This window comes from Homo sapiens, chromosome 5, assembly GCF_000001405.40.
Source record: "Homo sapiens chromosome 5, GRCh38.p14 Primary Assembly".
Lineage (NCBI taxonomy): Eukaryota > Metazoa > Chordata > Mammalia > Primates > Hominidae > Homo > Homo sapiens.
The window spans coordinates 8,315,177-8,603,534 of NC_000005.10; the positions used below are offsets into that span (position 1 = coordinate 8,315,177).

Sequence of the window (288,358 nt, forward strand, 5' to 3'; positions counted from 1 at the left end):
GCTGGACGGTTACCCAAGGAGGCCTTAAGCAGAGGAAGCAGTTCCATCAGCAAGAATAAATTCAGACAGATCTGAAGCTGCTTCACTTGCCAGTATCCCCTTCAAATTTACCTCATTACTCTTTCTAGGTTCAACATTGTTTGATACGTCCTTTTTCCCTTTCCTTCTCTTCCCTTCCCTTTCTTTTCCCTGCGCTTACTTGATTGAGATATGCTATTCAATTGGATGAAAGAGCAATTTTGTGGTTATACAGATGGATGTAAGAACATATAAACACTTTAATCTTACGTTTTTGTGAAGGTACTTTTACATTCATTTCAGAACACAGATTCAAAAATTCTGAGGAAAAAAAATGAAGCTTTACATCTATCTTCTAGAGACCCTAAGAACTGATAGTTATTATTCCATTATGTTTGAATGGCTTTTTTTTCTCCCAAGCTAAAAAATACAGGGAACATGATCTAATCATATGTGAATAGATACAGAAATAAAATTTATTAAGAACAAAGAACATGTGTGTAAATAATTGCCCAGGCAAAATGGCAATGAAATTGTTTTCCTCTTGCTCTTTTGCACTGTCTCAATGATCTAAGTGGTGCCCGATTTCTCTTCCCTGTCTTCCAATAGTCTTCCCTCCCCGAACCTTTGGATGCTCCCATTGCTGTAAGAATTATGTAAATAATTTTCACCAATAATTAAAACATGCTTGTTTCCTTCATGCTCTCTTCTTCCTCCCCCACCAGAGGCAATGCCCAGTAGGACCTTAGGAAATCCATATTGAAGATGTAGAAGCCTCCATCAGCCTGTGTCCTTCAAGCCCTCCCTGTTCTTGCCCTCTGGTCCCACCCACAATCAGGAACACCCATGTGGCACTGTTACAAGAACCAGAGCATACTTTTGTTGTATTATATTGCTGAAATTTGGAGTTGATCTGTTACAACATCTAACAGTGCCTTATCAAACAGAGATTTGCTCTCACATCCTGACTCTGATTATTAAATAAACTGTTTGAGGTTCTATTACAATGACTTTATGCCTCACCAAGTGGCTATGAGAAGAGTTGGAGGGGACAAAATAGGCATTCAGACAAGAGATTATTCCAGTCTTCTAGAAACCTGCTACTCAATTCATGTGTTCTTCAATCTCATGTTTGATCTTTACCAAGAATTAGTGAGCAACCTACTCCATCAAATCTTCCATTTCTTGTCCTACCATGCTGCATTCCAGCTGGGACTCATAAATTCACTACTAACAAGAAACGTATTGTGGCCAAAATGAAACAGAAACATAGTTTGCATTTCACAAGAGTACATCAGTGTCATAGAAATGCATTCCCATTCCCAATGCACTTAAAGTAGATGGTTTGTGGACTGTAACATAATACAGCTTCTCAAGACACAATACTTTTTAACACTTCTAAAACCCATTTTTCTGAAGTTTTCTCAGGAATGAAAAAGAGTTTACAGATTTTTTAAAATTTCAGTTTCTTATAATGATTCATGTATGCATGAAATTCATTTTCCATAAAGAAATGATGCCAACGAGCTCAGCTGCATTCCTTAAAGAAGCATATGATTGAGATCCTCTTGTTCCCAGTAGGTACCATGGTCAGCTCCCCATGACTGACAGGAAGGACCTTCCCGAGCAGAAACAGAGTTCAGGCTGCCTGGAGGGGAGACTGGCTCGGTTCAGGGGTCTTGGAAGCACCAGGACTTGGTGGGCAGGAGGATGGGGGATTCTGCCTCTTGTTCACTGCACACCCACTGCAGAAGACCCAGGAGCCGTTTTGTTGGAAATAGACAGCAGGAAGGAGGGACTAAAGCAGAGATACCAACAATCCCTTAGATGCTATTGCAATTATCCAGGCAATTGGTGCTGGTGCCTTGAACTAGAGTGGTTGCCATGGAGACGATGAGACGGGGTAAGATTCAGACTACCTGGGGAAGGTAATGCAGACTGGCAGGGAGGACCTTCCATCAGTTGATTTAGTTGGAATATAAAGTTAATGTTAAATGGCTAGCTCTCTTGCCCCACCATACCAAGTTTGCTTCTGTGCTGGTCTCATTCTAGTCTCTGTAATAAGGGCTGCAGAACCTGCTGTTAAACATGACTCCCTACATTAACTTTCAAAGAAGACTGAAAAAAAAAAAGTATTTTGCAAGCTTCCAGCTCTTCTGGATCCTTCAGCTAGATATCCATGTGTCTCCCCATCTCAAAAAGTGACAACTCTACCTTCCAGTTGTTTAAGCCAAAGATCTCGGCGTATCTCTACACATCGTTATTTTCCTTAGACCGTATGACCAGTCTGTTATGCAATTCTGTCTGCAATACCTTCCCATGATAGCCTGAATCTTACTGCCTATTGTTTCCACGGCAACCACTCTGGGCCAAGGCACTAGCACCTATTGCCTGGATTACTGCAATCGTGTTTTAGGGTTGTTGGTATTTCTGCTTTATCCTTTCCTCCCTGCAGTCTATTCCAACAAAACCCAAAATCTGTTAAATTTATGAAAATGTCCCTTGTGTGATCAGTCTTCTTCAATGGTCTCTGTGTCATGCAGGGCACAAAGGAAGTCCATAAAATGGCTTCAAAGGCTTTATCATCTTGATCCCTTACTCTCTCACCCTTCCCAGGGCTCTCTAGACACACCCCAACTTGGGGTTCTGGCCTGGCTGCTCTCTATGCCTGAAATGCTCCTTCTCACATTAGCTTCACACCCTCTCCAATCCCTCCCCCATCAGAGTATTACGCTCCTCACCCACACCGTCTGCTTTGTTTGTCCCTTAACAAGGGCCACCATTTTACATGTCACATATGCAGTTTTTCCTATATGTCTATTTGTAGCACGCAAGGATGTAGAATTTTGTCTGCTTGGTTTACTGCTATATTCTAGTGCCTGAGACAGTGCCTACCAGATGGTCGTTGCTGAGTAAGTTTCTGTTCAACAGACATGTGTTTTCCCCACAAAAGAATTACTATTGTTGATATTTGTTGTTAAATTAGTAGTTGCAATTTCAGAGCAGGCATTTACATTTTGCAAAAAAAAAAGTTTGTGTCCTTTTACTAGGCTGGATTCTGTGCTTGTTTGTTTTTCAGCGAGATAAGGGGAGGGAACAGGAATGAGGTTGCTGTCTCTTAGAGTTTGTAAAAAATGATAACATGTTTCTGCATAGTTGGGTCAAATTATTCTTCTGGAAACTTTTGTGAAGAAGTTTGAAATCTTGGGTATGATACATGTGGACTGTTTTTTCTTATGTTTCTGGTTGTGTTTGCTTGTTCTGGCTTTTTTGGGTTTGTTTTCTTTTGTTGTTATAGTTTTAGGTTAGCCAGTGGATGGATAATACTCATGTAACATTGACGGTGTATCAGGCACTTGCAGGACCCAGATGGAGATAAAGCAATGGGTGTGGCAGGACCACAACTTTTCAAAAGATTAAGTTGCTGCCATACTTCACACACACATGCTGCATTGTCTAAGATCAATAGAATTCTGATTACAGAAAAAGTTTTGGAAGCACAGTCGCCTCGGAAAGTGGTAGTACGCACAGAACAAATGATTATTTTGGGTGACAGAATTATGAACAACCGAATCTCCATTCTCATTAGTAAACTGTTTATGAAAAGTAAGTCATGAGGTGAGGATAGATATGAGATTAAATTCTCTTTCCCCAGCAACACCAAATCGTTAAACACGTAGATTGTAAAAGTGGAGATTTGCTCCAAGGGGGTCTCTCATTTAAAATGTACATTCCATTAGGACATTAGCATGAATTACTTATTCAGATCCTTAAGAAATATACTTTAGATTGGTGAAATTGAAAGACAAGTGATGAAAGAAACACACACACACACACACACACACACATACACACACTCACACAGAACCTGGGCCCAGGGCCCCATGAGTAGAGGCTTCCCCAGTGAAGGAGCACAGCGGGCACCATCCCATCTTGAAATTTCAGAGACGGAAGAACTCCGCCCAATGGGATAGGTTTTATATCCAAGAGCAGTGGCCCTGAAATTTTTCACTCCTATCTCTGAATGAAACTTTTAGAGAACAGAAAGCCTTACACCTCGATTGTCAGAGGCACTGATATTCCAGTTGTCATTCCACTACTGTTCACAAGATATGGAAAAGTTTACTTGTGAGACAGAAAGGAAAACCAAACCAACCCTATCAACTAGTCTTCCATAAAAAAAACAAGGTCATAAACAAAGCCTCTCCACTATTCCCTCCACTGGCGGAATCACACACTGTGGCCCCAGCTCACTCGCGGAGGCTGCTGGGCTGAGGGTGCTGCTGGCTTAGAGTGTGTATCCCACACTGATGCGTGAACCTGAGGCCTGAGCAAGAGGCAGAGGTTGCTGACTAAAGGCTCCATGCCCGTGGCCCTCTACCACGTACAGAAGTCAAAGGAAGATGAAATGGTGTCGGTGTCCTGTGAATTTCTATACAGGCTGAAGGGGGAACAGTTGAGAAGCAGTTTTAGTATGCTCAATCTTGATGAGTATTTACCTTGAAAAATAGAGGATTTTTTTTATTATTGATCTTCAAGAACATATAGATTACTTTTGGAGATAGAAATTAAACACTTCAACTACTAAAATAAAAACAGAGGTTTTAACTTCAAAAAAATTTTCAAATTTAAAGTGTAATACTTGAACACCTTTGACTGTTTTTATTTAAATGTATAATTTGTTGCCTCCCTCTCAGGATTCCAAGAATGAGCTATCATTCTTCCTGGTTCCTTATTTTTGTTTCTTTTTTATAAAGGGAAAAGGGCTTTACTTACTCAAATTTGTTTTCCTGGAAAGAATGTTATTACCGTGGTATTTGAAAAAGTTTTTTGTTCCTCTATCTAGTAGAGGCATACAGCTTTCTGCTACAAATGAAAATGCATATGCAAACATTAAATATTACAAATAAAAGCATATACAGCTATAAATATTTCTTTATCCCTTACCCTTATTCAGAGGTTCCCGGACTGTCTGACCTCATTTCCAGTTGCACCAACACCCCCAGGGGCATAACTCTCTAAAGGAAAACAACAGCTCCCCACACACTCACAGCTCCACATGCCCCTGTGCAGAGACATCCTCTGCAGGGCCTGAGCCACCTGCCTCCTCCTGAAAGGCAAATCTTAGAGTCATTAGCATTGATTTCTCTGTCTGCAAATGGCAGCCACTAATTTTAATCACAGCTTGACAGGTGGCTTTTTGACACTTATATCTGCCTGTCCCTGGCCCCACTGCTTTGAGAATTCCATCATCATTATGCCTCAGCACACCTGTCTTTATATTATTTTACCTTTCATAGTAAGAAGCAGTCCTTCAACATTGGTTTATTTACCTGACTTGCTACTCAAGGTGCTTTTAGCTCAGGTAATTTTCCAACCTCCAAGCACATCATGCATCATCCATAGGAATGAAGATCCAAATCAGTGAGGACTGGGACTGCCCCAGAGCAGAGCAGCCCAAGGCAACATAGGGGACTGAGAATTTCCAGGTTATGGTTGGACATTTAGTAGTTATTTGTGGACAGAATAAAGAAGGATATCCAATCCCTCCAAAGGGGCTCTCAAACACAGAAAAGCTTTACTGGCCACTCTACAACTAGAGTTGACCTCAGGTAGGATGAAGCCCTAGAGACAAGGCCAGCCCTCCCCACCATGACAGTTGACTTGAAGCATGCTGGGAAGTCCACTGCAGCAGAAACAGCTAGTTGCCTATCCAGGATCTTTCTCCAATTCTTCCATGACAACAGGGCCCTGAATTTGTTAATGGCGGTGATACACCCAAGCTAAAAGATTGTAAAGTACCTAGTCTTCCTTGAAACTAATTTCTAGCTAGGGAGTTACACTGGTAAGACATGAAAATATGCTGAAAACAGGAACAGACATCTGTGTAAAGGACTTTATGTACTTCTTTCCTTCCTTTTCATGAGGAACGCAAACGAGATGGCTGGAGCTCCAATAGCCATCTTGGACCTCAAGGCAAATATAAGCATGTCAGCCTCTGACTTAGAAAATCAAAACAGAAAGATGAGAATAGATTGATTCCCTAGTGGTGCAGAAGTTGGAAAACTAGTTCTTGACTTTCAACCTCCATAATTTGTTTATATCAGAGAAAATAAATCATTGTAATTTCTTGTCTATGCCACCAGCAGACAGAATTCCTATTACAACACAGTCTCCTATAAATAATACTCAACCCGTATCTGCACACATGCACACACAAACATGCACAGAGTAGATGCCACTAATTGACCTCTTCTGTGGGTTTCTTTAAAACTCTGTATGTCTGGAGTAGATGACTTATTAAGTTCTTAGTATATGACTAATTTTGTCCACAAAGTGAACTCTTCTAAGCAAATAGAATATAAATGGAAGAATCACATAGAGAACAAAATAAATCTTTAAAAAGGGGAAAGAGAAATCATAGGTAAAGGAAGCAGAGATATATCTGGAAAAAATTACAGTCCTACACTGTGTGTGGTCTGTTATTAAATAATATCCAAATCATCCATATTTATATTAATCAAATATAAAAACATGACACAAAGAATGAAATTAATTTCTTTAGTTGAACTGTGAATTTATGGTTGAATTTTTTTTATTTGTAGTTACCATATTTTAAACATTGAGTTAATACAAATCAGTTATATATGTTAAAAGGAGAATGCCCATGCTAGTTATTATGTTCCTCATCCAAGGCTTCATCAGCTACTGCTAGCATGACAGCATCATCCACATAGTTAACTAATATTTGATTAAAAGATTGACTCCAGAAGTAGCAACTGTAAGCACTTCAGCTCCTTGTCTCTCCAGTGAAAATCAGATATATTTTGTTAATTAGTATTAAAAACACTGGATTTTATTTGGTGAAATTAGTAGTGTTTCAGATATGAGGACTGCTCAATATCATAACGACACGATCCTTATTCCTACCAGAACCAGTTGTAAGAATCCTATGAGTACCTCACGCTATAGCCTTCAGAAGTTGCCCAAAGCCTAACTCTGAAACCATCCTGTATTTACCCATGGACTGTATTTACCATGTAGGTCACCAGCTGCTGGAAGCTGACTAGATGTATACCTAGATTGGTCTCCAGAAAAATGTTCTGTCCGCTCCAAGAGAAGGTTTCATACTAGCTATGGAGGATTACCCAAAAGGACAGAGGACTAGGGATTTACTGAGTTTACTAACCAGGATGCATGACTATTCTGGACCTGCTTGCTAAATTAAACATTTATCAAGTACATGTTTTTACATGTAGCACATCTCATTTTCTGATCTATCTTCACCCAAAGTCAAGGATGTGTGGAAGGAAAACTATAGACCCCACCAATCTTTGACTACTGGTGGTTACACACTTACCAATAAGATCCAACTAGTTATTCATGATGGATCTGCTTAGACCAGTTTACAACCGGCACCAATGACAGATAATACCACACCACAATTTGTTGGGCCTGCCTCCAGCCCCATCCCACACTGCACCTCCCATTACTGAATCTGAGTCAGCCTTCTCCTTTGCAAGGGAGAGAAAGGAGGTTATTCAAAGTGTTTTTCCGTTGGACCCACCCAATAAAAGCTAGGTTTTACTATGAATTGTTCCAAGATAAGACAACCCTGTATACAATGCCAATGTGCTACCTAAATTAAAGCCTATTATCTCACCTCTTGCCTGTCTATAGATCATGATCAAAGAAAGAATTATCTTAATTTACTTAAGTCTATTTGTAATCAATCAATTATTATACTACTCTGTCATTATTGGGCAGGAAATGATTAATCATCCTTCTTGGGAGATTTAGGTGATGTCCAAGAAGGATCCTTGTTGCTGGGTTTTGGCATAAATATGTATCTTCTGTTTGAGCTCCAAGAAGAAGCAACTCTTCCCTAAAAGGTGGCCTAAAACAGCTCTAATCTGAGCTGAATTCAGACACCACCACCCCCCCAGCTGATAGACAAGCAAATGCTGAATGTTGGATATTTTTTCAGTTATTTTCATCATAGTCAACCCCAGCTATTCTAGCTGTCACCAGTCAGTTGACACAATTGGTTTCTGACTTCTTATCCCATTTATTTTATAAAAGCCTCCAGCCCCTTGTGTATAACTAACTCATTTACAGTGTTTTAAATGAACCAATAGAAAGGCTCAAGAATGAATACACTTCTGCTAGGTGGCATCAACAATTCTACCTGCACCATGGTCTCCCTGGCTCCTCAGTCTGTTTATGCTCCAGAGCCCTCTTAGCATTGAGGATGTACTGTGGGCTACCAAAGCAAGAATAGGGTGCCCCTCTCCTCTTTGTGTAAGAGTCCTTGGTGTTCTCCAGGATTGCATTGCTTTTACTCCAATAATTTTGGGAGATTTAGAGCAACAGCCCTTTGAGATTTTCTGACAATATGTGAGGCATTTGAAAGCAAATCCAAATACTACTTATTCCCCAGAGGAAAAAAACTGGCCAGGGCTGTATTTCAACTGGGGAACTGACGTTCATTCCACTCCAGCATCTTGAAGCCTTCCTGCCTTTCCTAAGTGGCAGAAAAACAGTCAACAGAAGTCAGGGCTTCGAGAAAATATATGGAGATCCCTGCAGTCAGGGGAGGAAGTAGAAGGAAGGGGGAGCAGGCTAAATGATGGAAAAATATTGGTGAAGGTCACAGATCTGAGATACAGGGTGACTAAAGCTGACATTTAATCACCTGTGTACAGAACAACCTTTCTCCTGCATGCATTACCACCACACTAACAGGGCTCCAACATAACCATATTTATAGAACATTCCATCTGGTAATGGCAGCAGATACATTCTTTTCATGCTCATATGGAACATTTAGCAAGACAGACCACATTCTGAGCCATAAAACACACAATTACAAAATTAAAAGGATACAAAGCTTATAGTATATTCTCAAACTACAGTAGAATTAAACTAAAACTCAATAATGGAAAAAATAGCTAGATTATTTCCCAAGTGTTAGGAAAATTAACAAATTTCTAACTAACCCAAAGTCAAAGAAGAAGTTTTAAGAGAAACTATAAAGTATTTTGAATTAAGGAAAACAAAATGTATAATTTATTAAAATGTGTGTGATGTAGTGAAATTCGAGGGGAAGCTACAGTGTTGCATGTGTATATTACAAATGAAGAAAGAGCTAAAATCAATAAAGTAAGTTTTCATTTTGGGGAACCAGAAAGTAAGCGCAATTTAAGCCCCAAAACAGCAGAAAAAGAGAAAATGGTATTTAAAAAAATACAGCAGAAATCCATGGGGGGAAAAACAAAACAAAACAAACAAACAAAAAAACAGGACAAAAATAGAGAACAGAAAAGATACCAAAAAGCTGTTTTTGGAGAAGTTCAATTAAATTGATAAGCCTCTCAACAGGAAAATGTCAGAAGAAGGACACAAGTGACAATTTCAGAAATGAAAGGTCATTACTTCTGTAATTCTATGATTTAAAAGAACAATAAAAGAGTACTATGAACGACCATACTAACAAATTTCATATCATAGATGAAATGCACCAATTTCTTGAAAGCTATTAACTGCCAAAACTCAAAAAAGTAGTAAATGACCTAAACAGCCCTATATCTGTTAAATAAATTGAATCAATAATGAATAATCTTTTTTTAAAAAAAAACACTATCAGGTTCAGGTGCTTTTTTAATTTGGGGGGAGTCAGGGTCTCTCTCTCTCACACAGGCTGGAGTGCAGCAGCACAGTCACAGACACTGTAGTCTCAACCTCTTTAGCTCAAGTGAACCTTCCAGCTGAGTCTCTCAAGTAGCAGGTACTACATTCATGCACCGCTGTGCCTGGTTAATGCTTTCTTTTTCAATTTTTAAAAAATTTTTTTGTACAGAAGGGATCTCACTGTGTTGCCTAGACTGAGCTTTAACTCCTGGGCTCAAGTGATCCTCCCCACTTGGCTTCCCAAAATGCTGAGATTACAGTTGTAAGCCACCACACTTGGCTCAGATGTTTTAACTGGTGAATTCCACCAAATATTTAATTTAAAAAATATACCAGTTCTCTACAATTTCTTACAGATTATCCTAATACCAAAACCAATAAAGCCCAGTTTTTATTATAGAAATAAAAACTAAAGTCTAATATCTTTAATGGACACAGATGCAAAAATATTCAACATACTATCAGCACATTGAATCCAACAATTCTATAATGAATTATATACCATGATAAAGCAGGATTTATTTCAGGTATGCAAGACTGGTTCAACATTTAAATATCAGTCCATGTAATCTGCCACATCAGCAGACTAAAGAAGAACAATGAAAGAAGAACAAACATAGTAATTAATGCAGGAAAAGCATTTGAGAAAATGCAACATCCAGTCATGATAAAAATTCCCAGAAAACGAAGAATAGTTGGGAACTTCCTCCACCTGACGAAGAGCACGTATAAAATACTAAGAGCTAACAACATATTTGACAGTGAGACACTAGGTATCTTCTTTCTAATGTGGAGAATAAGACAATGATGTGTCATTCAATCACTTTAACTCAGCATGGTACCGGAAGTTCTAGCTATTTCAAAAATACAAGCAAAAGAAATAAAAGATATGCAAATTGAGAAGAAAAAAATAAAACTGTCTATGATTCATACACAGATGAAATGATTATATATAAATTCCAAACAAACTAGAAAATAAACAACAAAAGGAGAAACAAACAAAAACTTCCTGAAACCAGTAAGCAAGTGTATCAAGGTTGTAAAACAAAAAGTTAATGTACAAAAGTCAATTGTACTTCTAAATACTAGTAAAGAATAATTGTCACTTAAAAAAACATGGAAAACTGAAATACGTAAATTTACAAGACCATATGAACAGTATCTGTATGGAGACACTGTAAAACAATGAAGAAAAAAAGAAAACAATCTAGGCAAGTGGAGAGATATTACCTGTTCAGGGATTGGAACACTCAATATTATTAAGCTTTTTTTTTTTTTTTTTTTTTTTGAGATGGAATCTCGCTCTGTCACCAGACTGGATGGAGTGGCATGATCTCCGCTCACTGCAACCCCCACCTCCTGGGTCCAAGAAATTTTTCTGCCTCAGCCTCCTGAGTAGCTGGGATTACAGGCATGCACCACCACATCTGGCTAATTTTTGTATTTTTAATAGAGATGGGGTTTTGCCACGTTGGCCAGGCTGGTCTTGAACTCCTGACTTCAGGTGATCCACCTGCCTCAGCCTCAAAGTGCTGGGATTACAGGTGTGAGCCACCAGGCCTGGCCCAATTCTTTCTAACTTTATCTATAGATCCAATGCAACTCCAGCAGGCTATTCTGTTGATGTCAACAAGCTGATTCTAAAGTTTATATAGAAAAACAAGACACTCAAAACAGCCAACACAATATTGAAGAAAAACAAAGTTAGATTACCGACTACCAAATTTCAAAGCTTACTATAAATCTACAGTAATCAAGTCAGTGTGGTTTTGGTGACAGAATAGACAAATACATCCGTGGAACACTAGAGATTCCAGAGGTAGATCAACATGAAAAGTCAACTGATTCTTGACAAAGGTGCCGTGGCCGATTGACGGACTTTGTCAGGAGACATGCCCCGTACAGTGCATCCGCTGTAGTAGTCCCCGTTGTTTGGCAGCATCAGTTTCACTTGCCAGTGAATATCTGCATACACAAACATGACATTCGGTGTGGGCAGTGTGAGCTGATTTTAGGGTGGTGCCATATTTAATATGCATAACTGAGGTAAATTATTAACCTTACAGATATTAAATAAGGTTAACTTTCTTCAAGATGTTTGTTCTAGAAGAAGAACCAAGAGTCTCTGCACACAATGGCCTGTGGTTGAAGATAAGGTGTTCCCAAACTTTAGTGTGCATCAAAATATCAAAATCACCTGGAAGGTTGGTCAAACAACATGTTGCTCTCACATTGAGATTTCTGACTTAGCAGGTGGGGCTGGAGAATTTGCATGTCTAACAAGTTCCCAGTGAAGCTGAGTTGCTGGCGCTAGGACCAGGTCCTCAATCCCACTGCTTTGGACTCAAGCAGAGGGGGAATGTAGAACAGAGCACCAGACTAGCACCTGAAAGAGCCACAGTGGGGGAATGCAGGACGCACTGAAAGCAAGACAAGCCCTTTGCTTGATAAACTACATGATTCAGAGCCAGTTTGGTATTAAAAACAAAACAAAGCAACAAACGGCACGAGGGCATCTGGCCACAGGTGACTTTTATGTTACCTAAAATGTCTGAAGTTTAGGATCAATTTGCAATGAGAGATCACAATTTTTCAAAATATGATTTTCATCATTTATGTTCATTATCCTGTGTGCGGGACTTCTACAGAAAGGTAAGCTAATAAATGAGTGTATTTTAAACCAATAAATTTCTGTGAACTTATCAGGCAGCAACAGAAATCCAGCAAAGAGAACAACTAAAGCATACATTACTGAAGCTAAGGCAAACTTTTATCAGGAAGAAGATATTTTTAGATGACTTAAGGTAGTTTGCAAATTCCAAAAGACATGAAGTTTCCTTTGGAGATACAATCTTTCTACTTCGTTTGTAATTGTCAAAATACAGGAAAATCACATTTCAATTTTGAGCATTTCAATAAGAAACTGCTAAAATGCAGATATTCCATTCAAAAGTCTCTTAATAAGCCACTAGCATTATCTGGATTCGAGGCTACTTCCTCTGTTGTTAACATAAATAGGTGGTAAATACCACAGTCTAGGCTGGGAGGTGGGAAGCAGCTCTAGGCATGTGTTAAAATGTAATCGTTTCTTGATCAAAGTGCACGGCCACATCCATCTATTAGAAGAGGGGTATTTGAAACAATGTCCCAAAGGAAGAAGACAGGTGCTGGGAGGTAAGGGCTCTGTGAGATTCCCAAAGTCAGGTTTTGCAAATAGATGGAGATGGAGATGGGGTTTCCTTCCCCTCACACTAAATATGGGAAAGATAACATCATGCGCAAATGGTTCCACAAAAGGGGAACTTGGTGAAAGGAGCTGAAGAAGTGGGGAAGGAAAGAAGGAAACCAGGGAGAGGGAAGGAATAGAACAGAGATTGCTCCTGAGAGGTACGGGAGGGGCAGAAGGCGCAAGTCCACAGCCAGCACTGCCTCCCCGACTTCTGTGCTGCTTTGGGCTCACTGCCTGTGGACTAAACCCAGGGTTTTGTTGTTTCATTTTTCTTCATATGACCTAGTGGCCCATTAAACATATGTTGAATTGGGCATCAGCACTAAGGGGAAAAAGGAAGCGAGAGAAAGAGAGATACCAAGAATGAACGGGTGAGAGAGAGAGAGTCTAATTTAGAGTTAAGAGTTTGCAAGGTGGTGTTGGCAGCCACCATTATGGTTGCTAATTTTTTTCTACTGAAAAAAAAAAAAAAAACCACAAAACACAAACAATCTTCCAATTCACCTGATACCTGAAGTCCAAGAATTTATCATGATGTGGGACTGAGCCACTTGGGGATTTAGCACCCAGCATTTTTTAGTGACCAAGATAATGAAAATGACCAAAGTGATGAAAATTTAATCAGGCCCACAAAAAAAAAAGTTTGCGGAAGCAATGAGTGGCTCAAAGGACATTGTAGCCAGCTGCTGACGCCCAGAAGTCTGGTTACTGAAGGTGTCATCTAAGATTGAAGAAACATAGATTTTTTTCCCCCGATTCCTTGAAATTTCCCTTCCCTTACTCTCTAGCTGCATTAAAACTCCCTACTGCTGCTTTTTGTTGAGGTGGATTAGGAGCTCTTGCCTTCTTACCTCCTCACTTTGGCCAAATAGAATAAGCCTTTCTGTATCTCCAAGCACCTGTGTGTGAGTGTCTGGCCTCAGTTGCATATCAGGTGCACAGGCCTGAGTTTGGGCTTCTACCTCTAACTTACAGCCTAGGATTTCATACAGCAGGAGTGGAGAGGATAACACACTCGTCAACAAGCCCATTCTCTGAGACTATTTTTACCTATTTTTAAGCCTTTTGGTCTCAGGTCTGCCTAAGGAATAAGTTGCCACTTTTAGTGAGGGAATAAGGCAGTTTAGTACCAGCTGAGAAAAGCAGAGGTGAAGGAATAATTAGGACTAAATCTAAGCCTAATTCACAAAGTCTTCTTGGCCCCAACTCTAAGACCTTCCTCCAAATCATCAAATGGAGCAGGGTGATGCTTGTTTTAGGCATCAGGCATCCAGGGATGCGTGAAGATAGCCTCGCACGCATTGCTTTCATGCCCTGTATAAACCACGCCTCCCCAGAGAGCCCTTCCTTTCCTATCCTGATGTGAAGACTGACTGAGATAAACTATAGCAAGGCGAGAGAATTGTTCCTTACAATAAATGTAATCTCAAAGGGTAAAGTACCTCATTCACCTGGCTGCTTAAGCACAAGAAACTATACAGCACTTAAGGAAACACATACATAGTTAAGAAATTAAATAACATGAATTACTAGCACCTGTATCCTAAAGACACCACAAGGGATAAAGTAAACCCTTGAATAGGATACATTTTAGGAGGAATTCTAAGGAAGCCCCACTTTTCAAAGAGCAAATTTAACTGCTTAAGAGCATATTAAAAGAAAATATGTAAAATTAAAGCAATTGAATTAGTTTCCTATGAAAACAGAGTCAAATCTTACCAAATTTGAAATTATTATAATTATGTAATTTAATCATTTAGACTTCTTCCCATGTAACTGCTTAACTTACCTCCAGAGGTCCTGACTGTTGAGATGCCTGGTCTTCTGCAGACAAACCACGTGAAAACGGATTCACTGACTCACCAGTTACAAAACCCTCAGGCAAAATGACGCACAATTAGCAACGGAGTCATTGCTACAGGCAGTTTGGGGGAATGAAATGAAATTTTCATCAATATTTTACACGATTCACTCTCCTTAACCTTGAAGAGTGGCTCCATGTTTTTGAGTAACATTGACAAAGATAATTGAAGGGACATATTTTTTTTTTCTGAAACATCAATGAAATTGTTGTAAGCAAACTCAAGCCTGAATCCTGAATTAACATCTCCTCAATTTCCCACTCTAAGGTTGGCACTGTCGGTGGTAAAGAGTGGATGAAGAGACTGGTTTTCAGAGGATGGTGGCAGTGCTGTTTTCCCAGGAGATCTGTTGGGGAGGACCTAAGAGTGGAGAAGGAATCAAAGGAGAGGTCTCTGCTCTGCCTTATCTGCTGACGGACCCTAACCCTGCAGTGGGGGCCCACCAAGCCCATTTGGGGGTCCCTAGGTTTTTCTAGACACCATCTCCTCTTCCTTGCCATTGTCCACTTTCTTGCTGGCCATCTGAATTTGTCCATAGATAATATACAAGTTGTATCAAACAATTATCCTCTGGACAGGCAGCAGAAAACCAAAGCCTGTCTGAGTCTCCCAGGAGAATTACAGCACAAAGTTAGGACCTTCCTTAAGGTCTTTAGCATCTGTCCCCGGATAAGCAAGCAAGCCAACAGCTCTGGGTGCCCTGTGCAGCTCACTGACCTGAATTAGTGTTTTATTTAAACTGTCCCCAACCTCCTTGTCGGAGGAAATTGTGCCTAAGGAAGCATGGTTTTATGCTCTTTCTTATGAACTCATGAAAGGAACAAATGATGGTATATGGGGCTCAAATCAAAAATTGGTGAGAAAAAGTCCAGGAGTCAGGCTTCACTTCATGGAACCTGTAAAGAGGTGAGAATTGGAACGTTGGAAATAATATTTTCACCCCAGCGATGTGGGCTTTTTGGTTCCTATAACTCCTTCTTAACACATTCACCGTTACCTATGCTAATAAACATTTTAAAAATATTTATTGTATTTGAGTAGATCTTAAGTGATTTTGTGAAACTCAGACTCCTGATGGTTCCTGCAGAGGACTTGTTTGCAAACACAGTGAGCCCCACTGTGGATCCCTAAGTACACTTAGAGGAGACTTTGCGAAGCCCTTAACAAGCAGTTGCATACGTTCTTATGAATTTATCTTTGTTTCAAACTTTTTATCCCATTGTCCATCCTGTGCTTTGTTTTACAAGCATTGATACATTTACTAAAGTTTCTCTGAATATTCCAAAAAGCAAACAAACCAAGTTTTCTTATGACTTATAAATCATCAGACCTCACCTTTCTCAAGACCCACAAAATTACAAAACTAACCTGCAGGCTGAGGTGTGACCAGTGCCTGGGTCAGCCTGACTGAGGCCGTGAGGATGCTGGAGGCCACACTGTCCACTCTGAGTGTGCCCTGAAGTTATCATGCCTGGACATAGGAACCAGCAGAACCCTGGAGACAGCACTGTGTCCCCACAGGGCCACCGAATTGCTTCTTCCCTCTCATCCTGGAGTCATTTTCCAATTCACCCAAATGATCGGCTGAGCTTACACTGTAGTTTCCTGGTGGGCACATGATACACCTGAGGGCACCCCCACCAGGCAGCCACTCACTTATTGTCCTGCTCAGCCCTTGATAGCCCTGCTCCTAGGCTGGAGATCCAGATTTCCAACCTGCTCTAGGGTTGAACCCCAATCAAGAAGGAGCCCTGGAGTCCAGCTCTTCCTGCAGAGGCCTGCAGCTGCACCTCCCTGAGTACCGCCCTGTGGGCACCTGCAGCTGGCCAGTTCCTCCTCAGCCTTTCCTTGCTCAGGAGTGGCCTGGTCCAGCACTGCCTCCCTGGCTTCAGAGCCCCCTCCTCTATGGACTCATGCTCCTTGGATCTGGCATCCTGAGTGGAGCCCAGCCCAGTTAGAACACTGGACTTGGTCCCTGAAAGCCGAGCCAGGGCAGCTGCTCCCTCATCCGGGAGGGCAGCCAAGGTCTTAGAGGGGGAGCAACTTCTCTGTGGCAGGAAGGGCATGGAGAGAAGCCTCACAGGTAGCCTCCTCTCCCCACGCCTGCTCTCTTCTCCCCATGAAGCTTTCCCCTGAATTCTGCTGAAGACCAGGCCTCAAAAGGGGCACTGCCTTTGTATTTCGCCCTTTGTTTCTCTTTAATTCTAGAAAACCCTGAGTCTACCTTGGAGCACACTCTTGAATGTGACCCATCTAATGTCATCTTGACCCCAAGTCCACTTCCTTCAGGCACGCCTCCTTCTTCATTTTGCTGCCGCCAGCGCGTCTGCCTCCAGACCCTCTTCCTCTATGTAGGAGAGGCCACTCTCCTTCTAAAGCAAACCTTGCTTCCTTTTGCTGGAAAACAGCAGCTGCTGACCCACGGAGATCCAGACTCCAAAGGTGGCCCACAACCACCTTTACCCCACGATTTGTTTCCAATCTTCCTCGTAGCCTATCCCCTTACCCCACCACCTGCATGATTAGATTTCTCTGCAAGAGCAGAGATCCACCGTAATGGCAGCTCCAGTAAGAAAGCTGATTTCTGGCTTCTAAGAGAGTCTGCAGTGCAGTAGTCCTGGGTTGAAGGTTAGACTCTGCTGCATTAAGCACCTGGGGATGAGGCTCCTTCATTACTGCTCTGTCTCCCTAGAAGATGCCGTCCTCCTGGGCCTTCAGATGGACGCCAGTGTGGGATTTTATTGGAATGCACAAACTCCTGCACTGGCCAAGAAAAAAGTGGTGCAAAAAGCAATGCACAGGAATGGCTTGAGCAATGCAGGAGATGACGCCAAGCAGCCATGTGCCAGAGGGACCTGGGGAGCCCGCGGCAGGGCTTGGCGGTCAGCGGTGAACACAAGGTGGACAGTTTGTCCTCAGAGCCCAGTCACCAGGTGCATCCGCTTCACAGGGTTGGGGCCCGAATCTCTCTGTGCAAGGAGAGCATGTGGTTGGGCTGGTTTGAGTCTCACCCTTGGCAAGAAAGGACATCCCACTTTGATGGCTTTTTACCAAGACTGCACATGTTTGGAGCTGTGAAATTCTCCAAAGCAAAATTGGGGTGCTGCTGGCTTGTAGAATTCAGGTGTATGCTCCCCAGGAGGAAATGCCCACTGCTCACTAGAGATGGACAGTTCAGAAGAAAACTGGGCAGGACATTATCCCAGCAGCAGGAGTGGGTAAAGAAATGGGCAGGCAGAGTGGGTAGGGAGGGAGTGAGGAGCTGAGGAGCTCACTGGAGTGACAGTGAGATGGCTCATGGGCACAGAGAAATAATTCAAGCCAGAAGCCAAAAAAGTAACCTGAAGGCTGCACCAAGCAGTTTTGATGTCTTGCGTATAGTGGGAGGCAATAGATATTTGTAGGGTAGAATGAAGGGAAGAAAGACTGATTACAGGGAGGCCACTTAGGAGGTGACCGTGATATTCAAAGAAGACTCAAAAAGACAAGCCAAGGTAGAGGCAGTGGGAGTGATAATGCTGAAAATAGATTTATTTTGGAAAGGGGAATTTAAAACTGTGTCTTTTCCAGTGAAACCATTTCTCTGTTGCCCAAACTCAGTGCTGCCGATTGTGGCCGCACAGGCTGTGCAAGGCACATGGAAATGAATGGCTCCCCTGAAGTTGTGGGACGAGGCAGCCCTGCCTGGAGCTTCTGACATATGCAGGCAAATAAACATCCAGTACTTTCTCACAGAGATCTCCGGTGATAGGATAAATCACACATCCCAGCAAAGCAAGGGAAGAAAGCCAAAAATATTGAAGGCAGGCAAGGAGGGACCAGCAAACAAAGGACAAATAAAACCATAAGAAGGATTTTATATTCTAAAGATGATGGATCTTGAGCCACAGACAGAAGAGACGGATAGTTAGAAGCAGAGCAGCTGCAGAAAGAGGAAATCAGCAATGCATGTTTAATTTAACAGTTCAGGAAATCCAGTTACCATTTTTATTCGAGCATACTGGTGTGCTCTGCTATTCTCAAGAAATTATTTCCTTTTAAAAGTCCTGTTATTTGACTGTATCACGATAGAAATGGCTACCCATTGGCCATTCCCATCTCTTTCTCCAGTGCCTGCCTCCAGCTACAGAAGCCAGAGAATCAGGCACCCTCTTCCCCAACATTCTGCAGCTGGGAGGGGCCTTGTGGTCCCATCACATGGAGAGTGAAGGGCAGGGTGCCAGGCTTGTGGGAAAGATGTTTCCTTCTCTGTAGAAGAGAGGAGCTCTCTCCTTGCCCTTGTATCCCAGCTTCCTGCCTTGGCATGTTGAGATGTGAGAAGCCACTTTGCACCCATGAGAGAGAAGCAGGAGAGCTGTAGAGATGCTGACCCATGTCCTGACATCATGGGGCTTTGGAGAGCACTTGGAACCACCTTCTCTCTCTTCAGGTAAACAGTATATGCTCTTATGGTTTAAGCTGCTGCTCCCTGGGCTTTCTGTTGCACACAGATGAAGATACCTGAGTTCATGCAGTCCAAAGTGAAGGGTGTAAACACATTGCTTGTATAACAAGTACTTGCATGGACATGACTCTGTAATGAGGTCTATTATTTAAGATTACCTGTTATCAAAATTAGATAGGTGATTCACTTTATATTTTACAGAAAAAAATTTCTTGAATAAACCCAGTTATATGATTGGCCATCTGATGATAAAATGTACTCAAGCAGTAAAGAAATATTACTAATTGTTTCTTCTGGATGTTACTCCCTGGAAAAAAGGGTAATATTTATAGAATTGATGAATAATTATAGTATTAAATAATTATTTTCAACATCTCAATCAAAATTATTCTCTTAATTTTCAATAGTTATCCAACATTTCAATTTTTATAAAACAAACACAACTTTTTCATGATGTAAGTTTCAATGGTTGGTTATTTATTAATTGAAGATTTTTCCGTTTCTAATATATGACAAGCATTTTGCTTCAGGAATCAGTATCTTTATCTCAGGTTTCTTTTTTCTTTTCTTTATTCCTGAAGTGAAATTACTGGGAGCTGGCATATCAAAGATATTCTGACCTTAAACAATTAGACAAACTAATTACAGTCAGGTTTTTAAAAGAGCAGGCATTTAATTTCCACAAATCTCTATGTTGCCATATTCTTACAAGTTGTTTCATGCCCCACGATTAGCAGGCAGTCTGTGACAAGAGATTTCTTCAAGGCATTGGGATGGATGAGCCTTGTAAGATGTGGTTAACAGATTGAGTACAAATTTACTTCAAATTTCATTGACCCATTGTCTTACAGGTCAATTTCATGAATTGTCTTACAAGACAATTAATGAAATAAATAGGGATTTAAAAGTTTCTTTTAGGTCTTGGCATAAGTAGGCCGGGCACGGTGGCTCACGCCCGTAATCCCAGCACTTTGGGAGGCCGAGGCGGGTGGATCACGAGGTCAGGAGATCGAAACCATCCTGGTTAACACAGTGAAACCCCGTCTGTACTAAAAATACAAAAAATTAGCCAGGCGTGGTGGCGGGCGCCTTGTAGTCCCAGCTATTCGGGAGGCTGAGGCAGGAGAATGGCATGAACCTGGGAGGTGGAGCTTGCAGTGAGCCGAGATCACATCACTGCACTCCAGCCTGGGCGACAGAGCAAGACTCCGTCTCAAAAAAAAAAAGCAGAAGGTCTTGGCATAAGTAGATCATGAATCAAAAAATGAACCTGTCAGTCTTTGGGAAATGTGGTTAAATCTACCGAAGTAATACATTGAAGATCATGAAGTTAAATTTGCTGAATGATCTGTTGGATTTGCTATGGCATGTTTGGCTCCCAGAAAGTTGTTCCTTAAAAGACAAACAAAAAAACCTTTAAATCACAATTCTATTTATTTATTTCTCTCTTTGCATGCCAGACTTTTAAGAACAGCAACACTTTGCATGGCCATCTCCAGCAGGAGGTAGTAGAAGAGTGCTGAAGTTGGTGGTAGAAGCTGAGCTCATTATCTGAACATAATTAATCTCTATGTGATCACAACATCCATGTTGACACAATTAACATTAACTTAAAAATATTGAACATGGATGTGTCAACCTAAATAGCAAACAGAGAGAGGCTCTCTAAAAGTAAAAGATATTTATTGAGGCATGGGCATTGCAAAGGGCACATGTGTGCCTTAGTAAACTATGTACACATTCAGGGAGGTAAAGGAAGGCTATGCTTTTAAAGAAAAAATGAAGAGTATTACATAATTATTTTAAAATGATTATTCTTGGCTATGTTGATCAATAACAAATATGATGCTACTCCAAGGTTGGACAAGCAGTTTTTGGGGTGATGTCCTCGCAGAAGTATTTTTTGGTGTAAGTTCCTGAAAGCGTTTGTGCAAGGATGTGGTTTTTGCAATGTTTTGTGATAGTTTTTGTTGTCAGGCATACAAACATGAGAACTCTTTCTTGATAGCTTTCCTCAGCTCTATTTGTTAGAGTTTTTTTTTTTCTTTATTTTTTTTTAACATAAATGACTCCATTTTGATACTGACAATTTCCAAAGAGACAGTTCAGATTTTTCTAAAAGGCCTAGCTATTTGCAAATGACCAAACATCATAGTCATCAAGAAATTTGGAAAACTCAGAATTCCTTAAATTGCAGGTCTATTATTTAGGATAACCTGATTTCAAAGCTAGATAATTTATTAATTTTCTATTTTACAGAAAAGGATACTCTTGAATAAACCCGATTATATTAGATACTGAAGGTTAATTTTTCCTGAGTTTCAGTGCTGTTCAAATTATACAATGGCTAACCTGGACTGCAGGTGAAAATCGCCAAGGAATACTTAAAAAGCAGCACACCCTGCCCAGTGTGAAAGGGCTTTCTGATGATTGTCGTGTGCAGCCATGGCTGAGAGCATCCCTGGCTGGGCTAGCACTTGTGCCTCAATGCAGTGCTCTCCTTAAGTATTAATCGAGTGAGCTCAGTTGTTGCCAGAAAAACATAAGTTGGACTCAGGAGAGCTTCTCTCTTTCAATTTACCTAAGCCTGCTTTGTTTGATGCGTTAGTCAGCCAGGAGATGTAGACTGGTGCCTATGAAAAAAAGAAAACACTCAGAGAAAATGACAGCTCACTTAGGTCTCTGGCGTGAATTGCTGCTTTAAAGAAGGAGAACAAATCTTTTTTGGAATCCGAAAAGCAAATTGCTCATCTCTGCTTACCTTAAACAAACAAACAACTAATCCTTGTGTCTCTGCAGTATTTGTAATATTCCCTTTTATTTCCAAGGTCCTGTGTGCCTCAATACTGTACTGTAGACAGGTGCTGTCAGGCCATCTTCCAGGCAAACATGGAAAGGAATAGTGATCAACAGTCAGGGGTACTAATCAACATAGGCCAAGAGCCCCAGCGATTTTCATTCTGCGTTCTTCCTGCTTCTATTTTTTGAAAGTTTGAAATGTACACACTTTATGTAGCCTGCACTGTGGAAAGGCCATCAGTGTTAGCTGCTCAGGTGGAAGGACACAGAGAATGCCCTGCTTCCATCTCCTTCTTTTCCTAACTGTGTGATGCTGAAAAGTTCCTGACTTGCTTGCTGAGCCTCTATTTCCTTCTCTGCAAAAATATGGCTACATGTGTCTGTGAGGGCCAACTACCAAAAACGAAGAAACAAAAATCCAAATATACTACCTGGCACATAGTGGAAATAAAAGATATTATATTATTACTCTTTGCTAGTATTATACCTACACTTCATTTTCAATTGTAAAAAGCATCACACTTAAGCTAGTAACCACTATTCCTTAGGGAACTGTAGTAAACTGACCCTTGATCATCTTCAGGATAAAAGACTTAGCATTGCATCTGTATCTCTTTGTGGTCTGCCACCATGTACTTGTAATACCCACTGAAGGATATTCTTAGGTCCAACTAAATTAAGATGTGCAGAATCACCACGAGCCATGCTTGGCACCCACTGTGCTTACACAGGGCAGAAGCCACAGCATGAGTGTGAAGAGACAGCTCTCCAAGGAGTTTCTGCACGTCTTGCACACACACCTTCTGTTGTGACTGTCTTGTCAAGCACGATGTGTGACGCACTGGTTATCCATGGATGGCCACGCGGTTCCAATGCACTCTGCAATGTTGCTCTAGGATAAACAATGGGATTCTTTTCAACCTTTCTCCTTGAAAGCCAGTGTGATTCTGAGGCTTTTAGTAGAAGACACTTGGGACTCTGCAAGAGGAAAAGACTTCCTACAATTCCAGTGTGGAGCGAGGTGAAGATGTAGATGTGAGGACCTCAGGAGGGTCTGCCACAGCCACAGTTAGGATGTGGTCTTTCTGCATCCTGCAGACTTGGCCTGGTAATAACCTTTCCACAACCATCTTGACCAAGAAACCAGAATCCCCCAACATCTGCCTGATTCCAAGGCCTCCTGACTGTGCTGATGCCAGGACTCCCTCTGCAAGTCTCCATGTGGCCACCTGCACCTGAATGTCACCTTCTGTCCCTCCTGCAAACCCCTCCTCCCACCACCACCACCTTGTGAAATCCATGTATTGGAAGGCTCTCTGCCTCCACCAGCACCCAGGATCCCACTGCCTGCCTGTGCAGATTGCTGTTCATTTGCACTCCCTCCTGCATGGCAGAGAGGATTCTGATATTTTCAAAAGCAACTCCAGACCAGCTCCAGCCTGGCAACACTGAAAACTTCTCCACTATCTGCTGGTTAAACTATGCCTTTTTCAGTGAGGCCTAACTCCTTCTGAGTTTGTTCTTCCTTGGGTGCTCTCCCTTAGCCTTAGGGCACCATATAGAGTTTTCTTATGTTGTATAGTTAGCCTTTAATCAAATTTAATAATTCTTTTTATTAAACATCTCCTTTTTAACGGTGGTATGATTTGTATCTCATGACTGGATGCAGACTACTACATCTAGCAAAGAGAATTGATAGACAGAGACAGTATCTAGCTCTGGAGCAGAAGATGGGGTTGTTTTGCCACCAATGTAATAAGATAATGTAAAAGTTGGGCAGATCTGCTTGCTGCCCATTATTTAAAAAATTGATGTTTCCTGAGCTCTGGGTTTATCAGCTGTAAGACAAACTCTCCACCTCTGCATGCACAGCATCTACCCAGACCCACCTGTGATGCCCCTTGGGGGCTGGAGGATTCAAAACCTGTGTGAATATGCAGGTAATGCTTCCTGCTGTGCCTTGATGAAAATGAATCTCTTTGTCTCTAACCTAGAACTCTCATATCCTCTGCCAGCATCTACACAACTGTGAAAGGATAACTTCTTAGTTTGCAAGTAGAGGAAATTTTCGGAGACTTCATAATTCTTGACAGCAAGCAAGATAGAATCAGGGGACCTATGGGAGCTCTTGCATCAGTCTCTGCAACTGTTTCAGCAGTCAGGTGGGCATTCTTTTGGCTGCTTTCTACCCCTGACTCATGTAAGAGCTCAGGTGCAGAGAGATGAGATTCATATATGAGTGGAGGTTCCTCGCTGGCCTAAAAGCCTCATGTTGCACAGTAGCCAAATGTCTTACAATTCCACAGTTACAGCTTCCAAGGTCTCTGTAAGAACATGCCAGCACCAAGAGTCACCACACTCTGGGAAGCCCATAGCTCTAGCATCTTGCCAGGCATTTATTTAGTTCTCTTAGGCTGCAGAAATTTGCCAGTCAAGGGTCTTTTTCCCCATAATCAATATTGTCTTTTGATGTCATTGAAATTCTTCCTTTATCTAATTTCCACGGAAATAGAGTTAGAAAGGTAATTAAAGATGAAGTCCTAAAGCCAAAGGAGAAAAGATCATATTAACTCCATACTCAGATTGCCTGTTCCACATTTTCTTTTTTAAGTTGTGCACATCAAATTCTGTTTTCTCTATTTTGTCAACCTTTTCGTCAACTTAATATACCAAATTATCTCAAACCTTTCTCTCCCTGAAATGCCCTTCATACAGACCCTTTGTTTACCTGTCATAATTAGCATGTATCTTCAAGGATAATCTCTGGAAGATGGCCGACTAGACGCAGCCAGAAAGAGCATCTCCCACCAGGAGAGACTAAACCACCCAGTAGACAGGTACACTCTGAACAAATCCTCAGAAAGAAGGCATTGAGAATGGACAGAGGGAGGATGCAGACCCTGGGGCTGAAAGGGGAGAAAGGTGGGAACTGTGCGCAAGGTTGCTGAGCACTGGGACTCATTCCTGGCTGAGGCTCACCATAGTCCTGTAGGTGGCATTAGCCATTGTTAGAGGCCAGACCTGGAAAGAGCAGGGCTGCCCTTCCCACAGATTGGGGCCAATCTGATCTGAAGATCCCTTGTGTGCCAGCCTCCCCCAAGAGCCCTAGCTGGCCACACCCCTTTTCAGCACAGCCTCAGCTGCTCTGCTGAAACAGTTGACAGAAGCTACTGTGCCATAGTTCATTCACTGGCAGCCCCTGCCTTCCCCTCAGAGCGCTTTGGCAGGCAGATCCCTGCTGGTGTGCACTCATCTACAGCCTTCCCCTGCAGGAGCACTTGCAGCCTTCTTATAATGCTCCACTACCATGCACAGCCCATCCACCACCCTGTTGGTGCACACATGCCTGCTACCCCCATGCTTCTCTGCCAATGTGCACTCACCCACGGCTGCCCTGCCACCCTACTGATGTGCGCTTTCCTATACCCCCCAACCACAGTGCGCTCTCCCATGGGCCCCCTACTACCTTCCCACCGAAGCATTTTTGCTGGCAGCTCCCATTGGAATGTTATGCCAACAGACTGAGAACACATCAGCCCCTCCAGCACAGAAGGTGCTTGACCTTGAAGGGCCAGAGAACAAAGAAACAGGCCTGGTCCCAGCCCCCCATCAGGGTTGGAGCAGGCAGCCTGGGAGCGCTGACCAGAACCTTGCTCCCTTGAAAAGATTCAGAAATGAAACCAATCAACTAAATGCAGCTTATACCACAGCCAAGCCCTAGAGGGCACCAAATAATATTAAAGCAAAGAGCCCCATTTAAAGGATAGCAACTTTAAAGGTTAAAAGAACATCAGCCCATATGGATGAGGGGAAAAACAAAACAAAACAAACAAAAAACACAGTACAAGAATTCTGGCAACTCTAAAAACAACAATGACTTTTTACCTCCAAATAACACTAGCTTCCCAGCAATGGTTCTTAACCAGATTTAAGTGGCTGAAATGACAGACATAGAATCCAGAATCTGGATGTCAAGGAAGCTCAATGAGATACAGGAAAAGGTTGAAACCCAATCCAAGGAAAATAGTAAAATGATGCAAGAGCTGAAAGACAACATAGCCATTTTAAGAAAGAACCAAACTAAACTTCTGAAAATGAAAAACCCACTACAGGAATTTCATAGTGCAAATGGAAGCATTAATAGAATAGACCAATCTGAGGAAAGAATCTCAGAACTTGAAGATCACTTCTTCAAATCAACACAGGCATACAAAAAATTTAAAAAAAGAATTTTTAAAAATGAACAAAACCTCTGAGAAATAGGAGATTATGTAAAGAGAACAAACTTATGAATCATTGGCATTCCTGAAGGAGATAGAGAGAGAGCAAGAAACTTGGAAACATATTTGAAGATACTGGCCACGAAAATTTCTCCAACCTTGCTAGAAATGTTGGCATGCAAACTCAGGAAATTCAGAGAACCCCCAGAGAGACGCTATACATGATGACCACCCCCAAGATACGTAGTCATCAGATTCTCCAAGGTCAATGCAAAAGAAAAAATAATTATAAAGGCACCTAGAGAGAAGGGGCAGGCCACATAAAAAGGGAATGCTATCAGGCTAACAACGTATTTTCAGCAGAACCCTTATTAGCCAGATGAGATTAGAAGCCTATATCCAGCCTCCTTAAAGAAAAGAAATTCCAACCAAGAATTTTATAACAAGACAAACTGAGCTTCATAAGCAAAAGAAAGATTTTTTTTTTTAGATAAACGAATGTTACAGAAGTTTTTACCACCAGAACTGCCTTACAAGAGGTTCCTAAGGGAGTGCTAAACATGGGAATGAAAGACGGATACTGGCCACCACAAAAACACACTTCAGTACATAGTCTGCTGACACTACGAAGCAACTCTACAATCAAGTCTACATAACAGACAGTTAACAACACAGTGACTAGATCAAATCCTTACATTTCAATATTGACCTTGAATGTAAATCAGCTAAATGCACTATTTAAAAGGCCCAGAGTGGCAAGTTGGATAGAAAAGAACAATCCACCTGTGTGCTGTCTTCAAGAGACCCATATGATATGCAGTGACACCAATAAACTCTAAGTAAAAGGATAGAGAAAGATCTATCAAGCAAATGGAGAACCAAAAAGAGCAGGAACTGCTATTCTTATTTCAGGCAAAATAGATTTTAAACCAACAATAATCAAAAAGGACAAAGAAGGGCATTATTTAATGATAAAGGATTTATTTCAACAAGAAGACCTACCTATTCTAAATGTATATGCACTCAACATTGGAGCATCCAGATTCATAGAACAAGTTCTTAGATATCTCTGAAGAGACTTAGATAACTACTAAATAATAGTGGGAGATTTCAATACCCACTGACAATGTTAGACAGATTGTTGAGGCAGAAAACTAACAAAAATATTCAGGACCTAAACTTGACACTTGACCAAACGGACCAAACAGAAATCTATCTAATACTCCACCCAACAACAACAGGGTATACAGTTTTCTCATCAGCACATGACACATACTCTAAGACTGACCACACATACATCCATAAAGCAATTCTCAAAAAATTCAAAGAAGTGCAATCATACCAACTACACTCTCAGACTATGGCACGATAATAATAGAAATTAATACCGAGCAGCTTTCTCAAAACCATATAAGTATATAGGAATTAAACAACCCAATCTTGAATGACTTTGAGGCAAAGAATGAAATTAAAACATAAATTTAAAAAAAACTTTGAATCTGATGAAAACAAAAATGTAATATACCAGAATCACTGGGACACAGCAAAGACAAAGTTAAGAGGAAAGTTTATACTGCTAAATGCCTACATCAAGAAGTTAGAAAGATCCTAAATTAATTATCTAACATTATACCTGGAGGAACTAGAAAAACAAGAGGAAGCCAACCCCAAAATTAACAGAAGAAATAAACAAAATCAGAGCTGAATGTAACAAAATTGAGATGTGAAAATCCATACAGAAGATCAATAAAACCAAAAGTTTATTCTTCATAAGAATAAGCAAGATCAATAGACTACTAGCTAGATTAATAAAAAAATAAGGTCCAAATAAATACAATGAGAAATGACAAAGAGGACATTACCACTGAAGCCACAGGGGGGAAAAAAAACCCTCAGAGACTATTATGAATACCCCTGTTAACAAAAACTAGAACATCTAAAAGAAATGGATAAACTACTGGAAACATACCACCACCCAAGAATTAACCAGAAAAAAATTGAAATTCAGAACAGACTAATAAGTTCTAAAAATGAATCAGATTAAAAAAACCTGTATTAGTTCATTTTTACACTGCTATAAAGCACTACCTGAGATTGGGCAATTTATAAAGAACTGACGTTAAATTGACTCAGTTTTACATGGCTGGGGAGGCCTCAGGAAACTTCTCATCAAGGCAGAAGGTGAAGGGGAAGAAAGCACATCTTGCATGGCAGTAGGAGAGAGAGCAAACGGGGAAGTCCCACACACAAATTAACCATGAGATCTTTTGAGAACTCATTCATTATCATGAGAAAAGCAAGAGGGAAGTCTGCCCCCATGATTAAGTCACCTCCCACCAGGCCCCCACCCACAGCATGTGGTGTGGGGATTACAATCCGAGATGAAATTTGGTTGGGGACACGAAGCCAAACCATATCATTCTACTTCTGGCCCCTCCCAAATCACATGTTCTCACATTTTAAAACCAATCATACCTTTCCAGCAGTCCCCCCAAAGTCTTAACTCATTCCAGCATTAACTCAAAAGTCCAGGTCTAAAGTGTTATCAGAGACAAGGCAAGTCCCTTACACCTATGAGGCTGTAAAATAGAAAAGCAAGTTAGTTTCTTTAAACGTACAAAGGGAGTACAGGCATTGGGTGAATGTTCCCATTCCAAATGGAAGAAATTGGCCTAAACAAAGGGGCCACAGGTCCCACGCAATTCTGAAACCCAGCAGGGCAGTCATTAAATCTTAAAGCTCCAAAATAATCTTTGTTGATTCCATGTCTTATACCCATGTTATGCTGGGATGGGCTCCCAAGGCCTTTGGCAGCTATGCCCTTGGCTCTTCAGGGTGCAGCCCCCATGGCTGATTTTACAGGCTGGCATTGAGTGCCTGTGGCTTTTCCAGGTGTACAGTGCAAGCTGTCAGTGGATCTACTATTCTGGGTACTGGAGGATAGTAGCCCTATCCTCACAGGTCCATGTCATAGTGTCCCAATGAGGACTCTTTGTGGGGACTCCAACCCCACAGTTCCCTTCTGCACTGCCCTAGTAGAGATTCTCCATAAAGTCTCCACCCTTCCAACATATTTCTGCTTGGACATCCCGAGGTTTCCATACATCCTGTGAAATCTAGGTGGAGGTTTACAAACCTCAAGTCTTGCCTTCTGTGCACTGGCAGGCCTGACTCATGGAAGCCACCAAGGGTTGTGGCTTGCACCCTCTGAGGTCATGGCTTGAACTGTACCTTGGCCCCTTTTTGGCATGGCTGGAGCTGGAGTGGCTGGGACCCACGGTGCCATTTCCCAAGGCTTCACAGAGCAACGGGGTCCTAGGCCTGGCCCATGAAACCATTTTTCTTCCAAGGCCTCCAGGCCTGTGATAGGAGGGGCTGCAGTGTAGATCTCCGAAATGCCCCAGAGGCATTTTCCCCTTTGTCTTGGCTATTAATATTCAACTCATCTTTACTTATGCAAATTTCTGCAACCAGAGGCTTGAATTTCTCCCCAGAAAATGGGTTTTTCTTTTCTACCGCATGGTCAGGGCAGAAGTTCCAAACTTTAATGCTCTGCTTCCATTTTATACATAAGTTCCAATCTGTTTATGAATGCATGTGAGCATAGACTTGTATTTAAAAACAACCAGGTCACTTCATGTGAGTGCTTTGCTGCTTAGAAATTTCTTCTGCCAGATTCCCCAAATCATCTCTCTCTAGTTCAAAGTTCCACAGATCTCTACGGCACAGGCAAAATGTCAGAAGTCTCTTAATTAAAGCATACCAAGTGTGACCTTCACTCCAGTTCCCAAAAAGTTCCTTATCTCCATCTGAAACCACCACAGCCAGGACTTCATTGTCCATATCACTATCAGCATTGTGGTCAAAATTATGCAACAAATCTCTAGGATGTTTCAAATTTTTCTACATCTTCCTCTCTTCTTCTGAGCTCTCCAAACTCCTCCAACCTCTGCCTATAACCCAGTACCAAAATTGCTCCCATATTTTCAGGTATCTTTATTGCAGTGCCCCATTCCAAATACCAATTTTTTGCATTAGTCCACTTTCACACTGCTATAAAGAACTATCTGAGACTGGGTAATTACAAAGAAAAGAGGTATAGTTGACTTACAGTTGTGCATGGCTGGAAGGCCACAGGAAACTTACAATCATGGCAGAAAGCAAAGGAAAAGGAAGGCACATCTTATAATGGTGGCAGGAGAGAAAGAAAGAGCAAAGGGGAGAAGTGCCATGCACTTTTAAACTATCAGATCTCACGTGGACTCACTCACTATCATGAGAAACAAAAGGGAGAAGTCCGTCCCCATAATTGAATTACTTCCCACAAGGCCCCTCCCCCAAAACTTAGTGATTACACTTTGAGATGAGATTTGGGTGGGGACACAGAGCCAAACCATATCACCTGCTAAACGGAAAAAGCCCTGGACCCACGTGGATTCACAGTCAAATTCTACCAGACATACAAACAATAGCTGGTACCAATCCTACTGAAATGACTGCAAAAAATTAAGGTAGAGGGACTTCTCCCTAACCCATTCTATGAGTACAGCATCATTATTATATCAAAACCTAATTGTGACATAACAACAAAAGAAAACTTCAGGCTAATATCCTTGATGAACATAGATGCAAAAATCCTCAATAAAATACTAGCAAACTCCATCCTCAATAAAATGCTAGCAAACTGAATCTAGCAGCACATCAAAAAGCTAATCCCCCAGATCAAGTAGGATTAATCCCTGGGATGCAAGTTTGGTTCAACATATGCAAAGCAATAAATGTAATTCACCAGATAAACAGAACTAAAAACAAAAAACACATGATCATCTCAATAGATGCAGAAAAGGCTTTCAATAAAAATCAGCATCCCTTCCTGTTAAAAATCCTCCACAAACTAAGCATTTGAAAAACATACCTTGGCCAGGCGCAGTGGCTCTTGCCTGTAATCCCAGCACTTTGGGAGGCTGAGGCGGGTGGATCATGAGGTCAGCAGATCGAGACCATCCTGGCTAACACAGTGAAACCCCGTCTCTACTAAAAATACCAAAAATCAGCTGAGCATGGTGGCTGGCCCCTGTAGTCCCAGCTACTCAGGAGGCTGAGGCAGGAGAATGGAGTGAACCTGGGAGGTGGAGCTTGCAGTGAGCTGAGATCGCGCCATTGCACTCCAGCCTGGGCAACAGAGCAAGACTCCATCTCAAAAAAAAAAAAAAAAGAGAAACATACCTCAAAATATATACATGCCCTCTATGGAAAACACACAACCAACATCATACTGAATGGGCACAAACTGAAAGCATTCCCCTTGAAAACTGGAAACAAGCAAGGAGAAAACAGGCAAGAGAAAGAGAGAGCAGCCAGAGGCCCTCTCGTGCCACTCCAGCTCGACATAGTACTGGAAGTCCTAGCCAGAGCAATCGGACCAAAGAAGCAAATAAAAAGCATCCAAATAGAAAGAGAGGACATAAAACTGTCCCTGTTTGCAAATAATATGATTCTATACCTAGAAAACCCCATAGTCTCTGGACAGATGCTCCTTGATCTAATAAACAACTTCAGCAGAGTTTCAGGATACAAAATCAATGTTAAAAAAAAATCAGTAGCATTTCTATACAACAACAACATCAATGATGACTACCAAATCAAGACTGCAGTCTCATTCACAATAGCCATGAAAAGAATAAAATACCTAGAAATACAGCTAACCAATGAGGAGAAAGACCTCTACAATGAGAATTACAACACCTGCTCAAAGAAATCAGAGATTACACAAGCAAATGGAAAAACATTTCATATTCATGGACAGGAAGAATTAATATTGTTAAAATGGTCATTCTGCTCAGAGCAATTTATAGACTCCATGCTATTTCCATCAAAGTACCAATGACATTTTTCACAGAATTAGAAAAAAAAATGCTAAAATTTATTTGAAACCAAAAAAGAGCCCAAATAACCAGGGCAATCTGAAGCGAAAAGAAAAAAATCCGGAGGCATCACATTACCTGACTTAAAAGTATACTACCAGGCTACAGTAACCAAAACAGCATGGTACTGGTATAAAAGCAGACACATAGACCTGTGGAACAAAATAGCCCAGAAATAATGCTGCACATGCACAACCATCTGATCTTTGACAAAATTGACAGGAACAAGCAGTGAGAAAAAGATTCCTTATTCAATAAATGGTGCTGTGATAACTGGCTAGCTATATGCAGAAGGCTGAAAGTGGACCCCTTCCTTATACCATATACAAAAATCAACTCAAGATGGATTAAAGACTTAAATGTAAAACCTACAACCATAAGAACCCTGGAAGACAACCTAGGAAATACTGTTCTGGACATAGGACCCAGCAAAGATTTCATGACAAAGACGCCAAAAGCAGTTTCAACAAAAACAAAAACTGGCAAATGGGATCTAATTAAACTAAACAGCTACTGCACAGCAAAGGAAACTCTCGACAGAGTAAACAGGCAGCCTATAAAATGAGAGAAAATATTTGCAACCCATGTATTTGATAAAGATCTAATAACCAGCATCTATAAGGAACTTAAACAAATTAACAAGAAAACCCAAACAACCCTGTAAAAAAAGTGGGCAAAAACATGAATAGACACTTTTCAAAAGAATACCCAAATGCAGCCAACAAGTATGTGAAGAAAACGTTCAACATCACTGATTGTAAGAGAAATGCAAATCAAAACCCTAACTAGATGCAACCTCACTCCAGTCAGAATGGCTATTAATAAAAAGTCAAAACATAACAGATGTTGTCAGGGTTACAGAAAGAAATGAATTTTTATATACTGCTGATAGGAGTGTAAATTAGTTCAGCCACCATGGAAAGCAGTCTGGAGTTCCCTCAAAGAACTTAAAGCAGAGTTACCATTCAACCCATCATCCCATTAATGAGTGTATATCCAAAGGAAAACATATTCCACCAAAAAGACACATGCATGTGTATGTTCATCACAACACTCTTCACAGTAGAAAAGACATAGAATCAACCTTGATGCTCATCAATGGTGGTTTAGACAAAGAGAATGTAGCACATGTCTACCATGATATACTATGCAGCCATTAAAAAAAAAACCTCAAATTATGTCCTTTGCTGCAACATGGATGCAGCTGGAGGGCATTATCCTAAGCAAGTTAACGCAGGAACAGAAAACAAAATGCCACATGTTCTCACTTATAGGTGGGAGCTAAACATTGAGTACACGTGGATACAATGATGGAAGGAATAGACACTGTGGACCACTTGAGGAGGATGGTGGGAGAAGAGTAACGGTTGAAAAAGTACCTATTGGGTACTATGCTCACTATGTGGCTGATGAAATCATTTATACACCAACCCCAGTGACATGCAACTTACCCATGTAACAAACTTGCATATACTCCCTGAGCCTAAAATAAAAGTTGAAAAAAGTATCATCTCTGTTTAGGTAATCAAGATCTGAATGAATAAAAAGATCCTTTTACTGACTGATGCACACCAGGAGACACAGTCTCCAAACAAACTTTGCAGTGATTAAACAGGAGAAGAGTTTTGTAAGGTTTTAGGAAATAAACTATCCTGAAATGTGATCTGCCAGCAAAACAATATACCTGCTGGCATGACCAAGCACAAAAGTACAAAAGGTGACTTAACATTTTCTTGAGAAAATTGCATTTAGTTACGTAAATTAGCTTTTACTGAGGTAAACTGGAATTTTCCAGAAAGGGGAGAATGGGGCACTTAAAAAATGTAGGAAAGATAAAAATACAGAATCACTCCATAAAATATAAATCACTTACTTCTGTTTGGCAGTGTGCAAGATAGATGCCTTGACCTCTCAAACTCTTATCTCTGTGTATTTATCTCAGTTAGATAGCTGGGTTCAGTTTGGGTTCCTCCCTGCTTCTCCATGGGATGGAAGGCACCTTGAAGTACTAAGCAGGTGTAAAAAATAGTAGGGTAAGAAAAAAGAGAACAGAGTGCCAATGAGCTGCAAGATAACATCTAGCAACTCATGAATGCGACTCTTCAACCTCACCCCCTAAAATGTTCTTTCCAGGTTTTCACAGCATCAATGGTAGTGATGTTGCCAAATGTTAATATATCATGATTGGGTCTTAAGAGAGACTCTTGCATTTGTTCAGAATTTTGATTTTAAGTCATGATCTTGACCATTTGTCGTGTGAGCAGCTACATAGAAGGATTTAAGACTCTGGGTGGTATACAGTGTGTGAAAGAAATTTTGAACAGACAAAAGGAGCATTAGTAACCACATGAAATGCCCATGACGCAGGAGCCACCTCCTCCAGGGATCAGCCAGGAGAAGAAATCCCAACTGTGGCTCTCTGTAGAGTTCTTGGTTATAGATATGAAGTTGTTTTACAAATTCATTATTTTTATTAATTTTTCATTATCTGAACCACTTTATTGATCTTAAATGTTCCTGAGAACTACCTGGTGACACAGGTAGAGGATTCTTCTTTGGCACAAGCCTCTTCTATAAGCAACGATGGCATCTAGTCCTGCTGAGATTTGGACCACAGACTTTCAGTTTTTAGTTCCTCTTTAGGCAGCAGATCAATTGTTTCAGTCTTATCTCATTAAAACAGTTAATCTGTTGCCCAAAGAAGAACTAAAAACTGAAAGTCTGTGGTTGATCTCTTGCAGACATTTTAAAAACCATAGAACACAAACCTCTAATGAGGTTTTCTGTTTCCTTTATGGCTGTAAGAGATACAGCCCTTAGAGCAGCATAGCATTTTCCAATGTTTTTCAGTGATGATTGGATTGTCTAGTTTTTCACCAAATGCTCTACCATTTCCTTTAGAAATTTAATAGTTTCTATTAAATATATATTTACCTAACTTGCCACAATCTTGTTTTCCATATCAAAAAGAAAACATTTGGAGATATTATAGGCCGAATGTCTGTGTGTCTCCCAGGATGCATACGTTGAAATCCTAACCCTTAATGTGATGGTATTGGAGGTGGCTTTGGAAGGTAGTTATGGTTATAAGAATGGGACCCTCATGAATGCAATTAGTGCCCTTACTAAAGGGAATGGAGAAACCTTGCTTGTACCTTCCACCATGTGAGGATGCAATGAGAAGATGCCATCTATGAACCAGAGAGCAGATCCTCACCAGACACTGAATCTGCTGCTTCTTTGATTTAAGACTTCCCAGCTTCCAGAACTGTAAGAAATAAATATCTGTTGTCTAAGCCACTCAGTCTGTGGAATTTTATTCTGGCAATCCTAGCAAACTAATATGTCTTCCTACCTTAAGCAACTACAATACTGGATAAGACACATGAAATAACGATTTTCAACATTGTACAATAAACAGCACAGGACTATGATACATGAGAAGTGGAACACAATCCGGGTGAGCGCTACATTTGCACCTGATTAGTACTTCAAGGCGTCTTCCAGCCCACAGAGAAGCAGGGAGGAACCCAAACTGAACCCAGCTATCTAACTGAGATAAATACACAGAGATAAGAGTTTGAGAGGTCAAGGCATCTATCTTGCACACTGCCAAACAGAAGGAAGTTTCAAAATGAGAAAGCCTCAGAGAGCTCCAGAGAAGTCTCTTCAAATTTTTAGCTGACTGCTTGTTACGCATGCAAGATAGGAACATAACCAAGGGTGGGGAAGAAACAACTGGAAAGGAATAGCCAGAACAACTCCAGGAATTCACACAGGGGTGGAATAATTTGTGTTCCCACCAGCTAGAGTGGAAAGACCTTATGAAATTTACGGCATTAAATGCAATACTTAGAATACTAGATGGGTATTGCCTTAGAGGTAAGAATAAATTAGCCTGCTATAAAGGCTGCTCTCAGGCTGTCTTTAAAAAACTTAAAACCAAGCTTCAAAAAGATGAAACTGACTCTAAGTTTACAGTGTGTAATAGAATTTGTTTTTTAAACAGGTGTATGAGTAACCTCATGAAATGCCGGTAGCCCAGGAGCCAGTTGCTCCATGGATCAGCCAGGAGAAGAAGCCCCAGCAAATGATTTTGCCACTCAAACATGGGACAAATAATTTTGTTCCAGAACAAGCTCAATAATATTTAGTAGAACACAAAAACATCTAGCACGCAACAAGGGTAAAGCTCAAATGGCATGCATCTGATATCATTTTCCTTGTATGCAAAGAAGAATATAATGTGACCAATAACCAGAAAAATACCAATTAATAGGGAAAACAAACAGAATCTATGGATAAGATAGAACCTACTGTCAGAGCTGTCAAGTGTTCTTTCCATATTTAAGAAAACAGAGGCTGGGCTCCATGACTCATGCTTGTAATCCTAGCACTGTGGGAGGCTGAGGTGGGCAGATCATTCGGGCTCAGGAGTTTGAGACCAGCCTGGGCAACATGGGAAAACCCCGTCTCTACAAAAAATACAAAAAAAGTAGTTGGGCATGGTGGCATGCACCTGTTGTCCCAGCTACTTGGGAGGCTGATGTGGGAGGATTGCTTGAACCCAGAAGTCTGAGGCTGCAGTGGGCCGAGATCATGCCATTGTCCTCCAGCCTGGGTGACAAATAGGACAATAAACAGAAAACTGGAAAATATACAAAAGTGTCACAAGGAACTTTAGAGATAAAAAATACAATATCTGAAATTTTAAAAAGTGCTGGATAGACTTAACACAAGATTAGATATTACAGAAAAACCGAACTGTGAATTTAAAGACATTGCTATGGAGACATTCACAAGGATGATTGTAGAAAAAAAAGTAGGTTAAGAAAAAAGAGAACAGAGTGCCAATGAGCTGCAAGATAACATCTAGCAATCCAAGCTAGAGAGAAGAGGGGAGGCTAAAAATAAATTTGAAGAAATTAATAGCTAAAACTTTTATAAATTTGATGAAAATCATTAGTTTAAACATCCAAGAAGCTCAACAAATGCAGAAGGAAAAGAAAATGATGGAAAACCACACCAAAGCACACCATTACAAAACTGCTGAAAACCAAATATTTTTTTAAAAAATCTTAGAAGCAGCCAAAGAAAACACACACATTCATATAAAAATAAGAATACAGAAGACATTCTTGTCATACAATATGCAAACTAGAAAACAGCAATCATTCATGCATAAAGAGCTGAAAGAAATACTGTCAATTTAGAATTATTTACAAATAATTTCAAAATTGAAGGAAAAAACTGACTTTTAGACAAATACATCAAGATAATTTATCACTAGAATAATTTCACTACAAGAAATATTAAATAAAGCTTTGTAATAAGAAGAAAATGGCATAAGATAGAAATTTGGATCTATGCAAAGGAACATAAAACATTGGAAATGGTAAATACAGGCATAAGTGTGAAGGACTTTTTTTTTCTCATTTTTAAATAGCACTTTAATCTCTTCAGTATAATTTAAGTATAATTGACTGTGGAAAGCAAAAATATTAACAATTTTTAGTAAAATTTAGAGCATATGTATAAATAAAATATATGGCAAAATGGCACAAAGAATGTCAGGGGAGTTATTTAAATATTCTGCTGTAAGAATCCCTAAACTATATAGTATAGTGTTCTTTGAAGGTAGATTGTAATAAGTTAAAAATACATTATTATAAAGTCTGACACAATCATTAACAAATAAAAAGAGTTAGCTCAAATACCAATAATACTGATAAAGTGAAACTATATAATAATGTGAGCATTGCAAAAGAATCCAGTGCCGGGACAATAGGAAAAAATAATCAAATTAGAACACAAATATCAGCAAGGTAGATTTAAACCTAATTATCAAGAATTACAGTAAATGTTAATGGTTGAACACTTTAAATAAAAGGCAGAGATTTTCATATTAAATGAAAACTTAGGCATGACTATAAACTTTCTACGAGAGGCTCACTTTAAGTGTAAAAACACAAATAGGTTATAAATAAATAGATGACAAATATATACCATGAAAACACTAATCAAAAAGAGATGACTATATTAATATCAGATTAGCTATATCAAAGTCAATGTACTTTTTAGAACAAGAATTCCATTATTAAGAATGAAAAGAAACATTATTTAAGCTAGAGGTGTCAATTCAATATGAGGATATAGCAATTATGTGTATGCACCTCATAACAGAGCTTTGAAGTACAGGAAGCAAAAACAAATAGGACTGAAAAGATAAGTAAACAAATCTATAATTATAGTTGTAGAGTTCAACATTCTTTGTCAATAATTGATAGAACAAGTAGACAGAAAATGAGTATGAATATGAAGAACATGAACAATATTATCAACAAACTTGATCTTAATGATATATACAGAATATTCTACCCCACAGCAGTATAACATGAATTCTTTCACATGCTGTGGAACAAATTCTGAGCAATAAAACAGGTATAAATAATTTTAAGAGAATAAAAATTATACCAAGTTGTATCTCTGATCCAATTAATTACAAATAAATTATATTAATTAAAATTTTGTTTTTCTTTAATTAAACTATTAAATAATAATCAGTGACAAAAGGAAATCTGAAAAAAAAACAAAGTGTTTGAAAATTAAATAGTATGCTAATCAAAAAAATCACAACATATTAAAATTTGTGTAATATAGTTAAAGCAATGTTTTTAGTGTGGTATAGTTTGAATGTATATGTCCCTCAAAAATTCTTATGTTGCAATCTATTACCAAGGTGATGGTATTAGAAGGTGGGGCCTCTGAGAGGTGACTAGGCTATAAAAACTCCACCCCGATGAATGAGATAAATGCCCTTAGAAGAGAGCTAGAGGATGCTAGGTAGGTGCTTAGGCCCTTTCATCTCTTCTGTCAGGTAAGGACACACCAACAAGGCGCCATCTTGAAAGCAAACAGCAGCCCTCACCAGATACCCAACTTTCTGGTGCCTTGATCTTGGACTTTCCAGCTTCCAGAATTGTGAGAAATGCATTTCTATGTATTTATAAATTATCCGGGCTCAGGTATTTTGCTACAGCAGCACAAACAGATTGAGATAATGTGCTTATATTAGAAAAAAAGAAAGGTCTCAAGTGAAGCCCTTTCTTCACTTTTCTTTCCCTTAAGTCTTCCTACTTAAAAAAGATAGAAAGGGAAAATTAAATGAAAACAAAAGTAAGCTGAGAAAAGGAATATTGGAAAAATAAATCAATGAATATATTTTTGAAGTATAAACTAGCAACACCTCTCCAGGAGAACTTGCTCTTTGAATCACAGTGACAAGTATCTGATTCAATCATAAGTGAACATTTTGAACTTCAAAACTTGTCCAAAAATAAGTGCTCAAGTTGGAGGGGACATTAAATGAATAAAATGACTCATCAATTATTCCCCAAGTGATCCAAAATTAACCCAGAACTGTCAGAAGGGCCACAGGGAAGTACTGAAGTTCACTTTAGGTGCATTTGGTAGGTACATTTGGAAAAGAGGATTCTCTGAGTTGCTTAACTTAAATCAAGGTTTTAATTTTCGATGGTGAATTTAATTACTCATTATATAATGGTTAACAATCTGGCATCTTTAAAAACAGGGACTGTTTGTTAGGTGTGTTGCTTGATTTCACATGAACCTATAAAACAAAATTTAAAGCTCATAGCCATTTAGCTGAAACACGTATGACTGAGAGGACTATTTGTGTTGTTTCCTTAAGTAAAATTTGGGAATTTTGGTTGTTCTCATCAGGGACTGTTTTATCCTAAAATTTATTAAATACACACATACTTCACTTTTACAAAAGGAAGCCTCTGTTATATTTGAAAGTAACTTAATTTTGCAATTCATATATTTGAACTATTATAGGCACATATAAAAATAGAAAATATATTTTAAGTCAATGAAAGTTATCCCATAGACCCTATCAATAAATAAATATTTTTGAAAATTCTCCAGCTCTCAACTTGCAATTGTAATTCCTAGATACTGCATGTGATCATTTATATTTCCTAGAGGCAGACTTATGATGGATTAATTCCCATAATTCATCATTTTTCTCTTCTCCCCATCTGTGTCATGCATCATTTCTACACTTGATTGCAGAACTTCTGATGCTGAATTTCAGAAAATGTATAGTTTTGTGGCTATTTGCTGTACCAGATGATTATGTGTATTGATATTTTCTTTCTCAAGACTCTCAGGGTTCTTTTTACAAAATTTGGCATTTTCACTCAACCACTTTTCTTCATATTTGGAAACTTCACACTGAGATACTTCAAAATACTGAAAGCATATTTTGAATTTCCATTTTTATAAAGATGTAATTTCTTGTTTCACCTAGGATAATCATGGATAGTTTTCTTGCAGAGAAATAGTTGGAAATATAAGTAAATGCATTTTAAAACAACTATACAATTAAAGAGTTTGTACTGTGACCTGTTGGATGAAAATCTACATGATTTGTTGCATTAGTGGAAACCTATCACGTAAACATCTTTAGATCATCTCCACCAGCTATCATGTATAAGCTTTCATTAAGGAAGAACATTTCTTTCAAACTTAGATATTAATTGACTGAATTTCCTCAAAATATTAACTTTATAATAGGGGGAAGAAGGGAGAAAGCTGGGGTGGTCCCCTACCCTCTCCTCTAGGCTGAGCATCTGGAACAGAAGTGATGCTAAAGAGGAGGGTGACAAGTGGGAGGGAGTAGGCATAGCAACTAGGATGATTTTGGCTCAAAGTAGCATAAATTGTAGTGAACTTTTGATCTAGCATATCAGCCAGTCCTAAGGAAAAGAGGCTCCTGGCAGAAGGACCCAGCTTTGCCTCTCTGCTCAGCTTCTGTTCCCATTCTTCTGGAGCCAGCATCCCTGCCTTGGCTGGCAGTAAGTAGGCAGCAGCTCCAATGTTACACTGCAACACATCCCAGAGGAAGAAAGAAACCTTCTCTTAGAAACAAGAACACTTTTCACAGGAGCCCCTCGTGGTTCACTGGCCAGAACTGATTTGCAGGTTGGACAGTAGCTGTACCAAATAAAAATGCTTGACAGAAAGCTTGGCACATTCCAGTCACCTGGAATTTCAGCTGCCACTCTGGAAGACAATCGTTGTAGGCTTACACTCAGGCTGCAGCGTTCATCTCAAGCATATGCCTTTTTTTGTTTTCTTCTGCAGACTTCTCTGAAGCCTCACTCCCTTCCCCAGGAAAAATGTCAGCCAACAGGGATTCTGTAGAAAATGGACACTTGCAGGAGGCACTGGCATCTGTCTCAGCAGTCCTGGGGGAATCAAACTCTGCTACCCACATAATGAACCTTGCTGTGGGCTTTGCCATCTTCTCTGCCTCACTCTCTTCATTCCTCCCACCTGTGCAGCACAGTCATTTCCCTAATAAACTATGTGATCAAAGCCCTTGTCTCAGGCTCTCCTTAAGGGGGACTCAAGCTAAGAGGTAGGGTTACCACTCACAATTCCCACTCCCATGATGCAGGACACAGTTCAAAATGGAAGGTGGGACCCTATATGTCTTTGAGGTTTTGAAGAACTCATTAAGTTTGAATGCAGTTGAGTCAGGGCTGGAGTGGTGCCCAGGGTACACTGCCCGTCTTCAGGGGTGCTACTCACATCTATAGGACATTTTAACACCCCTTGGAATTATTCAATTTACAATCTGCATGACTGTACACAGTGGCTTTGGAAGGACAAGGATTGGAGTGAGTCTTCTCTCCCAGGTACATTTGAATATTTGGGGCTACCCCCAGAATCCCGTCATTTCATTAGATGCTCAGTTACACATTCACTGTGAAGCCACTGAGGGTCAACTGTCTTTCTCAATAAATGACTGACTTTTTTCAGCTTTTGGTTTGGATGACTCACTTTATCACATTAGCTGCGGATCATATCGAGTTAGAGTAAAACAGATTTCTAGAAGCACGTTAGGGTTTATGTTAACAGTAGGAAAACTACCATCTTGTATCCTCAGTGACATTATTTGACACTAAACAATACATAGTTCATTGTATCACTTTGGAATCTTCACAGAGTCCCTTTGCCAGCAGGTGTTGGTTTTAAAGTCTTTCAGTTTGATCATTAGGAGTCATATGTGGTTATTCGTTCTGATCAAGAAGATTCATATTTATTCTATGTTCCATGTTGATATCTTTGAACATAGCTTTTGACAAACTATTTTGCCTTTTATGTGAGATTGCAATAGAGGATTTCGTTTTTGAGATACCAACACTGTTTATGTGTTTAGAATGCTTTGATATATCTGACCCAGCATTCACCTCTATGGTTTAATATGTCTGCTAAACTTTTGAAAGAGACTCAGCTTAACAGCATATAGAGAAAAAATTCAATTACCCAGCATAAATGTCCAAAATTTTTCTTCCTTTCATGTATTGTATTTTCAATAATTTGCAATATTTTTGCAATAATATAACAATTTATGTTCTATATGAGTTTATCTTCAATTTGTTTCCTAGTTGTTGACAATTTTAGTGTTCCTGTCATTGTTAGTTGAGCAGACCTGATCGTTTTATATGAGAACCTAAGGGTTTAAGTGAGTTAAGTGTTTTAATAAAAACTGAAGTAATGAGAAAAGGAAGGGAAACTCACACCAAACTGCTCTGAATGTGAGACCTTCTGCCAGAACCTCACACACGTCACTGACTTTGAAACTCACAGTGCCTTTGGGAGGGAGGGACCATCACCCCTTTTGCAGATGAGGAGACTATGATGCAGAAACAGCACCTGATTTGTTGTACAACTTGATATTGGCAAACAAAATATCAAATACATGACTCCAAAGTAATAAATGATCTAGACTTTTGGCTAGTTTCTAGATAAAAGGTCCCCTTCAAAGCAAACATGCTTTGTGGCTGAAGATTTGTAAAGTGCCACTAGAATACACATATCTATCATGTTACCAAATGTATATGACTTTTCTTTTTAAATAATAATCTTAGGCATTTAATTGAGATGATACATTTTTTCTAAGCAATCCAAAGAAATTCAGCGCATTATTCAACCTGTTTACATTCTCAATGGACCCAAGTCCACAAGACAGAAGCTGGAATAAGTAAGAAAAGCTATGTGAGAAAGTACACTTCTCTTCTTGTTTCTGCTATAAGTAAATAGATTGACTCTGCAGCAACAACACTGCTGTAAAGTAAACTTCCACAAAGGGAGTTGGGGAAAAATACCCTAAAACCTGAACTAGAGCATTCTTATTGGAGAAAATGTAAAGTTCTCCTGGATGAGAAAACTGTTCTTGCATTTATTTCATAAGCTTTAAGTCAATTAATACAAACATCAATTAAACAACAAATATGTTACCATTTTGAAGAAGAGCTTAAGCAGTTTCATTTCTAATCAAAATAAAACATATGCATGTCTGCATTTGAGATATGCTATACTCTTAATATAATTTTCTTTATATTAAAATTTTATGGATGCAATTATTAATGCCAATAAGCAATGAAAATATATGATGCAGCATGCTTTCACCTTTCTTGGTACTGAAAAGCTCATAGAAACTAAAGGGCAAGAAGATCAATTCTGTTCATATCATTCCTGTGGTTTCCCAGCAGATGAGATAATTGTTCATGGGGCTGGAGACTCCATTTGTCAGACACCAAGCCGCGGTATAGAAAGTGACATGCTTTAGCAAAGAATAAAGTTACCACATTTGATTATTTTTTGCACCAGAACATGCAGATGTTCATGGTAATTACCATAAATTATCTTCATATTTATTTTTTAAAAAGTTTTAAACTTGAGCATGTGAAAAGTCAATAAATATATTACACATATATGTGTATATGCATTTATGTACATGTATATATATGTTTATATATGTATGTATAGACTAAGATAATTCTTGGTCTAAGGTTAGTTTAGGCAGACAAGGAAAGAATTATCTCCATAGTCAGTAATAGATTATATGAAGCTACCACAATATCTTCGCCAGAGTGAAGAGAAAGAAATCTAATTGCAATTCCTAATAACAGACATATCCTTGGGCCTGGGGTAGTGTCGGACAAAGCACCTTGTAACTCTCTTTCTCTGAATTTCCCAAGGCTATCTGGGGTATGTGGTTCTTGGATCTCACAAAAACAGGCTCTGCAGCAGCACAAAACCATTGCTTAGCCTCGCAAACCAAAGGATGGAAGTGCTGCAAAAGTCAACTGGAAAGATCAGTAGGAAGAGACTGAGCCAGACCTTCTCATGCTGATCTTCTCCACCAAACACTTGCCAATGTCTATCTGCATCCATTCTGTGGAGCCAGCACCAGGGGAAGGCCAGTGAAGGAAACACTTGGCAGACATCAATGCTCAGTCATTCTTACAGAAGAAGTAGGAAGAGCAACAGCGGGCCTTTTGAAAAGAGCTTGCACAAGTGGAACTTTTTGTGACAGTTTAAGGTGTTAAAAGAAATATGATCTGCAAAGGCAAGAGCAAAACAAAGCCATAATTTGGGATTTACTCCATCTGAATTGGTACCAACTCTCTCTGACTTCCTAGAATTACCTGGTCCACACAGCGTGTCAGGATCACTCTATGTTCCGTACCTTTGTGTGGACTCAGTGTGGAGAGCTCCTTCCAATTTTCCTAAACCAAAAGCAGTGACAAGAATTAAGCAACCTAGTTTTTTTTTTTTTCAGATTAGATGTTAGAACTGAGGAATTTCTGTGCTAGGTCATCCATAAGCTAACATTTAATTCATTTCTCTAACCTTCCAGGATTTCCTCCAGAAATTCTCATTAAAAAGAAGAATTCACATGATTCATAGCATCTAGTTTATTCATCTATTGTATTCAGGGCATCTAGTGTTTGCAGAGCATTGTGTATGCAGAGCATTCATGTTTGTAGAGAATTTAGTGTTTGCAGTTTACTTTCTCTACGCAGAGCATCTAGTATGTGCATTTGTATTTGCAAAGCGTTTGGTGTTTGCAGAATCTTTAAGATATTGTGTTAAGTGTTCTTATAAAAAATAACAATAAGAAATAAAAAGGGCAGAGGAAAACTTTTGGAGTGATGTTTTTGGTATTGATTCTGGTGATGGTTTCATAGGTGTACACTCATATCAAAACACTTAAAGTTTTACATATTAGGTATGTACAGCTTTTTATATGTCAATTATATGTTAATAATTTCTTTTTTAAAAAAAGAACATTTAATATTTATAAAAGAACTTTCAATCTTAATGTGTCCTGACTCCAGACTCCTAGCTCTGGAATGTGGGCTGAGAGTAAGGAGCAGGCTCCTCACCATGTCTATCTTTCCACTCTCCAACCCTGCACTGGGTGTTAAACACGTGGGCATGCTCTGCGTGGAAGGGCTTTTTGTTTTTGGAGTGATCACACCATACAGGAGGCAGATGTGGTGCTCCATTCTGTATGTGCACAGATAATGGGATGCATGACAATGAAGAAAATGCTATACTCACAATGCAGGATGGATCTTCCTGTGCAGGAGAAACTAGATAAAACTCTTCACATAGGCACACAAACACTGGGAACATATAGAAGAAAAACATTTATATGGACTAGGTGTGGTGGCTAACGCCTGTAATTCCAACAATTTGGGAGACTGACGTGGGCAGATCACCTGAGGTCAGGAGTTCGAGATCAGCCTGGTCAACATGGCAAAACCCTGTCTCTATAAAAAATACAAAAATTAGCAGTGCGTGTTGGTGCACACCTGTAATTCCAGCTACTCAGGAGACTGAGGCACAAGAATTGCTTGAACCTGGAAAGCAGAAGTTGCAGTGAGTCAAGATCATGCCATTGCACTCCAGCCTGGGCGATAGAATGAGACTCTGTCTCAAAAAACAAAAACAGTTATATGAAGCATGGATCTTCTATACATACAAAATAAAAAACAAAGTGGGGCCAGGTGCAGTGGCTCACGCCTGTAATCCCAGCACTTTGGGAGGCCGAGGCAGGCAGATTGCTTGAGGTCAGGAGTTTGAGAACAGCCTGGCCAACATGGCAATACCCTCTCTCTCCAGAAAATACAAAAATTAGCCAGGTGTGGTGTTGCACACCTGTAATTCCAGCTACTCGGGAGGCTGAGTCACTAGAATTGCTTGAAGCTGGAAGGCAGAGGTTGCAGCGAGCCGGGTTCATGCCACTGCACTCCAGCCTAGATGACAGAGTGAGGCCCTGTCTCAACAACAACAAAAAAAAAAAAAAAAAAGAAAAAAAAAAGAAAAAAAAAAGTGGCATTAGAACTATTGAGTCAACAAATAAAGTATTCTCTCTCTCTCTTGCCCCTGACCCAGGTAGATAGATAGATACATACATACATATATAACATATTTCTATTGTTTAAAGAAAAAGTAAACCATGAGATTTTTGAAAAAAGACCCATCCTATGTATTACAGATTATCTCTTATCTGGAACTCTTGGGACCAAAAATATTTGCATGTATATAATAATGAAAAATCTTGGGAATAGAACTCAACTCTAAACAGGAAATTTATTTATGTTTCATATATACCTTATACACATAGTCTGAAGATAATTTTATGCAATATTTTAAAATAATTTTGTGCATGAAACAAAAGTTTGTGAACATGAGATCAGATGTGGAATTTTACACTTCTTGACATGATGTTGGTGCTCAAAAAGTTTTCTATTTTGAATAATTTCAGATTTTGTATTTTTAGGTTAGGGATGCTAAACGTGTATTTAGGTTGTTATATATTTTCAAATGTATTTATAAACTCCTCAGAATGCTATCAGACAACCTCTGAAAAAATTCCAACAATTATTCAATAAGAAATTAAATTTCTATCTTCGAGTAATCATCATATTATCAATTTTCAAACACACTTCTAAGTGTACTCCTATATTTCTGCCTTTAGCTACATATCCAAAATCTTGTTTATTTCTATAGTTAGTCTAACTTCTCTGCATTCCTTAGTATTTCAAATGGAAAATGCATTTTTACTAAAATTCTAATGTGAAAAGTGAAATGCAATAAGAAAAAGAGATTCTCCAGTTTACTGCCTTTAGTATGTAATAGATTTGTCTGAATACAGCAAAATTTTGTGAAGTATATTTAACAATCTAAAGAGTGACTTAAATTTTATAATTTAGGTACTAAGTACAGATTAGGAAACAGTAGAATACCTTTTTCTTCCTTTTCCTTCCCAGAGCATCCTCCTTTAGAAATAAGAGGCAAACGTTCCTATCTTTTGGGCTAAGTCAGTTACTTTTAGTGCCATCATTGTCAATAAAGTCTTAACCCTGCAGGGCACTATGCAGAAGGAATTGCAAATATCTTCTCCTGATTGTTTGTGTTCACAACCTATGGTGTACATAAGGTTATGCACACAAGCCCAGGGTGTGCAGGCCAAAAAACACTATATTAATCTATGGTTCACTGTGACTTTTACATACCAAAGGACATATATTTCCTTGAATTCCTGGAATTCCTTAATTTCTGGAATTACATATATGTCACCAAAATAAGGACAAATCATGTCTAGTAGCTATGAAAAGTAATTTGGGGAATGTAGCTTCCTGACAGCAAATTCTGGGAAGTAAAAATTCTTTTTACCTCACTTCAGAAAAAAACTCCCTGATAAAAGGTAGAATACAATGTTACATTGAAGGTATCAGTAGGGTGAGGCATCTTGAGCAATTTGTAATGCTTTAGAGAAGGCTGAAAGGTAGAAATATTAATAGTAACCATGGAGCAAAACCATTGCTTACGAGAAGGAAAGGAAATGATAAAGAAACTGGAATAATTGTTTTAATGCTATACTAAGGATGAATTCCAACACTGTTTTTAAGAAATCAAGAAGGTCACAAAGCTCTGGGAATAAAATAGCATTGTCAGAGTTAAGCAGTGAGGACTTGTCTCCAGAGATTGGTATATCATCTTCTGATGGCCAAGAAGCCTGTGAATTTTCAGGGGCCGGTTATGATTCAGTGTGGAGTCTGAGCTAACAGACAGGTGAGTCATCAGGTGAAAGAGCTCATGAAGCAAACATAAGCCAAATTGAATGTGGAGCTTTCATACATAATCAGAGGAATGGTTTTAAATGCCAAATTCCAAATAGTAAGATTGCAATTTAACTGGCTGTTGGCATAACTAAATGTCAGGAATGCGCTGAAGCTGGAACCAGGGAGGACCACTGAATGCAGACCAAGGAAACGATACTCAAAAATGTAGGTTTTCCTCTTCAACATTAAGAATGAGTGGCTCTGGTGATGAAATATTCCTGACCAGGTTTATATGTATAAGTTGAGAAGACATTGTTACTATCAAAGGGAGAGCTACCAAATGACTTGATGAATGTGGTGGTGTTTGTAAGAGAGAGAGGAAGGCTACATATATACATATATATAAAATCTCTCTATATTATATATTATATATATGTGGTTTGTAAGAGAGAGAGAAAGGCCATATATATATAAAACCATATATATATGGTTTTATATGTATGGTTTTTATAAAGACAAATATAAGGTCTGTCACTTGTGTGAATATGTTGAGTAAAACAAATCAATAAATAAAGTAGTGTCAAACTTAAAGTTTCATTTTGAAGGGGGGGATGCATTCTTAGTTTCAGAGAAAGATTCCTTGATAGATCATGGTTAAGGATCTTGAGAATGAGAAAATCAATTAATCAGGCAGATTGTCGTATAATGAGAGTACATTTATCTGAGTTTTCAGTATCAGAATAACCTAGGTATATACTCTGTGGCTATTCTTTCTTTTCTCTTTGCTTTAAAATTTTTTAAATAAAAGAAAAATGTTAGACTTTCCTCTAAAAACCATATTCTTTCATTGTCCCAACACACAAAGCTGAGCTGAAGACCTTTGGACAATCTTATTAGGTTAGTGCAAACGTTGTTGCAGTTTTTGCCATTACTTTAAATGGCAAAAACCATAATTACATTTGCAGGGACCTGGAAAAGCCGGTATATCATAGGTATACAAAAAAGTAACACTTTCTTGTATATCTTTGTTTGCTAAGGGAAAAGGAGATACTCTTCTAATTAGGAGAGAGTAAATTCTGGATAAAAGTTTTAAATTCCAGTTGTAAAGAGTCAAAACAAAATTGAAGATACAATTTATTAAAAGAATTTCACTGGCAGGGCTCAGGGGCTGGCGCCTGTAATCCCAACACTTTGGGAGGCCGAGACGGACAGATCACCTGAGGTCGGGAGTTTGAGACCATCCTGACCGACATGGAGAAACCCCGCCTCTACTAAAAATACAAAAATTAGCCGGGCTTGGTGGTGCATTCCTGTAATCCCAGCTACTCAGGAGCCTGAAGCAGAATTGCTTGAACCCGGAGGCGGAGCTTGCCGTGTGCACTCCAGTCTGGGCAAGAAGAGGGAAACTGTCTCAAAAAAAAAAAAAAAAAAAATTGACAACATGAAACAAGACAAAAACTACAGGATAAACTTGAAGGTGCATGTAGTAAGGGGTTTTCAAACAGTCTTAAGCGTCTACTGGCTGCATTTCACGGTTGCTAACAAGTTGCCTTATTTTGTTTTTCTCTTAGAAGTTTCTTTTTCCTTTAAGCTGTCCTTCTACAGTAGTCCTGTGAGACAAATCACACCAGGATCTTCTAGAGTGTCACCCTTTGAAATTGCAGCACCTCTGACGAGAAGTCTTAGGAAAATATAAATGACTGCACTGGTTTTGTCCCTTTGCATCTGGTTTTCACTCAAGATTCTACCCTGGTCAGGGCGCGGTGGCTCACGCCTGTAATCCCAGCACTTTGGGAGGCCGAGGTGGGCGGATCACGAGGTCAGGAGATCAAGACCATCCTGGCTAACACGGCGAAACCCCATCTCTACTAAAAATACTAAAAATTAGCCAGGCGGCAGGCGCCTGTAGTCCCAGCTACTCAGGAGGCTGAGGCAGGAGAATGGCCTGAACCCGGGAGGCGGAGCTTGCAGTGAGCCGAGATCGCGCCACTGCACTCCAGCCTGGGCAACAGAGCGAGGCTCCGTCTCAATAATAATAATAATAATAATAATAATAATAATAATAATAATAATGATAATAATAATAATAATAATAATAATAAAAAGAATCTACCCTGGAAGAGACTGCTCAAAGGAAAGCCCTTGCCAACCCCTAAGTCTGAATCCTCTGCAATTGTGAGAAAGCATCTCCGTCTGATCCCCCTCCTCCTACCCAAACTAAATGTGTTGCTGAGAGTCCCTTCATGTCAGGCTTGGTCACAAGCAACAGTGGGCATGGCAAGTGAGTTACTTTGGTGACTCTGGTTTTCCTTTTTTTTGTTTGTTTGTTTGTTTTACAAATATTTATATACTGGAATACTGAATAAATTCTTGGGATTTCAGTCTTGCTGTACTCAACACTCTACTGACTTTTACCAAATAATTGCCAGAATATTTTTTTCATGAAATTTTACTGGAGCTCTTGGGCCTCTAGCATTTTAGAGCACTGAAAGTCACCAATGAGTTTAGGATGCAATAAAATTTAAAATCTTAATTTTGATGTACAATAGCTTATTCTCATTTTGCATTTGAAAATAATCATTGTTTCACCATGAATTATCCATTTTTCTATTACGCTAGTCTCTGCTAAAATAAATCCCTTTCATAATCTGTTATGAACTAGATCATCCATACTACATCACATTGGATTTTACAGTTTTTATGCTATAAATGTGTATTCACCTCATTTGTTAGATTTTCATTTTTTTCTATTAGTCAAATGAATACTACTTCTGTAAATGTTTTAAATATATTAACTTCCATCCCGATTTTCCCTGAAGACAGCTTTATGCAAATTTGTGCTTGGATGCACAACTTACACTTATAACCAGAGCAAAGGAGCTGGGTCCTCACTTTCATCCCTGAGCATTCAGCTTGGGAGGAGTCATAGCAGGTGGTAGTTGATAGCAGAGTGTCCTTATTTTTGAAGCAGCGCAACCGAATGGAAGAACTCTTTGCCCAAATCGTCTGACATTTTAGAGGGTTTAAAAGCTTCCAACCAATCTTAACATGTGCAAGTTTCTGAAATAGCAGGGATTGAAAGCAATTCAATCCATGAATGGCTTTCCACCTATCAAGTCGGGTTAAACAGTGATGGATCTGGCATAAGCCTCCCTCACAGGATTGTTTCACAAATAACAAAGCCCGCTTTATCAACATCATTGTTCAGTTGTACTCTCCAGGGCAAAGGAAGTGACATATTCATGGGTAACCAGAACACAGTGAAGAAAGAAAGGGCGGATTCTCTTTGGTTTAACTTTAGGTTGTAATACTACCCAGTAAAACTTAATAAATCTGTTGATTTTATATGTTGAAATGTTAATCTCTTACCAATATCTGGCTTCAGGATTTTTATAAAAAGCTCCCCCAGTAAACTGCCTGTTGAAGTGATATCACCTGTTACAGCCTTAATAAAATTTAATTAAAAGATCATTGTAAGCTATTTATGTTTCCATTAATTAAAACAAGAAAAAATATGTGTCAGTGCGGCAGAATAAGAATCTTAAAAGCAATATGAAATTTCCAATTTTGATTCTTACCCAGTAATCATTAACAAGAACATATTGTAAATGTGCAGAAAAAATGTAAAGATTAAAACTATTTTGTGAGGCTAAAAGCAAATGTCTAATTCTACATAAAGCAACCAACAGTGAAACCCTAGACTGAAATCCCAGCGTGATGAGCTGAGAAACACAGAAAACATCTCCTGATTGTGTTTATTCGGCAGCTTTATTGAGGGTATTTTCAGTGAGAATGGTAGGTAGTAACAAAATACAATAAAACCTTGAAAATGTTCCCAAATGTGACATAGCATCTTATTTCATGTTAGTGAGAAACCATTACCTCATCTGACAATATCACAAACCTGGGACCTTATTAGCTCCCCCTCAGCCTTGTAAGTTTTGAGACCTGTCCAGCTGAACTCTAAGGAGCAAGCCTGTTCTCCAGCAGACTCCCTTTCAGAATGTCAAGGGAAAACTGAAAGGATACCACAGAGAAGCTAAGCTAGATCCCAGGCTAAAACTGCAGGGAAACCGACCACACTGGAATGTGCAGATGGGGATACTGGGAGCAGACTGGGTTTTGTCCAGGTTTTGTCGCCCACACCTGGTGCACCTGAAGCAAATCCCATCAGTGGTACTGCAGGGAAACCAACTGCTTTGATAACAAGTTCTGGCTTATACAATTTAATTTTATGGTGGATTTTTTACTTGAAGTGAATCAAGTAAATGTGCAGCTCTAAGGTATTAGAGAATAAATGTATTTTAAGAATATGATGAGAAAAAAAACCGCTTAGCCAAAGAATACGCTATTGGCAAATGTGTATTGAATTAAAATGTTTCAAACTTCCCAGCTTGTTTAAAATAACACAATTTCAATCAAGCAAACAGACTAAGTAGAGTCACAAGTTGAATATAGAGTTAATTAGTCTTGGTAAAGTGCTCAACTGCACTTTCTAGAAACTGAAAAACTAAATAACCATATGCCCCGTGCAAAAAATAAAAAAAACAACAACAAATGCCTTTGCAAATTAGGTGGTTTCCAATTATTTGTTTCCAAAAACACTGAAGGAAAACATAAGCCATGAGCTGATATAGATTAGTAAAATGAAGTTTTGATGGTAAACCACCACATAATTTTTGATACATAACGTGGAAGAAATCCACAGAATTGGGTGGCAATTATGCAAAAAAAGACTCATTTCCATTACAATATTTGTTCAATTAATTTGTTTATATTATTTATTTAATTTATTGCATTATTGATTTTTATGATAGTATAAAGTTATATACATTTCTTAAAACTTAACAACTCTAAACATGAAAAATAGGAGTATAATTGATGCAAAACTTGTCTGTGTAAGCAGCATACATCCACTGAAAGCTGCACTGTTAAGGATAAAATTAAAGAGCCTGGGCTGCCACAAAAGGAGAAAAAAGACAAAGAATGAGGCCTGAGATTTTTCCCAAAATAATGAAATACCTCAAACCACAAGTTAAAGAAGCTCAGCAGAAACAAATACCAAACAAACAAACATAAAACCGCACACCTAGATACACCATATTCAAACTGCTGAACTGCCAGAGGAGAAAAGGTGATTGTATAGAGAAGAACGAAGACACAATTTATAGCAGACTTCCATCAGAAATCACACAAGTCAGATGGCAAGAAGTGACATTGTTAAGTTGGCAAAAGGAAAACAAACCAACCAACCACAACAAAATAAAGCTGTAAAGTGAGAAGCTTATGCCCAGGAAAAATATCTATCAAAAATGAGAAAAAAAATTAAGACTTTTTCAGATATGCTATAACTGAGACAACTTATTTCAGCAGAATTGTGCTATCAGAAATACTTTTTAAAATTCTTCTGACAGAAGAAACACAATACCAGAGAGGAACTTAGACACAAAAAATTAAGGCATCTGGAAGTGGTTAAAAATGACAATAAACATAAAATACATTTTTACATTGTTAATATCTCTAAAGGATAATTGACTAAATAAAAAATTGTAGCAACATATAATGTAGAATATGTTTATAGAACCGTAACAATGTTTACAGAATATGTAAACAAAATATACTAAAACAGCACAAAATATAAAGTATATTACTACAATGTTTTTACACTATCAATAAATCAGATGTTATTATTTGAAAATAGACTCTAATTACCTAAAGATTTATATAGTAAATCTTATGATAACCAATAGAAAAAATTTTTATTTATTTATTTGAGAGGGAGTTTCGCTTTTGTCGCCCAGGCTGGAGTGCAATGGCACAATCTCAGCTCACCGCAACCTCCGCCTCCTGAGTTCAAGCGATTCTCCTGCCTCAGCCTCTCGAGTAGCTGGGATTACAGGCATGCACCACCATGCCTGGCTAATTTTGTATTTTTAGTAGAGATGAGGTTTCTCCACGTTCGTCAGGCTGGTCTCAAACCCCCGACCTCAGGTGATCTGCCTGCCTTGGCCTCCCAAAGTGCTGGGATTACAGGTGTGAGCCACCGCGCCCAGCAGAAAAAATGTTTAAAAAATTAAAACAGATATAAATAAGAAGCCAATAGTGGAAAAATATAATTTTGTAAAAATCTGATTATTTTAAAAGCAGACAAAAAGGAAGAAAAAAGAACAATAAACAAATTAAACAAATACAAAGCAACACACAATAAGGATAACTTTAACCAAATGATATAAATAACTATATTAAATATAAATAATTAACATATACCAATTGACAGACAGAGATTGTTATATTGGGTAAAAGCAATATCTAGGAGTATGGATCTATGAGAGACCCACTTTCAACATAAGATATAGATTAAATAATTTTTTTAAAAAATCCTATTATACAAACCCAAATCAAAGGGAAGCAAGAGTGACCATATTAATATCTTACAAACTAGACTTTAGACCAAGGAATATTTCCAGCATGACTAGGGTTCTACAAGTGGTAAAGGTAAATTCATCAAGAAGATATAAAAATCTTTAATGTACGCACACTTAAAAAACAACTAACCAAACAAAAAGCTTCAAAATGCAAGGAGCAAAATATGATATCACTGAAAAGAAGAATAGATAAATCTGCAATTGTGGTTGGAAGCAACAACCCTCTTCTTCCATTAACTGATACAGCAAGTAGCAGAAGAAGGAAGAGGAAGATGAAGAGGAGGAAGGAGGAAGCGGAGGAGGAGGAGGAAAAGGAGGAGACTCGGACTACAGTATTAACTATCTTGGCTTAATTGATATTTACAGAACACTACATCCCAGGATAGCAGAATACACATGCTTTTCAAATGCACGTGGTACATTCACTAAGACAGGCCACATTCTGGGCCATAATAATAAAATTTCAGCACAATTAAAATAGTTGAAATGATACAAAAGTATGTTGTTTAGCCATAACTGAATTAAACTAGTAATAAATAACAGAAAGATATCTGAAAAATCCCCAAATATATTAAATTTAAAGAACAGACTCTTAAATAATCCCTGTGTCAAAGATGAAGTCTTAGGAGATGGAAGCCAGGGCGAAGGGAGGCCCATTGCTGTCCATATCCTCACTAGTTCCAATAAGAATGGTTGCAAACTGTTCATCTGACAAGGGATTGATACCTAGAGTATACAAGAAATTCAACTCAAAAGCAAAAAAAAAAAAAAAAATCAAAACGAAACAAATAATCCTATTAAAAAAATAAGTAAATTAGCTGAATAGACAGCTCTCAAGAAATGACATACACATGGCCAACAGGTATTTGAAAAAATGCTCCACATCACTCATCATCAGGAAAATGCAAATCTAAACCACAATAAAATATCATCTCACTCTAGTTAGAATGGTGATTATAACATTATAGTAAAGTTAAAAGACATAATTCAACATAGATACAAATAGTGCACACTCAGAAATCACCTCAGGTAATATAATTATACAGAGTTCAAAACTTAATATAACACAGCTGTCTTAACTGTAGATGTGGATCATTATAGGAATTAATGTAGATAAGGTATTTCAATACAAAACTACACCATTTTTTTTATGTATTAATGCTCAGAATAAAACATTGACTTGGCCATGAAGGTACTTTTTTAGGAAAGTAAGATAATTTTAGGCAATATGTAAAATAGGACTAAATTTCAATAAAATGACAAAGAGATAAAATATTTAAAACTGATTTTTTACTTAAATACATACTATCTATATACCTCAGTGTGTTTATTTTAAGAAAAATAAAATTAATTTCATCACTATTTATAAATTGCCTTATTCTTATCAACAGTCTAACGTTTAGGTAAAAAGAAGAAATAAATTCAAAATCATTTTTATGAGTGTCTTAGTAGAAATTTGGAAAGTTAAGAAAACTGAAAAAGAGGGCCAGATGAAAGTGAAAGACAAAAGACAGAACATTATGAGCATGGAAAGGCCAACTCTCATGGCATCAGGAGGTCATTAATTATGTGCCATGCTGTGATCTACACAAAAGGCTAAAATGGTGGTGGGTGTTTATTTTGCTTTGCTCTTTAAAGAACAAATGTGAACCTTCTGGCTTGATAATTCATCACAGTTGAGGATTTAATAGTCATCAAGAGGTGTTATTTGAAAAACATGAAACTCTTTGTGACTGATGATAATCTTGTCCCTAAACTATGAAGACTTAACTAAGAATCTAATGTAGAGGGTACCAATCCCAGGCATCCCTACTTGCTATTAAAGCAATGACTGAACCATCTCGGCCCCTTGGTTGGCTCAGAGCCTGGGTGGATACTTCCCATTTGACACAGGTTTGGCTCTGTGTCCCCACCCAAATCTCAGGTCAAATTGTAATTCCCAATATTGTGGGAGAGGCCTGGTGGGAGCTGATTGGATCACGGGGGTTGACTTCCTCTTTGCTGTTCTCATGATCATGAGTGAGAGCTCATGAGATCTGGTTGTTTAAGAGAGTGTGGCACTTCTCCCTTCTCTCTCTCTCTCCTGCTCTGCCATGGTAAGATGGGCTTGCTTCCTCTTAACCTTCTGCCGTGATTGTCAGTTTCCTGAATCCTCCCAGCCGTGCTTTCTGTACAGCCTGTGGAATGGTGAGTCAATTAAACCTCTTTAAGGTAGTTCTTTATAGCAGTGTGAGAAGGGACTAAGACACCATCCAATAAGCTTTCTCTGTTCTCTCCATGTCCACTCCCAAGCTGATGACTCTTCCAACTAAGAAAAAGCAAGAGGTGCTTCAGCATTGTCAATTCCTCAGGAAGGAGCTGGGATGAGAAGCCAGAATCCAACAATGTATTTGACATCTAAGGAAAAGCCTCACTACTGTTTTCCTTGGATACAATGAGAGAGACACGTCTAAGGATGGCAATGTATTGGCCCATTTTCACACTGCTGATAAAGATAGACCCTAGACTGGGCAATTTACCAAAGAAAGGGATTTTATCGACTTACAGTTCCACGTGGCTGAAGAGACCTCAAGATCATGGCAGAAGGCGAAAAGCATATCTCACATGGCAGCAGACAAGAGAAGAGAGTTTGTGCAGGAAAATTCCCACTTATAATCACCATCAGATCTTGGGATACTTACTCAGTATCATGAGAACAGCACAGGAAGGACCTGCCTCCATCATTCAGTTACCTCCCACCGAGTCCCTCCCACAACATGTGGGAATTCAAGATGAGTTTTGGGTGGGGACACAGCTAAACCATATCAGGCAATATGAGAAAACCACACTTAAAAATCCTAGCAACTTTGTAATGAGTCTCCAGAATACAAACAAGTCCAATAAAAAGTTGGTGGGGCCAGTGATCTTCTAGTTTGAAACATCATCCACATACATCAATATTTCTATGTTAAAATGTTTTCTGGAGAAGAGATGGCTTCATAATGCAGATAACATTATTAAATCTGGCATCTCTGCCACCCTCCTTTCTCCACTGGATGCTCCTCAGGGAGGGATTGTTATATGGTTGTTAGATGAGTCAAGAGAATAAGCATGCCTCTTCTGTGCATCTGAGTTGGAGCTGCACTGCAGGTGTACACACTGGCACAGAGATGACTGATGGAGGCGCCTCCTCCCAGGGTTCCATCAACCTCCCCAGGGGTTGTGTGCAGGAGGCTGCAGTGGACATCTGTGCCCACCTCTGATGTTAGAGAGCAGTGTACCTCTTGGGACAGATGGCCCACAATGATGGGAACTCATGAATGAATACCTGGGAAAATGATTAACCACTTTACTAATCAGAGAAAGCAGATTAAAATCACTCATGCATCAGCTAGTTTGATACATTGTGGGACATACCCTAACTCCCAATGCTAGGATGCAGTGAAATTGGTCTTCTCATGCACTTGAATTAGCACAGCTCTTTCAGGTGGTGATTTAGAAGAGAATATCAAGAATTAAGCAAAAGTGAATACCTGCTGACTTACTATACGGTTTTTATACTGAAGAATGAATGTGAATTTCGAACAAATAAAAAATTTTAAATACAAATACATTATTCTCAGTATTTTTATAACAATAAAAATTAAAACCAACCATTCTCCAAAGACAGGAAAGTGATCAAGTAATTTATGGTATTTCCATAATATGCAGTTGAAATGAATAGTGCTTTTACATTATAGTTATAAGACCATATGGTGAATTTGAAAAAGAAAAAACGGTGAGTTATAGTATGTTCCCAACCATGTAAGCATGCATTTTGAAAAGTAGAAAACTACTGCTTAACAATAAAATGAACTAAAATTGTCAACTTAGTCAATGTAATTATGTTTGACGTTAAGAAAGAGGAACAGCCACCCACATATAAAAATGTCAATGTGGGCCGGGCGCGGTGGCTCACGCCTGTAATCCCAGCACCTGATCAGGCCGAGGCAGGCGGATCACGAGGTCAGGAGATGGAGACCAACCTGGCTAACACCGTGAAACCCGTCTCTACTAAAAACGCAAAAAATTAGCTGGGCATGGTGGCGGGCACCTGCAGTCCCAGCTACTCGGGAGGCTGAGGCAGGAGAATGGCGTGAACCCAGGAGGCAGAGCTTGCAGTGAGCCGAGATCGCCCCACAGCACTCCAGCCTGGGCGACAGAGTGAGACTCCAACTAAAAAAAAAAAAAAAAAAAAAAGGTCAACGTGTACAATTACTGAGAGAACACACACTTTGAGTTGTTTTTGGTAGTGACATATACCATGACCAATTTTACTCTCTCTTCCCTCTCCTGTGCATTAAATTTCAATTTTGTTAATTTTTCTTAGTTTAGTTTTACTAAAAATCAGTTTAAACCAGAATTTTGCAATACATTTTAATTTAACAGAATATTAAAACACATAAACCCATAACTCAAATAGCACCATTTTCATGTTTCGTATTTTCCACAAGTTTATTCAGTCTATTCTGCTGTCACATGTATTTACATAACACTAATTAACTCACACATGATTGATAAACAGGGGATGATGATGACAGGAAAAGTTGTGCTGTCTCATGCACTATTACTTAGGGCCTGGAATAGGGAAAGTGGGATCATAGCCTTTAGTAGGACAACTTGGCTGTTTCTCAGGTAGAAGGCATTTCAGTTTTATACGAAGAAAATTAAAAATGAACGACTGTGTCCAAGGTTCTTTCCCCAGGGAGGCTGCGTCCAGCCTGAAATATTTAGACCAGAGCAGTTCACACTCCACCAGTGCCCACTATACTGGCCGTCCTGCTGGCTCACATCTCTGCTGTCAGCTGTGCTGTCTCAGAGCCTGCAGGTCAGCACTCCCATTCCACTGTTTCCGTGTATTTTAAATATGGCCAAAGTAAACCTCCAGCTGCCCTGAACTGCCATATCATCTCCCCAGGTACTAATTATTGTTTATATTAGTAGCCTATTTTCAGGGTAGCAGAGGTTTTTAGTGGTCTACTAATACACATCTTCATACAAATAATCATTTGATTCTATGGAGTATTTTCTTAGGAAAAAAATCCAAAAGCAGGGTTATATGTGAAAGAAATAAACTTTTTATAATTGTATTATCTATGGCCATGTATATTTACAAAAGGTCTGTCCCCCACACCCCACAGGCCTGTGCTATCTCTAATAATCTTATTTAGGTAAGAGACCAATTACTGGACCCACGGAAGAAAGCAAGTTAGCCAGTCCTTACAGAAAAAAACTTGGTCACAGCTATCCTAAAAAACTTTTATCAAACTATTTAAATCAAGTAGTCCAAACACAATAGGAAATTATTTTAAACTTTTGATGTCAAAAAATTAAAAACAAAACACCTATTTCAATGTATTACAACCATGATTACACATTTTGCTATTGTAAACCAATTTAATACATGTGACTATCATTACCATTGAATTGTGCAGTTATCTATGGTAGTTGCATTGGAAAAATGAAATACAAGTATATTTACTGGGAGTTGCAGCCATGGCTGGAGAGCAATACTCGTAAACATTGAAATGCTTCCCATATGCTTCACAAAAGCCACATTTCAAGTACTATTATTTATTTCTATATTGATACTATAATTACAATGGTGGTGGTGTCCATTAATTGTGTGTTTGTGTGTGTGTGTATATATATATATATATATATCAGTAACATACATATCTTAATGTGTATATATGTGTACATATATACATATCTCTCTCTCTACATATATGTGTGTGTGTATATATATATCTATATATATATATCAGTTGCACTTCTAATTCCAAAGATCTGAGCTGTCTTATTTCCAGCTCCATGTAAACATGCATTTTGGACTCTATCCCAGCAGTCAGAAGCTGTGTTATTGAAATCATTTTACTAGAAATAAGACTGAAAATCCCTAAACAATATGCCAACAAGATTTCTGAGTAACACATCTCAAGTTGTTCACAAATTATTAAGTTCTCACATCCAACTGGAGGTTTATTTTCTTCAGTTTCCTTTTCTGTAATAACCAACTCATAAGTGTGTTTTGAGAATTAAATTATTTGTATTCATTGAGAACAATAAAGTTTCTTTAAGATGGGATGCAATGGATTTTCTAATTTATGCCTCAACACAATTACAAATTACTACATATTATAGATTTTCAGAGGTGTTTGAAAACAGTTTATATGGAAATTGTTAAATCCCTAAATGCCTAGTGATCTTTATTTAATAAAGCAACATGAGGTCACAATGTTTACTATTAAGTGGTTCAAAGCAGTCCAGCTATGCATCTGAATCAATCAGTAATAATTTTTTGACTACTTGTATGTTCAAGGCACAGTGAGTGACACATGTTGAAGACTCAAAGAATAATATTAATGGCCAGGCACGGTGGCTCACGCCTGTAATCCCAGCACTTTGGGAGGCCGAGGTGGGCGGATCATGAGGTCAGGAGATCGAGACAATCCTGGCTAACACGGTGAAACCCTGTTTCTACAAAAAGTACAAAAAATTAGCCGGGCGCGGTGGTGGGCCCCTGTAGTCCCAGCTACTCGGGAGGCTGAGGCAGGAGAATGGCGTGGAGACGGAGACGGAGCTTGCAGTGAGCCGAGATCGTGCCACTGCACTCCAGCCTGGGCCACAGAGCGAGACTCCGTCTCAAAAAAAAAAAAAAAAAGAATTAATATAAATGTCTGGCAGTGTGGGGAGGAAGAGCACATTAACAAATGCTAGTAACAACACACCATAGAAAGGGATGCATATAACCAAACAGCACAACATAGTAAGTGATAAATCTTGCTACAGGAGTTCAGAGGAGAGTAGAGAAAGCAATTCCAGGAAAAGAAGAGGTTTCAGCTGGCTTTGAATGAAACCCATTTCAGGTTAGCTGAGTGTAAAGAACATCTCTAGTCCTAGGAAACCACCATGACCGCAGGAACCACAGGTCATATCGGAACAGCATAATGAGGTGGGTGAGAAGAGCAGTTTAGGTGCTCTGTGGATTCCTTGAAGTGTCAAAGAGGCATAATGATGTGAAAAAAATGTTGAGGGCAGCCTTAAGAAGAAAAGAATTTACTGTAGTATACAGATTGTATTGGATATACCACAACTAAATTCAATAAAACCTGTAAGAACAATTCATGATGCCCATAAATATGTATTACAAATGGTTTAACTACAATTATAATTCAATTATTTTAAATAAGAAAATTTAACAAACAAATCTATGTGAACTACAAAGTACCTACTTATGCTCATTATGTATATCTTTCCAAAGATACTCAATGATTCATACTACATGCAAAGATATGTAGATGATGTTCATAATAGTATTTTAATTAGTGACTTGTCTTTACATACTAAAAACTATTTATTATTGACTTATCATTAAATTACACCCATTAAATGCAATAATAATTTTTCACATTTTAATTTGATTTTAATAACAAATTTCATTCATTGATATGGACAGCCATTAACACTAAACAAATTATTTTTAGTTAAAATATTAATAGGTGATGATAACACTGACTTTCCTAAAGAATGTGTTTTAAAATTGAGTCTGAAAAACCACATGATTATCTCAATAGATGCAGAAAAGGCCTTTGACAAAATTCAACAACCCTTCATGCTAAAAACTCTCAATAAATTAGGTATTGATGGGACATATCTCAAAATAATAAGAGCTATCTATGACAAACCCACAGCCAATATCATACTGAATGGGCAAAAACTGGAAGCATTCCCTTTGAAAACTGGCACAAGACAGGGATGCCCTCTCTCACCACTCCTATTCAACATAGTGTCGGAAGTTCTGGCCAGGGCAATTAGGCAGGAGAAGGAAATAAAAGGTATTCAATTAGGAAAAGAGGAAGTCAAATTGTCCCTGTTTGCAGATGACATGATTGTATATCTAGAAAACCCCATTGTCTCAGCCCAAAATCTCCTTAAGCTGATAAGCAACTTCAGCAAAGTCTCAGGATACAAAATCAATGTACAAAAATCACAAGCATTCTTATACACCAACAACAGACAAACAGAGAACCAAATCATGAGTGAACTCCCATTCACAATTGCTTCAAAGAGAATAAAATACCTAGGAATCCAACTTACAAGGAATGTGAAGGACCTCTTCAAGGAGAACTACAAATCACTGTTCAAGGAAATAAAAGAGGATACAAATAAATGGAAGAACATTCCATGCTCATGGGTAGGAAGAATCAATATTGTGAAAATGGCCATACTGCCCAAGGTAATTTACAGATTCGATGCCATTCCCATCAAGCTACCAATGCCTTTCTTCACAGAATTGGAAAAAACTACTTTAAAGTTCATATGGACCCAAAAAAGAGCCTGCATCACCAAGTCAATCCTAAGCCAAAAGAACAAAGCTGGAGGCATCACACTACCTGATTTCAAACTATACTACAAGGCTACAGTAACTAAAACAGCATGGTATTGGTACCCAAACAGAGACATAGATCAATGGAACAGAACAGAGCCCTCAGAAATAACACCACATATCTACAACTATCTGATCTTTGACAAACCTGAGAAAAACAAGCAATGGGGAAAGGATTCCCTATTTAATAAATGGTGCTGGGAAAACTGGCTAGCCATATGTAGAAAGCTGAAACTGGATCCCTTCCTTACACCTTATACAAAAATTAATTCAAGATGGATTAAAGACTTAAACGTTAGACCTAAAACCATAAAAACCCTAGAAAAAAACCTAGGCATTACCATTCAGGACATAGGCATGGGCAAGGACTTCATGTCTAAAATACCAAAAGCAATGGCAACAAAAGCCAAAATTGACAAATGGGATCTAATTAAACTAAGATCTTCTGCACAGCAAAAGAAACTACCATCAGAGCGAACAGGCAACCTACAAAATGGGAGAAAATTTTCGTAACCTACTCATCTGACAAAGGGCTAGTATCCAGAATCTACAATGAACTCAAACACATTTACAAGAAAAAAACAAACAACCCCATCAAAAAGTGGGCAAAGGATATGAACAGACACTTCTCAAAAGAAGACATTTATGCAGCCAAAAAACACATGAAAAAATGCTCACCATCACTGGCCATCAGAGAAATGCAAATAAAAACCACAATGAGATACCATCTCACACCAGTTAGAATGGCAATCATTAAAAAGTCAGGAAACAACAGGTGCTGGAGAGGATGTGGAGAAATAGGAACACTTTTACACTGTTGGTGGGACTGTAAACTAGTTCAACCATTGTGGAAGTCAGTGTGGCGATTCCTCAGGGATCTAGAACTAGAAATACCATTTGACTCAGCCATCCCATTACTGGGTATATACCCAAAGGACTATAAATCATGCTGCTATAAAGACACATGCACACGTATGTTTATTGCGGCATTATTCACGATAGCAAAGACTTGGAACCAACCCAAATGTCCAACAATGATAGACTGGATTAAGAAAATGTGGCACATATACACCATGGAATACTATGCAGCCATAGAAAATGATGAGTTCATGTCCTTTGTAGGGACATGGATGAAATTGGAAATCATCATTCTCAGTAAACTATCGCAAGAACAAAAAACCAAACACCACATATTCTCACTCATAGGTGGGAACTGAACAATGGGAACACATGGACACAGGAAGGGGAACATCACACTCTGGGGTCGTTGTGGGGTGGGGGGAGGGGGGAGGGATAGCATTGGGAGATATACCTAATGCTAGATGACGAGTTGGTGGGTGCAGCGCACCAGCATGGCACGTGTATACATATGTAACTAACCTGCACATTGTGCACATGTACCCTAAAACTTAAAGTATAATAATAATAAATAAATAAAAATAATAATAAATAAATAAATAAATAAAACTGAGTCTGATACAAAGTTTACAGTTATATCTTTGGAAAGAAAACAGTAGTCAGATATAGGCAGCAAAAGACTACAAATCGTTGAAACAACCAATCCAAACAGGCTTCCTGGAACCTAGTCATTGCAGTCAGTTCATACCAGCTTTGGTTTCTGACCTGACATAGACAGTCCACTTTATCTCTCACCATGCTCAGAGCCCTGTGCTATTTATCTTGGCTTTTCTGTGGGCTTCATGAATCTCAGCCATAATCATGGTCATCTCATCCTGAAGTTTTCTCTAGAAGAAATACAAAAGCTTTCTGGAAAGCTCAACTCTGCCTGCAGGAGAAAGCTTTCCAAGGAAGACAGCCTCAGCTATGTCAAGGGACAAAAAACAGGATACAGGGCACACAATGGGCTTATGTGAGCCTTTCACAAGTCAGAGACATGAAAGCACTCACCAGGAGTGGTGAACAGAACAAGCTGTGTCCGTGAGCCAGAGAAGGAAAGAAAAGCATCACTGGTCATTTTATTCAGAGAAGAGCTCACACTTGAGGTATCCTATCTACTCTATAATACAGGGGATTATAGGAACTTCTGTAGATCCGCTTTCCACAGGTTCCTCTCCATAGCAATCAAGGATAAAAATGAAGATACAGTCACTTCTTTGCCCCATTTTCTGTTTCTTTAAGGGAAACCTACCTGTTAAAGAGGATTTTATTGGCAGAATTAGAAAAAATGCAAGAAGGGTCAACAGCTACTCCTGAGAAACCCACAAGGTGAGAGTATCAAGTCATGTATTTTGTAAATTGTTACATAAAGGTGTCTTATGTGCAACCAAACATTGCTATATCAGCAAGATTCGACTGAATTCTGAAAGTCAAAAACAGGGGAAAATGCACAAATACCCCAAATGACGCATCTCTGCGCGTATTCAAATTCCGTAAACGTAATGTTTATTGCTCAGAAAAAAATGGTTTTCTATTTTATTTTTTAAAAAATTTCTGTACTCAATAACAACTGCATCTCACCTGGCAACTAGTAAACCTACATTAACACAGAGAAACAAAATTTTCTTTTTTTTTTTTTGAGACAGGGTCTCACTATTTCCCTCAGGCTGAAGTGCAGTGGTGTGATTTCCAAAGAGATGTTACCTTCCATATGTACAATTTACCATCATATTTTCTATCCTATTTATTCTATTATGTTATATTAAATTTTAAATGTTTCTTCCAACTCATTACATTAACTATTGATTATGAATGTCAACTCTTTTTCTGAAAATTACTGCATTAAAATATCTCTGCAATATAGAAATAATTTAGTTGAACTCTGTCATGTATGGATAAGACTTTATAAGTAACCTACCATTCTGGGTCACTCTTCAGGATCTGAACCTGCATCCACAGAATTTGGAGAGCATTCCCACAGCTCCCGTGGGGTAGCCAAGATGGTTGGACTTCAAGACTGGCTACAAGAGTCTGCTTTCACTTTCTCTTGTTTATTTTGTGTTACTATTTGCTTCAATTACATAATAGCTGGGTAGAATCAAAAAGTGTTTTTATATGTGCTTTTGTGTTTAAATGTGTGGGTGAGTGTGTGCACGGGAGTGATTGACCAAATTTAGGGGGAGAGGTGCTTTTGGAAGTGACAGTACAGGCTTTTTCCATAATATGTTGCAAATACATTTTCTTTATTTTCATGCAGCAAACCTAGCTTAAGTGTCAGGAACTTTATGAATCCTTGTAAATCCCTGGGAGCATACCTAAACAATTTGTATTCATAATTCAGTACATTTTTTCATTAAAAAACTAAATTGTACAATACCAAAGACATGATCCATGAAACGAAATAATCAATGAGCTGGACTTCATTAAAAGTAACATGTCCACTCTGCCAAAACAAAAACAAAAACAAAAACAAACAAAACAAAAACACTGTCTAGGAAATGAGTTACAAGGCACAGACTTATGGAGATAATATTTGCAAAAGACACATTAATAAAGGACTGCTAATGAAAATATACAAAGAACATTTAAAATTCCACAATAAGAGAATAAACAACCTGATTAAAAAATGAACTGAACAGATACCTCACCAAAGAAAATATACAGATAGTAAATTAACATATGAAAAAGTGCTTGACCTTATATGTCACAAAGGAATTGTAAGTTAAAGCAATAAAATACCACTATGCACCTATTAGAGTGGCCAAAATCCAAAGCACTGACAACACCAAAAATGAGAATATGTAGTAACAGAAATGCTCATCCTTTTCTGGTGGAAATGCAAAATGGTGCAGCCATTGGAAGACAGTTTGGTGATTTTAAAAAAATGTGTAAATTTAAGGGGTACAAGTGCAATTTCCTTAGATGTGTCTATTGTGTAGTGGTGAAGTCTTAGATTTTACTATATCAATCTTTCAAATAATGCAGATTTTACTCATTGAGTAATTTCTGATCAGCCTTCCCATTTTGTTCCCCCACACTTCTTAGTCTTTAATGACTGTCTTTCCACAGTCTGTGTCCATGAGTACATATTACTTAGCTCCCACTTATAAGTGAGAACATCTGGTATTTGACTCATCTGGTGTATGTTTCCTCTAGGCTTCAAAACAAAATGCATAGGGTGGGGCTTTTAAACATTCACATTCAGTATATACAAAATTCATTGATTTATTTTTACCTATTCTCTTGCTTTTCTAATACCTTAAAGAAACATTTGTACTTTTTCTTAATTGTGCAGAAGTTATACCTGCATATGAAATAAGTGGCCCCGTTGACAATGGTTACCTATGGCAAGGCATAGAAGTTCACTGTGGATGTTGAGGCTACTAACCCAGAAAGCTAAACTGCTTTATTTCAAATTGTGTAGAGCCTGGAGAGGTATTATTTTTGTTTCTATTTGACTCCTCACTGGTGTATCTGAGATACATTTCTGGTGTTTGTCTCATCAACGCAGAGTCACTGCAGAGTAAAAGGAAAGGTTTCGTATTTGTATCTGTTACAGTTCCAAGATTATCAGGGAGGTAATGATGAAACACCCTCTTCCACGCACTGGGCAACTCATCACCATAGCAACAGATCATTATATAAAGTTCGTCAATTCAGCTGGTCGTTATCCCAAAGCAGCAGACAGCTAATATGTTAAGGAAAGTTCTTTCTCTTAACTTGTAAATGAGCAACTGAATTAAATTGGTCTTGGCACTGGGAGTTCAGCATTACCTTTATATAGCAAAGAGGAATTCAAAGAAGAAAACAGGTCTTTTGGCTAGCATATGCTTGAAAAGGAGATTTTAATTAGCTCAATTATCAGTTTTGACTAAGGCTTGTATTTCCCCAAAAATTATGTTAACCATTTCAAACATTATTTGGCATAAATTACATGCAGCATTCTTTCATCTTAAGGCATTATTTCAAACCACATTCCCCTATGCCACACCTTTGACATGTAAGTTCCAGAAAATCAGGTGCTGGGTAACCTAGAATGCCTTATTCACTGTGACCTTGCTGGCTTCCAGAACAGAGTCAGGCACACAGTAGGTTCTTAAGCAGAGCACCTGGTACAATGTGTGGACCCTGGGACCCAACAGCCCAAGTTAGACTCCTGGCTTCCACACTTACAGGCTGTGTGGCCAAGAGCAGTTCATTGACATCTCTGTGTCTCCTTCTCCCCAGTGCCCAGTTCACAGGGTTGGGGGCCACTAAGTGAGTTTATCTGTGTGTTTGCTTGGGTGGTGCCTAGCACACAGAACACATTGCATAAGAATTTTCTATTATTATTTTACTGCTACTGTTTAGCATGCAGATGGTAAGTCCTATTCAAGTTTTGTCTAAAATCAACAAGCTCCCTGCTTCTATGAATAGTCAACACACATAAACCAGGAGGGGAAATGATATCTCTTTTACAGAGGCTCCTACTGCCTTACTGAAACACAAAGCAAAATACTCCTTTAAGTACTCAAAATCATAAGTTGATAGCATAAAAGACATTTGCCACTACATTTCCTGTGAATGGAAACCCAATTGTATTTAAAACAAGAGTGCAATCAATAGAGTCCTCTGGGTATCCTTTCTAAAAGCTCTTCCAGCCCCATAGCTTAAAATGTAACTTCAGCCAGACTGAAAATCATTCTGTTAAGGAGGCAATTCAAGGTTCTGAAGGGAAATTACTTGCCTTAGATTTATTGTATCTAAATTACAAAGCAACCACCCAGTTGGTAACATTGGCAGCCCTGCTCTGACAGTCACCAGGCAGGCATCCAGAGTCTAAATTACCCTCTCACCCCCAGCAGTGAAATTTATACTGCATCTGGTCCCATTAGCGTGGGTTGGGATGGTTGAGAAAAATCTATGCAAAGCACTTTTACACATCATTAATGTGAAAGAAAAAAGAGAACTGTGTACTCTATGGAATAAGAAAGTTAATTTGTCATTTTCGGAGTTGCTGTATTATACCAATTGTAAACTTGGAATGATGACATTCCAAGCTATTTGGTAGCTAGAGTTTTCTCCCGCTTTCTTCAGACATGATCTTGCCCGTTTCTACGGCTTCAGAGACAACCTGAGGCTCCTATTACTGATCCAAACCTTCTCAGGTTTCATAGAAGGATTTCCAGCTGACTCTTAGACCTACCACATGCAATTGGAACTCAGTGTATCCAAAATGGAGATCAACATCTCCCTTTGGACCAAATCTGTCCATGCATCTAAAATTCTGAATTCATTTGCTAGGATGAAATATTCAATCTGACTATCCTATCTTTCAGTTTCATCTGCTGTCTCTTCACCCACAACTGCAGGTCATTTCAATGTCTCCCCCTTTCCAGAACACCCCAAGACTTTCTAGAGCTGCATGCTTTGCATGTTCTGTGCTCTCTCTGCCAGGCAGCCATCTCCCCATCCCCCAAGAGCCAGCTCCCAGGCCTCTGATTTGGGTGGAGGGGGAACCTTTTCTCACCTCCCAGGCCAGCTCAGTGCTCCCAAAGTCCGTGTGCTCACGGAAGGTATTCTTCCTTCAATTAAGATACTGTATTGGGTCAATCGCAGGCTAAATGTCTGTCTTTTGTGTGATGTAAGCTTTTCTTTGCATGACTTGCTGAGTCGAATCGTCATCCATGACACCTTCATACTCTATGGACACACTAGGCTATTGATCAAGCCTTAATGAATGAACACATAAGGATTTCACAAGTGTAGAGTCATGCCTGGGAAGTCAATCTTTGCGCTCAGGGTTGAAATTTATCTTTCAATTTTCCTGGTTATCACCAAGGAACAGCAGAATAATCATGTTTAAAAATTCTATTGTGTATAGGTGTCCAGAGCAGACAGGTGACCCCTAACTTTCTATGCACCTCTCTTGCTGCCCACTCCACTGAAAGCTGCCCAAGAGGTGAGAAGCTGAAGTGAGGTGGGGTGGGGCAGGGATCTGAAAGGAAGGCGTGACAGGAGGAGAGCCCTAAATACAGCAGAGTGGTTCCCAGGCTTTATGACTAGAGAAGCTACTCAGGGAGAAGGCTGAGATGAACCTTTCAGGTGCAGCCCCAGAGACTGGGATTTGGGAGGTCTGCAGTGGGCCTGGAGACTGTCATCAACAAGAATTCCAGGTAAATCTAACTCAAAGATCTAGAATGATCCTTTGACCAACAATTAGGTGCTATTGATTTTAGTCCACATCACCAAAGATGCCAACAGTGAGGTCCATGATGAAGGAGCTTTGAGTCTTGGTGACTATTCCTTAACTTCCTAAAGCCTTTATGTAAAGTCTGTAAAGTGTTTAGCACAGTGCCTAGGCAAGGGAAGCACTTTTTGTGTCTTCATCATTGTTACCATGCTGGTGAGGAGGATGAGGATGCCGTAGCCAAGAGCCCTTCCTTCATCCTGGAAGCTCTTCTTTCCATGCATGAAAAGGCACCCCTAATAGGTCATAACCTTAAGTAGATGCAGTGGACCTTCTGCCTGGCTGCATCTTAGACTCATCTTGGGGCTGTAAAACATTATAAATGCCTGGATTCTGACTTCATGTGCAGAGACCCAAATTAATTGTTCCTGGTAGATGGTAGGAACAGGTGGTTTTTAAAAGCTCTTGAGATCTATGAAATATAAATATAATAGTTGAAAACTACTCATGTCTAAAGCATGAGAGGAAATTGAGAGAATTATAGGTGAGATTCAATTAATGATTAGATAATTCATTTGATTTTCCCCATTATCTAATTCAGTCCCACATACTAAGCCAGAAAATTTAGGAGACTGAAACTGTTATACCAAACATTTAGGGGGAGATGTGAAGACATATCATATAGGCTCAACTCTGGCCAGCTACAGGGCCTCTGGTTAGCTGACAGCCTCCAGCTGTTAACTCCTTCAGCCTCCTAACTGGGTCATATATTCTTGGGGGTGGCCCTCAGCCTGAGGTGGTGATAGTTGCCAGGGAATGTGCTTCTTATAGATGCCCACAGCCAGTAGCTGGGAAAAATAGTTGGTTTAGCTCCCAGCCATATTTTGTTCAACTCTTCCAGCAGAAACACCTTGCATAAAGTTCCACACTGGCCTGGGAGAACCTTTTGACAGATCTGTGTCACATTCTGATGGCTCCCTCTGCCCAATTCTGCTTCTTCCTTACTTTTCCTTCCACAGGTATTACTCCTCCAAAATTTCTTGTGCTTCTAGCTCCATCCCTGTCTTCCTCCTGGAGAACCCAACCTATAATGGGGACATCTGGATGAGCAGACCCACTGAAACACAGAAGAAATCTAACGCACTTACAAATCAGAAAAAGCCAGTGGGGTAAGGGAGGGAAGATACTAGAACTCAAACTAGTGGGTGACAGGCCGTGGAGATACATCTTCTCTTTTTATTCACGTTGACAGTTCTGCAGAATAGATATTGTGAATTCTACTTGGTAGATACTAAACCTGGGAACTCCAGAGGTCTAGAAATGTACTGTGTCATGTAACTTATAATAGGTGAGTAAGAATATGATCACAGGCATGTCCAGAACTAAAGCTTATATTTTGCCCTCTACACTACATTGTTTCTAGATCCTCCATTTCATAACAGTTTTATCCTTGTCTGAACTCCCACTGCATTAACCATAATCTGAAGAGTTCCCTTTGAACAAATTTGCATCATCCTTAAAGACTTCCTATGGCCAGATATAAACACACCCTGGACTATAATTGTAAATGCTTTAAAGTTAAGGACTACCTTTTATGTTTCTTGTGTAGCCTGAGCTTAACCTAGTAAACAATGTGCCCTCTGTCCATGCTTATTAACCACATGAATAATACATACATAATACGGATGGTCTTGTTCAGAGAATTGGATGATGTCAATGGTGTGTAAACATGCAGAATACACTGGATAGCATCCTATTGTTTAGCATTTATTAATGGATTTTCCCTCCAGAAGCAAAAGTGTGTAATATGCATGTTATGTGAATGACACACCTGGCCAAGTTTGGCTTACTCACCTGACATCACTCTTCTGTTGTTTCTGGTCTTTTCCTGAACAAATAAAACCTTGGTGTTGTCAGAAGTAACCCTACCTCCCCTCCCTTCAACACAGCAGAGCAGCCTTGACGTGGCTTCTGATCAGGACTTATGTCCTCCTTCTTGTTTCCCCAAGCACAAAGACATGGCTGCCTCATGACAAGGTGGGACCCATGAGCTCTTTAGGTCTGCAGGTGGACCACTCAGACGACCCTGTCCTTCTGTTTATTTCTGACTCAGAACTGCCAACCAATTGCCCTTGGACACAAATACTAATTAGTTCATTTATTCATTTAGTGAAAATTGAGAGCATAACTTGGGTCATGTTCCTATTTAACTGCTGTTGCTACGAAAATATCAAACTCAGAAGCTTGTTTAATATTTGGGGCTGGACTCAATGTCCACCAATTTCCTCTGATTTTAAAAAAATGAGTTACCTGGAAGAATTTGTTTTCACCTGCCCATGTCTGTCTGGGATGTGGTTCACAGTAAGTGATGTGTTTCCATTTACAAGTCCAGAATTACAAAGGTTCCATTCTTCTAGCCCAAGCATGAGCAGGATCTGGCCATTCTGAGGGGTTCTAAGTACTTCAGTGTCCTGCCTCCCACCAGGATGTAGCCTAGAAGGAAGAAAGGGAGGGTCACACAAACTACTTAGGAAAGTGGGCTAGAGGCAGAGCTTCCAGGATCTGAAAATGCATAATCTGTCTATGGGGAGATGATGGAGAGAGGAAAGCCTACATTTTTTATTTAACTTTCACTTTAGGTTCAGAGGTATATGTGAAGGTCTGTTACACAGGTAAACTCATGTCACTGGGGTTTGTTTTTTTCATCACCTAGGGATTATGTCCAATACCCAGTAGTTATCTTTTCTGCTCTTCTCCCTCCTCCCACCCTCCAGTCTCAAGTCGCCCCCACCGTCTGTTGTTCCCTTCTTTGTGTTTATAAGTTCTCATCACTTAGCTCCCACTTAGAAGTGAGAACATGTGATACTTGACCTTCTCTTGCTGTGTTAGTTTGCTGAGATTAATAGCCTCTAGCTCCATCCATGTTCTCACAAAAGACATGATCTCATTCTTTTTTATAAGCGTACACTTTTCAACTGTATCTTGAGGAATGAGCAAGTATTTGCCAAACATAGAAGAAAATGAGGGCATGTGAGGAAGGGAGGTTGGCTTGACCAAAGTATTAGAGACCATGGCTTGTGGACATGTAGGGTTCAGTATCATTTAAAAGGGTGGTGCATTGTGTTGGAGTCAGTGATTCATCCTATCTGTCCCAGCCCATCTCTTCCATAGAGGCAGAAATGCTCAAAGCTCCTACATGGTTTGATTCTTCAGCATTTGATAAAAACCATATAAAGTTGTGATGGGTAACTGCGAATGTTATATTTGGAATCCAGAGAAGGGTTCTGCATATACGTGCTTTCACAATATAATTAATTGGTTCAAATGTAATTGAACTACTGAGGTCTGTGAAAAGAGTTTGGACACAAGTTAGAAAGCTGTAGCAGAGTTAGTACTCAGAGCCCTGATGGACCAGTCTTTCCACACCTGGCACTCACCTGCTCAGCCCTTAGGTCCAGGAAGTGTTACAGGTACACCAAGATATTGATGCCTTCCAACTTGGAGAAGGCTTCTACTCCTGCAGCCATCACAAACAGCTTTGTTTCCCAACGAACCATACAAACAATATTATTTCCTGTGGTTGTCATCATTGGGAAGCCCTGACTTAGGAAAATCCCTACACCAGGAGACCTGGACAGAAATAGCCATAGCAGCACTGTTGGTGCTAGCAAAAAACTGGAAACATCACATATGACAATCAATGGAATAACATGAAATTCAGGATTACAAAGGGACATTGTATAGTGGTGAAGACTAAGAAATCTTGGTTATCTGCATGACAAAATAAAAATGAAAAATAGCAAGTCACACAAGAATGTATATCTTTCCATTTGCCTCCAGGTCAAACCACACAATGCTAAGTGACACTGCAACCATGTCTTTATGTGGCAAAATCATAAAAGAAAGGGGGGTAATAATCGTTACCCAAAGCAGAGGACAATGGGTAGGAAGAGCGTTCAGAGTAGACATCAAAACTGCTGATGAGGTTGTGGGTAAATTTGGGTGGGAGGTAACATAACATTTTCATTTCATTACTTTATATTCAGTACATATGTTTAATACCATATTATTTATGTATTTATTATTTATTAATAAAACAGATAACTTGTGTTGAACTCAAAAGACACAAACAAATACAAATAAGAGTAAATTACTGGCCCTTGCTAAACTACATTTTAAGATAGCTGGGCGGGTCACTCGGGCCACGTTGTGCATATGCACAGACACCTGCAGATACACACATACACAGTAACAAGGTAGGCCGCTACGTTTAGATGCTAATATGTTACGATAGGAATGTGTTGGTAACAGGTGAGAGGATGAAGACAACACACTGTGATTCACAGCAGAACTCAGGAAGTGTGCTGACTTTCTTGGGCAATGCCTGGAGCCAAATTTGAAATGGTACCTCTACAACCAGGGTTTGAACATTGGATTGGGGGTCAGACAAGACAGGAGCCTCTGTATAAGACCAGGGAGTAGTTTTGGTGCCTTCCTGGTAAAAGGAACAGAAAGAGTGAAGAAAAGAGTGAGTGGTAGAGAATGGAAGCCAGGGAGATGGCAGAAAACTGCTTACTGCTCTATAAACCCTTCCCTGCCACCATTGAACCTTCAGTAGGAGCTTCGAAACTCATGTGATGCTTGATGTAACTTGTTTGTTTTTGTTTGTTTCTTTGAAAACAGGAACAAGTGAGAGGACTGAGACTGCATTTGTTCAACAGTGAAAGAAGCACATCCCGCCTCGCGTAGACAGGACTTGGTGAGTCTAACCCTAGGGATTGATAAGAGAAATAATGGGGAGGACTGTGGACATCCTAGGCATAAAAGAAATAAGGAGCCCAATATCTGGGAAGCAAGAAAGCCTTAGCTGACATCTGAGGGTCAGGCATGACATATGCTCTTAAACATTCATGCAGAGAAACAATAGGTTTAAGTTCTGACCCACTGCTGAGATGTGAAGCTGAAGGATCCACACTAATGACATGCAGTCCAGGACCCTCATCTCTCTGGCTTCTGTTGACTTTCCTGTGTGACTCTCTAAATCTTTTCATGGGTGCGGATTTGTTTATGATCTATGAGGTATCCCAGCCCAGTTCTTACTGTGCAGAAGGCAAATTATGAGTCTAATATGGTCTGGCTGTGTCCACAGCCAAATCTCATCTTAAATTGTAGCTCCCATAATTCTGATGTGTTGTGGGTGGGACCCAGTTGAATCATGGGGGTGGGTCTTTCCCAAGCTATTCTTATGATAGTGAGTAAGTCTCATGAGATCTGATGGTTTTATAAATGGGAGTCCCCCTGCACAAGTTCTCTTGCCTGCCACCATGTGAGACATGACTTTGCTCCTCATTCACCTTCCAACATGATTGTGAGGCCTCCCCAGCAATGTGGAACTGTGACTCAATTAAACCTCTTTCCTTTATAAATTACCCAGTCTCAGCTATGTCTTCATTAGCAGTGTGAGAACAGACTAATACAGAGCCTTAACCAAATCCACTGCTTTCCCTAACTGGGATGTAGGTGGCTGAGAGGCAGCCCAGTCTCAACCCTGGTTATACATCCTTTAGCCAACCACATAGACTGTGGCCATGGATCCAGGCAGAAAGCAGGAGGCAGAGGACCAGGGGAAACAGAGGTCTGTGCCTGAAGATGAGGCGGGAAGGAGTGGGCACTAACCACAGGGCACAGGAGGGGCTCTGATTCCTTAGATGGGGATGTGTCTTAGGACACAGGACAAAGCTCAGGCACCAGAGCAAAGGACTGATCACAAGAGAAGATGTCAAAGGCCAGGTCACTCAAATTGGGTGAGAGGTGAAGGCCAGGAGGGCCCCAGAATTGGAGGAACTAGAGGTGTGGGTGAAGGGGCCCCAACTCTGAGAGTTAGAAGGTCCCAAAGACAAGCTTCCAGGTGAACCACTGCAGGTCAGCAACACAACAAATCCCAAGACAACTGGCTTGTATCCAAGTCATGCAGAGAGAAATGAATGCTGCCCAGAGATACTGAAAAATGCCAACACTATGTAATTAATACAATTTCTAATTGAGGAAAAAATTATAGTTTAACTCAAAAAGCAGCAGCTCATTATGAAAATTGCCTTTTAAAGACCCAATTTACCAAGGACAAGTGAAGGTCTCTACGGTTGAAACTATTTTTCACTTTGAACCAGTGTTCTTTTGCAGAGGACAAAGTCAGATTTTAGAAATTAATTAAATGTTCATATTGAATCTTTAAATGAAACTCTAAATTCCACTAATTAAGCTTAGAGAACACTTACAATATGAAGGGTCAGATGTTTCCCCTAAAATTCCAGAAAGATATTTAGGCATTCAAATAATTAACCACTGGAGGTTTTATTCCTGGCAAAAATACATGAAAAATGCTGTCGATAAAAGCCTTTACATTAATTTGTGACAATTAAAATCAACTTCTACTGGGCTCAAACCTTTATAACTTTACGTGCCACCTGCTAATTGTAGACAACGCTCAATGTTTTATCACTCCTGGTTCCTTCACAAGTGAACCCTGCAGCTCACCCACTCATTCACCCAACTTCCTTCATTTAGCAGGAGGTCCTATTACCCTCTGCAGCTGCCAGTGTCAGAGCTGGGTTCCTGTAAAGAAGTCCAGGCTAAAGCCACAGAGACTGTTGTGGAAGTGAGTCTGGCTGTAGTTGGAGAACAGCGTGATTGGACCCTTCCTATTTGTCTGTCCTGGGCCAGTTGGTGGGTGATCTCTGCCGCATCCAACATGGGAGCAAAGAGAAACTGGCAGGCAGAGGTGGAACATGGTGAGAAGTGGAGCTCACTTTTCCCATTCCTCCTAACACAGTTCTACTATGCTAGAAGTGACAGCCAGTGGCCACAGCTAGAAAATAATCTGCAGTGTGACTTAACCTGTGTATGACATTCCAGCAGACCACTGAACCAGACAGCTGAAGCCAAAATCATTGCTCTACTGTGTATTTACTGCTGTGTGAAGCTGATTCCACTTCGGGTCTCTGCTTAAATTCCTGTCATTAAATGGAAATGTGTTTGGTTTTAAACTTAAAAAAAAAAAAAGACAGTGTAGGAATGTTCACACATACTTTCTAGTTCAGGAAAGACATCCTCTTTCTTATCCAAATTTTCCTTTCGACTTTCTCGACTTCATTTTAAGTATGAAAGGGTTGCACATTTAGTTACTTTTATTATATTTTTCTGGGGCTGAGTATTTGAATTAAAAGCAGGAAATTGGGTCTACAATGACAACACTGGTTTAACCTCAAAATTGTTCTCAAATGTTAAACATATTTTAGGGTTTTGCTGGATTCAGAAATCCAGAACGTGCACAGGACATACTTGAACATCAAGATTTTTGATACGTGGGTTTAGCTAACATAATGCTAATGAGGATGATAATGATGGATGGTAAATAGATGAACAAGCATCTGCTTTCCATTCATTCCAACTGTTTAATGATTTAGCACTTACTAACGTCAGCCAAGATGGAAAAATGAAAAAAAAATACTTTTTTGTTGTTCATATTGACTTTTATTTGGTCTCCAAGGATCAGTTTCTTCATAATTACAATTTCAGATATTCTTGTCTCAGGAAGTTAGTAAAGACTGCATTGATTCTTCATAAATGTCTCATTAGCAAAGCATCATGCCCTCAGCATCTCTGAAAAGGCATTTTCTTATCTGAAGGCTAAGGCAGAGAGAATCATAAGAACATTGCTTCTCATCATACAGCTGCTCTAAGAGACATTAGCTCTACCCATCCTAAGCATTATTTCAACTTATTATTGATGTTCATGACAGCTATGGTGTTACCTAACAACATCCTTAGGAATATCCTTTAGTAAGAATAACTCCATTTAAAAACCATAAAAGAAATTGCAAGAAGTATATTTTGGCTAATTACATGTTTCAAAAAGGGAATGAAAATATTATAAACCAAGATAAAAATAATCTGATTAGTCTCTAATTGTGGGATTATGCAGCTGCTGCTTTTGAAAAGAAGGAAGGAGGGAAGGAGAAGGGGGGGAAGTAGGAAGCAAGAAAGGGAGGGAGGGAGGAAAGAAGGGAGGGAGGGAGGAAAGAAAAAGAAGGAAGGAAGGAAAGAAGGGAGGGAGGGAGGTAGGGAGAGAAGGAAAATATAAAAAAGAGAAAAAGAAAGACGTTAAGAAAACATACGACTTTCTATGCTGAAACACAGTCAAGAGATAAACATTGCTTTCCATATGCCCAGGAAATGTTTATCTTTAGATTTGGCTGGTGTTAATCACTGCAGCCTTATAAAGCTGTTTTTCCAATTTCCATCCTGGTGGAAAGGAGAATGGAAGTGTCCTAAGTAATGCATGATGATTTGGAAATAGCCCATTTCCTCTAATGGATTCAAAGTGGGAGCTACAATATTAACAGTTAACACATCACTCTTTTATTTCTATGCCTGTCAAATCTCTTTGTTTTATTATTTAAGGGAACCCTTAACTCTCATCTTCCCTGTGAAAGTTTATTTTAAAAGCAGTTTAAGCTGATATCAAAACCAGACAAAGACATCCAAAGAAAACTACAGACAAATATCTCTTTTGAATACAGACACAAAAATCTTTACCAAAATACTAGTGAACCCAAAACAGCGACATATAAAAGCAATCATATACCATGATCAAGTAGGATTCATCCTAGGAATACAGGGGAGGTTAATATCAAAATTCATTAATGCAATACACTTTACCAATAGAAATAAAGACAAGAGAAACATGATCATATTAACTGATACATAAAAATTATTTGACAAAATCTGAGATCCCTTCATGATAAAAGCACTCAGCAAACAAGGAATAGAGGGAAACTTCCTCAATTTCAGAGCATCTATTTTTTTAAAATGTTAATATCAGACTTGAAGGTGAAAGATTAGAGGCTTTCTCCCTAAGATCAGCAACTAAACAAGGCTGTCCATACTTATTACTTCTATTCAGCATTGTACTGGAGGTTTTAGCAGTGCAGTTAGTCAAGAGGACAAAATTAAAAGTATCCAAATTATAAAGAAAGAAGTAAAGCTATCTCTATTTGCAAATATCAGGATTTTGTATATAAAAAAACCTTAAGGTATTCAGCAAAAATCTATTAGAACTAACAAAAGAGGTTAGCATGGTTACTGGATGCAAGCTTAACATATAAAAGTCAATTGTACTTCTGGACATTTGTAATGAACAATCTAAAAATGAAATTAAGAAGTAAATTCCATTTATAATAACATCAAAAAGAATAAAATTATCAGAAACAAATTCAAAAAGAAGTGTAAAACTTATATTCTTATACTAGAAAATATTTTTGAAAGAAAACAAAGAGTATCTAACTAAATGTAAAAACACCCGATGTTTATGGATCAGAAGACTTAATAATGTTAAGATGAAAATACTCTCCAAATTGGCCTACATATTAAATGCAAGCCCTGTCAAAATTCCAGCTGGCATTTTTGAATTGACAAAGTGATCTTGAAATTCATATAGAAATGCAAAGGACTTTGAATAAGCAAACAATCCTGAAAAAAAAAACAAAGTTGAAGGACTCATATTTCCCAATATAAAAGTATAAAACAATAGAAATCTAGACAGCATGGTATCGACATAAGAACAGACACATAGAGTAATGGATAAAATTGAGAGTCCAGAAATAAACCCTCTCACATTTATAATCAATTGATTTGTGACAAAGTTTCCAAGACAATTCAATGGGGAAAGAAAATTCTTTTTAACAAATAATGCTGGGACTACTGATTATCCACGTGCAACAGAATGAAGTTGGATCATTGCCTCACATCATATTCAATAATTAACTCAAAATGGATCATCCACCTAAATGTAAGAGAAAAAATTATAAAACTCCCCCTAGTAGTCCTAAATAACTGAGTGTCAGAGATGCAATGTCTTCTATGGGAGAGATGCATTCACTTCGCCACCTGTAGGTGACTTTAGAAAGATTCCTTCCGAAGGATTCACCTAACAGGGAATTTGTTAAATCCATAAGGGCTTCAAAGAGACATGGCAATGACTCTTATGTTTTACTTATTTATTTATTTTTTAAGACAGAGTCTCACTCTGTCGGCCAGGCTGGAGTGCAGTGGTGCCATTTTGGCTCACCGCAGCCTTTTCCTCCCAGGTTAAAGCAATTCTCCCACCTCAGCCTCCTGAATAGCTGGAATTACAGTGTGCACCACTATGCCTGGCTAATTTCTATGTTTTTAGTAGAGTTGAGGGTTTCACCATGTTGGCCAGGCTAGTCTCAAACTGCTGACCTCAAGTGATCTGTCTGCCTCGGCCTCCCAACGTACTGGGATTACAGGCATAAGCCACTGCACCTGGCCTATGGCCCTTAGATTTTTAATGTTGTCAAGTTGGGACATTGTTTGTTTATTCATTTTTGGTTCATGGAGAGAATTACCTATTGAATGCCATAAAATATGTAGCATTTTTCCTTTGCTCCCCTCTACTACATTACTTTTTTTTTTCAGTGTAGACATTTACTTATGGAGCACTGGAGCAAATGGAAAATAAATTCAGGCAGGTCTGAATAACCAGACATAAAGCAAATAATCAATGCAATTACTTGTGCAGCTCAACCAGAGAAAAATATCCCCCTCCCCATTAAAATGTAAACAGTCATAATGATTGCAGCAGTAGGAGATATATTTTATTTTTAAACCATTAACATTAAAACTTATCTTCAGAGTTTTGCAGGAGTGGGTGTAAGTGTCAGGTTGAGGTGGGGGAGGGGCCTCCAATAGACCTTCAGGTGTTTCCATTTAAAACCTTGCTAAACTGAATGCCAGGCCCATGGCCCTCTTCTGAGGTTATCTTCCCTGCTCCTGTTGAAGAACCACGTCCCTGATTTTGTCCTGTGTAACTTTGCTCCTATTCTCCCAGTCAGTCGTTGACCCTTACCCAAGAATGGCCACAAGCTGACCAGCAGCTTTCCACGTGACCTCCACTGGAAAGCTCTGCAGAACCAGAATGACAGCGATGAGGTGGGCCAATGAGATTCTCTTTTAGAAGAGGAAACTAAGAAGCAGAGACAAGTGAACATCAACTGTGGGAGCAGAAACATGTTTCTTTGCATTATGCCTAGTACTTTATGCAACCAAAGTACGTATCACTTCCTCACAATCAAAAGAATATGATCAAAACTAAACAGATGATCAGGTAAAGGCTCTTGAAAGGATCTTGCTTAATTATTGAATGGGAAATGACTTCACTGACTGTTTCAGTGACAGTGAAATAAGTCACATAGCAGGAGTGATGTTTTGAAGTTGAGTCATTAGACTACAATATTAAAATCATATAAACAGATATTCAGAAATTATGAGGAGCTATAATTCTAAGAGACAGTTACAAAACTGCCAAACTTCCTTTGGATTATAGTTATTACATCCAAATTGAATGAGAAATACAGGTTACAAAGGACAAAGTCAAAGAGCAAGAAAAGCAAGATGACTTAACCAGTGACTTTAAAATCTTCTAATTTGTATCAGTAAGTTGAAACTGTGGGAAAATGTGGTAGATGACTTCCCAAATTGCTCTAGGTTGTCATGTGGGTTGAATTTTATTTCTGATATTCCTCGCCTGAACATTTGGAAGAGTCTTTTCTGAGAGACATGTCCTTGTGTTTTCACTCAGTTTGTACTTTCTGAAATAGGTTCCTTGACTTGACCTTCATTGATGACTAAGGGCTGTGCAGTTGTTGCACTTCGGTATGGTAACCACAATGAATTCCAACAGCATTCCCAAGTGTAGAGGGTCCTGTCCAGCACATGCTCATCTCCTGTTTCTTCATGTGGTTCATGGCACCCACCCTGCCTGTCCTCAGTCATTGACTCTTTAAGACAGGTAGCCCTGGGCCTACCTTTCTCCCTGGTTACTAAGGGTCATAAAAATTCTAATTTTTAACACTAACACAAGCACTATACACAGGTCACAACCAATCTTCCAGCAGATGGAATTTATTTGGTTACTGAATACATTCAATTATAATAATTACAATTTTATTTCTAGCTTTAATATTTATACAGATGCCAGAAACTACGTTAAATTTGAGTTTATATGAAGGCAAAAGAGATAAGACTGAAAATCTCATACTGAAGTGGCCAAAGTTTGTTTCTAATTTTACTTTATGAGTAAATGCATGACCATTACATAAAAAAATTGAGACATAGGCTCACCACCTAAATCCAAGCACTAGTGGTTACCAGAGGCTAGGAATGGTAGAGGGAAGCGGGAGATCAAGAGAGACTGATTAGTGGGTACCAAAATACAGTCAGAAGAAACTAGACCTAGTGGTTAATAAATCAATGGTAGCATTTTCTCTCCTGAGTTTTATTTTAAAAATTATCATCCAACCTCATAATATGTATTAGGAGATACAATTACATTCAACTTTACAGTAGAATCTTACCATACCACCTCTTTCAGTGACAAAAATAGAATTGGATAAAACTCTTTTGAAGACATATCCAGCATTTTCTATGGAAAGAAATAATGGACAAACATTAATTGTAAAGTGTGTCTCATCACAGTAAATGAAATGCAAGGGGATGGAGAACAATTTTTTTAATTAGAAATCTTTATTACCAATGGATTGACTGAAAATATCCTTTTATAATAACACTGGCAGATTCATCTTCCAATTAGAAGATAAGTAGATCTTTTCATAAGTGAATGATCTTAGAAAAAAATAACTGCTAGGGATTCTTAAGTCTGCTTCAAAATTGTTAATTTCAACAAACATGTACCTACATTAGACTTGCCTTATAAATGTTCTGTGAGGAGCAAGATCCCACGGTTCTCCCATAAAAGTGAAAACTTTGATTTAGACTTGAGCTTTAGAAATATATTTGGGTAAACATCATTAAAATTTCTTTGGAAAACAACATCATTATCTAGAACAGAGACAATAATATATGGTTTTTTTGTATAAGCAAAAAGTTGGTAGGTTTGATGAGAGTTGTGCTTAAACTCCAGCAGCTTCCATTAAACCTAAAGGATTTATATGAGACGAGCAGGATTTATATACAAGACGAGCCAGTTTTCTTTCTTTTTTCTTTCTTTCTTTCTTTCTTTTTTTTGTCCACAGACCACACTGCTTTAGCACCTGGGCAACTTTCGATCAATATTGATCATGAGAAACACTAGAGAGAAAGGTTGACAGTCTATAGATCTCAGATAAAGACAGGCAAAGAGGTAGAAAGCCAACCCAAAAAGAAAACAGTATGGTTGGTTACTCCATAATGACAGAAGCTGATTACATCCCCTTTAGAATGAATTAGGCTAATGACACACTTATAGAGTATAGCCTCATAGGTATTGTGGATTTGGAACTAGGCTTATACAGCTACTAAAATTATCAAGAAATCATATTTAAATGCAAAGCATAATATAATTCAAGAGTTAATTGTTCTTATTTAATCAAACAACATAGTTATTTAACACAATTGAAGTAGTATGACATACATAAGTTGTTTTTTAATAGCATGTTTTTTAATTTTTTGCCTGAAAAAAATAGAAAACTAATTTTTTTCTTTAAATTCAGGTTAATTAGGAGTTCAGAGGAGGCAGAAGAAAGCCAGATTTTATTTTAAATTTGTCAATGAGATGGTTTAAAGGCAGAAAAGTTGTAACAAATAATTAAGAGTTGGCTCCATTGTTAGTACTCACTGGAATTATTAACTGAAAATGTATTACATTATTAAACTCAAAATCAACTAAATTTTATATAATTTATGAAGTTCATCCTACCTTTTCCCTTTTCTTTTATACGTAACCCCTTACATATATGAAAACATTTAGAACAAGTTTTAAATTAAGTTTAGATTTATAAATTCCCATGACAGTAAATCATTTCAATACTAGAAAACATTTTAATGTGAGAATTTTCACAATTCATTGTTTGTTGATGACACTGAGGTAGTTGCAAATTGCATATAAATGTTGAGAAAGAGAATTTTTGGTAGTGAGATAAATCCATTACTTAATTTTCAGTGTCTGAAAGGATCTCATTGGGGTCTGCAAAATCCTATTATCCTCTCAAGTCTCATTCATCTTAGTCAAGGAAAATGCTACAGCCTGCTATGAGAAAAACTTAGGACTGCGACATCCCCCCAAACTGGGAAGGAGCTGAGAGACCAAAGAATGACATGGACCAGCACAGCTTGGTGAGTAGCTGAGTTTATTAGGACTTACTTACAGGGCACTCCTGGAGGGCGGCAGGACAGCTCTAGAAATCTGTGCCACCTTCTGTCTGTGAACTGCTTTTAAGTGAATTTTCTGGCTCTTTGCCTACTGTGTTTGAACAATGAGACTGTGTTTCTTGGTAGGTTTTCAAATATACTCCAGAATATTTGGTTTCTCAGAGACACCTGCTCCTCAGCTGGGCACCATGGCCTTGGCTCACCGCCTGGCCTTCCAGGTTCAGGCAGCAGACACACACGCTTAAGTAACCTGGTGGGGTACCCGTCACACTACACAGCCTGCCCCTCACTTAGCAGTCTAGCCTCTTTGAGAACTCGAGTTAAATGGCTTGAATCAGGAGCTGTAAGAAACTACACAGAGAGATAAAGTGAGGAATGGGATTTCAGCATTTGTTGAGTTAGTTGTTGAGCCAGTTGTCAGTCTAATACCAACATTTCTAGAGTACATAGAACACTTTTATTACAAAATCACTGTGGGAGTCATACTGACTTCTGAATTAATAATGATTGGTAGCAAGTAACTGTAAAAAGGCCATGTTCTATATTTAAAATATTTTTGGAAGGGAAGACAGGGAACATGGGGAAGGTCCCTGGCATGTTTCCTTCCTGGTGTTCATGAAAAGACTAAGTGAAGATGATAGGTGTGGGTTCTGGGTCCCTGTCCACATCAGGGCTTCTCCTTTCTCTTCCTTGAGGTTAGGCCAACCTTACCTGCTGTGTCCCTCAGAGCCTCCCCTACTTGGGGACACCTCTCTCTAGCTCCCTCATTCTTTCTTCACAGTGAAATGATGCCCATCTGTAGTTGTAAACTTTAAAAAAGTCAGATTCAGAGGTCATGGACTCTAATCTGTACTGAAAATAGTAACACTCTAAAAAGTCAAAGTTCTTAAGAAGTCAAAGTTCTTTTTTTTTTTTGAGACAGAGTCTTGCTCTGTCACCCAGGCTGGAGTGCAGTGGCACAGTCTTGGCTCACTGCCACCTCAGCCTCCTGGGTTCAAGCGATTCTCCTGCTTCAGCCTCCTGAGTAGCTGGGACTACAGGTGCGTGCCACTACTCCTGGCTAAATCTTTTTTTTTTTTTCTGTATTTTTAGTAGAGACGGGGTTTCACCGTGTTAAGCAGAAAGGTCTCGATCTTCTGACCTCATAATCTGCCTGCCTCGGCCTTCCAAAGTGCTGGGATTACAGGTGTGAGCCACTGCACCCAGACAAAGTCAAAATTCTTAAAAATAGAATTTCATCTTTACCTCACACCTCTTGAAAACCACTGAACACAATGGATCTCAGTCATGGCCCTTGAAAATGCTTCTGTCTGTCATTGCTTCTCTCGCCTCTCTGGTGGTTGTTTTTTCTCAAATGACAGTCCCCTTGCACCCTATCAACAATGTGATGCTGTCACCCCCTTCTTCGCTAGCTTGCACCTTCTCTCCATTTCCTTTGGTACTTTATTCGGGGGACCAACTCAGCCCCTCAGCCAAGTCCTCCCCTTTCCCTCAGCCTCTTGGCCCAGGCTCTAGGTCTGAATCTCAGAGGATCAGGGATGGGCTAGATAGAAACAGGGGCTCCTCCAAGGCCCAGGGAGGAGTATGATCTTGAGCAGGTGAAGATGGATGGTGAGGAGGGTTGAGGGAGGCTAGAAATTTCACAGGTGCATTTCCCTGTGGCAAGTGCAAAAAAAAAAATACAAGCTAAAGTCCACAGTAAAAGATCCTTGCCCACCTAGCATCCTCATCTGTTCTGCTGTGTCTCTCCCCCATTCTCGCCCCCACAGAGTCCATCATCTGGAAGCGGTTCCCCAGACAGGTTAACATTTCCTGAGCTCAGTCCCTCCTCAACTCACTCCAGTCTGTCTCCACCCCAGATCTTCCATGAAAAATACCTTCCCTGGGTATTTTCCCCACAACTTTCAAATTTACTGGACCCTTACTCTCTTCATCTTGCATGAGTTTCTAACACTGAAGTCCTTGCCCTCCATTCTTTATTTCTGCTTTACTTTTCCACATCTAATGTTTCAATTAACTTTATTTTGAGTTATTTGTCTCTGTTTAAAATAAGCTCCATGAGGGCAGAGATTTTGTTTATTTTGTTCATTTCTGAATCCCAAGCACATCATAGGTGCTCAGTCAATTTCTTGTGAAAGTGCGTGTTGAGTGAATCTTTTCAGAAATGCTGCTCTCTGTTTTCCTTGCCAACACATTGTTTTAAATTCCCCTTGACCTCACTCATTGTTTAACTAGATTTCCTTTGCTGACTTGTCATTCTCAGTAAAGTCGTAAATGTTGGTGTTGCTATGGGTTCAGTCCTTGGTTGCCTTCTTTCTCCACTTTCCTTCCCTGGTTTCATGACTTTGAGCACTATTTAAAGCCATTGACTATCTAAATTATATATCCTCCCCAAGGCAAAGATGCTAATAAGAGGCAGGGAAAGGAAATGTAGCCCTTGCAATTTTTAGAATACTAATGCTAAGAACGGAGTATTTGGTGTATTAAGGTTGTAACCTTTTATACATGTGCTCAATCTAGAGCTAATGGTAATAATAATGCGACATTTTCTCCCAGACTCACTGTTATACCTCTGTTTGAAGTTACCAACCACTGTTCATTCTCTATTCCTTTCAACATCTAAGGGATGATCTATAAAAACAGGCTTTCTCTGATTCAAAGCACTTAGTCTTTTATTTTTTAATTCAATATCTGGCAACACTTGCTGCTTGGATACCAGCTACAGGCTGTGACGACAGTAATGGTCAGTGCCTACATAGGCCATTTCATGGGCAAATCGCCACAGTATACAAGCTGAGTGATTATGAGAAGGAACACTTATGTACCTATGGACTCCAGTTTTAGAAGCAGCAAGAGGTGTTTTGTTTGTTTGTTTTTGTTTTGTTTTTGTTTTTTGAGACAGAGTCTCACTCTGTTGCCCAGGCTGGAGTGCAGTGACGTGATCTTGGCTCTCTACAAGCTCCGCCTCCAGGGTTCACACCATTCTTTTGCCTCAGCCTCCCGAGTAAGCTGGTACTACAGGTGCCCCTCCACCACGCCCGGCTAATTTTTTGTATTTTTAGTAGAGATGGGGGTTTCACCGTGTTAGCCAGGATGGTCTCGATCTCCTGACCTCGTGATCCACCTGACTCGGCCTCCCAAAGTGCTGGGATTACAGGCACGAGCCACCGTTCCCGGCCAAGAGGTTTTTTAAAATACATGAATCATTAGGTTTTTTTCCTTCATTTTCTTGTTTTAACTGGAGAGCAGCTGACTTGCAGCACTAAGTGTGTGCATTGATATGTTAGCTGCCATTTGGCCAAATGCCTAGACACAGATTAAACAGATCAGAGGGCTTCTAGGTGCTGCTACACTATCAAAACCCTATGGGACCCTACAGTGTTTGTTGCAGAAACTCTGGGAGAAGCCAAATGGTTTCTAGGAAAGAAATCATTGATGAGATCCTGCCATGGTTGACTGGCAAAGCTCTGAGACTCAGATTAGCATGTATGTTATTTCTAAAACTGTGGTGATACTGTTTCCCTTCTCCGAAAATGTTCTTCAGGGTCCCCAACATGCAGAGTCAATAAATTAGCCTTTAAAGTACTCACAACATCTGAAAACAAATTAAATGTGGAGAGAAATATTGCCTAACAAGAAAACATGCAAGAGCCAGGTAAATTTACTCATCTCATTTGAAAGTTGTCCACATCATTCATGAGTAATTTTTCCATCCTCAGAACCACTTTTGTGGTGTTCTCTAAATCATCAAAACAACGTTAAGATGGCTCTTTCCAAAATCAAATAGATGGCACTCGGAGAAAATGAAATTTCAGAGTAGTTTGATAAAAGGGAAATTAATTTTCTTTTTTATGTCACAGTTGTGTTATTAGGACAATAACAGAGAAGATGATTAGGACAATTCAGGAGCTGATTGAAGAAAATGATAAGGAATGATTCTTTCCCCCACCAAACTACCCCTCATCAGCTACTTCTGAGCTTGAGAGAGAAGAGGGCAAGGGAAAGGAAAAGGTGTCAGAAGCTTGGCATTTTACACATTTATCTAATTAGTCTCTGCCTCCCTCTCCAAACTAAAGTTCAAGTAACCTCACCCTGCTTCTTTCTCCTGATTGCAGATACGCAGCATAAACACTCAAGATAGGAGAGGCAGCCCTCGGCCACTGAGCAGTGGGAAGAGCGTCCCTTCTGTCTTCTGATGACAGGCATTGATAATGCAAGCTTGTCTTCCTCAGCAGCATCTCCGCTGGCTGCCATGGCTGGCTCCCATTGCAGAGCAATTGTCACAGGATGAGCATAAGAGGAGCTGTGCCGTCCACTGGCCATGAGACTTGTCTCTGCCACTGACCGGCTGAGTGACATTTGCAGGTCACTTACTCTCTTCTGACCTCAGTGTCCACATTGGTAAACTGGAGATTATAGTAGTGTCTAACCTGGAAGGTTGCTGAAAAACTACATGAGATACTGCATATGTAGCTTCTGGTATAGTTAAAATGTCAGCTATCGTTTAATTGTCCTGTTTGTCATATCCATCAACTAACTCTGCAACCTGGAGAAGTTTTAACATACAAACTACAATCACAATTAGAAGAATATTTTCCAAAATACAAACTATACTGACCACACTGGCCAATGAGTTTCTTCCTTAATGAGTAAGGACCTCATAGTCCATTTTAGTTCAGTGTCCAAGTCTGTGTTCAGAGATAGGTTAGTGCTTTTCCAGATGTCTTAAATAATATATTTGACTAATCTTTTAATACAATTATATATGAGAATTTACAAAATAATTGATCAGATATATGTAAGTTAATATTTTTAATTTAAGAAGGAAAAGCACAACAATGTTCTTCTATTCCTGTGTCTGTGTCTGGGGTTCCCTAGATAACCCCTAGGTTAAGTGATCTGCTAAGAGAACTCACAGGACTGAGCATACGCTTGTGTCCTAAGACTTATTATAGTAAAGGGTACACTTATGTCTTTAATCCACTTTGAGCTGATGTTTGTACATGGTGTAAGATGAGAGTGCATTCTTATTCTTCTCCATGCGGTGATCCAGTTTTCCCAACACAATTTATTAGAGACTATTCTTGCCCGATTGTGTCTTCTTGGTACCCTTGTCAAAACTTAGTTGACTCTATATGCTTGTGGGTATTGCTGGGCTCTTTATTCTGTTCTACTGGTCTATGTGTCCATACTATACTGTTTTGTTTACTATAGGTTTATAATATAATTTGAAATCAGGAAATATGATGCCTCCAACTTTGTTCTTCTATCTGAAGATTGCTCTGGCTATTTTGGGTCCTTTGTAGTTCCATAAATTTTATAATTGTCTTTTATTCTATTTCTGTAAAAATGCCATTCAATTTTTGATAAATATTACATTGAGTCTGTAGATTGCTTCAGATGGTATGTATATTTTAATAATATTGATTCTTTCCAGTAATAAATATGGGATATCTTTTCATTTATTTGCATGTTCTTCAAATTCCATCATCAATGTTTTACAGTTTTCAGTATAGAGCTCTTTCATCTCCTTGGTTAAATTTATTGTGAAATATTTTTTATTCTTGATGCTATTTTAAATTGAATTATTGTTTTTTATTCCTTTTTCAGAGAGATTGCTATGCCTTAAAAAATACAAATGATTTTTGTGTGTTGATTTTTATATCCTGGAACTTACTGAATTCATTTATTAGTTCTAATATTTTTTATTGGGTCTTTAGGGTTTTCTACATGTAGAATCATGTCATCTGCAAACAAAATTACTGCTTCTCTTCAAATGTGGTTGCTTTTTATTTATTTTTCTTGTCTTATAGCTTAGATAATATTTCCAGTACTATGTTGAATAAAAGTGGTTAGAGGGGGCACCCTTGCCTTGCAGTGGATCTTCGAGAAAAAGCTTTCAGCTTTTCACCATTAATTATGTTAGCTCTAGGTTTTTCATAAATGGCCTCTATCATATTGAAAAAATTTCCTTCTGTACCTATTTTGTTGAGGGTTTTTTTAATGAAATAATGTTAAACTTCATCAAATGCTTTTTCTGCATCTATTGAAGTGACCATGTGGTTTTTATCTTTTATTCTACTAATGCAATGTATCACATTGGCGGATTTGCAAATGTTTAGTTAACCTTGTATCCCAGGGATAAATCTCACTTTGTCTTAGTGTATAATCTTTTTGATATGTTGTTGAATTTGATTTGCTAGTATTTTATTAAGAATTTTTGTGTCTATATCAGAGACATTGGCTTATAGCTTTCTTTTTGGGGTGCCTTTTTCTGGTTTTGGTATCAGGGTGATGCTAACCTTATAGCATAAGTTTGAAAGTATTCCCTATACTTCAGTTTTTTTGGAAGACTCCAAGAAGAATTGGTATTAATTCTTCCTTGAATATTTTGTATATTCAGCCAGAAAGCCATCTGGTTCTGGGCTTCTCTTTGTTGGGAGGCTTGTAATTAGTACTTCAATCTCTTCTATTCTTTTATTATCTCAACTGTGAAAAACCATTACTTTTGTATTTAATATCACAGAATCCCAATAAGTGTTTATCTTTCAAGTTTTATTCTATTCAAATTGTGTCAGCTATTTGCATACATTTATAAACAGAAGGGGCTCTCTATATTTTTAAGGTCTGTGAAAAAAACAATATGGATGTATAGTTATTAATATATCCAACTTTATTTGACACTTTTTAACATTCCAGATTTAGTAATAAGCCATCCAAAATCATGGTGGGAAGGTTGGTGGGGGAAGTAAATCATGGAGCACGCTACAGTGAAAAAACACTAATTTCATCTTTATCGAACAGTGAAGATATGCATTTCCTTAAGTTCTTTCCACAGATTTCTCCAATTCCTTAGATTTGAGTACTCCTAAAACCTATTTAATCTTAGCACCACAAAGTTCTAAATAGAAGAGAGATTAATAAAATGACAAGGAAGAACTGTGTTCTTATTTCCAAGAATTTCTAGGAGTCAGGTTTTGATGCTCATGGTCAACATGCAATTCCACTGAGGCACTTTATTTAAGCCATGAATGGATGCCACTCCCGCCCCCACTTCATGGTCTTGTTTTTTATTGCTTTGTCTTATTTCCATATGGCGTAATCAGCCCTCTGCATCAAATCATTGTTGATTAACACAGTAGTGACTTCCTCTTAACAGTTAACACAAAACCTTTAAGGGTGGAGAACAGCCAGAGCTTACAAGTGCAGCACAACTTTATTTTAAATATTTATTGAATTTATATATTATCCTATAACGACACAGAAATCTGTATTCAGAGTCGCTGCATAACTGTGACCCTTTTTTTCTTTATTAATTAAGCTCTCTGTCTGGAGTTCAAGAAAACTACATCTTAGGCTAAACTTTACTGCAGACTAGGTAATATTAGAGCAATGAGCCCTCAACCACAGTGTGCGACGATACAATTAAGGAGCCTTACTCTGTTTTATTTTAAGATGAAGAACTTAACACATCAAAGTAAAATACAACAGTTTTGTTATTACCACTTTTTCACAAAGCAAAATCTACCGTAATTCATATCCTTTTTGATGGGATGCAATTAAGATTTTAAAAAAGAAAAAGACAAAAAAGCCTGTCCCTGTACTGGAAGCCATCTATCACAGAACGATCACCTAATCACATTCATATGGTTAGTATGGACGAGATGGCAACACGCAGTGAACGAGGATCAATGGCACTCACTGTCACATACTGACCTCTGGTCGACCAACAAAGCTGAGGTGGCTTTTTTGGTTTCCAGGCATTACCCTTCTACACTGACCTGACAAGCTCCCCTTAACTCTCCATGGGGAGAGTCCAGAGAAACAGCAACATGTGAGGGGAAGGCAGATGAAGTGGAGTCAGGAAAAGAATAATCACAGAGCCAGGAGAAGGGGCAGAAGATTCAGGGTTCTATAAGGCAAGTAAGGAAAAGATTTTCAGAATACACAAATGGCACATATAACTTTAATGTTATCTTTATAGAGAGGAACAGAGCCACCATTTGCATAGAAGACCCAGAACTTATAGAACTCCAGTCATTGACATTCTAAAGGAGTTACCATTTGCCATTGTGCCTTCTTCTCTATGAAGACCTTCCAAGAAGTTGCCAAAATATCTGCACAATCAGGGCCCAGATGATTTACTTGGCCCTGGTTGGATTTCCAACAAGAGAGACACATGGATGCAGCAAGAAAGCTGACCCAGAACGTGTCTGGGGAGGCTGTTGTCCAGCTGGCGGGTGGCAGGGGGGAAACGTCACAGGAGCAGCAAGATGCACATTAGCTGCACCAGCAACAGGGGTCTAATTCACTTTACTGTTTTTATAACAGTGAAAAGTAATATAAACCAACTTTTTCCATGGCCATTGGCAAATTTTCTCCAATTTATTTTTGTTCAAGTCAAATCAAAGTGTGAGAAAATACACTTATTTCTAAACCTGGATTCCTTTTCTAAATTCCAAGCCTGAGATTCCAAACTGATTCTTGCAAAAGATGACATCCACCTCAAAATTCATTAAGATGGCTATAATAGCTAAAATGGAAAAATCTAAAAATTAGTGAAAACATGAAACTTGTTTATAGAGGTGATGAAGTTAGAATTGTCAAACTGGTCTAAACAAACTTAAATGCTATCTCAGAATCCAGCTTCCCACAAAACTTTTTGGGGGTCTGCCCTGAGTTACCACATAGGATTTGGGGCAGGGCTTCCTATAGGATTGTGCATCTCCGTGGTTGTTTCCTGCAGGAAGGTAACTCTTCCCACTGCAAACTCCCCCTCCCTTTGAGTTAGCAAACAAACTGACTAGTGAGAAATGGAAACTGTAGTAGCATTCTATGTAGAGCATCTTCATCCATAATCCCGGACTGATTTGAATCCCAGCCTATGATTTGAATTAGTAACATCTTGACATTGTGTGCTACATAATTTCAATTTGTAAATAGCCAAGGATTTAAAATTAACACACAAACAAGCCTATGGATGAGTCCACTGCAACCCTGGGTATGATCAGACAGCCTGGAATGCTTCCTGCTGCTAAGGGCCGGGAGCTTCTCACTGTAGTGGTCAGGAGGACAGCAGTCCAGTCATGAGACCATCCAAAACAAACTCTGTAACCAAACTTCTAGATGGTTGCATTATATAAAAAGCAACTGATATTGACTCTACTTTTATGTAGGAGTGTATAATTTATGTAAGATCTTCTGTTTGACTAGATTTACATTCTGTTCACACACACTGTTTGGAATAAAAATCTTCCCATATAGTACCACCTGTACAGGAATATTTTCAATAGTGTGAGAAAGTGTGAGAAAATACGTGTATTGAAACAAGTGTTCTGTTCTTAGTAATAAGTGTTCCATTCTTCATGAATAGAATGAGTCGACTCTTCTAAAATTAATGAATTCCAATTTCGTAAGAAATTATCAGAAACCTCCAAAACCAACTCATTATAAACATAATGGACACGCACTTCACCTTCTCGTGGCCACTGTTATGGAAAGGGTCAGAAGCCTATGGATGTAAGAAATCTTGCTAAGTTGAAGTTCTGCAGTGACTCACTCAGACCTGCTCAGGGGCAGCCCCGTCGCCCCAACACCATCTCTCCTCACTCCCCAGCCTATTTAGGTATTGATGAAAACCTCCACTGCCTCCTAGAATTACAAGGATATGGCTCTAATCTCTGTAGCATTAGCCTAAACATTTGTGATGAAAAACTAGGAACACTTATGGAAAGTTCTAGTTTATTCACTCTGCAAACCTGCTCCATGCCAGGCATTCTGGGGGACCTTAAGGATAAAAATGGCAGAAAAGAGATAGAATTCCTGCCTGCAGGAGTGAGCAATATAGACAAGGAAATGGTAATTCCTTTTCTCCTCTTAAAACAAACAAAAAGCAAACAAAAATTTCTTGCTTGACCTCCCATGCCCTCCAGATGTGGCATCCATCCTCCACATCCCTTACCTCAATCACTTCTGGAGGAGCTGCTCCTAGCAGCTGTGTCCGCCTGACTTTGGCCCATGCCCCTCCTCCTCCTCCCACAGGCTGGCCCTGAGAGGCAGCTGTGGCCTCCATCTGCCCCAACCGGTGTTCACCTCTGTCCTCTTCTTACTTGACTGCTCAGTGGCATGGCCTTCAGCTGGCTAGTCCCACATTCCCATGAGGGAAGTGTTTTGGCCACTTCCCTCATGGATGCAGGGCTGACTCCTCCTGCTCAGTCTGCACTCAGCTTAATCATCACCTCCTGGCAGAGACTGATGCTGATCAGAGAGTACAGGAGCCTGCCTGGCACCTGCAGCCATGTCTGCTTCCACTGTGTCTGTTCGCCATCATTTTCTGGCATCTCACTGGCTGGTCTGTTTATTTTCTGCTGTCCCCACTAGAATGTAAGCCCCAAGAGGCCAGGAGATGCCTGCGTGCTCACCAGTTTACTCCCCGGTGCCTCCAATGAACTACACAAATAGTAAAGTTTCAGTAGATAGCAGCAACTTTATGAATAGAACAAAGCAAGTAATAAATGTACAACTACAAAGTGAGTTTTTTCAAAGAAACATATTATTAGGATAAAAATGATTTTTTTTTTGTTTTCTGAGAAAGTGTCCGTTAAACTGAAATGGAAGAGTGAATGGGTTGTTTGCTGCAGAAAGAACTGGTGGGAATAGGGAGGGTGTGGACGCAATCCCAGGCCAAGGGAGGCCGATGTGAGAGGACTGAACACAGGAAAAGGCTGGACAAGTGTGCAAAATTGAAAGGGCATCCCTGAAGCCAGTCTTCAGTATCCTCAGCATATGAGCAATTAACAAAGAAGAGGTGGAACTCCCCTGCCACACTCTAAGTTACTCTGGAAATTGAACAGGTCTAAATGTCATAACTTGATGAGCCCTGTCCCCTAGATTTTCCATAAGACATTCTGTTATTTGTCCTTAAGGGATAAGTTGATTCCATGGACCATGATACAAAAAAGTATTGTCTTTGAACCAATCAGAAATTACCATATGATTACAGGATTTTTTTTTAAAGCACAATATCAAAGTGCTGTATTATCTTAAATTACTTAAACTAAATGGTTTTGCTGGGAAATGGCTATTTTGAAAAGTTAAGAAGCAATGGTGAGGGCACAAAGTATTGTCTTTCCAATTAAAATATGACCAAAGTATGAGAAAAGATAAAAATTCAAACTGTAAACAAGATGCATAGAAGATGACAAAGATGAGTGAGTATTGTGGGTTTTGCTGGTTGCAAGGAGAGGTGGCAGATGAAAAGCTTGAAACTGAAATTGCTCATTTAGAATCAAAAGCCCCAAATCAAAAGATGGTAGAAGACTCCTCGGATGAGGGCAGAACTCCCACTTGTGGCCAAACGGACGGTGTGGACAAGCATGTCTCTGCTCTGCACAATATCAATGGCCAGATGGGAAATGTGACTATTGTCTTTCATGAAGGAGGGCACTGTATTCACTGGCTGCACCACCTCACGCATCAGAATGAACTTCTGAACATCCTGCAAGTCCCTCTTCATCAGATTAATGTCCAGGCTCTGGTCCACAGTGCTGCACTGCAAGGGCAGACAGGCCATGTTACTGGAACCAGGTACCTGGACACCCAGAGCTGACTGTGGCCACCCCACCTAGAGGAGGGTGACTTGGAAACTGAATAAGTCACAATGTGTAACTGAAGTGTGCAAACATGTGTGCTTCTCCATTTTTCTTGAAGTTCCCATCCATTTCTCCCATTTTAGAGTTGACCTTATCTTTACAGACTTTCTCAGCTCCATCATAAAGATAGATGATCAAAAGTGAAAAAAAAAACATAGAGTGGATGTTCTTGCTGACTTTGATTTAAACAGCATATGCATAGAGGCTCCTCAACATATTTTAAGTCACTTGGGAGCTATTTGTCTAAGTGCATATTATTATATATTTTTGATAAATCGGGTACCCAAATTGAAAAATGCAGCTAGAACATAATACAAATTTATGACTTTCCTTGTTGAAGGAATGGGCCTATAAGGCCATGAAAATAAAATTATGCTCATTTCATCTAGAGTGCATATAATACTGTAATATCATTCACATGGGCTATAAAAAGTCTATACTGGCTTCTTAGTCCATTTGTACTGTTTTAACAGAATACCTTAGACTGAGTAATTTATAAAGAACAGAAATTTATTTCTCATAGTCCTGGAGGCTGAGAAGTCCAAGATCAAGTTGCCAGCCCATTCAGTGCCTGGTGAAGGCTACTCTCTTCTTCCAAGATGGTGCCCTGTTGCTGCATCCTCCAGAGGGGACAAATGCAATGTCCTCACATGACATAGGCAGGAAGGCAAGCCAGCCAATGGCTGTCTGAAGCCTCTTTTATGAGGGCCTTTGTCCCAATCGTGATGGAGGAGCCCCCATGGACTAACTGCCTCTTAAATGCCCCACCTGTTAATGTCATCACATTAGCAACACCTGAATTTTGGAGAGGGCACATTCAGACCATAACACTTGATGTATTGCCTTCATTTATTACTGTATGTTAGAATATACAATACACCTAATTGGAGAATAAACATGCTAGAAATCAGAGAAATATCATGTCAAATTTTGCATGGTAAGAATGAGGGAAAGAGAGATGAGAAGAAAAAGAAGGAGAAAAAAGAGAAATAAAGAGAGAAAGATATTTAAGTAGAGCAAAAGCATGAATAAGAAAGTGGCATCTATAAAGAAAAGAAAACCTGACCACTGCTGAGAATCTAATTCAGAGCTACATTGCAGAGGTTGGCAGTGTATCAATGTATTCTGTCAAGGAAGAACCGAAAACGCATAGGGGGAAAACAAAGGTTAAGCTTTCCTGGAGCAGAGAACTGAATCAGGAAACCATAATCCTTTTAAAATTTATTTTCATTAACTTAAAATCCTGGTACAAGTAATGGCTGATTCTCATCAGAGTTTCTTATAAATTGGTTTGTTAGAAATGAATTTTCTAGTTCATAACAATATGAAACTACAATTTATAACATGGCATTCTAATACTTGGTTGTATTATTTTGAAAAAACACCACATTGAGCTATGATTGGCATTGAAAAAAGCTGTACGAATTTAACACGTACAAATTGATGAGTCTGGAGGTAAGTACACTTCCACAAAACTGTGAAAGCAAAATGTCTTGGACCCCCAAAATCACTAAGGAAAACTCAACCTGGAAACTGCTTAGGGCAAAGCTGCCTCCCATTCTATTCTAAGTCATCCCTCTGCTCACTGAGATAGATGCACAACTAATTGCCTCCTTTGGAAAGGCTAATCAGAAACTCAAAAGAATGCAACCATTTATCTGTCATCCATCTGTGACCTGGAAGCTTCCTCTCCATTTAGTCTTCCTGTCTTTGCTTCAAGTTGTCTTGCCTTTCCAGACTGAACCAATGTACTTCTTACATATATTTATTGATGTCTTATGTCTCACTAAAGTGTATAAAACCATGCTGTGACCTCGGGCACATGTCTCCAGGACTCCCTGAGGCTGTGTCAGGGGTGCATCCTCAACCTTAGCAAAATAAACTTTCTAAATTAACTGAGACCTGTCTCAGATTTTCTGTGTTCACAAAGCCATCACCATGATCCATGTCTTGAATCTCTCCACTGCCACCAAAAGTTGTCTCTCACCTTCATATTCATTATTATCATTACTTTTTTTTGTGATAAGAGCACTTAACATAAGATCCATCCTCTTAGTGATCAGCCAGAACTGGGTACAGGATGGTACCTCATGAAGCCTCCTTACCTAACCTGTGAGATGCCACGGAAAGGTTGCAACATCAAGTCAGGTATTGAACCAGGTATGTAAACTCCATTCAACTCCAACATTCTCTAATTCTTCAGATTTTTAAATGTCATTTTATAGCATGTGGGACGTTTTCATCTCATGCTACACAAACACCATTTACTTTAAAAGAATGTCAAGAAGGAAATATAATTTATTTTGTCAATCCTCATAAATTTGTAATTGAGACAGACCCCTATAACAAAAGACAGATTAAAAAGACAGAAACAAGCTAATTAATGTATGCTGGGCATGCCGTGCATGAGAAACTTCAACTAAAGGTAACAGAAAGCAATGGCTTAGGACTCAGGCTTATATAGCACCTTCAGCAAACAACAGTGAATTTGTAGAGAAATAACAGGACAAAGGAAAGCAATTTTAGGCCTCTAAGCATGGGAAACTGTGCAAAGAGAATATAGGAATAAACTAAAAGGTGAGCTTTATTTGCAGATACCTCTGGTGTCTTCTCTGAGCTGATAAGTCTCTGGTGGTTAATGTTTGTTCTCTCTGGTAGAGATGGGGCAGAATAGCTTTTGTCTTTGCAAATTTATGTTCTACTTTTAGGCAAACAGAGGAAGGGAAAAGAGCTTTGCTATATCTTTCTTCTTAATTGTCTTCAGCTCAACAAACCCTCATATTTTGAGGAGATATATTCTGGTCTCCCACAATATGTACCTCTAACCTGTTATAAAATCAAACAGTTTTAAGCATAGTATAGTTAAAAATACTTGGTTTTTATAATAGGTTTTACGAAATAATTTAAATCATAGTATATTAAAAATACTTGGCCTTATATCAAATTTCATAATAACATTTTAAATCATGGTATCAGGCCTCTGAGCCCAAGCCTGCACGTATACATCCAGATGGCCTGAGGCAACCATAAAGTATGAAAGAATTGAAAGAGCCAGCTCCTGTCTTAACTGATTGACCAACCTTACGACATTCCATTATGACTCGTTCCTGCCCTGCCCCAACTGATCCATCAATCGACTTTGTGATATTCTTCTTCTGGACAATGAGTCTTATGATCTCCTCACCATGCACCTTGTGACTCCCTCCTCTGCTGACGATAGATAACTACCTTTAACTGTAACTTTTCACTGCTTACCCCAGTCCTTTAAAACGGCCCCACCCCTACCTGCCTTTGCTGACTCTCTTTTCGGACTCAGCCCACTTGCACCCAGGTGAACTAAACAGCCTTGTTGCTCACACAAAGCCTGTTGACGGTCTCTTCACACGGACTCGCTTGACATTTGGTGCCAGGACTCGGATCAGGGGACCTCCCTTGGGAGATCAATCCGCCGTCCTCCTGCTCTTTGCTCCATGAGATAATCCACCTATGACCTTGGGTCTTCAGACCGGCCTAAGAAACACCTCACCAATTTTAAATTAGGAAAGCGGCCTCTTTTTACTCTCTTCTCCAACCTCTCTCACTATCCCTCAACCTCTTTCTCCTTTCAATTTCAATGCTACCCTTCAGTCTCTCCCTTCCCTTAATTTCAGTTCCTTTCCTTTTCTGGTAGAGACAGAGGAGAAGCGTTTTATCCCTGAACCCAAAACTCCGGTGCTGGTCATAGACTGGAGAAGGCAGTCTTCCCTTGGTGTTTAATCACTGCAGGGACGCCTGCCTTGATCCTCCACCTTGGTGGCAAGTACTATCTCTTTTGGGTGGCAAGTGTCACACCCCCCCACCACGTCTCTACCCCTCTTTTCTCTAAACTTACCTTTTTACTATGGGCAACCTTCTGCCTTCCATTCCTCCTTCTTCCCCCTTAGCCTGTGTTCTTAAAAACTTGAAATCTCTTCAACTCTCACCTGATCTAAAACCTAAGCATCTTATTTTCTTCTGCAACACTGCTTGGCCCCAATACCAACTTGATAATGGTTCTAAATGGCCAGAAATGGCACTTTCAATTTCTCCATCCTACAAGATCTAGATAATTTTTGTCAAAAAATGGGCAAATCATCTGAGGTGCCTGACATCTAGGCATTCTTTTACACATTGATCTCTCCTTAGTCTCTGCTCCCAAGGCGAGTCGTCCCAAATCTTCCTTCTTTCCATCCCGCCTGTCTCGTCAGTCCCAACCCCAAGTGATGCTGAGTCCTCTGAATCCTCCTCTTCTGCAGACCCCTCTGACCTCTCTCCCCCTCCCCAGGCCACTCCTCGGCAGGCTGAATCAAGTCCCAATTCTTCCTCAGCCTCTGCTCTCCTACCCTATAACTCTTCTGTCACCTCCCCTCCCCACACCAGTCCGGCTTACAATTTTGTTCTGCAGCAAATACTCCCCAACCTGCCCAAAAATTTCCTCTTCAAGAGGTGGCTGGAGCTGAGAGCATTGTCAGAGTTCATGTACCATTTTCTCTATCAGACCTTTCCCAAATTAATCAACACTTAGGCCCCTTCTCATCAGACCCCACTAAATATATACAGGATTTCCAGTATTTAACCCAGTCCTACAATTTAACTTAGAGTGACTTAAATATCATCCTAACTTCTAACCTTTCCCCAGATGAGCGGGATAGAGTTTATAGCCTAGCCCAATCTCACACTCACACCTGCTGGCATCATGAGCCAGACCTTCAGGAAGGCATCAGGGAACTTCCCGGAGAAGATCCCCGATAGGAATACCAGACAGGCTCCCCAGGTACAGCTAAGAGAGATTATATGATTTCCTGCCTAGTTGAAGGGCTTCAAAAGGCAGCTTACAAAGCTGTTAATTATGACAAACTTAAATAAACTTCCAAGGTAAAGACAAAAACCCAGCCCAGTTCATGGCCCTTTTGGCAGCAACCCTGAGACACTTTACTGCCCTAGACCCAGAAGGGCCAGAAGGCCGTCTTATTCTCAATATGCATTTTATTACCCAGTCCACTGCCAACATTACAAAAAGCTCCAAAAATTAGATTCCGGCCCTCAAACCCCACAACGGGAATTAATTAACCTTGCCTTCGAGGTGTACAATAACAGAGAAATGGTAGCCAAGTGGCAACGTATTTCTGAGTTGCAATTACGTGCCTCCACTTTGAAAGAAACCCAAGCCACATCTCCAGCACACAAGAACTTCAAAACGCCTAAACCACAGTGGCCAGGTGTTCCTCCAGGACCTCCTCCCCCAGGATCTTGCTTCAAGTGCTGGAAATCTGGCCACTGGGCCAAGGAATGCCTGCAGCCCAGGATTCCTCCTAAGCCATGTCCCATCTGTGCAGGACCCCCACCAGAAATTGGACTGTCTACGTAGCCCGGCAGCCACTCTCAGAGCCCCTGAAACTCTGGCCCAAGGCTCTCTGACCGACTTCTTCCCAGATCTTCTAATCAGAAACTCAAAAGAATGCAACCATTTGTCTCTCACCTATCTGTGACCTGGAAGCTTCACCATCAACACCCAAAGCTGAGATTCCAATTAAACTAGTCTCTGTATTCTCTGTGGCACGCACTTTAACTACAATGTAAGTATTGACCATCAGCACTAATACATTAATACTTTTATGTACTTTGTGCATGACTGCTAGTCCCCATGGATAATATATAGTGCTATTACATAAATTTTCTCATCAATATTTAATACAATACCTACCATATACAAAAAGTATGGTAATCTGAAAATCTTGTCTTCTATCCAAGTGTGAAAGCTTAGATGAGCAAGCCTCTTACATGAAACCAGAGCCACGTTTCTGCACGAATTATTCGTTGTACTGTGTGGTCTTACTTCCATTTTATCAACTCTCAGAGGCTGTGCTTTGTGACACTGATTTTACAAGGTGATTTCTTGTGAGCCTAAAAATGTAGACAGAAGGGGAGATTACCCAGTAAGGACTTCCTAGATCTGGTAGGGAATGAAAAAGTTTATTGATTCACTCAGTTTTACTGTGAGGAATTTTACAATAAAAACATCAATAATTTAAAAGTTCACTATAGATGTCGGTTTTCAGCTTGGACATGGGAAAAGCTGATAAGAAGGTTACTTTAACACAGAAAGAAAAAAAAATCTGAACAAATTGCAAATCGATGACTTCCTGCACCTATCAGAAAGTTCAAGGCACAGGGCAAACAAGCACAAGCAATCTGAAATTTAGACAAAGAGAGGAGCCTGCAGAGCCAAATAGAAATGGAGTATTTGCCTGCCTGGACAGACACCATCAAATCCTACATACGCTGTACAGAAAATTCAGCTACAAAGTTCCTAAATTGCTACAGGCTCAGCATGGGCTAGAATGGGACTGTGAAGCTCCTGAAGCTGGCAAGCTTCCTCTCCAGAAACCCCACCATGAGCTCACAGGAGGCTCAGGGGGAGTCCCAAGAGAGCATCCCTCATGGTGCTGGGGAGTGGAGCAGAACAGCAAGAACAGGAGAAACTCTCCCAGAGTTATTTCCCCCATTTATTATATGGTAACAAGCCTTAATCTGTAGATGAAACAACAACAAAAACTGTTTCCTTAAGGCACAGCACAGTACAAACCCACTGCAGCTGGAGGAGGAGAAAAGCAGCCACTATTAAAAGTTCATCCAGACCCACCCCTTCTATCTCCCGTAGGAAACATCAACAACCACAGCCTAATCTCCAGGGGAAAGAGGCACAAAGCTGTGACATGAGATACTGATGGAAACCAGTACAGCTGGGGAACAGAAAGGAAAATTTAAATAATAGTAATTAAAAATACCTTCTACCCCTGGGGCCCAGCACAACAGATGAAAGGGCAGGAGCCCCTCGTGTGAAGGCCATGCTCCAGGCACCAGTTCCACAGTGTTTAATCAGAATGTCAGAGCTAGTCCTTCTCCACTGCAACCCCACAATAACGCTTCAGGAAAAATAACAGAGGAACACAACGATGAGAGTTGCAGAAGACAAATTATCTCTGTCAAGCAGCGTAAAGGGAAAACTCATGAGCCCACGGAAGGGCCAGCAGGAGTCATGAAGAAAACCTCACTGGCAAAGGAACTGACACTTTAAACACAGAAACTAGAGAAAGATCTTGTAGGGTAACTTGAAGCCTAGGCTGCCCTGAGGGTAATAGTCACAACAAAACCCTTCAAATCCAGTTTGTCTCCTGATGACATCAGTACAAATCACCCAATTAATAATTTAACAGAAGGAAAGGGTGCTCAAGTTCAAGCACTAAGGAAGGTATTTCAGTATCCACTATCCTGTACAGCTTATCCAAATTGTGTGTGAATGTGTGTGTCTACCTTACAAAAAAAAGGAACAACAAAAAATACAGTCCACAGAAATAAAGCAATGATCAGAATCAGATTCAGAGATAACATAGATATTGGAACTAACAGGCAGGGAAATTAAAATTCCTATGATTAATATGTTAACATTTGTAATGGTAAAGATAGAGGATATGAAAGATGAGAAAAATAGTTTTAGCAGAGAGATAAAGAACTAAAAGTAGAACTATCATTTGATCTAGCAATCCCACTACTGGGTATCTACACAGAGGAAAAGAAGTCATTATATGAAAAAGATACTTGCATGAGTATGTTTATAGCAGCACAATTTGCAATCATACAAATATTCAACTAGGCTGGGCGCGGTGGCTCATGCCTGTAATCCCAGCACTGTGGGAGGCCGAGGTGTGTGGATCACCTAAGGTCAGGAGTTCAAGACCAGCCTGGCCAACATGGTGAAACCCGGTCTCAACAAAAATACAAAAATTAGCCAAGGATGATAGCAGGTACCTGTAATCCCAGTTACTCAGGAGGCTGAGGGGAGAGAATCGCTTGAACCCAGGAGGCAGAGGTTGCAGTGAGCCGAGATCACACCATTGCACGCCATCTTGAGTGCAAGAGCAAGATTCTAACCCCCCCCCAAAAAAAAAAATGAAACCAGCCCAAATGCCCATCAATCAATGAGTGGATAAAGAAACTGTGGGGGGTGTGTGTGTGTGTGTGTGTGTGTGTGTGTGTGTGTATATGTATTCCTTTTACATAGATAAGTCAGTTAGCAATAAATAGCAACAGGTAAATTTCCTTTCTCCAAAGCACGGGAAAAAACACATGATATAGGTAATAAATTTGGATCTAAACAATAAAGAAAAAGTTTTTAAATGGAATATATAAACATAAAATACAATTTTTTTCTTATTCTTAATTGCTCAAAATGTAACAATATATTTTTCACCATTTATTCTTACCATCTACTGTTATTTAAATTAGTAATCATAATACTATACATATAAAGTAAAAATATTGTTCTTTAAAAGATAAAATTTATGAAATTCAAGCCAGAATGGAGCAAGAGGGGGAGAGCGAATACAAATTATCAGTATCAGGAATGAAAACGGGAAATTATTGTTGAATACAGAGACAATGAAAGGATAAAAAGGATTTCTACAAACAACTCTGGTCTTTTTTCATAAATTCAGCAACTCAAATGAAATGGAGCAAGTTCTTGAAAGAAATAAACTACTGAACCTCATTTGAAAATAAATATTTATTCTCAAGGCACCTTATATATTAAGTAAATTGAAAAGAATGAAAAATCCAGGCACAAATTTTCTTTATTGCTGAATTCTGCCAGATGTTAAAGGAAGAAACAATATCATTATATACAATATCCTTGAAAAACAGAAAAAGAGGAAACTCTTTTAAACTCATTTTATGGAACCAGTTTTACTCAAATACTAAAACCAGAAAAAGGTATTTTTTAAAAAAGAATATACAAATGAATATTCCTCATGAATAAATATGCAAAAATTCTTAACTTATCAAATTGATATCATCAATATAAAATGATGATACATCAACACCAAGTGTGATTCATTCTAGGAAGCCAAGGCTGGCACAACGTGAAGAAATCAATAGTTGTGATCCAACATTTTAACAAACTAAGTAGAAAAATCCATATAATCATCTCAATAATTTTTTAAAAAAACATTCACAAATTACTATCTTTATTAATGATTTTAAAACTAGAAGAAAACTAGAACTAGAAGGAACATCCTTTCCCTAGTAAAAGAAATCTATAAAACCTTACATCTAACATTAGGCTCAATTATGAGAGACTGAATGATTTCTTCTCAAGATCAAGGACAAGACAAATATGTCTTCTGTCACACTCCTATTTAACAGCTAATGTGGTTTGAATGCTTGTCCCTTTCCAAAGCTCATGTTGAAATTTGGTTGCCATTGTGGCAGTGTTGGGAGGTAGGACCTACTGAGAGATATTTAGGTTGTGAAGTCCCTGCCCTCATTAGTGGTTTAATGCCATTTTATGAAGGATTTGGGGGAGTGGGCTACCTTTTAGCTGTTCTGCCTTTCTGCCACATAAGGAAAAGTGTTTCCCCTCTCCCAGGGATCCAAAGTTCAAGACAACATTTTGGAAGTGGAGAACAGGTCTTTACCAGACACCAAACTTGCTGAAGCCTTGATATTAGATTTCCCAGCCTCCCAAACTGTAAGCCAATGAATTTATATTTCTTATAAATTGCCCAGTCTATAATATTCTGTAATAAACTCTAATATTCTGTAATAAACAGTCTTTCTTAGCATGATTGCCTATGTAGAATATCCCAAAAAAATCTATAGGAAAGCACCTAGCACTAATAAGTGAATTTACCAAGTTGGGGGATTCAAAGTTAATGTAAAAATACAAATTGTATTCTTATATACCAGCAATAAATAATTGGTAATAGAAACAACAAAAAAAATAGGCCAGGCACAGTGGCTCACACCTGTAATCCCAACACTTTGGGAGGCTGAGGCAGGCAGATCATGAGATCAGGAGAGTGGGACCATCCTGGCCAATATGGTAAAACCCTGTCTCCACTAAAATACAAAAAATTAGCTGGGAGTGGTGATGCGTGCCTGTAGTCCCAGATACTCAGGAAGCTGAGGCAGGGTAATCACTTGAACCCAGGAGGCAGAGGTTGCAGTGAGCCAAGATCATGCCACTGCCCTCCAGCCTGGTGAAAGAGTGAGCCTCTGTCTCAATAAAAAGAAAAAGAAAAAAGAAAAATATACTTACCATTTATAAATAGCACCAGAAATAAAATACTTATGTATTCATCTAACAAAAGGGTGTACAAATTTTGCATTCTGAAGACAACAAAAGATAGATGATAGAAATGGAAGAAAATCTAAATAGAAATGTATACCATGTTTATGGATTGGAAATATATACCATGTTTATGGATTCAATAAGGTTAATCTATTGATTCAGTATGGTCCTCTTTAAGAAAAAACCTGCAATGCTTTTAGAAAGATAATTGTAAAATTTATATAGAAAGGCAAAACAACTAAAATATCCAAAATAATTCTGATAAAGGAAAAGATACGTAGAGAATGTACAATCCCTGATTTAAAAACTTGTTATAAATCTAAAGTAATTAAGACAGTAGTGTATTATGCAAAAGAGAAACACATAGATCAATAGCATAGAGAATCCAGAAATAGATACATACTAATACAGTCACTTATTGACAAATTGCAATGTTAAATCCATGATGATGTGTCTTTTAAACAAATAGTCCTAGAACCAGCATGTGAAAAAAAAATGGACTTCAACACATATTGCATTTCTTATACATTTCTCATTTTTAATCCAGTTAATGTCTTAAAAATTAACTGAAAATGAATAATAAGCCTAAATGTAATTGTAAAATTATAACACTTTGAAAAGAAAATGTAGGACAAAATCCACATGATCTACAGTTTGGAAATGAGTTTTTAGATATAACATTAAAAGAACAATATACGAAATTAAAAAAAAAGACTTTATCAAACCTAAAAATTTATCTGTGAAAGCCTCTGCTAAGAGAAAAGAGAAGCATGCCAAAAACTTGGACAGAATATTTGCAAATCACGTAATCAGATAAAGGATTGTAGCAAGAATATATAAAGAACTGTTAAACATAACAATTATATAAACATTCAATAAAAGTAGTTGCAAATATCTGATGAAGCACTTCATTCAAGATAATATGTGGGCGACAAATGAGCATATGAAAAAATATTCACAACCATTAGTAATCAGGGAAGTGCACATTTAAAACACAATGAGATACCTTAATTAGAGTGGCTGTATATATATAAATTAATACTAGCAATTGTCAGATATGATGTGGATCAACAGAAACTTGCATTCATTGGTGGTGGAAATCCAATAGTGTGAAACCACTCTGAAACAGTTTGGCATTTTCTTTTACGTATATTGAAAACTCGAATACACACAAAATCTTACTTGTGAATTTTTACAGTAGCTTTATTCATAATTTCCTAAAAATGGAAATAACTCAGATGACCTTATGTGACAGAAATGGCACACTACTCGTAAAAAAAAAGATCAAACCGTTCACGAACAACATGTATGAATCTTAAATGTATGTTGCTAAAGTGAAAGAAGTCAGTCCCAAAGGAAACATATTATAATCCATTTTACGTTATGGTCTGCAAGAATCAAAACTATAGGGAGAGGAAAACAGATTACTGTTCGCCAGGGTTTGAGGAAGAGTAAGGTAAGGGGCTGGGGCACACAAGGAAATTTTCACAGGGATGAGACTGTTCTGTTCTCTAGGGGACTGTCGTGAAGGATACAAGATTGTATTCAATTCTGAGGAGCCATCGAACTTTCTTTCATAAAGTTTGACTTTTATTGTATCAAGAAAAATTTACCAGCGTGTTAGGAGAAATCCAGGATGGAATGCAGACTGTGACAGATGAATGTATCTCATTACAAGTTTATGATATAATCTTAAGGTGGGAAAGGAGTTCACCTGAGTAACTTTGAAAAACATTTTTTATGTGGATACTATAAGGTTAAAGTCAAAAAAGCCTGTACACAGACACTGTGCTGTAGTTGGTAAATGTGTGTCTCTCGGGGTTACACTTTAGCAATTATGAAGATACTTTTGACGAATACTAGGGTTTAACAAATAAATATATTGTACATCATGTGAAAGTTTGATTTCTGGATTTCTCAAAGAAAGAAAGAAATTTTGAGTAATCAGTGAGGAGAAACGGAATGAACTCTATAGTGCTAGATTAAGGTCAAGGGTATCAGAATAAACACAGTTTCACTGTCTCTCTCTCTCTCTTGTTATTCATAAACATAGATATGTATATATATATCTATGATACACACACACACACACACACACACACACACACAAGCTCTGCCTACTTAAAGGGAATTAAACTACCTACACCCCGTAGAATTTAGCACATCTAGCACCCAGATCTTGGTTTCAAAATACCATTCTCCAACACAAAAACAAATGTTTCCTAGAGAAATGGCTTATTCTACAATTAAAACGGGGAAAACAAAAGATTATACTGGATAGTCTTGTAATTACAGAAAGTGTTTAAAGAAAAGAAAAAAAAAGAAGGATGGAGATGGGAGTATATCCAAAAGATGTAAGAACATATCAACAGAGCTCTCAATGTTCAAAGCCGGAACAGTTTGAGCCACAAAATAAATAAAAACGAATTGGATTATAACTCAATGGATAAAATAAATATTCCTGGGTCCATGCTGATATATATGTTAATATACAATGCTCTATGTTATATACTAATTGTGTCATATAAATACATGATCTAATATGCTATATTTATATAATATAGCATATTAATTACAACAATTCATAAAATATATGAATGTTGTATATAATACATATCATATTAATATATTAATGATGTACTTGGGATGAATACTGTGCATGAATAATTTCCGTACTATTATAACATTTTAAATAAATCTGTCTAATGCTGTATTCAGTATAAGGAACCATTTGACTAACAAACCTAGAGTTGCATGTTTCAGGTTGTCTTTTATCAGTAATCAGATTGACAATGTGGCCTTGATTATTTAATTAAACTTTTTGTTTTTAGATCATTGTAGAGTCACATGTTGTTGTAATAAACAATACAGGTAGGTCCCATATACCCTTTGCCCTGTGTAAAATCTGGCAAAACGAGTTTTGTATTACAACCAGAATACTGACATTGATACTGTCCGGATGAAGAGCAGCTCAGTCCCCACGGGGATCTCTCCTGTTGCCTTTGCATAGCCATGCCCATCTCCCGCTCTCTCCCCACCCCAATTCCTGGCAACACAAATTTGTTCTCCATTTCTATAATTTTGTTATTTCAAGAATGTTATATAAAAATCATATATAGTATTCCAAATCTTTGGGATTGGCTTTCCTAACAGTATAATTCCCTGTGGTTGCATCGATGCTGTTGAATGTGTCCACAGTTTGTGCCTTTTTTCGTTTGTTTTTTCTGAGACGGAGTCTCGCTCTGTCGCCCAGGCTGGAGTACAGCGGCGCTATCTCGGCTCACTGCAAGCTCTGCCTTCCGGGTTCACGCCATTCTCCATCCTCAGCCTCCCGAGTAGCTGGGACTACAGGTGCCCGCCACCACGCCCGGCTAATTTTTTGTATTTTTAGTAGAGACGAGGTTTCACCATGTTAGCCAGGACGGTCTCGATCTCCTGACCTCGTGATCCACCCGCCTCAGCCTCCCAAAGTGCTGGGATTACAGGCGTGAGCCACCGCGCCCAGCCCAGTTTGTGCCTTTTTATTGCCGAGTAGTATGCTTGGGATAAATGCCCAAGTGTGCAGTTGCTGAGTTGTATGTCAGTTACATGTTTAGTCTTTTAAGAATCTGCCAAACTGTTTTTGGCTATAGAATTTTACATTCCCATCAGTAATGTATGTGTGATCCAGTTTCTCTGAATCCTTGTAAACATTTGCTGTTGTAAGTATTTTTATTTTAGCCATTCTAACAGGTGTGTAGTGAAATCTCATTATGGCTTTAGTTTGCATTTCTCTACTGGTAAAATATTTCAGACTTCTTTTCATGTGCTTATTTGACATGGGTATATCCTTTTTGGTGAAATAGCTCTTCATGTCTTTAGTCCATTTGCTGGTAAGTTTTTTTTTTTGCTTTTGTGTGTATTGCATGTTGAGATTTCTTTATACATTCTTTATGCTATTTCTTTGTTGGATTCATGGTTGATAAATATTTTCTCCCAGCATATAGCTTTCTTTGGCATTAGCTTAACAGGATATTTTTACATATCAATTTTTAAAAATTCTATGATACATAATCAATTTTCCTTTTATGAATTATGTTTTTAATCTGAAATGTAAGTTTTTTTGCTTAACTCTGAATTCCTAATTTTTGTCCTATGCTTGTTGTTTCTATAATTTCGATTGCTTTCTATCGATGTATAGGATCCATTCCGAGTGAATTTTTGCGTAAGGCATGGCATCTAAGTCAAAACTCACGGCACATTTGTGAAAATCCATTTAGGCAAATCAGGGCTTTTGATATTGAGAAGATGGTTTAGACCCATTTCTCTCTGTTTTCTTCACCAAATAAAACTCTAAACCCTGGGGATAATGTAAGAAGCAACCAAGGGAGACTTCTGAAAGGTGGCAAGAAGGGGATCCGGTTTGGGGCATCAGGATTGGAGAAAAGCACAGCGGCAGGACGTCATCCAACCCTCCACCCCGCAGAAGGCAACCCAGGTCTGGTACTCCCTGATCTCTAACGCAGCAACAGAACGTCCATTCCTCCCCCCATATTAAGTATTCCTCCCTCACTGACAACATCAGGCAAACTCAACATCACTAGCAATGGGGTGATAAGGACCCTCACCGACAGTAAGTAGACAGAGGAATCTCTCTTCTTTCCTGCAAGTGAGAGTCCCCTCCTCTGTTGGGAAATACTGAGGTGCAGGTGGAACCAGAGAGGGAAACCCAACCCAGACAGTGAGCAACCTGGCCCAGGAAGACTATTCGACTCTACTGAACTAAGACTCCACTCCCCCATCCCGAAACACTGGTGCAGCCAAGGGGTAACAGCACCCAGCTCAGGAAGTCCTCTACATCCCCAGTGGCAGGAGGGATCTTGCTGTAGCAAGTACCCATCCAGGGAATCCTCTTGGTGCCTGCAGGCCTAAGACTCCTCTCTCCTGCAGAGAGACAGCCTGCATCTAGTCTGGGGAGACCCTTTTACTCCATCAGGCAGCACTAGCAGGGACTAGGATGGCTCAGGTGGCATTACGTAAACCAAGCAGATAAAGCGACACCTGCTGAAATAAAAAGTAAACTGTCATTGGAATCACAGCCTTCAAAAACATCACAGGTCCTGCATACTACACCTGATCACAGTGGCTGCCTACTAAAATAAGATAGTTACACTAGACGAGTCTTCTAACATGACAGGCAAAATGTCCAGGATACAACACAAATTTACCCATCATACTGAGAACCAATAACATTGCAACTTGAATGGAAAAAAAAAATTAACTGATACCAACACTAAGATGAGTCACATGTTGGAATTACTTGACAGTGATTTTAAAGCAGCCATCATAAAAATGCTTCAGCAACTTACTATACATTCTCTGGAACCAATGAAAAGATAGAAAAATCTCATTAAAGCAAAAGAAGTTATAAAAAAAAGTCAATGGAAATTATAGAACTGAAAAATACAATGACAAATTAAAAAAAAACAAAAAGTAAGCAACTCACTGGATGAGCTCAATAAAGGAGTGGAAGTAACAGAGAATGAACTTGAGGACAGACGAATAGAATTCACCCCATTTGAACAACAGAGAGAAGATAGACTGGGAAAAACAAAAATGAGGGAACGGAGACTCAGGGACCTGTGAGGCAACAACAAAAGACCCAACATATTTGTTGTCATAAAAGATGAGAAATAAAGTGGAACTAAAATGGTATTTAATGAAATAATGCCGAAAAACATCATAAACCTGTTAAAAGACATACCACCACAGATTCAAGAAGTAAAGAAAATCCAAATTATAGCAAACACACAAAAAAATCTACATCAAGACACATCATAATTTGCTTCTGAAAAATAAGTCAAAAAATACTGAAAGCAGCCAGAGGGAAATAACACTTTATCTACAGAGGTACTCTTACTGGAATAGCAGTGGATTTTGTACATGAACCCATGAGATTCAGAAGGAACTGGGGCAACATTTTTCAAGTACTGAAAGAAAAGTTCTCCTTTTCAGTCTGAGGGTGATTCCTGTATTCCTGGGTGTATTCATCCATTTTCACACTGCTGATAAAGACATACCCAAGACTGAGCAGTTTACCAAAGAAAGAGGTTTTTTGGACTTACAGTTCCACATTACTGGGGAGGCCTCACAATCATGGTGGAAGGCAAACAGGAGCAAGTCACATCTTACATGGATGGCAGCAGGCAAACAAACAGAGAACTTGTTCAGAGGAACTCCTCTTTTGTTTTTTTTTCAAGAAGGAGTTTTGCTCTTGTTGCCCAGGCTGGAGTGCAATCATATGGTCTCTGCTCACTGCAACCTCTGCCTCTCAGATTTAAGCGATTCTCCTGCCTCAGCCTCCCAAGTAGCTGGGATTACAGATGCCTGCCACCAGGCCTGGCTAATTTTTGTATTTTTAGTAGAGACAGGGTTTCACCATGTTGGCCAGGCTGGTTTCAAACTCCTGAACTCAGGTAATCCACCCACCTCGGCCTCCCAAAGGGCTGGGATTACTAGCATGAGCTACCATGCCTGGCCGAGAACTCCTCTTTATGAGACTTATTCACTACCATGAGAACAGCATGACAAAGACTTGCCCCCAGGATTCAATCACCTCTCACTGGGTTCCTCTCAGAACACATGGGAATTTGAGATGTGATTTGAGTGTGGACATAGCCAAACCATATCACTGGGGTTCCAAACGAGCTCATTTTCTTCTTCTTTTTTTTCAGAGTCCTCTTTTGCTTGTGTCCTGAATTATTTCCAGGGTTTACAGTTGTACTTTACAGGGAGGAGCAGGGAAAGAGAGAAGAATATGCTACCTGTCCCACTGGAAATCTTATGGTCTTTCTTTTAATGCTCTGTTTATTTCTTGTAAACTTGTGAGGAAGAGAAGTTTTAGGAACTTCCTTGGTTATCCCAGAAGGGAAACTTAAAATTTGTTTTGTGGGCTTTCTTGAAGTTATCAAAAAACAAATTTAAAAAGTATAGATGTTCCCGTAGGAACATCTTTTTACTTCTTCATGAAAGTTGAGAAATAAAATAACCTTACACTTCTCTGTCCCCATAACTTCCACTTGTGGACCTACACCACCATTTTTTAGAAAAAAATGTCTGTGGTGACAGAAAGCGATTAATACTTGCCTTTTCAGTATTGATGATTAGAGGTAGGGGATTGATTACAAAGGTACACTGGAAATATGTTAGCTGAAGGATATGTACTATATCTTGATTGGGTGGTAGTTACACACTTACATACAATTGATGAAACTTTATGAAGTACACAATTAAATTGGGAGAACTCTATTGTACATAATTCATAGCTTAAGAAGGCTGGGAAATATAAAGTAGAGAAAAAAACAGTAAAAATGAAAATCTTTATAATACTCTGTTTTGTCTTAAATGGTAAAAAGTTTTCTAAGACGGTAATCGCTTTTTTTTTTTTTTTTTTTTTTTTTTTTTGAGACGAAGTTTCACTCTTATTGCCCAGCTGGAGTGCAATGGCACAATCTCAGCTCACCACAACCTCTGCCTCCTGAGTTCAAACAATTCTCCTGCCTCAGCCTCCCCAGTAGCTAGGACTACAGGCATGTGCCACAATGCCTGGCTAATTTTGGATTTTTAGTAGAGATGGTGTTTCTCCATGTTGGTCAGGCTGGTCTCGAACTCCTGACCTCAAGTATTCCACCCACCTGGGCCTCCTAAAGTGCTGGGATTACAGGCATGAGCCACTTAGACAACACTTGTTCTTAATATAGTGAATGAGGAAGGGGTCACTGTGAACAGCTTAATGATCACCCTTATATTAGTCTGCTCAAGCAATCATACCAAAATGCCATAGACTGGTGGCTTAAACAAGAGAAATTCATTTTCTCAAAGTTCTGGAGGCTGGAAGTCTGATATCAAAGTTCTAGCAGGGCTTGGCTCCTGGTGAAACTCCTCCTCTATGTGTTCTCACATGCAGAGAGAGTGAGGTCTGGTGTCTTCTTCTTCATATAAAGACATCAGCCCTATTGGATTAAGGCCCCACCCTTATTACCTCTTTTTGTTATGGGATCTTTGGGGTGTCACTTTTCTGGCCAGAAACCTCTGTGACCAGTGGTGCCACTGAGAGAGTTCTTGTCCTGTGTCCAGGAAGAATGAGATATGCAGACAAGTGGAGGGTGAATAAGACGAAGATGAGCTTTATTGAGTGTTACAACAGCTTAGAGGAGACCCACAGTAGGAAGCCCCTCTTTGTAGACAGGTCATCTGGAGTGTCCAGCTATCAGCAGAGAGGAGGCCCTGGAGAGGGTGAGTCCTCTCTGCACTGCCAGCAGGTCGTCCCTTTGTCTCCAGCTATCAGTGGAGACAGTATCTCCTCTCTGGAGCTGATAACCCATAGTTTCTGCATCCTCTGCCCTGCTCTGCTTGAACCCGGGGCTTTTATGGGCCTCAGCGGGTGAAGTACATATTGAATGGTCCATGGGAAGCTGTGGGCAGGCCTAGGAAGAAGCACCATGAGTTTTCCCTCCCTTCTGCAGGACTGGCAGGCCAGACCCAGGCATCAGGACTATGCCGGCTGGAAGATGTGGCTTCACTGGGCACCTGCCCCCTTCTGCCCAGGAACCTGTCTCCCGGGGCCATCCATGGCATCCAGGCTGCTGGCACCATGGGGCACCTGCAGGCCAGCACCCAGCCTCCCTCAGCCCCCACTCAGCTTCCTTTCCTGCACTCTTCCGTTCCCAAAGTCCAGAGGGGGGCAAAGCAGCAGGGCGCTAACATGTCAGGACTGCCCCAAGCGTGCGCACACCCAGCAGGGCTCTGACAGTCCCCCAGGCTTGGCCCCAACTCCGCTTAGAGATGGGAGCTGGTGCCGGTAGTGGGGAGACGCCAGGCAGCAGGAGCAGGCACCTGTGTGCCTGCAAGGGTACAGGGATTCCTGGGTTTTCAGCCCCGGTTTGGGCAGCTGCAGCTGTGCAAATGGGGGTGGGGGAATGGCGGCCAGGCTCCCGCCTGCTCCGTGGAGTGGGAGGCCAGGATCTGCAGCCACGACTTGGGCGGCTGCAGTCCCACCCAGGAGGGCAGGGCTGTGTGCCTACTCCCGGCTCCTGAGAGCACGGGGGTGCCAGGGTTGCAGCCTTGCCTTGAGCAGCCTGCTGTTGCAACTAGGGAGCTTCCATCCAGACAACTTGGAAGGGGCAGGGTTCATGCTTGTCCATGGCTTGCCTGGCTCCATGGAGCACCACACTCGGCTGTGCACCCTCACAGCCTGGGACAGTGTCTCCTTTTCCTTGCTGGGCCTGGGGCAGGGGCAACATTGCCCTGAGCTCCCCCTGTGGCCCCAGCACTCATGGGTGGCCGGAGCTTCTCCCTCGCCCAGTGGCACAACCTGGCCTGGCCCCATCGCAGCGGCCTTGCTGGAGTGGGAGCTGTCTGCCTCCTCCCCGTGCCCTCCCAGCAGTGGCCTGCATGATGGCAACAGTGCACCAGACAGCCCACCGCTGTCATCAGTTTAACTTTAGCTTTTTATTTCAATTTAGTCACATTGTGAATTAAGGCTTCAACATATAGATTCGGTGGGTGGGGATGGGGAAGACACAATTCAGCCAACAGTAACCCTACACAGAATATCGTGGCAGAATCCAGCTTCTGAATTATGGCATATTGGTGTGAATAAAACACATCAGCAGACTGTGTTAATCAGGTTTCACATTAACCGGCTATTGCTAACATCAAAAATGATCAGCACAATTTGCTACACATTTTAGAAAAATACACGTCTTTCCATATTATAACCAGCAGAAATTCTTCATTACTGGTGACATAAGGTCTTTGACAAATGAAAGAGCTTTTCTGTATGAAAACTTAGGGCAAAGGAGGAAAAAAAGATAAAATATTATATATCTTTATTCATGTTTGTTTTACGCAGGATGTGAAAACATTTTGCCTTCAAACAGGTATCTGAATATATTTTTAAATGATTTTAGCACTTTTGAGGATAACTTGGAAAAGGTTTTATTCTAGAAAATTGAAATAAAATGCACTTTAGTGATTTTAGTGACCTAAATTTGCTTTAGCAATTACAGTGATTACAGTGCCTGATGACTCTGTTAGCTTTGAGGACCAACTCTTACTCTCTTCTTTCTAGGTTGCTAGGGAAACCATTTAGGGAAGGAAAGGATGTTGAGAAGAGGCCATTGCTTTGCAACTTTCTTGCCTCATAATTAACTTAAATGCAGGAAGATACAGCTGACAAAATTCTGCAAAGCTGTTAATTGAGCAAACTCAGGAGAAACTTGAGAATTACATAGACTTTCAATTATTTTTTTTAACAAGTAAACAAAGCCAAGACCTCCAGGAACACACCTGTGGTTAGGCAAGTTAGGTGAACACATACCAGGGAGAATCGTGGGTGTCTCAGGAGGAATGTTAAAATGAACCTATTATAGGATTTGGATTTGGGTAAGTAATTCGGGGAGGTTCTAAGAAGTTTGCTCTGGATTAGATGTTGTTAGAAAGCTGGAGGTTGATGAGGTAAAAAAAAAAAATAGCAGTCACTCATTTAGCAGAGAGCAGGGAGTATATGCCATTCTCGGGTGGCACAGTGACCTTGTTTTTGTCTCTGCTTCAACAGAATTATAAGGTGGCTTTGCTTTGTTTCACTCTGTCTTACTATAGTCTCAGAGTAACCTTGTCTGAGGTTCGTATTCTGATAATGTTTATGTCCAACAGGAGAATAGCCTGTTCCAGCTGTGAGTGTTAGGCCAACTTCTAGATGTCAGGAGACACTTTCCCCTCCACCTCAAATGTTACTTGCACAACATTCTGATGGATGATATAATGTATTGAACCTGTCTATGACATTACCTACATAGTGGAACACTTCAATTTACTTATTTTTTATTTATTTATTTATCTTGAGACAGACTCTCGCTCTGTCACCAGGCTAGAGTGCAGTTGCATGATCTTGGCTCACTGCAATCTCCACCTCCTGGGTTCAAGCGATTCTCCTGCCTCAGCCTCCCAAGTAGCTGGGATTACAGGCATGTGCCACCACACCCAGCTAATTTTTGTATTTTTAATAGAGTCGGGGTTTCACCATGTTCACCATGATGGTCTCGATCTCCTGACCCTGTGATCTGCCCGCCTTGGCGTCCCAAAGTGCTGGGATTACAGGCATGAGCCATCGTGCTGGGCCTCAATTTATTTTTTAAAAGTCTAACAACTGGATTTGATTCTATTTTCTGTATTTCTACCTCCCATTTAATAAGCAAGTGTCAGAATTTTACAGGGCAATTAGAATAATTATAGCAACAGGCCGGGCGCGGTGGCTCACGCCTGTAATCCCAGCACTTTGGGAGGCCGAGGCGGGCGGATCACGAGGTCAGGAGATCGAGACCATCCCGGCTAAAACGGTGAAACCCCGTCTCTACTAAAAATACAAAAAATTAGCCGGGCGTAGTGGCGAGCGCCTGTAGTCCCAGCTACTTGGGAGGCTGAGGCAGGAGAATGGCGTGAACCCGGGAGGCGGAGCTTGCAGTGAGCCGAGATCCTGCCACTGCACTCCAGCCTGGGCGACAGAGCGAGACTCCGTCTCAAAAAAAAAAAAAAAAAAAAAAAAAAGAATAATTATAGCAACAATATTCAGTGTTCAAAATGAATGGAAATGTGTAGACAACAACTATACCTGTTCGAACACATTTTCAGGGACAACTAGGCATTTGTTGGGGCAATTGAGTTGGACATGTGCTTTGGTAGGTGAAGCTGAGTTGCACCAATGGACGTATAATTAGTAGAACAATTAAAACGCATTATTTCCCTATAAAAGGAGCCAGTAACATTGAGAATAATACACTCACATACACTCACCTAAAGACAGAAATAATGAACTGGACTTCAGTGTCTAGCACCACAGTCTGAACTTGCACCATCTGACCCAGGGCCTCTGCATCCAAAGTACACAGAAAAGCGAAGTAAGTCAAGAACACATGAATTATCTGAACAATACTCAAGAACAGAATTAGGATTCCTCTCCAGTGGCTTTGGATCCCAAGTTGGCAAGCTCTTAGAGATGGAGTCCCACACTGACATGTGGAATGGTGAGCAAGTATTTATAGGGATTGGCTGAGGAGAGTTTTAGAAGTCACTGAAGGAGAAGAAAAATGTCCAGAGGGAACTTCAACTTGCTGCTCTAAGAGCTCTCAGGAACATCATAGAACAAGCAAGGGAGGAGGAAGGGGCGATCACTAAAGAGCTTATTAAACAAGGTCACTGTTGGAGAGCATGTGATTTGGGTCCAGAGATGGTGTTTGATGTACTGCCCACCGTGACCTCAGTGTGCAATGAGTACCTTAGTGTGTCTATGGCGTGTCTGTTTTCCACTCCATGAAGGCACCCCCCGTTCATATTTCTCATGTAGATTTGTCCCCACATCCTTCCCCTTCCATAGAAAAGCCTTGTCTGCTGTCTCCAAAGCACCCTGAGCTTGCCTTTCTCCCAAATTTATTTTTAGGGTGTTTTAACTAAGTATGATTTTAATAAAAATAGTCAAACAAATGTTATCCTATGAAGTAGGCAAGAAATAACGTGTTTAAGTACATACAGGCTACTGTAGTCAAGAAGCAACTGACATTCAGGAGCACATCGGTCACCTGCAGTGTGGCCTTCCAAGACAATGCCTGGCCTCTGACTGCAGTCCTCAGTTGAATCAGGGAGCTCCATTTGTTAGACAGAAGAGACTTTTGAAACTAAGCCAGTAGCATCCTTATCCTTTTCGAAAGACAGGAAGAAAAGGAAATAATCTTTAAACTCACCACTGAACCATGGAACCTTCAGATAGAAAGTACCTCCATAGGCCTGCATTTTACAGATACAGTGTGTGTGTGATTTGGGGGTAGAAGAGAGGCTTCAATCTCCCCAGAAAGAATAAAAAAGAATCCAAGTTGTTTTCTTTTATTTAAATATTTAAAAATCTGTTTCTTGCTAATGTGCAATTTGCCACAAATCTAATTTGTGTCAATTCTGAGTTAATCAAAGAAGTTATAAAGTAGGTATTGCTTTATCTTATTATTTATTTATTTATTTCTTATTTTTTTGAGATGGAGTCTCATTCTGTCACCAGGCTGGAGGGCAGTGGTGTGATCTCAGCTCACTGCAAGCTCCACCTCCCGGGTTCAAGCGATTCTCCTGCCTCAGCCTCCTGAGTAACTGGGACTAGAGGCACCCGCCACCACACCCAGCTAATTTTTGTATTTTTAGTGGAGACAGGGTTTCACCATGTTAGCCAGGATGGTCTCAATCTCTTGATCTTGTGATCCACCCGCCTCAGCCTCCCACAGTGGCAGGGACCACTTTCTAATTAACAATGAATGTGAGTGAGAGATCTGAGGGTGCGTTTGTACATTATTCTTATGGATACACATGAGCAGAAGATGTGCTAACTAAGCAAGGCTGAAAATAGGCATAAGCATATGTCAGCCTGTGGAATGATTTCATGTGTGTGTGCCTGGACATATGTATGGAGATACAGCTTTCATCACACATGCTTGGATAGCATATTTACTTGTGAATTTCACAGTTTCTTATAAAAATTCATGTACAAAGAGAAATTATACCTAATTTAAGAATTTTGTTTTACAACTTTGTTTCCAAAATGGTAATGTAAAATAGTCACTGAGATTATTCAGAAAAAAATCCAAACTTTACAGAAACATTTGGCATTGAGATGATGAACAACAAAAAGATTGAAAAAGAAATTATTGTTATTCGTTGCCTGCTGGTATATGTAAGTTTCCTTACAACATGCATTTAGGAGTAATTCATAAAATTATTTTATTTAGTATGGCCTATGTTTACTGATTATATTTTTAAATTAAAAATGAATGTTGCTTTTATTTTTTAAAATAAGTTAGCCTGAAAGATCATAAATAGCACTTAAGAGTGTAGAAAATATGCAGTTGTAAAGATATGGAACATATCTAAGTCTCCATCAAACAACACGTGGATAAAGAAAATGTGTATATATACACCATGGATTACTACTCAGTCATAAAAAGGAATGAAATAGTGTCTTTTGCAGCAACTTAGATGGAGCTGGAGGCCATTATTCTAAGTAACTCAGGAACGGAAAACCAAATATCATATATTCTCACACATAAGTGGGAGCTAAGCTACGAGGATGCAAAGGCATATGAATGATATAATGGGCTTTGAGGACTCAGGGAGGAAGGCTGAGAAGAGGGTGAGGGATAGAAAATTACCTATTGGGTACAGTGTAAATGCTCACGTGATGGGTGCACCAAAATCTCAGAAATCACCACTAAAGAACTTATCTATGTGTGTTAGCCTGTTTTCACACTGCTGATAAAGACACATCTGAGACTGGAAAATTTATAAAGAAAAAGAGGTTTAATGGACTCACAGATCCATGTGGCTGGGGAGGCCTCACAATCATGGCAGAATTTGAAAGGCACTCTTACACGGTGGCAGCAAGAGAGAATTTGTGCAGGGAAACTCCCCCTTATAAAACCATCATGTCTTATGAGACTTATTCACTATCATGAGAATGGCATGGTAAAGACCCACCCCCATGTTTCAATTACCTCCCACCAGGTCCCTCCTATGACACATGGGAACTGTGGGAGCTACAGTTCAAAATGAGATTTGGGTGGGGACACAGCCAAACCATATCACCCTGTAAACCAAAACTACCTGTACCCCCAAAACTATTGAAATAAAAATAAAAATTTTAAAAGGAGCATAGAAAATATTTATAAGGGAAAGGTTAAAGAAAACAATTTTGACTGCATTAACTTGAATTCAAGAATTCTGGAAATATTTTACACAAAGCAATATAGTTCAAAGATTTAAATTTGTATTAAAAATAAGATTTAACAGAAGGAATATATTAAACTATAGCATTATTTTGTTTATCAAATGTCCTCTTCAATCTTCAGCTAGAGAATAATCCATTTCATTGCTTAAGTCTTGATGCCTACCTATTTGGGGAAGAAACTGCTTCAGAGAAACTAAAGGATAGACCTGGACCAGGGTAAAGAAAAGGCAGAAGCACCTCGAAATAATTTCTTAAAGTACAGTGTTGAATGATTAATTGTGACATGACATTTACTGGAAAAAAATATTGCAGTCTTTTGGAGCATATTTGCTGAAACACCTAGACCAGAGTATTTCATAAGTAGGGTGACAATATAATTTACAATTCAAACTGGCATGCTTTTGAGTGGGAAACAGCATTCTATATTTATGCCAGGACAGTGAAAAGTGTAAACCAGGACTTACTCCTCTTAGAATTAATCTTCAGACAAGCAACACTTAATGATTTCCCTGATTTGATAGATCAATGATAACACAATTCTATGCAATACATTGAAGTTCTGTATAATGTATAATGAGGCATACCTTATTTGTGCAGCATTCATGTGAATTGCATCTTTTAGGTGACAGATTTTCCTAGGTTTGAGGCTACACAAGTTTGCTTCTTTACCTTCATGATATTTTTGCTGGGGGAAGGGGGACAGCTGACAAACAAGAAGGGCCCACTAATCCATGGTAATTTTAAATATGTAAATTTAACCCAAATATTTTTAATAAGTTACTAATGAAACATGAGGCGCCTACTCTTGGTCTTTGTTTTTATTTTATAGTCCTTCTTTCTCTTTGTGTTAAAGTCTGAGGATCTCTTACACAAATATATCTTATTCCCAATCTCCATTTGTCTTTATTTCACTTGTTCTGTGACTGCCACTTCCATTTATGAATCATCTGCATTAGTAAATGTAATCAGACCAGCGAGCACCTAGGGCAGATGCTTCACATTTCCAGGGAACTCTTGTGTGGACCCTGCCAAACAGGCTCTCACTGTCCTGGGACAGAGCCCAACAAAGTCACCCCAGCCTGGCTGTTATTTGGCTGGTGAGAGTCAGTGCCTGCTCACAGGGAGAGGTGCTGACCTCCACAAAACACTTCAAGTCAAGCAGAAATGATTTCTCCTTCAATTAAGCACAGAGAGAGGATTTTTATTTCTTCCAGGCAAATTATCTTTAATCACCAGAAAGTTAATGACTGTTTTTTTTTTAAACCACAAGAGAGTTTATTTCACATCTTCAAAGCTTTTCAAGCCAGGAGAATTTAAGCCAATGTTTGAGTCTCCTTTATTTAAAAAATAGCTCATAAAATGATTTTATTGCAGTAAGAATACTTTTAGATACATGATAAGTAAGTGGATGTCATGTTAGATTATTTCAGTTGAGATTATGACCCTAAGAAGAGAAAAAACAGTGAAGTTCATTGTGAAAACTGGGGACAGATTAATACTAGTTTACTGACAAACAGAAAATAAATTAGGATCATTTGGGGTAGACAATACTAATGTCCATGTTGAGCTAGTAAAGACTGGTGAAACAATTGTTCAAAGTTCCCATTGATGAAGGGGTATAGTTCCCTCTTTTGAAGGCATACAGCTCAGTCTTCACTCAGGAGCTCAACTTTACATTCTAATTTGGAAATATGATTACTGTTTCCTCAATTTTCATTTTATTGAAGGCAAGTTTTACAGCATCTCTATTTTAGGTATCTCTATTTTAGGCATTAATCATTAAACATTTACTTCTTTATAGTAAACTCTCTTGTATAATCATTTAAAAAAGGGTTATTAACTGATTAACATTTTAAGGTATTAAAGCAGTATAGGTACATCCCTAAGCACATACATTTGTTTTTAAGAGAGATTTTGGCACAGAGAAGGGATCTGACTTTGAAACTTAGATTTATTACTAAACACATTATTTGGGGTTCCTGTTTTCTCCAGTGACACACCTGGACAACCCACTTTCTTCAGTAAATAACTAATTAAAAACAATTGAAAATAGGGTTTACAAAGAATTATGAAAGTCAAATTGTCAGTGTTCTCATCCTCAATTCATTTAAAGCAGATTAATCTGTTGTTTTCTTTTGGATCATCAGTAATATAGTTTTCCCTTCTCTTCATTTAACAAGTTTTTTCATATTTCTGCTGCTTATCAAGACCATTTGTCATATATTCATCCTAAAATTATTGATTGAGTGTGAACTATATTTAGGTTTTTAATAAAGTGCTGGGCACACAAATGAAAAAGGTGTCACTCTACTCATTAAGGAGTTCATAAAGCAGTCATTAATTAATTTATTCAAAAAATAGTATTGCTTAGCACTGTTCTCAGCTTTCAGGATAGATTGATGAATAAAAGCCATAGAAATATAAGTGCTTTGTGGAACCTGCTTCATAGTAATGGGAGACAATTACAATCATCATGAAAATTTGAAAAGTATAGGGTATGTTAGAAATTGATAAGTGTTATGGAAAAAAATATGAGTTCAGGAATGCTAGATGGGGAGTGGCAATACTGAATATGTGCTCATTCAGAAAACGACACGTGAGCAAAAACTTAAAGGAGTTGAAGAATTTGACCAACTGGATACTGAATGGAAAAGCTTTACACATGGAGGGAAAAACAAATACAAATGTCTGGCATTTTACAAAAAGAATCAGAAAGCCAGTATGGCTAAAGCTTAGTGAATAGAATGAAGAGTAAAAGGGGAAAGTATCAAAGAGAAATTGGGAAGCCCAGGGGAAAGGTTTCAGGTTTTACCAAATTTGAAATAGGGAACTGGTTTAATCCATTTTGTATTGTTACAGCAGAATACCTGAGGCTGGGTAATTTATAAACAAAAGAAGTTTATTTGGTGCATGATTCTAGAGGTTGGGAACTCCAGGACTGGGCCGCCTCTCTGGTCTCCTCCTGCTTCAACTCATGTTGGAAAGTGGAAGGGGAACAGGTGCATGCAAAAAGACCACAAGGCGAGAGAAGAAGAAAGAGAGAGAAATTAAGGAAGCTAGACTCTTTTTAACATCCCACTTTCATTGGAACGATCTCATTCCTGTGAGAGGTAAAACTCACTCCTGAGGGAGGGCATTAATATATTTATGAGGCATCCACCCACCATGACCTAAAAACACCTTCCCTAGGGCCAACCTCTCAACACTACCACATTGGGGATCAAATTCCAACATGCGTTTGGTGGGGCAAACCACATCCAAACCCTAGCAGGTACTATAGGTTTTAAGCAGAGGATTGACTAAGAGTTCTAACACTGTAGAGGTAAGTACCATAATTTAGGATGCTGATAAAAGAGTAACAAAGACCTAATGAAGTCTGGGGAAAACTGAAAATTCAATGGAGAATTAAAGGAGCAGCAGGAATTACCCAAGAGGCACAAAAAAACTAAAGTCAGAATTGATGTCATTTGTAAAGGAACAGAGGTAAGAGAGACCATGATACATTTAGGAGACCACACATTGCTCCTTTATGGAGTGGTATACAAGTGAGGCAGTTGCAAGAGCTAAAGATGAAAAAGTAGACTGACTTTAGAGCAAAGGGGCCCATGAAGAGGAAGAAAAAAACAAAACTGAAAAAGCAAGAGTGAGCAGTGGATGTGCCTGACATTGCTCATGCTCTCCTAGTCCTTGAGGATAGCAGACTGGTCTGTAGTGCATAGATAGGTGCAACTATGCATGTGTAATGAAGAGTACGTTGTTATATGACCTATGGCCAACGGAGCAAGGTAGCATGTACGGTGTAGTAAAGCTTTATACCTGAACCTCAAATGTTAGATTTGAGTAACCTGGCTTCCAAGAGGGATGTTTCTGCACCCATTGAAAGATAGTTACTCATGCTGGACTTTCAGGACAATGTGGGTGGATTGTAAGAAGCTTAGTAAACTCTTATCCAAGACTTCCTGCAATTTGACAGGGCAGAATACCATCGCTGCCAACCAAGTGCATTTGTCATGGGGAACAAGGGAGTCTAGAGGACCTGAGATCAGTGAATGTCCCACAGACTAAAGTAACTTGTAAACATCTTCTGAAGACACAGTCTTTGTGCCTACGTTACTCACTAAAACTTCTCTAAGACTGTTGCATCAGAGTATTCTTTATGTAATTCTTCCAATCCCATATTTTTAGGGATTAAATCAGAATACCATTCCCACCAACCAAGTGCATTTTCCTTGAGAAGCAAGAAGAGATTCTATGGAGCAAGAAGAGATTCAAAGACAGCCCTCAAGTTGAAGGAGGGACACCACGTTCTCTAAGGCTATGGGGCAAAAGGAGAGGTGCACGTGAACACAGTAAGGCTATCGGGCAAAAGGAGAGGTGCATGTGAACACAGTAAGCATTTCCAGGCATCGTCTGGCTGACTGCACAAACGCTCCAATTCTTACTCTCTCCCTATATTCATGTCCTTTGACACATCACTGTGCAGAGCTCTACTACTCTGACTTTGACAGTGGAATTTGCTTTGGCCAACAGGATGACAGCAGACTTGACATAAGTCTTGGAAAAGTGCTTGTTTTTACGTGCTCTCTCATGCTGCTGCTCTTACCAGGGGACACGCCCTAACCAGCTGCAGGGGAGAAAGTTGAGTCACCTCAATCATACCAACAAGACCACCATGGATCAGCCAAGTTGGAAGTGTTCACAGATTCATGAGTAAACCTAGCCAGGATCAGCCAACCCACCACGATGAACACCACAAACCCATGAACAAAACAAATCTTTGTTAATGAATGCCTCTGAGGCTTGTGGTTGTTTGTTATGCAGTTGTTTGTATGCTTCTAGGAAAGGGATGCTTTCAGTTAAGAAGAGTGATTTGAATGTGTCTACACTTAAGGTAAACATGCTTTGTTGTTCAAACCAGGACATTTTGGCCAACGAAAGCAGTAGTAGTGTTAATAATCACATATAAATAAGACTCTTTCAGGCAAAGTAGGATATATGGTAATCCTATAACAACTTGAGAGCCTCTATTTCCCTTTAGGAAGAGGAGACAATGTCATATGATGAACATAAGAATGATAAGGCCAAGAAAGTCTGAAAAGTCGCACCTGCAGCTCTGGAAAAATTAAGGTCACAGTCAAGTAGTAAGACAACCACAGTTTAAGATTTTATAGTTATGGCACTAAGAATTGTGAAAGGAATGGTTGCTGAAATGGAACTTGGTGGATGGGTGGGTGGGTGGGTGGATGGATAGATGGATGGATGGATGGATGAATTGATGAATGGCTGGCTGGATGGATGGGTGGTTGGATGAACAGATAAATGACAGAAGGAAGATTGAAGGATTGAGTAGGTAAAGTGCCTAACAAGTTGCTGGTACTGGGAATTTTGGGGTTGGGCTCATAACACTGGACAATGCCCAATACAAGAAATTCTGTTCCTCACAAATTTACAAATATCAGTGATGATGGTGAGTGACAGCCCCCTAGAGGCTTTTAGTCCAACTTAAAGTCTAGACACCCATTCCATAATGCTTTTCCCGTGGAAGAATTTATTAATGATTGGAAATAATACAGGCAGGTTCAGAGGTACACATGTGGCAGTGGAGCGGGGAAGCTGTGGCATGAATAAGAAGCACACACAAAAAAAGCTTCTGAAGTGAGAAGAGTGGGAGGGGAGACCAGGCAGATGTGAATGGAATGTTCAGGAAACCAACATGCTTATAGCTCTGGCAAAAGAAACGAGCCCCAAACTGAGCAAGTGCAGAAATGTAGGACCTGAACCAGTTATGACTGGTGCAGTGGCATTTTCTGAGTGAGAAGATACTTCCAGACGAAAAGCATGGTTGGCGAAGCCAAATCCTTCCAAGAAGCCAGTTAAGATAATGACTTAAAAAATTCCTTGAGTTTTGTAGTTAGACCTTGTTCATATAGGGAGGATAGTTTCAGTTAAGTGATGGGGATCAGAAACTAAATGCAGAGGTATGGGCAGCAACTGGGATATTCAAAAGTTGTTAAAGGCAGTAGTTAAGATTACTCATCATTCTCAAGAAACTTGGATGTGAAGAGGAGACAGGTGATAGGATGGATTGCTTATTTCCTTTCCTGAGGATTTTATAGAAAAGAGACAATATTTCACTAAAAATGAGGAAACAAGAAAGACTTAAAGCTTCTTACTGCTTCTCATGGCACTTCCTGAACCCCTTTCCTTTAAGCAGCTCCATAAGTAACAAAATTTACTTCATCTCCATCTGCTAGACTCTTCTTCCTAGTTTCAGAGTTTGTTGAAAACTAAGAAAGAGAATATGCCTTTTTTAACTTTCTTCACAAGAACAGCAACAACAACAAAACAGGTGAATTGTTTTTAGCTTGTTAGTTGTATTGCTTAAAAATTAAAATATTTGAGCATGATTTTAAATTAATTAATAGGAAGTAGCCATTAGAGAAGTAGCTGCAGCAGCAAGAAGAGATAATCAAAGCAACGCATTCCTTGAGAAGAGAGCACACAGAAAGAAATTGGCCATGGGCTGATAACAACGCTTCTTCCTCTGCACTGAGAGGTGAAAACATGCCGAGTCCATAGATGATGGTGGGTTATTTTGTTGGCTTCTGGGAACCTGGAAGGTGTCAAATGTCTCTAGAAGTACAAGACAAGAAAAGGCAGCTGATAATAAAAGGGACTAGAGAGGGTATAGGATTTCATTTCTTTCCCCATCCCCTTATCTTCACAATGTTCTACACATTCCCATGTAGGTAGCAAGTACTTCCATAGTAGATCCTGGGAGCCATAATAATTAGTTGTCTATACCAAACATATTATTCCATCTTTTCTTGGGGCAAGGTAAATCCTCAATTTTTCAGGTATCTAACTCTCCCTCATATAGCTCTGGGGTAAATTTAGGTTTAATTCAATTAAGAGGATCCTGTCCCTTTTGACGATAACTTGTGTAAGGGTAGGTGTGTAATGCCATGTCCAAGGAGATGTGAAGAATGGTCTGCTGGGGAGTTCTAGAAGTGAATTCACAGAAGAAAGATTTCCTCTTGCTTTGATGAATGTGGTACCTGAAACTGCACTATCACTTTGCATCCATGGGATGCAATCATGGCAAAAGGGAAGCAGGCACCTTCTTCACAAGGTGGCAGGAGAGAGAGAGATGCGTGAAGCCAGGAGAGCCCCTTATAAAACCATCAGATCTCATGAGAACTCACTCACTATCCGGAGAACAGCATGGAAGAAACTGCCCCCATGATCCAATCACCTCCCTCCCTCGACACGTGGGGATTGCAAGTCTCTCCCTTGACACATGGGGATTACAATTGGAGATGAGATTTGAGTAGGGACACAGAGCCAAACCATAACAGAGTTTAAAGAATAGAAAGAAAAATAGATCTTCAATTTATGATAAATTAACATTTAAGCTTAAACATATTATATTTTTTAATGTCTTTATTTCTATGATTCTGGAGATATAGTTTGTATTCTTTATATGAAAGAGCCATGTGGTACCCTGCCAGACATAATTTCTCAGGATTAAATATGTATAATTTTGATTTGGTACCTCGTGTGAGCTCAGGTGATGAGTTAAGAGTTAAAATGCAGATGCACAAAACAGTTTATTCAGCATCCCAAAGGGAAAAAAAGACACTCCCAGTCCCCTTCGGCTGCAATATATATTTTCTGAAAATGCCCATATCTCTCCACTGAAGTATGCCCACCAAAGGTAATTAAATGGCAAGTGTGCAGGACAGAGGCACCATCAGCAGTTCCCCATGATATCCTACATGGAGCCAAGATCTACACACATATCCCTCTGGGTATTTTTACTTATTTTCCGATCTGTGGTATAAAGGTATTGTCAGAAATGTCAAAACGGCCTGCCAATATCCCATGGGTAACAGTGATATGAAAAAGAGGAAGCATTTGTATTTGTCTGTAGCACAGAATGTTAAGCTGTTGAAGAAACTGGGCAGCAGTGTAAATGTGACACATCTTATGGAAGAGTTTGGTGTTAGAATGACCATTATATATGACCCTAAGAAACAGAAAAATAATCGTGGAAGTTCTCTGCTGAAAATAATCAACCGAAGTTAATTTAAAAAAATAGATAAATGCTGCATAAATCTAAAAATGAAGATCTTAATCGTGTATTGAATAGAAAGAGTGGATCTATCAGTATTGCAGTAAACACATGACATTCAATGGTATATTGATCACAAAACAAGTGAGTATTTATCATGATGAACCAAAAATTGAAGAAAATGTAAGCGATCAATAGGCTGGTTACAGAAATTTAAGAAAAGATACAGCATTAAATTTTTAAATATTTGTGGTGATAAAGCATCTGCTAATCACAAAGCAGTGGAGAAATTCATGGATGACTTTGCCAAGGTCATCAGTGATAAAAATCTGATGCCAGAACAAGTCAATAATGCTGACAAAATATCATTGTTCTGGTTTTAATGCCCCTGAAAGACACTGGCTACAGCTGATGAGAGAGCCCCTACAGGAATGATGGATGCCAAGGACAGAACAGCTATTCTGGGATGAGCGTATGCCGCAGGCATGCATACATGTAAACTTGTTGCGATAGGCAAAACTTGTATCCTTGCTGTTTTCAGGAGTGACTTTCTTACCAGCCCATTATTATGCTAATAAAAGGCATGGATCACCAGGGCCATCTTTTCTTACTGGTTTTACAAACATTTTGTACCAGTGGCTCATGCTTACTGCAGGGAACCTGGACTAGATGACAACTGCAATATTTTGTTATTCCTTGACAACTGCACTGCTCTCGTTCCAGCTGAAATTCTCATGAAAAATATTTATGCCATGTACTTTCTCCCAAATGTGACTTCATTAATTCAACCATGTGACCAGGGTATCCTTTGTAAACAAAAGTATCTGAGACAGGTCTCAATGAATTTAGAATGTTTATTTTGCCAAGGTTAAATATGTACACCAAGCAAACATGTCTGTGCCTTTCTCCAAAGATTATTTTGAGGGCTTCAATATTTAAAGGGAAAGGGTGGATATTGGGGAAAAAGGAATACATCTTTTAAAGTTGTGGGTAGATAAGAGACAAATTGTTTCATTCTTTTTTGTGTTTGATCAGCCTTTCACTGAATACACAATTTACATGTTGGCAGGGAGGGGGGGTTGGGGGGGTGGTGGGTAGAGGAATAATAGTCACTCATGCTTTCATGTAGCTCAGTGAATCACACTTTTACATCAGGTGAAGCATTCAGATGTGCATTTGTCTTAAGTGAGCAGAGGGATGACTTTCGGTTTTGTCCTTTGTCCTGCAACTGTTTAGATAAGCTATCAATTTACACTGTCAGGATAAAATTCAACAGAACCATTTTAGGGTAAAGATCTTGAGCCCACAAGGAATTTCCAAGTGGGCAAATTGTGAGGAAGGTATGTAGCTTGCTTGCTTGCCTTTCTTTCTTTCCTTTCTTTCTTTCTTTCTCTTTCTTTTTCTTTCTCTCTCTCTTTATCTTTGTAGCTATCTTCTTTAGGAATAAAATGTGAGGCAAATTGTCTGATGCAATTCCCACCTTGACTTTTTCATTTGGCTTAGTGATTTGGGGGTCCTGAGATTTATTTTCCTTTCACACCATATACAGAAGAAGAGTAAATATAAAAACACTTTCTTGAACAGCAGGCTAGCAGCAGGGAACAGGGGCATGGGTGTGGAAAGTTTTCAAAAGAGTTTGGCGTGAAAGATGCCATATATACTGTTCCAACACTTGGAACACAATAACTAGAGACACAGTTGTGCATGCGTGGTGCAATATCTGGCCTGCAGGTATGCTCAGTGATGATGAAGAACAAGGTAGTGACTTTGAAGGATTCTGTATGTCAAGTTGAAAAAAAAGTCTGACCTCCTGCCATATGTGAAATATACACCTTCCGAGTCTGTCAGTAGGCTGAAAGAAGAGGATATGGAAGAAGTTTTTACTGTCCATGATGACACTTCAGTTGTTCATTCATTGACTGATGTGAATGGTCAAAATGGTTCTGAATCAAGGTGAGCATTGTAAGAGTGATGACGAAGATGATGTTTACACTGGAGAAAAAGCACCTATAGATGACATGGTGAAAGTATGTAATGGGCTTATTGAAGGACTGGAGCATTGTGCATTCGTAACAGACCAAGGAGTCACGTGAGTTCATAAAATCAAAGACAGACTTCTTCCACAAAAATTGTTGTTAATGAGGCAGATGACTCTGGAAGAAACTTTAAAAACCACCCAGCAGAATGTCTGTCATCTCTAGAGTTCCCACTTCCTAGTCCCTGAACTGCTTCTGATGTTTTCACCTAAAAATAAAGTAAAATGCAGTGTACAGTAATATTTTAAACAAAATGCCACATCATAACTGGAAACTGAATGCCTGCTGCTTGTTGCTGTTGTTGTTTAACAGCTGATACAAGTGTTCTGGGGGTGCTACTGTGCTGCTTACTTATCCTGAACACATTAATTTTTCACTGTACTAATGGTATGTCATATTTTTTACTGTTAATTACTTATGTGTGAATAAGTGTAAAGAAATGATTGCTTATTGATAGCATGTAAATTCAAAGTCAGGAATGATGGGGATGACAAACAACCACAGACTGTCCATGTGGATGGCTGAGATTGTTGACACCATTGCTTTCTGATGGTTCAGTGTGCACACATTTTATTTCATGCACAAAATTATTTAAAATATATAAAATTACCTTCAGGCTAGGTATATAACGTACCTATGAAACATAAATAGATTTTATGTGTAGACTTTGGTCCTATCCCTAATATATCTCAGCATGCCTATGAAAATATTCCAATATCCACCCCCAAAAATATCCAGAATCCTAGACACTTCTGGGTCCTAAGCATTTCAAATAAGGGATACTCAATCTAGAATAATTCTGAGATTAGTTGAATAATCAGGAAATTAACAATTACATTTCTTCATTATGTTTATTAAAGAAAAATTGATTCGTACTATTAAGTTACTTTGGTAGGGCTGCTACAACAAAGTACCACAAACTGGGTGGCTTGAATCACAGAAATTTATTGTGTCATAGCTAGGAATCCAAGATTATGGTAGCTTCAGAGTTGAAGTAGAATCTGGCCCAAGATTCTCCCTGGCTCCTGGTGGTTTGTTGGTAATGTTTTGTATTCCTTGGCTTTCTTGAAGAATCTTATCTCTGCTTTCATCTTTACATGGCATTCTCCCTATATTGGGGTTTGTCTCCAAATTTCTCATTTTATAAAGAAATAATCTCCAAATAAAGTTAAATTCTGAGGTACTGGGGTTTAGGACTTGATCATGTGAATTTTTAGGGGACACAATTCAACTCATAACAACCATAAATTTGTACAATTATATTTTTTGCTATGATAACAATACTGCCTTATTTTTCCAATAGGTATATTCCATGTTAAATTTTATTTGTTTGTTTTTAAATTGATTTATGTAGAGATGGGGTCTCATCATGTTGCCCAGGGTGGTCTTGAACTCCATGCCTCAAGCAATTCTCCCACCTCACCTTCCCAAAGCATTGAGATTACAGATGTAAACCAATGCATCTGGTTATTTTGTTTAATCTTAGATTTCTTATACAGTGCTTATCATCAACTTGGAGATGATATTTTCTTCCCTTTCATTTCAATATTTTTGCTATTTCAATAGTTATTTGTAGCCCTATAATAATATAAAATAGGGAAAAAATCTATCCATTTTAGAGTCAATTGATTTGTTGGTAAATGGTTTGAAAACTGTTGGTAAAAATTGAATTTGGAGACCATGTTTAAACTCAATTATGCATGCCAATATTGTTCCCAACACTATAAATAATCCAGTCTTGATTATAAGTTATCAATGATTTATTCAAATTCACAATTCTTTTAAAAAAGTAAACAGCACTTCTTTGTGCACAAAAAATGCTTTTAAACTTGATGTTTTAAAACAATGTTTGGTTTATTTTTGTACTAGTCAGTTATCTCCAGAGAAACAGACATGCATATATAGAGAGAAATTTTATTTTAAAGAATTGGCTTACACAATTTTGGAAGCTGACAAGCATAAAATCTGCAGGTTAAACTGGCAGTCTGAAGACCCAAGAAAGAATTGATGTTACAGCCTCAAGCCTGAAGGCAGTCTGGAGGCAAAATTCTCTCTTCCTTGGGGAACCTGAGTCATTTATCTTAATGCCTTCAACTGGTGGGATGAGGCCTACTCACATTATGGTTGGTAACTGCTATACTCAAGGTCTACTGATTGAAATGTTAATATCATCTAAAAAAAAAAACAGTCTTCGTAGCGACAATTTGACCAGTGTTTGACCCAAAACTGGCAAAACTGGGTACTATGTCCTACCTATGCTGACATATAACACAACACATCACAATCCTGTGTCATTAAATCCTGTTAGGCCTCAAGGTGAAGGCCTGCTCTGTGGTTCATACAGACAGAAGTGAAAGCATTTCACACGTTAATAACTGATCACTTCACACAGACACACACACAAATCCGTATCTAGTTTTAATATTCTTCCTGAAAAACACGAAAAAAAACTAATCAGAAAAAAAGAAAAAGAAAGTTGTTCAAATAATTAAAACACTATTTGACCACTTACATTATGGTTTGGGAAAAAGTAACTTAATTAAACTGTTGCAATGTCTCCTGTGAATTTAATCAATGCAAAATATGGAATCAATGTTCAATTAAAATCTTAATGTGTGTCTCCTATTTTGATGAGTGTAGGTAAATTTTTACCAGCCTAAATTATCTTCATAAAATGCATGCACAATTGCTGGGCTAGAGATTGTTTTTCAAACCGCGCCAGAAAAAGTCAGATCTAGCCTCAGCTCAAGTATCTACTCTGCGTGCAATGCATTGCATATTCCAGTTACGGTAAACTATTCATCATTTGTCAATGTCCTATCTGGAATACTGCCGGAAATGCTCTTCCATCACTCCCATCACCTATTTTCCTTCTAAAATTCAGCCCACAAATCACTCCAGGTGTCATTTTCTGATTTTCTTTAAGTCCTAAATTCTTGTATAATACCATCGAGTTTTGCATGAATTTCAGTGTGAGTGTGCATATCATATTAAACTGTGATCAACCATGCACCTATCTTTTGCTGGATTGTGCTGCATCAACTTGGCTAAAGTTATAAACTATATTTCCCAGTTCCTTGAGAAACTCAAATACTTTTATTTTTTATTTTTTTAGAGATGGGTTCTCACTCTTTTGCACAGGCTGGAAGGCAGTATATATTTGTAGCTCACTGCAGCCTCAAACTCCTGGGTTCAAGCAATCCTCCTGACTCAGCCTCTCAAGCTGGGACCAGAGGCACACGCCATTGCAGTTGGCTAAAAATCAAGTTTACAGTTCACAGAAAGACTCTGAGAAAGATTTGGAAAATGGAGGCTTTTTTTTTTTTTTTTTTGAGACGGAGTCTCGCTTTGTCACCCAGGCTGGAGTGCAGTGGTGCGATCTCAGCTCACTGCAAGCTCCGCCTCCCGGGTTCAGGCCATTCTCCTGCCTCAGCCTCCTGAGTAGCTTGGACTACAGGCGCCCACCACCACGCCTGGCTATTTTTTTGTATTTTTAGTAGAGACGGGATTTCACCCTGTTAGCCAGGATGGTCTCGATCTCCTGACCTCGTGATCCACCCGCCTCAGCCTCCCAAAGTGCTGGGATTACAGGCGTTAGCCACTGTGCCTGGCCAATGGAAGCCTTTTAAATTGTTTATTTGTATAATCAAACAGAGAGGTTTTACGTCTAGTAAACAAATTGATGTATCACTTGAATCACTGCAATAGAGTTTATAGCCCTATTCACAGGCCCAAGAGCCTTTTGAATGAAATGGAAGCCTGATCTCTTTAGGGAAGGAACAATACTACACTGTCAGAAATTAAGAATTTAAATCTTCCTCTTATTCATTTCCAAAGTACCTGAAACTCTTTACCAGGTCAGTGTGCTTTGTGGAAGAGAAATAAATGCTCTTCATAGGCTCTAAAGAGATACTTATTCTTAGGAACCCAAAGTGTTGTTATGGTTCATTAGTCAAAGTAGGAGTTTACAGAATTGATTAATGTAGTTTTAGCACAGTTCTATCTCACATGGGGCCAGAAGGTCCCCAAATCTATTCTGTGGTATTTTTTCTCCAATTCCAAAATGCAAAGTTGGAATCCAAATACTCAGCCCTGGAAATATTTCTATACGGGTTTCTTGATTTGTTGACTGAGGACTATTACAGAAGAAATATGAAGTTGAACTGTCTCTACTACCAAAGTAATAAAAGCAATAACCACACTCATGGAAGAGATGTGGAGATTAGCGCCTCCATCAGGAACTTAAAGGACGCAGGGGCTGTGCAGGAGACTTGAATCTTGGAAAATGGCAATAGAATATAAACTTAATCATATGGCGACTCCAGTGGTAACTGCTGTTCAGTTGTGTGTGTGTGTTCATTTCATTGAAAAAAATGAACACAATCCATTACCAGGTATGTGGCTATAAATCTGGTGAATGCTTTTATGGCTATATTTTTTAATGAAGTGTACTGAAACAGTTTGCTTTCAGCTGGCAGAATCTGCAAAATTGTCTAACTTCCAGACTATATCAACTCTGCAGTCCTATGTAATAATATATCCATGAGAATCTTGGTGACCTCTGCATTCCACGGGACATGATGCTGGCCTTCTACAGTGCTGATCAGACCTAGTAAGCACAAAGTCGCAAATATCCCAGACACCCTGACCACAGACACACATGTATACCAAGGACAGGAATAAATACCTAAAACTGTAAGGCACTGCCACCTTCTTAGATGTCTTGGTGAGAGGTCCACTGTTCAGAGGGCACACTGAGATATAAGGCGAAGGCCTTTTTGGATCTGTAGTGTGCTACCTCTTTAATGGGAAATCTTAGAGGCTATCAGTATTGAATGGTGACCAGAGGAAAATACTGCTCTACATATAGGTCTGGGCTGTCATACAAACTGATCTGCTACTGGGGCCTCATGACCTAGCAGATCCAAAAGTATTCAACATGTTTGTGGCAGATGCAAATGCTGTTTAGAACCTTCGAGAGGTCGCTGTAGAAGCACAATGCAAAACTTCAGGATTTTGGAGCAAAACTTTGTCATCTTTTGCACACACAGTGTTCTCTTTTGATAGCTCCTGGTGTGCTACTGGACCTTAGTAGAGATAGAATGTCTGACTCTGAGCCACTAAGTAACCATTCAACCTCTTCTGCCCTTCAAGAACTGGGAAATGTCTGAAAAAACAAGTAATGAAACGTGTGTATAGCAGCACTCCATTACAAGTTGTAGTTTTATATACGAGATTGGTCTCAAGCAAGACCTAAAGGTAAAAGTAAGAGGCTCAGATTTGCATGGCTCCTCCTCTTGCTGCATTAACTGCTGTCTCTCAACGCAAGCATACTGTAACATATTGATGGAGGAGGAAAATGCTGAGTCTCGTTTACTGATAATTCTATGTAACATGCTGGCATCACCTAAAGTGGAGAACTGCGAGATTACTGCCCCATCCAAGAAAACCCTTCAGCAGCCCCATTCTTCAGGAACCGTGAAGGACTATGGCAAAGGTAAACACTTTCTGTGGGTAGAACTCCAAAAAATGCCCCCAAGTGTTCCTTTTCCTGGAAGGAAATTATCAGGGGTATATATCTATGTACATAAGCTAATAGATTGTGCAGATAATCCAAAATGTCAAAGGACCAGACTGGAAAATGGGTAACAAAGAGGTGTGGGGAAGAGCTGTGTATACTGTGACAATAGTCACGGTATAAAAGTATTTTTGTCCCACCGTAAATGGTATGAAAGAAATGCTGGGGTATAGAATGGGATATGTAGAAGGGATTAAGTCAGTAATTATTAAGATTTAGAAGGGGAGTCACCTATGCTTTTAAAAACAATGTAATGTAGAGCTTGCCTCCAGAAAAATACATGTATATGGTACATACTTTACACTTTCTGAAGGTTCATGAACCTTCCAATCAAAACGATGTCTACAAACCTCTTAGATTAAAGGTCCAAAACATCATTTTCAATAGCACAGATCTGATAAGAATTGGAAATCAACTAACTACCTGATTTTAAAGTGAGCAAAAAATGCTTTAAAGCTAGCCTCCAAGTAGACAGACTAATTAACTGAGTACTTTACCATATTAGAATCTATCCAGTCTCTTTCCCAGTCTGTTCCTCTTTGCCTTCTCCGCTCTCTAAAACAAAAGAACCAGAACATTTTATGAATAATCTTAGAGATCAACTCACCTAACCCCCCTCTCCCTGAGTTTTACTGATGAATAAACAGACCCCAAAGATAAAGTGAGGCACCAGCATAGTGTGACAAAATCAGACATAATCGTTATCATAGTTACAGTATACTTTCTTTGTGCTACTATGTTTATGTTTTACATGTATTCAATAACATGTGCTACCATGTTTGTGTTTTACATGTATTGAGTAACTTAATTCTCACACAATTCTACTAGTATCATCTCCAAGGAAACTGTGACTTGGGAATTAACTTGTCCCAAGTCACATGGTTGGCATGTAATGAAAGTACCTGGTACGTGGCCTGACATGAATGGGCATTAAGTGAGAAAATAATACCATTTCTTTCCTTCTTCTTGTTCCTTCTTGACAGAACTATCTGATGATGAAACGACCCAGACTCAATTTTCCCAACTTCAGAGCCTTTTCTATCCATGATCCCTCATTCCTGCCTTTCTTGCCATTCCTGTCCTGTCTCTCAACCTGACAATGAAGCATTTATATCGGATCAAATGAAACTCGCATACTTTCTGTGACTTAAAATCAGAAGTTTCCCTTGTCAATTTCCCTTGCCACCTCTAAGAAAAGCTTATCTATGTTAAGTTCCTTTTTACTGATTTGTATTTTTATGTTCCCCCAAAATTTCACATTGATATATAAGAATTTTCTGTTGCTAGTTTAAATAATTTTCTGCATGATTCAATGATTATAAATATTTATCTCCAAAATAATATGATCTATTTTTCTTTATTTATCCTCAGTATATATTTCCTTTAACTGAGATCCAGTCATCTGAAGTATCTAGGTAGACTTGATTTGATATAAAATTATAAACTAACCCTCTTAAGAAAATGTCCAAAGTGACATTTAGACATTTGCTCTTTCATGAAAGATTCTAACATATATTATTGTGGTTATTATTATCAATATTATCTCCAAAATTATATTGCAACTCTTTAGTTAGGTAAGTAAAGATCCTGCTCTTCTGGAAACTGCCTGCTTCCCTTTCCATAAAATAGTTAAGTTTCTTTAACTATTTTCTTCTAATTCAAACGCTTTACCACATGACTTTTTTTAGACCATTATGGAAAAGAAAGTCAAAACATTGCTGGGTATAAGGATTCCTGGACTCTGAAACATCAAAATTTCAAACACTAATTATTCTAGTCTAAGTTATAACCAGCTCATCTTGAAACTAATGAAGAAAATAAGAGCTAAATGTGTTTAGCATAAGTCAGATGATTATATCTGATCAGTGAACATGAATTAAGAGTTTAACAATATTATGCATGAAAAGAATAAAAGTGAGGGAATCACGTATTTTCTAGTTTTCCAAACAAAATGCAGGTTTTCATGGCAAGTAATTGACTTTCCCAGGTGATTTTATTAATTGAAAACCTGAGGTACTAAAAGTTTATTCAGTCATACTTGTTTTATTGTACATTTTGTTTTATTGAGTTTCACAGATACTGTATTTTATATACATATATATATATATATAGAAGGGTTGTGGCAGCCTTGCATTGAGCAAGTCTATCAGCGCCATTTTTCCAACAGCATGTGTTCAGTTTGTGTATCTGTGTCACATTTTGGTAATCCTCACACTATTTCAAACTTTTTCTTGTTATTATATCTGTTATGATGATATGTGGCGAGTGATCTTTGATGTTACTATTATAATTGCTTGGGGGCACCAAGAGCCACACCCATAGAAGACTTTAAACTGAACTGGTAAATATGTGTGTTCTGACTGCACCAGCAACCAGCTGTTCCCCATCTCTCTCCCTCCCATTAAGTCTCCCTGTTCCCTGAGACACAATGTTAAAACTAGGCCAATTAATAACCCTACAGTGGCCTCTAGGTGTTCAAGTGAAAGGGAGACTTGCAAGTCTCTCACTTTAAATCAAAAGCTTGAAATGATTAAGCTTCGCAAGGAAGGCATGTCAAAAGCTGGATAGGTTGAAAGCTAGGCCTTTTGTGCCAAATGGGTAGCGAAGTTGTGAATGCAAAGGAAACGTTCTTGAAAAAAAATTAAAAGTGCTACCTCAGGGAATATAGGGATAATAAGAAAGTGAAACAGTCTTTCTGCTCATCTGCGGAAAGTTTTAGTGGTCTGGAGAGATTCAAACCAGACATATCATTTCCTTAAGCCAATGTCTAATCCAGGACAAAGCCCTAATTTTCTTCTTTTCTATGATGACTGAGAGACATAAGGAAGCTGCAGAAAAGTTTAAAGCTGGCAGACATTGGCTGATGAGGTTTAAGGAAAGAAGCTGTCTCCATACATAAAAGTGCAATGTGAAGCACCAAGTGCTAGTGTAGACACTGCCACGAGTTATCCAGAAGATCCAGCTAAGATCATTGATAAAGGTGGCTACACTAAACAACAGCTTCTCAGTGTAGGCAAAATAGCCTTATGTGGAATGAGATGCTGTCTAGGACTTCATCTGACATGCTTTATTGTGATATTCACTTTATTGAGGTGGTCTGGAACTGAACCCCCAATATCTCTGACATATGCCTGTAATTTGCAAGGGGGAAAACAACTTTTTGCTATTACATTCAAAATGGATTTTGAAAGAGTCAGTTTTCTTTTTTCTTTCTTTTTTTTTTTTTTTTTTTTTTTGAGACGGAGTCTTGCTCTATCGCTCAGGCTGGAATATAATGGCACAATCTCTGCTCACTGCAACCTTCGCCTCCCGGGTCCAAGCAATTCTGCTGCCTCAGCCTCCCAAGTAGCTGGGACTACAGGCACATGCCACCATGCCCGGCTAATTTTTGTATTTTTAGTAGAGATGGGTTTCACCACATTGGCCAGGCTAGTCTTGAACTCCTGATGTCGTGATCTGCCCACCTCGGCCTGCCAAAGTGCTGGGATTACAGGCGTGAGACACCACCCCTGGCCCAGGAGTCAGTTTTCTATATCACTTGACTTTCTTTGCTCAGAAAGTCCAGCAACATGTTGCTCTAGGTCTTTGTTTAAAAAAATGTTATTGTGCCCAAAGTATTTAAAAATTTCTAAGACTTAGTATCTATTTCCTTATTAGAACTAAGAAAAAGAGAGCTCACAGGTAGTGTCTGATCAAAAACCACAAGCTTGCTGCACACTTGGCCTATTTAGGATTCAAGTTAGAAACTGTCAACTGAGAGATGTTAATTATCTTCTTTTTAAAAGTTGCTTGTAGATCCACTGTTTTAGCCCAGAATATTTCATAAAATGACACTGATACGTTTTGAATATATGTCCCCACCAAATCTCATGCTGAATTTTAATCCCCAGTGTTGGAGGCGGGGGCTGGTGGGAGGTGTTTGGGTCGTGGAGGCAGATCCCTCAGGCTTGGTGCTGACTTCCTGATACTAAGTTCCTGCAAGATCTGGTTGCTGTAAATTGTGGCACCTCCCCACCACTTTTCTCTCTTCCTCCTGCTGGCCTTCCACCATGAATAAAAGCTCCCTGAGGCTTCCCCTGGAAGTCTAACAGATGCCAGCAGCATGCTTGTACAGCCTGCAGAACTGTGAGCCAATTAAACCTCTTTTCTTTATAAACTACCCAGTCTCAGGTATTTCTTTATAGCAATACAAGAATGGACTAATACAGACACATCATTTTTTTGTGTGTGGTAAATTCTTCCAATTTCTCACCTTGCATTCCCAGTGCTGCCCTAACTGGACCTGGGGAGTTTCATCATACTTTCTTCAATACAAAGATTGTGAATACCTATGAACTCTTTTAAGACAATTTGTATTCTGCCATCAGGCTTCCTAAGCTACCTTGTGGATCCACATGCAACAGAATCAGAACTTTCAAAGCAGTCACCAAACATGTAACTGACAACTTAAAAAAAAAAAATTCAAAATGAAATTAACAAGCACCAAGGGTGTTATTATTCTCTTATATTTCTTTTAGCAGCATTCCATCACTATCTGCTTCTTCCACTTCAGAAACCTGCAAAACTGCTGTAGAATATCAAGCAGTTGTTCTAGTGAAGTCAATTATTTTTTAGCTCACTGCAAAACATCTGTTGACCCACGTTTTAGTCTTCTGTTCACTCTCTTCCAAGTATGTACTTGGGAAAACAACAGGACATCAACCAGGCAAGCTCATTACCATTTTCCACAGATAAATCTTTACAGTCGGTGTGAAAAATCTCACCCTGAACTATGGTGGCTGTAGTGAAAAGAACCATGGACAGACACAAGTATGACTTGTGAACATGATTCATAAAGCACCCAGAGCCCCAGTGTGGCAACACCAGATGAATGAAAAAGGTTCTACCATGTTATCAAAATCATGTCATTCTCACTTTCCCTCAACAGTACCTAAATTTTAAAAAGAATATAAGCATAATGATGAAATACTACAAAAGTATCAATTGAGATCACACTGCACTCAATGAAAATTATCCATGTTTATGAAAATAAAGATCTGTATCCAAAAAAATAGCAAAGTGTCCACAATAAATTATAAACACCAGGACATCAGGGACATTGATCTCTATATCCCAAAGCCTAGAAAAGTGCCCAGCACCTAATAACAATACTAACTTTTGAACATTTCACCACGTGCCAGGCACAGTTCTGATATGCTCCATGTTTCAACTTAAGGCTTACAGGCCAGGCTTACAGGCCACCAGTGAATCTATAAAGTTTCAGTTTATATATGAGAACTGAAGCACGGGATTAGATAATATTCCGAGACAACACAAATTAGTAGCAGATGGGTTAAACTCAGGCCGCGCATGTCTAGAATATGCACACTTACATGCTTGTTGAAAAAACTGTGTTGATTAGTATCAAACTAGCTTTAGAAAATAGAAGTTAAAAAAGGCAATAGACTTTGGCAAATTATTTGAGTAAAACGTCAAATGTCAGATATGTCGAGGCATGGGTAGCCTTCTAAGGGGTCACGTCTATGGAAGGAAAAAGTTTGGCTTAACAAATAGGAAAGTGAGAAAAAGAATGAAACAGTAAAATAACAGGATCTCGTGATGGGGAAAAGGCGGCCTGCCCAGACCTAAACGCCTCGCGGCCTCGCAGGCGACGCGGGGATGACTCAGCAGGACAGAAGGGAGGGAAGCTCCAGACGCCACGGCCCTCTTCGAGATGAAAGTACCTCCCATCCTAAGGGACTGGCGTTCCAGGAACAGCTGCGCTGGCTGAGCCGGCTCAGTGAGGCGGAGCGGCCAAGCCTTCAGTCCACTCCCACTCCCCGATGAAAAACCCAAGACCGGGTAGCGCAGCCCCTCCGCGCACGCGTAACACGAGGAGACACCGCCCACACGCCAGACGCGCTGTGATTGGCCCCAGCTACCCTCGGACCGAGATTCCTATTGGTCCCAGGTGTCGAGCATGCGCACTTTGGTCGTGGGCGCGTGTGTGGAATGGGAGGAGGTCGCGCTGTCCATGGGCGTCCTTGGCCTGCGCCACCCAGGTGAGCGCTCCGGAGGCTGCGATCCCCGGGTCCCGACCGCCCGCCTAGCACTGGCCTGATGGGGAAGCGTCCCGGGACTGGAAGGGCAGCCGGCTTGCGCGCGTGGTTCCCACGCCCCTCGGGCTCGGGGGATCGCTCCGGGTGCTGGCTGCGGGCTCGGCGGGGAGGACCCCGGGAGCGCGTCCCTGGGCCCCACGTCGGCCTCTGCGCGGGCAAGCCCCTGGGCTCTTTGGCTCTAGACGCTTTCCAGGCCTGGGGAAACCGCATGCGTGGACGTGGGAAACGGGGCGCGTGACGGGGAGGGGCGCGCCCCGGGGGCCTGTGGTCGTTCCGAGCTTCCACCTGGCCCGACGCAGGCATGTGCCCTGCCCGCCGCGTCGTCCCTGGGCCTGCGGGGGCTGGGGCCTCAGCTGAGAGTCCTGGGAAGGTGGTGCTGGATTGTGGCTCTGTCGCGGGGATGAGGGGTTGATCTGGGAAGCCCTCAGGATGTGTGTGTGGCTCCTGGAAGGTGACGCACATTGTTAGCTTCAGTAAGGTTTTCAACACCATGTTTCCGCAGAACTTGGTCATAATAACTATATCGCCTTCTAATAGTGCTTTTGGGGAGTTACTCATTTTAACAGCTACTACGTGTTGAATGTCCTCTTGTTTGCCAGGTGCAGTTCTCATCCCTAGGGGTGGAGAGTTGAAGAAGATATATTCAGTTATTTTCTTTTTTAATGCTTGAGCTAACAATGATTTTATCCTTTGCTTTCTTAAAGGTTTAATTTGCTCTTAGGTGGACAGAAAAGCATAAACTGAATTTTAACTACAAGTTGGTCACAGTTGAAAAGCCTCATGTGTGGTTTGAGTTTTAGCTTAGATCTCTCCTTACATGTCTTTCCTGACAGCTCCTCAGATTTAGACAGTGTGAGGATCAAAACTGTATGAAGGTGCTTTACTCTTGATAATCTGTGAACGTCAACTAGGAAAATTTTGAGTGTATTAGAAATGTTTTTCGAACTCTTTGAGAGTCTAGGCAATTTCACTTGGGTTCTGTGATTAATTTGCAAAGTATTAGGATGAAATCAAGAAACCTGCAGTTTTAATTGAATTGACTTTGGTTTTGTTTCTCAAAAAGTGGGACAACAAAAATACCTACTTAAGACTACTGTTTCAGGCACTGTCTAATTGCATTCATCAGATCTTATTATATTCATTCCATGAGGAATCGAAGACCTATTCAGTCAAGCAGCAGCCCAAGGTTACACGTCTAATAAAGGGCACATTCCCAGATCAAGCCCATGTAGGCTGACTCTAGATTCTGATTTTGAACTGCTCTGTTTCTGAATTGGAGTTTAACTCCTCTGTTACCCCTAGATTAATGGTGAGTATTTTCTCTCACCCAAGTTAATTCCATTAACTCTAATCAGAACCCTAATTTAGCATATTTCCAGTACAGTAGTTGCGGATCCATCCTACTCTAGAGTTTTTGTGCTATGTGTTAACTGTCTTTTATAAATGAAGGGACGGCTTCCTCTGTAACATACGGGAGCATTGTATAATCTTTGAACAGGCAAAAGCATTCCAGAGAAAAGATAGATGAATTTCATATATTTTTATTAAAACAATTTTATTAAAACATAGATAAATACTGGATTATTTAAGCAAGTTGCAGTCTATGTAGGTTAACCACTAAGCTATGCTTCCTCTCTTTGCATGCGTGTGTGTGTATACGTGTGTTTTTCCTAAAGATACATCAAGGCTTAGTACTTTCACAATGAGTTAAGTCCTGCGCTGTGCCTTGAAAGATGAAGGGAGGGAGTTAGAGGCAAAGATGAATTAACAGGTTAACAGGATCCGGGTCCAAGTCCTTAGATGCCTATTAAAGAGTTCAGGCTTCACTCTGCGGGAAGTAGGAAGATTTTTGAAAGACTAAGTACTGGAAGGACATGATCAGGTTTGCAACTTAGAACTATCACTGTGGCTGCAGACCTAAGAGTAGACGAGAAGGGTGGGTAGAAAGGTTAGGAAACTACATTTTCCGAAGAAAAACATGGAAAGAACTGAAAGGGTGATCCTGGAGTCAGAGCCAGGTAGAGAGTTTAGGGATTTAAGGAGGATTTGGTAAGAGATTTATTGTGAATCCTACATCCTAAAATTTTAATGTTTTTTTTTCTTTTCTAGAGATGATAAATAGCCAAAGACGTCAATGGCACCCATGGACATAGTAAGCATAGTAGGAGCTGAAAAACTAGAAGCAATGACAATGTCAACTATTTTGAGCAAAAAGAAGCAGTGTCTTCGGAACATTTGATCATAAAACCAGAAATTAAAGGATGAGAAAAACATTTTTCTGAAGCTTATACTTTCACATTTCCTAGAGAGCATATTTGTGTGGATGGGGGTGGGTAAACACTCAACAAAAGTTTCTTTAAAAAGAAGAAACCATCCTGGTTTGATGTAATCAATGGTTGCCCACTGCTCCCTTCCTGTGCCTGTGACCCTTCCCAAACTGCCCTGTTGCTTGCAGGCTCGCCTGAGCTGAAAGGCAGCCCTCACATCCCGTCGGCACCTCCCTGGGGCCTTCTTTACACCCTGGAGAACTTCACAGGGAATCTGTGTCTGTAACACAAAGGCTTCCTGGTCCAGATGTAGATACTAAGGCTGACTGGTTATTTAAGTCCTGCGGACTTACTCTGCCAAAATTATTTAATCATGTAAAAATAATTTATAATTCTTATAAAGTATCCCCTTCATAATATAATGAATGTTGGTGCTATTACATTTAAGTGCACATGTACAGTATACAAGATTATTAATAATAATGTTTTCAAATAGTTATTGTCAAAGCTATTTTTCTTATGTTTATGAAAGTGCTTATAAAATTCATGTTTTATGAGGCTGGAGATGTATATTTTGTAATTTCATTCTGATATTTGTTAATATTCGCTTCCAATGCTGGTTTTGTTTGATGAGACTGACATTGCCTAATTTCAAGCTTTTTGAATGTGTATTCTTTCAGGGCAAGTATGAAATAACTAGTAAAAAATATACAAATATGCTTAACAATAAGTAGACTTTCTCACATTGATTACTTACAACAGCTTTATGTGGGGTGAATCAGATGCCTGTATTACAGAAGCATCTAATGCAAAGCAAAATAAAAACACTTGCATGAGCGCACAGAGGTAGGTGTGGAAGAAAGTGAAACACTATTTTAGGTTTTAGTTACACTCTGCTGTGGTGTGCTGCCTAGTATTTGCAGGTTAATGCAAATACTAGGGGTTATGAATTGTTTCTAAGTTTATTATTAAAAATAGCCTTGCTTCATTTCTTCCTAAAATGGAGACAAATATGTATAGTGTCTGTGTTACCAGTATGTGTAAGAGTAATATCTTAATGCGTGTAAAATGTTTATAGGAACCTGTATTTCAAAGAGCTATTTTTGCAAGTGACACTATCCTTTTAAGAAACTTTTTTATTCAAACTTTTTCCTCCATTTATAACTATTCTATTATTTCTTAATGTTCAGAACCCTTTTCATTATCTATAAGGTTAAATTTTAGGTAAGTAATGAGAAAATAATAATATGTGGAGAAGAAATGAGTGAGGAGTCGAGATGTGTGTCAATCAAGAATGAGTTTGTCAGCCCTTGTATTATGATTTTACTCGGGAGGGGATAATTATTGAAGGATGTAATGTAAGGGCAGTGATACTATATGGTATGTAAGACTGTTAAAATCACTGAGGTAAGCTATTACTTGAACTAAGCATAGAAATAGAGACAGATTTTTAATGCATTTAATTATCAAAATATCTAAATTAAAGATTTGATGTGGTTGTTCACTGGAAACAAATGGCAGACAAACAGAATATTTCTTGGAATCATAAATGACATCATCCTGTCTCCAACTTTCTGTGTAGCTTCTTTCTTTAGTTGGTCTTTGCTTAGATTTCCCTGTGTCAGAGACGACTTCCCTGGATATCAGTGACAGTTATTGATTGCTCATGCTATGAACTCCTCCCATTTCTCAGCCCTCTTGCAGTAGGTGGGGCCATGGTACTAGTTGTGGCTTATTGCTTAAAGACTTTAAGGCTCCATGTGTGACTTTCCAGCTCTGGTCCACTGCTACTGCGGCTCTGGCAGGACTAGGGAGGTGCCCCGTGTCTCAGATGGTGCAGCCTCCATCCAGCTGTGTCCCTGAATGACTAGAGCACAGCCACTGGTGACCTGTGGTGGACGTAGAATGTGGGTAAGAGATAAACTTATGCTACACCGCTGGGGTTCAGGGGCTAATTTGTTACCACAGCATAGTCAACCTTTTCTAGCACCCCATTCTGTCTAAATTTAGTAGTCCTACCCCACTCCATGCCTCCCCAACCCTTCCCCTGGCTTTAGTTTCTTTGTAGCACTGGTCCCCGCATGACCTGTCGTTGCTTTACTTTCTCGCATCACTTCTCCCTGCCTCCAGCACATGCACTAAAATTTAAACTCCATGCCTGGACAAAATCAATGTTTGTTAAATAAAGTCTGCCAGTTCTGTTTGCGATTTTTCAGAAACAAGGAAAGAAATCCTATATAAAGTTGATCTGTGCTTTGGCAATATTCATTTAGGGTAATTGCCCTTTTTTCAAATGGCTGTGCATTTTTTATGATGATGAATATAAAGTATTTAGCAGAAATATTTTTTATTAAAATTGTTGAGCTTATGGAATCAATGTAGCAGCCTATGTGAAAGAAACACTGTGCTAGAGAGTTGTCTTTCTGCCACGTGTAATCATTACATTTAACTCAAGTTCTCCATGGGAGATCCATGCAGAGATATGAAAATAGGACGGACGTCTCTTCCTTCTTAAAAGTTGCTCCAGATTTTGGCTTCAAGTGCTTCCTGTTTTTTGCCCTCCCTTATCCCTGGGAGTTCCCTCTATTTACTTTCACAAGGACTCTTGGTATAAAAGATATTTGTATACCTGGGTGTGTGGGAAGGAATTGAAGGCAAAGGTAGCAGTCATTTCAAGCTGAACATGTTAAGTGGTAATCGAGCACTTGGTTTTTGTAGTACCTCCTGTGGCCATCTCCACAGTGTCATATTTGAAAGAAATCTTGTGTAAGCATTGGTCTAAGGGTCACTGACTGTGAATAATGAATGCGGTGACAGCATGGCCATCTTAGAGACAGGCAGGCCAGATATTGGTTACTTTGATTTTAGTTGACAAAGTTTATTTGCTTTTAAGTTTTAAAGCAATACAGCAGTGTGAACTTCAAGTTGTAAACTTTCATTTAGAAAGTTTAAAATTTAGTTGAAATATAAAATATTCTGAATCTGAATAAAAAGTTTTAAAACTTATTCTTCCTTTTCAGTTGTTTTAAACACAAATGAATCAAGAACATGATTATCACCAATCATTACATGTTTATATTTCTGTTGTATACTGAAGGGAGTGGTGAAATGAATGCTGGAGGAGGATTTTGGTTGAGAAATTGGGAGGAGGAGGAAGTAGCAACTAAGACTGAGACGAATGGCCAGTTAGGAAACTCAAGAATATGAAACACTAGAGAACAATAAAGTGTTTCAAGAAGAACTTATGGGCAACTGAGTCTATTACAGTTGATAGGTCAAGTAGGAGGAGAACTGAGAAGTATCCATAGGATTTGACAGCATTCAGGTCATGGGGAATGAGGAGCTATTTTTGTGGAGTGGTAGGCACAAAAACCTGACATGGTGGTTGTAAGAGGAATCAAGGAGAAGGAGAAGCCATGATTATTAGGGGTATTTGAGTTCAAGACATATTGAGGCTGGGCATGGTGGCTCACACCTGTAATCCCAGCATTTTGGGAGGCCAAGGAGGGCAGATCACTCGAGCCCAGGAGTTGAGTCTAACCTAAGCAACGTGGCGAAATCTGGTCTCTACAGAAAGTACAAAAATTAGCCAGGCGTGTAATGTAGTCCCAGCTACTTGGGAGGCTGAGGTGGGAGGATTGTTTGAGCCCAGGAGGTCGAGCAAGCATGCAGTGAGCCATGATCTTGCCACTGCACTCCAGCCTAGAAGATAAAGTGAGACCCTGTATTAAAAAAAAAAAAAGAGAAAAAGACATTGAAAAGTAAAGTTAAAAATCTGTTTGAAGTTAGAGAGCTAAATAAGAATAATGAAATAAAGCCAGTAGAAGGAAACAAATGAGAAAAAAGCAGGCAATGACAGAATAGAAAAATTTTAAAAAATAATAAACCTAAATCTGTTATTAAAATGACTAATAAAAACTGAGGAAAAAGAGCAGAAATAGACATCATGATGAAAAAGGGGGACATAACTATAGGTACAATAATTTTTAAAGAATCTGAAAGAACATGCACTGCTTTCTATGACCTCTTGGCCCTCAGCATCCATTTCTACATCATCATGATGGGGGGAAAAATCAGGTTCTAGAGTCACAAAATAGGAACCGTGGCTCCTCAGAGGGGCAGTAGAGCATAGTGGTTTAAAAGCATAGACTCTAGCGACAGACCACATGGGTTTGAAAACGCCCTGACACGTACTAATCGTGACTTGGCTAGTGCCTCAGTTTCTCATCTTTAAATGAGGATGATGGGAGTCCTTACCGCATTATTTGAATAAATAAGTCAGTTTGCGAAGAAGCACTTAGAATAGCTCCTAGCGTAAAGTGAACACTGTCTCGTGTGGGTATTATTGAGTACAAAAATTTGTATATATATATTTTTTGAGACAGAGTCTCGCTCTGTCACGCAGGCTGGAGTGCAGTGGCGTGGGCTCGGCTCACTGCAAGCTCTGCCTCCCGGGTTCACACCATTTTCCTGCCTCAGCCTCCCGAGTAGCTGGGACTACAGGCGCCCGCCACCACGCCCAGCTAATGTTTTTGTATTTTTAGTAGAGATGGGGTTTCACCGTGTTAGCCAGGATGGCCTCAATCTCCTGACCTCGTGATCCACCCACCTTGGCCTCCCAAAGTGCTGGGATTACAGGCATGAGCCACCACGCCCAGCCTGTTAAATAATTTTTAACTCTACTGACCATAATTTATTATACTCCCCTCTTTAAAATTCATCCAAGATAAATCAGGATCATTAGTGGCAACTTTATTTTTATTCTGAGGTATTAGTAAATCCTTCATTTTATAATTTTAAGCATTAAGTGAGCATTCGTAAACTTGAAAGGTTTAAGCTAGATCTACTCCTATCCAGAGCTAAATGAGTAGAAAACCAATACCCCAAGTTACCTGCTGACAGCCCAGTAACTCCCATGTGTCCAGGGCCAGGTGTTCCTAAGTGCCTTCTGTTCTGAGTCATCCAGATTAGTCTAGGAAGCCTGTAAGTTGTTCTGTTGGTGCAGTTTTGCTTAAAGTACCTACATATTAAAGTGGCTTATTACCTCAAAACCCTAAAAACCTAATTTAAGTATGTTTAAAATACTTCAGCTGACATGATAAACTTTCCCCATCTGCAGAAGGGCATTAACTCAATTGCTAATAAAAGTCTTCTTATATATGGTGTTTTTAAATGATTTTTCCAAATTTTCATCTCTGTTAAATGCTAACATTTTTCATTTTAAATATTACTGGCTGATACTTAAAGGAAATCCAAATACTGCCTTTGACAACCCTTAAATATTCATGGCTAGAGCTTATGAATCATGGTTTTCTTAAGTTAGGAAACATGTTGCTATTACAACAATTTTTCAGAGTGAGAGAATGCTAACATAGATTAGTTTATTTATGTCTAAACAACCTAACTTAGCATTTATTGTTTTCTGTTTGTGTGTGTGTAATCTATCATTGTTATAAGAGACATAGCCAAAGAGGTGAAGATCCAGCTCAGATGCTATGAGGGGGGTACAGCTACTCATGTGTGCTTGATCTGCAGAGTTTAGCAGAGCTCCTTATTAAGCGAGCTAAAAGTACTCAGGTGCTAAACGCTGTGCCAAATATTTATGTTGAAAGCAAACAAAAACAGCCCCTGACATCCAGAACTGATCTGACATTCACATTTAGACCTCAATACAAGCTAGTCTGATGTTCATGGCCAGACTCTTGTGTTCTGCCATTGGGCATGTACAGTCTCACAGAATATCAAAAAAGTGCAGTCTGGAATCATAACAAAATGAGACAATAACAAGGTCACTCTGCAACACAAAATTCTAAACATTCCTATCACCAAATGAGTGCCTGCTACTGTACCAGTTATAGCTCTATCTTCATGCTAGTCTGTCCTCCCTATGGATAATATTTATTGAGATACTCAGTTATAGATTCACCTAGAAATCTATAATTTCTGACACCCTCCAATCTAGAGCAAGCCCCCACTTCCTTAGATGCTCTGCCAATTCACCCAACCAAAGCCCAGTTTCTCTAAGAGGCTCTTTATAACACCATCTTATTGAGACATCCCTTGGTTCCCTATGCTGTGTCTTCTCACTAATTGCAAGGAGGAATAAACCCAACCTGTTTATAGGGCTGTTCCAGTGGGCTTTGGGTAAAGGGTGTTGATGATGTATATTGTCTATTGAGTCCTCAAGGCAATTCCATGACTTAGTTCTGTCAATTGAGAAAAATGATGAGACAAGTCTCAATCATTTTAGGAGATTTATTTGCCAACGTTAAGCACGTGCCCAGGAGACAGGTCTATGCCCTTCTGCGAAGATAATTTTGAGGGCTCCGAATTTAAAGAGGAAAGGGTAGGAAATTGAGAAGTACACAATTTTCATGTAAGAGGGGGCTAGAGAAAAATAGTTACTCATGCCTTTGGCTCAGTGAGTCTGCATTTTTTACATAAGATGACAGAAACAAATGGGGCAGAGGAAAAATGTAGGGAATTTGCATTTTACGTAAGATAAACAGACAAAATGGGGAAGGGGAATAATCAGATATGCATTTATGTCTGGTGGGCCAGGGTAACTGCCCCTGTAAAGATAAGCTGTCAATTACCATTCTCATGGTGAAATTTTAACAGGCCAGTAGGAATTTCCTTGTGGGCAAAATATGAGGAGGCATGTAGCTTTTCATCTTGTAGCCATCTTATTTAGGAACCAAAAGGGGGAGGTGGGTTTGTGTGACCCAGTTCCCAGCTTGACTTTTCCCTTTGGCTAAATGAGTTTAGGGTCCCCAAATTTAATTTCCTTTCACAGTTTTCATTATTCTCATTCTCTAGGTGAGGAAGCTGAAATTCAGAAAGCTTAAGTATCTTGCCCAAGTTCATGTGGATAATAAATGGCACAGCCAGGCTTCAGAATTAGGTCTGTTGTGCTCCCAATCCTATGCTCTTTAAAATGCAAGTTTTTAAATCACTATAATATTTTATACAGGCAGAACATGAAATTTAACATACATTTAAGTTATGATACATATTAAAATGAACACACATGAATTTGCTACCCAACTTAGCAACAGGCAGGAATTTAAATCTGCCGTTGTATTTTTCTTAAGGCTTTTAAAACTCCTATCCTATCTTTTTTATACCATTCCCCAGAGCAAATCAGTTACCTATGTATTATGGTTATCATTGCCTTCCCTTTTTTTCTTTCTTTTGTAAAATTTTGAAGGCAACTCAAATTTACAGAAAAAAAATGCAGGTATAAAGTAACTTTTTCTTTTTTTTTTCCTTCATCTCTTAAATAACTTTTTCTAGACCATTTTCAAGTAAGTTGCCAACCTGATGCCCTACCACCCCCAAATATTTAGTATTTTCTACTAACAAGAACATTCTTCTGCTTAAGGGCAATGCACAATCAAAATCATGAAATTAATGTTGATGCATAATTACCATACAATCCTTGATCTCCATTCATGTTTTAAAGATTGTTCTCATAATGCCCTTTATATAAAGTAGAAGAGATCAGTTTAGAATCATACATTAGTTGTCAACTAATCAATCAGCTAATCATCATAGAATCAATACTTAGTTGTCATGTCTCTTCCAGTGCCTGTGGTGTACATTTTTGATCACTTAATTAAGGTGGTGTCCTCCAGATTACTCTGCTATAAAGTTGTTTTATTTTCCTTTGTAACAAACAGGCATTCTGTGGAGAAGGTCTTTAAAACTATGCATGTAGTATGTTCCTCATGAAACTTTACATTAGTTGTTCATATCAATAGGACTTACGGTGGTTTATTTCATTCATTGGATTATAACCCACCACTATCATATATTTTGATGCTCAAATTCTTCCAGATTTAGCCCATGGGAGACTATTCATGTGAGCTCCTTTGTCTTTTTGATATTTTGCCATCATTCTTTCAGTCCTTCCTTCCTTGTTTTTTGACTCAAGAAGTACCAGACAGATCTTGTACTTGTACCCTACCCCTGCTAGGCATTTCTCCAAAGAGCCCTTGTTTCTTTTAATGAAGAATGATATTTTAAATCAAAATCTGGGATCTAAGTGTGCTTACAGTTATTGGAGTGTCCTTGCTCTCATCTCAATGCACAGAGCGAGGGAATGTAGAAAAACCCTCTTTTTGATGCTCAGGCTCTGATACACCAACCCCATCCATGCCCACATCCGTCTTAGGTTCTGACATTCCACACCAGCCGATCATGGTCAGGCTTCTGACTTTGCTCAATCTTTGACAGTCATCCTTCCTTTGCATGGACATCTTCCCACCCACCTCAAGCTTTGACCCAAGTACAGCTGCTCCTTCCCATGGACATGCTCCTCACACCTCGTGGGCCCTGTCCTCCTATAGCCAGCTTAGATGATTTTCAGGAACGGACTTCTTACACTGGGCTTACCTATGAGATCATGCTTCTCTCCACAAGAATCCTCCATGCTTGTGCATGTAATAGTTACCTAATTTGTTTTTACTGATGAATATTTTCCAAGGTGTAAGTATGTCCAAATTTAAGTGTCCATTTTTTGAAGATGCATATTCAGCTTGTTTCCAATGCACTCCTTTATGAACAACACTTCTTCATATACACATTTGTATACATGTCTTCAGTATTCATACACATTCCTGTAGTGAGCCTCTAAGGACAGAATTGCTGGGCCATAAGATATACTGATGTTTTGTTTATATTACAAGATAACGTTATGATTTTTAAAAGCACCTCTACTAACTTACTTCAACCAGCATATTGATACCTATCGTCACTAAGATCTTGACATTTTCAGATGTTTTGTTTTCCAAACTAATGGTGGTAAGGTATCTAATTGTGGGTTTAATTAGCATTCTTAGTTACTAAGTTACTTGGTTGTAAGTTTAAGCATTTTTTTCTACATTATGATAGGAAAATCATGTTTATCTTTTCAAAAATATCTTACCCATTATTGGTTCTTCATCCTTCAATGTACAACAAAAAAGTAGCTCATCAAGTTTTTCAAAAAACACTTTTGGGATTTTGATTGGTGTTTTATTGAACCAATGAATCTTTTTTCCTTTTTTTTTTTTTTTTTTTAGAAATGAAAGCTTTATCATTTTTCAGCTTTCCGTCCTTAAGCAAGTTATAGCTCCCCATTTATACAGATTTTTCTAAATATCTTTCAGTACAAATTTACATGTTTTTACATAGGCTGTATACATATTTGTTAATTTATTCCTAGATATAACATCTCTTACTGTTTTAAAATTATATCTTTTGGAAAGTTGCATGTTCTAAATTATATTTACTAATGTATATAAATGTGATTGGCTTTTATGTATTGCTATTGTATATTTATTAAATTTGAGACACTTGCTCATGAATTCTAATACTTTACCTGTAGATTACTTAGATTTGATCTATAGAAAACCATATTGTCTGAAAATATGAGTTGTATTTCTTGATTTCCAATCTTCATGTATACATTGTCTTTATTTTTTAAATTTTACAACATTGTGAAGTACCTCTAGTATAATGTTGACTGTAAGTGCTAACAGTAATTATGTAAATCTTATTTCTGATTTAAAGGATATTTATAATGTTATACTCATTGTATTATATCATTTTCACACTGCTATAAAGAACTGCCAGGGACTGGATAATATATAAAGGAAAGAGGTTTAATTGACTCACAGTTTCGCAGGGCTAGGGAGGCCTCAGGAAACTACACTCATGGTGGAAGGGAAGCAAACAGATCCTTCTTCACATGGTGGCAGGAAGGAGAAGTGCCAAGCAAATGGGGGAAAAATCTCTTATAAGACCATCAGATCTCATGAGAACTCACTATCACAAGAACAGCATGGGGGTAGCCACCCCCAGGATTTAATTACCTCCCACCAAGTCCCTTCCACAACATGTGGGGATTATGGGAACTACAATTCAAGATTAAATGTGGGTGGAGACATAGCTGAACCATACCATTCGACCCCTGACCCCTCCCCAATCTCATGGCCTCACATTTCAAAACAGAATCATGCATTTCCAACAGTCCCACCAAGGTCTTAAATCCTTCCAGCAGTAACCCAAGAGTCCAAGTCCAAAGTCTCATCTGAGACAAGGCAAGTCCCTTCTGCCTATGAGCCTGTAAAGTCGAAAGCAAGTTAGTTACGTCCTAGATACAGTGGGGGTACAGGCATTGGGTAAATACACCCATTTCAAATGAGAGAAATTGGCCAAAATAAAGAAGCTACAGGCCACATGCAAGTCAGAAATCCAATAGGGCAGTCATTAAACCTTAATGTTCCAAAATGATCTCCTGTGACTCCATATCTCACATCCACGTTGTGTTGATACAAAGGGGCTCACATATCCTTGGGCAATCCTGACTCTCTATCTTTGTATGGTACAGCCCCTCTCCCATGTGCTTTCACTGGTTGGCCTTGAGTGTCTGCGGCTTTTTCAGGTGCACGGTGCAAGCTGTCAGTGGATCTACCATCAGGGGGTCTGGAGGATGGTGGCTGTCTTCTCACAGCTCTACTAAGCAGTGCCCCAGTGGGGACTCTGTGGCTCCAACCACACATTTCTCTTTTGCACTGCCCTAGCAGAGGTTCTACATGAGGGCTCCACCACTGCAACAAACTTCTGCCTGGATATCCAAGCATTTTCATATATCATCTAAAATCTAGGCGGAGGTCCCCAAACCTCAGTCCTCGACTTCTGTGCACCTGCAGGCCCCAAACCACCTGAAAGCTGCCAAGGCTTGGGGCTTGCACTCTCTGAAGCAATGGCCTGAGTTGTACATTGGCTGCTTTTAACCATGGCTGGAGCTGAAGCAGGGCACCATGTCTCAGGGCTAGGCCTGGAAAGGGCCCTGGGCCCAGCCAATGAAACCAATTTTTCTTCCTAGGCTACCAGGCCTGTGATGGGAGTGGCTGCCATGAAGGTCTCTCTCTGACATGCCCTGGAGACATTTTACCCATTGTTTTGATGATTAACATTCGGCTCCTCATTACTTATACAAATTTCTGCAGTGGGCTTGAATTTCTTCTCAGAAAATGAGTGTTTCTTTTCTATTGCATTGTCAGGCTGGAATTTTCCAAACTTTTTTGTTCTGCTACCTTTTGAATGCTTTGCCACTTAGTAATTTCTTCTGCCAGATACCCTGAATCATCTCTCTCAAGTTCAAAATTCCACAGATCTCTGGGTCAGGAGCAAAATACTGCCAGTCTCTTTGCTAAAGCATAGCAAGAATCACCTATATGCTAGATCCCAAAAAGTTCCTCATCTCCATCTGAGACCACCTCAGCCTGGACTTTATTATTCATATTCCTATCAGCATTTTGTTCAAAGCCATTCAACAAGTGTCTAGGAAGTTCCAAACTTTCCCACATCTTTCTGTCTTCTGAGCACTCCAAGACTCTAGAAAGTTCCAAACTTTCCCACATTTTCCTGTCTTCTTCAGAGTCCTCCAAACTGTTTCAAACTCTGTTACCCAGTTCCAAAGTCACTTCCACATTTTTGGGTATCTGTATAGCAGCACCCCACTCTCTGAGGTGTCAATTTACTGTATTAATTTGTCCTCACACTCCTATAAAAAAAACTTCCAGAGACTGGGTAATTTACAAAGGAAAGTGATTTAGCTGACTCATAGTTCCACAGGGCTGGTGCAGTCTCAAGAACTTACAATTACCGTGGAAGGGGAAGTAAACATGTCCTTCTTCACATGGCAACAGGAACGAGAATGCTGAGCAAGGGAGGAAATGCCCCTTGTAAAACCATCAGATCTCATGAGAACTCACTCACTACTAGGAGAACAGCATGGGAATAACCGCCCCATGATTCAATTACCTCCCACCACGTCCCTCCCATGACATGTGAGGATTAGGAGAACTACAATTCAAGATGAGATTTAAGTGGGAAATTTCTCAGTTTTGTTATTGTAAGCTTTTAAAAAACACACTGTATTTTTAATGTTCATAATTTTGAGAATAAGATTTACCTGTATATTTTTTCTATAATTTTCTTGCCTAACATTAAGCATATTTATGCCTCATGAGGTGATTTGGGGAGTAAAACCACTTATTTAAATTTTTGGAAGCGTTTGTAAGATATTTTAATGATTTATACTTTGAAATTTTGGTAGAACTCAGTGTAAAACTCAGTGTAGAATTTTCTTTATGGAAATCAGGTAGACAGCACTTGTCTGGTATACAATGCTTCACACGTGCTATCACAACTTATTCCTAGAGGAATCAAATGTGTCATCCTATGTGACTCCACAGGGAGAGAACTCTAGGAAACTTGCTCCTGGTTTCCTCTGGACTTCACTTCATGTGCCTTTTCTCTCTGCTGAATTTGCTTTGTATCCTCTCACTATAATAAACTGTAGGCAGAAGTATGGCTATATGCTCAGTCCTGTGAGTATACTTAGCAAATCATCAAACCTGGGGGTGGTCTTGGTGATCAACAACACAGTGATATTTTCCCAGAAAATTTTTCATTTAATTTCTGTTTTCTAAATTATTGTCATAAGTGTGTTCATACTACTTGTGTTATATTTTATAATTTAAGAACAAAAACTGTTGTTCCTTTTTACATTTAATATTTCATGTTAAATGTTTTTATTTAGATTTTTTCTTATTAGCCTATATTATTTTGTCCATTTCTTTAGTATTTTAAAATAAACTTCTTTTAGATACATTGATTTTCTCTACTGTATCTTTGTTTTCTATTTCATTGTTATTTAATTTTATCTTAATTATCTTTCATTCTCTTTGGTCTCATTTATTTGATTTCTAATCTAACTTAATATGTATATGTAACTCCTTAGTTATCAGCCTTTTCTAACATAAATATTTAAAACTATGTATTTCTTTCTTAGTGTTTATTTTAGTATGTTCCAGCAATTTTGATTTGTGATACATTTTTTACTATTAAGTTCTAATTTTTTGACTGTTAAATTAGTCAACTATCAGAATACATATGGTACATTTCTCACTATGGTTGACACAGGATTCCTTCTGTGCCACTTCACCACATGGAAATCTCGGTGGCAATGGCACCCCTGCCTGGGCCTCTCTTGGCTCCATGCTTGCTGCTGGGCTCACTTCACCTACTCTGCCTGGCAGCCTGTACTCAGCTCATGCTACCAGCCTGGATTTTGTGCTCAGCCTGTGGGTGGGCTGGGCATACTGCAGTCTGCTTCCACCTTGGGTACTGGCATCTGGATGAGGGAATGTGGTGGAGCCTGTAAACTAGGAGATGACAGCAACTGCGGAGCCCCAAGCGGTGTTATGGCTCTTGCCCACAGAGTCCCAAGGTCTGAGCCCCCAAGCACTTTTACTGTTCTCTCTCCTTCCCACCACCCACAGATAAGCAAATGGGGTCTGGGGGAGGGGGGCGGGGGTGTTACAGATTCTTCGTGTTACAGCTCTCATTTGTTCCTCCCAGTTGGTGGGTTTTGGGTTCTTGTCCTGCATCCAAGAAAAATGAGGCTACATGGACACTACAGAGTGAGCAACGTAGAAAAGGGTTTTGTTGAGTGACAAAACATCTCTTGTCATGAGAGGGTACCTGAAGTGGGTGGCCCTCTGTGTGAGAGGGGGCCCAAAAGTGAATAGCCCCACATGTGGCTGAGTCTGGGGTAATTATGGGCTCAGAATGGGGGAATGTGAGGTGATTGGTCCATGGACAGGCCTGGAAAAAGCCCCATTTGATTGGCTAAAAGGCATCGAAGAAGTTCTCACTCTGATCATGGACTCTACCTGGACTGCCAACCCTGTTTTCAGGCTTTAAATTGTCCTTGGTTTGAAGGTTGAGTTTTACTGGGGACCTGTCCCTGTCTGCCTAGGAATTTTTCTCCCTCCTGCTGCTATCAATCTCCGCTCTGAAAAGGTACATCTAACTGACGTTAGGATAAGGACAGTTACTGCTCTTACTGCTTCATGCCGACAGGGGGCATTGTTTTGGGAAAATGCAGTCAGATTTCTCTCAGAGGTTTATCTAAGGGTCTCCAGTGAAAGCCATTACCCAAGGCGCATTTGCATAACCATTTGGAGTTTGATGGTCTCTAGGCGAGAAGAAGCAAATTTTACAAGAAGGTTAAGTATGAATGGGCCAAGTATTAGCATTATAAAAAGAGGAGCTAAAAGGAAATTTCTAGTGCCAAAGATAACAGAAATAAGAAGTAAAAGAGACTAATCATTCTGAAAACAATGTTGTGGCCAGAGCTGTTTCACTCTGGTGAAAAATAATTAAATCTTTATAGGGGGCAATTAAACTTGAGAGATAACTGTTTACGGAAGTAGATAATCCCATGGGAGTTCAGGATTAAGGGGTCCTTGGTAAACATGCCTGATGGTGAGGAACAGAACAAAGGTGATAACAGCAAGCATAGGGGAGGCCATAAAGAGGATATTCATGGAAAGTTAATTATTGACACTTATCTTTGTGATTGTTTGCCTGAGGTCTCCAATTTCTTCATACACACTGGTATTTTGGGTGCTCTTCTGGGTCAACAGAGGTAATTCTGTCAGTTTCCCCCTTTACTTAAGTATAATGAATCCAAGAATATATTTCAGTGACCTTTACTGTCATAGGAGTAGAAAGAAGAACAGTGTAAGGTCCCTCCCACTCTGGGCCTACAGAGAGAGAAAGGAAAGAAGTGCCTTTACCAGTCCTAAGTCCCCTGGGTTGAATAGACATGGCCCTAGTTCACAGGGTTAGGCCTCCAACAATTGTTTCAGTTCCTGTTGGAAATGGGCCAACACAGTTACATGTTTAATCAAATCAGAGGTTTCTTGGTCTAGCAAGAAATTGTTAGCGGGAAAAGGCCATCCATACATCATTTCAAAGAGACTTAAACCCAGTTTCAAAGGGGTGTTTCAAACAGGTAGTAGGGTTGTGGGAAGAAGAGTGATCCAGGGGAGATGAGTCTCTTGAGACAGTTTTCTGAGGTGTCTTTTGATAATATCATTTGTCTTCGTCTCCTGAGGATTGTGGTCTCCAATCACAATAAAGATGATATTGTGTGCATAGTGCATTTGAGACCCCTTGGGTGACAGCCACCTTGCACAAGGGGCCATTATCACTCTAGAGGTACTCAGGGAGTCTAAAGTGAGAAATAATTTCATTAATTCATACTTTTATTACCTCAGAAGCTTTCTCTGTTAGATATAGAAAGGCTTCTCCCTAGGTAGTGAATGTATCTACCCATACCAGTAAGGAAGTACTGGATGTCCTTTGTCTTTGTCATATTGGTGAAATTCACCTACCAGTCTTCCCCTAGGTAGCCTGTCATTCTTTGGTTTCCAGCAGGGATAAGTCAATAATTTTAGAGATTACATTAGAGTAAGGGAGTAAGGTTGTCAAGATCATAAGAGGATTGTAGAGATACTCTGAGTGGTACTGAGTGCTTCCTGGCAGTGAATATGATTATATAATTACAGATATTTTTTGAACTTTCATTGCCTAGACTACTACCATATATTCTAATTATCCACCATTTTTTATGCAGCTGGCTATAGCACACAGCTTTCCTTAAGTGCATTGCCAGTGCATGGGGCTTTGAAAGCTACCGTGACTCTTGGCAGGAAAAGTCTAAGATGTGCTTGGGGCACTCTCCACACCGTTTGATTCAAAATATGAAACTAATGCTGAGGGGGGAAAAAAGCACATTCACACAAATTTTAATTCATGTTCCAGGTCCCCTGCTAAACAATTGTTTAAAAGTAATGTATCATTTATCCCTCGCAATTACCCTATGAAGCAACTGCTACAAAGACCCTTCAGCTGTGGCTATTTCGGCTCATTCTGAGCCAGGGTTCTGATTGTACAGTAGTCATTAAAAGGCTGCCCCTTTTGAAGGACGTTTCTCTTTCACTGCTCACGTCAACTCTCCATGGGTCTTAGCAAAGGCTGGCATATTTGTCACATGGGTATACTGTAGAATGTGAAATTAAAATGAGACTTGCTTGAGAGAGATTTTTGTTCTGAAGGGAGAACGGTGTTTTAGTACTTATTTCCATCACTCCTAGGGTAGATGGACAGAAAATGTCTGCCTAAAAGAATTTGTCGAATGAAGCTGCCAAGGTTACAAGAAACACAGTGGTAGCAGAAAGAAGGCCAGAGAAGCATTGCTTTTTAGGTCTTTATACAGAACATGAGGCTTGGAAAAAGCCATCCTTCCAGCAACTTTTCTTCCTTGTGTTGCTTCTGTGGTCCAGAGGATTCAATTTGGGAAGGATGTTGGCATTCTTTTTTCATATGCAATGCTTTCTGCATAAAGAATGTTTTTTTCCATATTCCTTAAAACCATATCATTTTCTTTAACACTCTTTAATTTCTGCCAGTTACTTTCTCAGCGAGTTTTGCAATATCACACTTGTTTTTTTCTTTTCCCTATCTAACATTTTTTTTTTCTAAAGATTTCTTTCTCATCCATGTTTGCATTTTTGGGTATGTTCTTTTTATCATCATCATTATCATCACCATTATTATTCTAGATTGAACACAAAATTAACATATAAATCTTTGACAGTTAAGAAAAATGTGATTTAATTTAGTTTTGTGTAGTGGAAAGAGTACTTGAAATCTCACGATCTCTATTTGAATCCTGACTCTGCAGTGCCCTCGCCTTCTGCCACATTGGATGAGAGCTTTGTATTCTCTCTAGTCTTCAATTTTCTCATTTGTGAAATGAAAAAGTTAAAGTAAATACTCTCTAACCCCTCTTCCAGCACTGCTAACACAAGGACCAGCTTTCTCCCAAGATGATGCTGCCTCACACAGTGATTTAATTTTTCTGTTTATACCCACCTTCTTCCAAAAATTATTTGAGGGTATCTGTGAAGGATACACAAGAAACCAATAACATGGGTTATTTTGGGGTGAAGGAACATCAAGGCTGAGAGACAGGAGTAGAAGAGAAGATTCAGGCCATCTGGATTTTGACCAGATAAACCTGTTTTCAATTCCAACAAATGAACAAAATGTAAAACTGTAATCAAGAGTAGTTACCTGAGCAGACTTTTTTAAAAATTCATTTTGGTCTATTCTGTGATTATAGTGACTCAAAATAATACTTTACTAAAGCTGTAAGGGTAGGAAAAAATCAGTAGAATTTAGCTTTTTCTTTACCATTTTAATAGTAGAAAGAAATGCTAATGAACAACAAAATAGCCAGAATAAATAAAAAATTTGAGTAACATTTATTGAGACTTTTAGCACTGGAGACTTGCATTTATGCAATATTTATTGGATCTATGTTTTATATTTCTAGACAAATTTAGAGCTAAGACTTGAGTCTAACATTCTCTGCACACACACTTAAGAAAGATGTCCCCGGCCGGATGTGGTGGCTCACGCCTGTAATCCCAGCACTTTGGGAAGCTGAGGTGGGCAGATCACGAGGTCAGGAGTTTGAGACCAGCCTGGCCAACATAGTGAAACCCCGTTTCTACTAAAGATACAAAAAATTAGCCAGGTGTGGTGGCGTGCACCCATAATCCCAGCTACTCGGGAAGCTGAGGCACTAGAGTCTCTAGAACCTGGGTGGTTACTGTGAGCCAAGATCACGTCATTGCACTCCAGCCTGGGTGACAGGAGAGACTCTGTCTCAAAAAAAAAAAAAAAAAAAAAAAAAAAAAGAAAGAAAGAAAGAAAAGAGAAAAGAAAGATGTTCCACAAGACCTTTACTCCCCCAGCTGTTATTATAGGCCTCAAACTTTATTAAGCAATTATACTGCTCTACACATGTTGATAAGGACATTTAAAAACGGTTATTAATTTTTAGAAAAATTTAAGATAGAAAATGAGAGAAGTTATGTCCAATTTGTGAAAATAATCCAATTAAACACAAACTTTTAAAAATTATAAAAATTACTTTGAGTAAATAGACACATTCAAAAACATTTTGTATGTCTTCTAACAAATAATCATTACTTTTTTTCAGGTATGTTGGAGCAAATTAGTGTTTAAACACCTGTTCAGAAGAATTAACAGATTGCAGTATAGCATGAATCCTATCCCTCTGGTCATTACTTATCCTGGCACATAGGCATCGAAGCATTTTGTTTGCTCAAGGCTAATTAATCTGTATTGATTCTTCACTGAGAAGTGAATATTAAAAAATTACTTAAAAATGTACCTTGATTTTTTTTAAAAGAGCATCCTTTGCTATATAATATTTGTTAAATCAAACTAAAATTTGGCCTGATAAAGACTTCATACTTGCATTCTGTATTAGCTCCTTCTCCTGCTGCTATGAAGAAATACCAGAGAATGGGTAATTTATAAATGAAAGAGGTTTAATTGACTCCCAGTTCCCCAGGGCTGGGGAGGCCTCAGGAAACTTACAATCATGGTGAAAGGGGAAGCAAACACATACTTCTTCACATGGTGGCAGGATGGAGAAGAATGAGAGTCGAGTGAAAGGGGAAGTCCCTTGTAAAACCATCAGGTCTCTTGAGAACTTACTCACTATCATGAGACTAGCACGGCAGAAACCTCCTCTATGATTCAATTACCTCTCACTGGGTCCTTCCCACAACATGTGGGGATTATGGGAGCTATAATTCAAGATGAGATTTGGGTGGGGACACAAAGCCTAAGCATATCACATTCTTTAGTTATCCTGTACAAACTGCAATATATGCAAACTGAAAACCTAATTTAGGTGTGTGCTTCTGTAAAATAGCTGAGTTTCAGCCAAACCCAGCAACCAGACTTCATCCACTCACAGGCAACCAACTGTTTATTGTTGAAATAAGGCAAAAGCTGAGTTATAACTAATCCAATTGTTTCTGGAGGTTACTTCCATTTTCTGTATGTCACTTTCCTTTTTCTGTACATAAGTTTTATCCAAACATGCAGCAGCCCCAGAGTCTCTCTGAATGTGTTCTGATGCTGGGAACTGCCTGATTCAAGAATCATTTTTTTTTCTTGCTTAATTAGATTCTGTTAGATCCTATTAAATTTAATTTGTTTAAAGGTTTGTTTTGGTTTGTTTGATTTAACAGATCTGGTGTCAAAAGTGAGGATCCAAAGTAAAACTCCAGTGACTCTCAGGATCACCAGGTGACCAGGAGGCAAGGTACTGTGGAGCCCACTGTGCTCCTTGCTCTCGTTTGTAACTGGAGTTCATGGACAAGTATTATTGTGGATTCTGAGCTCCACCAATTGTGTTCTGAGCAATTTTTTAAAGCAATATTTAGCTGGAATGACTGGAGGATCAGATTGGATTTGATAGTTAACTGGTTCAGATTTAGTTAGAGGCCTGGAACTTCAGATAGTGACATTTGTGATAATGAGTTTGTCTCAATCACAGGAGTTTGGAACTACACCTTCTAGGATTCCAGCTTTTTTTTTTTTTTTTTTTTTTTGAGATGGAGTCTCGCTCTGTCGCCCAGGCTGGAGTGCAGTGGTGTGATCTCTGCTCACTGCAAGCTCTGCCTCCTGGGTTCACGCCATTCTCCTGCCTCAGCCTCCCGAGTAGCTGGGACTATAGGCGCCTGCCACCACACCTGGCTAATTTTTTGTATTTTTAGCAGAGACGGGGTTTCACTGTGTTAACCAGGATAGTCTTGATCTCCTGACCTTGTGATCTGCCCACCTCGGCCTTCCAAAGTGCTGGGGTTACAGGCGTGAGCCACCGCGCCCAGCCGATTCCAGCTAATTTTATGTATAAAATTAGGAACCCAAGAACGTATGTCATTTTTAAAATTTGGGCTAACCTTACTAAATACAATGTAGAATTCAGATGGCCACAATAGGGAAGTTTTTTTTTAATTAATTAATTAATTTATTTTTCTTTTCGAAACAGTCTTGCTCTGTTGCTCAGGCTGGAGTGCAGTGGCGCTATCTTCGCTCACTGCAAACTCCACCTCCTGGGTTCAAGTGATTCTCCTGCCTCAGCCTCCCAAGTATCTGAGATTACAGGAGCCAGCCACCACACCTGACTACTTCTTGTATTTTTAGTAGAGATGGAGTTTCATCATGTTGGCCAGGCTGGTCTCAAACTCCTGACCTCAAGTTATCTGTCCAACTCAGCCTCCCAAAGTGCTGGGATTATAGGCATTAGCCACCACACCTGGCTGGAAGTTTTAATTTGAACAAAATTGTGTATTTAAAGGCATATTATAAAAGGGGTGACCAAAAAGCCTGCAAAAGCAATTTCGTGTATTCTTTAATTGGCATGTGAAGGCATCTAAAAGATTAAATGAATGAAAAATTGCTATTGCAGAAAAAGCAAACAAAAAGTTTAAGCCACAGACTAAGGACATAACAGAAGAGGATTGTACTCTTGATTGAACTAACCCCAACTATTCCTTCTCTTTATCCATCTCTACCTAAATTCTCTGAGTCCACTAATCTTTTTCTAAATGACCTTTTCACCTTGATGATGATGAGAACAGAGAAGTTAGACAGACGCCTTACAAAGTAAGACCTGATCAGCCAGGCCTCTGGGCTGTTATCACCTTTTACTTTGTGGTCTAAAACTGAGCATAGAGTCATTGTAAAGAACTTCCCTGACTCAAGGGAACATCCTCAAGAATGTATTGAGGAATTTAGAATCATCATAGGAGCTTACGATCCAGGGCTTTCTGACCTCTACTGATTTATTCCCATGACATTGGGACCTAGCAAAGCTCAGAAATGGATGACAGCAGCAGATTGGGACAGACCTAAGGAGGATATTAAAGATCCCCCCACACCCCCTTATGAGAAGGGCCAAACTGAGCTATGAAAATTGCTGAAAATCCTTTAGATTCAATTTCTACATATGTTTCACAGAAAAATAATTGGTTCATCATTCAATTTTGCAGACCAAAAAACAAAAACAAAAACAAAAAATTGACCCAGTTTTAGATTACAGAACTCAGAAATACTGTATTTGAAATGTTCTAGGCTCAACATACAGCAAGCAGTCTTTTCTGCAGGTACTGAAATGGGATTAACTAATCTATTTATAAATAGATCCTGTCCTTAACTCAACAGTTTAATTTAAAAACATAAACTTAGATGGGTAGTGACAGATGTGACTCAATGGATAGCCTTAGCTGAACATTTTGAGAGGACATCAGAGTGAGAACAAAACCCCAGAAGGGTAACAAGCTTATGTCTGTCCTGTTACTATGGTTACGGGGTCCGAAACCAAAGGGGCCTTCTTGTTTTTCTTTTAAATCACAACCAAGAGGTAGAGAATAAGAAATTCTGTACTCCAGGATATCTGCTTTTATTGCAAATAACAAAGACACTGGAAAAGAGATTGTCCAGATTTATATCAGTCCACTCATAAGCCTCCCCCATTTAGACCAGACTGTTTCTCCCCTAGAGGCAGCCCAAGAGATCTTAGCCCTTGTGGTGATAATAGACATTGTGGAGGCCCTCAGGGAGTCTCCTGTAAATTGCCCTTGCCCCCTCCCCAACTTAACGTCCATTTTTCTCCACAATATCCTTAAATAAACCTGAAGAAACAGGGTCAAAATAAATGAGCAATCCTGTACAATACTGGTGGATATGAGAGCCACATTATCTACCATAAACTCCACTTAAATCGATCAACAAATCCCTCTGAGTAAAAAGGTCATTTCTGTGGTGGCGCTTTTGAATCAAGTTCAAGAGGCTTCCATATCTGAACAAATCCAATTTACTTTGCAGCCATTTTCAGAAAAATGTACCTTTCTGCTATGTGATACTGCCCCAGTAAATTTGCTAGGGTGAGAATCACTTTCATTGCTAACAGAGCATATGAAATTCTTCTATGAGGGAGAAGTAATCTTAGAGTTTTTGACTCTCCTCAATCAGAACGGTTATGCTCTCTACAGGCAGAAATTGGTAAGATCAAAAATCAGGCCTATAAACCTGCATCTTTTCTAAAATACCTGAAGGTTTATGGGCCTTTTCCTTAACTGATATAGAAATAATTAAAAGTATGGAACTTTTAAAAGTCCAAATAGATCGTTCTAAATCCTTGCCTAAATTACCCCAGTATCCACTAAAACTCAAATTAGTTCAAATGCTCTCACCAGTGGTAGAAGAGTCAATTAAACAAGGACTTATAATTCTGTGTACCAGTCTTTGTAACACTCGAATCCTACCAGTTAACAAACCAGATGGACAAGCTTAGAGATTTATTCAAGATTTACAGACAATTAATAAAATTGTAATACCAAGGTTTCCTGTAGTCCCAGATAGTGATATCTTAATGTCTAATATACCCACTGATTCGAAGTGGTTTGCAGTAGCAAACCTCTGCTCAGCCTTTTTTTTTAGCATTCCAGTTCATAAATAGAGTCAATACTTATTTGCTTTACTTGGAAAAATCAGCAGTTCACCTGGATAGTAATGCCACAAGGATTAATGTAGTTTTCCTAGGCATTGCATCAGGACTTAACCCTATAGAGTGCTGGAAATTCTACTCATACTCAATATGTAAATGACCTGTAGTTATGCACTCTGCCACTAAAGAGTGCTTTGAAATTTCCTCAATTTACCTTTTATAGCAAGTTGCATGTAAAGGTCACAAGACTTTGATGATAAAACTTTAGTTTTCAAGAGAAGAGGTCAACTGTTTTTGACACAATTTGATTGCTGAAGCAATTTCCTTCTCACCTGAAATAATACAAACTACCTAAAGTTTTCCTTGCCCTGCAACCCAACACAAGGACTTTTCTTGCGCTTATAGAATATTACAGATACTGAGTCCTGAATTTTTCCTTTATGGCCTCACCATTCTATGAACTCACTAGAATATAGTACCTAAGGTCTTAACCTTGGAAAGACAGTCATGCACCAACTTTTAACCAAATGAAATTGGCCTCAAAACCACCCCTCACTTTAGAAATTCCAAATTACAGTAAATCTTTTACCTTGTTCCCTTCATGAATGTAATAATTGGGTACTAAGATTTCTTACCCAAGAACATGGGGGAAACAGGGCCATGGCATAATATAGCCTGCAATTAGAACCAATAACTGAAGCATATCCTAATTGTTTAAAAGCAGGAGCAGCAGCAACCTACTTGATAGAAGCAACTGCCTGGTTTTAAGAGATGAACTTAATTTGCAAGTCCCACATGAGGTGGAAAGTCTATTAAATTCCAGCCAGACTCAGCATTTTTTACCAATAGACTAACATCTTAGAAATTCTTCTCTTGTCTCCTAACCTTTCATCAAAAATGCTGAAACCCATCTAAGCCTGCTACTCTATTACCTCTGCCTGACGATGTGAAGACCACAACTGTGTAAATGTAATATCAGAAATAGTGTCCCCTCCTGTAGATTTATGAGCTGCTCCACGATAATCCTAAATTAATACGTTTTGTTGATGGGTTCTATGCCAAAAACTCAGAAGAAAAATATCAGTTGAGGTATGATGTTACCACCAAAAATGAGTTAATAGAGAAGGAAACTCTTACTTAAGTCACCTCAACCTGTGAAGCTTATTGCTCTCACCCAAGCTTGTCATACAGCTAAGGACAAGTCAGTATATGTTTATACAGATAGCAAATATGCTTCTGGGGTCTTACATGATTTTGGCATGTTATGTAAACAATGAGGGTTTCTCACCTCTACTACTACTAGTAGTAGATTTTACAGCTATCCTGTTACAATTACAGATTGACGTTGTTAAGTTTGAAGCTCACACGTGTAGAAATGAATCGGAAAATCAAGGGAATGCCTTAGAAGATTTTTGTGTTAAATGAACTAGTGTTGAAATTGCTGGAGTATGCAATTTGAATGAACTCCGTCAGATTGATCCAAGTCAACTCTCTTGTGATGACTTATTTAATAAATAGTGCAATGGCCCTGATTTAAAAAAAAAAAACAAAATTGGTATCTAACAGGATGTAAATTCAATGTTAGATGTGGACCCATATAGGAACTGGATGGTTGTCTGGCCCTTCTTCAGTCTTTGAAACTTCCATTGTTAAAAGTTCTGCACTCCAAAAATCATCATAGAACAGACAAAAGATTCAAATTATGAAAAAATATTGGTGCGGTGACTTCCAAAATGCTAAAACAGTTTAAAATCAATGTTTGGTTTTTCAAATTTATAATCCCTGGAAAACAATAAAAACCTTAGGTGGTATATTTCTGCCACCTGATTTGAACATTTACAGATGGATTTCATTTAGATATGACCCTCAGTAGAGTATTAGTATGTTTTTGTAATATTTTTCATGTTATCTGGTTGGGTAGAGGCTCTTTCATGAAGAAAAACTGATATTGTGACAGTAGCTAAACAATTATTAGAAAATGTGTTTCTTTCATGGGACATCCCTGGAAAAATCTCCAGCAACAGTGAAACTTATTTTACTGAGCAAGTTACAAAGAAGTTAAGTAAAATGTTAGGGACACAGTGGCATTACCACTGTCCTTATTAATTTCAATTTTTTGGAATGGCTGAAAGAACAAGTAGTTTCTTACAACTGAAATTGGCAAAATTAACCGAGTCAATCGGGTTGCCATGGCCCAAGGTACTACCACTGGCTTTAATGGCAATCAGATCCATTGCCATTGAAAAGCATTAAGTTTACCCTTCATGAAATAGTTACTGGAAGGCCTTGTCCCTAATATTAGAACCTCCTGCATCTCTCACTCTTGTAAACTCTGATATGACTAAATTCTGTAAGGTTTTAATGCATTATGTCAAAGTGTATTTTCACCAGATAAAGGATGCTTTTCCTGATCCACCAACTGAGGAAAATCAAACCTTTTATGGTCTAGAAATTAGAGACTGGGTCTTCTGGAAATGACATTAGAGGAAGACCACCAGTGATCCTCCTTGGAAAGAACCATATATGAACCCCAAAAAATCTGAGACAGGCCTTGGTTAATTTAGAAAGTTTATTTTGCCAAGGCCAAGAAAATGTGTGCCCATGACACAGCTTCAGGAGGTCCTGATGACATATGTCCAAGATGATCAGAGCACAGTTTGGTTTTATACATTCAAGGGAGACATGAGACATCAATCAACATATGCAAGATGAACATCGGTTTGGTCTGGAAAGGCGAGATGACTCAAAGCAAAGGCAGGAAGACCTGTAGTGAGGAGAGGGCTTCTAGGTCATAGGTAGATAAGAGAAAAATGGTTGTATTCTTATGAGTTTCTGATTAGCCTCTCCAATGGAGGCAATCAGATATGTATTTATCTCAGTAAGCAGAGGGTTGACTTTGAATAGAATGGGAGGTAGGTTGGCCCTAACAGTTCCCAGTTTGACTTTTCCCTTTAGCTTAGTAATTTGGTGGCCTCAAGATTTATTTTCCTTTCACACATATCAAGTCCTTCTCACCACCTACACTACAGTAAAGCTTCAGGGCCTCGAAACTTGGGTCCACATTTCACAGTTGAAAAGGGACCCTTCAAACTTTTGGAACTGCACACCTGTTGGAGACTTTAAGGTAAAGCTAAACAGAAAAATTTCTCCCATGGACAGCTTTCAAGACTTTTGTCTTGACCAAAGACTTTAAAAAAAAATTAACCTTTTTAAAAATTAATGTTCATTTTATTCAGAGGGACCTTACTCTTGGCACTAGTGGGGTACCAGTTCCATGGAATTTAATGCTAATTCATAAATTGGGAAAAATCTTAAATAATGTATCCAATTAAACCTCCTAGGGATTTAGATAGGTAGAAACCACTCTCTGAAAGGCAGATGATAACATATGGATTTGACAAAAACAAACAAACCAACATACAAAAGAAACAATGAAACATAGTGCAGCTCTAGATCTCTTTTATGCTCAAGTTGTGGGCTTATGTTCCTTATGTTTAGTTTTGAACAAAACTGAATGTTTTACCTATCTGTCACCTGATTTTATTAGTACAGAAAGCTTAATTTAAAAGTTGAGTGTTAACTACTGCTTTCTTAAACATTGCCACCAAGTACATTAAGGAAATCTCCCCAGAGAAGGAAGCACATCATATGTTTAAGGGGGCAAGTAACAGTTGATTTTCAAGCATCTTAAATAGTGGATGGCAATCTTAGGTTTTCCAAAATTTTCAAATTTTTGTATTTCTTCTATCAGGTCCATAAGGACACTTGAAACTCATTGCACGTGGTACTCTATGGAAGGAAGTGTCAATGATGTGGAAAACAACTCCGATAGAGAGAACATCATGAGAGCTTGGAATGATTACATCATTGGCAATGCCATCATTGTTATAGAAAAGCCATGAAAGCCATCAAGCCTGAAACAACAAATTCCTTCTGGAGAATACTGTGTATAGATGTGCATGGCTTCACAGGATTTATGACTGAGCCAATCAACGAAATCATAAAAGAAGTTGTGCATATGGCAAAAATAAAAAGGTGGGGGTAAAGGGTTTCAAGATATGGGTCTTGGATTAATTCAGGACCTAATAAACACCACACCAGAGAAATTCACAATGGATGATTTGATGGAGATGAGTGCTTTCAAACCAGTGCCAGATGATGAGGAGGAAGGCATAGAAGATGCAGGGCCAGGAAACAAGTTGACTTTAGACACTCTGGGAGGAAGGATCCAGTTATTCAAGAATGCTTTTGACTTCTTTCATATGACATGGACCCTTCTACAATACAGGCAATAAGATTAAAGCAAATGATAAAGAAGAATTAGTACTGTATAAAAACATTTTTAGAGAAATGAGAAGACAGGAATTCAGATAGAAATTATGATGTATTTCTGTAAAGTTACACTGAGTGTGCCTGCTTCTTCTGACTCCTCTTCCATCTCCTCCATATCTTCCACCTCTATCACCCCTGAGACAACAAGACCAACCCCTTGTCTTCCTCCTCCTCAGCTTAGTTGATGCGAAAACAACAAGGATAAAGATCTTTATGATGATCCACTTCCACTTAATGAATAATAAATGTATTTTTTAACTTATTATTTTCGTAGTAAGATTTTCTCTTCTGTAGCTTACTTTATTGTAAGAATACATTATATAATATACATAACATAAAATATGTGTTAATCAACTGTTTATGTTATCAGTAAGGCTTTGGGTCAACAGTAAGCTATTAGTAGATAAGTTACTGGGGAATCCAAAGTTACATGCGGCTTTTTGACTGCAAGAGGGCCCGGTGTCTCTCACCCCAGCATTGCTCAAGGGTCAACTCTGTATTTCATGACAATTTCTTAACTACTTATATTTAGATTTGGTATAAACAGCAACAGCAACCAAAGAGAACCTTATTACAGCAAAAAAGTTTCACTCTGTTGTTTCCACCCAGACCCTCTGCAACCTCAATACTTCCCACTGATTTCTGAAAGCCCTCATCACTCTCCGGAGGAAACAAAATATTGACATTTTGTTCAGGCTCAGGTAAGATAAAGTGAAGAGGATCATTATTTGGCTTTTGAAGAATAGATGTTCATAGGTTTATATTTCAGGTTAAGATTGTTAAGAGATTGACTTAAATATAAGATTTTAGTATAAAAAATGTAATGAATGCTCACCCCTCTTTTTTGACCTTGGCTAATGCTGCTGCTTAGCTGGGGACCCTTATGTGAATGAGACAATATTGTATTCGGAGCAGCAGGCCCTGCTTTGAAGTAGTTCCGTTCTCTTCTGAAAACTCAAAGCTGCTTTCATGCAAGTACTGTTGATTAAAAAATTATTTCTCCACATGAAGCAAAAAAAAAAAAATGTTTCATAAGTATCAGCATTGAGAATGTTCAATTTTAAGGAAGTCTCCCATCCTGGATTTTCTAACTTTGAAGATATTACTAATAACACTAACCATTGTTTTTGCTTTATTTTTAATCACTATCTTATTTTTTCTGACTTCGTAATTTCCATTTCATAAGGATAACAGGTAAAGGGCATTTTTTGGCCTCTAAATAATTAATCATAACTCTAGTGACACATTTCAAAGGGCCAGGAGCAAATCAGTATTCACAGTAAAAGCTGAAGAGTCGGCATTTGCCTTTCTAAATTCTCTGTTGTTTAGAAAATTAAATAAACTGTTGTTTAGAAAATTTTTATGCATTGCCTGAACTTGGAAATTTTGCATAGAATTTGACTTTCTGATTTAGAGTTTTAGTTCCAGATGTTTTTTGTGCCTATTTAACAGAGGTATTGCTTATGAGTGCTTAAGAATGATTTTTGCAGTAGAATATCTCATTGATTAAGTACTACTATTGTTTGATTTCAAGGATGGTCCCCACAAAAATGGCTTGCACTTGTTCAAGTTCTACTCTACACTTGAATTTCCATTATAATTATAATTATTTTTTGACTCCTGTACCAAGTGAACTTTATGCTGTTTATTCTTAAAACCCTTACAGGAGCAAATGATTGATCTTAAATATATTTGCATGGGCCAAGGGAAAGCTTCTCTGCCTTCTGAAGGTTTGCTTGAAAAATCAACTCCCAAAAGGAGATTAATATGACATACAGATTTATTAATGTGCACATAAGGAAGAAAGAATGGGAGCTTGGATCATGGCAAAACAGGTTATCGTGGTAAACAGATTCTGGGAGAGGGAGAAGAGGAAGCGTGGCTGGCCAAGGTGGTCTTGCTATGTAGATGAAACCTCACAGGTAGCAGCTGTTAGACCGAATAGATTGTAAGTGTGTCTTTTAGACCTTTCTAGGTGTCAGACTGTCAGTTAACCTTCCCTAAATCCAGACAAGAAAAGGCCTGGCTGCATCACTGCAGATTCTGCACAGAACCAAATCTCCCCCACCAAAGACAGCTTTGCAAGGCCACTTCTGTTTGCTGGTTCTCTGAACATTCATCTCAAAATATGTCTACAAAGTGTATTTTGCGGTACAGTATTTTGATTTCTTTCATTACATAAAGGGTTAAGTTCCAATTTAACTTTTAAATATCTTTATTGAACTTAATTGAATTCAGTACCCTACATTGTCTTTTGTTGTCCCAACCACTAAAGGTAAGAGCAAATGCAAATTAAACATGAAAGGGTTAATTAATTCACCCTATAAAAAATAAAGGGAGAGACAGCTCCTTCTTCTACTTCTTAGAGGATTCATTTTAGAAAACTCAAGATTATAGCTTCCTTCTCTGTCTCTTTGAGATGCATGTAAATTTTTTACAAGCTAAATACATCTTTTTGCCAGTTTTATATTCCAGTAACATCTCTCTCAAAAAACTGGGAGCCATCCCTTTGAAATATAATTATCAAAGATAACACTCTTATCTCCAATTATCTGTGGGAGGGTAGGAGCCTAACTTCTGTGGACACCTGGCTCCCAGTTGTATAACTACTTCCTGTCATAAATATATGAATAGTTTATTTTTCCTTTGAATAAAGCCAATTAGCTAACACAGATGGTGACCACAATTACCAGGTGAATCTAGGATAAATTATGTGTAACAAATGTTAGTGTCAAGTCCTCTTTCTTGAGGACTAGTTATTGTTTATCTTGAAAACATGTTTGTAATGTAAAATATGTCTGTTTAGCTATATAAAATGGTAAGATTTCTTTGTCTTTGCAATTTCTCAGTAGACTACCTATGATATGCATCACATTCTGGTTTAATGCTCATTCAATAATAAGCCATTTTCTTTCTCTGCTACATTTGTGGGGAGTTTTTTCTGGATGGGAAGAAAATTTTGCTTTTAATTATGTTTTCCCCATATCAGCAATATTATTCCCCTCATTTCCGATGTCCACACACACAATTCACACAATTATTCCTCATGTTCATTTATAAAAGAAAGATAAGGACAATAGCTAAAAATCACATGTAAAATGACGTGTAACTGCCCAATGGGTTCATTTTGCCTGCTGCCTAAATAAAGCCAATTTATCAAGACAGGGGAATTGCAATAGAGAAAAGAGTTTAATACATGTAGAGTCAGCTAAGCAGGAGACTTGAGCTTTATTAATGCTCAAATCATCCTCCCCCAAAATTTGGAGGCTGTAGTTTTTTAAAGATAGTTTGGCGTGCAGCGGGCTTGGTAAGAGGGAATGCTTATTGGTTGGGTTAGGGATACAAATCACAGAGAGTCAAGGCTGTTTTCTTGCACTGAGTCAGTTCCTGGGTAGAAGCCATAAGACCAGATGAGCCAGTTTACTGATCTAAGGGGCACCAACTGATCTATTGGAATGCAGGGCCTGAAAAATATCTCAAACACCAATCTTAGGTTTTATGACAGTAATGTTATCAACAGGAGCAATTGGGGGGGTTAGAGATCTTGTGGCCTGTGACTGCATGACTCCTGAGCCATAATTTTTAATCTTTTGGATAATATGTTACTTTCACAAAGGCAGTCTGGTTCCTAGGCAAAGAGGGGATCGGTTTTGTGGAGGAGATGTTATCATCTTTTGTTAAACTATAAACTAAATTCCTCCTACTGTTAGTTTAGCCTACGTCCAGGAAAAAAATTAGGGGAGCTTGGAGGTTAAAGGCAAAATGGAGTCAGTTAGGTCATATCATTCACTGTCATAATTTTCTTACTGTTATAATTTTTGCAAAGGTAGTTTCATTTACATACAGTGAGAATATACACATATGGTTATCATACAAAGTAGAAGGTAACTTCCAGTTTTCTGAAAATAACTGAATACTTATCAAATATGGTAGTTATAACCTATTGAAATCCTGAAGAGAAATAGAAAGCAATACTTAGTCTACTGTAAAATGACTCAAACCAACATACTCTTTCATGATTTGTGGGTTTTTTTTTTTTTTTTTTTGAGATAGGGTCTCACTTTGTCACCCAGGCTAGAGTAAAGTGACGTGATATTGGCTCACTGCAGTCTCTACCTCCTGGGCTCAAGGGTTCTTCTCACCTCGGCCTCCCAAGTAGCTTGGACTACAGGCGAATGCCACCACATCTGAATTTTTTTTTTTTTTGTATTTTTTATAGAGACAGGGTTTTGCTATGTTGTTCAGGCTGGCTTCCAACTCCTGAGCTCCAGTGATCTACCTGCCTCGGCCTCCCAAAGTGTTAGGATTACAGGTGTGAGCAACTGCGCCCGGTGGATTTGTAGGTTCTTCTTGGTATAAATTACCCCCCACCTTTAAACCACAGGGCTAGTCTCCTCCCCCACAACAAATTATCTTGGCTCCATCTATTATAAGAGTCAATCGAAGATTCATTCTGGCCTCTGGAGACATCATGAGCTAGCAGACACACAAGCTTGTAGCCCATTCTGAAAGCACACCGAGTCCTTTCTTTCTGCCTTTAAGGTCATGGACTACATCTGGCATGAAAGTTTCCATATGTACAGCCTGAAGGTAACATAATTATTATCAGGGGTATTCATGATCACATTCCTCTGCTTCAGAGACAGAGAAGGGGTATTTGAGAAGTTGTAAAAGCTTAGACTTGAAGCCAGGCAGGGAGTCCTCTTGCTCTTTCTTTTCACTAAGTTGTGTTGTGTGCATACAATGACTTGGCAATAACTATCATGACTCACATTACTTGACAATTGGCCTTATGCTATGACCTTCTAAGGAATTATTTTCTGCAATCTCACAATAACTTTCTGAAGGGATCCCAACTGGAGGTGAGGAATCTGTGGTATGGGGAGGTAGAGAGGCTGATCCAGAGCCACAGAGTTGGCAGAATAAGGCTGTGAGGAGGCCTTTGAGCCCAGGGGGCTTGACTGCAAAGCCAGCTTAGTGACCACTGAGCCAAAGGCCTTGGTACAGGGAGCCCATATGTGAATGTTTGGGCAGAGTAGGCGAGGGCTCGTCAGGTTTTATCAGGGCCTTTTCAGGTTGTACCTCATCTGAGTGCCAAGTTTCAGGGTGTCAAACTTGTGGATGGAGCTTTCCTTTCAGGAGTCTTAAGGCCCTGTAGATCCACCCCGACAAGAGCTGGGGTATAAAAAAAACACAGAGCACATTCCTTGCTCCCTAGAAATCCATGGGGAAACACAGCTAGTGTTACAGCAGGTGCGTTCCTGTGTTAGGTCTTGCTGCACAGGTACTTAGGCTTTGCAAGTGGGCCCAGCAGTATCCTGACATTCTTCAAAGTAAATGGGCTTTCTTTAGTGCCCTCTAAGTGCATCTTAGAGAGAAGGAGTTAATTTTTCAAAAGGCAAACTTGGAATAAGGACTTATTGTGGACATTCACTGGAAATTGGTGATGAGATTTATTCTTTTTCTTTTTTTCTGGGACACTAAAAGGAAGCACCACCTCTCACTGCCGCAAGAAATGAATGGAATATATGTGATTTTATATGCCTGTTTTTTCTTAAACTCACTGACCTTTTTCTTCCATATAATATTGTTGACAATAAAAGCCAAGCTCTGTAAAATATTTGAAGGGATTTATTCTGAGCCAAATGTGAGAACCATGACCCACCGCAGAGACTCAAGAGGTCCTGAGAAGATGTGCCCAAGATAGTGGAGTTACAGCTTGATTTTATAGGTTTTAGGGAGACCTAGGATATCAATCAATACATGTGAGGTATACTTTGGTTCAGTATGGAAAGATGGGACAACTTGACAAAAGGGACTTACAGGTCAAATGTGGATTCAAAGATTTTCTGATTGGCTAGTGATTGAGAGATTTAAGTTATTATTTAAAGACCTGGAATCAATAGAAAAGAATATCTGTGTTAACATAAGGGGTTGTGGAGACCAATGTCCTTATTATGTAGATGAGGCCTTATAGATGGCCATCCTCAGAGGCAATAGATGGCAAATGTTTTCAGAGTCTGAAAAGGTGCGAGACTCTCAGTTAATCTCTTCAGGATCAGAAAAAGATCTGGAAATGGAATAGGATTCTCTATACAATGTAAATTTCCCCTGCAAGAGACAGCTTTGCAGGGTCATTTCAACAGATGTCAAAGAAATACATTTTGGGGTAAAACATTTAGATTTTTTTCAGGCCTGCTATCTCTCATGCAATGCTATACAAGAGTCAGGTTGTAATTTGATATCTTACTGTTACAATGAGTCTGTTATGTCAGTCTTAAGATCTCTATTTTAATGTCCATGTTGGTAAGATGTGCCTAAATTCCAAAGGGAAGAGAGTATAATAAGTCACGTCTGACTCCCCTTCCCCTAATGGGCTGAGCTAGCTTTTCAGGTTTCTTTGGAATCCCCAAGGCCAAGAGGAGGGGTTCATTCAATTGATTGGGAGGCTTAAAATTTTATTTTTGGTTTGCAACATAATGTACCCATCACTTTATAATAAAAAAAGAAAAATGAGCCCAACTGCATTTTCTTCCTAACTGTTATTTTGGCAAATGTTTCTCATTTTGGCATATATTTTTGTAAAATTCTAAGAAAAATATTCTGTGTGCACAACAAGGATAAGAGTGATACCTGATCTCCAAGTGGAAACTGCAATGTTTCTTGCCAATAACCTGAGTGTGTTAGGATTTGTGTGGCCAAAGTCTGTCTCACTAAGAATAGAAAAGGGGAAATATTACAACAAGCTGTTAGTATAGGAAGTGTTGGGAAAGCAAGCATAGTCACTGAGCAGAATGAACAACTGTTTTCCTTTACCATGTACCTCATAGGCTTGTTTTCTTTTGTTTCTTTTCATGGGAGTCCATAGCCTTGGTAGTTTCTCTTTTGGATTCAGTTTCAAATTGCATCTGCTGTTGTTAAACATTTTAAGGAAGATGTAATTATTAAGCAGGTACTGACTAGTCTATGAAGTTGTGAAATGGAACCTATTTAATAAATCACCTTACCCCATGATGAGCTCGTCTCCTCCAGAGACGAAAATTTTTCTGGAATAATGCCTGGCACTAGCTGCTAATGTATATTGTTAAAATACTAAATAAAAGTTAGATATTTGTTTTACATTTAAGTTTTGCTTGTCATCAATTTCCATATGAGGGTCATTCTGAAATGTGTGGTCAGGTAGGGACATTTACTTTGAAATACTTTGTTCAGAGAAGCCAATTAGCTGTCATTTGGCTTTTAAAATACCACTGTCACAATAAATTCTAATATATACACTGTTCGAAAAATAAGGATGTTTGGAACTTTTTTAGCTTTACTAAGCCGTCTGGTTCTTACTTCCCAATAGAGTTTCTATAGAAAAAGGAGTAGGAACACTATTAAATCTGAGCAACTCAGCTTACTCAAACTTTGAAGTCATATTATCAAGAGCTTTCGGCCCTTAAAAGGAATAGAAAAATGGTTACATATCATTCCAACTCAAAAATAACATTTCATGAATATTTCATATAAATCACTGTCCTTAATTTAAGCCCTAGCTTAATGTGGTTATTTCACTTTGGAATACATTTATCAGATATTATTTCTGACAAAATGATGAACTTTAAACTTTGTAATTATAAGTTCAAAATTAGATTTATTGCCAGAGTTTTGATTTTGTTCTATTTTAATTAAAAAATGAATAAGTTCTGATACAAATGTCTCTATTTTTTTCCAAATGCCAGAATTATTGTGGTAGAAACAACATTACATATGAAGAGCTGTGCGTCGTTTAATTAATAGCTGCATATTTATTTGTTAATTCCAAATAACTAAAATGACTAAAAGTAATTAACAACAAAGAACTTGTGTTCTGTGTACTGTAACAATCCAGGAACTGGTGATATAGAGATGGCATATTGGTCCTTAACCTTGAGAGTCTAGTGAAGGACAGACAAGCAGAGTGCTATGGGAGCCCAGAGTCAGGGAGGGAAAAACAGTTAAGGTGAATGGTGTAGGGCAGCTAGTCAGGCAAAGAGGAGAAGAGGGGAATCAGGGAGCAAGGAACTACACAGAAAGGGAAGTTGACAGATTCAATAGACAGCAAGGACTCCACAGAGAGAACTAGGGCTGCAGGAGGGCTGAAGGCAGACAATAATGATGGAGGCATAAGCAATGGCCAGATTAAAATAGCTTTTGTGACATGCTAAATATCTATCCCCAGATGATGAAGGTTCATTTTACAGGTGTCTTAGGAATAATCGTTTATTAACTCAAGCAACTTGTTTATAGTTGTTGATACATCATGATAATATAATATTTTAAAATTTTCTACCATTCTAAGGTGCTGTATTTGTGTATGTATTTTACACACAGACACAAAACTTTTAATCTTCACAGCAGAGTCAATGATTTATACATGCTTTTAAGATATGTTGCAAACACTAAGAAGTGCTGCAAATACTGAAAATACGTACGTTTTTTTGTTTTGTTTAAAACAGATGTAAGAAATTTCCTCTTTGTATATACAAGAAAGCTCTTTTTATCTTCTGCCTTTTAAGAAAATATTTACCTAATACTGAATCATAAATGGAAAACATTTTCATATCATCTGAGAGCTTCCAAATCTTCTCAAACTATACTTTATCACAATTACTATTTTTTTTAATAATGCATTAAACCAGGCTTAAGTAAAATGATAATGAGTATTCAGTAAGTCTGACTTGTGCTTCTTCAGCAACACCTGGGCTTATTCAAGGCAATGTTTGATGGCAAACACTATTCATTGCTTCCAGCACTGGCTGCCCGTTTGAGTCAGCTGGAGGGCTTTTAACATAGCATGTAGAGCAAGCAAGAAAATAACATTTTTTTTTGCAGGGGGCGGGGAATGATGTTCTGAGAAGAGAAATGTAATTACAAAGTTGAGAGATCATATTAGCAAACTTAAGCTCTACTATTTACCATTTCTGGCCTGTAGAATCAACTTTACTTTAGAAAACCTAACAGATGAATTGCTTGAATTATGATTTATTTATGCCAAGAACTAAAAGAAACTTTTAAAACCCCAGAAGCTAATAACTCATATATTGATCTGTAGGATACTCAATCAATGGAATTCAAAGAAAATTTACACTTTAGCTGCAAAACCACATTTTACCTAACAAGGTTAATTTATCTCAATGTCCTGTTTAAAATATTTTGTTTTGTTACTAGCTTTTTTCAATGAGATGATATTAAGTGACTTGTAGGTATAAAGATTTATGATGAATTTAAAAAATAAAATCATGCAAAGCAACTGTTTTTTTTCCCAAAAACTTTATTGTTTTTAATTGTTTAAGATCATCTTTCCTATCTTCATAACCCCAGAATCCAGGACCATCTCTATGCACCAGGTGCCAGGCCCACCCCAGTGAACTTTGATTCTAAGTCCACCAGGCCAGTTCCTGTGGACTTACAATCAGGTGCAGTCCATCGAACCTAGCAACCAGACTTGTCACAGTGCCAGGACAGCTCCGATAGACACAGGGTTAAGGCCTACCCCAGAGCTAAAGTTGGCTCCCTGTGAACCCAGGCTTCAGGTCTAGCCCTAAGCATTCAAGTTTCAGGCCTGCCCTTGCAGACCCGAGTATCAACCAGGCTGACTTCTGTGAACCCAGGCACCAAGCCCATCTCTCATCTAATCACTGACCCATGCACCATGAAAGCCCACCCAAACACTCCAGCAGCAAGCCAACCTGACTGACCATTTCAGAGAAGGCCCATTCGTGGATCCTAATATTTAGTCAGAATATTGGACAGGCTGTGTATTATTCTCTTCTCACACTGCTACAAAAATACTACCAAGACTCAGTAACTAATAAACAAAGGGGATTTAATTGACTCATGGTTCCACATGGCTGGGAAGCCTCAGCAAAGTTATAATCATGGAGGAAAAAGGAAGCAGGCACCTTCTTCACAAGGTGACAGGAGAGAGAGTGTGAGTGTGTGAAGAAGGAACTGTCAACGCTTATGAAACCATCAGCTCTCCTGAGAACTCACTCACTATTATGAGAACAGCATGGGGGAAACCACCCCCATGATCCAATCACCTCCCTCACTTGACACATAGGGATTACAATTCAAGATGAGATTTGGGTGGGGACACAGAGTCAAACCATATCAGGCTGATTGGTGAAGGACTTTTCCTACCAAAACCAGTCAGTGAAGACTTCAAGAGGTGTCCATTACCTTGAGTGTGGAGACACCATGACAAAGTCACAGGAGTCAAAACTAATCAGAGAAACATAACACTACCAAAGGAAAACACAGACACACACACACACACACACACACACACACACACACACACACAACAGAAATGGAGATCTACAAACCACCTGACAAAAATTCACAATAATTATCTTAAGGAAGCTCAGTGAACTACAGAAAAACTTTGACAATTAAACTAAATCAGGAAAATAATACACAAACAAAATCAGCAGCTGAATAAAGAGAAACTATAAAAAAGAACCAAGCAGGCATTCTGAAACTGAAGAACAAAATGAATAAATTAAAGGTTTTATAGAGTGTTGTGATCATGAATGAAATTAAGCAGAATAAAGAATCTGTGAACTTGAATACAGGTCATTTTAAGTAACCCAGTCAGAGGAACAAAAATAAGAAAAGAATAAAAAGTGAATTAATGTCTATGAGACTTATGGGAGACTATCAAGTATCAAGTGTATAAGTATGCACATTATAGTATTCTCAGAGAAAAAGAGATGGTCAGAAAGATTAAAGAAATAATGACAGAAAACTTCCCAAATCTGGGAGAGAAATGAACAATCAGATTAATAAAGCCCAAAGAACACCAAACACAAAAAAGTCTTCACCAAGCCACATTATTATCAAACTTTCAGAAGTCAAATACGGAGAGAATTTCGAAAACAGCAAGAAAAAAGTAATTCATCACATACAATGGAACTTCCATAAGAATATCAACAGATTTCTCAGGCAAATCCCTACAGACCAGGGAAAAGTGGGATGCTATTCAAAATGTGGAAATAAAAAAAGAAAAATAAACAAAAACTCTGAAACTAATAACGCTATACTTAGAAAATCTGTCCTTCCAAAATGATGAAAAGATATTACTTTCCCAAACAACAAAAACTGAGTTCATCTCTAGTAGAAGTAAATTACAAAAAAAAAAAAAAAAAAAGCTAAATAGAGCTCTTCACACTGAAATCAAAGAATGCCAAAAGGATATAAAAATATAAAATTTAGTGTATATGTAAGAATATAATTCATAAAATGTTATAAGGTAGTGCATAAGTAATTTTTAACTTTAGTATGAAAGTTAAAATACAAAATAAATATAGCTTTAATAATTTTCTAATGGATACATAATATATAAGAGATGTAAATTGTGACACGGATAACAAAGTCGGGGGGCAGAAATTAAAGTGTAGAGTTTTTGTACATGATTGAAGTTCATTTGTTATTGGATTGAAATAGAATGCCATAACTATAAGATATTTAAGCCTAATGGGAACTATGAATGGAAACCTGAAGTAGATACAAAGAGAGAAGGAAAGTAATCAAAGCATAGCACTACAAAAAATTATCAAAGCATAAGAAAGATAACAAGAAAAAGAAAAGCAGAACAAATCAGTCAGAAAACAATTGACAATATGGCAATAGTTAAGTTTTTAACTGCAAACAATTGCTTTAAATGTAAAAGAATTAAATTCTACAATCAAAAATAATAGAATGGCTCAATGGATAAAAAATAATTCAACAATATGTTTCTTGACTCTTTTTAAAATTAAGGACACACATAGATTGAAAGTAAAGAGACAGAAATAGATATTCCATGCTAAAGAGAGTAAAAGGTATCAAAAATAGAGCAGAAATTTCTATGCTTATATCAGAAGAAAGTAGACTTTAATTGAAAAATTGTCACAAGACACAGTCATTGTATAATAGTAAAACCATCGATTAATCAAAGGAATGTAGCAATTTTAAATATACATGCCCTCAACATTAAACTAACTAAACATATTAAACAAAACTCAACATAACTGTGGTGGGATGTAGAGAGCAATTTCACAAGAGTAGGAACTGTAATATTCCACTTTCAAAAATGGATAGATCATTTAGACAGACGATCAGTTTACAAAGAGTAGATTTGAGATACACTATGGAACAAATGCATCTAACAGACAGACACAATATTCCATCCAACAGCACCAGGATAAATATTGTTTTCAAGCACACATGAAACATTCTCCAGGATAGATCATATGTTAGTCCAGAAAGCAAGTCTTAGAAAATTTATGAACATTGAAATCATATCAATTATCTTTTCTGACTAGATGGTATGAAATTAGAAATAACAGGAAGAAAATTAGAAAATTTACACATATGTGGAAGTTAAAAAATATACTCCTGAACCACCAATGGGTCAAAGAAGAAATCAGAAGAAGAATTAAAAAAAAATCTTGAGACAAACAAAACTAGAAACAACATACCAAAACTTATGCAATGCATCAAAGTCTGTTCTCAGAGGGAAATTCATAGCCATAAATGCCTCCATTAAGGAAAAAAAACTACTCAAGTGAACAACATTTCACCTCAATGAATTAAAGCAAGAAAAACAAACTATGCCCAAATGGTAGTAGAATGGAGAAAATAATAAAGGTCAGGGAAGAAATAAGTAAAATAGAGACAATAGAGAAGATCTATAAAACTACGAGTTGTTTTTTGAAAAGATAAGCAAAATCAACAAACTTTAGTTAGACTAACTTAAAAAAAGACTCAAATTATTACAATCAGAAATAAGAGATTTTACAACAAATACCTTAGAAATATAGGAGTCCCACATAATCTGCAGTTTTGTTTTACACAGTTTTAGCTACCCACGGTACAGTATAAGTTTTTGAGAGACAGAGGGAAGATATACATAGCTTGCATTACAGTATATTTTTATGATTGTTCTATTATAAAATTGTTATTGATTATTGTTGTTAATTTCTTACTATGCCGAATTTATAAATTAAACTTTATTATAGGTATGTATGTATCAGAAGTCAATGTTTGTATTGTGGTCACTGGGAAAAGGCTCACCAGGCATAGGCAGCATAAGAATGAGGAACTGGCAGCTAGGCGTGATGGCTCACGCCTGTAATCCTAGCACTTTGGGAGGCCGAGGCGGGCGGATCACGAGGTCAGGAGATTGAGACCATCCTGGCTAACATAGTGAAACCCTGTCTCTACTAAAAATACAAAAAAGTAGCCAGGCATGGTGGCACGTGCCTGTAGTTCCAGCTACTCAGGAGGCTGAGGCAGGAGAATCACTTGAACCTGGGAGGCAGAGATTGCAGTGAGCCGAGATCAGGCCACTGCACTCCAGCCTGGGTAACAGAGCAAGACTCTGTCTCAAACAAACAAACAAACAAACAAAAAAAAGAACAAGAAGAATAAGAAGAATGAGGAACTGGCATTGTTGGGTTCCTTTTCTCACTATGGGGATTTTATGGGATAAATTGTGCCCTCTACAAATCCACATGTTGAAGTCCTAACGCTCAAAACCTCAGAATATGACTATATTTGGAGATACGACCTTTAAAGAGGTAATTAAGATAAAATAAGGTCACAGAGTGGGCCCAAATCCACTATGACTGGTGTCTTTATAAGGAGAAGAAATTTGGATACACACACACGGAATATGACGGAAAGACACAAGGAGAAGACAGCCACCTGCAAGCCAAGAAGAGACCACAGAAGAAGCCAACTCTGCCAACATCTTGATCTTTGACTCGAGTTTTCAGAATTATGAGACAATACACTTCTTTCGTTTAAACCACTCAGCCTGTGGTACTTTGTCCTGGCAACCCAAGCAAGCTAATACAGACAGAGTGTGCCCAGCAAGGAAACTAGGTTGAGGTCTCGTGCCTCCATTGACTCAATTGGAAAACATCTCAAAGATCCAGAGGGAAAATACAGTCCACTGGCCACATGGGACACAGAGGTCTCACCCTCTGAGACAGTTGAACCTCATATTTCCAGCAACTTAGTCAGGGTTGACTCACAATTATTTTGGGCTTTGCCTACAAGTAAAAATCTCATAGCCTGTGGTTCTGTAAGGGCTAGATGAATAGTAAATCCTAAAATACTTTTTGTGTTGTTTTGGTGTATCTAGAAAATATTTAATAATAATTGACAATGCTTATGATGCAGTATTAAGTAAATATGGCATTGCTCAAAGTTGTATAATCTGTATGAAATGCATTTTAAAATTAGGCATGGATATCTGTCGAAGACTGTATTTTAAGCTCTCTACAATTTCTCTCTTAATTGTTCTTGGGGAGTTCAGGGATGTTAGTTATGCATTTGCCAACACTTGAAGAGTCTGTGGGTTGCAAAAACACTTAGAGTCCAAAGCACTATTTAAATATAAGTTTATTAATGTTTAAAGATGCAGCACAGCTTACTGCATTTTTACTGTCAAGTGTACTGCATGTTAAGAGGGAGATTAGGAATAAAAAGAGCCCACATCGATGAAAAAGAAAATATCTTCTGTTACCTGCTGAATCTTGCCTCTTCACATATTATCAGGCCGAACTCCTGAATTTTTTCTCATTAATTTTTTATTTGTTCACCGTATATCACCCATTGCTCCTTTTATGAGTTCATAAGAAAGAGTATAAAACCATGTTTCCTTGGGCACAATTTCCTTAAACAAGTTTTAATAAAACATTCATTCAGATTTGCGAGTTGCACCTGGTGCTGTCAGCACTTCCAGCAGCAGGTGCTTCTTGCCTGTGTTACTGACGTTACAACAGGAAGCATTAAGAGCAAAGTCTGGACATTGTGTCCTAACCCTGGAAACACCTTCAAAGACATTTTAAGCCTGATTCCCTGAATGTTCACATGTAAAATCATACAGTACAAGTAAATACCCATTTTCTTGATGATATTGACACACAGAAAATAAACAACCTCTCTCTGTTTGTCATCACTTCCAGACTCACAGTCTTCCTAAAATAGCAGTCCATTTTTCTGGACCTTGCTTGTAAGGTGTCTGGATAATAAATGATTTAAATAAATGTTCTCCATCTCAGATCCATTTCTTTTTTGTCATCTCCTGCTCTCTTGTCTGTTGGTGGAAATAGGTCTGGTAAGTCTTCCAGACATGTGCAGACAAAACAATAGTACAACAAACAAACAAACAAAAAACTACTCTGGGTGATAAAGCTGTAACAGATTGAGTGTAAGCCATATGTCAGACAACATTCTAGTCATTTTCCATGTGCTTATTTTCACAACAATAGAGCAAATAAGTATGAGTATCTCCATTTTACAGAAGAGAAAACAGAGACTGAGACAAGTTGAAATAATTGGCAAAGAGACTTTCTGATTTAATCTGCTTTCACCCCTATGGCAGTGAATCTAATCGATCTTAATTTTGGAGACTGAGGATAAGGTAGTGAGAAATAATGTAATTGATGGATATTGAATTTTGTATAAATATGGGTTTAATTGACCATCTTTCTACAGAGTTAGGCTGCACAAACGCAGGGATTGTGAACGACTGTGTTTCCACTGCATCCTCAACATAGGTAGGAGTTCTGGGACTTCACAGAGGCTTGTTCCATACTGAAGAATGAATGAGTGTATTGAGCTTTCAATTCTAGTAACATCTCTACTGAGAAGAGTGTCTTTAATAGGAATGTTTATCCCCGAAGGCGTCGAAGATCTACTTACTCTTCTGTCTTCCTGGTTATTCTTATTTCCCAATTCCGTGTCATAGTTGATCACTCCATCTCTATTTCAAAGAGTTCTGTTCTCCCATCTTGACCTAAAACTTGTTATAACTTTTGGGAAACAGGAGGGTTTATCTCACATTTGTTTTAAGTAAAACCCCTTGTCTGCAGCTTGTTGGGTGTTGGTTTCATGACAAAACTCACCGTTCTTTAAAAGACTATGGGCCACCCGCTTCACCACAATGGGGCCTGTCATAGGCTCCTCAGACCTCAGTCTCTGTCACGCGATGCTACTCACTTGAAAACAGACACTGAGGCCCCCCGACATCCTAGGTGGGCTCGCATGAGGTCCCATCACACTCTTCTTACCCAAGGATGTAGCAGGCATGCCCCATTTTTGGCCGAGGGTTCAGAGGGTACCTAGTGGATAATGCACAAACATTATCTATGGACAAACTCGAATACAGCAAGAGAACTGACCATGGTGAGAAAAAAGGACAACTCCACAGGATTCCTGAGTGGGGTAGGGAGGCCACCCTCACAAGGTGAGGACCCATCCAACTCCACAGGAGTCTTAAGCGGGGCAGGGAGGCCACCCTCACGAGGCGAGGACCCATCTGGAGACAGAACAAAACTTTTGCTTTCTTTATTCCCCCTTCACCTTCAGATTCTACCCATGGGCCTCTGGGGAAAACAGCAATGCCACTGTCCTCTGAAAACAAGCGTCATGTGTCTGTGAAAAACAGCAAGACCAACTTGAATGTAAAATTGAGTGGTGTTCATTCCGGATTCACATATACGCTTGCTTGTACGATTTCATTGATCTTTCAGTGGAGAAATATGCTCAGCCAAGAATCTTTGCCAATGTTACTGGAAAACAGAGAGTGCTATGTAAAGAGAATAAATAATGCCAAACTGCGATCATAATTTTCATTTTATACACAAAATAATGTGGCATTGTATTTGTCCACTCTTGCATTGCTATAAATGCCTAAGACTATGTAATTTATAAAGAAAAGAGGTTTAATTGGCTCACAGTTCCACAGACTGTACTGGAAACATGGCTGGGGAGGCCTCAGGGAGCTTTTACTCATGGGGGAAGGTAGAACTGGAGCAGGCATCTTCTCATGGCAGTAGCAGGAAGAAGAGTGAGAGCAGGGAGTTGTTACACACTTTTAAGCAACCAAATCTTGTGAGAACTCACTCACTATAAAGTGCCAAGGTGAGATGATGCTAAACCACGAGATACTGCCCCCATGATCCAATCACCTCCCATCGGGCCCTACCTTCAACACTGGGGATTGCAACTGAACATGAGATTTGGGTGGGGACACAGATCAAAATCATATCAGACGTTTCCCTGATTACTAATTTTAATCTATTTTCTTAAGTTTTGTTACATAATGAGCAAGGGACTTATTCACCAAATCACTTTGTAAGCCATTTGAGCCCAACAGCAGTGGAGGGAAGAGGTGTCATAGAGTTACATTGGGAGAAGTTGAAATGATTGAATTACATAATTACAATATTTGCAGTGATGACATTTGACTTTTTTGATTTGGAAGTAATTTTTTTGCTTCAGTTTTGCATCTTTTTTTAAAATATTGTCTAGGGGATTACATTTGTTATTTGGGTTGTTCCTCTTGGTTAGAAACTCTCACCTTCTGGGTAGGTGTTGTATTGAAGGACTATGTGTCCTGCTGTATCTCTTGTGGCTTATTAAATCCAGGTGCTATTAAGCATAGTTATTGAATTTCTTAATTTTCCTGCCCCTCTGCTGAAGTGCTCCTGTAGTTTACCATGCTTACACAGTCAGGTTAATGAGGTACTTGCCCTTTGAGATAGCTGTTATCACAAGGAGCAATTATCTCACTGTGGTAGGGTTTAATCTCCCAGGTCATCTTTCACACCGAGGTAGGAAAGGCAATGTTGCTACTGAAGAGCTCCTTAAGGGGGCCTCTCTAGATTCCAGTAGAAAATTAAAGCATTGTGTGAGGCTTTTAGTGAACGTACTTCCTGTGTTACCTCAAACCTGATCCGTCACCATCTATTCTGAGTAAGTATCCCAAGACTCTCCTTAGATGTTTGCAAGGAGGCTCTGGAGTCAGGGCAGGCCATGAACCTGCAACTTGAGCAACTGCACAGGGCCCCATGGCAGAAGGACTCCAGGCTTCATTTAATGCTCTGCTGTTTTTATGCTGAGTCTTAACAATTTTTAAAGAAGGGATTCTGCATTTTCATTTTCCACTAGGGCCTACAAATTCTCTGGTTGGTTCTGTCTAGTTGAGGCCTGGGTAACCTTCTAAAGCAGGCTTAGACTTGGTCCTAATTATTCCTTCCCCTCTGACTTTGCAGGAATCTTCATTTCTCCATAATTCCTTCTCTGGAACTTGTGCCTTGCTTCCTTGGAGCCCTGCCTTCTTTGGGTGGCAGTGAGTTGGGGGGAGTCGGGTGGGGGCAGGGGTTGCAGGGACAGAATCATCTAGGGAATGGGCCCGTGAGCAAATATGCTATGCACTCTGGCTGTATGATGCTTTAGTCTGGAAAGAGCAACGACTAATGATGGCTAATTCTAGAATTTCAGGTGTCGCACATGAATTAGCTGAAGTTTTAGTCTAGAGGAAAAGTTGGGAGCCCACAGTGGTGACTATCAACGACATCTCGCAAGTACCCACGTGCAGTAAATACTATTTCCTCATTGTGTCCTTCCCTCCTCCTTACTTCACTTCCTCCCACTTCCATCCTCAATCCAGTGGGACCTTTTAGTGAGCCCCTGAACTATTTTTTTTAAAACAAATAAATGAGATGCAAGTTGTCCAGGGTCTTCTGTAGAGTGTGGAAAGAGGGTTTTAGACTTCACTGCACAGATCTTGGTGGAGAAATCAGACAAGCAGCTCTGGCTTCTCCAAGGGCTGGTGTTTACTTATCTCCCTTTTCTGTTTCCTGCTGCTCTCAAGTCTTTCAGTTCTTGTAACCACCTGCTTGTGTTCCCCCTTCCTGTCAGCCTCTCTCCACAGGACCCCCTTCTGGGACATCATTTCATTCCTATTTAAAGGGAGGAGGAAGCACCTGCTCTCTAATTTCGTCTATCTGCAAAATGTGGCTTTGGGCACCTCACTGAGATGCTAGGTTAGAATCGTCATCTTCCGTGTGTGTTCCCGTACAAGCACTCATGTATGCCCTTGCCTTGGAACTCCCATCAGGGACTAAAAATTATTTTAAATTTGCCTCCTGAAACATATCCATGTGGCTGTGGCACCTTGGTCAGGACATAGTTCCCTGTTAGCTCAGGCCTACCAGGGAGATAGCGCTTATATCTGAGCCTGGTTTCAGTATTTATTACACTTACATGGACCCAGGAGGAAGCATCCCTTACTCCAGATTATTTTGGTAGTTCATTAAGGGATTTTTGAACAAAACAATGTACATTTTTTAAGGTGATATTATAATATTTAAAGTGGAAAAACAATCTCTACGCTCTTGCCTTTAAACATAGGGTGGCAAGTAAGCACCTCCCAAACAAGCTCCACTTTCTTTCCTTCTGTTTAAAATTCTGTGTAATTATCTGAGATTGGTGACTTTCTGATAAAACAGTCTACTTCAGCTCCAGTAATGAGTCCTTCATTTATCTTGATTAATTTTTAATGCTAAAGATTAATGTAAAATCTTCTTTAAACATTTGCCATGAGGTAAGAAAAATAATTTATTTAAAAGTCCATGGAGAAATTCATTTGAGGGCCAAATTCTCTGGCAGATACTTGGCTTCTTCACTGATGCTGTGATTCTAGTCCTGAACACATGGAATCAATTGTCACAGTGAGGTGTGTTTTAAATGGGGGTGTTACGGTTTGGCTATGTCCCCCCCCAAATCTCATATTGAATTGTATCTCCCATAATCCCCACATGTCATGGGAGGGACCATGTAGAGGTAATTCAGTCACGAAGGCAGGTCTTTGCTGTGCTGTTCTCATGATAGTGAATAAGTGTCATGAGATCTGATGGTTTTATAAAGGGCAGTTCTCCTGCACATGCTCTCTTGCCTGCCAAAATGCAAGATATGACTTTGCTCCTCCTTCACCTTCCACCATGATTGGGAGGCCTCCCGAGCCATGTGGAACTGTGAGTCCATTCAACCTCTTTTTTAAAATAAATTACCCAATCTTGGGTATTTCTTCATAGCAGTAAAAAAATGGACTAGGCCGGGTGCAATGGCTCACGCCTGTAATCCCAGCACTTTGGGAGGCCAAGGCAGGAGGATCACCTGAGGTTGGGAGTTCGAGACCAGCCTGACCAACATGAAGAAACCCTGTCTCTATTAAAAATACAAAAATTAGCCGGGCATGGTGCCCATGCGTGTAACCCCAGCTACTCCTGTAACCCAAGCTACTTGGGAGACTGAGGCAGGAGAATCGCTTGAACCTGGGAGGCAGAGGTTGTGGTGAGCTGGGATCACACCATTGCACTCCAGCCTGGGCAACAAGAGTGAAACTCTGTCTCAATAAAAAAAAAAAAAAAGGACTAATACTAAGTAAAATCTACACCCAAAGACCTATTTTACCAGGTTTTATTAAAGATGATTGCTCTCCTCTCCTAAAACTCCCACAACTACTTGGTTAACTAGGTTTTATCTATGCAATGCATTTTTAAAAAATGACATATAACTATATAGCCAAGATACATGATTATTTTAAAAAGCACAATGCCAAGGTGTGTGGAGTTTTGGATTCATAAAAATTTTAAGAAATATGTATTTCCTTTCTCAAAAAATATGTATTTTCCAAACATATATAATGTGTGTATATATGTATATTTGTGCCTGCATAAAATATTTTTTTGAAACATAATAGTGGTTAATTTTGTGAAGAAAGACTGCCCTTGGAGCTTCTATTTTATCAATTATCACTTTATGAACTGGTTGAATTTGTAATTATTAACACAGGTGACTTTTTTATTTTGACGTCAATATGGGCTACCTCATATATTTGTCCAGGTATAAATTAGGCAGAAGTAGCCCCAACAGCTCAGGGGCTTCATATAATCTACATTTATTTCTCACTCACAGAACATATTCACATGCAGTGGCAGGAGGCCTTATTCCTGACAATAGAGGTGCTGCCTCTGTATGGCACGAACTTCTCATTCCAGGGGCAGAGGTAGAGAGACAGGAGAACCAGTGTGCGCTGCTGCCAACTTCAGCCAGGAAGCAGGAAGGAGGCATGGTACTCCTGCTCAGTTTCTATGACCCAGGACAGTTCCAAGGTCTTGCCCAACTGTAAAGAGGACTGAGAATGATAAACATTTTCATTCCAGTGGGAGAGTGAGAGAGACAGGACTTTAGAAACATTACTATGTTCAACATACAAAAGGGAACACTATTTATAAGAAAGCAGCGGCAACATAAAAATGTGTCTTGGGAGCACCTCTCCTAGCCAGCACTTGACTGTTTTTTTTTTTTTTTTTTTTTTTGCTATGTAACTGTTTCGGGTGCTGTGTCCTATTTGACATATGTCAGTGAGGATGCTTCCATCTCTCAGGGTTGGCTCCTCATGGTTGCAAGGTGATTGCCACCATCCTTGGTATCATATGCTCATGCAACTACATGAAAAGCCAGGAAGAAAAGATATTTTGTTTACTGGTTTCTCTTTATCAATATATTAATAAAGGTTAGGTTCAGATGTATGCATTCACAATCTAAATTTCACAGTGGCTTAAATGTACAAGAAATAGTATTAGCAGGTTGATGGAAGCACAGATGTTCTTACACTATTATGAATCAATTTATTATGGTTTTATGTTTCTTCCATTATTATACTCTTCAATCACTAGGGTTTGGTCTTCATTGCATGATCCATAGTGGTCACTGGAGGCCCAGTAATTATACTTACTTTCATAAAAGCAGGGAGAAGAAAATAAACAAGTAAGAAGAACAAAAGGTCTCTGTCTTTTGAGGAAGATTCTCAGGAGCTGCTGCTGACTCTTTGCTTACTAACCATTGTCCAGAACTTAGTGGTGTCATCTTACCTAGCTGGGAGTTTAATTGGGAAATGTAGTCCATATCATGGGGCTACTGTCCCAGCTAAAAATTCTGTTACTATACAAGGAATGGAGAGTGGGCAAGGGGATGACTCATTATTTTTGTCATGATCATGGAGGAAGATGTTTTCTGAAATCCCTTAGGTATTTTTCCCTCTGTTCTCACAGCCAGAATTGAGTCACATGCCTATAGAAGGATAGCCAGATAAAATGAAAGATGTCCAATTAAATTAAAATTTCAAAGAATATGTATATATTTGCAAGGAGGCTCTGGAGTCAGGGCAGGCCATGAACCTGCAACTTGAGCAATTGCACAGGGCCCCACGGCAGAAGGACTCCAGGCTTCATTTAATGCTCTGCTGTTGTTACGTTGAGTCTTAACAATTTTTAAAGAAGGGACTCTGCATTTTCATTTTGCACTAGGGCCTACAAATTCTCTGGTTGGTTCTGTCTAGTCGAGGCCTGGGTAACCTTCTAAAGCAGGCTTAGACTTGGTTCTAATTATTCCTTCCCCTCTGCCTTTGCAGGTTTGGGGTCATCGCTGCCTGAGGCATATGGATTGAAAATAAGGTGCAGATGTTTTCCAAAAGGAATGTGGGACATACCCAAAAACCTATGTCTCTCCAAATATGTGTTTGGGTAGGAATTGGGAAGAACTTCATAGTATGTTGAACCAGAACAATCATTGATGTTTCTACTCACTTCCTACCTTCTTACCTGAGCATTCACCTTCATAACAACACAGACATCACTCAAACAATGAAATTAGAGAGAGACATGAATAGATGTAAAGCCAACCACGTTAGAAAAAGTTAAAAAGGAATGAAAAATGCTAAATTTCTGCCTTTGACATCAATAGATAATAACACTTTATTTATCAAAGGACTAATTTAAAAACATGTCTATATTATACATAGACCAGTTCTGGAATAAAGACAAGTAATAAGAGGAGAAGAAGGGAAGAGAAAAAAGGAAGATAATGAAAATGATGAGGATCGAGCATGGATGGAAAGAACAGAAAGGACAGCAAAGCAAAACAAAAGAAAACAAAAAAAAGAAGGAACCGTGTAAAAAGAAGCTGAAGAAAGAAAAGGGGCTCAACTATTAAAAAGAGAATATTTTTTCTCTTTAGTCAATTTAGGGTGGAAGTTAGATGAAATGTATAAGAATTATATTTTCTATTTTTGTATATGCAAAAACCAGCCATCATATTTTGACCTGGCTGCATGGCATAGAAGGCAATGGAGATAAATATGTGAGGAGCATGTGTTTCAGTAAGATTTCCTTCATGATTTTGATATTAGATTGGCATGACATTGAGTTTTAAGGTCTCTTGGAAGATTTTTTTTCTCTTTAATGAGGTTTAAAAATGACAACTCAGGGAGGTATTTATGTTTTTAAATATTAAGATAAATGAATAATATAAATTGGTATTGCGTGTGTATTTTCTCTTACCTACTGGAGGAGAGTGAAAAGTAAACGAAAATCATAGATTGATTAAAAATTTGTGAATATCTACATTACAGTTGTGTCCAAAAGTTCGGACATTGCAGTTTAAATAGCATTTTCTTGTGGCCAGATTGCCATTGTGATAGTTGGTGTTATTGTCATTTATTTATTTATTTTAATTTTTAGTTGTTATTTTTATTTTATTTTACTTTAAGTTTTGGGATACATGTATAGAACATGTAGGTTTTTACATAGGTTTACATGCGCCATGGTGGTGTGCTGCACCTATCAACCCATCATCTAGGTTTTAAGCCCCACATGCATTAGCTATTTGTCCTAATGCTCTCTCTCCTGTTGCTCCCTACCCGCCGACAGGCCCAGGTATGTGATGTTCCCCACCCTGTGTCCCTGTGTTCTCATTATTCAACTCCCACTTATGAGTGAGAACATGTGGTGTTTGGTTTTCTGTTCCTGTGTTAGTTTGCTGAGAATGATGGCTTCCAGCTTCATCTAGGTCCCTGCAAATAATATGATCGCTTTCCTTTTTATGGCTGCATAGTATTCCATGGTGTATATGTGCCACATTTTCTTTATCCAGTCTATTAGTGATTGGCGTTTGGGTTGGTTCCACGTCTTTGCTATTGTCAATAGTTCTGCAATAAACATATGTGTGCATGTGTCTTTAGAGTAGAATGATTAATATTCCTTACGGTATATACCCAGTAATGCGATTGCTGGGTCAAATGGTATTTCTGGTTCTAGATCCTTGAGGAATTGCCACACTGTCTTCCACAATGGTTGAACTAATTTGCATTACTACTAACAGTGTAAAAGCATTCCTATTTCTCCATAGCCTTGTCAGCATATCTTGTTTCTTGACTTTTTAACAATGGCCATTCTGACTGGCGTGAGATAGTATCTCATTGTGGTTTTGATTTGCATTTCTCTAATGATCAGTGATGTTGAGCTTTTTTTAACATGTTTGTTGGCCATGTGACGGTCTTCTTTTGACGAGTGTCTGTTCATATCCTTTGCCCACTTTTTGATGGGATTGTTAGATATTTCTTGTAAATTAATTTAATTTCCTTGTAGATTCTGGATATTAGACCTTTGTCAGATGGGTAGATTGCAAAATTTTTCTCCTATTCTGTAGGTTGACTGTTCACTCTGATGAGAGTTTCTTTTGCTGTGCAGTAGCTCTTTAGTTTAACTAGATCCCATTTGTCAATTTTGGCTTTTGTTATAATTGCTTTTGGCATTTTTATCATGAAGTCTTTGCCCATGCCTATGTCCTGAATGATATTGGTTAGGTTTTCTTCTGGGGTTTTTATTGTTTTATGTCTTACATTTAAGTCTTTAATCCATCTTGAGTTAATTTTTGTGTAAGGTGTAAGGAAGGGGTCCAGTTTCAGTTTTCTGCATATGGCCAGCCAGTTTTCCCAGCATCATTTATTAAATAGGGAATCCTTTCCCCATTCCTTGTTTTTGTCTGATTTGCTGAAGATCAGATGGTTGTAGATGTGTGGTGTTATTTCTGAGGTCTCTGTTATGTTGCATTGGTCTGTATATCCCTTTTGGTACCAGCACCATGCTGTTTTGGTTATTGTAGCCCTCTAGTATAATTTGAAGTCAGGTAGCATGATGCCACCAGCTTTATTCTTTTTGCTTAGGATTGTCTTGGCTATACGGGCTCTTTTTTGGTTCCATATGAAATTTAAAGTAGTTTTTTCTAATTCTCTGAAGAATGTCAATGGTAGTTTGATGGGAATAGTATTGAATATATAAATTGCTTTGGGCAGTATGGCCATTTTCATGATATTGATTCTTCCTATCCATGAGGGTGGAATGTTTTTCCATTTATTTGTGTACTCCCTTATTTCCTTGAGCAGTGGTTTGTAGTTCTCCTTGAAGACGTCTTTCATGTCCCTTGTAAGTTGTATTGCTATGTATTTTGTTCCCTTTGTAGCAATTGTGAATGGGAGTTCATTCATGATTTGGCTCTCTGCTTGTCTCTTGTTGGCATATAGGAATGCTTGTGAGTTTTTCACACTGATTTTGTATCCTGAGACTTTGCTGAAGTTGCTTATCAGCTTAAGAAGCTTTTGGCCTGAGATGATGGGTTTTCTAAATATAGAATCATGTCGTCTGCAAACAGAGACAATTTGACTTCCTCGCTTCCTATCTGAATACGCTTTATTTCTTTCTGTTGCCTGATTACCCTGGCCAGAACTTCCAATACTAGTTGAATAGGAGTGGTGAGAGAGGCCATCTTTGTCTTGTGCCGGTTTTCAAAGGGAAAGCTTCCAGCTTTTGCTTATTCAGTATGGTATTGGCTGTGGGTTTGTCATAAACAGCTCTTATTATTTTGAGATATGTTCTGTAACTAACTAGTTTATTGAGAATTTTTTAACATGAAGCGATGTTGAATTTTACTGAAGGCCTTTTCTGCATATTGTCATTTATTTTTACTGCTAATTGGCTTCACACTTGTCATGTAACCTTGGTCCTCTGAACAATTTTCTTTCCAGAATATGAAAGTTATATCAATTTTCTTAAATATGGGAACCAAATGAGGTAACATGAAAAGTGTCTTGAAAATTATTAAGTTAAAAACAAAACATTTATAATATCTGATTATATTTATAAATGAGCATAACACATCAACTTTCTTGTTTTATCCTTTATTTTTCACATCTATCTCAGTGGTAAACTGGCTCCAGACTAGTAATTTTTTTATAGGCTGCATTAGTCAGCTCTCACATTGCTATAAAGAACTACCTGAGATCTGGCACTCTATTAAGAAAAGAGGTTTAATTGACTCATAATTCTGCAGGCTGTACAGGAAGCATGGCTTAGGAGGCCTCAGGAAACTTACAGTCATGGCAAAAGATGAAGAGGAAGGAGGCATGTCTTACATGGCCACAGCAGGAGGAAGAGAGTGAAGGGGGAATTGCCACACAGTTTTAAACAACCAGATCTCATGAGAACTCACTTTCATGAGAACAGCAAGAGGGAACTCCATCCCCATGATCCAATCATCTCCTACCACACCCATCCTCTAACACTGGGGATTACAGTTTGAAATGAGATTTGAGTGGGGACACAAATGCAAACCATATTGTAGGTTATCTCTTCCTCTAGAATACACAGAAAAGAACTGGAGTCTAGAATCATAGGTCCTTAAGAACAGGGACTCTTGTTCATTCTTATATTTCAAGAACTTTAAATAAAGATTAGCTTTATTTAAATAAATTAGTTTCAAGTTAATGAATTTTGTCTGTGTGTATTTAATATGACACCTCCCAAAAATAACATCATAATTCAGCATACGAGAGAAACCAATGCTTTCAAGCAGTTGTCATTAAAATACACAAGGCTTATAAGGCAGGTCTTCTGGAAAACTCTGTATGAAATTAATTTGTGTTAATAAATTAGTTTTATCTAGGATTCTGTTCTTACATTATGTGCATTTTTCTTCCAGAATACAGCACTACTAATTATACCTCCTTTTTATATACTTGAAAAAAACTTTTTATTTTATTTTATTTTAAAGTTCTGGGTTACATATCCAGAGTGTGCAGGTTTGTTGCATAGGTATTATACATGTGTCATGGTGGTTTGCTGCACCTATCAACTGGTCATCTAGTTTTTAAGCCCTACATGCACTAGGTATTTGTCCTAATGCTCTCACTCCCCTTGCCCAACACCCTGACAGGCCCCATTGTGTGATGTTCCCCTCCCTGTGTCCATGTGTTCTCATTGTTCAACTCCCACTTATGAGTGAGAAAATGTGGTGTTTGCTTTTCTGTTCCCATGATAGTTTGCTGAGAATGATGGCTTCCTGTTTCATCCATGTACCTGCAAAGGACATGAACCCATTCTTTTTTATGACTGCATAGTATTCCATTGTGTATATGTGCCACATTTTCTTTATCCAGTCTATCATTGATGGGCATTTGGGTTGGTTCCAAGTCTTTGTTCTTGTAAATAGTTCTGCAATAAACATACGTGTGCCTTTATCTTTATCTTGTAAAACAAAAATAACCCTTGTATGCAACGATCTAGATTTGGTCTTTAGAAATGTGGCCACATTTTTATTTCATCAGACAGAAATAATTGAAATACAATGGAACAAAATAACTTCAACCACATAAAGTTCATAAAATTAAATGGGCTCATCCTGTTCACATTCAGAGGAGAATCACTTGTGGGAATGGAAAAAGCAAAAAAGACAGAATGAAATTCAGTTCAATATCCACTGTAAGCTGGCACGTCCAACTTTAATACTAATAACTAAATGTGTAACCCACTGAAGTATGTTTATACTTTTAGCAAAAATATTGCCATTTCTTTTAAGGAATGGCACATCCAATAGCAAAAGCACTGAAAATTTTCTCCTTATGGCCAGGAGAGTTTATAGACAGGAGAGGCAGTCTTCCTAGTCTGGTGTTCAGGTGAAGGTGCTCACACTGCAGCCTGGAGCTGAGAGATCATTGTGATCAGCTGTGATGATGATGAGCAGTTGTTATTGGTGGTGGTTGTGGTGCAGTGGTGGTGGTTGTTATTGTTGTTGTTGGTAGGGTGATTGTGGGCTGTTACTTTTCATGGTGTTGATGGTGTTAAGGAGTATGATGGTGATGGTGGTGGTAGTTGTGGTGAAGGTGGTGGTGGTGTTAGCTCAGCCTTATTCCTGGCATTTCCTGTCTATGTCTACTAGATTGTTATAGTTGGAAGGAACTGGATATCCCTTGGATTATCTAAGCTAAGGAAAGGGCTAGGAGATATGACGAGTGGCGCTAGTATTGTTGGTAGGTATTCAAAAAATGGGAGGAATCAAGAAACTTTGACTTCATGCCTAGACATCTTGGGAACCCACACAAAGTTGTACAAGCATTTTCTCTGAAACACAGGCCAGTTGTTCAGACAGGCCATGGAAAACTAAAGAATGTGGTTAAGTATGTCAGAATCACCAAAATATCTTCCCAAATTTTACCAGGAACTCCCCATTCCACCTAGAATGAAATACACGTGCCTCTGCATGCTCTCCTCGGTCCCACATGGTCTGTGGTCATTCCATCATCTCTCAGGCTCATCTCAGTCCACTGGCTCTTTTCTCATTCTGCTGTAGCCATGTGGACTTTCTCAGTATCAACCTCACTAAAGCCAAGCAAGGGTCTTGCAGTGGTGGAAGGCTATTCCCCAAGTTGCCACTCTCCAGTCTCATGCTAAGGTCCTTATTTCACAGATCTCCTCCTCAGTGAGTCCTCTAATCACCACTCTTGTTAAAGTCTCCTTCCTCAGGCACTCACCTCTATACATCTTATGTTCAGCACTGTTCTCATCTAAAATTATCAATGAGTTTTCTTTGTAATTAACCAGAGCCAGTACAGTCTGCAAATGCAGGTATTTCACAACCTGAATGAAAAAAAATTGAAAAAAAAAGGCAAGCCCTACTAATGAAAGAATGTGACTGTAGCCAGCTCTTAAACAATTGGCTATAGCATGACTGTGAAAAAAAATGGACATTTAGCTAACAGAGTAAGTAAAACTTGGTATGTGCATAGCAGCTGCTTTTTGTGAAAGTTGTGTGGCTAGACCAAAAAAGTGCAACGTGTAAAGTAAAAGATGTGACTAGATATAATAATTATGCAGTGATTAAGAGAGAAAAACCATAACAACTATTGCATCCAGTGAAATCTAGATTTAATTTAAAAAACTGCAAATGCATAGTAATATATTTTATAGTTATACATTTATAGCTACTAAAAGCATTATCAAGTGATTTCCCACAGAAAACAACTTTGTTTCTATGAGTCTGAAATGCTGTCTGAACTCCCTTTTCCTCCATTAAAAAATGAATCTTATAATTTTACTTTTATAATTTTATTTTGCTATAATTTCACATTTACAGAAAAATTTCAAGATTAGTACAAAGAACTTCTGTATACCCTTTACCCAAGATCAGAAATTGTTTATTTTGCCCCATTTACTTTTTCTTTCTCCCTCTCATATGAATATACACATATGTTTATATGTATTATTTTGGAACCATTTTAAATCAATTTCGAGACATAGTGCCCCATTACCTCTAAATACTTCATTGTGTATTGTCTAACATAACCACAATGATCAAAATCAGAAAATTTTGTTTTGATAAAATATTGTATGATTTATAACTCATTGAAATTTTTCAAGTGTCTTAGTAGTAGCATTTATATATATATTTTTTCCCTAATCTATGATGCAATTCGAATTGGGTTAATTGCTGCTAACATCATTCAATATAGAAATGCCTTGGCCTTTCTTTGACTTTCTTAACCTTGTTATTTTTCAATAGTGCAGGCCAGTTATTTTTTTGAATATTTCTTAAATTCAGTAGGTCTGATTTTTACTTATGATTAGTTTCAGCACTGTTGACATACACCACTATAAAAATCAAGTCTAGCAAATAGAGTACAATATTTATTTACAATATATTTAGGTAAAATTGATATATAATGAAGTGAAGAAATTCTTAGCATGCAATGTGATGAGTTTTGACAAATGCATGCACTGTGCTGCTATCAAGATATACAACATCTCCATCTCCAAAAAAAGATCTCTTGAGCTATTTCCTAGTGAATTCCTCTGCTCCCGATGCAATCTAAGTACTGATCCTTTTTTCTGCCATAGATTAATTTTGCCTGTTCAAAAATTTCCCATGAATGCTACTACGTCGTATGCACACTTTTGTATCGAAACTCTTTTGCTCAGCATGTCTGTGAGATTCATACATGTTGTTTTGTGTATCAATAATGTGTTCCTTCCTATTTGATGAGCAGGTGCCTATATGTGAATGTACAACAATGCATTTCTCCACTATTTTTATGATGGATATTTGGGTTGTGTGCTAGTTTTGTATTGGTTGAAGTTCCTCCAAAGTAACAGAACCAGTAGGAGATGTATGAAGGGATTTGTTACAGAAAAGTGGCTTACAAAATTGTGGGGGCTGGTTCCGTAGCTGTAGAGCTGTTATCTCTTTGCTTTGCGGCGCTGTGGTGAATTCCCCGCAGACCAAACCTCCCATTCTCCTTAGCACTGTCAGCTGAAAACCGCCTATTAAAGCCTCAGTAATGGCGGATGCCTCTCCCCACACCAAGCTCAATCTTTCCAGGTGGACTCCAGACTGCTAGGCTGGCAGTGAGGATTTCAAGCCAGTAGTTCTTAGCTTGCCGGGCTCCCTGGGAGTGGGACTCACTGAGCGAGATCACTTGGCTCCCTGGCTTCAGCCCCCTTTCCAGGGGAATGGATGGTTATCCTCTCTCTCTGGGGTTCTACGTGCCACTGGGGTATGAACAAACTAGCTTGGTGCCTGCCCAAACAGCCGCCCAGTTCCGTGCTTGAAACCCGGGGCCCTGGTGGTGTAGGCTCATGAGGGAATCTCCTGATCTGTGGATTGCAAAAAACCATGGCAAAAGTGTAGTACCGGGGGCGGGTAGCACAGTCCCTCATCACTTCCCTTGGCTGGAGGAGGGAGGTCTTATGGGTCCTTGCACTTCCCAGGTGAAGGGACGCTCCACCCTGCTTCTGCTTGCTCTGCATGGATTGCACCCACTGCCTTACCGGTCCCAGAGATCTGAACTTGGTACCTCAGTTGGAAATGCAGAAATCAGCTGCCTTCTGCGTTGGTCTCACTGAGAGCTGCAGACCAGAGCTGTTTCTGTTAATCCCTCATGGCCCCTCCCCAGTGACTCACACTTTCACATGGCTGGGAGGCCTCAGGAAACTTACAATTATGGCAGGAGGTAAAGGGGAAGCACTCACGTCTTACAGGGTGGCAGAAGAGAGTGAGAGTGAGGAAGTGCCACACTTTACAACCATCAGATCGCGTGATAACTCACTCACTATCACGAGAACAGCATGGGGGAGACTGCCCCCATGATCCAATTGCCTCCCACCAGGTCCCTCCCTCAACAGGTGGGGATTAAAATTTAAGATGAGATTTGGGTCGGGACACACAGGCAAACTATGCCAATTATGTATACATTTTTGTCTTAAGAGGCACTGCTAAACTATATTCCAGGAAGCTTGCATACATGCTCACTTTTACAAGGTCTGCTTGAAAATGAGAATTACCCAATATTCTTCCCTGTTACCCACTGAATATGATCAACCTTTTAATTTTCCACTATAACAGGCAAAAATAGATAGCTTTTTAAGTTGCATTTTAGGATTATTATTGAGGTACATATTCTTTGATTACCTTAAAAAATAGGCTGCTTGATTTTTTTCTGATTGAATTTTGATATGGATTATTTAATTTTCTTATTAGTATATAATTTTTCATAGATAAATATTATACATGACAAATTATAAATATTTTAATATTTTTTACTTTCTGTACCTTAGTCTTGTTTCTTGTTTATATTGTGTGTGTGTGTGTGTGTGTGTGTGTTTAAGCTTTTGAATGCTGCACAATAAATCTGTTGTTTTTCCCCTTCATTCCTTCTGAAATGAAGGGGAAATCTATTCTATTTTGAAAAATACTTCCTAATCCAAAGTGAAAATATTCTTCTCTAATTTACTCTAGAAAATGTACTTTTTCTTCTTCTTCTTTTTTTTTTTGTTTTTTTGTTTTTGTTTTTTGTTTTTTTTTTTGAGATCGAGTCTTTCTCTTTCGCCCAGGCTGGAGTGTGGTGGTGAGATCTCAGCTCACTGCAACCTCCACCTCCCGGGTTCAAGTGATTCTCCTGCCTCAGCCTCCCAAGAAGCTGAGACTACAGGCACACACCACCACGTCCAGCTAATTTTTGTACAGAAAATTTTCTTCTTAGCACTTAAATCTTTATTGCATATGGGGTTTTTTTGGTGTAAACACTTAGTTTCTTTCAAATGAGTAGCTGATTATTCTAGAACCAATTTTTCAATATGTAATAATTTACCCATTGATTCTGAAATGCTGCACTTATTATAGACACTTGAATCATTTTGTACGTGGATTATTTTTCCTGTGCCCAGGAATCTGGAATGCGGAGATCTCCAACTCATATTTGGAATAAAAATCATTGGTTATTTTAATTAACAGATTAATGTAGATCTAATTTAGGCTTAATTTCTTCAGTTTAACACATTAGTCATTTAGGTGATGACATTTTGTGAAAACTTGGGCATTCATAGAGGAAGAGCTGATGTCTGTGTGACACTGTGGGACCCTTGGGGCATTTTTTATGAACTCTGAAATATGATAGTTTTTTTGTATATATCTGTGCCTGTTTTGTTGCAAAATATTTGTTTCTAAGAATTTTATAGTTTTATTGTTATTGTGATTTGGAAATGCTTGTACATACTGTAGATAAAGAAATCTATATCTATTTCTAAATGGTTGTACATACTGTATATAAAGAAGAGTTATTGCTTTATCTGTATTTTTCTTGTATTCAATCACCTTATTAAAGGTGATATTATTATTATATTTTTCTATTTATTTCCCTTATATTTACTTAAATATGATAGTTTTCCCCTTTTAAGCATTCATAGCTTTATAAATACTTTTTTTTTTTTTTTTTTTTTTTTTTTTTTGAGACAGAGTCTCGCTCCGTCGCCCAGGCTGGAGTGCAGTGGCGCCATCTCGGCTCACTGCAAGCTCCGCCTCCCAGGTGCACGCCATTCTCCTGCCTCAGCCTCCCAAGTAGCTGGGACTACAGGCGCCCGCCACCATGCCCGGCTAATTTTTTTTTGTATTTTTAGTAGAGACGGGGTTTCACCGTGTTAGCCAGGATGGTCTCGATCTCCTGACCTCATGATCCGCCCGCCTGGGCCTCCCAAAGTGCTGGGATTACAGGCGTGAGCCACAGCGCCCGGCCTATAAATACTTTTTAAAAGTTTTATTAAATTGACAGAATTCTTAAACAATACCATCCAATCCTCCTGCCATTCCATTCTAATTCTCTTCCTCTGGATCATGCTGCCTTCTGCAAGGGAGTGGAATACTGGCCTCATATTTTTCTTATTACTACAATCCATGTGGATTTGTTGCATGTAGAAATTATTTTATAGATATAATAAATTTTATTGTTTGAGCAATGTTTTTCTGTTTATCTAGAGAAAGAATAGTAACTTTTGTTTACTTCAAATCCAATCAAACTGAGAAAGAGACAAAAAGAGAGGAGAAAGAAAGATTGATTTACTCGAACTCAGCATTAGAAACATCTTGCTCACCTCAGACCTACAGAATCAAATTCTCAGGGCTGGAGGCCCAGCATCTGCAGTTGTAACCAGGTTTCCAGGTAATTCTGGCACACAGTGAAGCCGAAAACTCCTTCTGTAAATCCATGGGCACAACCGCAATTTTTAAAAGTTATATAATGATGTCAGGTTTTCAGTAAATATAAGAAGCAAGTGCGTTACCCATGATACTGTAGGGAGTTGTATGTGAAACTTGTAAAATTGTAAGATTCACTTACAAAAATGGACTCTAACAACTTCAAGAGACTATGATCTGATAGTAGTGTGGAAAGGAAAATAAGATGAGGAAAGCCGAAAAAGAGAGCAAAGGCAAAAGCAGGAGTGAGGAGAGTCAGGGTGAACGAAAAGACTGGTTAGAAAGAGAGAAGACATATGTTTGTAACACAGCTAACCTGTGTAAATGGAATGCTGATCTTCTCTCAGATTACCTCGTGTGAGCCACCTCAGTAGGGGACAGACCGCAGGCTTACTTGCATCTTCTTCTGTTTTCAAGCTCACAAAGCTTCTCTATCATAAGTTTCTCCACATTTTAAAATATTTTATTATAATCCAATAATCATTGGCCTGATATAAACAGGAATGAGCATGTATTCTCCAGCATTAATTTGTAGTTTATGCAGAAGTGCCTAATATATACAGTAGGGTCCCCCTTGTCCACAATTTCACTTTCTGAAGTTTCTGTTACCTGTGGTATGATATGATATTTTGAGAGAGAGATCATATTCAAATAACTTTTATTACAGAATATTGTTGTAATTGTTCTTTTTATTTTGGTTATTGTTGATAATCTCTCACTGTGCCTAATTTATACATTAAACTTTATCACAGGTATGTTTATATAGGAAAAAAATGTAGTATATTTAGGTTTCAGTACTATTCGTGGTGTCAGGCTTTCACTGGGGAACTACTGTACATTAATAGGGTGCTATTATCTCCTTGAGCACAGAGAGCCGGCTCCTTAGACAGCTGAGATCAATTGAAAAGCATTTGCTTCTGCAGCTGACTTCACGTAAGTTCCAAACTATGCCCTGAGACCCTGACAAAGAATCCTTTCTGTCTGTTGAAAGGGCCTGGTGAGCTGGATAGAGTGACTCAGAGCAAATCAAATTGGAAAAATAGCAAAAAAAACAAAACAAAAAAAAAAACAAAAAAACAAAACACCCACACACACACAAACAAACAAAAAACTAGAGACAGACAGAATAATCATCAAGTTGACCAATAAAAAGAAAGCGAAATGCTGTACTGATGAACACTGCAGAAAGAGATTTGAGGGAAGCCAGGCTGTTCCCTTAATAAAACAGCAATAACATATGAGACAGTTGCAAAAAAATTGCTTTTAATTTAATCTACTGATTTTTTTTATTTTTCAGTAATAGTAATAGAATAAGAATCATACAACCTCTAATGGTGATTTAGCAGTTTTATGGAAAGCTAAAGATAAAACAATTCTAAAATAGAAATGAAGAGGGGGCCACTAAATTCAGTCTTCTTCCCAACTGAGATCCAGGGTAAGGAGGAAGTGGATTAGCAAGCAAATGACAACCTCATCATTAGAGCTCTAACTAGAGTTTCATAGTCTCTGCAAGCCTGTAACTAAGCCCTGGAACAGATGAAAAAATTCTGAAGAGAGAAGCATGATACAGTTCATTATTTAATGAAGAGAAGATTCTCTTTCTCCGTGTCTTTAGGAAAAAAATGACATATAATTCAATGTCCTCCATTCCCTAAATCAGAGTTTCTAGTGTGTGGTCCCTAGATCAACATCAGCATCACTTGGTATTTTTGAAATGTAAATCTCAGCTCTTCCCCAGGCCTATTGAATCAGAAACTCAGGGAAGTTTCAGCAATCTGTGCTAATAAGCCTTCCAGGTATTTCTGATGCTCGGGAAAGTTTGAGACCCATTTCCTTAAAGCGTGCGTATTTTCCATTTTAAAGCCTTTATCAAGAATGTGTGCGGTGGAAATTATCGTAGAAGTGGACTGGATGCATTCACGCTTCCATAGGCTTTCTGTTTCTTGGCTTATTTGGAACTATAAAGCTAAGGGTAGACGGACACATTCCTAATACAAGAATGTTGGTATTTGCACAATGAGGTCCCGGGAGACTTTTTAACACATTAAAAAAACTGGTATGAGAAGTAAGAGGGAGTTACAGCATTAACTATTGTCCTGTTTTCCAGGATGAAGAAGATCTTCCAGGACTTTTCTCAGGGGATCATCCTCTACATTGAGAAGTAGCACAAGGAGGAGATAATTTTAATCCGACTAATAGCAAAGTGACATGAACTCAAAGAGGGCTGTAGCCTACTGGTTGACCTCGTGATTGGAAATTAGCTCATGAATTAATTTTTGCCATAGTGACATTGGATATATTCATTTGCGCCTTTCTTACTTATAACTTCTAATTTTTTTCTTAATTTCCTGACTATTAAAAGTTTGGTATTTCTGAGAATTTCCTTCTCTTTCCTCCAGCTCCCCAATGATATCCAATAAATATTCCAGTTCATATAAAAAAAGAGTAATTTTTGCACTTAGTGAGTGCAATTTAACTTAACATCCTTTTTAAACTGAGATAGATTCCATATACCGTCAAATTATTCTCCTAAAGTCTATTGGTCAGTGGATTTTACTACATTTACAAAGCTGTACAACCATCACCACTAATTCTAGACCCAGCAAATGCAGTAGTTTCCCTGCTTCATGCCTGTGAAATGTGTTGCTTTTCCTTAGTGTCCTCATGAGGGAGCCTCAGAGAGTGGAGAAAGTCCAGGTTCATCACGATAGCACCTCGGCTGTGAACTCACATGAACAGGTGAGTAAATTGGAAAAGCACAACATACTGGCTAGATGACAGCTTGAGTTATATTTTCTTCTTAATTCCTGGGGTAGCTGAGCATAGAAATTTCAGTTTAGTTACATAAACTGTAGCATGATTTTTTACTCCTCTTTTAATATCAATTATCAAATATTTAGAAAAATGGAAGAAATAATCTACGCTTCACAGAAACTAGGATAAAAATTAAAAGGCCCTTATTCCCCTCTTTTTCCAGATGTTAGCTATCATAACCCATAAGGAAATATTAAAAGGCTATGACCTAGGCTGACTAAATTTATAGAAGCAATAAAAAGAAGCCCAACATATGCATAAATACCAGCTTTGGTGGGTGGGAGTAAGATAGTGGGGGATAAGAGAGCCCTAGAATAGCAGATACTAAAATAACCATGGACTGTCAAGCAAAAGGGCCACCAAGAAGCAAGGGTGCCTTGGGAAGGGAAGTGTCCTGGGGTACAAGAGTAGGGTCTGCAGGATAAGGAAGGGAGCGCAGCTATCTCTCCCCTCTTCCTGCTGCCTGATTACCCCGCATCCCTCTAGAAATTGGTGCTGTGGATCCAGGCTTCCATCTGTTTGCATTCAGATCTGTGATCTTGCCAAGTCTAATCTGACCAAATTATTGACAGCTTTGCATCGTACACAAGTGACTGGGGACCTCTCCTCTGAATCCAGAGATGAAGTGAGCCACTTGGAAGAATCCTGCAGATAGTAAAACTTCTGAGCATTTATTTCCCCAATCCTCTTGGAGGCTATTCAGCCAGATACTGTGCAATACATCCACCTGGGAGGCTGCAGCAGAGGAGAGATCCACATTGATAAAACACACAGAAAGGGGATTTTGATCTCAATATAAGGGAACTTGGAGAGTTGTAAACCATGGCAGACTGTACTGTTTAGCTTCTGAGGCATAAGAGCCATTACTTCAAGTTGCTTGTTCAATACGCTGAGCTACAGGGTCACGCCAGACTTCAGGAAGAGCCAGAACACTCAGAACCTAGACTTACTCTAAAACTAGGAACTCTAGCTGCTGCTGTGTGAGAGCTGCTTGAGAACTGTGTGTCATGTTCTGGGCTTTTCTCTTGCAGGGATTGCAAGGCCAGGACCCTGAAATTTGCCCAACTCGGAGACCCTGAGGATGCCCCAGGGACCTGGGTCCTTCTTCCTCAAAACAGAAGGGAGTTTCAAATGAGATTGGACCATGACAACAGTGACTATCATTATCTAGATGACAGTAGGTTTAAGGAAAATATTCATTTACTGGTTTTCAAACTTCATGAAAGAGAAAGCATGAATTGCAGACTCAGTGTTTAAAAATCAAATGCATTATTCAGAATCAAATATAAAAGCCAGATGCCACAAATTACTCCCAAATTCACATTTTTTTGAGATATGATTGATTAAAGTTCTATTTGAGGATGCATTTTCCTAAGTGACTTTTGGTTTAGGAGTCTTCTTCAGATAATCTTTTCCTAAGAACTAAATGAAAGAAATTTATTTGTTATCCAAGAATTGTCATTACTGTTTCTTCATTTCAGCACTCATTTATTTATTCACAGGTCGCATGCTGTCTGACCTGTCCTGGTTGGTGGGAGGGATGGAGCCTGGCTTCCTGTGTAGGGTGCCCAAGGACTGGCTGTGGAGGCTGCTGGGCCTAAATGCTTTCCCCCTACTTTTTTCCATGGACTGACTTCTGTATCCCAAATGATTGACATATTTATTATTGACCTTCTCTGACAAAAGACAAAGAATTACGGATCTACATTTTTCTCTCAATCTCAGGAGCCAATATATTCAGTGTAAAAGCTCAATTTTCATTTGAAAGAAAAAACACTTGGCTCAAGAAAATTTTTTTCCATGTAAGTCTAAATTATAAAAATTTGACTTATTAAAAACAAGATGTTGTGTTATTTTATATATATATATATATATATATATATATATTTGTCCTTAGTTCCTAGCTCATAACTCCCCTAGCTCTTGTTAAAATCTTTTGTTATTATATTGGGTGTGCTAGTTCGCAGGAACAGACCTCAGGAAACTGAATCTCTCTACTGCCTTCTTTCTCCTACCCTAAAGCAGGACTTTAATCTTCTCTCACCTTTCTGATTATGGATCTTAAGAAATTTCCCTGAGAGGGCTCCGCCCTGTACCCTATACTTGGGGAAGGAATGCTGATGTCACAAAGCTTCCATAAAAATCCAAAAGGACTGGGTTCAGAGGGCTTTTGGAGAGCTGGACATGTGGAGGCCGACAGGAAGGTGAAGAAGTCATCTGCGTGCTGTGAGGGTGGCGCACCCCAACTCCATGGGGACAGAAGGTCCTGCATTTAGGACCCTTCCAGACCTCACACCTATGTATCTCTTCATCTGGCTGATTACTTATATCCTTTCAAAGACGCTTCTTAGTAAACTGGTAAATGTTAAGTGTTTCTCTGAGTTCTGTGAGCCACTCTAGCAAATTAATCAAACCCAAAGAGGGTGTCTTGGTGACCTCAACTTGAAGCCAGTTGGTCACAAGATTTGGAGGCCCAAACTTACAACTAGGAGGAAGAAAGGAACAATCTTGGGGACTGAACCTTCAACTTGCGGGATGGGACACTCTCTCTAGGTGGACAGTGTTGGAATTGAATTGGGGGACACCCAGCCACTTGGCAGTGGGGGAGAATCTGCACACATTTGGTCACAGAAGTCTCATGGGGTCATTGTTGCGTGGTGAGAGTGGAGGAGAAACACAGTTTGAGAGTTGTTTTTCTGATACGAAATGAAAATATAATTTAAATACATCTGGAAAATAGATATGTCTTTATTAACACCATTCTCAATTTGTCAAATTTCCGATGAAAGAAAGGTCTATTTTGTGAATTTAAGGATTTAAGCACAGGCAATAACAGATTTAAATACAAAAGTATAGAGGTGTCATTATTATACATTTTCTTCCTAAGTGAGTATGATGAACTTTATCGGTTGAAAGATTGCTGCTGAGAGTCAGTGGCACTGAGTCATATTTTAACCTTTTCAATATGACAGAATAAACCATTAGCTGCAATCTTATTCATATTGTTTCTGTGGTTGTCAGAGTCTGCCACAAAGTCCCAGCACTCCCTTCGTCATTCCAAAGCATCACAATTAGTCTTAATTTCTACTCCCACTTCATCTGAGATAGGACTCTTTTGTCTGTGCTAACACTGACAGGTTTTCAAACTGTCTTTTTAAACATTAGACTTTGTATTTGTAAGGCCCCTTTCCACTGCTAGAGCCACTGGAATTGCACTTTGAAGTTTGCATATAATCCTTTATTAGTCTTAATATGTGAGGATCCTAACTATACACTAAGGCATAAAGAATTCCCTCCATTCAGACAATGCCCCCAATCCTATGAAGCAGGGAGTGAACCTGGACATGAAGCAGGGAGAAGGAAGTAGCTGGATGGTCAGATGGAGCCATTCCTCCATGATGTGTTCAAAATGATTTCTTATACCTCCAGTGAATTTATAGGAGTCCTTGCTGATTGAAGTCACAAACTTTGTCAATGATATAAAAAAGAAATTTTGGAAAAACAGGCTGAATGTCAGATATAGACACAATACCACCATTGATTACGATGTTAAATTATATGGGGGTTGTCACACATGTCAAGGGACCACTGGTCTTCGTCCACTGTTAAAAGTCACCCTAATGGATAGTCTTTTTGGCATGCAAAGTGGTTCAGGCTGTTTGTACTGGCTATTTGTCTTAGAACTAAGTAGACTTTCCACAAGGCTGGTCTAAGAGTTAGGGTGTATAGTATGAACAGTGTAGGAAAATTTATTGGATACTATTTTGCACTGTTTTGCTCCATACTGAATTTGTTATGTCAGAGGCTTTCACTCTGATTTTTTTCCTGAGTTTTAAAATCCAAAAAATGTGAGAAAAGAACAAAATCTTTTGGTAGTCTACAACTGCTAACAAATTAATCTCGGAAATCCCTTTGAATACCAACATAAATGTGACCTACATCAATGTATATGGACTCAGGGTCTATTCAGCTCAGGGATATACCTCTGTTGGATACTGAATGGATATTGCATCTCTGTGAAACCTGCTCTGGCATCATGGCGTCTTAACATTAATCACGAAAAAAGTTATTTTGATTTCCTGCTGAGCTTTGGTTAATTTTACTGACAAGAGATGCATTACAAAAGAAAGGAGCTCTTTGAAAAACTGAAAATTTAATAGGAAATTTTATTAAATACATCATTTTGATTTGCAACCTTATTATAAATTTCGAAAAGTTCATATTCTACATTTGAATTGTCCATATGTTTCCTTAATAAGCTGCAATAAAAATAGAATATAAAAAGTATGCAGCTTCTTATCACTTTCATCTTTAATTTAATTAAATTTCTCTGGCTTGGTAAATCATACAAACCCATTAATATTGATCCTAGCATGTGTGGTTTTTTCCTAGCTATTTGTTGAATTCTATTATTTTTAAAATATGCTTTCTTATTCATTATCAAAAACTACTTACATGTCTCTTTTCATTCTAGTTTACTCATATTGTTTTATAACAAGAAAAGAGATAAAATTTGTTGATATTAGAGGGAAGTTTTGTTTAGGTTAAACGGGGGGTAATTTTAATTGAAGATAAAATATATAACCACTCTAGATATGGAGTTCTGAACTCCTCTGATTAGTAGTTGGGACTGAGGTGGAGTTGAGGTAGGGACTGTAATTCCACAGTTCTTTGATAGAACTTGACCTGCAGTGGGTGAGAAAAAGGAAATGCGGTCTTCTTGCAGTTCAGGAAGCCTGACTCCTGTTCATGCACATAACTCCATCTAGAACAGAAGCAGGGTTATTTTTTTATTTTGGATTCAGGTTTCTCAGTGTATTTTCTGAATAAGGAATGCAATTAATTAGTTCTAATTTTCAGAATTTTTCTCTTTGCTTCAAAAAATATTTGTGCATGTGTGTGTATGTGTGTGTATATATATATATATATATATATATATATATAAACACAATTCATTGGGTTTAGGGAATTTATTTTCTTGTATACTTCTATATAATATAAATTGGTCTTACTTTATATTTGGAAACTGCATACATTGAGGTAGTTGCTTGTCACAAAAACTGTTCTTGCTTTCTTTAACCTGAACTGGAAATTCAAAAGCTTATTAAAATACTAAGGCAACTAGTGTTCTCAAAGTAAATTTTCCCTACTCAGATTTTAGTCAAACAACAACATGCCCATAATGAGTTAAATCTGTGCTTTAAGAAAAAGAAAAGCAATCGTGCTGAGGAATCCTAGTTGGCCCAGGAGGTTAGAAAATGGAGGTTGATTCTCCCTCTACAAGTCATCAATTTGATTCGGTCCAGGTTGGCAGTTTTTCAGAACATCTGTCGTCTGATTGCTCTTTAGTGGTCAGTAAACAAGAAAATCCAGATGTTCTTAGTTTAGTAGAGATCCATCATCTAAAATGCCCCAAGGTCCTGTACACTTCTATGTGCCTAAAGGTTACACTGAAAAGGACGAGGGATCTCTGAGAATCCTTTCTCCCAGGCATTACTTCTAAGTGGTGGACATGCTGTCCTAGTGCCTCCCTCACATGGCCAGCGGAGAAGGGCCTTGCCCTACCTCTCAGACTGCAGCCCTGAGCCACTCCTTGGAGGTGAGGAGCACCATTCACCTGAGCAGCTCCCCGCCCTGGTGTCTGAGAAATAAATCTGCCTTCAGTCATACGGTTCTACCAATCTGAGCACACGTAAGTATTTTTCTGTGTTGTCTTCTTAAAAGCAAATGCTTTCTCCTTAGAGTATTTTTTTTAATTTAATGTAATCTCATCCAGAGGAGGAGATTGTTTTGTGATCACCCTGTGTAAGCCATATCAGCCTCTCTCCCCAAAATGTGGTTCAGATATCAAGACTGAAAATGCTACACATGCAATAAGAGAGAATGCAAAGATTTATTACAATATTAGTGCTTTCTGGGGAGAGCATCATTTTGTAAAGGGATGGCTTAGCCATGGTCGCCCATGCCAACATCCACAATACATAGTTACAAACGTGTAAGTGTGATAAATCATGTTCACTTGGGGCTTGGCTTGTAGACATATTGATTTTTATAGGAATATTTATATACAAATTTTTCAAAATTTAAATCTGTAAAAGCCAATTATTCTTATCACTGCAGTGCAGGTGTATGTGGCTGGGTGATATTCTGGAAAAGGGTCTGGGAAAGGATGGTCATGTTGGATGACCGGGACAATTAACCAAGTATAGGAGGGGATAATGAATACTGATATTATTTTGCTATTAGTATTTTGGCTACACATACTATGCATCTATTTATCAGAGTAACAGGGAGCTTATTGGAGGCATTGACGAACACTGTGGGCATTTTTCCATATGCAGTTCATGTTAGAGTTTGGGTGAAGTCCCTGGTTAAAGAAAAGAGGTACCTGGGAAGTTCTGTCTGTAAGTTAAGAGTTGCAGCAGTAAGTGGAAAATAAATGTTCACGTGGGTCACGGCTGTACCCTGTAGCCATGAGGTTGGAGGCGAAAGGTCCAGCTCAGGCCATTGTAGCTAAAGAGGTATGCTCTAAATTTGCCCAAGAACTCAGACTTTCTCACAGACAGAACTGAAAGTACACCATAGAGTTGATAGATCTTTGAGGGTAAGGTGTGTGTCCAAATTGCCAAGCTCGGATAGGAAAGAGACCTCCTGTGTTCTAGAGACAGCCCTAGATCCTCCCCAGCCATGGTGTTCAGATGGGCAGACACAGGCTGCTCAGCGGTGTCCAGAGATGGCTTCAAACTTGCTGTCATTTATCTATGCTCTGATCAAGGGCACGGGTTATAAAATTGTTGTAAAACCAGTCCAGTTGGGAAAGACATAGAATGCACCCTTCTCCCCATCTCAATGTTCCCCTGCCTGCCAGTGCCCACGACTCTCGTAGAGCTGCTTTACCCCTTTTCTTCCTGCGCTTTATACCCTTTATGGCATGCCACCAGGCATATCTATGTGTGTGTGCATGTGTAAGTGTGCACCTGCAGGCTGGATCATTCTCATAATTTATTTTTAATTACTAAAATTTGTGCATACAATCATTACATATATTTTTATTTTTACTTGTATTAATTTAAAATATATTCTAATATCTAAAGTTCATTTTAAATTTTGTTTTATATGTGTTTATTAAAATTCATTTTAAATATTAAAATTTGCTTTTAATATTTAAAATTATTATATTGCCCAACCTTTAAAGAGTTCAGTAATTCACCACAACATATACTTCATTTCTTCTCCCTAAAGGAAAATATATTCAACTTTTTTTGTTGATTATTTTGGGGTTTATTTCCACATCATTAATAATTATGTTTATATTGTTGCTTCTTAATTTTTCAGTTTTAGCTGTAATCTGTTTACTCCCTACAATTAAAGGTGGGAATTTACCTCTCTCGTATGAATCTTTCTTCCCTGACCTCTTCTTTTTTCCAATTCTCCTTTGTTTAATCTTCCAAATATACTTGCATCATAATTCTGTTTAGATCAATATTTAATATTTACATTATTACTATATACATGTTCTTCATATGTGTTTGCATAGTTTATTATAATGAGTTTATCTTTCTTACTGGTATTCCTGTCACTGTTTCAGCGCCAGCCTCTCCTTCCACTATGTAACTTATGTCTCAGGATGCTCCATCACACCCTCACTCTCACCGCCTGGTGTGAATTCCTCCTAGCCTTCTGGCTGCTCTGAGCTGCCTGAAAGGATTTCTCTCTCGGCCCGCTGGCCGCCCCTCAACCTCGGACCCCAGCTTCACTATCGTTTGGGAAATCCTTTTATCTCTTTTTAATGGTGGATGTCAAATTTCCTGAATTTCCTTATCTTTTATTTCTTTCTTTCCTGTATTATTCCTTGGATTTTGTTGGTCATGTTTTTTAGTAGCTTCCTGAGATAGGGTGCACAGGTTGTAAAATTTTTGAGAACATATATGTTTGAAATGCCTTTTTTCTACCCTTGCGTTTTATTTGTAGTTTGACTTGCTTCAGAATTCTAAGGTGGAAATCATTTTTTTCTTTTTTTTTTTTGAGACAGGGTTTCCCTCCGCTGCCAGACTAAAGTTCAGTGCTGTGATCACAGCTCACTGCAGCCTCGAACTGCTGGGCTCAAGTGATGCTCCCACCTCAGGCTCCCAAGTAGCTTGGACTACACATATGAATCACCATGCTCTACAGTTTTTGTAGAGATGGGGCTCTCACTATGTTGCCTCGGCTGGTCTTGAACTCCTGGCCTCAAGTAATCCTTCCACCTTGGCTGTCCACAGTCCTGAGCCACCGCACTTGGCCTCAATCCTTTACATAAAACCTGTTTTCCTCTTAGGAAGCTTGCTGCATTTTCTGTTTGTTATATTCAGTGTTCCGAAAATGTATGATGCCATCCCTCGGTATGGCTCTATGTTTCATCCATTATGCTCAGCAATCAGTGATGCCTTTAAATCTGGAAACCCACGTTTCCCAAGTCCAACCTTATTTTTTTTAAGTGTTTTACTGACAATTTTCTCCTCTTGTTTTCTTTGTTCTTTCAGTCATCTTTAATTGAGAATCTGTAATCTTTGTATTATAATAAAATGTTTAGACTTTTTTTGTTAATACCTTTAGAACTGGTTAATTTATTTTAACTACAGTATGGTATTATAATATATGAACAGATCTTAATTGAATAATACATTAATAGACATTTAGATTGCTTCCCTTTTGCGATTTATAAATAATATTTTAATGAATGTCTTTGTGAGTGTATTTGTGTGCCTGTGTACAGAATTTATGTTCTATAGAGAATGGCTAGAGGAAAATGTACATTTAAACTTTACCAGACATTTTTACATGTTAAGTGGTAGTACCATTTACATTCCTACTTATGATCACTGAAAAACATTTCTCTGCATCCTCATCAATGCTTGATACAATTATACCTTTAAAATGTTGCCAACATGATGGATAAGGAATTGTTACTCAATTGAATTTGCAACTATAAAAGTTGGAGATACTTGCATATATATTAATTCAACATGAAAGTTTCCTCTTCTATGAATAGCTGATTCATATCATTTGTCCATAAATTCTAAACTAAATTGAATTTCTAGGTATGACAAAAAGCATACCTCAAAATATAAAAACAATGCAAAATCTGAATTACATAGAAAATACTTGATTTTTGCTTAATAGGATTCCATAACAAATAGGAAAATATCTAAATTTGAAGGAAACATCTAAATGAAATTTATTCATAATTTTTATATTACTTTGTTATTTCAAATAAGGAGACCATTCCTTTTTAAAAATTAAAATAGCAAATGAGCTATGAACACTGATTTGCTCTTTATATATTAATCTTGTTGGCTGTTTTCATCATTTATGGACCATCGCTAATGTGCCTTATATGTAAGCTGCTTCATTTTTTGAAGTTACCAACAAAAATATATATTAAATGTTTTTCTATGTCCAAAATAGAAGACAAATTAACCATAATCCTGAAAATAGATATAATCAATATTAATATTTTATATATATTTCTCTCCTCTTCTTATGCCTATATAAAAGTTATATATTTTAAATGTGAATATTTTGTGCAATTCACATTTTTTTCAGTCAATATCACATGAGGAACATTTCCTTCTACATTAGCAAACATTATTTTGCAACAGTATTTTAAATGGCTGCATAGCATTCTGTTATATGGATATACAACAATTTATTAAAGCAGTTTCTCACTTTTCTATTGAAAAATTTAGCGTGGTAATGTTAAAAGTTCCTGATGAATGCCTAATGTAGAGTATATTTTTACTCCTACTTTTTCCCATAACATTATCTGAATATCATTTTTATTTCCCATTCTAAAATTATTACAGTAATTCTATGCTTCATTTGTTAAAGACAGCATACACGTGCACACACACACAGGCACTTTCCATGTCTTTTGGCAGAGAGATTGATATCCTGGTAAATGGAATCAAGTTTGGTACCATAAGAAATTAGTGACTTTGCGTGCTTTGTTAGACCAATCTGTGATCCATCAGGAAAGTGTTAACCTAGCTTAGTTCCCTTGCATGGTTATTTTTAAATAAATTGATATTGATATTGATGTCCAGTTGCATGAGGTGGTGTCTTAATAAGTAATTCATTGAACTTATCAGCACATCACAGGAATTTCAGATTAACACTCCTGATTTACATGATTAAAAGTGCCACCATTAGCAGAGCAAGGAAATGAAGCACTTGCTTCCTAAGGAGCTGTTGAGATGATCATTGAAATATCTGAGTACCGTATTTCACTGAGTCACAAATACGTATTTTCATCCAATTTTAACATGAAAAATGTGAACGACCTTACAGTCAACTGTGTCTTAAAATACAGCTGGTGGCAGTTTTACTTTCTTAGTGGTATGCACTTTATAGCACAGCTTGTATTTGGTGGCTTCCATTCTTGGACCCACAATCTACCAATGATGTGATAGATACCTTGGGCATGGCTCCCATCATCCCCACATTCTCGTGGTTAAACACTGAGCAGTCCACTCCCCTTGAGCATGGGCTGGAGCCAGTACGCAGAGCACCGCAAAAGGGATGGGATGCCATTCTGAAATTAGGTTATAAAAGACTGTGAGCCCTGTCTAGCTAGCAACCACTGTATGACCCTTCTTTCCTGCTTGTTCTGATGCGCAGGACCACCTGATAGGGTACTGAGGATGGCTTCTGACCTGGAGGCATCAAGGACCTGAAGGCAGTAACCATTTCAGAGGACAGCCACATCCCTCAAATTACAAACATCTAAAATGTCCATTAACTGTTGAGTGGATATATAAATTCTGATGTTTTATAAAATGGCATACCCTACATCAATGAAGATGAATGAATTACTTCTGCATAAAACAATATACATGCATCTAACCAATATGACACTGAGTGAAAAAAGACATCCATAGAAGAGCACAGCTCACCATTCAGGAGGTGAGTAGGCTGAAAGAATCCATGGTGTTAGAAGCTGAGACATTAACTCAAGGATGAGAAAAGTAATAATAGAAATTGGGAACTGGTGATGAGGGTTTTTTGGTTAGATAAAATTCTGGTAATATTCTATTACTTTTCATCTGAGTGATGGTTATCAAATTGTGTTTATTTTTTGATAATTTAGAAAGTGGCACACTTATGATCTGTGTAAATTGTCTATGCAATTTTTATGTCATGACTTTTTTGTCACTGTGGCCGGGTGAGAGCTGGAGTGTCATACACCAATTTTTTTTTTATTCTCATTTTTCTTTAAGTTCTGGGATACATGTGCTGAACGTGCAGGTTTGTCACATAGGTATACATGTACCATGGTGGTTTGCTGCACCTATCAACCTGTCTTCTAGGTTTTAAGCCCCACATGCATTAGCTATTTGTCCAAATGCTTTCCCTCCCCTTGCTCCCCACCTCCCAACAGGCCCCGGTGTATGATGTTCCCCTCCCTGTGTCCATGTGTTCTCATTGTTCAACTCCCACTTATGAGTGAGAACATGAGGTATTTGGTTTTCTGTTCCTGTGTTAGTTTGCTGAGGATGATGGTTTCCAGATTAATCCATGTCCCTGCAAAGGACATGAACTCATTCTTTTTTATGGCTGCATAGTATACTATGGTGTATATGTCATGAACCAATTCTTAAATATTTTGAAGCCTTCTGGCCAGACAGTGCTAATCTTAAGTCTCTGGCTAACTGCATGAGGGCTAAGGATTGTGGACATGAGTGTGACCAAAATGGAGAACCAGAAATAAGCAAAGTGTGGGAATATCTATTATATTAAGCTATTTCCTAAGGTCACATAGCTGTTAAGTGGAAGACTCAGAACTGTAGCCTGAGAGTTGAATTCCAGAATCTGTTCAGCTAACACACAGTAGACTGTCTAAGAGAAAAAGTGGCTTGTTGAAAACTTATATAGTCATAGGTTATGGTACTCAAATTCAGGTACCCCTATGTTAATTTAGTGTTCCTTTAATTACATTAGATACTTTTCAATTTTTATTAGTCAATTTATACACTAAACATTTTAAAAAACTATTTTATATGAGGTAACGTATACTAATCTTGGAGATTCAAAATGTTTAGGAAAAAATCCCTCCCTCAGTGACTTCATGGTTAAGAAAAGCTTATGGATAGAAAATCAAATTAACTTAAATCGGACACGTATTTACCAGGGCCAGCAACTGGCAAAAGGTGATCTAAACAGTAGACATTCAAAGATGAGTAAGACATAAAGCATGCCCACAACAACCTCACTGTTTAGTGGGAGATGGGAACATTTTAAAAAATAGATGAGGTCAGTGCAATATAACATAAAACATGTCTGAGGCTGAGAGCTGGGTGAGCCCAGCTGGCCACGTAGGGCTTCAGAGAGATGGCGAGATTTTATCTGGGCTTGTAAATAGAAATGAAATCTGTCAGGAAGATATGGAAGTATTCGAAGAAGAAAAAGCTGATTGTGGAAAATGTCTGGTGTCAAGGAATTGCCCGTCATGGCTTGGAAGTGAAGGAGTGGCCAGTGTGAGTGGTCTCAGCTTGCAGGAGACAGGGCTTTGCTAACTGCCCAGCTAGAGAGCACTCAGTAGTCAGAGGATAAATGAAGTTACCATAAACTTGAGCTAGAAGGAAATGGTTCAAGAGAGTTCAGAAACACATTCCATTGCTGGGGTGACAGAGAGGACTCAGGGATGATACAAGGTTCAATGTTGAACAAGTGGGTACTGCTCACAGAGATAAAGAAGAAAATGATTGTAGAAATTGCTACTGCCTTGGATTATGATACGTTGGACACACTCAGTCTAAGTTGCCTGTGAAATATTTCGGGAGAAGAGTCCAATACATTTCAGCTAAGTAATATTTGTATATTCTTATATCCTTACCTTTCTATATTATCAAATGCTCTTTGCTCTTTCACTACTTATACAGAGAAGAAATTCAAATGAAAATGTTATGAAAATATCCAAAGACTAAAAATCCACTGCTATCACTGAATCTAGGATGAATGCTTTTTGGAGCTATCAATTTGTGAAAATTGTAAGATAACTTATTTTATTAAAGATCATTTTTAAATCAAGGGTAAGGCTTTCTGTGGGGCCAATTTCATCAATAAAATTAGAAAAAAGTGATGAGCAAACTGATCTACCAGTTTTCTGTTTGTTTTTACCTTTGAATTTTAACAGTGTATTGAGATATAATTAACACACCATATAATTCACTCATTTAAAATACACAATTTGTTGATTTGTAGTACACAAATTTGTGCAATTCTCACAAAAATCTAATTTCAGAATATTTTCATTATCACAAAGGAAATCCTGTATTCATTAGCAGTCTACAAGGCTCTTGCCATATTTTAGTAAAACTGTACTTAATACTCTAAGCAATTGTACTATTTCAAAAATATGTATTTCAAGATTTATAAAAGGAGATACTCCTTCACTATTTCAAACATAATTCTAATATTATAGCTTCTAGATATACCAACTAAATCTAATTAAAAGTCAATGATGCAAACCAATAATATAATAATAGATCAAATGCTAGCATATCAAGCACACAGATTATCAGAATAAACTTAACAAATTAATACACCAACTATATACTATCTGCAAGGAACTCACTTCCAATATAAAGACACGTGTAAGTAAAAGGGGAAGAATAGAAAAATGTAAGCCATGCAAACATAAATCAAACAAAAGCTGAAGTTATTACATTAATGTCAGATCAACTAGACTTCAGAGAAAAATATTCCAGAAAAAATAACATTAAATAATAATAAAAGTGCTATTCACCAAGAAGACAGAACAATCCTACATGCATATGCACAAAATAACAGAGACACAGAATACATAAAGAAAGAACACTCTGCTTCTAGGAGTTAAAAACTCACGGAATCAGAGAGTAGAATGACGGTTACCAGAGGCTGAGAGGTGAGGAGAAGAATGGAGAGATTTTGATCACAGGATACAAAATTGCAACTAGACAGGAAGAATAAATGATAAGTATTTAAGATGAGGGATATGTTAATTAGCTTGATTCAAGCATTCCACATGGTATACATATATCATTATAGCATCACTATGTATCCATAATTATATATGATTATAATTTGTCAAAAAATAAAATGAAACTAATAAATCTGAAAGGAGAAATAGGTAAATTCACAATCATAATTGGGCACATCAATAACCCTCCTCTCAGTAATTAAAAGAAATTATAGGCAGAAAATCATAAAATATACAGAGGAACTGAACAATAATACCAATAAACAGAATCTGATTAATATTTACAGAACTCTTCAGTCAATCAAAGCAGAATATACTTTCTTTTTAAGTGCCCCAGGGATATTCACCAATATAGACATTATCAGTTCATAAAACAAACTTCAATATGTTTAAAATTTTATAAATAATAAAAGTATACTCTCTGACTATAATGTAAATAAATGAGAACTCAATAACAAAAAACGAGGTTCCAGTTATTCATAATCTTCCCATTTTTTCAAGTATTCCATCAAATACTTGGAAATTAATTAGCATATGTCTAATAACACATGGATCAAAGAGGAAGTCTCAAAGGAAATATACAAATATATTGAACTGAATGACAATGAAAGTGCAACATATCACAGTATGCAGAATGAAAATAAGCTGTGCTGAAAAGGAAAGTCATAGCACTTAGAAATGAAGAACGGTCTGAAGTCAACACTTTAACTTACTAGAAAAGAAGAGCAAGAGCAAAATAAACCAAAATCAGGAAGAAAGAAGAAAATAACAATATACAGCAAAAAATGATAAAAATTAAAATAAGAAAACAGAGAACGATTAATAGACTCAAAGTGGTCTTTCAAAATGATCAATGAAATGGATAAACTTCTTGCAAGCCTGATAAATAAATAAAAAGAGAACATCCATCTTACAGAAATCTGAAATGAAGAGGGGATATCACTACTGGTATCACAGATAGTAAATAATCAGAGCTACAAACAACTCTATGCACTTACATTTGACAACTTAGATAAAATGGACACCACTTGAACAGTACAAACTACCAACACTGGTCCAAGATAGAACAGATAATCTGAATAGTCCTACTATAAAGAAAATTGAACTATTATTTAAAAACCTTCCAAGAAATAAACTTCAGGCTTAGATGGTTTCACTGGTGGAGTCTACCAAACTTTAGAGAATAAATAACAACTCTACATAGTGTCTTTCTGAAATAGAAGACATATTTCTAAAATCATTTTTGAGTTTACTATTTCCCTGATACAAAATCAGGAAAATACATTACTTATAAAAAAAAGAAAGAAAATTATAGACCAATATTCCTCAAGAACATAAACACCAATATCCTGAACAAAATATTAACCAAAATATGTTGTTTAATATTATATATACATACATACACACACACACACACACACACATATCTATATATATATATATTTTCACCAAATGGGGATTTATTCCTAGGGATGAAAATCTCATCTGGTATTCAAAAAAAAATCAATATAATTTTCCATATTAATAGTGTAAAGAAGAAATGCCATACAATCATATCAATTGATGGAGAAAAAGCATTTGACAAAATGCAACACCTTTCATGATAAAAATATCTCAGCAACCTAGGCCTAAAACTTCCTCACCCAGATAGAGATCATCTACATAAAACCTACAGCTATCATCGTATCATATGTATGTCAAGAGGTACAGATGCCATGTAAAAGAGCTCTCAATGGCCGAAGCTGAAACAATTTGAGCTATAACACGCATACATATATAAATTTCTACATAAAGTAACATAACAATTTTGTATAAAGCCAAATATATCTTTCCTATGACCTGAAATTCAACTCCTAATTATTTACTCAAGAGAATTGAAAACAAGTTCACAAAAAGGTTTTTCTAAAATGTTCATAGCAGGTCTATTTACAATAGTTAAAAACTGGACGACATCCCAGGTATCTTCAATAATGAATGAACAAACAAATTGGAATATTCCCACAATGGAACACTACAATAAAAACGTAGCAAATGTTTGGTGAATGCAAGAACATGGATGCATTACAAAAGCATGCTGAACAAAAAGCCTCACACATGTGAGAACATATGGCTCCATTTCGTTTACACAAAATTTTAAACAGGCAAAACTGATCTCTATTGAAAAAACAAATCCGAACAATGGCTGCCAATTTGGGTGTAGTTGGGGGGTAGTACTGGAAGTGGCATAAAGAAACTTTCTGTGCTAAGCATAATATTCTATATTTTGATAGGGGTTTAGGTTATGGTATGTGTACTTGAAAAAAAAACTCCGTAAATCTATATTTACTACTTATGCATTTCATTGTGTATACATTTTAATACAAATCTATAAATATTGAAATCATGCTAATGTATGCATGCTTAAGCATTTGAAAAGTTGTGTACTGATGTCTGCAATATACTTCAAAGCATTTCTAAAAATGGATTAAATGATACATGGATGTATAGATTTGATAAATCAAGTATAATAAAATAATGATAAAATCTAGGTGGTGGATATTTTCGGACTCATTGTAGACTTATTTCAGTTTGCTGTGTTCTTGAAAAATTTCATTAGAAAATCCTGAAAAAATTAATGCTACCCAATTCTTTACAGAGATGCCATTTTCCCACCAGATTAGAAGACAGACTGATGCACAAATGCCTTTAAATCAACTCACTGTGTCTAAATAAGGTCGCTGCATCCATTGTTCGTCATTTTATATTTTTGTTTTTTAGATTCATAACTTTTCTTGTGTCTCTTTACTGCTTTGAGCCAACAATGAAATTATGTGCTCTTAAAGATTCTGATATCCCAACAGACCTCAAACCTGCAAACCTAATTGTTCGAAAGGCTCTTCTTATTGACCGACCTATATTTATGTGCATTGTGATTGCTGCCTGTGGGGTCAGGCATGCAAACATCAATAACCTACCACCAGAAGGCACATTTTAATGACAGAGGTTAGGGAAGCAAAGGTTTACAGGATTTGCTCCCAGCAAGTTCCTTATTCATTTTAGGGTCTTCCCCAAGATTTGTGAACCCCAAATATAGCAGAGAGGCTACTTCCTCATCCAGTATTGTGAACTTGTTCATGTAGTAACGTTATACTGTCTTTTATCCATCTTTATTCATCTGTTATAAATTAACACAGTATCCATAGTCTTGGAATCATATAGTATCCACGCTCTTGGAATCACATTGAAAAAGCACATAGTATCCAAGCCCTTGGATTCAAATTGAAAAGGTTTTGTAAAACTAGACAGAAAAGGTGGTTTTTGTGGAATACTCTTTGGAATTAAGCTGAGGAAGAATGTTCTAAAGAGGACGATCCAGGAGGACACAGGGCAGCAGAAATGAGGCACAGAGATGATTAGAGGATACAAAGATAGACCTTGGAAACTGTTCCGTCTCCAATTTCTTCATTAAGGCATGTGTAACTGCAGCCACTGGCCTCCATCTCTGGGATCACATTCCTCTGCTCCAATGTAGCACTGTGAGATTAGCAGGTTTCATCTGAATTTCAGATGTTCTAGGCACATTCCTATGCTCCAGTACAGCAGGCTTCATCTGAATTTTAGATGTTCTGGGCACTTTGTCATAAGTGAATTTGTCAGCATAGAGAAGTAAAGCTTTGATTATCTCAAGAAAGGGGGATTCTACATATAATAAAACACTTGCTACTCAGATGTGTCTGTGGGTACATAACAATTGCTGCAATCATATCTCAGTCCTGTGGAAAGAAGTGGGTGGTATGGAAACATAAACCAAGCAAAAAAAAAGAAAAAAAAAAAAGAGTCTGTATTAGTCTGCTAGGGCTACCACAACAAAATATCACAGACTGGGTAGTTTAAACTGGGTCTTCACCTGGTTTTCCCGCTATGCATGTCTGTGTCCCAATTTCCCCTTCTTGTAAGATCACAAGTTGCACTGAATTATGGCTTACACTGTTGACCTAATTTGAACCTGATTACCGTTCTAAAGACCCTGTTGCCAAACGCAGTCATGTTCTGGAGTACTGGGGGTTAAAACTTCAAATAGAAATGTTAGGGTGACATAATTTAGTCCATAGCACAATCCTTTCCTTAAAATATTGTGAAATTCTTAAGATAAGAGTATATCACCTTGGGAGGCTGAGGCAGGCGAATCGCTTGAACCTGAGAGGCGGAGGCTGCAGTGAGCCGAGATGGCGCCACTACACTCCAACCTGGGTGACAGAGCAAGACTCCATCTCAAAAAAAAAAAAAACAATAGAGAGAGTACATCACTTCAATAAACTGTAACATGCAGGGAATGGAGTGATAGTTTTGTGCTTTGCCACAGACTTTCATCATCTTTTTTTTTTTTCTGAGACAGAGTCTTGTTCTGTCACCCAGGATGGAGCACAGTGGTGCGATCTTGCCTCACTGCAACCTCCACCTCCCAGGTTCAAGCAATACTGCTCCCTCAGCCTCCCAAGTAGCTGGGATTACAGGTGCATGTCACTGCGCCCAGCTAATTTTTGTATTTTTAGTAGAGACAGGGTTTCACCATGTTGGACAGGCTGGTCTCGAACTCCTGACCTCGTGATCCTCCCGCCTAGGCTTCCCAAAGTGCTTGGATTTTGGTGGCGTGAGCCACCATGCCCGGCCTCGTCATCTTTTTTGTAGTGACAGGAAGCAGGCTTGCTTGTGCACCTGAGTCCACTATGCTTCCATAGGGATGTGCACATCAGTGCTTCTCCTGCTCTGTTGGTTGCATGATTTTATCACAGGGGTCTGATCCCAGCCCACTCATTTCCCATATTACCTGGCTTCCCTTTCAGTCTGACCAATGAAAGGTACAGGCCAGAGACAGAAGGACAGAAGGGAAGGGGCGCCAGGGTATCTCCCCCTCTCTCTCTGCCTTGGTGAGTGTTTCCAGTAGCAGCCACATCTTCCTTGCTGCTCAGGTTCCTAGAAAGCCCTGAGCTCCATGGTTCCAACTTTTACTAGGCAGTCCCCAGTATAAAATGTTAGTCCCATCAAAATGCCTCTTGTATTTGGTTACTTGAAATTCTACTGCTTCCTACTGTTGGGACAGTAGCTCCTTCAGGCAGTTAAATTGCCACGCTAACCTGCCTGCCTTCTCATCTTCCCAACACCTATGTAACAGATCTTTATGTTAAACTCCCTATATGTGGAAAAACTAGAGTAGTGTTTGCTTCACTGTCTGGATCCTAGCTGATATGGGGGTGGTCTGCTGACCAATGTATTTGATTTATATATGCACACACACACACAGACACGTGAATAGACATAAACATACATCTTGCTTTTCCTTTGTTCTTCTCTTTCTAAACTTAAATACTTTTTATTACCTAATTCGAGCTCCAATTTGGGATTTGTAGATGCTCAGATTTCTTCTGAAACACATTTCTTTGCAGAAAATAAAATTGAAGTCTTTATGAAAATCTAAAGATGCTATGCTAGTTTATTGCAGTAAGGAGAATGAAGGAGAAAAATAAGAGCTGTGACAAAATTATAGAAGCAAAATAATGTTGTCAGATTTAATTAGGGGGTGTATTATGGCAAGATGGGGTAGGGGAGAAAAATAATCCATGCTAAAGTTGGTCACTGGCAGATAATATTTTGAGTAAAATATGAAAGGAACATTTGTATTCTTTGTCAAAATCATTACAGATTTATAGATAGTTTGAAAATGGAAGACATGTGAACAAATAATTGTAGGGAGTGTGGCTCATGATCTAACCTAGACCATGGCAAATGCCATGAGAGACTGAGAGTGAAGAGACTAAAGGGCTTGAGACATAAAGGAGATGGGATTCATTCTGGATCTTTAGGAGTTACTAGGGTGTTGTAAGGAGTAGGGGATGGGTCCTCTGGGCAGCTGGAACAGCGTGTGCAAATTATCAAGGTGCCCCGAGCCTCAGTTGGTTAGGGCATGGTGGAAACTGTGTGTGCTAGGAGCATGGGGTACACGGGCTGGAGAGAAAGGGAATGAGATTCCGGCTCACACACCCATCACTCTTGAATAGGCGGGACGCCTGACCACCCTTGGGAAGAAAAATGTGAGAATAACAAGGTTTGAATAACAGTACTGGGGCTGACCACAGACTGCTAGAGTTCCAGTGGGGAATGGAGGGAAATGATCTGATGAACTCAGTTTCCTTTCCTTTAAGGACAGGGCCACAAAGCTGGGGTGACCTTTGCTGTCAGTCTGTAGGCTCCTCACATCTCCACTGAGATAATGAGAACCCAACTTTCACTTTAGGTGCACTTGAGCAGAACGTACTGTTATTGGCCATGTCCAGGTTCATTCTGCCTGCACGCAGTAAATCAATCACCGTGACATGGGCTTTGCAAAAGAGAATAGATGTATTCACAAGGCCACAGAGCAAGGAGTCAGGAGAACAGGTCTCAAATCCTCCTCCCTGAAAATAAGGCTTATGGATATTTATGAGTTAGGAAAGTAGGGTGTTCTAAGGTGAAAAATGAATAACAGGTTCATTCTGCATAAGCGCAGTCAGGCTTCATGGGACTTCACAAGACATATGTACAGAAAACAGTAGTGTCACCGTAATCTAAGGATGGAGCTTTTAGCCCTCCAACATCAAAACGCCACTTGTAGTTTGGGGTAAAATATGGAAGGTCCAAGTGCTGTAGGGCACTTGCACAGGCTCAGTTGAAGGGTTCATGGTCTCAAGCAGTTTGAACTGGAGGGAAGCTGGCCTAAGTTTCTGAAAAACAACTGAAGGAACCGTTACCGTGGTGACCTTTGAATGTTATCTGTAAAGTGTCCACTGAAGGTTAAGTTTGAGCATTCAGTCGCGAAACCTTCTGCTACTGCGGCCTTTGGCTGCGTGGAAAAAGGAAAACAATAATAATGATAACACAAGGTAAGTGACCAAAAGCAATCAAGGCAGGCAGACCTGATCAGATAAACCCCTCAGTTTCAGGACTCAGAGACAGCGCCTTCAAACCCGTAGTGCCTGGAAAGAGGAGAAATGGAATAGAGTGACAATTAGCTGAACAAAGAGATAAGCACAAAAAGGCATGTGCAGTGCCTGTGAGGTGGCATCAGGAGTATTCATGCCAGCAGTGCCAGTGAGGGAGAGAAGAGGGGCCTGGGTGGGGACAAGGCTGGGACCTGCTGTGGGTGACCAGTTGGCCTGTCTGTCTTGGAGCCCCTGCCTGCGGCCTCCCCTCAGATAACATGCTGCACTCTGGGTGCTGTGTGGAAACTTCTGGACCTCTGGGAAGACATTTTTACCAAATTGTTGTACACTATTTTGTAAAAATAAATTATTTTATTCAGTACAGTTATTTCAAAATAAGAGCATACACATGAACACTGTCACTAAAGCCTGTCAGGGAGGTACCAGAGATCTTCAGGGAGTTAGAGTCTCGTATTTGAAAAACTGCCGCAAAACTACAAATTAAATACCCACAGCCTTAGAAGTAGAAATTATATTTAAAGATCGTCGCATGTGATGATAAAAAACATTGTATTCATATGAAGCTTTGGATGAACCCATTATTAATGAGAAAGATAATTTTAAAATTAATTACCTCCTTATCAAAGATAGAGTGATTGCATGAAAAGGCACTTTGAAACGAGGACCACTCGTGAATCCACTCTGGGTTTCTTGTACTGCCTTCACAAGTTACAGGAACTGCCAGATAAATCATTAAAATATGACTGTGTATATTTAAATTTAAGATTAAATTCAGACTCAAAGCTGATGTGTATGAAGAGTTAAGCCTTTTCAGAAAATTGTTCCACAAGAATCATCATCTTTAGATGCACTGAAATTTATTTTTCATAAGGCCTCATTAGGTATTTATCCTATTGTTGTCATAGCCAATTTAATACTCTTCAGGAACAGTTGGATCAGGATTTTGAGTCTACTCAAAATTTAGTATAATAAAAATTATTTGTGATCTTACATTTCCCAAGAGCAAGTGACATTGTTTTAAATTATATCAATAGAAAATAAAGTTGCTAAGTGCATACGTTTTAATGGCTTAGTAGAAGTATTTTCAGAAAAATGTAGCCATTGAAATCTTATGCTCTAGCAAGGTATCACATTAATAAAGTATTATTACTTATATATTATATACAATTATTATTTCAAAATATTATTTTTGCAATTTATGATTGCGGTGTTATGTACAAAATTACTCTGATTGAGTTTTATTAATGAAAAAAATTTTAGTCAGAGTAATTTTATACATTTATGATTGTGGTATTACTTATGTACAAAATTACTCCAATTATTATTAATGAAAAATATTTTTATAAAAAATTTAGCTGAGCTTGCTGATACATTCTTATAGTCCTAGCTACTAGGGAGGCTGAGGCAGGAGAGTCGCTTGAACCTGGGAGGCGGAGGTTGGAGATGGCCAAGATCATGCCACTGCACTCCGGCCTGGGTGACAGAGTGAGACTCCATTTCAAAAAACAAAACCCAAATATTTTTATATAAAAGGGTCTATATTTGAGTATCTGCAACTGAGCTTATTTTTCTTACTTTTGAAGAGGAGGCCTCATGTTTTCATTTAAGAATATTTACTGAAGTTGTATATATTTAATGTATGCAGCACGATGTTTTGAAATCCTTGTACATAGTGAACTCATGGCTGCTGTCAAGATAGCTAACGTGTGCGTCTCTTCACAGAGTTACCATTTCTTTGAGTGTGGTCAGAACACTTAATATCTACCCTTTAACATATTTCATGTATATAATACAGTAGTATTAACTATAGTCTCCATGCTACACATTAGAACTTATTCATTCTACATAATTAAAACTGTAATAAGATATCACCCCCCACCTGTTAGGATGGCTATTATCATAAAGACAAAAGATCACATGTTGGGAATGATGTAGAGAAAAGGAAAACCTTATACACTATTGATGGGAATATAAATTGGCACAGCCACTATGGAAAACAGTCTTGAGATTCCTCAAAGAATTGAAAATAGAACTATCATATGATCCAGCAGTCCCTTTTCTGGGTGTATATCCAAAGAAATGAAATCAGTGTGTTGAAGAGAGGTACCTGCACTCTCATATTTCTTGCAACATTACTGACAATAGACAAGAAATGGAATCAACCTAAGCATCCAACAATGAATACATGAATTAAGCAATAGTGGGATATTAACAATGGAATATTATTCAGCCCTAAAAAAGGAAGAAACTCTTGCTGCTTGGGACAAGGTGGGTGAACCTGAAAAACATTCTAAATCAAATAAGCCAGATACAGAAGGAAAAATATAGCATGGTCTTACTTATATGTGGAATAATAATAATAATAATAATAATAATAATAATAACAACAACAATAAACTGCAGTGCATTAATAGAAACAGAGTAGAATGGTGGCTATCAAGGACTGGGGAGAGGGGCAGTGATGGATAGGGGTTGGTATTAGGGAAACTGAGACTTGTTGGTCAAATGATACATTTTCATTTTTGCGCTGGCTTCACAAATTATGTGACTGGTTCTGCTTATAAGTGTGCTAATTCTATAGAATTTATTTGTTCCTCTCAGGTATATTTTCATTTCCTTTTGTTGGTATTTTTAAGCTACTTAGATACCTCAGCATTACTAATGTGTTCTAGCTAATATTATCTTTCAGATTAATTACTCTGAATGAATTGCATAGCCTTATAGAGTAAACAAGTTTAATGATTTGTAAACTTCCTCCAGACTGCTGTGTGCTTTACTGTTTCTAATTGAATCTGTCACTGTTTTATTTATTTGTTCATGTTTGTAAACATTTCTCCTTCCCAGTGAGTCAAGGAGCTTTCAACCCATCAACGTGAGCTGTGTCACCTAATTCCCAGTTGTAAATATGAGCTTGTAGAAGGGTGATACAATTTGGGTGTGTCTCCACCCAAATCTCATCTTGAATTATAGTTGCCATAACCCCTATGTGTCATGGGAGGGACCCTATGGGAGGTATTTGGATCATGGAAGCCGTTACCCTCATGCTGTTCTCATTACAGTGAGTGAGTTCTCACAAAATCTGGTGGTTTTATAAGAGGATTTAATCACTTTTGCTCATTCTTCTCTTTCCTGCCACCATGTGAAGAAGGACATATTTTCTTCCCCATCTGCCATGATTGTAAGTTTCTTCAGATCTCCACAGCCCTGTGGAAGTGTGAGTCAGTTAAATCTTTTTCCTTTATAAATTACCCAGTCTCAGGTATGTCTTTATTAGCAGTGTGAGAATGAACTAATACAGAGTGACGCTGGTTCTCCAGGTGCCATCCCCATAACTGGTTGTTGAGTATCCCAAATGAGTTTACTTCTGAAGTCTGTGGGCCAGGATACTGAGGAGAACTTCCTTAAATACCACTTTGATACTAATTTTTCTCTGACTGCAGGAAATACCAGTTATGTGCCAACTAATGTCACACCAGGCCTCCATGGTCCTTAGAACCCATCACCATTGTTCCTTCAAATTGAGCAAGGATGTGCTTCAGGCTGGGCCAGCAGCATGGCTCTTCCAGGGGAGCCATGGAGGAAGCACATGGGGAAGGTTTAACAACCAACTTTCCAGTGTGCTAATAAGAATTCTGATTGATTAGTACTGCTATTATTTTAAGAGAAGGGGAGAGATGCTCTGCCATGTGGTGTAGGATTTTCTTGACTGGGAGGCAGTTTCTGAACCTAAGGTATAATGTTGGAGAGGAAATGAGATGGTGCTAAGGATGGCTTGGTGGGATAGTGTCCTCCAATAACCTCATACTCACTTCCAACCCAAGACATGCCTAATGAGCCTACAATATGAGAAAATCGAAAGCAAAGGATGTTTACAGAAAAGCATCCCTGGCCCTTCCTTTTGTCTAGACTAACAAAACCTCCTATAAACCTCCAATTCTAGAGCCTCCCCCAAGGTAGAGGACTGATGGATGGAAGGGGTGGAGGTAGGTGGTGCTATTTCATGGAGAAGTACAGGCCCTGTTGCTCCATGATGTGGAAGGTTTTGGGGCCAGGTACAGAGGAGGCAATTTGTTCACAGCATGGTGACCTGGTGGCTTTTCGGCAGTCCAGCAGAGATGGAGGTGTCAACATGACCACACAGTGTTTGCTCAGCATGAGGTTCATCTATCTCCCAGACATGACTTGGCAGTCTTCTCACTATTTTCTGTATTCTTTCAAGAAAGAACTGCCACTCTGTTCTCTGCATTGCATGATTAACTTCAGATTTTTTAGCTAACAATTGCCAGTGTCTTCCTTCGTTTGACTACATACCATGTACAAAGTATTTTTAGCATATCTCTCATATTATCCCTTATTAACTCTCTTAGCTTTAATTTATGACATACAACATATCATAGTAACTTCTACTCAGTGTTCTAAACTGGTATGGAGTTTCTTCATTTAGCAATATGTTAAAGCTTGTGTGTGTGTGTGTGTGTGTGTGTGTGTTAAGAGAACATTGATTAGATGTGACCTATATGATGGGCCTGTGATCACCTCTATAGCATTTTGCCTCCAGGTAGGGGACTGATTCCTCTAACTAGTCAATTTGGGGAGGATAAGGGCTCATGGTCAGGTGGCCTCTGTCTTCTGTCTCTTCAGCAGGCCTGTCCAAGGAAAATATAAGTGGCCTTGGCTCCTCCACACTGCAAGTCTTACTATGCAGGCTTCCATCTGCAGCACCCCAGTCCAGTGCTGAGACAGGATGGGAGAGTTGATCTAATTCTGGAATTTAGTGAACTTTCACAAGCTACATCCTGTGATTTAGCTCCTATCAATAGCATGGGTTATATTTTGACGACTTCTTTTCTTTTCTTTTTATGTTTTCTTGTCTTTTCCTTTCTTTTCTTTCTTTTTCCCTCCCTCCCTCCCTTCCTTCCTTCCTTTTCTAACTTTTTTAGAGCTATTGGCAAGGGCAAGTAGAAGGGTGCTATTCATTGGGATACACATGGGATAATCCAATGTTTGTTTTGGTTAATATAGTCAGTTGAACTCCACAACTTCTTTATCACTGAACATTAAAATTGTCTCTATTGGATCAGTTAACTTTCAATCACTTAGCTTGCATGTGTGTGTGTGTGTGTGTGCGTGTGTGTGTGTGTGTGTGTGTGCTTCAAGATTATTTAGGTGAGAAGTATAATTTACATGCATCCCCCAAAAAAACCCTGAGGATACTTCTCAGGCTAGGTAATCTTTGAAGATGAAACATGGGATGGTGATCCTTTCTGTACAACTCAATTATTAAAAAGGTATGCATCCCAGTGTCTTGCCTGTGGGTCCTTCCTGCTTGAAAAGACACTGGCAGAAATGTACAATGACGAATCTGCTATTTGTGGACTGGTAATCGCTAGGTTCAAGTGCACGTGGTGACCCCCACATCAACCCTGCAGGGAGTGGCTCTGCTACTTAGGGGTTGTCATTATTACATTTTTTTTCACCCAGTATTTCAGAATCAATCCAAGATTCATCTAAATGCAAAATAGGTGATAATGTTGCAAATGGGCAGAATACTGAAAGGAAATAAAATACAATGACCTTAAGAAAGAATGGGTCGTGAGATAAGCTTTTGATGAATTATAGAGCAGTCTTGGCAGTAATGCCATGATCAATGAATTAATCATTTGTTGCTGCACTGTTACATTGTTTTTAATCTGATAATGGAGGGGATACATTTTCCGTATAATTTATCATATATTTAGCATAGATGGGACCTTCAAAAAGTGCTTCTAGGCGAAGAAAAATCACCACTGAATTTGAAACAAATAGAATCTACACCTCTTGAAGGAGAAACTTCAAGTATAAGAAACTTCTCTGAGAGGTAATTTTCACTTCTGCTGATGAAATTAGGGTGCTTTATAATTCAATCAAGAACACAAGATTTTTTTAAAAATGTCTGCAACATTCTTGTATTAGTTTCCCATTTATGTGCAACCAATTACTACCAACTTATCTTGGCTTATCCAAATATTCTGCTTAGGGTCTCTCCAGGATGTAACCCTGATGTCTGCTGGCTGCATACTCACCTGGAGGCTTGATTAGGGAGGAGTCCCGGTGAGTCTCACTGAGGTTGACAGAACTCATCTCCTTGGACTGTGTGACTGAGAATACTGGCTCTCCCAGATTGATGGCTGGAGACTGCCCTCAGGTCCTAGAAGCCACTCCAGTTCTCTGCCACACATGCAATTATGACACAGCAGTGTGCTTCTTCCAGATTGGGAATTGTTATTTACCCATAAAAGTTCCCAGTTCTCTTTTAAGGGCTTTCATCCAATTTTAAGTAAGATCCAGTCAAGATAATGTCCCTTTTGCTTGACCAAAAAAAAGAAAAAAAATACCTTATCTGCAGTCTTAGTTGCCTGAAAATCTCATCACTTTTGCCTTAAAATGTACTTAATGAAAAAAAGTGAAATATGTGTTCATTTTGCTAAATAATGTAACCCAATCAAAGGAGACTGATCCCATCTCATTTTTCATATCCTGGTGCTTAGAAACAAGTCACAGGTTCTGCCCCACTCCAGAAGCAGAGATGATCCAAGTCCATAAATCCTTGAGGGACACTTCAGAGTGCATCTGCCACAACTTTTATTAGTTTATCATATTTACTGTAATTTTCATGTGACAATTTGAAGAGATTCTGGAAAAGGGGAATTAAAGATGAGAGATTAATTCAGTCCACTGCAGAAAAGTGGGAATTTGATTCTAGGAGCATTGTACTCATTACCTGGACAGCTATATAGTCCTAGAGTAGTGGAAATATCCCTCAAGACAGTAACTTCCCTCCATGCTTTCTCTTTCTGCTCACCAAACACTTTTGTACTTTACATTTTGGTCTCTCAAGTGAAACTGCCACCACAAAAGGGTGTTCTGAAAAAGCATACCACCAGTTTTAACACTATTTAAATGACTAGATTCTCATTCTGTATGAGTAGACATGGGACAGAACAAAAAAAATAAAAAATAAAAATAAATTGTCATTCCTGTTTATCTTCGTCCTAAAATTTTTTTTAACAGACATTTATTCATTGATTTACTGCTTGCCTGGAGTTTGTTTCTGTCCACGTAATGTCGCTCACTGTCTGTGAGGAGACTGAGATCTGTTTTAGTTCCTGTGATTCATCTGCCCTGAGGCCAGGTCAGGGGTATCTTCTCCTAGGATGAATTCCTTCCTCCTCGCTGTCCATAAGCCCACTATATTTCTCTGCAGCCAGGAACCCCTGGGAAGCATCCCTGTTAACTGCCATGCTCACACTGGAGCTCAGCCCTGGGCCTCTTTTGCTGACAACTCCACTCTTCCAAGGAGGCCAGAATCTGGTGGGGTCTGAGGACTCACCCTGAGCTGCTGGGATCACAGGAAAGACCCTGCAGCCTTCACCACAGGATCTGGTCCAGGGACCCTTTGGAGACTTCAAAAAGATATTCACCCTTCTTTGTCAACTGAGGAGAGTTAATTTTCATTCCCTGGAGACATACACAAAATCTGTTCACTGGACAGCTCTGCCCAATGCAACCAGGGGGTTTTCTTCTTCAATGTCTCTCTATCTGCAGTGCCACCCTTGTGCATGAAGATGATCATGGTTTTCCCGACAACACTGCTTCAGAACCCAGATTCTTCTGTTATGGCGATGGCCTCTCAAAAGAGCCTTTTAGTGATGAAAACAACTTCCAACATAGAACTGTTTCTACGCTGTGATTAAATGCAGGCATTTGATATAGAGCCAAACACCTGAGGAAGACGAAGTGACTGGGTCTGGCTTTAGAACTACACGGTGTTAAGACCCATGTCTTTCTATGTCTGGTTCGGCTTCCCTTTTGGGAAGAAGAGTGACAAGATCAGTCTCCCTCCACTCTAGAGAAACCACCATGAGGGTCATGGCAGTCTTGAATTGCGAGCTATGGAGATGTAGTGACTCTTCCATGTTGCTGCTGCGCATCATGGTCCCCCTTGAAATTCACAAGCATTTCGGGTCCTGAAATCCTATGATGCAGAAGGAGACCCTTCTCCTTTTTGAAACACAAATTCCAAGTGACCAGTCCTTAAAGTAGGTTATGCTTGGGTACAGTTTTAATTTAATCTCACAACCCTTAGCATGAGAACTGATACGCCGCATATCTCTAAATAATCATCTGAATTCAGGTTTTGTTTTATGTCTTTGGAGCCTGATACTGAAAGCATTTTCTGGTATAGAAGATTCTGAGATTGTTTTCCTCTGACACAGTCATCCATAATCAACCAAGCGATGTGCCACATTCAAGAAGGCCCAGGTGTCAACCCAGGACAGACAGAAGAATTTATTACATGGAATAAAGAGTGAAGCTTAAGCCAAAAGATCCTCTGGTGATTTTTCTTCTTCATCCTTCATTCTTGACAATTAATTAATCAATGTATGAATATGGATTGAACTGTCATTATTAAATATCTTTTATATTCTTACTTGTGTTGAAGGCTTCATAGGCAACAGAAGATATATTGATGGGATATACATATTGATGACTGCAAAATAGTCTCAGAGATAGTGTAATAATGACCACTTCTGCAAATGATTTTTCTTTAATCTGCTAGAAACTGTTAACTGTTCTAGATGCTTAGCAGAAATTATCTGAAATTCTCACTGGGGAAACTGCAATGTGGGTAAAGCTAGCCTACTTTAAAAATAACAAAAGCAAGGCTCAGAGTAAACTTACCCAAATCTCCACATAAACAATGAATGAACAAGAAAGCATTACTATTATATGATTATTATAATATTAAATACCAACAGTTAATTGACAAGAGTGTCTTATGTGGGTTGGATTATCTCAGAATGAGAAGAGTACTTGGTGAGTTGCAGTCACAATGGAGGCATAGAATTGAATTAAATGGTTCATTTTTTTCTGGCTATGATTGATTATTTTACTCCTCAGAATTGAAAATTAGGCTGGGCAAGGTGGCTCACGCCTGTAATCCCAGCACTCTGGGAGGCCAAAGAGGGTGGATTGCCTGAGGTCAGGAGTTAAACACCAGCCTGGAAAACATGGTGAAACCCTGTTTCTACTAAAAATACAAAAATTAGCCAGGCGTGGTGGTGGGCACATGTAACCCGGGTACTCGGGAGGCTCAGTCAGGAGAATTGGTTGAATCTGGGAGGCGGAGGTTGCAGTGAGCTGAGATCCCGCCACTGCACTCCAGCCTGGGCAACAGAGTAAGATTCTGTCTCAAAAAAGAAAAAAGAAAGAAAAGAAAAAAGATAATTAAATAATCTTTAGCCACACAAAAAATAGTCTTGGTAGTGAAAATCACATACGTAATTATCTACAAGCCAATTATTTTTTCCCTAAACTACATGGGAATGGCTAATTTTTAACTTGTGATCATGCTTTCTACCCTGTCTTTTATGATACTTCCCCTGTTTGAAGTTAATTATATAAGTATTTTCTAAAAAAACTAATATATAGTGAAAAACAGAATCCAATGTAGGTCATTTTCTAAGAGAATAAAGAGTAAACAAGGCAGCTATCCTTTCTAAGCTTCAATCTCCTCATCTGTAGAAAGGAAAAAAATACTCTATTATTATTTGTAAAGTATTATTTATTAATTTTTATTATTTTCTATTATTATTACCATGTAATATAATAACTTCCATGATTTTTGTGAAAATGGATAAAATAATATTTGTAAAATGCCCAGTACTATTGAGCACATAGAGAGATAATTAGTAGATATTACCTTTGGATAGGAAAATTAGCTTTTGGCTAATTGCTATCAGAATCAGCCTGCAAACCAAAAGCCCTTGGATAGTTTCTTAATTCATTTTCCTGGAGAGATGCACCCCTAAAATAATTCCACAAATTTCTAAAAGAACCAGTTATATTATCCAGTGAGTCTTTCATGTAGTCCAAATTTCAGCATATTCAAAGCTCTTTGGGGACTTCCAGGTTTATAAACTATTGCTGGTATTGAAAAGTTTTGCTTTTGGTGATGCTTTGTATAATCAACAAATTTAATGTTATTCACCCTTAGGAGTTCTTGACAAATAATATCCTAAACACACAGTTAAAACATAAGAAAGAACTAAAGCTTTTTATGAGTTCTAAAGACCCAAACAAAACTTAAACTCCCTTCATATTCTGACTCCCACAGCATCTTTTCAGACTGTAAATAATTATCACCTCACTGAGAAAGAAAACAGAATAAAATATTTGCATTCTAGCATCTCTTCCTACTTACACCTTAAGAATGAAATGTTGGATCCTGGTTATGACTCTAGGACAGAATGCTTTGGTACTAACCCAGACTGATATGGTTCTCAATCAAATGCACTCTGTTTCCTGTACTACATCAAATGCATGTTGCCTACCTGTCCACTTCGGGTTTAGAGAGCAAATCGAGAAAGTAAACAGTGTGTGGAATGTTTAAGATGTAAATTACTCTAAAGGATGAATCACAAAGATGCAAAATGGTACAATCAACTTAGAAGACAATTTTCCAGTTTCTTACAAAACTAAATGTTATCATACTATATCATACAGAGATTATGCTTCTACATCTTTATATGACAGATTTGAAAATTTATGTCCACACAAAAATGAACAAATGAATATTAATAGCAGCTTTATTCATAATTGCCCCCAAATTGGTAGTAATCAAGGTATTCTTCATTAGGCGAATAAAATGCGGTAGAACTAAACAATGGAATATTTTCCAGTGGTAAAATAATGAGCTTTCTATCTACGCAATGATGTGGATGTACTTTAAACACATATTGCAAGTGAAAAACTGGCCAATTTGAAAAGGCTACTTACTAAATAATTCCATATATATGACATTCTAGAAAGGCAAAACTATAGGTATGGTAAATAGATTAGTGGTTGCCAGGAGTTTGAGGCTGAGCCAGAGTTGATGAGGTAAAGCCCACGGGATTTTTAATGCAGTGAAACTTTGCATATACAGCTATGAGTTAATAATGCTATGTTTGTATCATACATGGTACTCGATAGCACAAAGACCAACCTTAATCTATGCAAGTTTTTAAAAAACATTTGGGAGTTCAGGGGATCCCAGGATGAAATGCAGATTGTGACAAAAGAATCTGTGTACACATGTATGAAACAACCTCACTGATAGGCATGGTGGGGAAAGTGTTAACCTAAGCAACATTGGGAATTAGTGGAATCTATAAGATTAAAGACAGTGGAAACTGCACATAAGCACTGTACTCTAGTTGATAAAGTTGATATGCACAGGTTAGCAATGGTGAAACCACTGTACATATATACTGGAATGGAACAATTACAAAAATGGGTGGCAGATGGTAGGAACCAGGTTTCTAAATGTTGAAGTGGAAGTTTATAGAAAAGCAAAGAAAGAAGGCATGAATGATCCATGTGGCAATGAATTAGAGTTGGAGACATCAGTATGAGCTCATGTTTAGCTACATGTTTGTGCACATAGATGCATACATAGAAGGATATTTATAGATATATGGAGATGCACAGTTTAGTATACACATATATTTCCTTGTTCTATCAACTGAGAAGGTCTAGAAGCAATGACACCCCAGTAGCAAAAACCACACTTATCACCCAGAGTTTGTTTTCTAATTCTATTATGAGATAAAAAGAAGCAACATACTTGAAAAAATTGCTGGTTCTAGGAATGGTGCAGGGAACAGGCTCGATGATCCTAGAGCTTCATATAGTGCCATAAAGTGAAGAAATGTTTTTAAAAGTCCACAGTCATGAGGGTATGTCAAGGAGACACAGGAGATGACTGAAAGAGCCCCAAATAGCTGAAGCTGGATAATTAAAGCAACAAAACTAATAAGGAAGTATTAAAACCCAAAATATAAGTTAAGTATCCATGATTCCATATTGATATAAATTAATGATTGTATAAGAAAGCAGAATTGGAGAATATAAAATCTTTTTTTGGAGAAGAATTCCACACAATTTATGTAGACATTTCAGTCTCAGGGAGATAGAACATAATTCCACACTTCTTAAGTGTGGGCTGTGCACAGGGCATTCTTTCCAAAGGGTACTGTATAGAAAGGAAGGGAGAGTAATTGTACAGTAGAGGAACCTGACACACACTATCTCAGGCAGATGATCAAGATGAACAACAGTGGTGAGTTGATTTGGTTTGGCTGTGTTCCCACTCAAATCTTATCTTGAATTCCCACGTGTTGTGGGAGAGACCTGCTGGGAGGTAATTGAATCATGGGGGCAGGTCTTTCCCATGCTGTCCTCATGATAGTGAGTAAGTCTTACAAGATCTGATGGTTATTACACGGGGGAGTTTTCCTGTACAAGCTCTCTTTGCCTGCTGCCATCCATGTAAGATGTGACTTGCTTTTCCTTGCCTTCCACCATGATTGTGAGGCTTCCCCATCCACATGGAACTGCAAGTCCAAATAAACCTCTTTCTTTTTTAAATTACCCAGTCTCAGGTATGTCTTTATCAGCAGCATGAAAATGGACTAATAATACGTAAGTCATGGTCAGAGTATGTACCCTTGATTTGATGTGATGGAAATGGCTGAGCCACGGCCATTTTCAGGCACAGCAAAGAGGAGCCTAAAGAGAAATAGTGACTAAAGGCATGTGGTATTCTGAATGGGATCATGGGTCAGAAAAAGAATAGTAGGTAAAAACCAAGGAAATCCAAATAACATACATACTTAGTTAATAAAAATGTATCAATATTAGTTAAGTAATTTTGACAATTGTACTTTACCCATATAAGATATTAATAATAGGAGAGATTGGGTGCATATGGAAACTCTGTGTACTAGCTTCACATATTTTCTGTAAATTCAAATTTTTTTTAAAAAAAGGTCACTAACTTTTTTGCAAACTTGTAAAAGGCATTGCTTTTAAAAAAAACAAAATTATAATTATTCCTTGCTCAAAATCATTTGGATTTTTTATATTAGATTTGTTTTTTGTGACCTTGCTATATTTATTTATTAGTTCCAGGGATTGTTAAATTTTTTTAGCTTCTTTGATATAAATTCTTTGAGATTTCCTCTGTAGATAATCACGTCATCTTTGAATAAAGACAGCCGTATTTCTCCCTTTGCAATCTATAAACCTTTTATTTCTTTTTTGTGTCTTGTTGCACTAGCAAGACTTCTCTTATTGGATAGCAGTAGTGATAGAGCACATTGCTTTGTTTCCAATCTCAGGGAAAATGTCCAGTTTTTTACTATCAAGTATTATGTGACTTGATTTTTTTGTATTTTTATTTTTATTTATTTATTTATTTAAATCAAGTTGTGGAAACTCCCCTGTTACGAAGTCAGCTGACAGTTTTATCACATGTGGGTACTGGATTTGTTATCTGCTTCTCCTGCATCAATTGATGAAGTCATTGTAAAACGTTCGTTAGCCTACTTACAGATGGATTACATTGACTAATTTCTGAATGTTAAATTAGACTTGCATAACTGAAAAAAAAATCTCCCTTGGTTATGATGTATAATACTTTATATATATTGTTGGATAAAATGTGATAATATTTTTTGGCAATCATGTCTACATTCACGAGAGATATTGGTCTGCAGTTTTCCTTTTCATTTTACAAGACATTTTTCTTTTAATGTCTTTATCTTGTTATTAGAGTAATGCTGGACTTTGTGAGTTAGGAAATGTTTCTTCTGTTTTTATTTTTGGGTAGAAATTGTGCAAAATGTGTATTATTTCACCTATTCCAAAGGCAGAAGCAGCCATCTGAGGTACTTGAAACTTTTAATGAGATACATAGTTTTGGTTATAGCAGATTCTTTCATAAGAGACAAGGGTTAGCCTTAGCTTTCATGGTTTTCTGAAAGGTTTTGAGATTGTTAAAATTAGAAAACCAATGTCATTTCCTTACACGTTTTAGAAATATGTTTGTCACAGGGAAAAATTACTCTGGTTAATCTAATCTACATTCTGTAGCTTGGCACAGAAAGAAGAAAGACAGGCTGTCTGCCCAGCGAAGTCACAATAGAGTGAATTTTCATCCTGTTTTGCCCAGTAGAGCCTCATCCTGCCTACTGTCTAATCAGCTTTTCCAGTTTTGCATTTTTCCTACATCTTTTATTTTTTAAGTAGTATGATTAATCATTGCATGAAAACAAGCTGTGATGTTTGAGTCATCCTCACACGCTCCTCTCTAGTTTTTACCTGCCCATGTAAATAGACCTATATTTCTACAGTGATACTAAACATTTTCTAAATAAACAAGTCCTCTAAGTTTTGCTTGTTTTTTCTTTGTTAAAAACCAATTGGAAATATTTAATCAAATATTAAATGAAAGGTAAACAAAAAGATAAGCTTTTAAACCTTTGAATGAGTTCCAGTACTCGCACACAGAAAGCAATTATACCTACAAAACAAGGAAAAAACGAAGATATGCAATAGGCATTCGAGTGTACATAGTTTAGTGTTTAAATTAATAATTGCACTTTGGAATACCTCATCTCATGAGAAGAATGTTTTGGTGGAGTTTACATTTTTAATTTGATATACTCAGTGCCACAACAGAGCAATATTGAGATACCTGTGAATTTTTAGCATCTAAACTCGGCAAAACTTTTAGAAGGATCATAAAGATAAAGAAAAGTACTCTGGATAACTGAATGGTGCCACTACATAAGACATATTTACACATTTTATTTTAAAACTAATACACAAAATGTTTTAGAACTGAGACTCTCCGTTTAGCAGATTTTGCTCTCAGGTTAGCAGGTACTACAGCACTTAGAGAAATAATATTTTCCCTATTAAAAGTATTATGATATATAGAAAAGGGCCAATTAAACATTGTCAATAATTTCAAATACATTGACTATAACCTGCAATTTAGAAAATTAAAACTAATATGACCATATTTGTTTTATCTCTCTCAGTTTCTGTATCTCTGTTTCTCACTTTCTCCCTCATGTATCATAAAGAAGAACAGTTGATGGCAACCAAAAATGTTATTTGTTTGAAAATAAGTTTCTGTTTTGGTAGAGGTATTATCAGACCAGTCCCAGTATCTGGTCCAGGAGAGTGGGTTAGTTACTGCTGTTGGGGCTGGGAAGAGAAACTATGGCTCTCCTCTTGGGTGCACCATCGTTTTGAGTCTGAAAATAGTCAATACAGACTAAGAGAGAAGAAGATTGTTTACCCCAACATGGGGGGTGTGATCAGACATTATATCACCGCATGTGAGGTAAGCAGACCTTGTAGAAACAAATAACTTTATGATTTCATTAGCTACACAATCAGAAACAATATTGGTTAACTGAAGGGAGGTTCACACCCACTTCCTATTTCTACCTATTGTCACACAAATACATTCCTTTACCACCCTCTTCTCATTCTTACTTCCTTGAGAAGACAGAAGATGTGGGTCACACTCGTTTCAGGAACACTACAATTTAGCAAGAGGATAAAACATGGTAACTGAAATTTAGAAACATAGGCCTGGCGCAGTGGCTCACGCCTGTGATCCCAGCACTTTGGGAGGCCAAAGTGGGCAGATCACTTGAATCCAGGAGTTCCAGACCAGCCTGTCCAACATGGTGAAACCCTGTCACAACTAAAAATACAAAAAATTAGCTGGATGTGGTGGTGCACACCTGTAGTCCCAGCTACTCAGCAGGCTGAGGCAGGAGAATCGCTTGAACTCAGGTGGCAGAGGTTGCAGTGAGCCAGGATTGCTCCACTGCACTCCAGCTTGGGTGACAAAGCAAGACTGTCTCAAAAAAAAAAAGAAAGAAAAAAAAGAAACATAAAGAAACATTTACTTAAATAGAGGTGGCATTTAATAATTGTATTATACTACAAACCCCTTGAATATCTTCATTGCCTTCTGTCTACTCTCTAGAGTGAGTGGAGGTTGGGTGATGACAGCAATAGTGATGTTGTTTAAAGTAAGCAAAATTGATAGTAGTTATTAGAATAAAGCCTATTCCATCTCCTTACCTCACTAAGTATTTACCAAAAATGGTAAATAGGGTGAATATCCACCCACATTCTAATGCCAGATAATTCAGAATCACCTTTTACACAGTGTTATTCTTGATCTCTGCTAATTTTATTTTCTGTCTACTTTCTGGATGTGCTAACTTCTCTCCAACACCTCCAGCATCACCCTGGTCCAAGCCACCTTCAGCTCTCACCTAGACTAACACAGTTCTTCCTGTCTCCATGAGCCTCCTCTCCAGTTGCTGTATTGCAAATAACAATCAAAACAGCATTTAAAAGCAAAACAACAACAGCAAACAAATGGTAAGCAAACAATCAACCTAATCATTCCCTCTCTTATTTCCAAGTGGCTTATTCAGAAAATAAAATCCAAATCAGTTGTATGATGTAACTGTCCTGTTAGTGGCATTTATCTACTGCTTCAGGCTTAGCGTCCACCACTCAATCATTTGCTCGGTATCTCCTGGGTTCCCCCTTTCTTCTATTTTCTGAAATTCTAACATCACTTCCTGTCTCTCAGTACCTTCATACCTTCCCTCTATCTGGATTGTTCTCTGACATGCTTCCTCTACCTCCTACTCATCCTTCATGCATTAACTAACTGTCACTTCCCTCGTTTTCCTACTTTTGAGTTTCCCCATAACAATTGATTCTAGTAAAATTTGCTATTTCTCCCTTGCCAAAATTTGCTATTTCTCCTTTGCCAAATGTATTATAATTTTAGTTAGATCCATTTTGTGATCTTGTGTTTCATATCTACCTTGCCTCTAGACCATAATAAGCTGTATGGCAGCAGGAGAGAGATTATACAAGCTTTGGTGACTAAATACTTAAAAATGTCTGAACTAGATGAAATAATCAAGATTGTCGTTTGGGGAAGAAACGCCTGAGTGTTTCAAGTGTTGACAAATCCATGTCCACTCACATCCATGGGAGCCCCTTCTTTCTTATTGGTTTCATCACTTCCTATAATTCATCTCTCTCAGCTTCTCCAGAGCCTGACATAAGCTGACAGAGTCATGAATTTAATAAACTAGAATAATGTGACTCTGCAGACTGAAAAAAAACTTACTATCCAGAAGATGAGGATTGTATTCCCAGTTTTGCTATTAATTTTCTCTCTGAACCTAAGCAAAGCACTAAGCATTTCCATGTACAACTTCATTGCTTCAGCAAAACACTGATTTGGTTCCTTAGAGAAATAAAACATTGTAATTCATCTTGAATTTTTTTAAAAATTAGATTGAAATGCTAAGCAATTACTTTCTTATGATGTAATATTGATCACAATGCAGTTATTGATTCAACAACATATTTATTATTGATGGAAATTGTCTGCCTGGTATTCTAATTCAATTAAATGTTACTGTCATCATCCTCACGGTAATGCTGCATTCATCATCAGAACTGTTCACTGCTAGATAATTTGAATTCCCCCCCTTCCCAGTGTTGTTCTGTGAGTGGATTGCTTCACATCTAAAAACAAGCCAGGGAATGATGGGCTTGATTTTATTAAAGCCACACACTTCAATACTTCACTAGATTTCTCCTAGAATGTGACATACAGAGTAAACTATTAAAGTATCTTCTTCCAAACGTATGAAGAAAAAAGCTTTACAATTTTTTTTTTGCTCCAGATAAACCTTCTACCTCCCCAAGTTTCTAAAGGCACACATCTCTTTGGGATTTAACAGAGCATCATCACTTAGCCAAGCAAACTGCATGCTAAACAGATCCAGCTGAATAAATTGGACCACTTGATTTTTTTTTTTGTTTGGTATTGTCTCATGTATCCAATTCCGTTAATAGAAAATACAGTGCTACAAAATCATTGCTATGTTATAAGAAAGCAAGAAAATCCAATGATTGCATAGGTATATAACTAAATTTATGGTAAAAAAATTCTTTTTTTGGAGTTGAACTCTCTCATGCACCATTACAATAGACTTATTTAATGTACAGAAGAATCAGATTTATTCTTGTGGATTTTGAAAACACTGGGACCTATTTACAAAAATTATAGAAAGTCACATATTGGTTTAATAAAGAGAGGGTTTCTAATGACTGGGATGGTCCAAGAATGAGGTGGTCTGGCTTGTGTCCTAGTAAATTAGTGGTCACTGAGAGTACTGGCCTGATGACCTCTGTCAGATAAAACTCCCAGATTAAGTAGAAGGTTGTACAGAGGACATCTGATAGCATCTCTACCTTCAAGGTTTCCAATGTTGGCCATAGTCATAAGTTCTCCCTTCAGATAACACTCACAGCCAAATTTCATCCTTGACTATTATTATGTTAGTCATCCACTGGAGAGTTCAGGTTCAGGGTCTTTTATGAGGTTATAGTCAGATGGTGCCTGGAGCCTCAGGCATCTGAAGGCTTAAATAAGGTGGGGGTCCACTTAAAAGGGGCTTTCTTGGATGGATGACAAACTGGTGCTGGCTAATGGCTGGGAGACTCAGCTCCTTTCACTGTGTGCTTCTTCACAGGAACACCTGAGTGTCCTTATGGTCCTCATCCCTAAAGTGAATAATTCAAAATACCAAGGCAGAAGCTACAATGTCTTTGTAACAGTCTTAGTCGTGTATTGCCACTTGAATAGAAGTAGAAGGGAACTAAACAATGGCGTGAATATTAGTGGGCAGGCTCACTGGAAGACTTTGGAGACCAGCTATTATAGTCCACCTCCTTCCCTCATTGTCTCATGTCTATTTCATATGCAACGTATACTTGTGCTTTGTTGGGAGACAATTCCTCATGAGTCTCATATTTCTCCATGTCTTGTAAGCAGAGAGTGCCTATTGTTTCACACTCTGTTTTCAAAGATGGTTGTATAATGAACAGCTGTGGAAGATACACTTTCTCCCTCAAGAAGAGAAGACCTGTCTTCTTATAGCTGTAAATAGAATATATCCCTCAGAAGCAAAGCAGAGGCAAGCTTACCATGCAGTGTAATAATGGATAACGTCTTTCTCCAGACTAAGGACAGGCAAGCTTACTGTTACAAAACACTTGGGGTTTCTAAGCTCAGTATTCCTTTCCTGTAATGCAATCCACTCTGTGTACAGGTATCTATCCAGGTCTCACTGCATTGTCCTCACGGCACTTGGGAGCCAGGGGAACTGACACGTGATGTTCATACTTACTGCTATTCTCGGAGTAACAAAAAAAAAATTCACTTTCTTCGACCAGGAGACATCATGTTTTCTACCAGCATTCTTGAAACTATGGCAAGTTAACTAGTTATCAGGTAAGTGTGGTAACATATCAGACCCTTCTCAGCTCTTGACACTGTCTTCCAAGAATACCTCCATCCCCCACCCAAGTCTCATCCCATTATAGCATCAGCTTGAAGCCCAGATCTTAACATTCCAATCAGGTCCATTTCAGAAAGTGGCTCTTCCCATATCAGCTCTTTGAAATCTGAACGCCTGTGAACTAGAAAGGCAAGTTATTCACTTTCCATGTGCCCAACACATAGTGGTGAGACTTATGTAGAATAACTGCTACAACACTTTGGGAGGCCAAGGTGGGCGGATCACGAGGTCAGGAATTTGAGACCAGCCTGGTCAATGTGGTGAAACCCTGTCTAAACTAAAAAAAATACAAAAATTAGCCAGACGTGGTGGCACACGCCTGTAGTCCTAGCTATTCGAGAGGCTGAGGCAGAAGAATTACTTGAACCCGGGAAGCGAAGGTTGCAGTGAGCCGAGACTGCACCACTGCACTCTAGCCTGGGCGACAGAGCAAGATTCTGTCTCAAAAAAAAAAAAAAAAAGAAAAAGAAAAAAAAAAGAGGAACTGCTACAGACCCTTCTATCCTCAAAGGGGGAATAGAAAGCACACTTAAGTCACTTCTCCATAGTAATTCTAAAATCCATTTGGACACATCAGGCCAATTTCTTGATGAGGGCTCAGCACCACTGCCTGAGATCTTGGCTCCAAACTTTGGGCTTTTGGTTCTGACTTCTGTGTCATTCTACCTTTTGGATAAAAAAGTGGCTGGTATTTGCATCTCAGTTTTTTTCAGTTTGCTTTCTGCTTATAACAGTTGAGAAGCCCAAGGCCTCTTTGCATTTTTACTGACTCTTTCCCTTTTTATCCAGTCTGGTGGTGTTTCATCTACTACAACTGTATAAAATGTGTGTAGGTCTTTTGTACATTTTGCAGGGATTCACTCCATTGGAGAATAGACACACACAAATCTCATCAAGATCATCTTTCTTTTACCTTTTGTTGCCCGTAAGGCCCCTGTAGCACAATGCTCTTAAGATTCTTAGGAGTGATTTTTTAATAATAAAATGTGTGGTGTATACCGTTTGCATCCTGGGAAGGACACTGATCTGTTTGAGGCTCCGTCTTGCATGTTTCTGATATATTACAAAAAGGCTTCACAGTCACACCTTTGACCTCACCTGTGAACCATTTTTGACTCACAGTGTTCTGAGCTATCTTCATCTGGAAGCTTTTCCTTTAAGATCTTTTACTATTTAGAGAGACCAGAAATGATAAACAGTTTTTAGTTTTGAACCCAAAAAACCCTGGTTCCTTTATATAGAACAGCTTTTTTTTTTTTTCTGATTGTATTTCCCTATGTCTCTCACATTTTGCAATGGGTACCGAAGAACGCAAGACAGTGCCTTCAACACATTGCCTAGAAACCTCCTTTGATGGACCCTCCAGGTGATAAGGTACATTTTTTTCCCTATAGTCCATCTTACATAGGAAAGAGTTTTGTTCTACTCTATGCCGCTTTATAATTTTATAAAGGGGCCCTCTTTCCTCCATTTTCCTCAAATGAATGCTAAGTACTCACTGCAGCCTACTTGGAGGGCATCAGGCTTCTGCCAACACTCTCTTCAAGCTCTCTAGGATTTCACTAACGCATTTCCCAGGAACTTTTCTAGCTTCTGCTCACTGCAGGGTCCCAATGTCCATCCCATATCTTTTAGAATTTCTGTTATTGCAGCAATCAGAGTTGACCCTGTGTTATCAATTCAATTCTATGGGAGTGAGGCTATATCATAAAATGTATGGCAGCTTCCATCTTGTTTTCTTAAATCACTTTCCCTGCGGTAAATGAGACACTGTTCCTTAAGGATACTCAAACAGCCTCGTGGACAGGCCACATGGAGAGCAATGGAGCTCCACAGGATGGTCCACAGGATGGCTCACAGGATGGCCTTCATTTTTATGTACCAAAATCTGTACTATCTACCTATTTTTGTGTAACTAAACATCCCAAAATTCATGTTTAGAATAATAATACTCATTCCTTATCTCCCATGTTTTCTGTGGGTCAATGATTTAGGAGCAGCATGGTAGGAAAGTTCTGGCTCAAAATCTTTCATGAAGCTGCACTCAGGTGCTGGCTGGGGCCAAAGTCGTGTGCAGGTTTGACTGACTGATGCTGGGGGAGCCTCCTCCAAGGCATGTTCCTGACGTTGCTGTAAAATAGGTATGGCGATTGAGCAGGGACCTGCATTTCTCTCCCTCTGTGTGGGCCTCTCCACGAGGGTGTTTAAATACACTTACAGAACGGTGTCTAGTTTACCACAGAGAAAGCAATTTAAGAAAACAAGATGGAAGCTGCCATGCTTTTAAAGATACAGCCACATGTCCATAGAATTTAATTGATAACACAGAGCCAACTCTGATTAAATGTGAGGATGGATTGCACACAGGCATGCAGACTGCAAATGGAAGTGAGGGCCGCTGGAGAGCTGCTTGCAAGCCCACCACCACTATAGCCAGCTGTGAAAAGTTCTACATAATCCATAAAGAAGCAAGAGGTCAGAAAAATCCATTGATGTGCTGGGTGGTATTACTCAGAGGAATATGGTCAGACTCCAGTGTTTGTGGGAGATTTAAGTGTGAAAACAAGGGATACTTCAAAATCATGTTACCACATTGGGATGTAGGTGTCTATGCGTCTGTGTGTCTATGTGTCTATGCAGCTGTGTGTCTATGCATCTGTGTGTCTATGTGTCTGTGTGTCTGTGTCTGTTTTTAGTTACTCTTTAAAATGTGAATTTTCCTGAAAATTTTTTAAAATAAGCTTTACATTTTGGAACAATTTAAAATTTACAGAACAGTTTTAAGGATAAAACAGAAAGTTCCCATGTACCTTTCATCCAGTTTCTCTAATGTTAACATCTTATATAACTATGGTATATTTTCCGACACTAAAAAACGAGCATTGGCGCATTACTATTAATTAAAGTCCAGACTTTATTTGGATTTTGCCAGTTTTCCATGGATGTTCTTTTCCTGTTCTGGGATCTGATCTGGGAAACCACATTATATTTAGTTAGTATAGTTGTTAACTGTGATATCTCACTCGGGAATCACAGTCTTCCATATTCTCAGCTCTTCTACCCCCTTTCTCCCACCAGAATCACTTCAGAGATCATTGAGATGACTAGTCCATGATCTCTTTCCTTACCCCCATCAGTCTCCTTCAAGTTTTGACTCAATTTTCTCTTCATTTGGACCACACATTTTGCAACATTGATGGTCATTCAAATGTCACTCTATCAACTCTCTGCCTTCCATTGATTTTCACAGCCCCTCATCAAAAAGCCTCATTTCTGTGTAAGTGAAATCTCCAAAGCTTCTCTCTCTATTCTCACATTGGTGATGGATTACAGTTTAGAATCTCTAAAAGTTCATGGTCTCCAACCTCAGTTTTCTCAGGACCACCTGGCTATCCTACCATGTATTCCTCGTTACTCCCTGACCAGTCCCTATTTAAACCTGTTCTAAGATTTAATCGCTGGTTTATACTATGCATACTATTATGCCCACCACATCCCCATTCAGAACACTACCTTCCCTTTCCCCGCTTCACCATAGAAATACAGGAACCACGAAGGACTTGCCAATATTCTTCCACAGCTGCCCTGTCCCAATTAGTGACACAATTTTTGGCACCTGCCCTCGTCATTCTTTATCTGCTCAGTGGAGGAGGCTCCCCTGATCACAGACTGTCATCCACCTTGTCCTTGCACTGCATACCCCTTCCACTCCTTGGGGACCTTACCCCATTAATTACCCAGCCTCTGCAGATGTCTTTAATCCCTCCTCACTTGCTGCTGTTTCAGCTTATACATGGCTATATGTACACTTCCTGCCTTAGAAAAACTTTCCTCCAAACCTACTTCCCCCTTTTGCCTACTGCCCAAAGCCTTTTCTTCAGTTTTTAGGTGCCATGATTCCCTTTGAATCACTCACTCCTCAACCTTGATAATAGAGCATATGCCCCATTACTCCATGGAACTGGCCTTGCCAAGGATGCTAACAACCACTCCCCTGTTCAATGCTACTGAAACTTATTAATTACTGTTCCTCATCTCACTGCAGGATTAGACTTGAATGACCTCATCTTCCCTCCAAAACACTTTTGTTCCTTAACATCCAGATGACAAGTATGCTGCTCTTGTACTTTTTTTTCTTCCCCTCTGAATGTTCTTTCTCAATATTCTTTGTAAGTTTCTTCTTCCCTATTTTTAATATTGGGGTCTCACAAAGTTCCAGCCTGGTTTATTTTCTTTATTCTCTCTTCATGGTTAATGAAATGATCACATCAAACCTTCCTGCAAACTACCACCTTCCTAGCTCTAGACTGAAATGTACCAGGTTTAGGCATTTTTACACCTGATTTATTCGTAGAACATGGGTATTTTAATAATCTCTTATAACTTGTTTATGAAACATGCTGAAGGTCAATAACAAATATTCAAAACTCCTTTCTTACATTTTACTTATCCTTTCTCAGAACTGGTTAATTATAGTTTGATGTTATTTGAATGCTATTTCCTAAAATACAGATGGAGTAGAACTTTCAATACTCATTGCTTCTTTGTTCCATTTTCATTATTTCCTTATGGAAATGTAAGATATGTTTTCCTATTTATGTTCTTCCAAGTGGCATTGCAGACTTTGAAAGTATCATTAAAGTTGTGCCCGAGCCTTAAGTTTTCCATGTATTTTCTATGCCAGAAAATTTAGCATTTGTATAACATAATACTCTAAGCTTCTGACTGATTATATATATATAATATATATAATTATATATTATATATATTATTTATTATATATAGTTATATATTTATATATTATATTATATATATAATTTATATATAATAAAATATATATTTATATAATTTATATATTTATATAATTTATATATAATATAATTATAATATATATAATATAATATAAATATAATTATACATAATATAATATAAATATAAATATAAATATATATAATATAATATAAATATAAATATAATTATATATAACATAATATACATTTATATAATTATATATAACATAATATATATTTATATAATTTATATATAATATATATAATATATTATATATTATAATATATAATATATTATAATATATAATATATAATATATAAGTTATATATATTATAATATATATTTATATAATATATACATATATATTTATATAAAATATAATATATACATATATATTTATATAAAATATAATATATACATATATATTTATATAAAATATAATATATACATATATTTATATAAAATATATATAAATATATAATATATATTAAATATATATAATATATAATATGTATTTATATATTATATATTCATGTATACTATATATTATATATTCATATATATTTATATATTTATATATTCATATATATTTATATATTTATATATTATATATTCATATATATTTGTATATTTATATATATAAATCTCCTTTGGTTTGAAGTTACTCTAAATCAATAGTAAAGGCATATTTTAATTGATGCTGAAGTGGAGGAAAAATACTGAAGTTCTTCATATCAACAGGGGGAGAAGAAAATAGAAAATGAGTGTTAGAATTGGGAAATTGTTTACACAAGTTATTTATTAAGAGTTTAGTCAGAAGTTTTATTAAATGAATAGGCTTTTGACTTACAAGAAGCGGTTCATGGTATTTGTGGTTTTACATATTCATTGGATCTCCTTCCTTTATGCAGCATTGGGGTTAATTCTTTTCCACAAAACAAGATAAGGGAAAGAAACGGGAAAGGCTTCCCCAGGGAATATCACCGCAGAGCCCAGTCGCCCCATGTGGCAGGACCTGTAGCAGGGACAGTGGTGTGATGTGGCTCCTGATAGGGTTTTCTGTTGGTAAAGCAAGGAATGCTTGTGGCTCAAGAGGCTGAAAAGGAGCATCCTACTCAGATTAATAGCTCTGGGACATAATTTCATCCACAGGAAACTGTTCTGGGAGAGAGGAAAGGAGGCCACGGAACAGCAAACCCAATCACTCCCCGGGGCCAGCAGAGGCCCTTCAGGTTCAGGTGGGGGTCACTGCCTGTAACCACTTTCCTTCACCTGTGCTGTGTTTGCTTCTGCTTCCAACAGACTTTGAAACTATAAAGACAAATCAGCTAGTCTTCCATCTTCTGGATTTAGCCACTTCCCATTATAAATGAAGGGATTTTCAGGCGGAATGTAAGCCATGTTCCTCTCCTTATCTAAATTTTTTCTGCTGTGTGCTTGAGCCCCAGCAGGAGATCTATGCAGGACAATGATCTTATAAAGCAGACAATTCAGGGAAGAACAAGGAACATTATCTTCATTCGCATAAATGAGCTATTACCATATACCTAACCAGCAGGGAATACTGAAATGAGAGAAATAAAGGTAGGTTGAGTAAGAGATTCTGCACAGAGGAGAGGAGTTGCACAGGTGCTGAAGGATAAAGGAGAGTTTAGGTTATGGCAGGACCAGAGTTCCGGGAGGGCAGTAGAAGTATCGGGCTGTTCACTGCTCTATTGCTGTGTCTGGCACAAACTCAGTAGGTTGTTTTTAAATAAATGATAGATCCAAAGCACTGAGAATTTCCCAGTAGAAGCTTCAGGTTTAGGGTTCACTGAATTTTGAAAGAGATGAAATAATTCTGTTTCTGAATAAAATTTCAAGAGCAAGTATTAGGTGGTTTGCCAAAAAGTACATTTTATCTTGATAAACTCTAATGATATAAAGGAGGAAAAGAAAAGACTGTCATGATCATTTCCCAAGTAATCAATGTATATATAAGGATGAGTTGTTGAACTGCGAAATTACAAAATTTGGATATTAATGTTAAGAATGATACCCTTTTTTGACTTCAGTTATCATAAAATTGCAAGCAATTAATTTTAAAGAGGAAAAACTCTATGAGGACTTTGACACGGCTCAGGGACACTAAAAAATGACAGTTGTGGCCGGGTGCGGTGGTTCATATCTGTAATCCCAGCACTTTGGGAGGCTGAGGTGGGTGGATCACTTGAGTTCAAGACCAGCCTGACCAACATGGTGAAACCCCAACTCTACTAAAAATACCAAAAAAAAATTAGCTGAGCATGCTGGCGGATGCCTGTAATCCCAGTTACTCCAGAGGCTGAGGTGGGAGAATCATCTGAAGCCAGGAGGTGGAGGTTGCAGTGAACCGAGTTTGTGCCATTGCACTCCAGCCTGGACGACACAGTGAGACTATGTCTCAAAAAAAAAAAAAAATGACTGTTTTAAAAATATGTCAACAGGAAGCCACATCCTTATGAATAACAACCTGCCATTAAAAACATATTTAATATATTAAAAATCAAGCCACATATTAGAGTTTAAATTAAAAATGATTATTCATGCATGCTTTTAACCCTTCCCCTCAACTGAACCCAGTAACACAGTCTGCAAGTAACCATTTAAACAGGTTTCCCATCTCCTCAGATGATGACCACTATAAATCTAAATCATCAAAAAATAAATTAACATTTAATGCTGACATAGTAATATATTCTTACATATCTATACGATGATTGTCTCTTTTGAACACAAATAATTTCTCATACTAAAAGGGAGGGGGAGAAAGTGGATAAAAGGGAGGGGAAGAAAGTGTTCATTATATGTAAGAAACTTCTGGCATTTCAAACATTTATCCAGTGTGCTTGAGTACCGTGCCAAATAACTTACAAATTACGGCTAAAATTAACTCTGATCTTTCTCAAATTGAGACTTTAACAAGGATCTAAACAAACATTATTATTCTGAGAAAGGAAGGGTCTAAGTGGCTCAAAATCTGGAGCTTTCTTGATTGACGAAAAAAAAATTACAAATCAATGTCTAGGAAATTTAAACTCGCAAAGGTACAAATTTAAATACCCCACATTCTCAGAGCCTTTATTTTTTCTTTTCGTTTCTTGGGCAGTAGCAATACATTCTGCAGAAATTCAGGACTGATATTATCCTTTAAAAGTAGCTGTCAAGAATTACACTCCCATTTGTCAGCACCCGTCTTGGGGTGTCAGGCTGAAACCTGTGATCCATTCCCAATGAGATCCCATGGAATCCATGTCTGTCTGCTTTATGTGGTCAGTTGTTTCAGGTGGAGGCTGACATCCCCGATGGAACCTGGGGAACCTGAATCCCCGACGTTTGTGCTTCTGTGTCTGGGCTGACCTGGGCCCAGCAGCCTCCTCCTTGATATGATTCCCAGGTCCTCAGTGGGTCATGTGGCCTCCCCCATTGTTTCCCCTATTTCTGGATGCCCCAAATATCTTACTGTTCCAGCCATATAATCTAGTAATTCACACAAAGTTATTGTTGTGTAGATCATTTGCAAAGGTCAGGGTGGGAACGAGTACTTCTTAGTGAATGTTGCTGTAGTTGGGTATTTCCCATCCTTTCAGGTCTCATTTTTAATAGCACTAGAGCTGGAAATCAACCAAATTCTGGATGCAGAGTTTGTCTCAGAAGGTGAAGGAGGGTGGAGTGATAAAAGATTGGGCCTATGATGTACCAAGACACAATTTTTCCTCTTTGAAACTTTTTCTAAAACCTAGCTCTAGACACTTCTAGAAGTTCATGGGGTAAAACATGAAATTTGCTCGTAAGTTAGTCCAAAAGCCCATTCCCTCATCCTATTGAGAAAGGAGTTGAATTTCCTTCTCTGTAACACATATGTGGAAAAAGCAACTGTGCGTTCGGTCATCCATGTTCACTTTGCAGACACTTCTACTGGTATAAAGTGCGTGAGCCATTCATTCCTGTGATGAGGGCTTTGGCTGATTGAGATCAAATCTGGACATTCTATTTGCTCAGGTGGTGCTGGGCGGCATTTCAGGAGAGGGCTGTAGATCATAAGAAACTGAGGTTTTGTGTCATTAATTTGGATTTAGAAGTGATTGGGAAAACGTCCTTCTCTGTTGGTTGTACTGCCTTCTGATGCTGCTAAAGCCAATAATTAATAACATTTTTCCTGAGCAAATTTGATAAAACAATTACTAATGACTATTGGTTAGGGTTGACATTAAGATAAAGTAAAATAAAAAGAACAGAAAACCAGTAGTAATTATGGTCTTTGTTAAATTCCAGTGATCCAAAAGCAAGCAATAGATTTAGTAAGATCTTAACCTCAGTATGTGCAAAAGGCCTGTCCTAAAATGTAGAATAATAGTGATAGTAATAATAATAATAACCTTTTATAATCCATGGAGACCATGAAATCACAAAGTTTGTCTTCTCGCCCTAAACTATATATTTGAGGATTTTGTGAAAACATATTATATGCCTTTTCTAAATGGAGATCTCACAGTTGTTTTGGTTATGGCTTCCAATTTAATATGAAGAAACATTTGCTTTGTTTTGTTGCTATAGGGTTTAACTTAGAGTGGGCAGTTTCTTAAATCCATCGAGAAGATTAGAGCGGGAAACAAATTTGGTTATGTTCCCCTTTAGGAGAAGAGGGCAGGCTGCAGTGAGAACTGGAGACACTCACTCTTGAGTGGTCTGCATTCTCTACGCTGAAGGGAGAGCAGGTTTGATAACTGTGTCATGTTGCTGTGTAGAACAGGCTGCTCTCACATGAGACCTAGGCCACAGGAGAGAACCTGTCTAAAGAAATCCTACTGAACAGATACTGGTAGCCCTGGAGGGTGAAAATGTTGCATGAAAAGCATGATCCTTGAGTTAGATTTTCTTAGTGCCAGGATCTCCCTGCAAGCCCCATCTCCACATTCAAATAATTCCTCATGTTCTTTTTCCTTTGGTTACTTCTTCCCCTCCACCCCCCATCACCCTGATACTCACTCTCATACCTAGATCATTCCAAGTGTGCCTGAACCAAACCCAACTTGACTTGAATTCCTCCAGCTTCCCTCCCAGCCTCTTCCTTCCCTCTTCCCCACTTATCACCATTATCCAACCTGCTACAGTCAAATCAGAATTCCACTGCCACCACCACCCATCCTCCACATTTCCGAAACATGGAGGTTTTGCACTCCACATTTATAGTGGAGTATATTAATAGTCCTAATAGGGATTAAGGACTATGCATAGTACAGCTCCACCATTTATTTCTATCTTTCTCTCTAACCCTGCACCAAATCTCTGCTTCAGGCTCATTGATTAACCTGTGGCCTTTCACATAGGCCAGGTGATTTTTATTAATCCTATTTTCTATTCCTTGGTGCCTTCTATTATTTTTTAACTTAATCTTATTCACACTTTGCAAGTCTATCCATCTTACAGAGCCCTGTTTTCCTAAGCCTTCTTCATCCTCCTCTTCTGAACTCTACATATTGTCTGTTCCATTAACTAGAATTTTTAATCATGCCCCTGAGTTTCCTTAGCTCCCATAGAACTAAGGATAGTCTTTTTTTTTTTTTTTTTTGTGCAACATTCAGTGGCCTCAGATTTGCCCTGGCCCAACCCGTGGCTTGGGTGATATGGTTCAATCTCTTCATCATCATCAACTTGTGCTGCACCTCATTAGCTCAGCACACATTTATTAGGCTCCTGTTACGGGACGGGAGCTCTACTAGGTGCTGGAGTTATAGAGTAAATAAAGCAGACATCCTGGTCCTGGAACACTCATAGTATAGCAATGACAATAGCGGCATGCATAGAAATAGACAAACATGCTCCAGTGAGGAAGCAACTGAGTGGAGCGTGCAGTGTGCTCAGATAATACATTTGGATGATCTGGTTTTAAATCCCTGCTCTCGCACTTATTATTTCTGTCTCACATACTACCTGTGTCCAGCTCCTCCCCTGTAAGAGGAAATTAACCATAGCTTTAGCATAGGAATATCATGAGAATGAACTTGATAATCTGACGCAGTCCTTGGTCCAGCACCTGGCATTGCAGACAAGCCCAGCAGCTGCTCCAGGTTGTTCTTGTCACTCAGCTGGGTCCCAGAGAAATGGCCTGGGGCTGCCTGGGACTTGGAAAGGAGGAAGGAGGTGTACCTCATGGGGGGGGAGGGAAGCATTAGGGCAAAAAAGTGAGATTTTAAAACTTAGAAAATGCTTTTTTTCTATTATTCTGAGTACTTCTCCAGACTAAAAAAAAAAAAAAAAATCAACTCCATGGAAGAATCTGATACAAAATATAAGAAATGGAAAATCATAAATTAAAATGTAGTTTCAGGGCATGCAATATATTTAGGCAGCTGTATTAGTCTGTTTTGAATTGCTGTAAAGGAATACCTGAGGCTTGCTAATTTATAAAGAAGGTTTATTTGGCTCATGGTTTTTCAGGCTGTTTAAGAAGCAGGCCATGAACATCTGCTTCCAGTAAGGATGTCAGGAAGCTTTTACTCATGGAGAAAGGAGAGGGGACCCCCATTCCGGGAACAAGAGTCGGGGAGTCAGGGAGGAGGGGTGGGGGAGGCACCATGCTATTTTTTTTTTTTTTTGAGATATAATTTCGCTCTTGTCGCCCAGGCTGGAGTGCAGTGGCACGATCTCGGCTCACTGCAACCTCCGCCTCCCGAATTCAAGTGATTCTCCTGCCTCAGCCTCATGAGTAGCTGGGATTACAGGAGCCCACCACCACGTCTGGCTAATTTTTTGTATTTTTAGTAGAGATGGGGTTTCACTATGTGGGCAGGCTGGTCTCAAACTCCTGACCTCAGGTGATCCGCCCTCCTCAGCCTCCCAAAATGCTGGGATTACAGGCATGAGCCACTGCACCCGGCCAGCACCATGCTCTTTTTAACAATCCGCTCTCCTGTGAATGAACAGAGTGAGAACTTATTCATTACTGCAGGGAGGGCACCAAGCCATTCATGAGACATCTGCCTCCATGACCCTAAACATCTCCTACCTGGTTCCATCTCCAACATTGGGGATCATCTTTCAACATGAGTTTGGGAGGGGACACATCCAAACTATCTCAGCAGCAGTGTCACAGCCCGGCTATATCATTTCGGGGACTTTTCCATATTCCTGTGTAATTCATCCTTAGAAATTTTAAGGAACAAACTTGGATCACTCAGTCTATAGAACTTCCCGTAGTAGTTCAAAAAGCTACTCAACTCCTCCCCTCTACTTATCACAGGAAGACCACTATGTGGTGACATGGTGGATATCAAAGAGGAGCCCATCCTCCTGTGGCCAAGGGAATTGTGGGAAGTGAGGGAGAGGAGACATTGGTTCTGCTTCTCCCACCCCTAGCGAAGACCAGGCAAGGGACCCGTTCTCCCAACACTCCAATGAGGTGTGAGCCAAATATCCTCCCTGAAACCAGGACTTCTGCCAAAGACAGAATTTGGGGAGGGTCAGCTCCTGGAGAGACTGAGCAATTTCTGAGTGAGTTCATTAAATCCTTGATAAAATGAAGATTTAAGTTGCTTGGTCTCAAAAATGTTTTCCCATCCCCTAATGGCTAAGGGCTTAAAAAGATAAAGAGTTCTGTTTTGACTGGAATCCAGGGGTCAGGAGCGTGGCAGCCTCCATCACAGGGTCCTGCCAAGCTTGTGAATCCTCAGGCAGTGACAAGGACTTAAATGACCTACTGAGAGTCTGTGATTTGTGCACCCAAATGCTGAGCTGTATTTATTTTTATTTTATAACTTACTGACAACTGGATGGTCTCCCTAAAGTGAAAACAGCCTCCTTTGCCATCTTGTCATGGTTTATTTCTTGTCCAATATTTTGTTTGATAGTTTTGTTTCAGACGTGATCTATTAGGAAGGAGCCAGCATACCACAGCAGTTCAGGGACACAAATTATTGGAAGGAAAAAGAAGATCCACTCCGAAAGAAGATGAAAGGAAGGGAGAAGTTGAGGCAGTTCTGATTGTAGTCGTTTTCTAATGAATAAATCATGGCGGGTTCTGAAATACTGTTGTACCCACTGTTCTCAATGGGAAGGAACTAGGAGGAGAAAGCTTAGGGACAGAAACCAGGGGAGACATTCTGACGCAACAAGCACCCCACACTGGTGCTGCTGCAAGACCAATTGAGAAAAAGTGCTGTGGGCGTATCACTCAAGGATTTCCTACTAACGGCAGTGATGAAAAAAACACCCTTTCATGAAACAGATTAGACTGCGATTGCTCAATGATTCTTAGGCTAAAGTGTGGCTTCCCGGGTACAAGGATGGCAGTCAATCACTGACTAACCACCAGGAAGAAGTGATGTGGGCTGGGCGCCCCCAAGCGCAGGCAAGAGAGGATGGAAGCCTGGACAACTGAAGACTGTCACCGCCACCTCCCTCAATCACCTTCCCCTCCAGCCTCGCTCATTTTTCCCTTGAGGAAAATCTACAACTTAAATTAGCTCATATTTGGATCCAATATTCAGGGCAAAGGCAAGAGGCGCTTCATCGGCATAAATTAAAAATCTTTATCTGTCTTTCCAGAATTTTTCATCGTTTTAGGAACAAGAGGTGAATAAAATAAACAGTGATATTACTTTGGTCCATGTTTCTGAGGCAGTGTGGAGTTTAGATTATACTATGCTAATTTTAACATGGATCTATTATGTGGCAAAAATCAGAATTGTCCTTTTTCATTATTTTCAGTGTTAAGTGATTACTGTCTAAGCATTTAAAGATAAACATGGATTTTAAGAAATAGTAATTCTTTTTCTCTTTCATACCATGTCTGTTTTCTCAGTGATAAGCTGTGGATATAACTCTTTTCTTCAACGATGGTCGTAATGAATCAACAATGTTAATGCATGTGGAAGCATCCAGTGAAATGCTGGGCACCCATCAGCCCTTCCTCCCGGCCTCCATTTTTTTCTTTCCCTCTTTCTCTTCTCTTTCATTACTTTCTCTTAGGAAAAATAGTAAATAATCAAATGGCTCAAATAGTTTATCGCTGACGTTCTTTAAGATGTCCTAAACAAACAAAAACTCCACAGAAAGATGATTTTTTCTTTTTTGGTTAATTTTGTGGGAAGAGTCTCTAAGATCAAAGTACCTCTTTTCCTTGGCAGTCCTGGCTTACATATTCAAGAAATACAAATCTTCTCAGAGGCAGCAAAGTCTCTACGTAGCCTAATTACTGAGAGGAATAAAAACACTGAGCGATGCAATCCATGAGTGATATAAATTAATATACATTTAGTAGGTGGTTTTAGCACTCAAATGTAGGACCTTAAGGTGCTTAAGATCCTTTGCAAGGCTAACATTACAAGGTATGTGTATGTACCTAACCATAAATATGTCGGAAAAGATAAAAACAAAAAACTACATTTTTTTCTTCTGTATCATTCAACTATTCTTGGTTAAATTCGAATCTGTTAAAAAGTGGTTTCGCATGACTCCTGTAGAATTTCACATACCTTCCACTTTAGCACTTTCATTTCTTCCTTATGTGACATATGTGCAGCTGATTTTGCCTCATTTTGGTCACGTTGTCTGAAGAAGGGTCTAAATATACACAGGGAATATTTCATAATTTAAATCCAGCCACTGGTTCCCAAACACACTTGGTCCAGGTATGTTTGCTTATTTATCATGCACAGTGTTTTTGATTTCTTAATCCAGTATTAAATGCAGAGACAATTCTGTCAGAAAATTTGGAGATCAAAACCAAAATATACTTTATAAATATAGACATTTGATTTTCTATTACACAAGTAATACCTATAAAATTGCTTTGAAAAGAAATTGTGTAAAGAACTCTTAGAACTCAGTAAAAAAAAAAAAGGAAAAAAAAAGACCCATGTATAAATAGGCAAATATGTAAATAGGTATTTTCCAGTGAAGATATACAATAACCAATACGCACAGGAAAAGATGTATGACATCACTGGTCGTCAGGGAAATGCAAGTCAAAATAGGAACGAGATGCTAGGTAATTTCCATTAAGATAGTTTCAGAAAACCAGAGAATAACAAGCATTGACAAGGATGTGGAGAAATTGGAGCCTTCATCCACTGCTGGTGGATTTAAACATAGAGAGTTACCATGAGACCCAGAAATTTCACTCCTTAATATATGCCTAGGATAAATTAAATGTATGTCCACACAAAAGCTTGGACCTGCATATTCTCATGAGCATTATTCACAAGAGCTAAAAAGTGGAAAGTATTGAAATAGCCATCAAGTGACGATAAATAAATGATAATAGATAATGAAATGTGGTATATTCATTCCACAGAGTATTATTCTGCAGTAAAAAGATATGAAATCCTGTCCATGATACAACATGGATGATGGGCCCTGGAAACATCAAGCTGAGTGAAAGAAGCCAAAAGGAACAAGACATACTCCCTACACCATGGGTCTCATGCCTGTGGCATAATGGCTATGCGCTGGTCAGGGGTAGATTGGCATTGTTTATTAGTTTTTTACTTAACCATCATAATGAAGTACCACAGTAGAGAAGTTGGGAGAGAGCATTAGAATGCATAAAGACGCAATGGAAATAAGAGGAAATAAGAGAAAGTCATTTTTATTTTAGGTCAATTGATCCTTTCATTAAGAAAGGATCAATTTTCTATTACACTTAATTTTAAGATTTCCTACAGTTATATTTACTTCTTATTTTCCTGGATTTTAAAAATGTTTTTCTTCTAAATTTATCTTTGTACATAAAATCTATAATGCTTGATTTTAATCCAAAAGCAATTAGGTTCATACATTTTCATGAAAATCATAATATAACTGTAAAATGACCAACTTACAGACATTTATGGACAGTCTGTCAGACCAGGTACAAGCTGTCTTTGTTAACTTTGGATACTAACAAAAGGAACTTTCTGCAAGTATAAAGCTTCACATTTACATGGATACATGTGTATACAAGACATTTATATAAATCAAATTGAATGAACAGCCTGAAATGTGTTCTTAATAGCAGAAACAGAGTGAATTTAATTATTTCTTTTGGATTCCCTATAAGAAATTCATACAGGATGTGGTCAAGTCACCTTTATCATGGTTAACAAAAAATTAAAGGGCTGCTCTCTGAAGTGTGGATCAAACTCAGGTGCACCAAATAATGAATTCTGGGCATCTCAGGACACAGCAATTCTGAGGGAAATCTACTGGATTCTCAAAAGCGTGTTGCATATCTCCATTCTACATTCAGCTTTTGCTTCCAAAGTTCTTCCACCTAGGACCTCAGTCTCTCATTCTGAGCATAGATTCCAGCAGGGAATATGGCATAGATTCTAGCAGGGAATATGGCCTCTATTCCCTGGCATAATAAAGTATGCCCTGGCAGTTGTGTGCAGGGCCAGCTTCTACCCACCTGTGAGTTTTCAGGGATTTGTGAGCTGGTTGACATTATTGGTAGCTTGAAACGAGAGGCAGTAGGAGAATATTATACAACACGGAAATTGGCAAGGACAATTTCACATAGAAGTTCCTCAGACAATGTTGAAGAAGCCTTTCCAGCTTGTTTCTGGGCCTCATGTACCTGCTTCTAAGAGAGGGAGACTTCTGAGTCACGACTTTCCATGCTTGCCTTTGGTCCTCTGGACTTGGCCTCTTTATAGATCTGGGGCCTCCGGAGGCTCCTTCCCAGAGTGTCTTTGGCTTATTCAGGGGTAGCCTCTCAGCTGAGGCTGTGGAGTCCTTCCTGTCACTTGTGCATAAATTTCCTTCCTTGTGAAATATAAGAAGGCCAGTGGCGGCCACACATCAGCTAGGATAGCATGAACAACGGCACAGGTGGTGTCCATAGCTCCCACTCCTGGATCCGTCTTCAGTTGGTGCCAAACTGAGAAGGGGAAGAAAGCATCCCCAAAGCCCCCCAAAGTTAACCCTCAAAGTATTTTAAGTCTTTGTATATACCCCATTTTCTCTTCACAGGTTTGTTAATAAAATGTTAAACTTACGTTGTAATTAACGTTCTCCCAAATCTACCAACTCCCCCACTAAACCTGCAAGTCCATAAACTCAAGTTTCCTTCTACTTCTTCTCCATTATAAATATCATTTTAAAAACATTCTTCAAAAACTCAAAGGCCTTGTCTCCAGTTTTCTGAAATCTGTTGTTCACAACGTATAATTATTTTGTGTTACACTTTCAGGCATTTCCTTGGATCTGAATCATCCATCAGCATTGCTCAGAAATCACGTCCTTTCCTTTCATTCTGTCTCATACATTTTCCAGGTTCCACGTTTTGTATGGGAGTCAGAGTGTGATAGTTAATTTTATGCATCAACTTGGCTAGACCAATGTGCCCACATACTTAGTCAAACATTATCTTGGAAAGGTGTTTTTTTTTTTTTTTTTCTGAAGGAGATTAACATTTAAATCAGTGGACTTTGAGTAAAGCACATTACGCTCCATAATGTGGGTGGGCATCGTCCAATCAGTTGAAGGCCTTTCCTGGAACAAAGACTGACCTCCCTGAGCAAGAAGAAATTCAGCCAGCAGAAGCCTTGAAACTCCAGCAACTCTTCCCTGGGTCTCCAGCCTGGCTGCTCCCCAAGATTTTGGACTCGCCAAGCCTCCACAATGACATAAGCCAATTCTTAAAATAAATCAATCCTATGTATCTCTCTCTCCCTCCCTCTCTCTTTCCCTCGCTTTTCATCCTGTTGGTTCTGTGTCTCTGGAGAACCATGAGTAACACACACAGATGCTAGCTTTTCTTCCCCTTGTCTCCTTTCTCTGTCTCCCTCAATATATTTGGGACCCTCACTATACCACTTTCTCTCTGACCCCAGGAAGTAGCATTTCCCAGTGGGGAAGGTTTTAGAGAACCAGCCCCACATTCTCTTTGCCAGCTCAGGAACCGGGTTTCTGCAGCTCTTCCTCACACCTGCCTTCTTCTCACACCTGCCACATCCTCACACTGGCCCCCTCCTAGAACCTGTCCCCGGTACCTGCCCCTCTCCTTCTTCCTGATCCATCCTGGTTCCTTGCCCCCCTCCTCCCACCTGCCTCCCTCTTAACATTCACCCCTCCTCAAACCTGTCCCCTCCTGGCACCTGCCCCATTCCTCCAACCCAGCCCCTCCTAGAACCTGCTCCCTCCTCACCCTGCTCCCCTCCTCATACCTGCCCCATTCCTTGCACCTGCACCTCTGCTCACACCTGCCCCCTCCTCATACCTGCCCTCTCCTCACACCTGTTGCTCAACTCTTAACTCCTCTCCCTCTCCTTTTATTCCCCTTCCTTCCGTCACTTGGAATCCATCCTCCTTATCTATCCCACTCCCCAGTTAATGTCTCTGCCTTTTGGGGGCACATGCAGCTGAGCTGGCTTCATTTGGCTGCTAATGTGGGTCTACTTTCAACCCGCCAGCTGTGTAGTTGCTGGGAGTCCTTGGGATAGAGCAGCTCCCCTCCCTCTTCACAGGTAACTTGCTGGGTCCCTGTACTCCTCCCAGTGACAGGTGATGCTGCTCCTGACTACACATGCCATGTGCACAGTTCCTTATTGTTTCTATAGCTTTCCTTGGCTGTGCACTGTCATGGCTCCAATACACCTCTGTTTCTTCACAGAAAGCACAAGAAAGGTCACCTCCATCTGCCCCTTTGCCCAGGTTATACTTTACACACTTCCCAGGCCACGCCCATTGTGATCGTGGAGCTGTTCGTTCTCCCCTGGTCTCCATCTTTTCTGTAGTCACTGTTTCACATTGAGGGAGTAGGGGACTTGGGCCCTAGAAATGAAATGAGCACTAAGTTTTGGTCTCTAATGATCTTAGATTCCCTGCTTCATATTGACTTGTTGCAGAAGCAAATCTCAATTCAGATAGCTAGCTTCTAGGAATAAATCCTACAGTAATTATGTTCTTAGGGATTAATTAATCAAACAGGTAATCTGGTCTTCCCTGAATATTATTTCTGAGAAGCCACCTCATGTTTTGTGTAAAATCCCTCAGCTTCATCTTCCGCAGAAAGATTTCCCTACTGCATGGCTCTCCCACCCCTCCTGTTTCCCCCAGGCTGTGGGGGCCATGCACCCGGGGAAGGGTTTGCTTTTCTTCTATTTGCTTCCCTCCACTTCATGTTTTACCAGCCTGTCTACTCTCCTACTGAGCATTCTCATCTTCCAATGCTCCAATGAGCATTCTGATTTCTCTGGTCAAAGTAGGAGAAAGGGCTTTGCTGTGCGCATTTTCAGATTCATACACCCTCTACAGTTACCATCTCTGAACAACCTACTCAGTAGCCTCTGCAATGGTCAGTTACTCCATCAGCTGGGAACTCCAAAAGGCTCATGTGCTACCATTCAGTGACCACTGGAGAATGCTCTGAAGAGAAGGCACTGAGATGTGCTAGAAGATTCCAGGCTGGTTTCTGTGTGTGAGGATGGTTGTTGGAGGGGCAGTGATGGGCTGGGACTGGTCAGATGCAGCTCAGCACTGATTGTGAATATTGAAGACTTTTGCAAGGCAGTTGTTAAACCATCGGCAACTTGAAATTACCCAGGGTGGAGGTATTAACATAATAGAAATCACTAAACCTACAAATCTGTTTTTGGTTTTGTGCTATTGTTTTCTAGAAAGCTAGTCTGCCAGCACACGACTAAAGGTGAGTGTTCTACCAGTTTCTGGTTCTTTTTACAATAGTGATGTTTCCTGGGTTCTCCATGTGAAGGAGAGAAAGAGAGAGAGAGAGAGAGAAGTTAGGGGTGGAGGGAGAAGGAGAGAGGGAGGAAAAGAGAGAGAGGCTAGAGATAGAGGAAGAAGGATTGCTAGTTTCTTGGACATGTAATACAGTGCAGTAGTGACTGCATCCTCCTCCTCCCTTCCTAACTAGGGCTACTGATATAGTTAGGTTTTGTGGCCCCACCCAAATCTCATCTTGAATTGTAATCTCCACATATCCAAAAAGGGACCTGGTGGGAGGTGATTGGATAATGGGGGCAGTTTCCCCCATGCTGTTCTTGTGATAGTGAATTCTCACGAGATCTGATGGTTTTATAAGAGGTTCTTCCCTTTTTGGTTGGTGCTTCTCCTTCCTGCCACCTTGGGAAGCAGGTGCCTTGCTTCCCTTTTGCTTTCTGCCATGATTGGAAGCTTTCTCAGGCCTCCCCAGCCATGCTAAACTGTGACCCAATTAAACCTCTTTCTTTTATAAATTACCCAGTCTTGGGCAGTTCTTTATAGCAGTGTGGAAACAGACTAATACAGCTACTCTGCCTGGTCACCCTCCTCCCATCATGTGGACAACCTCTTCTCATCAAGGGTGACAGACCCAGAGCCTGTCTACCCAAGCTTGAAATAGGGTCAGTTAGACCATAACACTGTCTGCACATGCCTGTCATCACATGCCCCAGTGTTGTGAAAACATGTTTACTGGTGTGTTTGCTTTAGTTGATTGTCACCACTTGACCACCTTGGAAGCAGAAACCTAATTTTATTTACTTTGAATACGTACAGCCTCACTCTGTGTCTAAATATCACAGACTCTCATTAAATTTTATTATTCATATGAAGAAACAAGAGAAGAAAAAAGAAGAATCTCTAAAAAGGAGCAAACATCTGGGAAATAATGAGATTGAGGGAATTCTTTAAGCCCAACAGGTCCAGAGCAGTAAGAACAATGACCACCTCAGCAGGAAAGTAGGGGAGGAACATGGGGCAGGTTGGAAGAAGCCAGACTGTCTCTGGAACCAGGAAGGGGCAAAATTCACAGGCTACTTTAAGTTAGAAAATTTCTAGACTCCTTGTGTTAGAAGAAATTGTTGATCTAAGTTAAGTTCATCTCAATTTGTTTAAGGAATTACTTTTACATTGATTAGATATGTTTAATTTAAATGGGCAAGTGATCTTTAAATGCCTTACTATTCTGCAAGCAAAATTGTCATTAAGCAGTCCTGTCTTATAACAGTGTAACAGGTTGTAAATGGATGGAGCCCTGCCAACTGCCTGGACATTACTTTCACGCACAGACAGACACTAACTACACTCTATTGGGTGGACCTGCACAGTTACCTACAGCATGAATGTGTGGAGGTTGGGTGGGAAACAGAGTAGGGTGGTGTCTTAGGTGTGTAACAGTTTCTTTCTCTTTCTCCCAGAGGGTTCTCAGCTTGGCCTGTCCATGGCCCACTGTCTGCTGCTTCTGGATCCTATTTCTACCATAGGCTTTTAACTTGCACAGACAACTCCCCCTCATTACACACACACACACGCACACACACACACACACACACTGACAGTTGATACTCATTTGATCAATGTTAATTCTAGAAAAATTGACATAATAATCCCCATTCAGTGGATGAGAAAACTGGGGTGAAGACTTACCTCAACTTCCATGACTAGTCAGGGTCAGAATTGGAAATACCACATTTGTCCTCTTGCTCCCAGATGCACCTGTCTCTGAGTGCACCAAGGGTGTCTCCATCTGGGCCACTGAACTCCACCCTCCCAGGGTGAAGTCCCTCTCTTGAGGCTGAGTCGGTAATAAGAGAATAATTCCTGCTTCCAAGTCAGTGAATCAAAACCTACTGCCCTGCATGACCCAACACTCACGATTTAAGTGGATTAATTACAATTGCCTGTGTGTTTCTGGCATAAAATGAACAATGACTGTAAACAGATTTATGAGAAAAAATTTAAATTTTAGATATATCAATATTTGTTTCCCAATTTGGAAATGATTTCCAATGTAGCCTCTCTCCAGCTCCTATGGTTGTGTTTTTAATATTAACTGATGGTCTATTTGGAACTAAATTATTGTTGAGGAATTAATTGGACTCATTATAATTTTAAATGAGTACATTTGAACAAAAATTAGTTTGTAATCAACTAAGTGTAGAAGTTTATAAAAGAGTGGCATCCAACTGGGACCCGCCTAAGGTGCCCCAGTGGTGGAGCCCATCTGCTTTTAAAAGTTGTATGTTTTCTGCAAATAAAAAGAAATTTGGAAGTATAGTTTAAAGGTAAAAATGCAAATTTACACTAATGCATAGATTTTAAGATAGAAAAGCAAAGTCATCTGAATACATAGTACATACACACGGTCATACACAAAACCACCTAGTCTTATGTATATAACTCTCTCTTTCTCTCACCCACACCCACACACACACCCACACTCACACCCCCCACACACACATACACAGAGAAACACTCAGTTGGGTACATTCATACATATGCACGTGCACAAACACCAAACACTATTCTCTTACTTTGTGGAGAAATACTAAATAAAATATTATGAAAAACTAAAAACAATTTTAAAAGCCACAAATATAACAATAAAACCATAGCCCAACATTAATTCTGGTGCAACCTCTATGCCCTGATGTTGACACTGGTGGACAGGAACATGAGCTAGGAGGCGCTGTCTTCACCAAGGATGTTGTTACATTGCTGTATCTGTCAGCCCCTTTGAGGATCAAGCACAGATATTTTTTTCTTTTCTTGTCCTTTTTATCTCAATTCTACATTTCACATTAGAAAATAATCCAATCTAATGTCTGCCCCAGGGAAATCTCTCTCCAGATTCATACATTTATTGATAGAGTAAGTCACATGGAAATTTAATCTAATATAGGTTTAAGTGGAAAGAATAAGAACAGGCACATTTATTATTTCTATATATCCCCAAACCAGCAAAGCTGATGTTATTTTGAGATCTCTGCAATGGAATTTTTTTAAAAAAAGAGTATTAAGTAAAACGGAGCCTGCATCATAATTTAATGATTCTGCTAATGTGCTTCTTGATTTTAATCTACTATAAATCCATTGCAATTATGTAGTGGCATTATTTAATGTGATTTTTCCTGTCTGAATCTATTATTTTTCCAAAAGAAGCTGTCTGGAAAATACCAAAATGTATATCACCTGACAGGCAAATAGATTTCCATTCTCAGCAAAGTATAATATGTAATTTAAATTCATTATCTGAGGATGTGAGATCACATTAAATATATAGAAAATAATCTTTCTGCTCGGGGACAGCTGAATTTTTACTATCAAAATATATCAGATTTCTATCATATTAACAGTTTCATTATCTTGAAAAAAGAAGAAAAGTGCTATTTTTATCAGCCCACTTGCATTGGATTCTAGTATGTGTTTCAAATTTGTTCACAGCTCTTTAACATTAAAACCAATGAGGCTGACTACATGATAGAAGGTTCCCTCCTTCTATAGCACGGAACATATTGGCTGCAATGTTCTGAATGTTGGCGTCCTGTCCCCCACATTCATATGTTGGAACCCAATGTGATCATATTAAGAGGTGGGGCCTTTGTTATATGATTAAGTCATGAGTTCTATCCTCACAAATAGTATCCTTCTCACCCATATGAAAGAGGCTCAGTGCCAGCGATCTCCCTTGCCCCCTTTGCTTTGTGAAGACACAGCAAGAAGGTGCCATCTTTGAAGCAGAAAGTAAACTCTCACCAGACAACAAATGTATATTTCTTTTTCTCAATTTTGATGGACTATAAGAATATAAATACTCCTTTGTGAAATATTAGAATTGTAAATAGGATTAGTGGGACATCCTTTTTTTTTTTTTCTTCTCCTTGGGACCCCGGGATGTGCCATCCTCAGGCCACAGACACTAGTCTTAGGTCAGGTCCCAGCCTCCCTGAGGGGTCTTGACACGAGCGGGCAGCCAACCCCAAGCCGTGACTGTGGTTCTCACTTTGGAATTTCATCAAACTGCCAGAGATACAGAAACTTGGGGTCAGGTCCAGCAGTGGCAGCTGCCCCTCCCAGGGACAGCGTGTTGCTCCCACCCACCACCTGCCAGGCCCGCTGTCTCCTCTGCCTCACTGACCACCTGCTGAGACCCCCGGTCCTGAGCTAGCACCCCATGCATCCGGCTCTTTTAAAACAATTATTATTATACTTTAAATTCTGGGATACATGTGCAGAACGTGCAGGTTTGTTACGCAGGTATACACGTGCCATGGTGGTTTGCTGCACCCATCAACCCATCATCTACATTAGGTATTTCTCCTAATGCTTTCCCTCCCCTTGCCCCCCACCCCCCAACAGGCCCCAGTGTGTGATGTTTCCTTCCCTGTGTCCATGTGTTCTTATTGTTCAATTCCCACTTATGAGTGACAACATGTGGTATTTGGTTTTCTGTTCTTGTGTTAGTTTGCTGAAAATGATGGTTTCCAGCTTCATCCATGTACCTGCAAAGGACATGAATTCATCCTTTTTATGGCTGTATAGTATTCCATGGTGTCTAATTAAACTAAAGAACTTCTGCACAGCAAAAGAAACTATCATCAGAGTGAACAGGCAATCTACAGAATGGGAGAAAATTTTTGCAATCTATCCATCTGACAAACAGCTAATATCGAAAATCTACAAAGAACTTAAACAGATTTACAATTTTAAAAAAACCATCAAAAAGTGGGCAAAGGATATGAACAGACACTTCTCAAAAGAAGACACTTACGCAGTCAACAAACATATGAAAAAAGCTCATCATACCTGGTCATTAGAGAAATGCAAATCAAAACCACAATGAGATACCATCTCATGCCAGTTAGAATGGCGATCATTAAAAAGTCAGGAAACAACAGATGCTGGAGAGGATGTGGAGAAACAGGAATGCTTTTACACTGTTAGTGGGAGTGTAAATTAGTTCAACTATTGCGAAAGACAGTGTGGCAATTCCTCAAGGATCTAGAATCAAAAATACCATTTGACCCAGCAATCCCATTACCAGGTATATACCCAAAGGCTTATAAATCATTCTACTATAAAGACACATGCACACGTATGTTTATTGCAGCACTGTTCACAATAGCAAAGACCTGGAAACAACCCACATGCCCATCAATAATAGATTGGATAAAGAAAATGTGGGAGATACATTGAACAATTCTAAAAAGTAACTTTAATTTTAAAAATATTTACAAACATCATCAACCTTATTCTCTACAGCAGGTTTACTGGAGGTGAAGGAGTGGAGGAACAAGACTTGGAGAACTTTGGTTGTGTTTCTCTTGCTCTCCAGAAGTATGAAAACATAAATTTTCATTGTTCAAGCCGCCAAGTTTGCGGCACTTTCTTGTGGCAGCAACAGCTCTCTAATACACAAGCATGGTTTTATTGCAGAAAGAATTTTGTTTTATAAAATATCAGAATTACGTTTGCATGGGTTGTGATTTAAAGAGCTATTATGTGTATTGAAATCTTCACGACATTCACAGAAAACTCATGAGGTTCAATGTAATCGTTCCCTTAAAATATTTAGCAGGTTAGGAGACTTTCAATCTGAACTTAGCACTTTAAAGTTCCTGCATTACACTGTTGCACTAGATAGAGATAGATAGACAGATAGATAGGCAGATTTAATTCATTGTGCATACAACTATCTAGTGGGATATATATAATGTAGTATGCATAATATACATAGTATACTATATATTATAATTTATGCTGTATAATAGATATTATATTGTGACATATTATATGTATATTATATATCATGTTTGTATGTGTGTATTCCATCAAGTATTCGTATTTTTAGACAAAACGAATAGGCTTGCCTAATATTTTATCTTTAAAATATCTTGGTTTTAATGTCACTAATTTGTTTGCATCATTCATTCCAAATTTAGTTTTAAGGAAGAGGGAGAGGACTAGCCAATTCAATAAGGGTGCACCATAGGAAAAATCATATTATGATGTATAATGTTGTTGAATGTGGCCTTGGGAAATAAGAATTGTTAAACTATTTTAATCCTTTAGAGAACTTTGATCCTTTAGAGTCTGTCAGTAAATACTGCATAAAACATAAACAACTTTTTTAGTAAAATAATAAAGACATCTTCTCCAAACTGAATTTTAGTGAGTTTTTGTACACATGGAATGTCCTAAGGAATTACTGGGATAAAAACTATTATATGAATTATATTGATAGATCTCAATATTAAAATATTTCTGCACTACAAATTGTCATGAACACTCAGCAAAGCCAGCATGGACTCACACTTACAATTTGGTTCAGATGTTGAGATTGATGGTTACACACACACACACACACACACACACACAATCCAAGAGGCATGATAAGGTTTATTACTTACATAATTGAGGTTTTTTGAGTATAGAATGGCAGATCCACCCAACAGGTCCAAAATCTCTTGGGAGAATAAGGAAAAGAGAGGTGCCTGGGGTTATTACTATGGTTAGAGGTTGGGGTCAGGGTGAGGGTTACTTAATACAACAGGGGCTTCTATGGATTGAATATACCCATTGCACTGGCTGGCTCCAAAGTACAGAGACCCTTCCTTATCAGCTTTCTTATCAGCTTGCCCAGATGTGTGACACAAAGAGGAGACAGAGGGGTAAGGTTCAAAATCTGTCAGCAGCCAAACATCAAAAAGTGAAATCAGACTCCTTGTAACAGAAACATAATGTTAATTTAGTTACGAGATCTAATCCATTTACTATACTCCTAAATTAGACTTCCTAAATATTTTATTTACTAATTTGAAATCTATATTCACAATTGATAATTATCTGTTACTTTTTATTTTAGGAGTACTATTTCAAGTTTTGGAATTGGATTGTGTAGGCTAGCTTCATAAAATGATATTGTAAACTTCCTTTTATTCTTCTTATAGTATAACAGTTAATTAGTAATTATTTGTTTCTTGAAAGTTTTGTAAAATCCCAATTCCAGAGTTCTTTGATAGCATTTTTATATCTTCCGTTCCTGCTAAGAAATGTATTTAGATTTGACATAGTTGACTCTCTGTGTGTGTGTGTGTATGAAAATATGCACATATATATGGATATAGATATATGCTTGATATATAAAAATACACACATATATTTGTTTTCTAGAAATTTTCAAATTCATCACACAAAGTTCTACACTGAATTATTTTAAAATATTTTCTTGTCATATCGCTTTCACTGGTCTTACTATTATTTGTTCCAACTTTTTTTCACAGTTTTTTGACTCTGAGAAATTTAATTAAACTTTCTAAGCCTCAGTTTTCTTATTTATAAATTGTGACAGATAAAACCTAAGGTGTGAGTTTTCTTTGGTTGTGTGTCAAATTACCACAAACTTGGTGGTTTAAGACAACCTGCTCTTATTATCTCACCATTTCCATTAGTACAGAGTCTGGGCACAGCTTAACTGAATCCACTGTTCAGGGTCTCACCAGGCCACAGCCAAGGTGTTGACCAGGGTTGGCATCTCATCTGAGGTTCAAGATGGTCTTCTAAGCTCATGTCATTGGTAGCAGAGTTCAGTTCCTTGCAGTTGAAGGACTGAGGTGGTTGGCTTCTAGAGACTTCTCTCCTCACCCCAATTTCCAGCCATGTGGCAGTCTCCACAAAATGGAACTTTCCTTTTCCATTTTGGTAAGAAGCTGATTCTTGCCTCTTACCACCACAACTTCATCTGAAAGGCTCAACTGATTAGGACAGGCCTACCCAGAATAATCATCCTTTGATTAACTCAAAGTCAACGGATTAAGAACCATAATCACATGTGCAAAATGTCTTTACCTTTGCTATATAATGGCAGCAATATCTATCACACTCATTCTGCACACAATCAGGGAGCGGGATTACAGGAAGGGTGAATATCAGGTGGTGGGAGTCTTGACAGTCATCTTAGAATTCTGCCTACTGCCCTACCCAGTAGGGTTGATGATACTTGTAAGTGACTTACTGAGATAATATCCATAAAGTATGCAGTGCACCATCTTAGCTAACTGAATGTACCTCTCAGGCTCTGGCCATTCTATGCCCTGAGAGGTCTCTTCATGCAGCACCTTTCCTGTCTGACCACAGAAAGGCTATGTGGGTGCTGGGAGTCTGCAGGGCCTTTGCCAGAAGAACACTGGAGGCTCCCTTGTCTCTCTTGCTCTTCCATGGCACAGGCTTTGGATAGATTAAGTCCTGGTCACTCTTTTATCCTCAAACACCATGATCAGGGTCTGGTTTCAGCTCAGGCCATTTTTCTACTTGCCCAGAAACTACAACCTGGGTGTGTCCTGGTTTCCTCCATTGGACACTAGATGTACCCAGGAAGATCACTCAAGGTCCAGCACCAACCAGGCCTGAAACAACACCCCAGAGAGGGGTGGAGCTGTGCCCTGGAGCTTTGCAGGGCGTCAGCCCAAGGGAAGGATTTCTGAGCTGCTGGGGTTTGAGAATTTCAATCCTTAGAATTAGTGCAGCAGCTTACTGAGGTTATATAGCCTCTAAGTCTCTTTTTTCTATCTAAATCTCTTTTTCTAGACATAAATGGTCTTCTTCAAAGAAATTTTAGCTGAGCCATTTCAGTCAATTTACACTAGCTTTTTGAAAGTAAGAAAAGTTCTTGAACATAGATCAAACTTGCAGAAGTGAAAAGGAACCAAGCACAGGAGTTTCAATGGGGTTAAAACCCGCTCTTAACTATAAACACTTTCAAATTTTATTCCCTCCCCTAGTACAGAGCAGCTCTCCACATAGATCAACAAATTTTATTTTTTCATCACGTAAGTGTTCAATAAACTTTGTGTCCTCCTTAACATGATGCTGTTCTGGTGGACTGAACTATTGAATAGCAATGTGGCACATTAAGTCAGAGCCTCCTGTTCTGCAAAGTCCTCTTTCTTTCTGGTCTCATTTTTCCTCACACACCTGGGAGGAAAAAGAACTAAGTGCAGGTAGACCTCCGCCCAAGCCAGCTCTTTCTAGTTCCAAGGCCTCCTGCAAATCCTTTAATTCTGCTTTCTAAACTTGCATAATAATACAACTACTTGAGGACAACACAACTATCTGATAGTGATGCAACCACATCCAAAACCTATTACAATGTCCAGCATACAGGTGAGGCACTTGAGGCTCTGAGAGAGGGAATGACCTGCCTAAGCCAGCCCTGGGCAGAGCTAGGACTGAATGCAAGTCCTCCTCCTCCAAAGCTGGGAGTTTCACAGGGGATTGTCATGGCCCCTTTCATAGACTAGTCAAATTGGGATCAGCCCAATTTATAGGATCAGCCCATTTATGTCTTATGTCCCCATTTATGTCTTATGGGTAACTTGGTAGTGGTAGTCCCTAGGACATTATTCATATTTTATGAAATGATGGTGACACATTTCATTGATTCTCTTGGAAGAGTGAGGTGTAAGGATAGAAAGATGAATTCTACTCAGACTGGCCGATCCCAAAGAGACAAAGAAACAGACTCTGGGCCAGGATCTTTTTCTATCTTTTCTACACTCAAGCAGAGAAAGTTTTGTACTGAAAGAAAACCATAGCCACTTAGAACACAGGACCCACTAGCCGAGGATTTCCCGTAATATAAATGAATAAATCCTCCTTGTTTTCACGCAGTGCAGGGTGTGTCAGCATCCATGTGTATGAAATACACTTCCAAATGTATTAGATCCTTTATACTAAAGAAATTTATGACTCTGCCTAAATTATGTGGCCTTGCAAGTGTTCCTACACATTCTGGCTCTTGGCTTTTCTAAAATCCTTTGCCTTTGCTGTCATCTACACAATGTAACAGTGGGTTATCTACTATTATTTTATAATTGATTTTCATTGTCCTATAATTGATTTTGGTATGAATCTTACCACTAAAATTATGTTGGAAATCACCCCATCAGCTTAAAGGAAAAAAAGACAATCACCATCTTCAATTAGGTAATGCTTATAAACAAACATTATTGACCTTGCCAACATCCTACTTTGGTTGCCCTGGAAAGGGGAAGAAGAGGTGGCTGGAGAAGGAATAAGACCAGGATGAATGGCCTTGGTTTTCCTTATTCTAATTCTTGTCCAGGGAATTCTTGGATTTAGACAGAGAGAGAGAAAGAGAGAGAGAGAGATTGTATATTGATATTTTATGTATTATATATGTGTATATGTGTGTGTGTATATATATATATATATTTGCTGTCTTTATTGTCATTAGAAAGGGTGCTTGCATTGTTATAAATGGGAAAGACGAGCTAAAGTCTTCCTTTTAATCAGAGTAATCACTTCACACAGAGAGATAAACTACCAATGATTTAGAGAATTAAAAGGTAGCTGATGATCAAGACGGTATTAAAATCTCCTTCCATTTGACTAAAATTTAAATAGGTCTTCCTAACACTAGGTCCCTGACCTCCCCCCCTTTTTAGAGCATTTATTTAAAAAAAAAAACACACTTCTAATTATAAACTCTTACTTTGTTCCTTAGAAATTTAACTTTTTATGTGAAAGTTGCCAGAATCAAAATGGAATCACTAATGTTAAATAAAACTCTGACAAATAGAGCCAGGGAAACCGTGAAGAGAGAGTTTTGTTTGCATGCTTGATAATGAAAATGACTATAAAAAAAGACAGCCTTGCACAAAGGCCATCGCAACCTTGCACAAAAAAATACTTCTGCAAGGACATCTGCCCAGCAACTGCCTGTCCAACCTTGCACTGGAGTCCCCCTTTTATGGATCTTTGTAGCCAAGGATAATTATGCAGTTCTCCTCATTTTTTCTTTAAAAAACCTTTGCCTTTCTTTACCTCCCAGAATAGGATACATATAAATACATTTATATGGCACAAATATTCTCATTGTAATGCTCTATTTCCAAATAAACATCTTTTTCTTTCACGGAGCCTCTCTGTGTTTGTAATTTAGATTGATGCTTAAAAAGCCCCTCGACAGTTTCAAAATCTAGAAATGTCTTTCTCAAGGACCTGGGAGCCCTCCCTCTCACATGTAATCATCCAGGGAGATAAGGCCCCCCTCTATCAGTCTTTGTGGAAGAGTGGGAGCCTAACTTCAATGGGGCCCCTTACTCCAAGTTGTAAAGTTATCTTAGGTCATGAAGATGTAAGAAAGTTTACCTTTCATTTAGGTTTGGCCAACTGGCAAACACAGATGGCCTATGATCTTCTCTGACTCAAGCTGTTAAAAATCCTACTGCCTCTTGTTTCAGCAGAGTTGAGTTCAGGCTATGATCTAGTCCCCTATTCCAACAGCCTTGGATAAAGTCTTAATTACCTGTTTAATTTTGTCCGTGTAGTTTTTGTACTAATAGTAGTAAAAAATGTTTCAAGCTTTCAGAAAATATTCAAAATACAGGAAAGTCAGAGAATATTAGAACCAACACTATGAAACCACCACAAATATTGAACAGATGTTGACATGTTGGTAAAGATCTTTGGAACCCTTTCCCACTCTCCTCCCCAGAAGCAGCAACCATCATGGACCTGGTGTGCAGTTGCTGATGCCACTGGGAAAGGGGAGAGAGAGATTCAACCAACAGACCACGGCAATGGTGAGCAGCCAAGAGCAATGTCTATGTCCCCCTGGGCCAGAAGAGCAGGACTTACTGCCCTGGCAGAGAAGTGAGCTCTGGATGGTGATTCTGCCCACTGGAACCCCTGCTTTTATCCGTCATTCCCCCAAGGACTTTTTGGAAAGAAGGAGTGGGGAGCTGGCCTTTCTGGGGCAGCTCCACTTAGAAACCAACTTCTAGGTTTGGGGACCTCAGAATTATTCTGGGGTTTAAGCAAGACCTAGCGTTAGTTTGCAGCACAGGCCAGGTGTCTTGAGAACATAGTTCCTGTGGAGGTGGAGTCGGCTTTCTGTCGATTTGCATTTGGTCAACTCAGTTAATTAGAGATCAAAGCCAGAAGTAATGTTCCTGGGCTGAAGTCAAGTGTGGGATATTCTGCTTCTTATAAATATGTGCCCACATCCACGAATTTCAGTTTAATATGCATCTTTTTCTCTGCCTGAAGGCAATTCAAAACTATAGAGCCTGCACTTTGCCTAGAGGTAGAATCCTAGGGAAGGGCATGTGCAATTCTGTATTTATCAGACAGGGATGGGGACCTGGGAGAACCAGGCATGGCCCAGGTCCCTTTCTCTTCTTCAGCTATATTTCCTGCCCCTAGGACTCAACTGGCACCAATTTTAGTTGAGGAGTGGGGGAGTCGGGCTTCCCCAACATTGAATACTGTGCTCACAATGACCAACTTAGATTTTTGATCCTAGGGAGAAAGCTTCTCTCTCAGTAAAGCTGTGTTTTTCTCCTTTGCTGATTTATTTTCAATGCATTAACATTTTTCTATCAAGTCCTGTAAAGTTCAGCCACCATAAGCACTTGATGTAAATCCCAAGACACAACAGAAAACAATTTAACAAAATCCTTCCACGTAACAGTTCGTCTGTTTCCGGAATAAGAGTGGAATGTAAATAACTTTAACAACCTCTGCTTATTTGCCTCAGCTGATCCCGTAGTTAGCACCTCTCACTTGTCTTACTGAAATCCAGGTGCCATTTTCTGGACCAGTCAAAGATTTTGAGATACAAGTGACATATGCTCACTGGTTAATTCAAGTGAAGAGGAGATTCGTTGAACTGAGTAAGGATAGCTGAACAATCAGTCCTCAAAAGTAAGAGGCCTAGAGACCCTAGAGGCCCTGGGAAGTGAGACCCAATGAACAAGCCCTTCCAGGTGCAAAGTTTCGAATATTTGTATATTTGCTTCCATCTTATAATCAAGATTTAATTTCCAGAAGATGGAGATTCTGATTGGCCTAGTTTTGATAACCTGCTGCCTCCTGCAGTGAGGAGGGGGTCAGTTTAATGGACACTCTTACTGTGTATGTTCCAGGGAAATGGGGTCACCTATTCTTCAAGACTTACGTAGGAATTACCTGGGTTTAACACTGGAAGTCCCACCTCCTGGGAAAATCCTTAGTCCCATGACTTAGGGACAGTTGTTCACCCTAATAGAGCTTGATCTTCAAAAGAAAATTGAGGTGTTATTACTTGACAAAAGCAAGAGAGAAGTTGGGTTGGCAAAAACAATAACTATTCGTCACAGAAAAATTTAGGTGTTATTGCCTGACAAAGGCTAGAGAGAATGTGAGTTGGCAAAAACAGTAAGTATTCATCACAGAAAAAATTATTTTTTTGAAATGGAAAAATAGAAATAATTATTATTATTACCAGAAAATGGAAGTATGGATGGTGTGAGGGCAAAAATAATAAATATTGAAATTGGCCATCTTTTGATCCAGTTGTGGTATATAATTTTCTACATTCCACTGGTCAGACCACTGGAGTGAGAAACATGAGAGAGAATGAGAGTTTCAATATGTGGACTTAGTTTTCAACCTTTGTCTAGGAGCCCCAGACTCCTTTTAAATGAAGGGGGATTCATTAATTACCCAGAAACAACATATAATTTTTATAACCTCTTTCCTTGGTGATCCATTATGACTTTTTCTGATTACAAAACCAATTCCTTCCACAGCACGAGTTTTAGAGAACAGAAGGTACAAGCACCATCTTAAGTACAATTTTTTGCTAATATGTTCAGGTTATATAAACTCTAATTGAGCATTTATGCAATATCAGGCACAGGAAAGCCTCCAGAGTTGCCAACACATCAAGACCAAGACAGTGCCTCTGAGGGGCATGTAGTTGAGAGGCTCTAGTCGTGGGACCAATTTCCTTTGGAATCAGTTAACTTTGCTAAGTTTTGCAGCCATGGTCTGTCCCTCCATCCCTTGCAAACCACCCACCAGTGAGTACCCCAGGAGTCCGGGGAGAGGAGTTTCTATGAATTGTTGAAAATCTGCTACCAATCCTGTGAATTTTATAGACGGTTCTCATCCTCCAATGGTAGGCCATTGGTACAATCTGTGAATATGAAGTGTTCCATGCAAATTTTTCATAATTAGCTGTAATTTCTGTGTCAGGATTAAAATATATAGGTGACTCATGCTTCATGGTTTATCAACATCACATTTCATCAGAGTCTTAGTTTAATTCTGCATTCTATTTTATTCAAAAACTTATATTTGAATATGCACAGCCAAAATAGCCACATTGGAGACAGCTAAAAACACAGAATTGCTAGTCAAACTTGGTTTTTGCCCAGTGACTGCTAAATATTGTTTTAATGAAACTGCATTTTTAAAAGCCTCCTTTAAATGTTAACGTATGCTTCTTCTACTCAGAAGATTTTAGAATGTAAGAGCTAAAGCTTTCTTAACTGTATTTTTAGACTTAAGGTAATGTATTCATTCTTACTTCAAATTTGGATTTTGTGTGTGTGCATGGATTAGCCTAATCCTGATGCTTCTTAATTGTCACAAAATAGATTTTTATATTTTATGATAATCTTTACATTCCTTAGTCCTAAAGCCAGGCATATTTCAAATTTTTAGCACATTCCCCAATTTACACTATTCTTATTTTTCTACATCAACAAAATTAAGCAGATTCTTCAATGTTCAGCACTCAAATACATCTCATGGATAGTCTCTTACAATGGAATGACACCAAGTTGACTTGTTGTATGACTGTCCCCACTTTTGTTTTTTGAGAATTTGGTAAAACTCTATACGGGTTTCCCTAAGAAACCAAGGCAATAGCTTCATATTTCTCTTTGCTTACACTTGCAAACAAAACAGAAAGAGCGGGTTTGATGAACATTGGGAAGGAGGATGGCATAACCTATATTTTCTCAGCTTTTTAGTAAACACAGATTCAGCTTAAGGATGAGAACTAAAAATAATATTGTAAGGTTTGCAACTAACTGAAAGAATCTCCTCTCAGCCATGGGAACCGAAGAGAAACCCTAAAAACTGAGCTCAGGTCATGACAAGATGGAAAGTCGCATACTCCTCATGATACCCCCACCCTTTGGGGTTTAGACACAACAATCGAGCAGCATTAACTTTAAAAGAGGGATCATAAGACTGATGAAACAGACTGTTTGTGGCAATAAGATACAAAATTATAAGCACGGCTTACCACCAGGCTAGGCAAGGATTAAGTCATGCTTCCCCTACACCTAAAGAATAAACTGCGTTCTAACTGCCACATGGTTTCTTTTTCTCCAGCAGCCAAACAAACACTGGTCTTGAAATAAAGCAATATTAAAACAATTGCAGCTCAACCACCACCAGGTGCTGGCTAACTGACCCCCTGTTTCACCAGCCGTAACTACAGCTTTGACTGGACAAGAGACCAATTTCTGTAACTTTCTCTTGATAAGACACCACTGACCAGGGACTGGTTCTGGCCAGTTTACAGAGGCTGCTCACGAGAGTGCCAGTGTGTTCTGAAAAGACCTTTAGGCTTATAGGGCCTAGCTGTGATACATTTAAATGTTGTCTCCACTGCAAGGTGAACATGAAATGCATGTAGCGTGTATGTTTTCTTATTACACATATGCACAACCTCCCCTTTATGATTATTCATAGCTTTTCCTATGATGTGTTGAATATGTGTACTTAGCTAACCTCTTCAGCATACGTTTCTGTCATACCTTTCCTCCTTCTAAGTGCCTAACTTGCGGGCTGTGCTGGAGGATACATTTCCCAGACTGTTAGAATGGTCACCTTGAAGGCAGTAACCCTTTTTAAGAAATAAAGCTCTCTTTCCAAATTTATAGATCTCATGATTTTTCAGCTGCCAAGGAGAATGTGCACACCCAGCTGTTAACCATCACATTTCCTGTGAGTCGCGTAGCTGTTCAGCATATTAGCATGAAGAAGATAGAATAAAAATGTGGAGGACACAATGCCTTATGTCATGGGTTGAATTATTCCCTCCCCCCAAATAATTTGATGTACCAAATCCCAGTACCCATGAATGTGACTTCATTTGAAAATAGGGTGTTTGTAGACATAATCAAGTTAAGATGAGGTGATGAACATAGGCCCTAATCCAATATGACTAGTGTCCTTATGAAAACAGGGAAATTTGGACACAGACACACAGGGAGATATCATCTGGTGACAGAAGCAGAAATTGAAGTCATCGAACTTCAAGCCATGGAACACCAAGGATTACCAGCAGCCATCAGAATCTAAAAAAAAATTCAAGAAAGGTTCTCCTCTGCAGCTTTCAGAAGGAGCAGGGCCCTGCCAACACTTTAATTTTTGATTTCTAGCCTCCAGCACTATGAAACAAAAAACTTCTGCAGTTTGAAAGCACCTAGCTTGTGGTACTTTGTTCTAACAGTCCCAGAAATATGAATGCACCTTGTCTTCAAGAACTGCTACTACACAGAGATTTGTCGATCACCAGCTCCATGCCAGACACCAGGTTATTTCTGTGCATGCACAGGCAAATAAAATGCAGACGCTTTCCTGAAGAAGTGTGCACACTGTACACCACTGAGATGTTTGGCAGAGCTGGACTTGGTAGCAGATGGAGATCCTAAAGACAGCCTCTTTCCCTGCAGTTGTAGCACATTTTAAAATAACATTTGAATTGTAAACCTCTTCCCAGGGTTCCAAGATATTTTCAGAAGATGTAAATTTAGAGTGATCAAACCTAACAAGAGACAGTTACCCACACTGCAGCTTTCAGGTCTTCTATTTATTAAGGAACTATTTCTGTAGGCTAAAGGATTAAGAGCGGGAACAGTCAATCATTTCTTCTATATTTGCTACTTTGAAATCTCCTATATATCTCTGAAAACAAGAAATCTGTGTAGTCATCAGTCTGTATTTTTGTTGGCAATTATTTATAAGCTTTACACAACAGCTTCATGAAATTACAATGTTTTCTTTCACATGTGTGATGTGTTTGATCTTAGCAAAGGACTAGTGGCAACTGGAACATCCAGGATGTTTGCCTTTAAGATTATATTAAGGGCAAAATCACCTCCTATCCTCTAAGGCTTCTATTTAATTTCAACCATTACCATGTTTAATTGGAAAGAGAATTTGAAGATAAATCACATCATGTAAGGCTTTAGAGAGTCTAGCTATCTTGGCTTTAAATTATTGCATAGATTTTTTTTAACCTCCCAACAGTGTTGACAGGTAGATCACAATGAATCAGGCTTCCTACTGTATGTTCTCATTATTTAATATTAACACCTGCCCCAGGGGCTTGTAAAGTAATCATAAAGTTTTCCTAATGGATACTACACATAAGAGACTTTAGCACGCATTTCTCTCTTCATTTTATCCAAGTGCATTACATCTTTCCTGATATAGTTTGGGTCTATATCCCCACCAAATCTCTTATTGAATTGAAATCCCCACATGTTGAAGGAAGGGCCCAGTGGGAGGCATTTGAATCATGGGAGCAGACTTCCCCCTTGCTGTTTTTGTGATGAAGTTCTCCTGAGATCTAGTTGATTAAAAGTGTGTAGCGCTTCCCCCTTCACCCTCTTTTCTGCTCTGCCATGGTAAGATGTGCTTCCTTCCCCTTTGTCTTCTGCCATGATTGTTAAGTTTCCCAAAGCCTTCCAGCCATGCTTTCTCTACAGCCTGCAGAACTGTGAGTCAATTAAATGTCTTTTCTTTATTACCCAGTCGCAGGTAGTTCTTCATAGCAGTGTGAAAACGGACTAATACACTTTACTTCTTCCCTCCTTTATTCCTTACGCCAAATCTGGAAAACTTCAAATAAAAACTTAGATATTATTTTCTTCCACTCCTTCCATAGAAAAGAGAATTATCAGGACCAAAAAAAAAATTAAAGTGACTTTCTTATAGTATAATGAAATTTAAGAGTGTGATATTTAGTCTCTTATGGACCAATAATAGAAGAAAATTCATCTTGAGAACTCTCTGTAAGAAAAATGTGGATCAAGGAATATTTTCATATCTACAATTAAAGGTACACTTTTTAAAGAAAACAGTGTTTAATATTGACCAGATAATATCAAATTGGTGGTATCATTAGTCTCCTAAACAACAAGTCAACTTTTACAGGAAATCCTAGCAATTTTATGGACAGCTATTTAATACAGAGTCCCTGCACTGGAGTTGGGAAAGCTGTCAAGCCACCACACTTACCAAATGGGGTGATACTACTGCCCTCATAATTCCATTGCAAAGCACAGTCTGACACAAGCACATGAATTTGTGTGGTTAAGTTTTGGCTGGTTTACTGTGATACTGGATGACTGTGACCCACTGTGGTAATGATGTTGGATGGGTCATTTAAATTCTCACTTTTTTGATTCCTGATAAGGGAATTACAGCAATTTGTCACAATTTGCCAACAGAGAAGATGCAGATAGTGGTCTGACTCCCTGCCAAGTCTGACTTCTAGGGAGCAGGCTGCTTCCCTGAGTTGGTTACTGTCAATAATGAGTTGGTGTCCTCTGCAGGTTGCTCCAGAATTTTGGTCTGATTTCTGTTTTTATGTATGGTCTGACTGTTGTCTGTATGTTCAGACTCTCAGGGTGAAGACTATAGAGACTTCACAAGGCACAGAAATGGGATCTGACATGAGTTACAACCACAGGTTCATCACTGTCCCTGGTGTGAACCATGGTTGCTCCAAGCAAAGCCATGGAACTTTCCAAACTAAGAATTTAAGATCTCAGAACTTCTCTTGACAGGTTGGAAAACACTGTTCTATACAAGTATTTCTCACAAAAGATATCACTGTTAATCTTGGTTCTTTATATGTAAAAGGAAAAATAAAAATGCTGCATTTATTGAGAGATTAAAAAGACAGACAAAAGTTTTCCTTTCCCTTTGAAACTGATGAATTTCGCTGTAATCTTCAAAGTCAAAGCAACAGTAAAATCTACATTTGTCAATGAAGATCAGACTTACTTCATTTCTAGCATAAGAAGTAAAGTTGATTTATAGTTCAAATGCACATAAACCTCACCTCCTGAATGTCTTAATCTCATTACACATATAATTAAGTGATTTTTCCCCTGACTGCAGAAATAACAGGACATTGATCAGTTGTCTAGCTGTCATACCAGTGTGATTTGTCATTATAAATACAGTGAGGCTCACAAGTGTGGCGCTTTGACAAGATGTTTGACTCTGAGTCCTTGTTCGCGCTCATTACTGGCTTGCTTTTGCCCAAGTTTCAGTGATTTGGATCCTAAGAGAATACACCATGGGCAGTGGCTGAAGCTTTTCTAGGCTGTGCATGAAATCAGACAGTGCCCCAGAGTTGACCTCCCTGAGCTGATAACCCGCCTTTAGGAATGTGATCAAAGAGAACATCTCTGAGACATATGTTCCAGATTCCTATTAAACACGGGATATAAGTTTGTGCATAATGCTTACAATCCTGACTCACCTCCTTGGTAATTTGAAAACTATGCCACTGTCTTTTCTGTGACAGTGTTTATAACTGTAATATCCATAGGTTGATATGGACACTTCATGTTTTCTGATCCAAACGAATAATCACGGTGCTTTGTGAGGTGGCTAAATGCGGTTTATTGGTATTTTCCTTTGGGCAACTGCCCAAAGTCACCTTTTGCTCTGAGATATAACTTTGGAAATTCATTTATCTGTTATTTGTACACTCAACTGGCAGTCTCTTGACAAGGACTTTCTCTTGTCCAGGGTATTGATCTATGGAATAACTTTAACAATAAAACTGGCCTGAGAAAGGATGTGGAGAGACATGAAACAACAGGATGAGCAACATCATGGAGGAGAAACACGTTTCTTATATGTAGGGGGAGAACCAGTGTATAGACCTAGGGGACCAGGATAAACAAATGAAGTGGTGGCAGAGCTATTCAGCATGAGGAAATATGCTGATAAATATGCTTTATGAACAATAAACCTTCAAAGCAAATTTGCCAACCTCTGTATTCCATTTCTTTGATTCATTCAGAAAATATCTCAAGTAGCAACCGTGTGTCAGGCCCAGGTAGGGACACACAGAATGTGCAAGGCTTCAAAGTGAGAGAGGAGAAACTTGGGTCCAAATACCTTCTCTAAAGGCAAAGTAATAAATTCTGGAGAATGGGTGCAATGCTTGTTTTAGAATTCTCAAGGACAATAATTCAAGAGAATGCCCAGGAGAGATACTTGAGACAGGTCTTGAAGATAAAACAGATTTTAGCAGACAGAAGGAAGGGAACAGTCGGTATTCCAAAGAAAAGGAATGGAATGAGCAAATGCAAAGGCAGGTGCAAACGTGTTGAGTTTGTTAAACTTCAGGTAGTATGTAGGATGTGCATGAAGGTAATTCCCATGTATCAAATATTTTAAGTGGCTTCAATATTAGAACATTTCACACATGGTATTACAGGTTCTGGTGAGCTTTCAGACCTACACTACAGCAGTGCTACTTTTTTTTCTCTCAACCCTCACAACTTGACTCTGATTTTTTTATGTTTCTTTTGTTGAGATAAAAATTTAACACATTGAAATGCACACATCTTTAAATTGAGTGGTTGTTAATCTTATTGAGTAGTTGAAATTCTTTCAATATTCTGGATACAAGTTCTTCATCTGATATGTGCTTTGCAAATATTTTTTGTCTAAACTCTGGCTTGCTTTTTTGTGTTAAAATAATTTTTCAAAGATCAGAAGTGCTAAATTTTGATGAACTTCAATTTATCTGAAATATATATGTATATTTGGTGCTTTTTATAGCCTTTATAAGAAAACTTTGCCTACTTCCATGTTGCAAAGACATTCTTCTATGCGTTCTTTAAAAAGGTGTCAGTTTTTAGTTCTTACACTTAGCTATCTGATCC

At 38.8% G+C, this 288,358-nt stretch overlaps 3 long non-coding RNA genes, 1 other non-coding gene and 1 pseudogene across 6 annotated transcripts, besides 5 other annotated features; 3 read left to right on the forward strand and 2 right to left on the reverse strand.

Annotated features, from left to right (window-relative positions):
- Positions 1 to 18,306: 18,306 nt before the first annotated feature.
- LINC02226 (long intergenic non-protein coding RNA 2226) lies at positions 18,307 to 142,388 on the reverse strand. The gene is made up of 6 exons (NR_039984.1): positions 142,273 to 142,388; positions 137,047 to 137,104; positions 72,351 to 72,533; positions 22,005 to 22,119; positions 19,402 to 19,550; positions 18,307 to 19,276 (listed from the first exon to the last, which is right to left on the reverse strand). It is a non-coding gene; the product is annotated as a long intergenic non-protein coding RNA 2226 (long non-coding RNA).
- On the reverse strand, positions 140,770 to 141,382 carry LOC100419318 (FAST kinase domains 3 pseudogene; annotated as a pseudogene).
- Positions 142,101 to 142,200: an enhancer, noted in NCBI's record as "active region_22347". NCBI's record gives its function as "activates an Ori minimal core promoter by ATAC-STARR-seq in GM12878 lymphoblastoid cells {active_cell/tissue: GM12878}" and the evidence as "EXISTENCE:reporter gene assay evidence [ECO:0000049][PMID:35858748]".
- A 122-nt stretch (positions 142,389 to 142,510) lies between the features above and the next one.
- MIR4458HG (MIR4458 host gene) lies at positions 142,511 to 147,920 on the forward strand. Its single transcript, NR_039989.1, has 2 exons — positions 142,511 to 142,590; positions 144,757 to 147,920. It is a non-coding gene; the product is annotated as an MIR4458 host gene (long non-coding RNA).
- Positions 142,721 to 142,770: a silencer, noted in NCBI's record as "silent region_15907". NCBI's record gives its function as "represses an Ori minimal core promoter by ATAC-STARR-seq in GM12878 lymphoblastoid cells {active_cell/tissue: GM12878}" and the evidence as "EXISTENCE:reporter gene assay evidence [ECO:0000049][PMID:35858748]".
- Positions 142,781 to 142,840: a silencer, noted in NCBI's record as "silent region_15908". NCBI's record gives its function as "represses an Ori minimal core promoter by ATAC-STARR-seq in GM12878 lymphoblastoid cells {active_cell/tissue: GM12878}" and the evidence as "EXISTENCE:reporter gene assay evidence [ECO:0000049][PMID:35858748]".
- Positions 145,749 to 145,823, forward strand: MIR4458 (microRNA 4458). Its single transcript, NR_039663.1, has one exon. It is a non-coding gene; the product is annotated as a microRNA 4458 (primary transcript).
- Positions 158,631 to 159,252: an enhancer, noted in NCBI's record as "NANOG hESC enhancer chr5:8473920-8474541 (GRCh37/hg19 assembly coordinates)". NCBI's record gives its function as "activates a minimal SCP1, AML or CMV promoter by ChIP-STARR-seq in naive and primed H9 embryonic stem cells {active_cell/tissue: H9 hESC(naive and primed)}" and the evidence as "EXISTENCE:reporter gene assay evidence [ECO:0000049][PMID:30033119]".
- LOC105374647 (uncharacterized) lies at positions 210,019 to 246,506 on the forward strand. Of its 3 annotated transcripts, none has more exons than NR_188264.1 (5): positions 210,019 to 210,168; positions 213,301 to 213,502; positions 218,470 to 218,754; positions 244,901 to 245,043; positions 246,378 to 246,506. It is a non-coding gene; the product is annotated as an uncharacterized LOC105374647 (long non-coding RNA). The 3 variants fall into 3 exon arrangements; NR_188263.1 differs by lacking the exon at positions 246,378 to 246,506 and adding an exon at positions 245,512 to 245,779 and having other exon boundaries at positions 213,335 to 213,502; NR_188265.1 differs by lacking the exon at positions 213,301 to 213,502.
- Positions 234,407 to 235,606: an enhancer, noted in NCBI's record as "BRD4-independent group 4 enhancer chr5:8549695-8550894 (GRCh37/hg19 assembly coordinates)". NCBI's record gives its function as "activates an origin of replication core promoter dependent on BRD2, P300/CBP, MED14 and CDK7 cofactors, and independent of BRD4, by STARR-seq in HCT116 cells {active_cell/tissue: HCT116}" and the evidence as "EXISTENCE:reporter gene assay evidence [ECO:0000049][PMID:35650434]".
- Positions 246,507 to 288,358: the final 41,852 nt, after the last annotated feature.